Source organism: Trachypithecus francoisi, unplaced genomic scaffold, assembly GCF_009764315.1.
Source record: "Trachypithecus francoisi isolate TF-2019V2 unplaced genomic scaffold, Tfra_2.0 Contig01585, whole genome shotgun sequence".
NCBI classification, from domain to species: domain Eukaryota; kingdom Metazoa; phylum Chordata; class Mammalia; order Primates; family Cercopithecidae; genus Trachypithecus; species Trachypithecus francoisi.
This window is the reverse complement of record NW_022681444.1, coordinates 3,868,844-4,157,201: the sequence shown is the minus strand read 5'-3', so window position 1 is coordinate 4,157,201 and position 288,358 is coordinate 3,868,844. Positions and strand designations below refer to the sequence as shown.

Sequence of the window (288,358 nt, the reverse complement as noted above, 5' to 3'; positions counted from 1 at the left end):
TCTTACCTACTGCTTATTAATGCTGTGCACTGCCTGTCTCCATCCCCCACTTTACTGGAACAGGAGTTCCGCGAGGGCAGGGACATTGGTCTGTGTTGCTCACTGCTGTGTTGCTGGAACAGTGCTGGGTGCATGGCAAGGCATGGAAGTGCTCAGTGAACGCCTGCATGCAGCTGCACATGCAGCTTGGCATCCATTCTCTTGGGTGCGAGTTGTACTTGCTGCAGAAACAAAACTCATGGCTACATTGGATTCACTGGCGAAGATTTAAGTCTCAACCCATTCCATGCACTGAGCACACTTCCTGCATCATGATTGCCACAGTTACCCAAAGCCCAGAGTGGCCTTGGCTCTGGACCTTGCGCTGGTTGGTGCCCATTTCCCTAAGGACTCAGCCCTGGTCAGCTGCAAATTGGCTCGTGGGGAGAAAGAGGAGCTGCTTGGACCCTTGTTTTTCAACTCAGACCATAGGGCAGAGACCTCCCAGGGTTCCTGATGCCGCTGGTCTTACCCCCTAGTTGGGTCCTTCAGACTCCATTATTCCCAGTAGAGCTGTGGAGATGGCAGGGTTGGGGGGTGGGCATATGCCAATCTAATGAGGTCCAAATATGGGCCATGCCATCATCATTCTTAATATCAACCCATGGGATGCAGGCACCACCACTGACTTGACACTTGAGCCCCTGAGACCCGAACATCTTGTCAAGGCCTCTGCAGTAGGAGGTGGAGCTGGGGGTCCACCCGGCCGCCTCGGGCCAGCATCTGCAGTGCAGGTGGGGGTGGGGGGGCTTGGGCTGATGTCTGCAGGTCAAGGGCCACGGCAGGCTCTGAATGTCCCTGTGTCCCCAGAGCCACCTGCAGGCCATCTATGGTAAGGCATGCACAGGAGGCTGGGTGGGCTGGGAGTGACATCCAGACCCCCAGCTAGAGGGGGCCTCTAAATACTCCCTGGGACTCCATTGGGCATGAATTTCTCCAGGGCCACTCCCTTCGAGTTCTATTTGCTGCTGAAATGTGGGGGCTGGAGCGAGCCCCCACACCACAGCCTGCCTAACTAGGTGCGCCTGGACTTCCCCTCCCACTGCACAGGGATGCTGTGCACTGGGAGCCAGGAGCTGGCCAGTACTGCGGAACACAGATGGGGAGAGGTTGGGATCAGCCAAACAGTGGCTGGGGACCCAGGGGACGGTACTAGGCGTTCCCCTAAACAGCGGGCATGAGTTTCAACCAGACAGGGTCAGGGCACAGGGGATTGTGGCTGGGGACATGGCTGGACAGTGGCTGGTGACAGGATAGCACTACAGATACAGCGGGACACAGCAGGTCGGACTCTGGGGAGGCCTGACCTGGAGCTGTCCCTGGTCCCTCCCCAAGTCCCTCAGTCCTGCCCTTCCCCCGCCCTGGCTGCTGCTCCCTGCTCTGCGGCTGCCATGCCACTGTCTGATGCCTTTGAAATCTTATCTCTCATCTTGTTCTCTGTTTCCTCCCTGTCCAGGCCTCATCTGTCTCCAGCTTCCCACCCCCCCACCTGCTTCCCATCTGTGGCCCTTCCCTACTCTCCCCGCCCTGCTGGCCATCGCCTCCATCCTGCCCTGTTATCCGGCTCCAGTTCTTCCCTGCCCATCCAGGGTAAAAGTTCAGAGCCATGGGTTAGGACCCTGCCTGCTGCCTATTGCGTGCCCCACACCCTGTACGCTAGACCCGTTGGTGCCTTCTTCCCTCCACTGGAGACATAGGCTATCGTCCTAGGAGGGCCCTGTCCCAGCCCTCAGGCTTCCCAGGGTCCCCAGCCAACCCCTGCTGCTCCCTGAGGCTGGGTTCCCAGGTCTCCTCATCCAGGCAGCCTTCCTGACCCTCCCAGACCTTCCCAGCAAAGGCAATGCCACCTCCTCTGAGCTTGCCCAGCCAAGTGTGTCACTGGCTTTTGCCTGAGTCACAGCTGCCTGGATTCTGCCTCACTTTAGTCTGTGACCTCCCTGAGGGCAGGGACAATTCCACTTTCCTTGCCTCTGTACAGAGAGGGAAACAGGCTTGGGGGCAAGGTACACTGTCTGCCTCAAACACCCAGCCAACTCCTCACAAGTCTAGCTCCTTTGCACGCTGCAGGGCTTGGTTTCAGTGTCAGCCTTCAGCAGGGCTGTCCTGACCACTCGGCTAACGTGGCCGTCTCTCACCTCGGCCCCTACCGGTCCCCCACCTCTGCATCCTGCTTTCCTTGGGTGCTTCACGTCCTACTTTACAGAGAAAACAGATCGAAATGCCAAGAGGAGCTAAGAGTGGGTCAGCTGGGGTGTCCATGGTGCCTCAGGGCACCAAGAGCTCCCCAGCTCCCTGCCTCCCACCAAAGCCAGGAGTCCCAGGGGTCCCAGCTGCCCCCGGGGGCCTCCATTCCATGGAATCAGTCTCCCCATATAGCCCCAGACTGTGTGGTTTCAAGTTCCAACCTTACCATTTAGTAGCTAAGTGATCATGGTGAGCGCCTTCTCTGGGTCTCGGTGTCCACACCTGCATACTGAGGCTGGTAATGGTGCCTGTCTCAGGCTGCAGTGAGAACTAATGAGTTAATGTTCGTAAAGAACCTGGCACATCGTAAGTACTCAATAGCTCCTCTTGCTCCCAGACACTGAGGGCATAGCAGCAGCAAAAACAAAGTGACGATCATGAACTTGAATATGAAGATCACCTTCATAAGGTATTAATGAGAACGACTTACCAATCCTTTTCACTGCTATGAGCCTGGTCGCTCCCGAATGCTTTATAAACAGTATCTCTGGACTCCTTTCAACCCATTGGGAGGTATAGACTTTTTTTTTTTTTTTTTGAGATGGAGTCTCACTCTGTCGCCCAGGCTGGAGTGCAGTGGGACGATGTCTACTCACTGCAAGCTCCGCCACCTCCCGGGTTTACGCCATTCTCCTGCCTCAGCCTCCCTAGAAGCTGGGACTACAGGCGCCCGCCACCACGCCTGGCTAATTTTTTTGTATTTTCAGGAGAGACGGGGTTTCACCGTGTTCGCCAGGATGGTCTCGATCTCCTGACCTCGTGATCCGCCCGCCTCGGCCTCCCAAAGTGCTGGGATTACAGGCGTGAGCCACCGCGCCCTGCTGGGAGGTATAGACTCTTATTCCCATCTTCCAGATAAGCTGCCAAGATGCATAGGGCAGACAAGCCCAGGTCATACCACAAGTCTGCGGGCAGCAGGGTATAGAGGCCAACAGTGGGGCTCCAAGGCTGTAGGGTCCCTGGTCTGATCTAGCTCAGGTACTTCCCACTGGGTGACCTGGGGCAAGTCATATTCCTTCTCAGCCTTAGCTTACCTATCTGTGAAATGGGTATGAGAAGGCCTTTCCTAACCGAGCCACAGTGAGCATTCAGAGCATTCTACAGGCTTGCTTACTGAGCATTCAATGGACTGTGGCTGACAACAGAAGCTTCAGACTGGGCTTTGCCCCAACCTGTCTGGCCCCGAGTGTCCGTATTCCTACCCCATGGCCCAGCCTCCCAAGAATGCATGTGGTCCCTTCCTGCTCTGCCAGGGACCCTCAGGCCCCTAAAACTGTGAGCACACCCACCAGGGTTCTGGGGTCAAGGTCCACAGGCCACTTGGAAGCAAATGGGGCCTGAGCTCTTGGGCCCAGAGCCCACACTGAACTTATTTGAAGCATTTGCATCTGCAAAGTTGAAACCTAAGCAAAGAAGGGAAGGTCCCTGGCAGATTCTTCTGTTCATTCAGATTGTCTTTCTCTGCAGTGCATTGCTGGCTGATACCTCAATGACTAGATAATACAGGGCTGCCCGGGGTGGGGAGTGACCTCCTGGACGTGAGCCTGCCACTGCCCTGAACCTTCTGTGGCTCCCACTGTCCACAGGAACCAGCCAGGTGCCTTAGCTAGATGGCAGCTCTGGAGCCCACACACCTGGGCCCTTTCTCTGCTGTGGGACCCTGGGCAAGGAAAACTCTGAGCCTCAGTTCCTCAAATGAAAAATGGAGAAAATATTATCACTTTACGGGTTTGCCCGGAACTAAGGGATTTCCCAGGATATGGGATTTTCAGTGCTAAAACTTGGACAGTTCCAGGTAAATTGGGATGAGCTGGTCACTTTCAAGGTTGTGAGGGTGAGAAGGAGAAAATGCACGAAAAATGCTTAGCATGGTGCTGGGGACTCGGAGGTGATCAATCAATGGTAGTGACAACTGGGGCTGTGTGTGCACCACACTTTGCAGTTTACACAACCCTTTCCCGTCTGTTACTTCACAAGCCTCTGGCCATCCTGCCTGTTCTCCCCGCTTTAAAGATGAGAAAACAGAGACACAGGGGGAGTAGGCAGCATGTCTGGGTCACACAGGGGAGGAGACAGGACGCAGGAGCTCACCTCGCGTCCCGAGGGTGGTTTGGCCTGGGAGAGTCGTGCTCAACAGATGACGCTTCTCTGGTATGGGAGCCCACAGTCTGCTGGACGTGAGGGCAGCCCTTCTCTCTATACAAATACAATTTTTTAAACTGTTAGTACTAATAAACAAAGTTGCAGGGTACAAAATCAATGCACAAGAATCAGTAGCATTTCTATATACTAACCACAAACTATCTGAAAAGGAATCAAGAGTCAATTCCATTTACAATAGAGAGCAAAAAAAGAAACTGTTTAGGAATAAGTTTAGCCAAGGAGGTGAAAGACCTGTGCACTGAAAACTCTAAGACATTGATGAAAGAAATCAAAGGCTGTTGTTTTAATAAGCCTTTTAATACTACAGTTGGTTGTGAGATAATGCTTGCTTTGAAAACCAAATTTGCTCTGGCACAATTAATTAATTTATTCATTTGGGAAAATCTGAGCATTACTCGAATTTCCCATTTTCTTATGCATGATTTTGTCTGCAAGAAACACTAGGAATATTTCATCCAGCTGAACTAAGTTGTAGGAATATACACAACACATACTCCCCTTCAATTGCTACTATAGCTAACTCCATTCGCCATACATGTGAGCCACACCCATTCAGATCCCTTATTAGGTACATCATATTATGCTAAAAGATGAGCAGCAATGAATATGTACACCGGGTATTCGTTGTCACACCAACATTGGTCATTTCAGGTATTTTTTAATTTACTGTTAAGTGTTTAAAATATTTATTTTCTAGTCATTATGAGTCAAATCAATGTGTGTCACTGATGAAGTATTTGAGTGTCAAGCCCCTAATCTCATTTTTGCCTTGTGATTTTTTTTTTTTTTTTTGAGATAGAGTTTTGCTTTTGTCCAGGCTGGAGTGCAATGGCATGATCTCGGCTCACGGCAACCTCCACCTCCCAGATTCAAGCGATTCTCCTGCCTCAGCCTCCTGAGTGGCTGGGATTGTAGGCATGTGCCACCATGCCCGGCTAATTTTGTATTTTCAGTAGAGATGGGGTTTCTCCATGTTCGTCAGGCTGGTCTCGAACTCCCAACCTCAGGTGATCCGCCTGCCTCGGCCTCCCAAAGTGCTGGGATTGCAGGTGTGAGCCACTGCGTCCAGCCTTATGATGTGTGTTTGTTGCTAGTTTTTGTTGTTGTTGCTAGCGTGTATTTTAAAAAATTAATTGACTTAATTTTTTAGAGCAATTTTAGGTTTACAGAAAAATTGAATGGAAAACACAGAGTTCCCATATGCTTCGCTTCCCTTTTATTAATTGACATATTGCATTAGTGCTGTACATTTGTTACACTTGATAAGCCAATGTTGATACATTATTAACTAAAGTCCATAGTTTACATTAGAATTCACTCTGTGTTGCAATTCTATGGGTTTTGACAAGTATATAATGACATGCATCCATCACGATAGTATCATAAAGAATTGTTTCACTTCCCTAAAAGCCCCGGTGCTCCACCTATTAATCCTTTCCTACCCCCATCCCCAATCCTTGGCAACCATTGATCTTTTACCTATCTCCACAGTTTAATCATTTCTAGAATGACATATAGTTGAAATCCTACAGTATGTAGCCTTTTCATATTGGCTTCTCCCACTTAGCAATATGCATCGAAGATTTCTCCCTGTCTTTTCATGATTTGATAGCTCACTTTTTTTGATTGCAGAATAATATTCCATTGTCTGGATATACCATATTTTATTTATCTGATCACCTACTGAAGGACATCTTGGTTTCTTCCAACTTTTAGCAATTACGAATAAAGCTGCTATAAATACCCAAGTGCAGGTTTTTGTGTGAACAGGTTTTCAGCTCATTTGGGTAGACAACAAGGAGTGTGATTGCTGGATCACGTGGTAAGAGTATGCTTCATTTTATAAGAAACTGCCAAACTGTCTTCCAAAGTGACTATAATTTTGTATTCCCACCAGCAATGAATGAGAGTGTCTGATGCTCTGCATCCTCGCCAGCAGTTGTGTTGCCAGTGTTGTCTATTTTGGCCGTTCTGATAGATGTGTAGTGGTGTCTCATTTTAGTTGCAGTTTCCTAACGAGGTAGGTTTGGCCTCTTTTCATATGCTTGTTTGCCATCTCTATACCTTATTTGGTCAGATGTCTGTTCAGGTCTTTTGCCCATTTTTAAATTGGGCTGTTTGTTTTCTCATGTGTTGAGTTTTAAGAGATTTTTGTGTATTTTGTATGCCAGTACTTTTTCAGATATATGTTTTGCAAATATTTTCTCAAAGTCTGGCTTGTCTTTCCATTGCCTAAACAGTGTCTTTTGCTAAGCAGCTTTAAAATTTAATAAAATACAACTTATCATTAAAAAATACTCTTTTTTTGTATTTTTTTAGTAGAGATGGGGTTTCGTCTTGTTGGCTAGGCTGGTCTCGAACTCCTGACTTCAACTGATTCGACCTTGGCCTCCCAAAGTGCTGGGATTACAGGTGTGAGCCACCGTGCTCGGCCATATATTTTCAGTAGAGACAGGTTTCTTTCTTTTTTTTTTTTTTTTTTGCTCTTCGCTCATTCACCCATTTATTTGTTCATTCATCCATGCGTTGTCCTGTCCATAGGTCCATCTCACTCCAGGGTGAAGACTGGAGGGTGGATGGAGGTGACTGGGAGTGGAAAGGCAGGCTGCGATCCTGGAGGAGGGTAAGGCCCTCGGTCCTCATTGCTGCCAGGCTTCTGTCCCCAAGGACAGTGCCCCTAAGGACTCAGTGAGGTAACCCACAGAAGGGCTTAGCAGAGTTTCTGCCCTGGTAAGTGCATAGCAAGCGTCAGATAACAACACGAAGTGTATAATTCACGAGAACAATACACTTCACAAAACGTTTCCCACTCCAGGATCCCGTTAAATCCAAACAATAGTACTAATTCGGTAAGTGGTGGTGATTCTCCCTGTGTTCCAGATAAGGAAACTGAGGTCCCGGTCAGCAGAGGGAATTGCCCGCAGTTGTCACAGAGATCGTGGCGGTGGTGGCGGGGGGGTTGGGGGGCGGGCAGCCAGGCTGGTGGGACTGGCTGGATAGCAGAACTCTCCTGTCCCACCTGACCACCATCCAACCTGTTCTCTCCTGACCCTGCCCCAGAACAAACTTTATTCTACCGTCCACCAGTGCCATTCCCCACTGTCTGAATTTTTTCTTCTTTTCATTTTACTTGTTACTAGCAGAAATCACATGATTGGATTTCTTGCTTATTATCCATGTCTCCCACAGAAATATCAGCTCCAAGAGGACAGGAACTTTGTCTTTTGTGTTTACTGACAAATCCTCAATGCCCAGGCAGGTCGTCAGAAAACACTTGCAGAATTATTTGATCCTCTTCTAACCGGACAGATGAAGCCTGGTGCCAGCTGAGATGTAGTGCCCCATTCCAGCCAGCAGATGGCAGCAGAGAACAAGGCACCTGACGCGAGGAGCCCAGGTGAAGTGCACAAGTTTGACCTTCAGGGTTGGCAAGAGATGGGGAGCTTCCGGCCGTGTGTGTTGCGGGGGTGCGGAGTGGGGTGGTTATGCATCTTCTTCCACCTTCTCCCCCTAACCACTGGCCAGGTCTGAGGATCCCAATCTGATAGAAGGCAGCCTTTTCTAGTAAAATACAAAAACAGTTATCATTGATTAAGCACAAAATCAAGCCAAATACATTGTTTCATTCTCCCAACAGCCCCATTATTAGTGTCATTCTGCAGGCCGGAAACTCAGGTGCCATAACATGCCCCAGGTTACACAGCCAGTGGAGCACCAGGACTGGAAGGTGACCTGGGACTCATTCCCGTCACCACCACGAGATAGGACCTCCAAGCTTCTGTTGCTCTAAGGTGGACTTGGGGGGCTGCCCAGAAGGAGGTGAGCTCCTCATTGCTGAAGATGTGCAAACTGCCGGGTAGGTGCCTGCGGGAGAGGATGTACCGGCACCCAGATGCCCAAAGCCCCTCCTGGCCAGGCAGGACCCAGAACAAAATGAAGTGTGGGAACATCTGCTTCAAAATTACTAAGAATTTCAACACAATGACAGGAGAGTATTAAGCCAAGGGCAGAACCCTTCTGAGTTCCACAGTCTGTGTGACCACACAGGTCCCGGGCCCTCCAAGCCAGATCTTTTGGGACGGAGGAAGAAGTGTGAGGAACGGGTCTCAGGGTCATCTCAAGGTCAGTACCATGCTAGGGGCCTGAAGGGACGGGCCTTGTAAAGTCAGTGGGATGGAGAAGACAAGGAGTGGACTCGAGTCCCCTCCAGTCCGAGTCAGGGAGCCGGCGGAGACGTCAGCAGTCCAGCTCTGCAGGAGTTCAGGGAAACGTCCCCTGCGCACATTTCTTCTCATAAGACAGGGCCTGCATCCGCGCACCTTTTATCTTCCCCTGCTGCCTGTGATTTATCTCTACGTGAAGGGCTGGGGCGGCCTTGGAGGCAAAGGGCCCTTCTGATGGTCCATGAATCTTTGGTTTGCCGAACTTCTGGCCGCTCTCTGCGCGGCCGGGCGGGCCCACCACTTCCTCTCCGCCAAGTGAGGATTAGGGAGTCATAAAACAAGGGAGCCAAATCCCCGGCCGGCAGAGCGCACACATGGGCCTCAGATACCGGGGGAGAGATGGCGGCTGCCGGGGCTTGAGCCTCAGAGGAGGACTCTTTCTTTGGGGGGCCGCTATTTCCAGGTCCCTGCTCCATGAGGGGACTTCCCGGCCAAGCCTGGGGTCACAGCTGGTCAGGACCACTCCTAAGGGGACAGAAGATCCCAGCTGAAGCCAGAAGTGGTCCCGGCCCACGCCAGGGGGAGAGGGGCTCCAGGCTGAACGGAGTGTGCGGGCGGCCCTCAGAAGAGGGGAGCACCCGCCATGTGCTGGGCACCGAACGCATGTCATTCTCATTCCCCCCCCGGGGCTGCCATCCTGGGGCTCCTGGGGAGAAGCCCCTTGCCAAGGCCCAGAGCCAGGAAGTGGTGGGGCTGGGATCTGGACACAGGTGAATAGACAACAAAGCTTTACACCAAAGAAAAATATTAAAACCATTATATTGAAAAACAGGTTATTTATTTCCTAAATGTTATCTATTTTTAAAATCCTATTATAAAAGGCATCCGGTAAACGATTCAAAAGTGGTATAAAATAAGATCATAAGGCTTTGAAGGGTCTGTCTTCCTCTCTCCCTCCCCTGTTGTCCACAGGTCCCTGGCCCCAAGAAACACCACTGATACCAGAGACTTATAGATTTCCAGAGAGAGTCTACAGATTGAATACCTGCTATTTCTCTTTTTCTCTTCCATATAAATGATACCATTCTATGCACAATACCTGCACCTTACTTTTTTTTTTGAGACGGAGTCTCTCTCTTGTCGCCCAGGCTGGAGTGCAGTGGTGCCGTCTAGGCTCACTGCAGCCTCTGTCTCCCGGGTTCAAGTGATTCTCCTGCCTTAGCCTCCCAAGTAGTTGGGATTACAAGCGAAAGCCACCACACCCAGCTAATTTGTGTGTGTGTGTGTGTGTGTGTGTGTGTTTTAGTAGACACAGGGTTTCACCATGTTGGCCAGACTGGTATCGAACTACTGATCTCAAATGATCTGCCAGCCTCAGCCTTCCAAAGTGCTGGGACGACAGATGTGAGCCATCATGTCGGCCTGCACCTTTCTTCTAGTTTCTTCTTTCTTTTTCTTCCTTCTTCCTTCCTCTTCTTCCTTTTGAGACGGAGTCTCCCTCTTGTCACCCAGGCTGGAGTGCAATGGTGCGATCTCGGCTCACTGTAACCACCGCTTCCCGGTTCAAGTGATTCTCCTGCCTTAGCCTCCCAAGTAGTTGGGATTACAAGCGAAAGCCACCACACCCAGCTAATTTGTGTGTGTGTGTGTGTGTGTGTGTGTGTGTGTGTTTTAGTAGACACAGGGTTTCACCATGTTGGCCAGACTGGTATCGAACTACTGATCTCAAATGATCTGCCAGCCTCAGCCTTCCAAAGTGCTGGGACGACAGATGTGAGCCATCATGTCGGCCTGCACCTTTCTTCTAGTTTCTTCTTTCTTTTTCTTCCTTCTTCCTTCCTCTTCTTCCTTTTGAGACGGAGTCTCCCTCTTGTCACCCAGGCTGGAGTGCAATGGTGCGATCTCGGCTCACTGTAACCACCGCTTCCCGGGTTCAAGTGATTCTCCTGCCTCCACCTACAGAGCAGCTGGGATTACAGGTGCGTGCCAATGTGCCAGGCTAATTTTTTTTTTTTTTGTATTTTTAGTAGAATTGGGGTTTCACCATGCTGATCAACCTGGTCTTGAACTCCTGACCTTGTGATCTGCCCACCTCAGCCTCCCAAAGTGCTGGGATTACAGGCATGAGCCTCCGTGCCTGGCCAACTTCTTTATCTTAATATATCCTGGGAACTTTTCCGTGTCAGAACATAAAGGGCTGACTCATTCTTTTAAAATTTTTTATTTTTTTTTTATTTTTTATTTATTTATTTATTTTTGAGACAGAGTCTTGCTCTGTGTCCCAGGCTGGAGTGTAGTGGCCGGATCTCAGCTCACTACAAGCTCTGCCTTCCGGGTTTACGCCATTCTCCTGCCTCAGCCTCCCGAGTAGCTGGGACTACAGGCACCACCACCTCGCCCGGCTAGTTTTTTGTATTTTTTTTTAGTAGAGACGGGGTTTCACCGTGTTAGCCAGGAAGATCTTGATCTCCTGACCTCATGATCCGCCCATCTCGGCCTCCCACAGTGCTGGGATTATAGGCTTGAGCCACCCGCGCCCAGCCTATTTTTGTTTTTTTTTTTAGAGACAAGGTCTTGCTCTTTTGCCCAAGCTGGAGAGCAGTGGTGCCATCATAGCTCACTGCAGTCTTGACCTCCTGGGCTCAAGTGGTCCTCTCGCCTCAGCCTCCTGATGCCTCATTCTTTTCAATGTCTGTATTGTGTACCACCATAGAGATGGAGTGTGTCAGTTAGCTATTGCTGGGTAACAATTCTAAAACTTAGTGGTTTCAAACTAACCATGCATCTTATCTTATGAGTCTATGGGTTTGGCTGATCTTGGCTGGGCTCACACAAGCATGTGTGATCAGCTGACAGGGTGGCTGGGGACTGGCTACTTGTGGGCAGCCACAGCCGGGCACTGTGGCTCTCCTCCTCGTGTCCCCCACATCCTCCAGCAGGTTGCCCGGACACAGGCCTATGGTGAGATGGGCACAGCAAGCAATACTAGTGCTGCAGGGGCAACTGGAGTTGGCTGGCAGTACCCAAGCCTCTGTTTGTGTCACATCTGCAAACATCCTATTGGTCAAAGAAAGCCACATGGTAGGGGAAGATTCAGGGTGCGAGGGGACCACACGGTTACTGGTCAAGCGTGTGAAGGATTACATTCAGGCCATTAGAGTCACCTGTCTCCCATATAGAGTTTAACTCACCTAGACCCTCGCCACTGAGGATGGGGGCAACAAAGTGCCCAGGCTGCATACTCCCTCCCGCCTGGGGGAGTAGCAGGCCTGGCAGGGGTGAAGCCAGGCATAAGGGGCTGGCCCAGGGAAGGGCCTCTGCTATGTAGCCACTCCACCCCTACCTGGAGCAAGTTAGGGTTCAGGACCATGCACGGTGCTCCCTGCCACCTCCCAGCTTCCGAGAGTGGCTGTCATACCCCGGAGGGCAGATGGGGGCCAGAGCTAACGACAAGGCCTCACTGCCCATGCCAAGCCAAATGAACCCAGCTGGTTTTATAGCCCTATAGTATCCCAGGGCACCCCAGGGGAAAAGGTCTTCTTCCCTCATTGCCCACTCTAAGGGGCAGTGCCCTGAGCTGAGCCCTGGAGACCCAGACCAGTGGGAGAGACACAACCCAGGTATAGTCAAAAGTTTTGGGGGATTGAATGGCTAGGTGCGGTGGTTCACGCCCGTCATACCAGCACTTTGGGAAGCTGAGGTGGGTGGATCACTTGAGGTCAGGAGTTCGAGACCAGCCTGGTCAACATGGTGAAACTCCGTCTCTACTAAAAATACAAAAAAATTAGCCAGGTATGGTGGCACATGACTATAATCTCAGCTACACAGGAGGCTGAGGCAGGATCCCAGGAAGTGGCGGTTGTAGTGAGCTAAGATCGTGCCACTGCATTCCAGCCTGGGTGACAGGAGTGAAATTCTGTCTCAAAAAAAAAAAAAAAAAGTTTTGAGCACTTGAAAAAGAAGAGTGACTAACCCTACCATTCTAGGATGGGCATCTGAGAAGACTTCCTGTGAGGAGGGGGAGGGGACAAGTGCTCTGGGTTTTAAAGGATGAGTAAGAGTTCATCAGCAGACCCAGGAAGAGAGGGGAGGGCATCCTAGACAGTGGACATAGCCAGTGCTAGGAGTGGAGGTACAGGAAGGGTTCAAGGGGCAGCAAAGTGCAGGTGCCCTGAGGCTGGAATGAGCACCGAGGAGAGACATGGCCAGAAGTTCTAGAAAAATATCTCCAACCTCAGAGGTATATAGATGTGCAGGCAAAAGCAGTGCCTCTCCAGTCTCAGATGCAGTGACACTTCCCCCAGGAGCCTTCCCTGATCCCAGCTAGCTGGGTCAGTGCCCCTGTTGAAGGCCGTTGAGTGAACAGTGTTGCAATTATACGTGGGGTTCAATATCGCCCATGTGCTCTCCTGTTTAGTATCCATCTCTCCCATCAGCGTCAGGCTCCCGAGGGTCGGGACCACGTCAGTCCTGTCCACCACGGCTTCCCCAGCACCACATACAGGGCCTGGCACAAGTAGGGGCTTGCTCAGTCTATACTCAGTGAACGAATGAATGAATGAATGGGTGAACAGGGAAAGAACAGAAAGAAATGAGCCTCAATAGATAATAATATTGCATTATGGGTCATTTCCATGTTTTTTTTTTTTTTTTTTTTTTTTTTGAGATAGACTCTCGCTCTGTTGCCCAGGCTGGAGTGCAATGGCGTAATCTCAGCTCACTGCAACCTCCGCTTCCCGGATTCAAGCGATTCTCCTGCCTCAGCCTCCCTAGTAGCTGGGATTACAGGTGCCTGCCACCATGCCTGGCTAGTTTTTGTATTTTTAGTAGAGACAGGGTTTCACTATGTTGGCCAGGCTGATCTTGAACTCCTGAGCTCGAGCGCTCCTCCTGCCTCGGCCTCCCAAAGTGCTGGGATTACAGGTGTGAGCCACCGCGCCGGGGCTTCATGTTCTTTTTATAATCTGTCCATTAATGTGTTTACCCTGATTTTATTTTATAATTAAGTAAAAACCAAATCCACATTATTATTATTATTATTGAGACAGAGTTTTGCTCTTGTCGCCCAGGCTGGAGTGCAATGGCGTAATCTCTGCTCACCACAACCTCCGCCTCCTGGGTTCAAGCGATTCTCCTGCTTCAGCCTCCCGAGTTGCTGGGATTATATGCATGTGCCACCACACCTGGCTAATTTTGTAGTTTTAGTAGAGATAGGGTTTCTCCATATTGATCAGGCTGATCTCGAAATCCCGACTTCAGGTGATACGCCTGCCTCAACCCCTCAAAGTGCTGGGATTACAGGCTTGAGCCACCAAGCCCGGCCTTATTATTATTATTATTTTTGAGACAGGGTCTCGCTCTGTCATCCAGGCTGGGGATCACCGCTTACTGCAGCCTCAACCTCCCAGGCTCAAGAAATCCTCCCACCTCAGCCTCCTGAGTAGCTGGGACTACAAGTACACACCACCATGCCCAACTAATTTTTAAATTTGTTGTAGAGATGAAGTTTTGCCATGTTGCCCAGGCTGGTCTCGAACTCCTAGCCTCAAGCAATCCTCCCACCTCGGCCTCCAAAAGTGCTAGGATTACAGGTATGGCAATTGTGCTGGGCCCAAATCCACATTATTTTGACGAGAGAATGAGAAGTTGTACTGGTGCCCAGTGGAGAAGAGACAAGCAAAAGATTAGAAAAGGTGGTGGGGAGGCTGCTGGCATGGCCAGGTGTGGGGTGATGTAGGAGGAGGGATTACAGGGGACTATGAGGGCCAGAGCCTCAGTTTCCTTATCTGGAAAATGGGGCTAAGGGCCAATCATGTGCTTAAATTACAACGTTCATATAAAAATTGCAGTCATTTATGGATGCTCACTCTATGCCCTTCACTGCCTTATTTGTTAATAACTCCCCCACCCCCACCCACATTCCCAGGTGAAGACTATTATCTCCATTTCCTAGCTAAGGAAACTGAGCCTGTGGTCCCTTGAAATCCTAGTTCAGGCATATTCAAGCGGTGTTACCCGGGCAGTTGTTCCTGAGCCTCAGATAGTTTCCCTTTCTGTAAAATGAAGACAACAACAGTCCCTACTTGGCGGGGCTTTGTGGAGGTCGTCGGATTGTGCACGTGAGGCAGGGTGCGTTGGTGTACGTGAGCTGTGTCTCATCATCAAAGCAAGGAATGCCTGCTTTGAACCAGGAAAACCTGGGAGGAGGGACCAAAGAGCTGAGGTACTGTCCTGGGACTGCAGTGCCAACAAGCGACTGAGCCAGGATCCCACCCAGGTTGCTCTGTCCCCAGAGCTGGGTTCCTGGGGTGGAGGCTCCCTTGCTTAGTGGGAGCTCTGGGTGGCAGGTGTCTCCTGGTGCATAGTGGGGCTGGGCATGAGGGGCCCTGCCCAGAGCTCCTCGCTGGTGTTGCAGCAGGGGCAGGGGCAGGGGCAGGGGCAGGGGAAGGGTCAGGGATGCTGGCCCCGTTGAGGGTTTCAGGGCTCGTGTGTCCAGTGTGGCAAGCGGTTTCCCAGCAGCTGCCACGCTGCTAATGGACCTCCCTTCGTAGCAATCTGCCGTGATAACAGACAGGTTTAATTAAAAAGAACACGCGTCCTCCTCTGCAGGAAGGCTGCGGCCAGGATGTGGGGCCTGCGATGAAAACTTAGCTCCATAAAGCCCGCACACAGGCATGGGTGCCCAGAGCTGCCTAGTTTTTAAAAAGGAGCACACCCCACCCCCTGCCATATCCATATTATTTATCGAGTTAATTTTGTCCTCTGGCCACAGCGTGAACCAACTCCAAGGCCCTGAGCCCTGACCCTGACGTGTCTCCAACTCCCAGGCTGTGCCAGGCACAGTCTTGCCTCCGGTGGGGACAAGAGAGGCCGGGAATGCCTGCTTTGAACCAGGAAAACCTGGGAGAGGGGGACCTGTCCCTGACTTTGTGATGTTGGACAACTGACTCAGCCCTCTTAGAGCTTCTGTTTCTGCATCCAGGAATCAGGCAGAGGCTGATGCCGCCTCCAGAGGCTAAGTGAGGTCTGAACAAGGCAAGGGGAAAGGTGCCTGGCGCCTGGTGGGCACTTGGAACGTGTTGGCTGTTGTTATCGTTGGAGTGACGACCACTAGTAGTGGGACTGCTGGATGGAGCCCAGGGGGCCTTGGCGAGAGGGTGGCTGGAATGGTTGGGGAGGCCCAGGCTGGCCCTCAAACTAGTAGACATGGATACTTTAAGAGTGGAATTAAAGCTAGGCACGGTGGCTCATGTCTGTAATCCCAGTACTTTGGGAGGCCAAGGAGGGTGGATCACCTGAGGTCAGTAGTTCAAGACCATCCTGGCCAACATGGTGAAACCCTGTTTCTACTAAAAATACAAAAATTAGTCAGGCATGATGGCGGGCGCCTGTAATCCCAGCTACTCGGGAGGCTGAGGCAGGAGAATCGCTTGAACCCAGGAGGTGGAGGTTGCAGTGAGCCGAGATTGCACCACCACGTTCCAGCCTGGGTGACAAGATAGAGACTTTGTCTCAAAAAAAAAAAAAAAAAAAAAAAAAAAAGAGTGGAATTGAGAGTGGAGACTTTGGAATCAGAAAGACTTCCGTTTAAATCCTGGTTCTGCCACTTACTACCTGTGTGGACCTGGCTGAGTGAATTTGTCCCTCATAGGGATCTGTTTCCTCATCTGTAAGGTGGGGATGGTAGTAGAAGCTTCCCCGTAGGGTTGCAGCCTAAGGAATCCATGAGCCAGGGCACACCTGGCACCACATGAAAGCTCAAAGGGCGTGTGCTTGGGTGCTGTGGCTGGTAAGGCTGACTCTTAACGCTGAGTGAAGGGTTGTGACTTTCTGGCCTGGCCCAGGGCACAGTTTCCTGGAGTTCTGAGGCCAGCACCCAGCAAGGCAGAAGGGACCTCCTGCGTGTTGGCTCCCCGGGTACCCACCGCTGTCAGGCTGGGGATGGGGGCAGCCGCCTCGTGGCCAGATTGGTGGCCTGATAGCAGGGACTCTGAGACAAAGCTATCGGAGGCAGTGACAGGATCCTGAATGGGCCTCTCCGTGCAGGCACAGAATTGCATTCGCTTGGATTTAATTAAAAAGACTCAAATCTTTCTGATAATCCTCCCAGCAACGGCTAGAGCAGGGCCTGAAGCCAGCTCCCTGGCAACGGCGCATCCTGCCGATAAAGAACTCTTGTTGGCGGGGCAGGGAGCCCCCTTAGCTGGCCCAACATCCGCTGCTATCAGCCCTGCCCATCGCTCAGCAAGAGAGGGACGGGGAGGCCGGAGAAGCAGCTGCTGCCCCCACCCCACCCCACCCCACCCCACCCCACGCTCCCAACCCTTGCTGTGCGTGCTGGTGTGCCTCTTTGTTCATGGGTGTGCACTCTCTGCCCAGCACCCACACCTCCCCCAGAGCAGATGCCCACCTCCTGCTGGCCGCTGCCCCCATACCGTGCACCTACATGGAGACTGGGCTGCCAACTCTGGTGCCTGTGGAATGGGCAGGTCTCTGGCTCTGCTCAGAGTCTGAATCCGATGAAAAGGGTGGCAGAGGACATTCCCTCTGCTGTGTCCCTTGTTCATGGATTTTGACTTGTCCTAAGCCCCCGCCCTAAGTGTTCCTCCCACCCACTCCCATTTATATATGAGTCCCCAGCCCGGAGCTGCACAGACTGCGGGGATCCAGGGATGTCTGATGACTCACTGACTGAATGAATGGATGGAGACAAGCCAGCCTGACTCGGGACAGGCTGAACCACTCTCATGTCAGAGCAGTCCAGGAGTCTGGTCCTGGCCCTTTAACTTCGCCCTTCCCTTGATCCCCTGCCTGAAGGGTCTCAAAGCCTCCCACCCGCTCAGCCTCCTCCTTGCTGCATCTCACTCCCAGCAGGTGAGGGCTGAGCCCTGGATGTCCTGGTGACAGGAAGCCCAGAGGAAAGGGTGACATTGGCTGGGGAGGGGTGACTGAAGGGCCCTGGGGTCTGCGTGGCTTGCCCTGGACACTGCTTTGCAAACCCACAGACAGCATGGCTGTCTGTCCCTGGTTTTCCCATCTCTACCAGACACCCCCTACCTCCAGGCTCAGCCACCCATGTGGGAGGTGGGAGGGTGCCCTGCAGTGGGCATGGCCAGAGAACACTCCAGGGGGACATGGTTTGTCCCCTCGGACATGACCCTACATCAGCACAGGCGCCCCTGGGGTGGATTTGGCATCCGATTCCTCCTGAGACTCCAGTGCCCACCCCTGCTGAATGCGGGTGACGGGGAAGGGAAGATTGAGCAATAGGCAAAGGGATGCAGTGGTACAGAGGTGAGCCTGTGCCCTGGGTGAGGCAGCCCCATCCAAAGCCTGGTCTCTGCTGAAGTCTGGCTGAGCTGTGTGGCAGGCTGGTGACTCGCCCTGTCTGTGCCTTGGTTTCCCCGCCTGCACATTAGAGACATCTGGCCCAGGGAAGTGCTGGGTTCCATGCCAGCTCATCACCCCTGCCCTGCCCACCAGTCCACTGTGTGCCCACATCCTAGAAGTACCTCTACTCAACACGTCTGTTCTCCTGGCCTCTGGAGTGTCAATTACCTGAGCCCATCACAGCCTAATAGAAGGAAGCAGAAGTTTGGACTTCAGCTCCCCCAGACCAGACAGGGAGGCCTGGGCTGAGTCTTTTGCCTCCGCCTTCTTCTCCAGCACCCACCTCACCCTAGAATATGTTGCAATAGATTTCAAATTTAATTACTTAAAATATGTAACAATTCACATGGCTAGAAATTATTTCTAGACAGACCCAGATGGCCCCTACCTCTAGACAGGACCCAGGTGCACCTTGGAACTGGGAGGCTATGGAAGCTTTGGTAGGAGAAGAGAGAGGACAGAGCCCGGGTGGGACAGCAAGGGCCAGGGACAAGGGGAGGGTGGCCAGTGGCAGGCTGCAGGTGGGCCCTGTGATGAGGTGAAGGGGTGGACTTCTGTTTGGGGCCTTAAGAAGCCATGGAGATTCTCACCTGAAGAACCTGGCCACCTTGCTGAGGGGAGCAGGCTGGGTCTGGATGGGGAGGGATGAGGGCAGAGGAGGGGCCAGTGGGAGGACAGGAGGGCCCTGGTGAGGTCCCCTCTCTGCATGGCTCAGCTGCAGGGGGCATGGCACAGAGGCAGGCAGCAAGATTCTGCCATGGGGACCAGGAACAGGGAAACCAAGGTACCTGGGGCTTAGCAGCTGCCCCACCTGGGCCTAGAACATCCTCCTTTCCATTCCATTCTCTGTCTCCCACCAAACTCCGAGGATCCTTCTTCCATCATCTCCAGGGCTCAGTGCCAGAGGCTGCTCTGTTCCAGACCATTCCCACCCTCCTAGCCCAACAGGCTCCCAGGGAAGGCCTCCAGTGTGGGAGCCAAGAGAGTGGACCCCAAGTGGGCTTCAGAGACTGCAAACTACTCCTATAGCTACCAGGTATTATTGCGATAATTATAAAAGATGACCAAGGGAAGGCAGGAGGGGAGGGAGGAGGAAGGGATGGGTGGGAAGGGGCACTGCTATGCACTGAGCTCTCGCCCAGGGCCAGCACGGGTTGGGCGTTTCCATGGACATTCCTGCTTAACTCACACAGCAACCCAGAGACACAAACACCACCTGATATGGTTTGGCTGTGCCCCATGCAAATCTCAAATTCCAGAGTGTCATGGGAGGGACCCAGTGGGAGGTAATTGAATCATGGGAGCAGGTCTTTCCTGTGCTGTTCTTGTGATAGTGAATAAGTCTCACGAGACCTGATGGTTTTATAAGGGGGAGTTCCCTGCATACGCTCTCTCTTTCTTTGCCTGCTGCTATCCATATAAGACGTGACTTACTCCTCCTTGCCTTCCACCATGATTGTGAGGCCTCCCTAGCCTTGTGGAACTATAAGTCCATTAAACCTCTTTCTTTTGTAAATTGCCCAGTTTCAGATACATCTTTATCAGCAGCTTGAGAAGAGGCTAATACACCATCCCTATGCCCCCTTCACAGAGGAAGAAACTGAGGTGCAGGGAGGTTGGCGGTTTGCCTGAGGGCACACGGCTGAGGAGCCAGACTTCAGCAGAGGCCAGACCTTGGATGGGGCCACCTCACTCAGGGCACAGGCTCACCTTGGCACTACTGCATCCCTTTGCTCTCTCCCTCAATCTTCCCTTCACTCTCACCCCATGTTCAGCAGGGGCAGGAGCTGGAGTCTCAGGAGGAATCAGATGCCAAACTCATCCCAGGGGCACCTGTGCTGATGGAGGGTCACGTCCGAGGGGGACCAACCATGCCCCCCTGGAGTGTTCTCTGGCCGTGCCCACTGCAGGGCACCCTGCCACCTCCCACATGGGTGGCTGAGCCTGGGGGTAGGGGGTGTCTGGTAGAGATGGGAAAACCGGGGACAGACAGCCATGTTCTGGGGAGCTGTGGGTTTACAGAGGCACGTCCAGGATGAGCCATGCAGACCCCAGGGCCCTTCAATCACCCCTCCTCTGGGGAGGGCAATTGTCAAGGAAATGTCACTCTTTCATCTGGCCTTCCTGTCACCAGGACATCCAGGCCTCAGCCCTCACCTGCGGGGAGTGAGGCGTGGTGAGGAGGATGCTAAGAGGTTGAGAGGTTTTGAGACCCTTCGTGTAGGGGATCAGGGGAAGGGCAAGGGAGGAAAGCTCGAGTTTAAGGGCCAGGACCAAGCCAGGACCCCTCCTCCCCAGATTCCAAGATGAGGCTCCTGGCTGAGCTGAGGCTCTGGGCAGATTTGGAAGCCTCCAGCCATGCACTTCTTAGGGGAGCAGGGAGGACTGGCATTATTCTAATGGGTGTGTGATGATTTCTTATTAATGTGTAAAAATCCTTTGAAAGCTAGCAGTTGCAGGGTGTGAGGGTGTGGTCAGGGTAGCACCGATGACATCTGTAAGAAGGGGTGGTTCTAGAGTGTTCCCCTCCAGCATCCTGTCCCCAGAATGGACTTGGAGCACCAGCTGCAGCTTTAGGGCCACAGGAGATGGGCCGAGAGTAGAGCTGGGAGGACGATGGGAGTCCAGGCAGGGTGAGGAGTTGATCCGGAGACCCCAGGATTTGGGGTGCAGGACAGTGGCGGGTTATTTCCGGACCCCCTTGCTTATGGGGGTGTGAGTGTGTCTCTGAAGACACACCTGGGATAGGTGTCCACGGGTAGGAATGTGTTGGGAGGCAAACTGGGGAGGGTGTCCCAGACTGGGGAGCTGCCGTGCCAAGGTGTGAGGGGCCAGGCCTGTTCCCGGAAGAGTGAGATGCTTAGTCAGGGGGCATAGGGTTCAAGGGAGACAGGTGAAATACGACTTTGGATCTTTAGACCACAGTGCGCACGGCCACCTCCAGGGAGTCAACCAGCCTGGGCTAGGGCCTGGCAATGAGTGTTTTTCATAAGCTTTCGGGTGAGTCTGCTATTGTTCATAATGGACAAGAGAGCAGTAGGGAAGGACTTGAGAGGGGGTCTTCAGTGGGGATATGTTCTGGGAAGACAGTGGCTCCCAACCTCCACAATGTCACCAGACCCTCAACCTGGTAGCCTGTTAACCAGTTCATTAGTCATCCATTTCATAGAGAAATAATGTTTTGTTTTTTGTTTTTTGTTTTTAATAATGGAAACAGGAAAGTAAGACACATGATATATATTTATTAGGGAAACTTTAGGGAAAAAACAAGAAATAGAAGAACATAAAAACCATCCGTAATCGTCTCACCTAGGGACCAGCGCCATTTAAGATATGAATGTGTATACTCCAGAAATATGCACTTAAATGTATTCAACAATTATTTATTATGCCCCAACTTTGTGTGCAAGAGTGGAATGGGGCAATGGATAAGCCAGGTACAGTTGAGAAATATACACATACACATAGATATTCGTGTGTATATTTATTTCTATTTTATTTATTTATTTATTTTATTTATTTTTTTTGAGACGGAGTCTCGCTCTGTCGCCCAGGCTGGAGTGCAGTGGCGCGATCTCCACTCACTGCAAGCTCCGCCTCCCGGGTTCACACCATTCTCCTGCCTCAGCCTCCCGTGTAGCTGGGACTACAGACACCCGCCACCGCACCCAGCTAATTTTTGTGTTTTTAGTAGAGATGGGGTTTCACCGTGTTAGTCAGGATGGTCTCGATCTCCTGACCTTGTGATCCGCCCATCTCGGCCTCCCAAAGTGCTGGGATTACAGGCGTGAGCCACTGCGCACGGCCTATTTTCTTTATTTTTTTTTGAGACGGAGTCTCGCTCTGTCACTGGGCTGGAGTGTAGTGGCATGATCTCTGCTCACTACAACCTCCACCTCCCGGGTTCAAGTGATTCTCCTGCCTCAGATCCCGAGTAGCTGGGATTACAGGTGCCCGCCACCACGATTGGCTAATTTTTGTATTTTTAGTAGAGATGGGGTTTCACTATGTTGGCCAGGCTGATCTCAAACTCTTGACCTCAGGTGACCTGCCTGCTTGGGCCTCCCAAAGTGCTGGGATTGTAGGCATGAGCCACAGCCGCCGGCCTATTTCTTTCTTTCTTTTTTTTTTTAAAGATGGTATCATATTATTTGCACTATTTAGTTAACTGATTATTTTTGACAGGTCTCCAATGTGAAAATAAATGCACATATATAGCATAACTTTTTTGTTTTAATATTTTTAAATAAATAATAATACAAGCACCATATAAAACCTTAAAAAACACAAAAAGCTATATTCTCCACAATCTACTGTTAACGTTTTGGGCATGTTTTCAGAATTTTTATGAACATAAATGTTTTTATGTGTATTTCACAGCTTCAAACATACTATACATAGTGTTGGCATTTTCTTTTCTTGCCCAACTATAGTCTGGAGATCGCTCAGGTCAGCACCCAGAGATTCTTTTTAATACTGTTTAGAATGGGTGTGCAACAGTTTAACCATTTCCTTAAATGTTTAGCTTGTGTCCAATTCTTTACTTATTTATAAACAGTGCTTCATTGAATTCTTTTTTTTTTTTTTTTTTTTTTTGAGACGGAGTCTCGCTCTGTCGCCCAGGCTGGAGTGCAGTGGCCGTATCTCAGCTCACTGAAAGCTCCGCCTTCCGGGTTTACGCCATTCTCCTGCCTCAGCCTCCCGAGTAGCTGGGACTACAGGCGCCCGCCACCTTGCCCGGCTAGTTTTTTGTATTTTTTAGTAGAGACGGGGTTTCACCGCATTAGCCAGGATGGTCTCGATCTCCTGACCTCGTGATCCGCCCGTCTCGGCCTCCCAAAGTGCTGGGATTACAGGCTTGAGCCACTGCGCCTGGCTAATGAATTCTTTTGTGCATGTATCTTATTTATTTCTCCACAATACATTCCAAGAGGTGGAAATGCTGGGTCAGAGGGTCTGAGTATTTTAAGGGCTGTTCATGTATGATGCCTCTCCCAGGAGCATGCACCAATTTACTCCACTGCTGGCAGTGCACGAGAGTGCCTCTTTCCCCACAAACTCACCGGCACTGGGTGTTAGCATTGTTTTGAATCTTGATCAGTTTGATAAGCAAAACATACTATCTTTGTGTGTTAATTTGCCTTTCTTTGATTCTTTGTGAGGTTGGGCATCTTTTCGTACACATATGGAATTTTTTTTTTTTTTTTTTGAGACGGCGTCTTGCTCTGTCACACAGGCTGGAGTGCAGTGACGCGATCTCAGCTCGCTGCAACCTTTGGCTCCTAGGTTAAAGCCATTCTCCTGGCTCAGTCTCCCAAGTAGCTGGGACTACAGGCATGCACCACCACACCCGGCTAATTTTTGTATTTTTAGTGGAGATGGGGTTTCACCATGTTGGCCAGGCTGGTCTAGAACTCCTGACCTCAAGTGATCTGCCTGCCTCCACCTCCCAAAGTGCTGAGATTATAGGTATGAGTCACCGTGCCTGGCCACGTATGGATTATTTTTATTTCCTCTTTTGTGAACTGCCTCTGTCAAATTAGTACTAAATTTTAGATTGGTAAGAGATATCTATATGTAAATATAGTTACTTTTTTCTGCCATCTATCTAGCAAATACCTTTCCTCTCCTCAATTTAGAATTTATCTCTTCTAGTTTGCTCATTGCAATATTTTGATATACCAAATATGTAATAGTTGTATGTAAAAATAATAAAATATTATTTAATATTTATAATGTAATAATGTAAACATAGCAATTAAAATTTTTTTCTTGTTTTCGTTTTTGGAGTCATATTTAGAAATATCTTTCCCACACTCAATATTATATAACTACTCACCAATATTTTCTTCTGGCAATTAAACAAATGTCCCCCTAAACACTTGCATCTTTAATCTATCTGGAATTTATTTTCACATAAGGTAGGGATTTAACTTTATTTTTTCCCAATGTTTCCCCTGATGTTTCCACATTATTTATTAAGCATTCTATTATTTCCCTATTGAGTTGAAATCTATCCTTCACTATACTCAATTTCCATTGTCTTTTGGTCTATCTGTTTTTATTTTTTTAAATTTTGGCCGGGCGCGGTGGCTCAAGCCTGTAATCCCAGCACTTTGGGAGGCCGAGACGGGCGGATCACGAGGTCAGGAGATCGAGACCATCCTGGCTAACACGGTGAAACCCCGTCTCTACTAAAAAATACAAAAAAACTAGCCGGGCGAGGTGGCGGGCGCCTGTAGTCCCAGCTACTCGGGAGGCTGAGGCAGGAGAATGGCGTGAACCCGGGAGGCGGAGCTTGTAGTGAGCTGAGATCCGGCCACTGCACTCCAGCCTGGGCGACAGAGCGAGACTCCGTCTCAAAAAAAAAAAAAAAAAAAAAAAAAATTTTGAGATGGCGTCTCACTCTATCGCCCAGGCTAAATAAAGTCTAATGGTGCAATCTCAGCTCACTGCAACCTCCACTTCCCAGGTTCAAGCGATTCTCCTGCCTCAGTCTCCCAAGTAGCTGGGATCACAGGCACCCACCACTGCGCCTGGCTAATTTTTGTATATTTAATAGAGACAGGGTTTCCCCATGTTGGCCAGGCTGGTTTCGAACTCCTGACCTCAGGTAATCCTCCAGCCTTGGTCTCCCAAAGTGCTGGGATTACAGGTGTAAGCCACCGTGCCTGGACAGGTCTATCTTATTGACACATGTGTCTCTTTCTCTATCAGTATCTTCCTAACTTAATTTATATAGTTTTATAATAGGTTTTGTTATCTTACAGGCAAATTTATTAATCCCTCTTTTCAAAAAATTCTTGGTAATTCTAATACATTTGTATTTCCAGATGAACTTTAGAATTATTTAAGTTGAAAAATAAAATTCCACTGATATTTTGTTTGTACTGGTGTTAAATTTGTTCATTACTTTGGAGAGGATGGACATTTTTATACTAATCAATCTTCTCATACCAGAAAGATGCTCAGTTTTAGAAAAATTCTCCCCAGTGATTTAAAAGTTTTTCTAGGCTGGGCGCAGTGGTTCATGCCTGCACTTTGGGAGGCCAAGGCGGGTGGATCACTAGGTCAGGAGTTTGAGACCAGCCTGGCCAACATGGTGAAACTCCGTCCCTACTAAAAATACAAAAATTAGCTGGGCGTGGTGGCTCTTGTCTGTAATCCCAGCAACTCAGGAGGCTGAGACAGGAGAATCACTTGAACCCAGGAGGCAGAGGCTTCAGTGAGCTGAATCTTACCATTGCACTCCAGCCTGGGCAACAGGGTGAGACTCTGTCTCAAAAAAAAAAAAACAAAAAAAAAAGTTTTTTTTTGGTATATCCTCAGTAAAGTTTTTTAGTGTTATTCTTATAGGTCCTGCACATTTCTGGTTATGCATTTAGATCCTTTTTTTTTTTTTTTTTTGAGACAGGGTTTAGCTCTGTTGCCTAGGCTGGAGTGCAGTGGTGTGATCATGGCTCACTGCAGCCTCAACCTCCTGGGCTCAAGAGATCCTCCTACCTCAGCCTCCCAAGTAGCTGAGACCATAGGTGTGCACCACCTTGTATGGCTAATTTTTTAGAATTTTTCGTAGAGATAGGGTTTCTTTATGTTGCCCAGGCTGGTCTTGAACTCCTGGGCTCAAGCCATCTGCCCACCTCAGCCTCCCAAAGTGCTGGGATTACAGGCGCGAGCCACTGTGCCTAGCCCATTTAATACTTTTTAATGGCCTTTTAAAGTGGGATTTCCCCATTATATTTTCAAATTGCTTGTTATTAAAATATAGAAAACTTACTTATTTCTGCTTTTCAAACTACTAGCCATTTTGCCAAACCCCTTTTTAGTCTTAATAATTTCTGCATGATTATTTTGGATTTTACATGCAAATGACATCTTCATCTGAAAATAGTGATACTTATTTTTCCAATATTGTACTTCCTACTAGGTCACTGTCTGTTGTGATTATCTGAGCTGGTGGGTTACAGTCTATGGTCCTGAAACCAGCAAAACCTCCTGTGTGGCTGAGGATCACCCTCTACACCCAGGGGTGGCCATAACCAGAAGAGGACAGCAGTTTCCCTTTAGCCACAGTTTTGCTTTCTGTGGTTTCAGTTACCCATAGTCAACTGTGGTCCAAAAATATTAAATGGAAAATTCCAGAAATAAACCATTCCTAAGTTTTATTTATTTATTTATTTTGTTTGTTTGTTTTTTGAGATGGAGTCTCGCTCTGTCGCCCAGGCTGGAGTGCAGTGGCATGATCTTGGCTCACTGCAACCTCTGTCTCCCAGGTTCAAGCGATTCTCCCACCTCAGCCTCCTGAGTAGCTGAATTACAGGTGCGTGCCACCATGCCAGGCTAATTTTTGTATTTTTGGTTGAGACGGGGGTTTCGCCATGTTGGCCAGGCTGGTCTTGAACTCCTGGCCTCAGGTGATCTGTCTGCCTCGGCCTCCCAAAGTGCTGGGATTACAGATGTGAGCCACTGTGCTTGGCCAAATTCCTAAGTTTTAAATTGTGCAGTGTTCTCAGTTGCATAATGAAACCTCTGCTCTGTCCCACCTGGGATGGCAATTATTTCTTGGTCCAGCAGATCCACGGAGCCTCCGCTACCTGCCTTCACGACCTGCCCACTAGTCACTTAGTAGCTGTCTCAGTTATCAGATCAACGTAGTGGTTTCACGATGCTTGTGTTTAAGTCACCCTTATTTTACTTCATAATGGCCCTCAAGTGCAAGCGCACTGTGCTTGATTTGTAATTTAAACTTTATCCTAAGTATGTATGTACAGGAAAAAAAATAGTACAAGTAGGATTTGGAACTATCTGAGGTTTCAGGCATCCACTGGGGGGCTTGGACTTTATCCTCCAAGGATAAAGGGGGACTGCCGTATGTAAATATGTTTGTGTCATGAAGACAAAAGGAGGAGGACAGTGGGCCAGCATCCAGCATCCCCGGAGCAATGCTGTGTCACACAGGCATCCTCGTCAGCAGCCAGGTCTGGTTCATATACCTGCCACGATGTTCACTCTTTTTCTTTTCTTTTTTTTTGAGACAGTCTCCCTCTTGTTGCCCAGACTGGAGTGCAGTGGCACAATCTCAGCTCACTGCAGCCTTGACCTCCCAGATTCAAGTGATTCTTCTGCCGAGTACCTGGGATAACAGGTGTGCATCACTATGCCCAGCTAATTTTGTATTTTTAGTAGAGATGGGGTTTCACCATGTTAACCACACTGGTCTCAAACTCCTGATGTCAAGTGATCTGCCCGTCTCAGCCTCCCAAAGTGCTGGGGTTACAGGCATGGCCACCACACCCGACTGGTGTTCGCTCTTAAGTACAAAGTCTGCATAATATTTAGATTGAGAATACGCGAGATGGATAAAACAAACAGACTTTCCTCATCTGAACCTGTATTCCTAGAATGATGTATTAGACTTTTAATGTTTTTTTTTTCTTTTTCTTTTGAGATGGGGTCTCACTCTGTCATCCAGGCTAAAGTGCAGTGGCATGATCACAGCTCACTACATCCTTGACCTCCTGGGCTCAAGCGATCCTCCCACCTCAGCCTCCTGAGTAGCTGGGATTACAGGTGCACGCCACCACGCCTGGCTAATTTTTGTATTTTTTGTAGAGACAGGGTTTTGCCATGTAGGCCAGGCTGGTCCCAAACTCCTGGGCTCAAGTGATCCACTCACCTCAGCCTCTTAAAGTGCTGGGATTATAGGCATGAGCCACTGTGCCCAGCTAATATTTTTAATGTTTTGCTACTTTCTGTATGATAGCGTTTGATTTTGTGTTTCCTCATCACTCTTTATAGATGAGATTAGTCATTTGTGGGGTTTATAAAGCTGTCTTTGTTGGATTATGGATTAGATTTGTACTAAACTCACAAAATTATAAGTGAAAATTCTCATCTTGTGAAAAGTATAAATTAAGTGTACACTATTCTTTGAGAGAACTGATAGAATCATCTGGGCCTGGTGCTATTTTAGGCTTGTCTTTTAAAAACATCTGACTATGCCACGTGCTTTCAACAGTTTCTCAGTGATCACAGGGTAAATTGCAACTTCTCTCGAATGACATTAAAGGTACAGCATGATTTACTCTGTCTCAGCTCTTACTATTCTTCACCTCTCTTTTGCTACCCTGGCCACCCCTAGCTTCTGGAAGTTCCCCAACCCTAGAGTGGGAGAGTCACAAGAGCAGGGACCATGTTTGTTTTGTTTGGGTTGGAATCTCTGGCACCCTGTAGAAGCTTACCTTTGACAAGTATTTGTGGAAGGACATTCACTCTGATATCACTGTATCTTTTAGCTCATGTCAACACATGTTCACTGAGCATCTTTTGTTTCTTTCTTTCTTTTTTTTTTTTGTTTTTTTGTTTTTTTGAGATGGAGTCTCACTCTGTCGCCCAGGCTGGAGTGCAGTGCTGTGATCTCAGCTCACTGCAATTTCCACTTCCCAGATTCAAGCAATTCTCGTGTCTCAGCCTCCCGAGTAGCTGGGATTACAGGTGCATGCCACCATGCCTGGCTATTTTTTTTTCCTATTTTTAGCAGAGATAGGGTTTCACCAAGTTGGCCAGACTAGTCTTGAACTCCTGACTTCAAGTGATTCACCTGTCTTGGCCTCCCAAAGTGCTGGGATTATAGGCATGAGCCACCGCGCCTGGCCTCTCCGAGCATCTCTTCTGTGCCTGATCATATGCTGGTCCTGGGGACAAAGATTCCCAGCCTCTGTCCTCAAGTTGCTCTCTGGCTATTGGGGAAACAGGTGGGTAAACAGGCCTTTCAGTGCAGTGAGAGGGGCGTGCAAGGGCCTATGGGAGTACACAAGAGGCCACCTGATCCAACCTGGGAAGGAAAGATTAGAAGTGGCTTCCTGGAGGAAGTGAGCCTGGATTTAGTCTTACAAAATGAGGAGAAGTAGGGGGTCATTCTAGGACGAGGGATACCATGAGCCAAAGACCAGAAGGAAGAATCGTCATCTCTCATTGGAAGATAATTGTGTCCTAGCCTGTGTCCCGGGATCTGCCCAGGACTTCCAAATCAGCACAGCAGCCAGAGTGAAGCCTTTGAAATGTGTCTGTCACATCACTCCCCTGCTGAAAACCCACTAATGGCTTCTTAGCTCACTCCAGATAAATTCCAAAGTCCTAAGCATGAACAATCAGACCCTACACAATCCGGCCTCTGTGTTTCTCTGAATTTACCTGGTCACTCCATCCCAGCCACTGCTCTTCCTTAGAAAAACAGTCTCAGCTCGGGGCCTTTGCACTGGCTGTTCCTTCTGCCCAGAGATCCACACCTTCCCTTTCTTAAGGTCTCTGCTCAAAGGTCTCCAATGAATAAGGTTGTCCTTGACTTCCACGTAACACAGCAGCTCCCACGGTGACTGTCTTGGTCTTTATCCTGCTTATTTTTCTCCTTGCTATTAGGTTGGTGCAAAAGTAATTGAGCTTTTTGACATTATTTTTAATGGCAAAAAACACATTACTTATGTACCAACCTAATAACAATGCCACCTGATATTAGACACACACAACGCACACATACACATACACACACACACACACACACGCACGTGCTGCTTTTTAAATTAAAATTCGTTTTAACCTACTAAAATGAAAACTTCAAGAGAACAAGGATTTTGTCTTGTCCACCCTGTAGCCACAGTACCTGGAATAGCATCTGGAAGAATGCCGTCCCTCAATGTGAGCAGTTTGGCATGGCTGGGGCAGAGTGCACCCAAGGGATGGGCAGGCGATGGCACTGTGTACTCCTAGGCAGTAGCAGGAGGCCGGGCAGAGCCTCAGATGATGGCCGATGAGCCCGGACCTTCTGGAGGTGACCAGGACCCAGGGAAGGGTAACAGGGTCAGTTTCATGCTTGGGGATGGTGGCAATGCCCGTCTGGAGGAGGGTGGGCTGGAGGGAGGGAGTGAGATGGGCAACAGTGAGAGGGAACCACCCCAGTGCAGACAAGAAATGGTGAAGGAGGCACGACGGTTGCCTGTGCTGCTGGCCTGGCCGTGGGGGATGAAGATGCCATTCTCTGACCCAGGAGCCCTCACGGAAGAGATTCTGGTTTGGGTGTCTAGGAAGCTGGGCCATGGGGCTCTGGAGCTCAGGATAGAGGTCTGGACTAGTAGGAGTGGTTTAGGGGTGGGGACATGGGGAGCATGACGTCACTGGTATTGTTGTCATCATCACTCATATAATCTTCAGCAAAACAAACTTTTATTGAGTGCTTAGTGTATACCTGGCACTGCGCTCAGAGCTATGGGCGGAGTTCTTTCTTGGCATATCTCTATAACCTAGTAACATGCTGCTACACATCTCACAACCTGCTTTCTGGAGGGAAAAAGCCCTGATTTGTGGCGTTTGCCCATGTCTACGGTGTAAATACTCCTACTATGGCTGATTTCAAGCTATGAACGCGATGGAGCACGTGGAGTTAGGCACAGATGTGCCACAGCCACCATCACGTGGCATTTCCAACACAGATATAGTAGGCATGAGCTCAAGGGCATAGATGATGGGAAAATGAAGTAAACATATAGGAATGGATGAGTTTGGAGTGTTTATTACCTTTGATTTGAATATCATTTATTTAAGTTTACATAATTTAAATGTTTAACAAAGGCTGTGTTTAACAACCAGCTTGTAACATTAATTCTTGAAAATGTTACTAGCAGCTCTTGCAAACTGGCATGGACTGATGCCCGTACATCACTGCTACAATTTCAATACAGACGCAGTCGTCAGGAAGGGGAAGGGAGGTCACCCGGCTGGTAAGTGGTAGAGCCGGTGTCCTTGAGCAAGCAATGTTTTGTCCCTGAGCGTCAGTTTCCTCACCTGTGAAATGGGGACAATAAAACATCCCTTCCGGGTGCTGTGGAGGTTTAATAAACTGATGCTTATAAAGCAACTGACATAGAGTAAATGCTTCAAAAGTGGGGACCTGACAACTAGCGTATTATTGTTATTTTTATTTTTTTTCATTTTTGAGATGGAGTCTCGTTCTGTCACCCAGGCTGGAGTGTAGTGGTGCAATCTTGGCTCACTGCGACCTCTGCCTCCCGGGTTCAAGCGATTCTCCTGCCTCAGCCTCCTGAGTGGCTGGGATTACAGGCGCCTGCCACCACACCTGGCTAATTTTTGTATTTTTAGTAGAGATGGGGTTTCACTATGTTGGCTAGGCTGGTCTCGAACTCCTGAGCTCAAGTGATCTGCCCACCTCAACCTCCCAAAGTGCTGCGATTACAGTGTGAGCCACCCTGCCCGGCTGTGTTATTGTTATTTTAATACTAATAACAAACTCGGGTCCTGCCCTCAAGGTATTCATGGTCTAGTGGAAGGAGAGGCCAATGATAAGACATACACATATTCATAGGATTCCAATTCAGGCAGAAAAAGAAGGCTTCCTGGAGGAGGATGCATTCGAACTGGGCCTTGCAGGTGTGGGAGAGGGTGGGTCCACATGAGTCAGGGTGAGGCAGTACTGGCTGTTGGCCCACAACAAAGAGAGGAGGGAGGTGGGGATGCATCTGGAACCAGGACCAGGTGAGAGTGAGAGGAGGCTGGAGCCCACGAGAAGAATGCTGGATGGAGAGACGAGTCTGCATTTTCGACTGAGGGCAGCGGGGAGCCATGGTGGGCTGTTCAGCAGGGTATGACATGGTCGGATTGGTCTCTTGAAACATCATTGTGGCTGCAAAGGTGAGAAGGACCAGGAGGGGGCCACAGTGGTGGTGGCAGAGGCTGTCCTGGGGGCGTGGGGATGGCAGCCCACCCTTCACTGGCCTGAGTGGTGCTGGGGTATCCCTTGACCCCTCCCTCCTGCACCTACTGGAGAGGGCAAGCAGGACTCCTCCCCCACTGCTCCAGCCCTAGCCCCATAGCTAATCCTGGTGACACCGGGTCCTGAGGCTGGGGCGGGGCAGCCGGGCAGCTGGCCTCAATTAGCTGGGAGCCGGGTCTGGACAGTGTCATTAGGAGAAAACCAGAGCCTGCCCATAAACTCTAATGAATGCATTAATGGAAGGCTTGTGCGCCTCAAAGGGAAAAAAAAACCAAGTCTAAATAAAGTTATTAACACAGCCCACCTGTGTTCGGCTCTCGGCCTATATTGTTCAAATAGCCCATTAACTCCTGAAGCATCCAATCTTGAAAGTGAGCCCTGCCTCTCTGAAGCAGACGTTTAACTGCATTCATATAATTCAATTAGATTCCGCAGTCGTGGTCCAAAGACATTCTCCCGGCTTTCATCTCAGTAATGGCCTGCAGGCTGGAGTGGGACACAGGGGGTTAAAAAGTGGGGCTCGGAACCTGCCATTTGGCCTGACTCACTCCATCACCCTGAGGGCCCTCCAAATGAGTTTCCTGGGGCGGTGCCTTCATCACTGGAGCACACTCATGGATGGGTTTCCGGGCCTGGGATTCTCACTCGGAGCCCTCTCGTGCGCTCTGGATCCAGCATCCGGGCCCCCGCGCCCCTTCTCCCGCTCCATCCCCCCTTGTCCAATGAGGCAGCACACCGCGGACCCCGACTCCACACAGCCAGCCCCATTAATAAAGAGTTAAGAAAATTCATTAGGAAGTAGGTCTTTTATAGATTCCGTTAAAGCCTTCTTCCTACTTCTGTCACTGAGAAAGGATAAAAATCCTTTTATCACTCTACAACTTGTTAATGTCCCACCCCGGGAGCACTTCATCTGTAATAAACATCTTCACAAAATATGCATCCCCCGGGAGGAGCCGTTAATTTCCTCAAGGCCTCACACATGTAAGGGATTTTATTGCCTGCAGGTGCTTCATGATATTGTGTGAGCTTCTAATAAACGTCCAGTAAACCGCAGGTAGCGCCTCGGAGAGAGATGGACCCATGCACCTGTCCACAAAGGGCCTCCACGCACCGCGCCTTCACCTTCTGTGGCCCAGCCCTGGCACGGTCAGCTCCTGAGCCCAGCCTGCCCCTGGAGACACCCGCAGGTAAGGTCCGACTCTGAACTCCTTGACCCTTTTATGGAGCCTGGGGGACCCTGAAGGATCCTGGGGGAACCTGGGCCTCACTGCTGTTTGATGCCAGGAAAATCTCATCCTCAAACCTACACACCTTAGCAGGAATCGCAAACACGCCAAGACGTTCTCCTTTTTATTTCTTAGTTGTCTCTCCTTGTTCATTTTGGAGGTGTGACCCCTGTTACGATCTGCTGCGGAAATGTGATTATGAACACATTTAACTTCCTATTTTCTTAATAACTGAGATAGAGGGAAAAGGGAACTTACCTCTCTTACGTGAGTGTGTTTTGCGTATCTTAAGGGCAGTTTTTGGGATATTAAAAATAATTGCTAGGAAAATACGTTGTAGCTCAGTCACTAGAAAAAAGATGACTAAAGGAGTAATTAGAAGTTTGCATTTAATAAAAATCTCTCTGGGATTCTTTTCAATTTTTATCACCAAGTGAATCGTGGGGTGTGTGATAGGTGTCTGTGCAGATGTGCTTTGTGGCAGGGGGGAGTCGTGGGTGCCACCAAGGGCCCATTCCTAGCCCTGTGAGTTGCAGAGCAAGACTTGGGGTCTGGGGGTTCAGAGAGGCCTGTGGGGAGGAGGATGGGGGATGGCCAAGGTCAGTAGCAGGAGACCAACAAGATGGCCTCTCCAGTTCTTTCCAGAATGAGGTGCCTCTGAGAACCGGGTGTTGGGATGGGGTGATCCCTTCTAAATCAAAGACAGCTTATGCTATATTTGAACAAAAGACAACTGGCATTTCTTGGACACCTTCACAGTGGTGGGTCTCTGAGGGATGTGACCTGAGGCCAGGATAGTGGCTGGAGTTTCTGTGAGCTTGGTGTTCATTCAGGTCTGTGAATGCTGAGTGTGGATGGTTCAGCCCACCAGGCCTTATCTGTAGGTGCCCATGTCAGCTTGGCGCACACACCCCGCTCACAGGTTGGTACAAAGGAACCCAAGCTAGGGAGAGAAGGGAGAGGGCCACTGGATTCAGCCCTCCTGTGGCCCTGTGGTTGGCAGAGACCTCTCTCTGGGGCCTCGGAAGCTTCTGGAAAGAGGAGATCCCCAAATGGATTTTGGAAGTGTTGAGGAGGAAGAGCTAACTTGGCCGTGTTTACAGGCCCCTCTTTCCCTAGGTAGGAGCAGGCTGTGGCGGAATCCAACAGGCTCAGAATCCAGGACTCTAGGGTTGAGCAAAGCCGGACAGCTGAGCCCCTGGGCGTGCACATTCCTGGCCTGGGATGACTAATAATAAAACAGCGATAGCGTCACTGAAAATACGAGCGCCGCACAGCTCTCGCGGTGGGTCAGGGCCAGGCTCATTAGGACCTTATCTCTGGAATCTTCCTAACTACCCCTTTACAGGTGAAAAAGCTGAAGTTTGAGAAGTGAGGTCATTTATCCAAGGTCATCCAATGGGGGAAGAGAAGTTCAGGGTGACCTGGAACAGAGGCAGGGGGCTCTACTTGTGCCACCACATGGCATCCTCTTACCAAACCTTGGAGAAAGGGCATCAGTCCCCATTTTCCAGAAGACAAGCTCAGGCTCACCCTACAGTAGGAGGAACCTGGCACAGCTGTGACATCTGCCTCCTTCCCCAGACATGGCTGCCTGCATCCCCCACTTCTCTGGACTGGGAGGGGAGAGGGCCATTCGCCCTCTGCCCCTGCCCTGGCTGGCCCGCCTGGCCTGGCCCAACTGAAGCCACAGGAGGGCCAGGGAGCCTGGAGTGGCTTCAGAGGTATGAAGGACATGATGAAAGCCCCGGAGCACGGGACCCAGCCAAAAGGTTAGAGGAAGCAGGATTATTCTGCCCGGGGAGCGGAAGGCCCAGGGGGCAGGGGCCTTGGCTAACAGAGAGCACCAGATGCTGACCAGCTGTTCCCTGTCTCCCTGGAGGCCCAGCAGGACCAAAAAGATTTCTCCGACAGCAGGAGGGAGTTGAGGAGGATAGGAAAAAGAACTGGCTGAAGGAGGGGCTGGGGCTGAGACAGTAGGAGAATCATCCTCTAGGGAGCTGTAAGAAACAGGATGGCAGCCCCTAACTGGGTTTTGGCCAGGAGGGCGATACTAGCACCCGGGGCAGGAATGTGGTTTGTGTGCAGCGGGAATGGGGGCACTCCCTTAAGAAGTGGTATTCTCTTCTGAGAACACGATCTGAATTAATAGACCCCTGTGCCCGCCCAGCCCTGCCGTGTGGAGCAGGGGCTAGGCCACCCCAGTAGGGTGGGCAGTTCGAGGTCTCATAGGAGCCTCTGAGGCCATTTCCCTAAGCTCAATGCGGGAGGTGAGAGGTCTGGGAAACCCCACATCTCAGGGGCCTGGACGGAAGCTGGCTGGGGAGAGCCAGGCCCACAAGTCCCGACTTTGAATGGCCAAAGTTCCTAAAAATTTATCCTCTACCCCCGGTCATCAGAACACACAGTAGTAAACTGTAAAGCAAGCATCAAGGAAATATACAAAGTCCCGATTCTCCCTGCAGTGAACAGTTTGGTGCTTAACAAAAAAATCCAACTGAAATTTCTCGGTGTTTTTGTCTGTGTGCTTGTTGGGTGACCCAGCCAGGCACGTCCTCCCTTGGAGCCTCAGCTTCCTTATCATAAAGCAGGGACGGGGTCAGTAATGTGAGAGGCTTGCAGAGAGGAGTTGGTGAGACACGGAACAACTCGCTCAGGGCCCGGCAGCTTCCTTCCCTCCTGCAGGTCTCAGATCCTATCCAACCCCCAATTCACAGATGGGAAAACTGGGGTTCAGAGAGGGGATGGGACGAGTCTGTCACACAGCAAGCTGATGGCCAGGCAAGCATTGTTCCTGGCCCAGCACAAAGCACTCTTTTCTTCATGGACTCAATTTTGCTTTGAGGTGGGAAAACTGGGATGTCCCTGTGCAGGCTGCTGGACCCTGTTTGGAACCCAAGGCTAGGGTTGCCAGATGGCACACACCAGGGCAGGTGAATTTCATAAGAACCAGGAATAAGTTTTTAGTGTAAGTGTGTCCCATGCAACCTTTGGGACATACTTATGCTTTAAAAAAAATTATTCCTGGCTGGGCATGGTGGTTCACACCTGTGATCCCAGCATTTTGGGAGGCCGAGGCAGGGGGATTACCTGAGGTCAGGAGTTTGAGATCAGCCCGGTCAAAGTGGTGAAACCCTGTCTCTACTAAAAATACAAAAATTAGTCAGGAGTGGTAGTGGGTGCCTGTAATCCCAGCTATTTGGGAGCCTGGGGCAGGAGAATCGCTTGACCCCAGGAGGTTGCAGTGAGCCAAGATTGTGCCACTGCCCTCCAGCCTGGGCAACAAAGTGAGATTCCATCTCTCTCTCTCTCTCTCTCTCTCTCTCTCTCTCTCTCTCTATATATATATATATATATATTTATTCCTGGTTCATAAGAAATTCAAATTTAATAGGATGTCCTGTATTTTTATGTGCTAAATCTGGCAATCCTACCCAGGGTCCCAGTAGGGCTGCCCCATCTCCTCACAGGGAGAACCTTCCGGGCCCCTTCTCTGGCAGCAGAAACCCGGGTTACAGTCACTTGCTCTCAGCTTGTGCAGACACCAGAAAGCCGTCACCAGCCCTTTTCTGCTGCAAAGAGTAGAAAATGAGTTTCCTTGTGATTTTTTTTCTTTCAATATATATTTTTGGAGGGAACTTGGAATGGGGAGTGGAATCCCTTAGAATGGAAATTACTTATCGGGGAAATGCGGCGTTTCGCGTTTGCTGTTTGTAGAGAACGTAGCAGTGCGGCAGGCAGCTTCTGTAATCTATGGTTTATCTGGAAGGATACAGAAAATAGGAGGTATTATAAGGGAAACTTTTCCTTCTGGTATCTCTGGGGCCTCATCGCCTCAATTTAAAACTTGTAAGACACAGGTGAATTTTTCAGGGTTAAAATGAACAGAATAAGACAAAATATCAAAGAAATTTCCTGGAGTAGCCTTGGGAATATGGTTCCCTGGATCAATGGTATTTCATTTTTCAAATTGTTGAGAGCTTTTTCAAAAAATTATTTCCAAGAAAGTCATTGTGTTTGTATATAAAGAGATTCAGAAGGCTTTTCTTTTTCTTTCTTTCTTTCTTTCCATCTCTCTTTCTTAAGCTAAGACAAAGATGTTGAAGACAAATTGTTTGAACAAAGCAATCAGGAAAAAATATTTACAGAGTCAAGAAAGATCAACAGAACATGAAAAAAGGAAACATGAAAAGTAAATAAAATACACACTAGAAAAAGTCTTTATATGAGATTTTCTTTAAAATATTTTAACATTTGACCTTCTACCTCGGTGTGCTATTGTAATCCCATTTAGTTTCAAAATGCCATAACTATCAGTGTGCAGATGGATGGGCTTTTAAAAAAATGCCATAACTAGAACTTCAAATCTCGACCACTTTTTCTCACTTTTCCCAAATATTTGATAGCTTTTTTTTTTTTTTTTTTAAACATCTTCCTGGACCAGGAGAAACATTCTTCTGTGGGAATTCATGTATTCAATATATTGCTTTCCAGAATAGTCTTCAAAGGCATTCAGGCTTTGCCTTTAAAATGGTAACATTTTGCAAAGGCCAAATCTGAGGCCCAGTTGACACCAGAATCAGAGCGGGAGGAGTTTCCCAGCACCCACCAGGTCTGAACTGGTGAGGGGAGTCTCAATCACTGAGTACAGAGTGGGGCTGGAACCAAAGGGACGAAAAACCTAAACCTGCACCCCATTTCTATCTCGCATTCATCCTCTTCCCTCTCTGAACACGGACCCAAGATCGAAATCTCAGCCTGCAGCCTGGAGCCGGGAGGTGCAGCTTGATGTCAATTACTGCCCAATTCCAGAGGTGCCATCAAAGAGTTAACTAGGATGTCCCAGCGCGCAAATGTGGGATAATTGGGAAACAAATTCTACAAACATCTTGAAAGGGGCAAAAGACCTTTGATCTTTCTATAGAAAGGGAGACATTACAATGCCGTCTGCCTTCTGGGGCCTGCACACATCTCATACCAGGTTAGAGGATGGCATCTTTCTGAGAAATCAGCCGACACCTAATTCCATCGTACCTTAATTATCCTAACTGGTTTCGCATGGTCAAAGGCATTTTCTCCAAAGATTAGAGGAGAAAGAGGGACTGACAAAATAATTAAATATGCAATTTGCCAAGCGTGGGCAATATGGCTTTGAAATCACCTTTTCAGGAAGTTTTACCGCTTGTTCATTGACATGTATATTGCAGGCTTCAGACTTTTATTTAAGCTCTTTTGATTGCCTTAATGGATTAATACCCGAGTACCATCAGCGAGGGGCAGAGACCCAAGGCTGTTTCTAATTTCGAAAATATTGCGCCCGCTTCCTCTGGTGTTATGACAAAAACAAGTATGTAGAATTTGCCTTCTCACTTAAAGGAACAGGCCTATCCCCTCCAATAATTGCCTGATGTAAGAATCTGCATCTCACACATGGTGTTGTCCGTTCTAGGAACCTTTCATGGTGCCAGGGGCCAGTGTGCTGGCAGCATGGGCAGGCCCAGGCGGGCCTGCGTTGTGTGCATTTGGGGCGTGGATCGGTTTGGGGTGGCATCCCTGAAATGGGTCCGTGTCTCTGGACAGTAGAACGCCTCTCAACCTAAGGCCCTGGCAGCGTCCGGGGTGTGGAGGAATGTGTTACTGCCTTGCTTGTAACTCCTGCTGTGGGTAAGAAACATTCCATAGGGTTGGGGGTGGGGGGAGGCTGCTAGTCGGGATTTGGAGAAGAATCTCCGCTCAGATCCCGTTGCATCCAACAGAGGCATCCGGAAACCGGAGTTTGCTGTGGGGGAATAGTTTGCATTCTGTCCTCATGATGGGGAGAATTAGAGTTCAGAGGAAGGAATCCGTAGAAGTGATTGCACCATTCCCATCTTTTGGCTAAGCTGGGTGTCTGGTGGCAGGGGACAGTGTCTAGGGCCTCCTCTGAGGACATGAGGACAAAACCTCCTGGGGCAGATTTTGTCTGGTCTGGGACATCCAGACATCTAGGTACCCAGTGGGCAGAAGAGGGATCATCTCAAGCATGCAGAGTGGCTGGGTACTAGGAGGGGTTAAAGGGTAGATGGAAAGGAGAGAGAACAGAAAAAGACAGGGAGAGCCAAAAAGAAATACTGAGAGGAAGAAGAGACACCCACGGAGATACTGTCATACCCTCTCACCTGTGCACACACGCGCAGAGACAGCAAGATTGCCTTTGAAGGCAGAGGGACAAGGCCTAATTGTCCCAGGGATGTGCACAGCGGCCTGGCTTTTCATCATTCCCAGAACTCTCTAATGAGGCTGTGGCCTCTCCTGGTGGGAATTTTGCTCCCTGAAATCAGCTTTGATAAAGCGGACAGACCGTCTGGGACGAGTTACTGGGTTTTCCTCTTTTCCTTTGAACCCTGTGGTGGTTTTGCTCTTTCATGGCAAACAGAGCAGGGACAAACTTGCTGGCCTCTGTCCTCGGGCGATACAGACCAGCCCACCTCCTGCGGGCACCCAGGCGTGTGGGGCAGGGAGATGGCAGGCCCTGGTGGGGGTGTCACTGGCCCAGGCCTCTTTGTGGGGCTTGATATCCAGACCCACTTGCCCATCACGCAGGTTCTGCTGGTCCCCCAGTAGAAGCAACACCTTAAACGCATCTCAGCAAATCGCAGCAGCCAGGAGGTCCCTCGCATCATGAGGGCACACAGGCTAACAGCACTGATGACAAGAACGCTGGCTGCTCACGGAGCACTCACTCTGCATCAGGCTCTGAGCCAAGTATTTGACAAATGCTATTCATGGCAGTAGCACCCGTGTACCCCTTTTCCAGAAGAGCCAACAGAGGCTCCGAGAACTGGGCGGCTCACTGATCAGAGGCAAATGGGACCGAATTTGTCATCCCTGGGTCTGCTCTCAACCACTGGTCTTCCTGAAGGTGGGGGAGCCTTAGCTGGACCCCTGGACTCGGCAATTTTCTAGCTGCATCATCCCTCTCTCGTTTCTCTTACCCATGACTGGGCTTTCTGTGAGGTCACAGCCATAAAGTCAGCAAGGCCTCAGCTCTAAGGTCTCTGGACACTGATCCCTACCTCCTTCTCTATGCCCTGGAAGGATGCAGTGTCCAGAGGTGTCCCTGAGCCCCGGCTGTCCTGGGCAGCAGCTCTGGAAGGAATAGGGGGTGTGGAGTTATCCACTCTGGGGCAGGGGGAGAGGAAAGGGCCTGGCTACCACAGGAGGACCACCAGCCCGGTGGGACCTGTCTTTGATCTCCGATCATTAAAACAAACACTCTCTCAGGTGCTTCCTCCTTGTCCAGGAAGGCCCTCCTTCCTGGCCGGCAGACATTGAACGGCCAGGGAGAGACTACCTGGTCCCAGTCCCAGGGTCCTCACTTGGAAGACGTTGTAGGCTCCAGAACGCCCTGGCTCTGGCCTGCTCTCCATCTTCTGGCCCCAGTTGCCTTCCTCCTGCCCTGATCCCAGCCTCTGGCTCCTGAGGCTTTTCCGCCAGGCTCCTCAGCCTCCTCCCGGCTACGGCTCGCTCATCCCCAGCTGCAGCTGCCCAAGGCGGCGGGGGTGGCTGGGGTCCCGCTCACTGCAGGCCGTTCACCTCTTGTCTCTGAAGTTGGCAGGCCATGAGGAATGACCTGAAATTTGTTCTAACTTGTGAAAGAGAGAACATTGGCTGTAAGCTTTAATTTACTCTGAGTGCCCACTGTGTGCCAGGCCCTGGGTTGGTGCTGGGGAGACAACAGGAGTCAAAGAGGTATGGTCCTGCATTCATGGAAGGGTTTCTTGGTTTTTTTTATTTTTTATTTTTTATTTTTTTATTTTTATTTTTTAGAGAGTCTCACTCTGTCACCCAGGCTGGAGTGTAGTGTCGTGTTTTTGGCTCACTGCAACCTTTGCCTCCCGGGTTCAAGTGATTCTCCTGCCTCAGCCTCCTGAGTAGCTGGGACTACGGGCATGTGCCACCACACCTGGCTAATTTTTGCGTTTTTAGTAGAGACAGGGTTTCACCTGACCTCCAGTGATCCACCCACCTCGGCCTCCTAAAGTGCTGGGATTACTGGCATAAGCCACCTCACCCAGCCGCTTTCTGGTTCTGATGAGCGGTGGATTCGCTACCACACACTTCACAGCTGTTTGGAATATCGCAGAGCACAGCTAGGCCATGAGGAGAGAGGGCTGGGGACAGACCTTCTTGTTCAGTGTCTGGGGACAGCCCTCCTGTTTCTCTCTAGGTCCCTGGGGATGGCGTTTGGTGGGGAAGCCGCTCTGGGGTAGCTTCCTGCTCCTGTCCTAAAGCGCTCCCTCAGCAGCTCGGGGCTGAGCCACATGACACCTCTGCTGGGAAGTGGGAAGTTGCATATTCCTGCCTGTATACCCAGCAGAAAGTTCTTTCCACGTCCTACCGTTGACAAATCCTCTTGGACTTCCTGGTCACTTCATGATGACAGCATGCAGAGGGAGGGGGGTAATCAAAGGAGCGGCATGATGAGGGCGAGGGGTTTTTCCTCCCAAATTTGTATGATGAAAATATCCAAACATACAGAAGAGTTGAAGGAAGAACACAAGGAACATGCTCAGAGCCCCCCCTAAAGCCGACACACACAACCATGTCACATGCTTGCTTTATCTGTCTGTGTAGATACATCTCTAGAGCTATGTATTTTTTTTGCTGTAAGTTTGAAAGTAAGTTCCAGGCGTCATCCCTAAATACTTCCGTGTGCATGTCTAAGAATGAGAACATTCTCTTAACCGCAACACCATTATCATCTGAAGAAAATTAGCAGTGATTTGAGAGGGAGGGATTTTGAGAATTAGTCAAGGCGTAAGCGTTGGGACCTGTGTTAGATGAGGAGGTACTGTGTTGTATTACTGTTCGCAAAGCTTCCTTTGAGCTTAGTCCCCCTGTGGGGCAGCTGGAGGAAGACGGAATGACACTCCCATTCCAAAGTTTGAGATCTCCGGGGGAGCACAGCACCGCGCTAGTACACAGTAGGTGCTCGGGTTGTGCACAGGGAACACGTCCCAGGCCAGAGGCCACCCCTGGGTCCCCTTTCATGCTACTGGGCATAGAGGGTCCTGTTTTTCCAGCTCTGCCCCGTCCGGAGAAGAGTGGGGTGGGGCTTGGCACGCAGATTGGATCTGGGCTCGAATCTCTGTGAGACCTGGGCTGATTGGAGTTTCCCCCTGACCAAGTCCTCAGCTCCCCTCGGGGTCACGGAAGCTAAGCTTGGGTGGGGAGATGTGGGCCCTTCCCGGGTGCTCAGCAACGCTTTCCTTTACCCTGTGGAGGGGACCTGGAGACAGGGACAGCAGAGAGGTTCAAGTGCCAAAATCCCCCCACCTCAACCCAGGGCTGAGATGGGTCCCTGGATCTCCCAGCTATGATGTCCCCAAGAATCTGCAAAATCTCCCACAAGCCTTTCTGATGGGGGATGTGCATGGGGGCATGCCCAGGTGAGAGTTGCAGATGGAGGCTATGGGTGACTGCATTTATCTGTGGGTATAACTGAGGACCTCACAGGTCCAGGAGGGTGGTCCTCATAGGTGTGCCAGAGACTGGAGGGGACGAGGGTGCATTTTGGTGCATGTATTGATGTCTGAAGATGCAGATCTGGGGTCTTCTCATGTCAGAATGTGGGGCTGTGCTCTGTGTAATGTTAGAAATAGGGCTTGGGGAACAGAATATTAGTCAGCCTTAAAAAGGGGCAAAATTCCAACACACGGTACAACATGGTGAACCTGGAGGAGGTTATACTAAGTGAAATAAGTCAGTTACAAAAAGACAATGCAGAATGAATCCAGTTATGTGAGGTATCTAGAGAAGTCAAGTTTATAGAGGCAGAAAATGGAATGGGGATTGCCAAGGACTAGGGGACAGAGGAGTGGGGCATTCCTTTTTAGTGGGGACAGAGTTTCAGTTTTGCAAGATGAAATGAGTTCTAGAAATGAATGGGGTGATGCTTGTACAACAACGTGAAGGTACTTAATGCCACCAAACTGTACTTTTAAATATGGTGAAGTGAGTGAATGTTGCATGATCTGCATTTTGCCACAGTTAGAAAAAAAGCGGGGTTCTGGTGCCCGTGACTGACTGCCTTGGTAAGTTTCCTGTTTCTGAATGATGGTGACACCCACCCCTGTCCCTGTGTGACCCGATTGCTCACTACTGTTTACTAGGAAAGCCAGAATATTGTCACTAGGAGAGAATATTGTCAATCAGAGGAAATCTAACAGAGCCAGAGAGATGCTTTGGGGATCATACAAGTCTCAAACCCAAGACCCGTTTCTGGAAATGCTACCGTGTTTGAAGCAGATCTCACCAGCTAGGAATGGAAACAGAGGCATTCTGTCAAAGGAAAGAACTTGATGAGAAATTGTTTTATGAAAGCCAAATTTTGGCATGTTTTCACATTTTAGTTTGTCAGAACACAGAGTAATAAATGTTCAACACGTTGTTTGTGATTTTGCATGGTTGATTCCTTTATGATGACAATTTTATTTTTCGAGTATGTCCCAGAGTCACTGCAGGATTCCAGAAGAGAATGGGAGAGACGTTTTACAGTTTATCCCAGCAGGACCATTGGGAGGGCAGTTTTTATTTAAAAAAGAGAGAGAGAGAGAGGAAAGGGGGTGGCCCAGGCCCCTGTCCCCCTCCCACGGTTGGGTCAGGGGTTGGGGTGGCAGCCAGGGCTGTCATCATGTCCCTGGTTATGAAGCTCTGGCTGCTGGCTGCGGTGGGATCTGTTACGGCTGCAGGGCCTGGCTGGTGGGAGGAAACTTGGCTCTGCTCGCTACAGTCTTTGTTTCTGGGGTGATGCCTGGTGGCTGGTTTGTGGTTGCGAACATGGGGAGCTCGGACAAGGAGTGGGAGCGGCCACCTATTTGGTGTGGAAGGCTTGGGAGGCCTGCCACAAAAGCCGCCCCATGGGAGAGGGGAACTGGTTGCATGAGTTTCCTCTTCTAAATTCTTGTCTCCACCATCAGTGGATGGAGCAGGGGTTGGGTTCTAAACCCTGGTGGGCTGATGGTGGCGGGATCCAGGACAGCACCAGGAGCCTTCACACATCTGGCCCTGTCACCTCCAGGCTGGGCAGGGCACCTTGCCTCTGAAAATCTGTTTCCTCAGCTGTAAAATGGGTCTTTGTGCCCACCCCTCAGGCCATCTCCTGGGCACTCAGACTGGGCTGGGTGCTTCGGAGACAATGCTCCACCCAACTCTGTGTCCAATTCTGAATCCCATTTTCAGATGAGGAACTGCACCAGAGACAGGGAGCCACCTTAGCCAAAGTGCCCACAGCAGTGGGGGCAGAGAGACTGGGTTAGGGTCCTGACTCTGTCTGCTTAGGATCTGCATAGGAAAGCACCCAGGCTGGCTCAGGTGGGAGCTCTATCCTGATGAAGTGACCTGGCTCCTGGGCTGAGGAGGAAGAGCAGGCTTCCGGGGACACAGGGTGCCTAGCGCTGAGCAGAGCTCAAGGGTCCTGGTCCAGTGTGGACAACTGTGCTTGAGTCCCAGAGGGTCTCCATGGAGGGGACGAGGGGCCTCGGGCTCCTGGATCTGTGCTCTTGGCTGAAGTTCAGGCAGCTGGTGAAGGGGCTGTCTGCGCCCCACACTGTGGATGTGCCAAGTGGTGAACCCTGACATCTGTTTGCATGGGAGGGTCCTCTTTGGTGGGTTCTGAGCTGGATGCAGGGGGATTCAGGTTCAAGGAGCCCTCCCAGGGAGAAAGACATGGGCCTGCTGGTGTCCAGAGGAACTTCCATGCAGATTTGGAGAAGGCACAGAGAGGCTGTGGCACTGGTCTAGTGTCATACAGCATGTTGGCAGAGGGACCACCTGCCCAGCCCTCCCTGAGGCCTTTAGGGGGTCATCAGGGGTCTGAGGCTGGGACTGGGGGAAGCATCTTGCAGCCCAGTTAATACTCCCACCTCTTTGGCGTCCTGTGGCACACAGAGGGCCTTGGAGGAAGGACATGTGTCCCCAATGCCTCTCGGCCAAGGCCTTGTTCATCACATTACTGTTTTCACACCCAGGCCTGGGCCAGTGGGCTTGAACACCGATACTGGCCAGGGCAAGCTGACGGGGAGGCTGGTCAGGGGTTAGTTCAGGGTCCTTCCCCCAAGATTCAGCCCAGAAACACATCCAGCCAATCGTCCAGTGTCCCTCAGCCCCTGATCACCACCCCTGCTGTAGGAAATGCTTTTAAGAAAGTTGAGGTAGGGGAATCCAAGATCCCCGGCACTGGCTGGGGGTGAGGTGGCCCCGCCACTGGCTGCTCGCAGAGGGCGGACTCAGCTCCTGCCCCTCTGACCTGAAGCCGCGGAGGCCTCCAGCACGGCAGCCGGAGCTTCCATAAAAGAATAAGGATCACATTCCTCACTTTCTAAGTTGCACAAAAGCTGTATGCATAATTGATGTGCAATAAACGTGAGCGGCTGGAAATTAACTACATGGAAAAAAGAAGAATATATTAATTGTGAAAATTAATTTTGCCTCTATTCTTTTTCTTTCTTTCTCTCTCCCCCTTCCCCTGCCCTTTTACAACTTGTTATATTCTCAGAACCCTTCAGATCTGGCTGGGGATCATCTTCTGGACGACTCGCCTGCTGACCTCTTGCCAGGGAGCCGAGGACAAGATTAGTTTTAAGCCGCAGCCTAGTCAGTTGCTTTCAACAGAGGGTCCGAGAGCACCCACGAGCCAGGTCGGGTGTTACCGTGTTACACAGAGGAACGTTGTAATCATCCCCCAAGACCTTCCTCGGGGGACCTCTGTACCTGATTTTAAAGGCTTTGGTAGATGCAATTTCGAGAGCTGCCTTTGGAAACTCAGAGAGAAAGCTCACCGTGGTGCTTAAAATTCCTAAACATGAATTTGGTGGTTAAAAAGCCAAAGGCCTAAATACATTTACATATATTCAGACGAAGTATTTTAAGCAATAACCTCTAAGGCTCTCTTTCTTGTTTTTCTTCTACCTTTTTTTACTAGGACAAGACCTTTTCTAAGGAGCGAAATTTCCCAGTGGAAACATTTCTTGTCGTGTTCTCATTGTCACATCTCTTGATAAAACCTGAGGATTCAACTTCAAGAAACAACTCATCTACTTGAAATAATGGTTTAAAAAAGAATTATTTCTTGAGAATAAAACAGTCTATTAACAGATACTTTAAAATATGATTTATTGCACACACATAACAACAACAATAACCTAAAATATCACATCGCTGGAAATAAATCACTGCCGATCCCATCTTCTTTCCATGTCAGCTGTTTTCCTGTTTCTGCCGCCTTTCCCAGCCCTGGTCTGTATCAGCAGATAATTTTAAAAGAGGCAGAGGAGTCAAGAGATGGAACCCAGAGTTGTCGCGGCTGTTTGGGCAAGAATTGTGTTTTCAGAACATCCTAGTTTGTCTCGGGCAGTTTGTAACTAACCCTTCTTAAGACTTTGCAAACCGCAAGTAACACGGGGTGTCTCTGAGTCCCTCCATTACCAGATAAATTTACAGCCAGAAAAGAGACTATCATTATGGTCGTTTGTGCTCCCTGCCACCTCTGCCCAAGTACCTGGTCTTGTTTAAGATGAACTGCTGTCATCCGAGAGCTGCCCGGTCACCGGGGACCACGGGCGAGCCGTAAATAACCAGATCTGTGGCTATGGATCATCTCTGGCTAGCTGTCTGGCCCGGCCAGTTCCACTGCAGCCCAGCTGGCAAATGTGGCTGCCTTCGTGAACAGGTGGCCCACAGCGGGCTGTGGATGGGCAGTGGGCTGGGGCAGCAGGCAGGTTTCTGCAACAGCCTTTCAGGACCAACTTGGTTCCAGCCCGAACCCCCCACCCACCGCCTGGCCAGGTCCGGCCACAGACCTTTGCATTAAACAGCTTCTGACACTAAAAATCAAGGTCTGTCGGCTGTTGTCATAGGAATGCAATATCCTCTGGAGGTTCCCTTATTAAAAACCAAGTCTTGCCGCCGCTGCCGCCCAGGATAGATTTCTATTCCATTTGTATTGATCACCGGGAAATGTCTCATTCTCCGGTTGACAAATATGGCCAGCAGGGAGTTAGTTAGCGTTTGGTGGAAAACATTTGTTTCCACAGTGATCTGGGGGACCCTGAGCTTGAGCTGTGGTTATATTCCCAAGGTCGTGGTGAGTAATCTCTAGCTATGATATAGAATTACAAATGTGGGAAGTACAGTTTTGCAGAACAATAGGGCCTGCCAGGGGCTTCAGAAATCACCGAATGCAGCCGCTTCACTTCACACTCGGGGTTAAGGTAAGGAACTTGACTTACCCAGGGTCACAGAGGCAGTGGCACTTCTAGGAATATCCTACAGATAATACTCACTGGTGTGTGCAAATGATACTCATCATGGCACTGTTGATAAGGGCAGAAGATGCGAAACCACCTAACCAAACGCCCATCATAGGAGATTCAGTAAACAATTATGGTATATAGGCAGAATCATGTGAAATTGCCTTTTTTTTTTTTTTTTTTGCTGGTCAAAAATGGTTGAATATAGATAATCTCATAGGGGCCAATCTGCTCCTTCTATTGAATGGAATGACGTGTAGTCTTCAGAGGAACAAGATGGAGAAGTCTCCCAAGATATGTTACTAAATGGAAAAAAGCAAGCTGCAGACCAGCGGACCTGTTACGCTCCATATCCATTTTTATGAAAAGAGACATACCCACATTGGCTGGTATAAGCCTCCACTAGAGAAAGAGAGACAAATTGTCCACGGTGGCTGCCAGGGGAGGGAACAGGCAGCTGAGGTGGGGATGACGTGAGGCTGACTTTTCACTTTACAGCTTCTGTACTTTCCAAAGGTTAGACTAGGTGTGTGCATGGCAGACACGACATCAATTCCAATGTGAAACAAAGATCCGAATTTCAGTAGAGCCCTCTTTACTAGAGGTTAAATGCTCAGCCGACTCTGTGGTCTGAGAATTCTGGGCTTCAAGTCATTTCATCTCACAGAGCCTCAGTTTTCTCATCTGTCAAGTGGGGGTAATGATAGTGTTGACTTTTTGGAGTGGAAGTGATAGTTTCCATGAGACATGAATGAGAAAGGCTCGGCATCGTGGCACAAAGTACATGTTACCTGTTATTATAAACGACACATAAATCATAACATACACATGTGCACACATCAATCCTTATATTGACCCATTTGGCATTTTGATTTTCTTGGAAGAGTCTTAAAAATAGCTGTGTGTGTTCAGAGACAGGAGTCAAGATTCCCGAATGTTACATTTGCTGGGGGGACCGTGTTGCTGTTGCAATGACGGCTGCACACGCTGAATTTACAGGGTGGGTCTGATTATTTTTTTCTGAATCAGTAAATGGTCTTCCGCATCTCTATGTACACAGGCAGGTGAACTAATAGAATTAAGCTTATTGGTTTAATTCCTCTGGGCCCCCTTGGCGAGTGGAGAGCAGCTGGATGAATATTTTAATTAAGCTCCGACACCCAGAAGTCAAAGTCCCGGAGTGGTCCCATTGGGCAAGGTCTCTCGGTTTGAGGTTTAATCAAGTTCGGCTTCAGAGTTCAAATTTCTTCCTGGACAGAAATATGTCATTAGGCGTCCAAGATTTCCACTGGAAAAAAAAAAATACAACTTGACTATATTTTCTCTAGAGAATGACACCATGATTCGATTAGCCTTTTTTCCTTGACATTTTGCCCACTTTATTAACTTCTGCTTTGCTTTTAAGCAGGTAACTACTGTTTTACTTCCCCGAAGAAGCTCATAATATTATAATTCAAGTGTCAGGACAGATTAGGTTAAATGAACTGTGTAATTCCCAAAGGAAAACAAACTTCAAAACGGACGAGGTTTGCCTTGTCACATGTCATGGATTGCATTAGCGGGGAACGGCGATTCTATCACCTAATGTGCTAACGTTGGCTCAAGTGTTCCCCACTCTGCAAGGTGAGAAATTACTGAGCTAACAAAACATTTAGTTTTTCCCTCTTTGCATTCTTTCTTTATGAGATCCTGAATGTGACATTTTCACCAAAAAATCTCTGTGCTTATTTGTGAAAAATGTATATTAAAACCAAAACCCATCAAATGGAAAGAAATCACAGATGGTTTTATTCACAAGCAGTAGAATTAATGGCCTCTCTTCTCTTTATAAATATTAGAAGCAGATGAGTTCATTACGATTTCACCCTAATAAAGAAAACCTGCTTGATTTTGACAAGACATCGACTTATCTAATACATCTACTAAATAACAAAGCTACTTCCCGCCCGTAAAACACGGCTCGAAAACACCAGCTTTACCTGGACTGCTTCTAAATTAATGAAAAACACTCCAAAGACAGCAAAAGAAGTGGGGTGCGGGGGATGGAATTCAAGAGATTTTTGAAAATGTGACTGATTTGGAAAAGAGAGGGTTTTGAAATGTTTACTTTGTGGTGGTTTGAAATTTTTACATCTTTCAACAAAGCGGGCAGAGAAGTGAAACCATCTGAAAGGGCTTTTGAAAAGAGCGATTCAGCACAAGTTGGACGAAGCTGCGGTTCCTTTATCTCAGGGAATCTGTGGACATCGTGCAGGGGAGGCCCGGCCCCCGGTCCCACTCCTCCCCAGCGCGGCAGCCTCAGCCACCGCTTCAAAGCGCAGTTGGCCGAACATCCTGGGAGGGAATCGGACACCGCGCCCTGGGGCCGCACGGCCGGCTAGTTCCTATTCCTGAGCCCTGCAGCCTGATATGGTCATCTCCTTGGTCATGGGAGCCCGGGGTGTTTCTGTTTGTGCCGCTTTCAGCACTTGTTAAGAAAGAAGTGGTAGGCTCATGTGAAACTGCGAAAGATGGTTTTTCTCCCCAGAGCCACGGCAGTTGGGGCCTCAGCGTATCCATCATTGCGAAGATTGTTCTGAGAAATGGAATGAGTCAGCCCTGCCCAGAGTGGGAGGAAAATGAACCATGCATGGAGCCTCTGTCCCGGGCTCTTCTTGGCTGGGCTCCTGTGGAAGGGTGTGGGCTCCTTAGCCTGAAAGCTGCCCAGGGAACGCCTTTGGGGAGGGAAGCCACACGGATTAAGAAAAATGGCACATCATCGTGGCTTTGGTCCCTGATTCTACCACCGTTCAGGACTCTCAACCTGGATTCCATCCCACACTTTCCCACCCCAAGACCAATGGGGGTGTACACCGCAGAGATCAGACACCTGTACTCGAGGGTCATGGTTGGGGCGGGAGTGGTGGTCAAAGCTCAAACACTATTTCTAAGCAGCTACTTAAAAGTGAACCAAGCCCGGTACCTCCACATCGTCCCAGGAACCTGCATCTTTCTTGCTGTTCTGTGCTCTCTTCCTCCCAGTGAGGAGCTATGAATTCTCTGACAGGCCCAGGTGGAGTTCCGAACCCTGAGATCATCCGAGTCCTTCCTTCATGCCTCAGTTTCACATGTAGCCAACTTCTGGGGAGATTTTCGAGGAAGCAACAAGTTTGAGCCAAGACCCCATGATTGAAATTCTCTAATAAATCCCTCCCAGCTGAGCCCTAAGGGGCTGTAGCCGCTTCAGCAAGCAGGGACGGCAGGAAGGGGGGGAGGGGAGTGTTGCAAACTTCAAACAGGACCTGGAGTGGTGGGGGTGGCGGGGGATTGTGCCAGGAGAGGAGGCCACCACGCCAGGGCTCAGAGTTAATGAAAGAGCCTGCATGGTGGCACCTCTACGCATAGCTCTCTCCCTAGGCAAGCATCAGCAACTCGGGTTCTTTGCAGAGATGGCCTCTCATTTAGGAGCAAGTCTGGAAGAGTAGGAGACTCCAACCATATTTAGGATGAATGTTTGCAGCCCTTGGAAGGTCCCAGCCTGGCGGTACTCTGCCCTCCCACCAGGACTTCTGAGGGAGCTGAGGTTGTGTTCAAAAGCCTCATCAAACATCAAGCGTGGGTTGTCTTCAGGCACTAGGCTGTGTCCATCACCTGGGTGACAGGGGCCATCATCTCCCCCACTTTACAGATGAGGAAAGTGAGGCTCAGGGAGGCAAAGCTACTGGCTCAAGGGCATATTGTGGTGGTAGGGGGAATCCAGGTTGGAATTCATATCCTCTAGTTTACGCCACTGGCTGGAGATGGGGACCCAGGCAGAGACCAGCAGAGGACAGTTGGCCCTGAGTACACGGCCCTCACCTCAGCCCTGACCCCTCGCACTGTCCGTGACATTCAATCAGGTGCCGGTGATGTCTGGCCCAGCAGTTGGGGCAGGGCCTCCACAGCTTCCCGGCGACAAATGGTTCTCATTTGAAAGGGAGGTTATAAAAACACATGCCCAAAGACACTGTCAGGGAACTGAGGATTAATCTCATTTCAGTCAAAGACCATTTCAAATATTTTTCTGGGGGGGGGAATGGGGGCGGCATAGCCCTGGCTGGGAAGGAAGTCAGAGTCCCTGGCGTGCCCCTCAGGTCGGCGGGTTTGAAGGCGGCTGAGTTGCTGGCTGGTGGGGGCCAGGGTCACTCCATACCTAGCAAGGCAGAGTCTGACAGAGGAACGTGGCTTTGCTCCACGAGTCCCCAAGGCTGGCTTTGCGGGAGGCCTGCACTGGTGTGGACGCTCACACTGCATTCAATACTTTGGCTGTGTTTCAGGGCAGTTTAAGTTGCCAAAAGGAAGGGAAGGATTAGGCGCCTGGGACATTTTCATTTTCTGGATGGTGTCAAAAAGCATCGTGTTTTTGCCGTGTGACTCAACCAGAGCGGGCCCTGAAGGGCAGCCAGGGGAGGGCCACTGCCGCCAAGCCTCCTGCCCAGACACCCGTGGCTGCACAGCGAGTCCCCCACTCCAGCCAGGGACCAGAGGGAGCACCCACTCTAAGCCACCAGCTCCCAAACTGGGGGGCCTGGGTCCCTAAATGACAACCCGTGGGATTTGGGGAACAGGCTTGGGACTGCAGGTGGGACCTCTGCTGAGGGGGCATAACCCCAATAGCTCCATTTACTGAGAGCTCAGAGGGTGCCCAGCAGCGTGGGCCAAGCTCATCTTATTATACAATGGCTCTCTGACGGGAGGACTTTTCTTATCCCCATTTTATAGCGAGGGAAATTGAGGCTCAGGGAGAGGCGCAGGTGGCTTGCCTAAGGCCTGGAAGCTGGGCAATAGTGATACATCTTTAACTTTCTCAGCAACCTTTTAAAGGAGGGACTGTTGACCTCCCCATTTTCCGGATGCGAATGTTGAGGCTCCTGATGTCACTGCCCAAGCCCACCCTTTAAGGGCAGGTGGAGCTGGGGGGCTTGCTCGGGCCTCCCCAGCCGACCCGCATTCCCAAGCAAGGCGAGTGCGGCTGGGCCCGGCCTCGCAGTCCGTGGGAGACGCCCCGGGACCACGCGGTCCGGACGCCGCAGGGAGTTGGAGCCCGGTGGCGCGCTGCGGGGACTCGCGCGGGGGGCGAGCCTCCTTCCAAACACACGTCCGCGGCGCGGTGCCGAGGGATTGATTTGCCGCCAGTCCGCGGACCTCCGTCTGGTGTTTGCCGGGATCCGAGCATCCCCAGCGCGCGGCCAGGGCGTTCCCGCAGGGCCCAGCGAGGGCCGGGGAACCGAGCGCCCCTTCGCAGCCGGACCGCGTGAGAACCCGTGTCTGGGGGCGGGGCCCCGGGGCGGGGGCCCGGGGCGGGGTCACGGGGCGGGGTCACGGTGGGAGGGGCTTTGTGCGGGGCGGCCCTGGAGGTCCACCCTGCCCGGCAACCTAGAAAGGGAGGTGTCAGGACCCTCATGTTCCAGGGTAGAAAGCAGGCCAGAGACCTCCTGGGGCCCTCGCGCTGGGCAATGGGACTCCAAGGGGCTTTGCCTCGCTGCGAAGTGCCTCTTCCTGGGCCTGCGAGAGGTGGTCTCGGCCCCTGCCAGGACCCATCCTAGGGAGCGCCCCCCAGTCAGTGAGGTGGGGTGCTGGAGGCCTGGCCCCACATCATTCCTCTTCCCCAGCAGGAAGCTCTCTCGAGCGAACTGGCGCGGGTGCTCAGCCTGGAAGCAGATTCCAAGCGTGCTCCTGAATCTGCACAACGCCAGGGAACACGTGGGGGAAGGCAGCTCACACGACCTCAGACCCTCAGTCCCCCTTCCTGCCCGTGGAGGGGCCTGGTGGGGCTTCCCCATGGCCAAACGCCCTCTGCTGCACTCCCACAAGGCCATGTGCCTTGCTCCAGGCCAAGCATGTAACGGGTTTGCTTAATTCCTCCTCCAGAAAGCCCTGATGGCTGCTGGCTGCTGGCTGTTGGCTGCTGTTATCCCAGAGCCCCAGGGGCACATCAAGGGAAGTGACTAAGCTGGGCCCTAACTGGACCTGTCTGACCTCATGAGCCGTCCTCACCTTAACCCCACAGGACAGGACACTTCCTTCTAGGTGCGCATAATCCCGGCCGTGCTCGGGAGCGGCACTGAAGTTGGACATGCCTGGGCTGGAGGCCCTGAGGGCCCCTGTCTGACTGTGTGCTTCCGAGCACTCTCTGGAACCTCAGTTTCTTTATCTGCTAAATGGGGCATCCCTAACTGCAGGACTGTGGTGATGACACACATAAGGCTACCCCGGCTGTCCTCCATAAACGTTTGCCCATGCCCAGTGAACAATGAAATACCTCCCCCCTTGACATTTGCTGACCTTCCCTGGGCAATGTATCCCAGTTCCGCCGCCTCTAGAGCTCAGGGCGTACCTTGCCTCCTCCAGAAACCCTTCGTCACTCATCTTCCAGGGAACGTACTGGCAGGAAAAAAAGCCAAACATTTTTTAAAAAAGGGTTTGGGAGAATAGGCAAATGTTCTTAAACAAGACACAGAAAGCACGATCATAAAGGAAAAGATTGAAAATTGGGCTATGTTTTGTTTTTGAGATGGAGTTTCGTTCTTGTTGCCCAGGCTGGAGTGCAATCTAGGCTCACCTCAACCTCCAAATCCCGGATTCAAGCGAGTCTTCTGCCTCAGCCTCCTGAGTAGCTGAGATTACAGGCATGTGCTGCCACGCCCGGCTGATTTTGTATTTTTAGTAGAGATGGGGTTTCTCCGTGTTGGTCAGGCTGGTCTCGAACTCCCGACTTCAGGTGATCTGTCTGCCTTGGCCTCCCAAAGTGCTGGGATTACAGGCATGAGCCATCGTGCCCAGCCTTTGGTCAATGTTTATTAATAACTTCAGTTCATTGAAAGATACCATTAAGGGCTGGACATGGCGGCTCACACCTGTAGTCCCAGCACTTGGGGAGGCCAAGGAGTGTGGATTACTGGAGGTCAAGAGTTCGAGACCAGCCTGGTCAACATAGTGAAACCCCGTCTCCACTAAAAATACAAAAATTAGCCATGTGTGGTGGCACACATCTGTAATCTCAGCTACTCAGGAGGCTGAGGCAGGAGAATCGCTTGAACCCAGGAGGCAGAGGTTGCAGTGAGCTGAGATGGTGCCACTGCACTCTAGCCTGGGTGACAGAGTGAGACTCTGACTCTGTCTCAAAAAAACCAAACCAAACCACACCAACCTACCGTTAAGAGGTTGAAAAGGCAAGCCACAGCCTAGATATTTGCACGTTTATATGATAAAGGGCTCACTTTCAGGATACATAAAGAATATAAGGAGTAAGGCAAGGAAAAGACAGACACTCAATAGAAAAATGAGTGAAAGACTTACCAGATCTTCACAAAGGAAGGTTTACAGGTGACCAATAAACATAGGAACATATGCCCGACTTCATTAGTCAACAAGGGAATGCAAATTTCAACTGCAATGAAATACAGCTTTACATCTGCTAACACTGCTAATCATAAAGTTGGACTATATCAAATTTTGTTAAGGATGTGGAACAACTGGAACTGTCACTGCTGGGGTGAGTGTAAATAGCTACAACCACCTTAGAAGACTATTTGGAAATATTTACGAATTCTGCAAATATGCCTCTTTTGTGATCCAGCTAATTCCACTCGTAGGTATATTCCCACAGCAGTGTGTGCACACATCGGTACATGAGCCACCTTCCCCAACCCATGTATCATCATATTTCAGGATCAGTGCCACACTGCTGAATTTTTTTTTTTTTTTTGGAGACAGAGTTTCGCTCTTATTGCCCAGGCTGGAGTGCAATGGTGCGATCTTGGCTCAGCACAACCTCCACCTCCCGGGTTCAAGTGATTCTCCTGCCTCAGCCTCCCGAGTAGCTGGGATTACAGGCATGCACCACCACTCCTGGCTAATTTTGTATTTTCAGTAGAGATGGGGTTTCTCCATGTTGGTCAGGTTGGTCTCGAACTCCCGACCTAAGGTGATCTGCCCGCTTTGGCCTCCCAAAGTGCTAGGATTACAGGCGTGAGCCATCACGCCTGGCCTTTTTTTAGAACCATTTTAGATTTACAGAAAAACCTCGCGTCCATAAATTCCACATCCAGTTTCCCCAGTGGTGAACACATTACATTAGAATGGCACCACACTGTTTTCATCAGCTTTGCAGTGTCTGTATCCGGAAGAGTGAATCCCCATTCTACTATATATTTTTTTTTCAAAATTATTTAACTAGTGTGGACTTTTATTCTTCCACATGCATTTTAGAATAACTTTGTCAAGTCTCCCTGCAACTCTTGCTTGAATTATTTTGAGAAAAGAATTTGTGATTTTTATTATGATTCGTTTAAATTGTGATCTGAGCTGAATATAGCAATTTGAGAAAAACTGGCATCTTCACATTAATTCAATGAATAAATATTTAACAAGGGCCGATTTTGTGCCAAACACTCCCCTATTCATAGAGGTATACATGAAGAACAAAGGTTCCTGACTTAAGGCACTTAGAATGTTCTAGTGGAAAGGGGTCTTGGAATGTTAAGCTGCTCCATCCATAAACATAGGGTATCTTGCTGTTTCTTTAGATATACTTTGTCTCTTACAAGAGTTCAAAAATCTTCTTCATACAGGCCTTGGCCGTTTTTGTTAGGCTAATTCCTAAATACTTTATGTATATATGAAAGGTTCTCTTATCTTCTGTTTTATTTCCTAGTTGCTGTTGGACACATAGAGAAATGCTACTTATTTCTGGGAGTTGCTTTTATTTTATTTATTTTTTTGAGACAGAGTCTCACTCTTTTTGCCCAGGCTGGAGTGCAATGGCGCCATCTTGGCTCACTGTAACCTCCACCTCCTGGTTCAAGCAATTCTCCCACCTCAGCCTCCTGAGTAGCTGGGATTACAGGTGCCTGTCACCACACCCGGCTAATTTTTTGTAATTTTTAGTAGAGACAGGGTTTCACCATGTTGGCCAGGCTGGTCTCGAACTCCTGACCTCAAGTGATCCACCCGCTTTGGCCTCCCAAAGTGCTAGGAATATAGGTGTGAACCACTGCATCCAACCAAGGGAGTTGCTTTTATATCTGGCAACTTTGCCTAACTCTTCCATTTGTTCTCATAGTTTGTTGATTCTGTTAGGTTTCCTATGTAAATAATTGCATAGCTTGCTGAGAATGACAACTCTGTCTCTTCTTTTCAACGCTTATACTTAATTTATTTTTCATGTCTTATGGCATTGGCTTGGACCACCAATGTACATTGAGGAAATGATGGTAGTGGGCATACTTGACTTGTCTCTATCTTGAAGAGAATTCCTGGTAAGATAGTTACCGGATGCATTTTCTGCATCAATTGATTGTGGCATTTTTCTCCTTTAGTCCATTAATGAGATGAATTACACTAATGAACTTTCCACTGTGAGCCATTATTGCATTCCTGGGATAATCCCTACTCAGTCTTAATGAATGAATATTGAATATACTGCTGAATTCAGTTAGATAATATTTTGTTGAGGATTTTTATATCCATGTTCATAAAGCAATGCCAATCTCTAATTTTTGTGTGTGTTTGTGTATTGTCATTATCTGGTTTGGAATCCACTCATCTTTTAAAGTGTGCTGGGCTGCCTCTTACTCCTTTTCCTATTTTCTAGGATGAGTTGTGTCAGAAAAGGGATGTCATTTCTTGGGAGTCTGAGTAAACTCACCCATATGATGATTTGGTCCCAGGGATATTTTGAGGAAAGGGTTTTAAATTTTATTTACATTTTTTTTTTACTTCAATCTCTGTCCTTTTTTTTTATTATTATACTTTAAGTTCTAGGGTACATGTGCACAACGTGCAGGTTTGTTACATATGTATACATGTGCCATGTTGGTGTGCTGCACCCAATTTTATTTACATTGTTTAATAGTTGTTTAGGTTTTTCTCTTTCTTTCTTTCTCTTTCTCTTTCTTTCTTTCTTTCTTTCTTTCTTTCTTTCTTTCTTTCTTTCTTTCTTTTTCTTTCTTCTTTCTCTTTTTTCTTTCTTCCTTCCTTTCTTTTTCCTTCCCTTCCTTCCTTCCTTCCTTCCTTCCTTCCTTCCTTCCTTCCTTCCTTCCTTCCTTCCTTCTTTCCTCTTCTCTTCTCTTCTCTTCTCTTCTTTTCTCTTCTTTCTTTCTTTCTTTTTTGGACAGAGTTTTGCTCTTGTGGCCCAGGCTGGAGTGCAATGGTGCAATCTCACCTCACCACAACCTCTGCCTCCTGGGTTCAAGCAATTCTCCTGCCTCAGCCTCCCGAGTAGCTGGGATTACAGGCATGTGCCACCACGCCTAGCTAATTTTGTATTTTCAGTAGAGATGGGGTTTCTCCATGTTGGTCAAGCTGGTCTCAAACTCCCGACCTCAAGTGATCCACCTGCCTCAGCCTCCCAAAGTGCTGGGATTACAGGCATGAGCCACCATGTCTGGGTGTTTAGTTTTCTTATACCAATTTTGACATTTTATATTTTTCCAGATATTTGGTAATTAATACATGGTTACTAATAATATTCTTGTTAGTTAACTGTTATATCTGCAGTTATCTTTTGTTTTCATTCTTATTTCCCTCTTCTTTCTCCTTATCTGGTTTGTCTCTTTCAGTCTTTTCAAAGAGCCAAATTTTGACTTTGTTCATAATTTCCGTTTGCTTGACTTCATCGTTTCTTTGTATTGTCATTCTTTCCGCTTTCTTTGCGTTTACTTTTTGCTCTTTTCCTATCTTCTTCAGTAAAAAGCATGGCTTGTTTATGTTCAATCTTTCTTGCTTTTGGGTACATTTAAACTGTACATTTCATTGTCTCTACTGCTTCAATCGTGTCCCACAATTTTTTAATTTTAATTTTAATTTTTTAGAGATGGGGTTTCTGTCATCCAGGAGAGTGGAGTGCAGTGGTGCAATCATAGCTCACTGTAACCTAAAACTCCTGGGCTTAAGCAGTCCTCCTGCCTCAGCCTTCCAAGTAGCTGGGACTGTAGGAGCACACCACCATGCCTGGCTATTCAAAAAAAAATTTTTTTTTGTAGAGACAGGGTCTTACTATGTTGCTCAGGCTGGTCTCAAACTCCTGGCCTCAAGTGATCCTCCTGCCTTGGCCTCCCAGAGTACTGGGATTACAGGTGTGAACCACCATGCTTGGCCTCCCGCAAATTTTGATATGTAGTGATTTAATTATTATTTTCCTCTAAGATGTTAATAATTTCCCTTATGTCTTCCTCTTATTTAATTGTAGTGCATTTTCCAATCATGTGTCATTTTAAAAAGCTATCATTTTGCTTTATATTTCTTATTTTTTCATTGTATAATCATAGATGGTTTTAGATACGATGTTGGCTCTTTGGAATTTATTGAGGTTTCTTTAGTGGCTTAATACATAGTTGATTCTGAAAGGATATGGGATCTACGCTGGGTTGAAAGTTCTCTGCTTATTAATCAGGTTATTCAAACACTTTATATCTTTGCTCATATTTTGGCAGTTTGACTATAGTTTCTGAGAGAGGTGGGTTAAAATCTTCAAGTGCAGTTACTAGCTTATCTGTTTTTGTCTCTCTAGCTCTGTCAGTATTTCAAAACTGACAGGCTCTTATTCCAAACAACTTCTCCCTGCCCAATGTTGCCAGGGTCCTCCCACATCTCTTAGAGGAGGCCTTTTGTTTATATTTACCTCATGCTCTGGCTGATCTATGACTTCTGCTTCTGCTGGTGTGGGTTGCTCAGCTTCTGGTGTCTGTTCTCCCACCTGCCCCTGGGAATTCATAATTCCCTGGGACTCAGCTCCACTGACTGGTAACATGTAACTGGGGAAGTGGTGAAAGTTCAGAATTGAGTTTTGTTTTCTTTTTTTGAGATGGAGTCTGGCTGTGTTGCCCAGGCAAGAGTACAGCGGCACAATCTTGGTTCACTGTAAACTCTGCCTCCTGGGTTCAAGCGTTCTCCTGCCTCAGGCTTCCGAATAGCTGGAATTACAGGCGCCTGCCACTGTGCCTGGCTAATTTTTGTATTTTTAGTAGAGATGGAGTTTCACCATCTTGGCCAGGCTGGTCTCGAACTCCTGACCTGGTGATCCACCTGCCTCAGCTTCCCAAAGTGCTGGGATTACAGGCGTGAGCCACCGAGCCCGGCCAGAATTGAGTTCTTACTCTCAGCTGCACATTGAAATCACCTCGGAAGCTTGAACACTACTGAATCCTTGGTACCTCCTGTAGAGAGAGATTCTTGTTTGATTGGTCTGGGTGTGGGTCTGGGCACAGGAATTCTAACCCACTCTCAGAAGGTTCTAATGTGCAGCTGAAGTTGAGAACCCTGTGTCCGCTCCAGAGAAGGATGAGGAGGCTGGGGATGGATGTGTCTTGGGTGTTCCAACCTGTGCCAACCTCTGCCCATGTGCACTCCCCATCAGGAGTCCAGCCCTCAGGGCCTTCCCAGACTTCTGCTCCCACACCACCATTCCCAAGACCTGCGTCTCTGCAGCAACATGACCCAAGGTGTGCGGCGAGGGGAGGAGGGGGCTCAGGGCCAGGCAGCTGCCCGCCTGTGCTCCCTCTGCTGACACCCCTTCCCAACCTGCAAATAGATGAAAATGACCCACCTAGGGCAACGTGGGAGGGATGAATGGGCACAGCCAGAAAACTGACGTCTGTCATCTGTCATCTAGGCACCCGACCATCTTTCACTCTGCTCAAGACTTTATTGAGGCTTCCCAGCCAGGCACAGTGGCTCACACTTGTAATCCCAGCACTTTGGGAGACCAAGGCGGGTGGATCACCTGAGGTCAAGAGTTCGAGAACAGCCTGGCCAACATGGTAAATCTCTACTAAAAATAGAAAATTATCTGGATGAGGTGGCAGGCACCCGAAATCCCAGCTACTCAGGAGGCTGAGGCAGGAGAATTGCTCGAACCCAGGAGGCGGAGGTTGCTTGCAGTGAGCCAGATCGTGCCAATGCACTCCAGGCTAGGCGACTAGAGATAAACTCTGTCTCAAAAAAAAAAAAAAAAAAAGCCTTTATTGAGGCTTCTGATGCCCATGTTCATGAAGCAAGCCATGCTTCTATTTTTTTTTATGTGCATTATCCATATCTAGTTTGGAATCAACTTATCTCTGAAGTTCTCCAGTCCCTGAGACCTGAGCCCCTGGCCTTTTTAGTGTTGGGTCTTGTGACCCATCCACCTCCTCCCTTTCTCTGGCATCCCCCAGAGCTGGGTTCTAGAAAGAGACATAGCAGCCCGTGGCAGTTTACCTTCCTGTCCCACCATCACCACCATGGACTGATGCCAGCTTGCAGCCAGGCCCTGTGTTGGGTCCTGCAGCTTCAGAGATGAACCAGACAAGGCTCAGCTTTCACGTCCTCATCTGATCTCTCTGGGGCCAGCATCAGGGCGTGTCCAGGGAGGCCTGCCGCTGGTCATCACGGGCCCTGTATCGCTGGTGTCTGTCCTTCAGGGGTTCCTCAGCAATTGAGTCTAGTTCATCTGTCTACTTCATCCACTCTAAGGAATTCATCCAGAGAGCATTTGCTGATGTCCACCATTTTTCTAGGCCTGTGCTGGGTGCTCTGGGTACACAGTGGTGGGGGAGGGCATAATAAATGAGACATGGGGCTGGACGTGGTGGCTCACGCCTATAATCCCAGCACTTTGGGAGCCCAAGGCAGGTGGATCACCAGGTCAGGAGTTCGAGGCCAGCCTGGTCAAAATGGTGAAACCCCATCTCTACTAAAAATACAAAAGTTAGCCGGGTGTGGTGGCAGGCGCCTATAGTCCCAGCTACTCGGGAGGCTGAGGCAGGAGTATCACTTGAACCTGGGAGGCAGAGGTTGCAGTGAGCCAAGATTGCACCACTGCACTCCAGCCTGGGTGACAGAATGAGACTCCATGTAAAAAAAAAAAAAAAAAAAAAAGAAAAGAAAAGAAAAAAAGAGAAATGAGACAGAGACATGGACCCCTTCTTCCAGGAGCACATAATCTAATGAGGGGTACAGGTGGCTGCAATGCAGCGACATGTGGTCCCGTGTGCAAGGCACAGGCAGCTTGAATGGGAGAATACCTTTGCCTCCGAGACATCAGGATGGACATTACCGAGGAGGTGCAGGAACAGGGTCTTGAAGGATGAATAGGAGTTTTCCAGGTAGAAAAATGGGGGAAAAGCATTCCAGGCAGAGGGAATAGTATGTGCAAAGGCAGGGAAGCATATGAGAGGTAAGGGTATGGGGAACTGCAAATAATTCAGCAGGGGCATCAGTGGGAAGTGAGCCAGGCCCAGGAGGGAGGGGCGTGGACTTGTGGGGACTCAGCCTTCATTCCTAGGGTAATGAGGGCAGGTTAAGTGGAGGAGTCCTGCTGGGTGGATCTGGGCTGTGTGGGGGATAAATGACAGGGCAATGTGGGAGGCAGGTGTGGCTAGGGGGCTGATGCTGCGATCCAAATGAGAGGACTTGAGGCCAGAACCAACACCACAGCAGCAACAAGAGAATAGAGTGGCTTGGTTTGAAAACAGTCAGATGACAGAACTGTCCAGCTGCAAATGGAGTGATCCCAAAGGGCTCCAGGTAGGGCCATGGGTAACTCTATGGGGAGATGGTGGAGCTATCCCAAAGATAGGAGGGTTGGAGCGGGAGGGGCCGTTTAGGACTTGAGATAGGATGGTTCATTCAGCTCAGCATGTGCTGAGCTCAAGGTGAGTATGGGACCTCCACAATAGATGCCTCCAGGTGGCTGCTGGAACTATGTGGCTGGAGCTTGGAGTGACTGACCAGCGACAGAGCTAAGCACAGAGAAAGGCTGCAGGGAACTGCCAGCGGGGACACAGATGGGAAAAGCAAGCCCCGGAGCATTAGGGTTGAGATGGTGGTCAGGCTGGGAACCAGCAGCTGGAGGCGCAGGGAGAGACATAGGCTCAGGTGCATGAGGCCCGTGGGAAGCACACAGGAGGAACAGGGGCTGCTGGGCTGGCCCTCCGAGGCTGGGCCGCACCTGCCTTGGGCACCATGGGCCTCCTCCTGGGCTGGTCGCTACCGCCTTGGCTTAGGCCAGTGTAGTAGATTTCAGCTCCTTGCAGCCCTGGGGCCCTGGGCATTGCTCTGTCAGCCTTTCCAAGCAGTGCCTGAAGCCTTGTCCTCGATACCAAAGACCACCACTTGTACTTCCTTGGTGTCTCCAGACGCAGCATAGAGGAGGGACTCTGTACATTCTGTGCACAATAACACAGAATCAAGGGCCCCCAGAAAAGACCTGGCACGTGTGTGCTAAATGTCTCTGCTGCGTGCTAAATGCCCTGCCTGCATCCTCATTCCATCTTCCCAGGGCAAGCCATTGAGGGGGGGAAACTTTGGACAGATACAGGGTGCAGGTGACCCGTCGAAGGCCACATGGTCAGGAAGTGGCGAGGCCTGAGCTGGAACCCAGCATCGGCTGTTCTGTCTGCACCGCGGGTCCGCGGGTTTCCTATTTGAGCTTCTGGGCTGCTTTTCCTCTCCTACTGTGGCACAGAGACCTGAGACATCCCGGAGCGGGGGTCTGGGATGTGGAGGAGGCTGGGCTGGTGCCCCTGAGATGAGCGCTGAGCTAAGGTGGCCGTGCTCCAGCTCCTTCCTGCCCGACTCTGGTGTGAACGGGCTGCAGGCAGACCGGTGTCTGGCCCAGACGCACAGAGCATGCTAAGAGGAGGCAAAGAGCTTTGATGGTGGAACCTGAGCTGTTGGCTCCTCACAAGGAGTGTGGCGCCTGTCCCTGGGCACCCCCGCCTCCTTAGCTGGTGTCTGGAGTGGCCTCTCACACGCAGGTGAGCAGGCGGGACAGGATTGAAACCACCCAGACTCCGATGTGCTGTGCGCCCCCAGACAAGGGCCCTGGGCGAGTAGGAGGTGAAAGGCACCAAGCACTCCGGCCCTCCTGGTCGGGGCCACCTTGCAGGAGCCGCTCCTGCCTTCACGGCAACTGAGGCTTTCTCCTTCCAGGAGCACCCCGAAGGCTCCCACCAGAGAACAGAGGGACTTTCTGCATCCCCCAGAATCCCACTGACTGTAACCAGGTCGTCTCAACTAAACGAGGGACAAAGAAGCCCACCAGTCCTTTCTAGAAGGCTGACAGGCCAGGTGGTGACAAGAGCCCTGCTGGGGGAGACAAAGCTGGGGGATTGCCCTGAAGGACACTGACCTCTGCTGGCTTCACACACCACGACAGCAAACTGAGGAAAGAGGTTAAAACAAACGTTTATTTAACAAATTATATTAAGAATACAGACAACCACACAGTGGACTTCCCTTGCCAAGTACAAGAGTCACCTTGAATAAATATGCAGCGGGGACGTCATCCCTAAGGGCCTTGTCCAGGCCTGACACAGTCACACAGCAGCTCCACAGCCTTGGCTGGGAAAACAAAGCCGTCCCTGGTGACAACCCCCGGACATGTGCTCAGAGTGGCAGGAGGAGAGCGGGCCGCCCTGAGGGTGCCAGGCAGCCCAAGCAGGGGCTGTGGGCTCAGGGGTGAGTGCCTGGCATGGCTTCTGGGGACAAGGCAGGCCGCGAACCGAGTTCATGAGCTCAGCCGCTGCGTGGCTGCCAGGCCCGGGGGCTGCTTCCTCAAGGCCCTCCTTTGCCTTCATCCTCAGGCCCACCCAGTTCTCCGAGAAGCTGCAGGCTGGGATTCCCCACAGACACCTGTAGGCTCTGGAGGGCCCTCATCTTGGTGGAGGAGCGCAGGTAGGCCACTCCTGACTATGCTCAGCACCCACTGCACAGTGGCCTGGTGACCGGCAGGGCCCAGTGGCGGCTGGGAAGTCCGTGACAGGACGGAAACAGAAAGAGCATCCCCAGCACAGGCTTGCGATGGGATGGGTGGCCCGGGGGCTGGGGGCCGACCCCCGCCTCTGCCGCTTAGCAGCCGGTCAAGCCTCTTCAACTCTAACAAGGAGCAAAGAACATCTACTTCCAGGTCACTCTGTTTTTAGGGGGAATGAAAGGAGAAATGTGCTTAGAGAGCCTGGCCTAGAGCCTGGCCGGGAGCAGGTGCTTAGAACACGGGAGTCCCTCTTGTCCTCCCACCGACCTCCAATTCCTTTACACGACCCCACTGGGTTCTCATCTCTCCAAGTGGCAGAGGACGTGGCTGGCATTTGTTCTTGGACTTGGGGTGGGAAGAAAGGCCTTAATTATACATTTGCAAGGGAGCCTGCAGCAAAGCACCTGCTCCTTATCACCTTTGTGCCATTTCCAAGGCCTCTGGAAAGACTCTTCAACTTTCCAGAGAGAAAGGGGAGGTGGTGGGGATGGTGTGCTCTGGTTAGCCATTCTGGAGGGACAGAGGCTGCCGGCAGGGACAGCAGCAGTGGTGGGAAGTGCTGTGGGGGGGACCTGAGGGATGAGGCTAAGACCCTTCCCATTTCCAAGGGAAGCCTTGTCCTTCCCTCCCACAGTGGCCAGAGGGCTCGTGGAGAAAAGTACTCTCCCAAAAGACAGAAAAGCTCTCAATTCCTAGGTATGAGCCAGAGTTCCACGCCTCAGTTTTCCCGCACCAGCCCCACTCAGGTGGGCTTACACGCACACGTGCTCACACACACACACAGGCACACGCTTGCCCTCACCCACCTCTCAGAAGGCAATAAATGGTGGGTTAGGAGCAGCCTAAAACCTACCACAGACACCAACTTGTCCTTAACACTGTCACTGCTTACTTATCTGAAGCTGCCGTTTACTACAACGTTCACAGTCATTTACTCTTATGCTAAGTCCGTAATGCTATGGAGAAGATGGCTCCAGCTCGCCTGAGTCCACGCAGTTTGTCCTCTTCCTGGTGGCTTGGAGGCCCTGTCCATCCAGCAACTGCAGGAGGGCATGCGGGGGCACCTGGCTGGGACCCCAGCTCGAGAGGGGCCTACAGGGGTGTCAGTGGGGGCTGTGGGAGCCCCTTCCTCTCCTGCAGCTGCCCTCACTGCTTGTTCTGCGTCCTTGCAGACAGGGCTCCCACACCACTGCCTCTGAGCCTCCTAGGGTCCAGCAGAGCTGCCACAGGCCTTTTCCCAGTCACGGGAGTGGAGTGAAGGGCCCCGGGCATTATCTGTCAGAGGCAATCTCACAACGAGGGCACGAAAAGAGGTCGAAGGACAAAGTTCACAAACCCTAATGAAGTGGGCAGAAGTGGCCAGAGCTCTGCCCTCCTGCCGCCCCTGCCTGCCAGAAGTCACCCTTGTTGTTGGCCTTGGTCACACGGGCCACCATACATAGGTGCCGAGGAGCCACGGCAGACAGAGGTGCCCCCCGTGGCTGCCACGGGGCTCCTCAGGTCCCCAGAACCACACTGGCTTATGCGAACGGAGCATCGGCGGCCAGCCTGGCAGCCCCCTCCCCGCTCAGCATCAGTCCTATGACGAGGTCCTGCTGCTGTGCTACCCAGGAGGCCTGAGAAGGCCACCCCCCCCGGGGGCGTCCTCGGGTCTCAGGAAGGGAGAAGTGGCTGCTTCCCTAATCCACAGAAATCAAGAGGTATCCGAGTGAAGATCGGGGTGGCAGAGGAGGAAGATGGGTCCACACAGGGGCCTGGGGCCTGGAGACGGAGGGGCTGGTGCAGGGGCATGAGGTATTTCCGGCCCCGCCCGCCTCTTGGCCAGCTGCGCTGTCCAGCGCTACCTCCCTTTCCTCCTGTTCCTCTGGGCCTCAGCTAGCCCAGGGCCTGCAGCGGGAGAGGCTATCCCTGCTGAGGCAGTGGCTTCCGTGGACCCAGATACTGCAGCCGCCAACGGCGGCAGCAAGCCCCACATCCAAGAGCCAACTCTTGGGGACCCAAAGATATCAGGTCCTCATACTCTGAGGAATCAGGACACAGTCCAATGCCTGACACCACAGAGTGAGGCAGCCCTTCACGTGAGGGCCCGGGCCCTGAGAGATGGCAGCCACCACTGCTCAGGCAAAGAGATGGCAGCCACCACTGCTTAGGCAAACGTGCCTCGGGCTGAGCTTGGCGCCCAGCACTGTGAGGATGCCAGCACCAGTGGGTACTCAGGAGAAATGCCAGTTCTGGCCCAAATTTGGTGACCTGGGTCAGAGGGACCTTTCAGAATGACTTGTTCCTGTTAGCAGACACCGTCAAGACACGCCTGGCTCCGAGAGGGGCTAGGTGCCCGTGTGCCTGTATCCTCCCGGGGCCAGCATGTCTCAGAGGATGTCCCTGTGGTCCCTGGGTCAGGGCACGGGCTGAGGCACCTGGAGCTATCGTTGGCATGTGGTTGTTGCGCAGATGAGCCCTTGGGGGAGGTGCGCCATGGCCGAGCACAGCATCCTGGTGGTGGATCCAAGCAGGGCCGTCAACCGTCCTCCTCCCCAGAAAGCAACAACCCCTCCGCCGGGGGCAGGGGTGCTGCTCCCCGACTTCCAGGCGACTGGGGGAGAAGTCCATGGGACGTCCAAAGGGCAGGGTCCACTCCCGGGCCACTGGCTTCTTCCTTCCACATCTTCTCAGGGCTGCTGTGAGATCCTGCACAGAGGAACTTGGTCCTAGCAGCCCTAGACCAGGGAGGATCAGCGGCCCTGGAGAGTCCTAGGCAAAGCTACGGGCCCCCAGGGTCTTCCAGGAAGGGACTCAACGGCTTAGTGGGGTCTGCCCTGGTAGGTGACAGGAGGGAACAGAGGGAGCCGGTGGGCGTCACTGGGCGGCCGGGGCAACTGCCCGGGGCCCTCAGGGTGACTCCGTGGTGAGTGAGGTTTTTGGAGGACAACTGGTCATCACACAGACACGTTAGGAGCCGCTGGTCACTACAGCACACACAGATTAGTCATGGTTATGAACAACGTCCCCAGGGAGGCCGGGGTGTCAGGCCAGCTGAAGACAGGACACGCCCACTTAGCTGCCCAGTCTCCGGGCCAGCCCTGCTGGGGCAGTGTGGGAGGGAGGGCTGGTGGAGGCGGCAGGAGGAGGCGGGGGCAGCAGCCCCTGCCGTCAGTAGTCTGGGCGGTGGTCTCCCCGCAGGTGGCCACTGGCTCCTCAGGACTGCGGGATCTGCTGACACCTGGTGGGGCTGGGCGGGAGCCTGGCGGCTGCGCTCTGCTCTGTGCGGAAGCTGTACTCATACTGCAGGAGCGGGTGGGGACAGAGAGACACAGTCAGTCCATGGGACTCCAGGGAAACCCCTCCACAACCTCAGATCAAGAGCAGGCAGAGGCCTGGGCTGCCTCATGGGGCATCCTGACATAGGGCAGCTGGCCAGGCTGGTGCCAGCCAGAGCCTGCCCTCTGCTGGCCCTCTTGGGCCCCCGAGCTGTGCCCGGGAACTGTGCATGTGGCGTGTGTGTGTGGACACGCCTGTGGGGGTGACAGGCTCCTGTGGTGATGGCTGGTACCCTCCACAGTCCCTGCCTGCTCCCTGTGAGGCCAGGCCTGGCGCCAGCAGTGTGCAAAGCCATGGTGCCACCCACCTGCCAGGCCTGTGCTGACTGTCATGGCCTCCTGCCCAGCAGGACAGTTCTCATGCCCCTGCTGGTGAGGGCAGATTCTCAACCCCAAACCTCGCCAAGGCTGGTCTCAGCTGCCAGGCTCTGGGGACCTGTGATATGCTGGCTCCACTGGACCAATACCAGGTGGTGCCCAGGGACATGGGAAGGGCCTCCACTGTTGTCCCTGGCACCGTCCACACCCTCCCCATGCCTTCCTTACGGAGTCCTCAGAGGCACCCCTGCTGAGGACTCCTGACAGGCCACAGCGGGGCCAGGGTGGCTGCCTGGGGAGGGGACCTTGCTCCACGGCTCAGCCCTGCTGCTCCCCTGTCTTGAGGGGAGGAGTTAAGCCTCACACCAGAGGCCCCAACTTAACCAACCCTGGCTCACCAAAATGAGTTCCAAGTCTGATGGAAATTTAGAGAAGGGGTAAGTACCTCTGAGGGGCTGGGAGCACCTGTAGTTCACTTACATGCCAGGTGAGGTCTTGATGCCCAAACATAAAGCAGGACATATGGGCAAAGCGGGCACGTGGGCAGAGCAGGCACAGGGCACTCCAGCCACAGAAATGGGCTGGCAGCTGCCTGGCCAGACACAGGTGCAAGGTGCTGGGTCTGGGTGGGGTGTGGGGAACAGCCTGGAACCCTACGTCAAGGCAGCCTCGTGGTCACATGGATTTTAGGAAGCAGGAACTTAGATTAGATGAGTGGTTTTCAAGCATTTTAAATGTTAAAAACAGTTTTAGCAGTAGAATTGCTGTAAGAAGAGCTCCCCTGCAGACAGCAGTTGGAAGTGGAGCTGCCCTGTAGGTGAGCTGACTGTGAGCTGCAGCCCCTTGGGGGACACCTGTAGACAGCCAGTCCAGGAAGGGAGGCCGTCAGGAACACAGTAGGGGTCACACCGCCCCAGGAGGAGGCCAAGCACTGCAACCAGCCCCAGGGAGGGCCCTGGGGTGCCCACGCCCTGCCCACCAGCAGGCGGCCTTCCAGGCCTGCCCAGCCCTCCCTGCTGCCCAGAGCAAGCTGCCTGTAGCAAGGAGCCCTCCCGAGGGCCCTGATGAGTGAGGACGGCTGCAGGGCTGAGCCTTCAGGGGCAGAGTGGGGCCCAAATGCCATCCAACCATGAAGGGGCATGGGACGCCTTTTTCCCTTAAAGTGGAAAACTGGTGGGGAGGCTGTGGCAGCCAGCAAGTCGTAGCCCAGCACTGCATCCATGGCCACAGACTAGCGCCACGTCCACGGCCAAAGCCCAGCACTATGTCCACGGCTGCCCCTGCTCCACATTACCCAGGCCGACCCGGGACAGATGGACAGACCTGGGTCTCAGCTGGGGCTGAGGCTGGCCCTGCCCGGTGTGCAAGGTGGGCTGAGCAGACATGTGGCCCCCAAGCCACAGGGAGCCCTGTTCACAGCATCTGCTGCCTGGCAGGGTGCAGAGGGAAGGACCCGAGGCTGCAGGGCAACTCAGGCAGGCTCCTCTCCTCTCCTGCCCTCAGTGAACTCATCTCTCAGGTGGGGTGATGCGCCCACATCCAGGCCTGCCCAGAGGATGGAATGAGCAACGGCAGCTCAGGGCCCGCCACGCCCTGGCACTGAGCAAGCTATCACTGAATATCTGGCTGCTCCACAGAACCCACCATGCAGCCCCAGCCCTCTCACTTTCCTACTCGCCAACCACCAGGCATAGGCGGCGGTCACGAGACTCCAGCTCCGGGAGGCTGAGGAGCCGGGCGGCGCCAAAGGCTGGGAGGACACTGCCACCTGGTGGCCGGCTAGGCACATGCACGGCAGGGAAGAGCGGCAAATTTATTCCCTGGCTGGCTTCATCAAGCCCCCACGGACACCCGCCCAGCGCTGGGCTTCCAGGGTAGCAGAGACGGGGCGGGCATGCCCAGCACAGCCTAGCATGAAGGCCACCTTCGAGGGCACATGCACGGGGCGTGGGGACCACCGGAGAGGGCAAGGAGGGCTTCGCGGGGCAGGGGGCATTCACATCTTGAAAGCAGATTTGGGGCCTGATTGGGGAAGGGACTTGACAGTACCTAGGGCAGCAGGTGCCAAAGTGCAGAGGAGTCCCCAGGCCGACCCGGTACAGGGCCACACACGCCTGTGGGGACAGCGGGGCTGAGGGCCTACGGCGTGGATAGTTAGGCCATCAGCCCTGGCTCGGGAGAGAACAGGCAGCAGGCTTTTCAACCCTGAACGCACACCAATCCCCGGGGGTCCCGGTCAAACGCAGATTCTGACTGGATAGGTCTGGGGCCAGGCCTGAGAATCTGCATTTCAAATAGCTCCTAGGTAACCCCATGCTGCTGGTCTGGGGACCAGTTTAGACAATTCTACAACCCAATCGCTGGGACCTGGGAATGGGTGTGGATGTGGATGTGCAGAGAGGGAAGGGCCAGAGACCACATGCTGTGCAGAGAGGAGCTGGGGAAGGACTGGCGGGGGAGAGGCGGGGGTGGGCCATGGCTTGGAGGTGCTCCACTTTGTTTGCTCCAAGGCCATGCCAGGGACATGCCTGCAGAGGTGAGGCATCTCAGATGACAGAGGGAGAAAGCCCAGAGCCAGGTTCCTGCAGGGCAGTGGAGGGGCTGGGGGAGGCTTCCTGGGCTACGCGCTTCTGCTTCTTCAGTAGGCCTTGCTGTATCTGCTGGTCCGGGTTCCTGGGAGTGGCAGGGAGTGCTGAGGGCTGGCCGGCCAGAGACAGCAGGTGAAGGGCGGCTGCAGTACCAGCCCGAGTGTTCACAGCCAGAGGGCCTAGGCCCGGGCCTGGTGGGGGCTTTCTGGACGGTGAGCGGGGGAGCAGGACGCTTTCACGCCTGTGTGAGCAACTGGTTGACTGGGCAGAGGAGCTGTCCTGGGGACTCTGTGCCGCTGTCCCAGTCTCTGTGGCCAGGAGTGGGGACAGGGTCGCGGGGAGGGCATGGCTGGGCCCTCCGGGCTGCGGGAGGGCAGAGAAGGCGCCCCTTCCTGCCTGCACCGCGCCGGTCCCCGCGAGGGCGCACAGATTGCGCCCCCACCCTCTCTCCCTCGGGATTTTTTCCCTTTTTAGGTTATCTTGGCTGGAGAAAAGCGCCACTCACCCCCCTTCTTGTTTTCCCTAACTCCCAAATGAAATTTCAACATATGTCCCGCGACATAATCCCCTCTGGCTGCGGCCGCCTTCCCGCAGACGCGGTCCCTGCCCGCTCCTCCCGCCGTGTTTACCCAGGAGACGGGGCCGCTTCTGGAAGCCCTTTCACTCCCTTGGGCAAACAGCGAGTACCTTTGAAGGTGGATTTGGGCCCGGATCTGTTTACTCAAGACATTAGTCTCCTGCATAAGAAAAACCTGCACTCGCGAACAAACAGCAAATCCTTTTTGAATTAAAAAAATTTTCAATTAAAAAGCATTTGGTCCGCACAGCTCGGTCCAGCTGCGCAGCGCCGGGCCTGCGCCCTCTGGTGGGCACAGGCCGCCACTGCAGCAGCTGGGCAGCCCGGGCCTGGGGCCTCTCTCGGGAAAGAGATGTCACTGTCAGGGGTTCTGCCAGGGGTCCCGGAGGCTCTGCCAGTGGTCCTGGGGACCCTGCCACTGATGGCAGCAGGCGTCTCCGGCCACGGTGCGAGAGTCTCAGCTTTTAAAAGCCTTTTCTTATAGGCCAGTGTCCTGCGATAGGAGGTGCCAACTGTAGCTTCCAGCAGCACCTAGGAGGCAAAGTCACTTCAGCCCCAGCTTCGAGGCAAAGAGGGGGCAGCAGAACCTAGTGGTCTACTCACAACTAGGACGATTCGTGTGCAAGTGCCTTGAGAGTGAAAAGAGCCCTGGTTACGCATCAGAACCAAAGGCTTTAACCACAGTGATGCATGTGTCCCACCTGCGGCTGGCAGGAGTGGTCCTGGTTTAACTGGCACCAGGACACCAGCATTTTTTGAAAACACTCAGGTGATTTCAGTATTAACTGCACTAATCACCAGAGGGGAAGGCAAGTGCACTGTCCCTCCAGGCTCCTCCCTCCTTCCCACACCAGGTCTCATACTGAGCGCTCTAGAAGGCTCCAGACGAGAAAGGGCAGTAAGGAGCTGATCCCAGCACCCGAGCTTTGCAGAGGAGGAAAGTGAAGCCCAAGAAAGGATCTGACTTCCTGAGGTCCCAGATTGAGCTGGGCAGTGCTGGACCAGGCCTGGGCCCAGAGAGGCATGGGGGGGTGGGGGAGGGGTGCAGGTGCTGTGCTGGCTGGGAAACCTGCATTAGGGCAGACATTGGCACCCACCTCTCTTGGGATGCAACTCCAGCATGGAGGCCAGACCGACAGACATTAACTAGTGAGCTCATGGGTGAATCACGGTAGGGACTGGAATGGTGTCGTCCAGAGGGCAGGGGCTGGGCCAGGCCAGGTGAGGACAGGCGGGAGGGAACTAAAGGGGCCAAGACTGGGGCCAACGAGAAGAGTCTGGTGCAGGGGTGGACAGACACTGATGGGTGGGCTTGGGCAGGTGGATGGGCCTGGCCCTAGCACAGGCAGGGAGAAGTGGGGGAGATTCTGCACCGCAGCCCCACCTGTCTGCTTCTCCAACCCCCGGCTCAGCATTCCAGTCATCCCCTTCCATCTCAGGCGCTCCCACGGCCCCGGCCACGATACAGGCTCTTCCTGTTTCTAAAATCCTAAAGCTTCAGCTTTCTTACACAAGGGGCTCCATGTCCTCATCTGTTTCCTGAAGATGAGGAATGCAGCCCTGGCTTCTGAAACACTGCAGGAGGAGAGAGGCAGGGCCCAGCACACTGCCCACGTCATACGACAAGGCCTGAAGCGCTGTATTCCCGGGAGGGAACTTCAGGGCCCCATGGCCCCATCCTGCAGGCCTCTTCCGCAAGACGAGGGTGGGCTGCCCGCTGCTTTCTAAGGCATATTCCGGGGCCCCTCCCCAGGCAGTAGTTCAGTGGGTGTGGGCGCCGGTGTTTTGACAAGGACCCGGGTGATTCTGAGCAACTGTCTGGTTTAGAAATCCTGCACGTCTTCTTCCAGCAGCTGCGGGACTGGCTGAGGCCACAGAGGGGAAGGCACCGGCCTGGGACCGCCTGACACTCTGTGGTCTGAGCCTTCCCATTTTCTCCATGGGAGTCCTTGCTTCCTACTTGGGCCATGGTTCTAGAGACGTTGGAGAGGCTGCATACCCAGCGGGAAGCCCCAGGTCCAGAGAGCGCGAGAAAGTGCTTCACCCAGAGGAAGGTTGTTCACGAGCAGATGGGCCTTGGGGGTAGGAGGAAGCCAGGATGCCCACCTCATGCCCCGGAGATGAGGCGGATTCCTTGTTCAATGCTATCTTTGAGAGTGAGGCCCTGCAGCTGGGCCTGGAGCTCAGGGCTATGACCCCTGTGGTCAAGAGTAGACAGCCGGATAGTCTGGCAGGACAGAACCCCCTTGCCACTACTGGGGAGTGAGCTGAGGTCCCATGAAGCCACGCCACTTGACCAAGGCCTCTGGGTTGGGGAACAGCTGGGAGACACCTTCAATGACCACACTGTGGGGTGTGGACAGAGGGGTGGGTGAGGGCTCCTGCAGACCCTTTGGGAAGCTACTTCTCTTTTCCTAACAGCCTGCCCAGATTGTTCATGAGCTCTAACCTGAGAACTGCAACCCGGAAGCACGGAGCCAAAGATCCAGCTGGGGGGTGGGTCTCACCCTAAACCAGGGGGTGGAATAAGGGCCCCACCAGCTCCACGTGGTTCTAGAGCACCCCCGCCCCTGCTTCCAGCCAGTTCAGCCCCTGCTCCCTGGAGCCAAGAGCTCCAGGAGCAGAAGCCTGTGTGTCTAGGCACTGTTGTGTCCTCACGGCCCAGCACAGCACCCAGCCCAGGTCACTGAATAAATGCATGGCCATCTGCCAGTCCGGTCCCTTCCTCTCTACTAGTCCACATCCCAGTCATTCTGTCAATCCTTATTGGTACCCAGCCCCTCCTGTCTCCTCCAAGCCTGGGTCTCCCACAGGGCGATGACAATGCTGAGGGTCTGTCTCTGAGGGACACCCTGCCTTAGGCTCAGGGCCCAGAGAGCGCCCTCACCTTCAGGGCACCCTAGCTCACAAAGCACCTTCCACCCAGGATCTGGCCTGCGTCCAGGAGCAGGGTAAGTGACTCCTAGCTCCCCACCCTGATGCAGAGCCCTGAGCCCCACATCCTGGGGAGAAGTCTTTCCCCTGCGTGGCTCCCCCTCCTATCCCAGCCAGTTCTGTCAGGAACACTCTTCTTTGTCCTAAGGACCACTAAAGGGACACTTGCTCTGGTAAGCGTGTTCCTTCCCTGGGGAAAACGGACCACAACAACACTTTCGATACCCTCCTCATGCTCAGGGCAGCTGTGGAGCCTCAGTTGTAGCTCCAGAGCCCAGTAGAGATCATGGCCTAGAATGAATGCAGGAATGAGTGAACAGTGGGTGGGTAGCGGGTGAGTGGAAGGGTGGGTAGGCGAGTAGATGAATGGGTGGGTGAGTGGGTGGGTGGGTAGGTGGATGGATGGGTGGGTAAGTGGGTGGATGGATGGGTAGGTGGATGGATGGATGGGTGGGTAAGTGGGTGGGTGGATGGGTAGGTAGATGGATGGGTGGGTAAGTGGGTGGATGGATGGGTAGGTGGATGGATGGGTGGATGGGTAGGCGGATGGATGGGTGGATGGGTAGGCGGATGGATGGGTGGATGGGTAGGCGGATGGATGGGTGGATGGGTAGGTGGATGGATGGGTGGATGGGTAGGTGGATGGATGGATGGGTGGGTAAGTGGGTGGGTGGATGGACAAGTCAATGGTGAGTGAAGAGACACATCAGCCTCTGGGCATAGCTCAATGCAAAGGAGAGAAAGCAGCTAGTTTAGGGGCTCAGTTCTTGGGCAGGTAGAAGGTCATCCTGGTTTTTAGTCCTTGTGTCAGCAGCACTGTGCTGGCACAGCCCTGGGGCTTCTGGGCATGATTGAATGTCAGCCCATCCCATGGTACAGTAACTCATGCACACCAAGTACTAAGCCCAGGGCCCGTTCATGCAGCACGTCACGCCTGTGGATGATGAAACTGAGTCTAAGTCTAGTGATTTGGTCTGCTTCTCTCTGCAGGCAGTGTACGAGCTGCAGCTTCACATGGTGCTGGCCTGTGTGGTGTTTCACAATAGTCATAAACATTGGAAAGTGGAAAGACTTTGCATAGGATGCCAATATTTATCTAGATGTTATTGAAAAAAACATAGGGAGATATGACAATTCCAGACCCTCATTCTCACCCAGTAAACCCTCAGTCTCACAGGTGGGTGGTGGGTGGAGGTGGCCTCCTTTCTAGAGGCCTGTGCTCTCCAGTTTGCCACAGTCCCCAGCACTCCCTACAAACCGCCCAGCTGGGAAGACTGTCCACTGCCATCTCACCACCATGACTGTGTTTTGCGTGTGCATGTATAGGATGATGCGGGCACAGCAAGCAAAATGTTTCTCGTACCTGTGACTATTAAAAGTAGGAAAATGAAAGATAGATTGAGAAAACTATGTATTTCCAAAAAAAAAAAAAAAAAAAATGGGAGAAAGCACATTTTGTGGTGGAAATGAAGATGGCTGCCTGATGAACAAAGACAAAAACATGCCTTGCTCTTGCCTCGCTCTCCCCAACCCCTCGCTCCCTGTGGCACCTGCATGTCCAGCTGTGCTGCTCTGGGTGGGGGCTCTGGGCGGGGCTGTGCACTGTCAGATGCCCTGGCCACTGAATAAATGCCATTTCCCTTCTCCTCTTTTTTTTTCTTTTCTTCTCTCTCTCTTTCTTTTTTTCTTTTTTTTTGATACAGGATCTCACTCTGTTACTCACGCTGGAATGCAGTGGCTCGATCTCAGCTCACTGCAGCCTTGACCTCCTGGGCTCAAGTGATCCTCATACCTTGGCCTCCCCAGTAGCTGGGACCACAGGCGTGCACCATCACATCTGGCTAATTTGTGTATTTTTTGTAGAGACGGGGTTTTACCATGTTGTCCAGGCTAATCTCAAACTCAAACTCTCAAGATCGGTGGGCTCCAGTGATCCACCCATCTTGCTCTGGCAAAGGGCTGGGATTACAGGTGTGAGCCACCAGGCCCAGCCTAAATGCGATTTTGGTGTCTGCAAACAACCCTGGGGGGCTCCCTGGTCACTGAGTCAGCATTTTCGAATTCACCTGAATACTACCTAAAAAGTGAGTCGTCCTATTTCTCCTCTTCTAGATTGTTTGTAGAAGAGATTTAAAACCACACTGATCACCAGTACTGGTTACTGGGTGGAAAATGAGAGCCGTGAGGTGCTCTGGGAAGGTGCCCTCCCCACCCTTTGTCTTGATGCTTATTTTTACACACATGCTAAGTAGCCTTCCACTTGTTCATCTTAGTAGGCATTACTTTACCTAAAACTAGAGGTGCAAAAGTTCCCAGAAACCATAAGAAAAGGGTAGGAAAATCTTCCTCTGAAGGACTTGCAAAAGGTGAGATGTTCACCTTGACTTCAATTCTGCATGAGCGGGTATGACTCACAGCGGTAACCAGGGCAGGTGGTTCTGCCTGGCAAACATCACCTCTGCTTCACTTTATTTCTGCAGGCTTAGCCTGGTTCTCTTATTCATATGATGAATGCCTTGGGCCACCACGGGAACAAGCTGTGTGGTGGTGGCGGCTGCTAGGATGACACTGGCTGCCGACAAGACCCAAAAGGGCAGTGGGGGAGGGGGCTTCCAAGACTCTCAGAATTAGGAACTCTATTAATACAATCCACCGTATTAATATGCCTGGGGAGAAAAAAATATCATCTCAATGGATGATTAAAAGACAATTGTCAAAAGCCACCATCCATTTCTGATAAAAACATTTAGGAAAATAGAAATAGGGTAACGCTTTAACAAAAAAAAGAAAAAAGACAATGTCTATAAACAGCAAGTCAAAACGCAGCACTATGGTTTAATATTGAAACTACAAACTTCCATTTAAAAATATAGATGACATAAGGAGGCCTGGGGACCTGCAAGTCCCTGCCGAGGTGTTGGACAATGGCACACAGGAAGAGGAACAACCTTGCCAGGATGGAGGCCTTAGCATTCGCCGGCGATGTAACTGCTTGCCTGGGGAACCGATGAAACGCAGCTGGAAAGCCATCAGAAACAGTAAAAGAAGCCAGAGGGATATACAGAAATAATACACAAAAGTCAATGGTTTCTTGACTTATAAGTGACAGAAAATAGAATAAGAAAAAATACCTTGTTCACAAGAACCACAAAGACATAAAGCAGCTAGGAATGACCTAAAGAGAAAGGACCGAAACCTGGGCTAACAAGAGGCATCCCTTGTTTCTGGATGGAGAGACGCTTGATCTAAGATTCCAATTACCATTCTATTCAACTATGTGCTCAATGCAGTTCCAATAAAAATCTAGAGTGGGCTTTCTGCAACTTCCTTCCCCCGCAGGATTCTAAAGTTCAACTGGAAGAATAGTCCTGTGAATAAAATCAGTAAAATTCTGGGGGGAAAAAGAGAGAACCAACCCTACCCTATATTAAAACTTACTATAAAGCTGTAAGATTCAAAATAGTGTGGTAATAATGTAAAAATAGAATAATGGAGCAGAACGGAATCAAGAAAAACATCCACTGGTCCACTTATATATGATAAAAGTAGCATTTAAGAGTCAAAGAAAGATCGCCAATATTGACAAAACCAGCCAATGTTTTAGGGTAAAATAAAGCTGTCTGTAGTTCTTACCTTCTAATATATTTCAGATGGATTAAGTAGTTGAAAAGTATTTAATATTTTAATATGTAAAATAATAAGGGAAAATAGGGGTGAATGTTTTTATAATCTTCTACAACACAAAGCCCAAATAAACAAAGAGAAAATTGCCCATGAACACTTTGAAACTCTTGTATAGCAGAATACATACATCATTTACAAGGTGAAAAGACAGTGATTAAAGCATGTGTATTTGAACTTATAGAGAAAACTTTGCTGCCTTTAAAACATAAAGAGCTCTTAAAAATCAATGCAAAAGCTACAGAAGCTGATAGAAAACAACTGAGCAGACAGCAAGCAGAAGAGGCTCACGTGAGAACACGGTGGCTCATAAGCATCTCAAAAGTTGTTCAACTTGAAGAATGGTCAAAGATTTTTTCTGTTTGCTTGTTTTAAGAGACATGGTCTCTCTCTGTCACCCAGGCTGGAGTGCAGTGGCACAATGATAGCTCACTGCAGCCTCAACTTCCTGGGCTCAAGTGATCCTCCCACATGAGCCTGCTCCTGAGTAGCTGGGAATAAAGGCATGAGCCACTGTGCCTGGATAACTTTTTAATTTTTGTAGCGATGGGATCGTCCAGGTTGGTTTCAAACTCCTGGACCTCAGTGATCCTCCCACCTTGGCCTCCCAAAGTGTGAGGATTACATGCGTGAGCCACTGCACCTGGCCAAAATAAGCAAAGATTGTTAATTAAATGGAGGGGCACATGAAGGTCCCAGTGAGTCTTAGCTGGAATAAGGATGTGAGGAAAGGTTCCCTCAGGCACCACTGCGGGACTTCCAATAGCCCCATCCTGTTTGAAAGGCAAATGGTAACATGCATCCTCTTCCAGGGAAAGACCCAGGGGAGCCAGGGCACGTGTACAAGGAAATCTATTGCAGCGGCGTAATAGTGAATAATTGGAAACACCTCAAAAGTCAGTCAATAGTGGATTGGTTAGATAAATTATGGCATAATCATAAAAGGGAACAACATGTAGTCATTAAAAAGAGTAAGGCTGATCTGTAAAGGAACATGCGAAGACGTGTAAGACATACTATATAGTGCAGAGCCAGGTCGCGGCCAGTGGTACTGCACGAGCTTGCTGAACGTGTGCGCGCGTGTGTGCATGCGTGCGTGTGTGCGTGTGTGTGCGCGCGCGTGGGTGTGTGCGTGCGTGCATGTGCCCCAGGAGTGGACGGAGGGGGAGGTTCACCTTTTACATGTTCCTGTAATGTTTGCATTTTTATAAACATGGACAACCTTGGTACTCAGGAAAACACTAAATATTTAAAAAATCAATTTTGATCGGCAGGGGAGCTGCTTAGAATGATAAACTGCCCAAAAGAACCTCCACAATTTATGGGAAGAGAATTAATCTTGTCTGTGGCATAAAACTGGTTCCTACACTGTGGTCAGACGCTGGTAGAGTCTATGAAGCGGTGGTCCCAAGCTATATCCTGTATTGAAAAGAAGCCTCAGACTTCTCTCATGATTTCTGCAAGGCCATCTACTTAACTCATTCGTTACGTTTCTTTGTTTTTGGCTGGAATTAGCTCAGCTCAGTGGGACAGCCCTGTAGGAATTTGGGTGACAGTTTTGTGTCTTTTAGCAATATATTAAAAAAAGGAGCAGAACTGGTTGGCTTCTGTTTATTTACATAACTTTGAATATCTGAGGTAGGCAGATTTATTTCCCCAAACATTTCAGCTTCCTAACTGAAAAATAAATAAATAACAAGGATTCTGGGTGGTGTGAAATGTTGAATCTCATAGGCAGAGAAAAGGCATCTTATTTCCTGCTGCAGTTTAAGATTTTACCACTAGATGGTGCAAAGGGACCACACATTTTCCAGGCTGCACCAGTTCGCGCCACAAAATTCTTCAACATTTAATAAGCACCAGGAAAGCTTTCCAAAAGTAGAAAGAATGAACAATTGTGCGGGAAAAGGAACATTTTGCTTTTATAAAATTGGGACGCTGCCATTTCATTACTGATACAAAAATCTGCCTCACTTTATTCCTGTGGGACATAGGTCCCAAATCTACACTAACCTCGTATATTTGAAGAGACCCACAGAAGCCCACGCGATGCGGACATCTAAAAGTTGAATTCAAAAATCCTTTTTACCTCATGCTGCCAAATGCATTTTCGTTAATTCCACCTCAATGTCGTGACGTAAATACTAGTGGAATCGGCCCCAAGCTAAATAAGCAAGAAGCCCCATTTTTCAACGCACAAACACATAAAGATGTCAGCTCAAACTGTTTACTAATTAACACTTAAAAAGACACAAATTAGATATGCGTGGCTAAGAGCAATTATAATCAAGACGAATTTCTCTAGTCATTTGGGAACTGAAAAAAATGCCTAATTGCTGGAACCAATGTTTTAAAAACTGAAATCACGCCAGTTAGCAAATATGTTCATTTAAAGAACATTCCACGTGACTACACTCTTGAGGATTGACTACAAACATGAGAACAAGGAAAATATTTAGGTATAAAATTAAAATTGTAAGCTCCCTTAGATTTATAACTTCTTCATTAAATATGTCTGCAAACAGCAGCCCATAAAAACCTGCAGCAATTAAGTGGTTAAATGAACTGCCTCCCTTGTCAATTTTAAGGGGGTGATTAATATTAGAGTGTCCCTTTACTAATGAGACCCTCCCTCATCTTTCGGCTTTAAAGTCGAACGAAAATGGAGGCTGTTGCTCCACCAGGAGCGCAGCAGGCTAATGAGTGCTTCCTCTGCTGCAGTTTTGATGGTGGCACCCCCGGAAGGGAATGGGGATCACTGTGGTTTCTGCTGAGGTCGGCAGCTGGTAGAAATGGCTCCACATGGGGCTGGAAGTCGCTCCGGACTTCTCCACTGCCCGGTGCCCTGTCACTGCAGGAAAGGTTCACTCCTGTTCTCACAAGGCTTGCGGGTAGTTATGCACGCAGCCTGAAACCTACACCCAACGCTGCTGCCTCCTGGCCGGGATGGTGAGGTCTTCCAGGGATGCCAGGGCGGGACTGCAGGCGGGGAGGGAGGATACACAGGTAACCAAGACATGAGGATTATTTTAGAAGCTGCTGCCTGGACTGCAGAGCCAGGCAGCTCCCACCCTGGTTGCGATGGGGAATCCATCAGCTGGAGAAATGGGGCAACTGCTTACCAGGGAAATAAAGAGCAGCAGAGACAGAGAATATTTATACGCCCATCTCCTCACACCCAGAGAAGATGCTTCATCATGGGCACTGGCTGCGACATTACACTTCCCAGGCTCCGGGACACAGACAGCCTTTTGTCTGGAGAACAGTAAGGGCTTCACGGGGACAACAGCCCCACCGGGTCACCCACTGCCCTCCTGCAGAGCTAAACCGGAGGGGAGGGGACCAGGCATGGACAGGTGGGGCCAGGACCAGAAAACTGCCCACAGTGGCCACGAGGCTGGTACTGACTAGCCCCTGGTCACCTCCCTGGCTGAGAGAAGATGAGGTAAAAATTCACTTCCTCATGCCTGGGACTCATGTATGCAGGCCCTGGGAGGACGGCAAAGCCCCTGCTGTGGGTGCGAGGTGACAGAGGTGGCAGGAGCACAGGGCTGCTGGAAGACGGCCAGGCAGGAGGACACTGCTCTGTCATGGGGAGCCAGCAGGGTGACGGCGTTTGAGTTGGAATTTCTCTATGAATTATGGCTTCCTTCACTTTCAGCCACCGACGCCATCATGGAGCAAGTCCGAATCATGAAAGGTTTGTCTTTCAAAAAATCCTTTCCTTCAAAATCTGCTCGGTGGCACATATATTGATTCTAACTTTAAAACATGACCGTCCTTGGGCGTTTTTGGTGAAATTTCACCCAAGTGCATCAGGTACCACGACTCCTGGGGAGACCCTGCTGAAGAGCAGAGCAGCCACCTCTAACCACGCTCCACCAGCTGCCGGGTGCCCTGATCACTGCGCCATGCCGCACGCTGGGCTGAGATGAGCAGGCCTGTGCTCCACTTTGGGGGTGACGGGACCTGGGAACTTCTCCCAGAGCTAAACCTATACGGCAGATTTGTCCCCTACCCCAAGCATCCACACTGGGAGACTGTGTCCTGTCCACTGTCTACACAGCCCACGAGGGTCCCTGCAGACACCAGCATCTGAATGGGCTCTCCCCTTCCAGTTCTCCAGGGCAGCCTGGCTGTGCGGGCCCAGCAGCGCATGTTCCCTGGGGCCCCTCAGGATGCTGGGGGCTGAGGGACCCTGCCCACTCCTAACCAGGTGATACCCCATTTGTCAATCAGTGCTGGGCAGCTACTGGGCCAGACCATCTGTGTCCTTGTCGGGGTGGGGGCAACTCTGCTTGGCTGTCTCTGGGGAGCTCCCTTTGGCTGCCCATGTTCCTAACCTCCATGCTCAGAGTGCACAGGGTCACACGGTCTGTTGGAGGGTGACCGTCCCTGAAGCTGAATGGTGGCAACTGTGTTTGGGCTTCAATTCAGAAACATCCCCCAGGCAGGGCATGGTGAGGACAGTTAACACTGGCAGGAGGGACACTGGCCACAGTTCTGGGAGGACAAGACAGTGCTGCCTCAGGGCTCACACCTCTATTTCCCTTCAAGTTGGGACCACTGTGTAGTAGATAAAGACGGTCATGTATTCAGCCAGGTCATACTCAGCCCCACTGCTCAGCTCTGGGTTGCTGCTGTGGGAGGCTGGCCAGTCACTTAACTTCTTGGGTCCAGACTTCTGTAAATGGGTGGACCCCACTTCTTCCCACGGGGTTCAGAGGGATCGTGAAGGGCAGCACCTGCCCGGTACAGAGCAGCCTCTTCCTGGAGGCCGGGCTCGCCACCCTGTTTGGGAATCCTGGGTGAGCCTGGGGAGCTGTTCTGGATGAGTGGGAGCGTGGTCAAAGGTCTGTGCCCCTGAACCTGAAAGCAGTCTCCTACTTGTATTTACTCTATTTTTTTTTTTTAAATTTAATGGTATAATACACCAAGGTTTACAGTGAGCAAAGCAAATTTCTGAGCAGAGACTTCTCCACACCCAGGCTCCTCACCAAGGGCAGCCAGATGAAAGGCACAAAATCAAATTCATCCCCACCCAGGGGACACTCAGCCCACTCCAGGGCCAAACTTTCAGAGCCCAAGAGTGACAGCCAGTCGCTTGGTTCCGGGCACCACTTCTCCTTGAGCCCCCAACTCCCACCAGCAAGTCCGAGTTCAGTGGCTAAAAGAAGCAACTTCAGGTTTATTTATGGAGAAAAGCCTCTGCCATGGCTGCGGAAGGAGCCAGCTGGCCAGACTGTGTGGACATCAACATTACACGAATGGCTGTGCACGTGAATGGGTGGTATAAGGAACTTTTAACTCCTCAAGTTAAATGAAAAACTCTGTGGTGCTCTCGACTGCGGCGATACTTGTTATGGCTTTCTACCCTGTTTTAAGGTTCTAACCTCTCCCCACTCCCCACGTTTCTTTACATCGACTTTAATTTACTTTAATAGCAAATACAGACCTGTTTTGTTATTTTTTTTTGAGACGGAGTCTCACTCTGTCGCTCAGGTTGGAGTGCAATGGTGCAATCCCAGCTCACTGCAACCTCCGCATCCTGGGCTCAAGGGATTCCCCTGCTTCAGCCTCCTGAGTAGCTGGGACTACAGATGTGCTCTACCATGCACGCCCGGCTTTTTTTTTTTTTTTTTTTTTTGTATTTTTAGTAGAGACGAGGTTTTACCACGTTGGCCGGGCTGGTCTCAAACTCCTGACCTCAGATGATCTGCCGGCCTCAGCCTTCCAAAGTGCTGGGATTACAGGCGTGAGCCACCACACCTGGCCCAGACCTGTTTTTTTTTTAAACCCATTGCTAAAACCAAGAAATATAGCTGGCTTTGGTCCATAGGGATGGCACTTTCGGCCCCAGCAACAGAACAGTGGGACAGTGGAATGGGTGGGCCTGTGCCGACTCATGCCCTTCTCTGTGGACAAGGAGAATGGTAATGATGGTGACAGTGGTGGCTGTAATAATGGTGGCAGCCAGCAGCCACTGAGGCAGGCACTGGTCCAGGCCATTCACTGGACCTTTGCAGTCAAATCCACATAGACTCTGGACTAAGCACTATTACTATCCTGATTGTGCAGAAAAAGAAATGTTGGCTCAGAAAAGTCAGCGGAAGATCTGAAATTCTAGCCAGGCACTGACTCCGGGGTGTGTCCCCACCCTGGCTCTGCACCTCCTAGGGGTGGCCACACGGTGACTTGCAGTGCCTGACATTGAGACACTACATTGTAATGAATCACAGATTTCAGTCCTTAGAGTGGGGAAGAGAATAAGGTTTACAGGGTTCCCACCACACGCCCTGGGCCCCACACTGGGACCCTCACCCACTTCACCCCACCCCAGTACCTCAAAAGTCCAACCAGGGTCAGGAACTAGGCTGACTGGCCTCCTAGGCCCCATTTTTCCCACCAGCCTAGAGCACCCCCTTGGAAGGACACAGAGGATAAGGTCACTTTCCGTCACAGTGGAGGGGATTTGGAGCACGATGCACTGGGTCTCCATCTTGTCTTGGGCCAGTTACTCCAGCTCTGGGAGTCTCCATTTCTCCCCATGACACAGGGAGGAATGAGGCCTGGGGTAGGAACCAGTGATCATGTATGGAAAGCCTCAGGCCCTAGGCTGAGCACACAGCAGGTGCTTAAACAGTGCCACTGTTAGGCCCACAGGCAGGCCGGTGCAGAACGGGAGGGGAGATGGCCCGACGCTGGGGCCCTTGCTGCTGGTACGTCCCACCTATACCCATTTGGCATCACCAACCACCGCACGAGACAGGCTCTGCCGTGATCCCAGGGTAAACAGCGGGGATGGGACTTGCCCCCGTCCATGGTGGAGTGGGGCTGGTCTGGAGGTATGTCAGTGTAATCTCTGCCCTGGTGACCACCTGTGGCAGCCGCAGCCCCTCTGAGGCCTTACCCACATCCCCTGGGCAGGGTCCTGTGCAAATGGGGCATCCATAAGTAGGTAGACCTCACGGCCACCCACAGCTCCCTTGCTTTGAGAGGGGCAGGCGTGAAATTTTATGCATGCCTATGTTTCTAATGTCCTAGCCAGCCTTTTTTTCCCTGAGTTATCAAAAAAAGAAAAATCTATATATGACAATCAGGTTGGTTTTTATGATTTACCGGAAATCAAAGACAAAGGGGGACTTTTTTGTCTTGTTTTTGCTATGACAGGTTTAGAAATTTGTTGTACTACATTGATTCAATTTTGCTTGATTTCAGCCATCTTTCAATAATGCAACCGGCTTCTGCTAGCTGGGTACACGAGAGAAAACCCCAAGGAATGGAGAATATTGAAATGGTTCTACCATTTCCATCTTTGAGATGAATGTTCCTCTCGGAGGAGAGCTGGCTGTGGCGTGTGACTGCTTAACAACCCGCTCTACAGAAGAGAAGCCACACACCCTGTGCTGTCTTAAGGAAACAGGAGGGCCCTGGTGGTCTGACTCAACCCCCTTTCCTCAGAGTTATCATCTGCACACCAGTCCTGGGTTTCTTTCTTATTAGGAAAATGTGCAAACTGTTGGAAACCAGGCTGCCAGATGCATTCCAGCTTATGAAGCACAGTGGAAGGTTCCCTGACCTGCCCCTAAATCGTGGAGAGGCTCGGTCATTTCCCCAAACTCCTCCTGGTGGCAAATAAAACAAAACAAATGGAGGAAGAAAAGTCAACCTGGTGCCTGTCTTCCAACCTCCACCTTCCCAAAGCTGAAACTTCCTTTAAAAAAGGAGAACTAAGGTTCCGTCTGGCATGTAAAACCTGACTTAGAGAAGACAAGATGGGGGTCACATTTGACTGGAAGTAGGAGATACATTAGAATCGAGTTACTTTATCTAAGGAACACATTTGGGTGAAACGAAAGTGTTTTTCTCAGAAGAAAGGGACACCTCCACCTGTCCCTCTCCTGGAGTGGGTCCCTAGGGGAACACGAGAGATGCCGGTGTGCGGGCGATGGCCCAGGCCTGCCCTCCCCTCCCCTGACGGCTTGCTTACCTCTTTTTCGATTTCTGCTAGAGATTTGATGGTGATTCCCAGGAGATCAAAGGGCTGCATCTGAAAATACAGATGAAGTCACCCTTTTAAATGGCTGGAAAATGCTCTTCCCACACTTACTTTTATGCATGACAATGGTAACGTCTCAAGCCATGGTGTGATCTAGCGTTTCTCCACCCACTTTCCACAGGAAGAGAGTCAGTGGGATTCTCGGTCATGGGTGGGGGTGGCAGAAGTGACAATACAGCCTGCTGCAGGAATGTGGCCCTCAAGGCGCCAGCCCCTGTGCTGCGGGATCTCTGCCTAGTTGTGGTCTGTGGCACTCACAGGGGTCCAGGTCTCCTGGAGGACTGATCATGGCTGCCCTGCTTCACCTCTCTTCTCCCCCTGCCAGCGGAACACGAAGGCAAGATTTGCTCTTTCTCGCTGCAGCTGTAAACTGGAGGTGCCCAAGCTCTCTCCGGAGGCCGCCCAGCCACTGTGTCTGGGTAAGGCAGGAGGTTTAAGGAACTCCAGGGAGGAAGAGTTCCTCAGGGGAAATCCAGGGCAGGAGCTGGGGGGATTCCAGGTCTTTGGAAATGCCAGGTAAATGAAACAACTGTCCATCAATTATGATTTGAGAAATCAATGTAGTAAAAAATGATAATGTTGCATTTTAATGAGAGTTTTTATAATTTCATGAAGACTGGAGACTTAAAAAAATGCTGGCTTTTCAACAGACAGCATGAAAAATCAAATACACATGGCAGTGAGTGAGCTGGAGGCCCACAGAAGCCTGGACTCAGAGGCTTGGAGGGCGGAGGGCCTCCAGTCCATGTGGTTCCTGGTCTGAGTCCCTGCTGGGCGCATAAGTGTTCTGTGTTCCCCAGAGCGGTCCCTGGCCCAGCCTCCTGGGGCCCAGGGTAAACCTGACGGCCTTCGACAGAACCCCAGGGCTCTCATGGTCCTGAAGGGCGATAGCCCAGGGGTGGGAGTGGAGCTGGAGCCTCTGCGAAGCCAGCAGGGGTTTCCTGCGAGGCCGGCTCTGGAGTCCCAGGACCCAGACTCAAAACCGGTCTCAGCGTCTCCTGGCGATGCAGCTGTGGGTTAAATCCCTTCCTCATTCCCTCGTCCATTCAAAGCGACAGCCCCCTGGCGGGGCTGCGGGGCACTGCATTGAGACGAGCAGTGAGCGCAGGGCACCGGGCCTGGCTGTGTGGCCTTGGAGCCCTGGCCGAGGCGGCAGCAGCACATTCGCGAGGGCGATCTTGGGACGGGGCCACCGAGCCACACATTTCGCTGGCGGCTGCTCTGCCGGTAGCCACGGAGCAGTGTGGTGCTCTGTGCTGCCAGCCCGAGGGGCGCGAGAGCGGGGCCGCCTGCCCATGCTGCCCGGGACCCAGCAGAGGTGCAGCTGCTGTGTCATTAGGCTCTAACCACCCCACTAAATTCTCCCAACTGGAGCTGGTGAGCAGGACAGAGCAGCCTCTCCCAGGGAACGGCGGGAGAGGCGCCAGCGTCGCCATGGCAACGCGGCCCTGTGGAGTCGGCTGAAGTTACTAGAGCTCCGCATGTCACGTCACGAGCATTTTTCAAGATTAAGCTGCTTACCAGACGGGTTCAGAGGAAGCCTATTCTATTTCACGAAAATGGAAACTACAGAGCAGGTCAAATCGCAAGCCGGGTGGTTTTAAGCTGGATCCAAGAAAAACACTGAAGGATTCTTTAGCTGTGCCCAAGCTGGGGACTTCATGTTTATTAGCTACTCAAGGCCAACTTCTGCAGAAAGGATCAAAACCAGAAACAGGTTTGTTGAGCCAGCGTGGGCCAAGCCTGTGCAGCTGGGAGGGGGCCACTGCCAGCTTGGGGGCTGGCGTCATCGAAAGGCTGACCCTAGCAGTGAGAGGCAGAGACCCCCCTGCCATGCAGGGTGGCCGCCCCTCACGGTCTGAAGTTGGCCTTTGGTTCCGGCCAGCTCACTCGGTCCCTTTGATAAAGATGGCGTGGGCCTGGCCTGCGTGAGTGCTGATGTGGATGGTGAGGTCCATGGTGGCCTGGCGTGGGCAGGAGACCACAGCTAGAGGCATGACATTTGCGTGGCGGCCCCCATGTCAGAGCGCAGAATGCAGCAATGACAATGGGAAAATGAGGCAGCCTCCTTTCTACAGGAAACTGTCATCCTTAAATAACAAAGAACAAAACTTACTAAGTTGGACTTGGGAGACAAAGAACATTCACAACCAGGGAAGCTCAGGTCAGGTTAATCACGTGCCGCATGGCAAAGGCTCGGTGCACCTGAGCTTGTCTGACAGACTCTTGCTACTTTCCCATCCCCCAGCTGTTGTTTCCTTCATTTCTCAAACATCTACTACATGGGGCACTGGCTGATAGGGCCAGAGATGCACACGACCCACCCCCAACCTCAGGAGTTCCTGTCACCGGGTTGTGGGGTTCAGCTTCCAGCGAGAGAGAGGACATGCAGGCAGACAAGATTCTGGTGGGGGAAGGAGCATGAGTGCCACCAGAATAGCCCTGCGTGTCGTGTAAATCAGGATGGAAGGACCTCAGGCTGGGGGTGGCAGAGGGGAAGGGTGATCATGCATAAAACTTACACTTTCTGGAACACAAGAAAACTTCTCTGAAATCATAAAAGGCACACCATCCATTGCTGCAAAAGAAGAAGAAAAAAGATGGCATTAAAGGTACTGAAGATGGCTTTTAGTTGTCCAGCAACCCAAGATGTCGAAACAGAGAATCTGAATCCGTCACTGGATGGAGCCAGGTGACACCTAGCACAGGGGTGCAGGAGCTATGAAAAAGGATAGGTCCCACCCTTGTTGCCAGGACACACAACCTGCTGAGAGAGGCAGGCGCCTTGTCATCCCCTGAGCACCAGGCAGTTGTGCAGACAAGAGCTCTAGGAGCAGAAAGGGGCTGGTCTAGAACCCCCACTCTCCACCCCTGGAGTCTGGTCTCTGATCTATAATGGGAGAGTCACCAGGGGCTGATAGCCGGATGAAGGTGACACAGCTGGTGGGGACAGGCTGCACTGAGACGAAGGCAGTAGGCACGTGCATTAGACATGCTCTAAGGTGCTGTTGGGCTCAGGGGAAAAGTCTAAGCAGGAGGAAAGAGGAGCTCAGGAGTCAGATTGGCTGGGTTCAAATCTCAGCTGGTGACTGCAGATGAGCAACTGAAGTTAAAAGATGAAAAACTGAAGTTACATTTAAAAAGACGGCACTGCCTACATGACGAGGTGCCTGTGCATCAGAACTGGAGTGGGTGGGGCGCCTGGCCAGCGCTGGCACAGTGCGGGTGCTTGGCAGGTGGGGGCGAAAGTGGCTGTCGCTGACTCTCAGTCGCTCAGACCCAGGGCGTCAAGCGCTGACTTGAGGCTCACCAGTGTGCTCAATTTTAACAGGACATGAGAGAAAGGGCATGGAACGGGGATGCAACAAACGGAAAAACCAGGGGCCCAGGGCTGTGGTTCCTTTTCTGTGGCTGCCCCTCCCTCCACCCTGTCCCAGGGGATCACTGTCTAAAGCACACGGACAAAAGTGACCCAGGGTGTGCCTCCATAAGTGAGCGCTTCTCTACAAATTATAGCCTCAGAGAGGAGGACTCTGGTGCCACACCAGGACTGGAAATCCTGCCACGCTGAGGAACAGGTCACACCGGATGAGATGTGACGCCAGCATTCGCAGAGCCAACACGGCAGCATGTGGCTGCTGGGACAGTGGTAGGGGCCTCTCCAGTGTCAGCTTCTCCCTTAGGTCTGGGAAGAGTCGGGAACATGCAGCCGTAGTCGTGCGGGGCCTGGTCATGAGTGCAGGGATGCGGAGCCCCAAAGTCAGGGGTGGCCGCACCCTGAGGTGGTGGCTTTGCGGTAAATTGTGGTTTCAGGGAGAAACGCAGTGAGCAGAATGGAAGCCAGGTAGAGTGTGGGGGCAGCATCGGGCAGTGCACTCCCGGGAGCGACAATCTTTGCTTCCCCCAATGTCTCCTGGAATGATGACTTCTCTGGAACCTTCAGTGGTCATATTTTTTTTCCTCAGTCCTAACAAAGAAGAGTAGTAGAAGCAGAAAGCAACAAAGCAAAAGGAAAGGACATAAGAGAAGGAGAAGAAACTCGGGACAGATCCTCCCAATCAGCAAGAAAAGCTGAATGGCTCATGCTATGTTCATACAGAAATAAAACGTCATAGAACTCTGTCCATGCTTTATTTTAGGGAAGGAAAGAAATGAAACCTTCTTGGGTCAGCATGAACAAAAAGACACAGCACAGGTGGCGCAGCCGCTGCATTCCCCGCACCCTCCTTTCTTAGAAGGGGTGCTGTCTAGTGTGGCCGCTGGACTCAGACACTCCTGGTCAGAGGCCTTTTCAGGTGGTGCTGGCAACCTGCTGTGAGCTGCTGGAAGAGACGGGACAAAGGGCCCGAACAGGCAACACTTCCCCAGAAAGTGGGGTCAGGGGAAGGCCCCAAACAATCTCATTCAGTATGTCCCGCATTCGGGCCTCAATCTCGTTCAGTACATCCCGTATGCAGACCTGTGTGTGAACTCTGAGCACCTATGCGTGTGTGCTGCTTCACAGATGAAAAAGTTCGACAGTGAATAAAGGAGCCTCGGAGAGCCACAAAGCCTTCTAGAGAGGGGCAGAGTCCCACCGGATATCCAGCAAGAAGTGTGCCAGCTCCTGCCACCGTGGGCCCGACCTGATTTCCAGGCCCTTCCCAGTGCTGCTGAGATGGGCTGGGCACTCGTAACACTTTTGATCATTTTAGAGATTGGGAAGCAGAGGCTCTGAGAAGTCGGTGCTTGCTGGGGTCACAAAGGTAGGCAGCAGTGGCCCCAAAACTCTAGATAGTACAGGCTACTTGACCTCCTCAGTAAAGTCCCGAAGCCCACTGTTTTCACCCGTCACAGTCCACACTTCCCACTCTCTGCACACACCCACCTCTTCTACGGCTTCTCTTGCCTGCTAGACAGACAGCAGGGTCCGCAGCAGAGTCCTCCCTGCATGCCCAAGTACTGTGCACAGGCTCTGGAAATAGTGAGTGCTCACAGGCACAGGACCAAATGCTGGAGGAGTTTCTCAGCAAGCTCAGCCTCTGCACACACCAGCAAGCTGGAGACCACGCCTTCCTTGCTCCCCTGTAGAACCCACTCTCCATTCATTCCCCAGGCTTTCTGCCTCTGATGTTTTAAAGACCTTATTAGTATTTGGGGATGAAGAACTGCCTCTCACTGGTGACAGTTGTTTCTATCTACATGTCACTGTAGGTCTAGGGAACCTGTGTGTTAAAACACTGTAGGTAAGGTGCTGTGTGAAGACCTTATTACACCAGGACCTGAGGGGGATGGGAAGTACTAGGGATGGCAGAGAGGAAGGGGGGCTCCTCCCATGGGAGGCCTCCCTAGTCAGAGGCTGTCAGTACTGTCTGTGCCTCCAATGGACAGAGAAGGGCAGGATTTCCAAGATGGGGTTCTCGACTGGCATTGAAGGCCCTGGCCCCTTGCATCTGACCCTCTTCCCGGCTTGCCCATCCTTTCCTCCCTCTATGCTTGCACCCCAGCTGTCCTTCCCAGTTTTCTGAGTGCCTCTCCTGCAGCATGCCTTCCCCAAGGCCCTCCCTGGGGTCTGGCCAGGCCTGTGTCTCCTCTCCTCTTCTGGCAGGTGCCTGTGCGAGTCACCTCTGCATTCCAGGTCCCCAGTCCAGGGGCAGGGCCTGGGGGCTCAGGGGTTGTGCTGGATAGGGAGGGCTGCTGCTCCCATGCACAGGGGTCTGGGGAACTGGGTAGGGGGCTCCAGCGTGGGGCAAGTGCCTAATCTCTCTCAGGACCTGGGGACCCTGCTCGCTGCCACCCCCGCCTGCTGCTGTTGGAGATGAAAGCCATGGATGGAAAAAGCCTGAGAATTACTTCCAGGGACTGGGAAGATCTAAGCAGGGAGGGAAATGTTTTAAAAAATTCATATAAAATTAACCATTTTAAAGTGAACAATTCAGTGGCGTTTAGAACATCACAACGGTGTGCGATCCCCACCTCCATCTTGTTCCAAAACATTTCCATCGCTCCAAAGTCAACCCCCTCACCCGCGAGGCAGTTTCTCCCTGCTCCCACAAGGAGCGTGTGTTTCTTTCTCCTTCCAATTGATGGTCATGTCTTTGAAAGAGAAGGATCTAGAAACACAGGTGGTCCTGTAAGCCTGGCTTTCTGAACACAGTAGCCAGGCCTCCTGCCACGCTGCACTCTTGCCTCGCTAGTCAGCCAGGAGATAAGGAAGAAAGGGTTTGCCCAGACTGGCTGCTCTGAGTTGAGGGCTTTAAATACAAATCAAGGAGAAAAAAGTAAAGTGTGGATATGGTTTGGCTGTGTCCCCACCCAAATATCATCCTGAATTACAACTCCTATAATCCCCACGAGTTGTGGGAGGGACCCAGTGGGAGGTAATTGAATCATGGGGGTGGGTTTTCGCCATGCTATTCTCATGAGAGTGAATAAGTCTCGTGAGATCTGATGGTTTTATAAAGGGGAGTTTCCTCTGCACATGCTATCTTGCCTGCTGCCATGTAAGTCATCCCTTTGCTCCTCCTTTGCCTTCTGCCATGATTGTGAGCTCTCCCCAACCATGTGGATCTGTGAGTCCATTAAACCTCTCTTTCTTTACAAATTATGCAGTCTTAGGTATATCTTCATAGCAGTATGAAAATGGACTATTTACTTGTAAACCTTAGATATCAACAATAGCATTTTTTTGTATATATATTGACATAGTTTAGATATATGTCCCTGACAAGTCTCATGTTAAAATGTAATCCCCAGTGTTGGAGATGAGCCCCGGCAGGAGGTGTTTGGGTCATGGAGGCAGATCCCTCATGGCTTGGTGCTGTTCTCACGGTAGTGACTGATTCTCACGAGATCTGGTTAAGTGCGTGGCACCTCCCCTGGCCCTCTCTCTCACTCCTGCTCTGGCCATGTGATATGCCTGTTCCCCCTTCACCTTCCACCATGATTGGAAGCTTCCTGGGGCTTCCCAAGAAGCAGATGCTAGTACCATGATTCTTGCACAGCCTGCAGAACTGTGGGCCAAGAGCCAATTCAGTCTCTGCTCTTTATCAATGCCCCAGTCTCAGGTATTCCTTCATAGCAACATAAGAACAGCCTAACACACAAATATATATATCACATATATTATGTAAAAATATACCTTTACATAGATTATAGATTTATATTTTGTATATAGAATACGTAAGATATAAATTATATATTTCCATTATAAGTGTATACATATGTATATGCATACACTCACCCATATATGATTAGGACAAGGCCCTCCCTTAGCCACTGAGAGACTGCAGGGAGTGGGCAGGGTGCTCACCCCCCTTCCCAGTGGGCCCTGAAGTCCCTCAGAGGCACTTCCTGTTTGTCTGCAGGCCCTCCCCACACCTGCCTCCAGCCCCAGACCTTCTGGGGCACCCTGGGGAGTTGGTGGGGCCCAGGGCCAACCTGCTCCACATGAAGGTGTCGAGGTGTCTGGGTGAGGGCACCTTCTGGCCCTGAGGCAGGCTCAGCGGTAACACCTTAGTGAGGAGGCAAAGATGAGATGTGAGATCATCGCGGGATGCCCCGCAGCAGCCACTGGGAGGGAAGGAAGACACATTCCTGAAATGTCTGAGGAGCAACAGGCAGCAGCAAGGCGGGCCCTCAGGACTTTCACAGCCTCACTCTACCCCTCGGCCCACACGCTCCTGACTGGACCATTGGCAGAGGAGATGAGGAGACCTGCTTTGACCTAATCCTGACTGCAAGGAGGAGCTGTCTGGTAAAGCGACAGAGCCGGGAGCCTCAGGACAGACTACCACCGTCTGAGAGTTTGCGATAGAAGGAGGGGCACAGTCAGATGCTCCCTATGTTCTTCTAGAAAACAGACTTTTATTTTTTGTAGCGATAGGGGGGTCTCACTATGCTGTCCAGGCTGGTCTCGAACTTCTGGCCTCAAGTGACCTTCCCAGCCTGACTTCCCAAACTGTTGGGATTACAGGTGTGAGCCACCACACATGGCCTAGAAAACAGATTTTAACAAACTCAGAGGAAAGAAAGAGGAAGTGATAGGATCCAGTGGGCTGAAGCTCACAGTGGCAGCTGAATTGAGAGGAGTGGGGCTCTCACAGTGCCCTTCTCACCAGCACAGGAAGGCTCCAAAGAGAAGCAAGTGCCACCAGGACCAGCGAGCCTCTGCTAAGCAGACAATCTGCCCACCAAATCCCACTTATTTTAGAAAATCTAGTATATCAAAGATTAAGGCAGGCTGAAATAATATGGATTTCAGCAAAGCATCTGACAAAATTTCTCATGTTATCTATGTATACAAGATGGATAAATATAGCTGGCTACTGTGGAGGTTAGCAGAATCCATAACTGGTTGAATCACACATTCAAGAAGCTGATTAAGAGACCAATGCTAACCTTGAACGACCCCTGGGAAAGGTGCCCAGGGCATGATCAATGACTCAAATGAAGACACAAAGGATATGCTTATCTAATGCATGCCTGATGGGAAGCCGAGGTGGGCAGTCTATAAACCAGATAACAGAGTGACAACCAAGAGAGTCAAAAAAAGTTGTGATCATGGGCCAAATGTAATGGAAGGATTTCACTAGGGACCCACGAAGAGTCCCGTAGCGTAGGTCCAGAAACCCAGCTCTGTTGGATGGAATGGAAGAGGTGTGGAGTAATAGCAGGAGGCAGGAAAGAAGGCGACTGTAGGTGAGTAAGTCAGTGATGTGATCTGACTATTTAAATGGAGCATCATAAGGTTACAGTGCCGCAGTCCTGGTGCCTGGATGAGGAGTCACTTGCCCTGGTCTACTTGGAGCTTGAGTGGGGTGCTCAGAGCCAGGACCACCTTCCCAGAGGGTCATCCCAGGGACCTTTAAGGAGGCCAGGGTGGTAAGGGAACCTGAAGCCAGACCACACGAGGGAAAGGAGAAGCAGCCATTAGGTTCAATGGCCCAGGAAGGCACAATCCTGTCCATTTCTGTTCATCCTAGCACCTTGCCCAGCACCCCCAGAGCCCAGTATGGTGTCTAGCACATGAGAACTGCAGCAAAAGTGGGGACTGAGATAAGAGAAGACTTGAGGTGAACATAATCAAATGTCTGCACATGTTTTCATGGTGGTCACAGCATACAGGGCTAGACGCAGACAGCGACTTGCTGGGAAGCTAGGGAGGGAATTTGTATGTTGGGCAGAAAGCTGATCTGTGGGACTGCTAAATCCCCTCTTAATTCCATAACATCCACGTCTCCTCTCATCTGGGCAGCCTTTTCGTATTTTAAAATATCTAGAGGTTTGCAAAACATAATTCTTAAAATCAACAGCATGCATTCTTCATGCGTTCCAAAAGAATGTTCATGAATCATCTCTGTCCTGGCTTCTCCTGGGGAGCCACGTTTACTTCCTTCCTTTCTTTTTCCCTAGCTGAAACCAGCATTTTGTCTTTGTTATTCTTTTACAGCAGAGAGACTGTGATGTTCTAGCATTTAGTCTATTTCTCAGTCCCATGCAGGGTGACATGCTGTTTGAGGAACTGGAGACAGAGCTGTGAATGAGACACACATTTTCACCCCTGAGCTGTCCCTTCCACGCAGCCTAAGGACTTGGACGAGGCTTCTCCTGCCGACACTACCTGACCAGTCTGCAGTCACAACCCAGATGCAGGGACAGCACCTGCCCTTTCCTTGGCAGAGCCAAAGACGACACCCAGGTACACAGCGGCCCTCTCTCCAGGCCTTAGAGCTCTCAGTGTGCCATGACAAAGCCCCCTACCCCCAACAAACCTGGGAGGTAGAGAAATTCTCCCCAAGCCCAGTTCTACAAAATAGAAAAGGAAAGCAAATTCATGCTTACTGCCCACACACAAGGTGGTGAACATGCATCAAATAACTCAAGCCTCAACATTACCACTTAATGTGGTTTGAAATCTATGTCCCCACCCAAATCTCATGTTCAGTTGTAATCCCCAGTATTGGAGGTGGGGCCTGGCAGGAGATGACTGAATTATGCGGGGAGAGGATTTCTTGTGGATGGTTTAGCAGCATCCCCCCTTGGTGCTGTCCTCATGATAGTGAGTGAGTCCTTGTGAGATCTGGTTGTTTAAAGATGTGTGGCACCTTCCCCTCTGGCTCTCTTGCTCCTGTTCTGGCCATGTAATGAGCCTGTTCTGGATTTGCCTCCAACATGATTGAAAGCTTCCTGAGGGCTCCCCAGAAGCAGATGTTGCCATGCTTCCTGAAGTACAGCCTGCAGAACCATGAGTCAATTAAACCTCTTTTCTTACAAATTACCAAGTCTCAGGTATTTCTTTATAGTAATGCAAGAATGAACTAATACACCACTTGCAAGGCTTAGAGGAGTTATGAGGCTTGGCTGGAGCCAGGATTCAAACCCAGAGTGTAACCTGCACTGGGTCTATGGGGAGCTGTGGCAGGGAAGGAGGGGCTTGGAGCTTGGCAGACCTGAGTTTTTGCTGCAGCTCAGGAGGTGCAGATGTGCAGCTGTGCACAGGCCACCCCACCTCTCTGAGCCTCACTTGCCCTGTCTGTAAGGTGGGCATAATACTACAGCTGTCTCCACGGGTGAGGGTGAAGAAAAATGAAATAAGACAACAGAGATAAAGTACCCACCATGTAGGGAGGGCTGGTCAGCCAACCGTGGCTTCTGCTCTTACCAAAAGTCATGTGCTGGGGCAGGTTTCCTTTCAGTACCCGACCAGTGTTTTCTTCTTCTTGTTTTTAAATTTTTTTTTTAATTTTTGGTGGCAGTTTTAACAAAATGCTGATCCACAGCATCGAGCTACCACCAGCAGATGAAAGCAAGGATGTGCCGCTGGCTCTGTGGCACAATTAGCATTCTCCTAAACAAACGAGCTTCAACAGAGCTGTAATTAAGCAGGCCTGTAATTAAGTATATGCCCTTTATCATAACGATCATGCTTAAAAATGGCATGATGCATGGAACTCTGTTATTAATGCTGTAATCCCAAACTGAAGTGCGAGTACATAGAAATCAGCGTGTCAGGCCTGTCACCAGAGTGTTTGTAAAATACATTAAAGAAAAAACCCAGAAAACAATGAGCTCATTCAACTGTTCTTTTTACAATCAGGCACTACAAGTCAAGGGGATTGTGAATGCTTACAGATTCTGCAAGGTTTAAACAAATAAAGCTCTAATCTGCTACTGTATTAATCCCACCCCCTATCTTAAAGAAGGAAAAAGGGGGTGCTGGGTTTTTTTTTTGCCAGCTGACCTGAACGCCTGTCTTGGCTATTCTTGGGGAAGCAGTCAGTCCAATCTGCATGCTGCATTTGTTTGGACATAAAATTGGATTCCTGCTTGCACAGACAGCTCTGCCATGAATCTGTAGGAACTTTGCCTGGCAACGAGATGGGATTACAGCTCCTGCATCCTCCCTTCGTATGGGAACTATAATTTTACCCGCCAAGGCAGTCCTCCAGAGCCATCCCTTGTTTCTCCCCTCCAGACACACACACCTCAGACTTCTGCAGGCTCAACACAAACCCACCACTGACCAACTCCCAAGGGCTCCGGACTAAGGACCACCCATCGCCCCGGAATACCTAGTGGCTCAGAGTGCCAACTCTTATCTCTCCCCAGTGTGTCAGTACACAGAAGGGATGAGGAAATACTCCAGTCAGCACGTGGATTAATTTCAATACACTTGATAAAGAGAGTCATAAAGTCATGTGGTAAAAATGTAAAAAAAAAAAAAAAAAAAAAAGACTCCATTACCAGCATCTCAATTGTTATCTGCTTAAAGTTGTCAAGCGGTGTTAAGTGAACTTGGGTAATAGTACCTCAAAGTACTTGCAGAGATGCTGGTGAACAATGAGGCTTATTGGCAGGTAGTCATTTTTGGAATAAAATTAAATGCAACTGGAGTGGTGGGAGGCCTTTAATTCTGTGTGCCTGCTCGGGGCTTGAAGCTGTAAATAGTCAGCAACCCCAAGCCTTTCTTCTCCCCTTTCCTGTGGCGTTTCAAAAGTCCTTCACAATTTGTGATGGGAAAAATGCCAGCAACTCAAGATCTCAAGGCCATTTCTCAAAACTCATTTGCAAACCAAAACACGGAGCCTGTTTTGCTTTCTTGGTGATTTCACTTTGGGGATATTCCTTGGAAGATATTTGCAGATGCCTCCAGAGCTGTCTGCTCAGTGACATTCCAATTGAGTTTACACAGGACCAACAACTTCCTTCTAGATCCCCAAAGTAATTTGTTTTGCCATGTTATTCATAAGCCAAAAGGAGTGATTTATCAGCCACTGCCGGAGCCTCCCGCGTCCCCTGCGTGAGAGGCAGCATGGGAGGATGGAGTACAGGCGCCAGAGTCGGACCCGTGTGAGCGTTCAGCCGGGCCCAGCGCTTGTTAGCTGTGTGGCTTTGGGCAAGTCACTTAACCTTCGAATCAGATTTTCATCCCTCAAACGAGGATCATCGTGCCCACTCTGCAGCACCGCTGAGGGACCAGGCAGCAATGGGAAAGAACAGCCTGACCACAGCAGCCACTCAGAAAATGGGGGCAAGGCTGCGGTTTTATGTCAAAAGCAGCTGACTGTTTCTGCAGGAAATGAGTTCAGACCAGGCCCCACCTCTAACTTGGGACAAGTGTTTAATGTCTCTGAGCCTCTGTTTCCTCAGCTGTAGAAGAGAGAAAATAATAATACCTGGACTGCAATGATATTCAAACAAGATAAAAACATTAAGCCCTAGGTACAAACTAACTGCTCAGTAACTGTTCGCCGTTCGTATTAGTGTTAGTGTTGTTACTGCTGTACAGAGGAAAATACCCTTTCACGGTTGACCTTTTTCTACCTGCTTTCACACAAGAACATAAGTGCAGCCTTATTAAATTACACAACCCATAGGCTGTGAGACCCAATCCAAAGATGTTTGGTGGGATGGAAGCAATGTTTGCCAAAGAGTGACTCACTGGGTCCCCCAGACCGGGGTACCCTCACACCACAAACGAATGTTCTCTGAGGTTCTATTTGGCATGAGCAATCTGAATATTACACACACACACACACACACACACACACACGGCACCGACTCCTCCTAGGCTCCCTGTCTCTACACAGAAGACTCTAATTGATGGGCCTGCTTCATCCCTCTGCATTCCCAGTGTCCTGGGGAGGAATCTAGGGCCACCAGCCCACCCACCTCCTCCTTTAGGGCAGTCCCTCCCTCCAGGGCCCAGGGTGCAGTGCTGGGCTGCAGAACCTCATGCAGGTCCAGGTCAGTTCTCTGAAAGCTATGGGAGCACAGAGGGAGGGCAGCTGCCCCACAGACCACACCCGCGAGAAACTCCATACACAACAAGAACATTCTCACTGAACCTCAGAAGCTTGGATCTTGTTTTCAAGTCGAGTTTGACTTGTAACACCAGAGATAGCAGACACCAGGGAGAGCCACGGTCTGGGGTACCCAATGAGTTACTCCTCAGCAAACATTGCTTTTGTCCCTCCAAATGTCTTTGGGTTGGGACTCACAGCCCCTGGGTTATGTAATTTAATATGGCTGCACTCCTGTTTTTACACGAAAGCTGGCAGAAACGAGTCTACCGCGAAAGGGTATTTTCCTCTGTACAGCAGTAATAACACTAATACTGACTAATACTAATACTAGTAGCTAACAGTTACTGAGCAGTTAGTTTGCACCTAGGGCCTTATGTTTTTATCTAATTTAAACATCATAGCAATCCAGGTATTATTTTCTTTCTTCCACAGTTTAGAAAAGAGAGGCTCAGAGACATTCAAGAAACTTTTTTTAACGTTATAAATATTTAATGGCTTGGGGTAGGGATCAACTGCATTTTGCTAAAGGTAAAGATAAAACACAACTCAGTGATACCTCTCCACGTGAGTACAAAGGTGCCCTGGTGGTTGAGAGGCCACTGGGTCAGTGCACACACCTGCTGCCCACAGTGACAAACACAGAAACTCCTCAGTGAGTTCGAGACCAAAGGAGCTTTGTAGATGCAGAACAAAAAGCAGAACCAAGGTCCAATGCAGATATGTTACCTCTAGTAGTGACCATATCCTCTGGAAGAAGGCAAGCTCTAAAACAGGCAGTGTGATCTGCAGCCAAGGGGGGTAACTGAAAGCAAGGGCCTGACAGGCATGGCCTGTGACTGCTGAGCACGCTGGTCCTGGGGCTGAGCATCACATACACCCTCCAGTTGTGCAGCAGGGAACTTCAGGCTTGGAAGATGCGCTTTCTTGGCCAGGGCTCTTTTTACCTTCTCAAAACCAACCCATACATATTTTTAAGTCGTACTCTTTCATACTTCAGCACAGGAATATATTTTCAAAGGAAACCATTCCAATCGGATAGCTAAGTCAAAGCACCCCTTGCATCCAGAGCCGCTGATCCCTGGGCCCTTCTCAGAGCAAGCCTTGGTAGTGGTCTGTATACAGCGCCTGGGGTCCCGCCGGCCTGTTTCCTATGCGTTCACCTGCGTGTTTGCATGTATAGAAAAAAGACAGAATTTTATTTTTTATTTTTTAGTCATGGGCTCTTGCTCTATCATCTAGGCCAGTGTGCAGTGGTGCTATCATAGCTCCCCGTAGCCCTGAACTCCTAGGCTCAAGGGGTCTTCCTGCCTCAGCCTCCCAAGTAGCTGGGATGAGCCACTACAGCTGGCCAGAATTCTGTTTTGTATGTATTTGTGTTTTTAATAAAAATAGCATCACAGCATAAGTAACTGTTTTGCAATTTACTTTTTTTCACTTGACCGTCAGAGAGGTTTCCACGTCAATTCCTAGAGCTCCGTCTCAGCCTTTTTCCCTGCTGCATAGAAGGAGGGTCTAGAGACAACCAAGAGCCAGCCTGCCAGGAGCTCTGATGGCCATTCTCAGTGGCCTGAAGAGCATCATGAGGTCCCTGGGGAGCCACTAAAGGGTCTTTGAGTTGGAGAGAGAGATGGCGAGATTCAGGTTTTAACAACGTCTCCCTGGCTGTGGAGAGGAGAATGAAATGCAGGGAGTGAGGCTGGAGCAGGAACACCAGGGAGGAAGTTCTGATGCTGAATCAGGCGAGGGACGCTGGTGGCCTGGATGAGGGCAGTGGCAGTAAGAATGGAGGGGCTGGGGAAGACCAAAGGACATTTAGATGGAAGAATTAAGAGACCTGGTCACTGGCTGCAGAGGGGCAAGGCGGAATCAAGGGTGACTCCAGGATCCTGGCCTAAAGAGCTGGGATAACGAAATGCCAGGTACTGACAGGGGCATGGGGGCCAATGGAAAAGCAGAACAGATGAACTCGTGGGCCCCGCTGAGCATGTGTCAGGTTTGAGGGGCTTGGGAGACAGCCAAGGGGAGGTAACTGGTCAACACTTGTTAGAACATCATGACCGAGAATACGAGATGGGTGGGTGAGGGCTGCAGGGTGCAGATCTAGAAATGAGGCCTGGTGGGTGGGGATGGGAGGGTGAGTTTGGAAGTAACCAACATGGTGATAATTGAGGCCATGAGAGAAGATGAAATATTCTGGAACATGGTGAGAGAGGGAGGCCTGGGACAGAGCTGAGGAATGTTAATGTTCCAAGCTAGCAAAAACAATGGGAAGATCAGAATGTACTCTGTGATATTGGATCAAAATCAGAGGTATCATTATAAAGCCAGTTTTAATATGTGGTTGCAGATAGATACATAAGCGCACATCTATGTGTGTGTGTACACTTATAGGTATATGTGTACATATATTTCTACACACACATGTGCGTACATTTCTTCTCTCTGCTGAGGCAATGGCAGTTCGGAGGCGATGGGCACTCCTCATATCCAGACTCTGCTTTCTAGCATCTCCTCTAAAAGAGACAGGAGTTCTTTGGAGAAGTGGCTGATTCAGTGCTGGGCAGGAAGGGAAAAGGCCAGGAACATCTTGTTGTGCCAGAAAGTAAAGAGGTTCTCAAAGAATCACAGGAACACAGCAGAAAGGCACGAGAGCCAGCCCGAAGGGGTTCCCGTTGGCTAAATATGAATCCATTTGAGCATCAAACTAAAAAATGACAACAATGCGTAAGAATACCATAGTCCATACCAATATAAAGAAAGAAATCGGCTGAGGATAAGGGAAAAACCTCTTCCTTATATACTGGAGAAATGGCAGAGTTATGAAAGTCAATGGATGCAAAAAGTGACAGGTGAAAAGCTGATGAGGAACAAGTTATTCACATAGGCCTACAGTATTCCCCACAAATTACCTACTAATTACAAAGGTAAAAGCAGTAACTTTACAGTGAAGAAACCTGCCACACAGCACCTTCGCCAGGTGATCGAAGCTAACTTCACCGGTACTGGGTCACACCAGCACCGTAGGCCTCCCAAAAGGATGCACTGAGAGTGAGACTCTATCGATGGCTTCAGGAGGATTCCTGCCAAAATGCATAACAAATCTCATTATGAGAAAACGTCAAACAAGGGATATTACACAAGGTATGGGATGCTGAAGTAAAGGATAGGATCCACAACACCCGGGGGAGTTCTCACATTACAGCCCCAGAAAAGGTGATGTTCAGTTTAAATTACTTCAATCAAATCTGATTTCCGGCCAGGCACGGTGGCTTACACCTGTAATTCCAGCACTTTGGGAGGCCAAAGTGGGCAGATCACCTGAGTTCAGGAGTTCGAGACCAGCCTGGGCAACATGGTGAAACGCTGTCTCTACTAAAAAAAAAAAAAAATCCAAAAATTAGTCGGGCATGGTGGCACACGCCTGTGGTCCCAGCTACTCAGGAGGCTGAAGCAGGAGGATCGCTTGAACCCAGGAGGTGGAGGCTGCAGTGAACTGAGATTGCACTACTGCACTCTAGCCTGGGCGATAGAATCAGACCCTGTCTCAAAAAAAAAAAAAAAAATCTGATTTCCCACAAAAGTGAGTGGCATACACAAGGTTATTATAGGTCTATCCCAGGGCTGATATCCAATTTGTAACAGAAATGATCACAAACACCAGAGTTACTTAATTATGAAGCATGCATCTCTAGGGCACCATAGAAAGTGCTCTAAAGTATATGTAAATAAATTCAACAATACGATACTTTTTTCCTCCTTAACAACTCCTGGCACCTGTCAGGAGCAGAAGGCTTCTTTGATGCGGCCTGCAGTGGTAGGTGGCAAAAATGGCAGCAAATCCCACTATTCGCATATGTGTGCCCCTAGCAATATGATTTGTCAGTTCTCCCATCAAGAGGTGTAATCTATTTCTTCACCCCTTGAATCTGGGCTTGGCCATGTGACTTGCTTTGGTGAACGGGACATCAGCAGTTATGACACCAGCAGAGATGTAAACATGCTTGTGAACCTGGGTTAGACTTCCCTTGCTTTAGAGTGCTGGGTCGGCCAAATGCACAGGCTCAGAGAAGCCTCCTGGAGCATGAGAGATCATGTGGAGCAAACACGAGCATCTCCAGCTAAGGCATCCCTGGAGCAGCCAACCTGCCAATTACAGACAAGGGAGTGAGGCCATCTCAGGCCATCCCAGACCATCTGGCTCCAGCCAGGCCATCCCAGGCCATCCAGCCCCAGCCAGGCTGACCTAGACCAGCATAATCACCCACTGACCCACAGAGCCATGAGAAATTATAAATGTTGGTTGGTTTAAGCCCTAAGTTTTAGGGTGGTTTGTTATGTAACACAAACTAACTGATGGAGGGCTAAATCTTTGAGAGGAAATTCAGATAGATTTCTCCAGAAACTACTCTCTTTGTATCTTTATACTGGCTGCCTTAGAATCAAGTCAATTAACAGAAAGGGCTTTGGAGTCAGACAGCCCTAGGTTCAAATGCCCGGCCCACTAGGCACTAGCTCTGCACCCATGAAATACATGTACTGAGCCTCTGGAAATGGGGCTGATTATTCTAGGAGAGATGCAAGGATTCAGAAAGATAACACATACAAAATAAATGTTCAGCATGTGTTAGCTATTATTATCATTACCACCCCAATGATCTGCAGAGGCTGAGAAAGACTTTCTTGACCCACTGCTGGAAGGACCTATTTTCAAAGTGCTCCCCCTACCCCCTGCCCCACCAATCTGGAGGCCACTTGTGCATTTAGAGAGTAAGCTCCATGATAGCTGCACCTCCAGCTCCTAGAACAGCATCTAGCATATAATGGCATCCAAAGAAACCTACTGAATAAGTAACGGTGGGAAGAGAACTGGCCTTGGCATCAGGGGGCCCACCTTTCGGGCAATCAAGTCTGTGTCCCCATCTGAGAGTAAAAGGGTTGGGCTAGATCAGTGACTCATCCTGGTGCTCATCTGGTGAGTTTGAAAAGATTATCACTGCCTGCCACCCCCAACCCCAGGGGTTCTGATTCAGCTGGTCTGAGGGGTGGGCTCTGGGGATCAGCATTTTTTCAAAGCTCTCCAGTGATTCTAATGTGCAACTAGGTTTGAGAAGCCCTGGCCTAGAAGATGTTTAAGATCCAGCTTTGATAGTCTTCATTCTCACAAATGCTGAGTCACCCCAAGTATTAAATATGTATTGGTGATTTGAGAACCTGGCTTTAAACCTGAGGATGCAATATGTAAAACTCACTAAGTTGGTCCATCCTACATGACAGCTGATTTCTGTAGCCCTCACCCAGATTTTACTCCTAAAGTCTTCTCAAAAATGTTCTGCAAAGGTAAAAGTAGGTCCTGGGCCTTCCCTTCCTCCTCTGAAAGAAAAGGGCAAGAAGAGAGAGGGTGTCTTGGATGCTTTGGGTGTCTGAAGCCAATACCGGCACAAGAGAGCATCTGTCTAAGGGAAGCAGAGCATGTCAGGAGTTACAGGTGTTCTCATTTAAAACTCACAATGGCCCTGGCACTGGCATTCCCACACCCCCCAGAAGGGGTCTGAAGCCCAGAAGGGAAGGAACTAGTCAGGGCCACAAAGCTGGTCAATGGCAGAGCTGGGTGGACTCGGTGATCTCCTAAATCCACTGCCTTCCGCCACGTGAAGGAAGAGAGGGTAACACCTTTCCATGTGACCTGAAGAAGTCATATAGAGATGGAAGTGGAGAAAATAAAATCAAGAAGGGTGTGAAAGTGAAGGCAAGCTCCATGGAGTTAAGGGACATTAGGGAGTGTCCTCCGGGCCCTCTCCCAGCAGATGCCATTCACGGCCAAGACAAATATTCCCACATCAATATCACCGGAGTTCTCTTTCAAGTGCAGACCTCGTGTGCCATTCCGTTACTTAAAAACTTCAACGGTTTCCTAAAGCTTATAGGGTCATGTCAAATGCTACGGTCCAGGCCCTTCCAGGCTGATCTCAACCTAGCTTTGTTCTCTAGCTGCTTTTTCCTTCCTGCCACTCTGCTCCCTACACTTAGGATTTAGCTATCCTGGCCTGCTAACCACTTCCTACTGAGTCAAGCCTTCCATCTGTGATAGGCCTTTCTCCTTGCTGTGGGCTCAGCCTGGAGAGCCCTTTCCTATTTACCTGCTTGTGAACTCCTCAAAGGGCAGAAACATGACCCCCTGGGCTGCCTCCTGAGCTACCACCCATCAGAGTGGATGACTGTGCTCGATCATCTGCCCGGATGTCTTCCCCTGATTATGAGCTCCGTGAGGGAACCATGGTCCCTGTAGGCCCAGGGCCTGTAGGTGGGGGAACTCTCAGTAGCCAAGACCTGGATGATGTGATGGACAAATGAGTGAATAAAGCCGTGTGCCCAGAAGAAAGCTGCTTCACAATGGGGATTCTTTAGGACTCTATGAAACAGGGACATCCCAACTCCTTACTTGGATTCCGTGATTTAATCACTCATATATCTGCCCAAGTACTGGAGCGACGAAGATAGCAGGCTTGAGCATTGTGCAAACTGGAAAGCTATAACCTTGTTATAAATCTTGCTTAAGATTTCGAAGACTCCCTACAGGTTAAGAAAATGGTATGAAGTATGACATTTGGTACCACAGCACAGGGATCTTCTGATCTTCACCAGTGGGACCAAGTCCCCCAGGACCCGAGCACCCTCAGGAGAACCCAGAGAATTGGGGGATGGAAGCTCTGGAGCTCAGGCTGGGGGGTGACCCCTCGGGGGACAGCCACCTGGGAGAGGCTATTCAGAGGGCCCCAGGCTTCTTCCTCCCTAGAGCCACCAGGTGTTTCCTAAAGATTAGTCCCCATGGTGGCCAGGGATAGACCAAATAAAGAGGGACCTGCCATAGAGCATTGGCAGCAATCTAAACCCCACTTCTATTTTGTGTGAGTTGGTACCACTTGAGTGCATTCGAACCAGGTCATCTCTTCATAATAAAACTTAATTTACGGAGAAAAAAAGGCATTTCTATGCCTTGTATTCTTCTCATTTTATAGCAAGCAGAAATACTGGACTTCTCAGTCCAAAACCGAATACCTGGCTTTCCTACCCCTCACATAGCTACTCGTATCATCTAGCTGAGCTGGATGTGGCTGACGGTCCTCATGGTGCATGTGAGAGGATGGGAGCCCTTAGAACCCAAGCCTCTCGGGGACGGGGGCAGGAGGACACACACTGACCTACACAGAGATGTGTTTCCAACCAGCAGGACTGTCAAGAACCATTTCCCTTGGAAAGGGCTTCTCTTGAGAGCAGCACACACCACACCCACCGGCCCAGGACTCAACTCGAGTGGACCAGCCCGCAGGACAGCCGGGACATGAGACGGAAGGTGCAGTGTGAGATGGAGCTGATGCCGAACTGACACGCACTTTGATCTGGAAATAGCAGGGATGTGCTGTGCTGCCTTCTATCTGGTCGCTATGTCTATGAGGCAGAATGCCATCAATTATCCAGATTTCAGATTTAATATTAATCTTTAAAGGGCATGTCATGAAAATGTATCCTCTAAATATTGGTTGTGAGTTCACTCCGTAAGCCTATCAGGGGAAATGGGGGTGAGGCGGCCACCCATTTCTGCCTGTACCTGTCAGGGGCATCTCCTGCCACCTGACAGTAATTCCACCTGAGCTCAGCAGTCCCACAAACGAACAATTCCACCAGCCACTCTAACCACGGTCTCAGCTCAACCTTAAGATTTAATAACAGGGCCTGCTGGTATTATTCTAATTTCTGCAGCTGATGAACTTTCAGAGGCAACGCGAGTTGAAATAATGAACGCAGAGATGACAAAGAATTCTCATCCAAGGTTCTCTGAACTATCCAGTATAATAAGCACTTGTTCCTTTCTACAAAGGGCATATAAAAGAGAAATCTAAATAATAATTGCTGTAATTATCTTGAAAAATATGCAGAGATTAATGGTGATTATGAAAATCTGTATAATTGTTCTCTGAAATCATCTCTGATCAAGTGGTGTCTTGGAATGGCCGCTGCCAGGGAACTTCTAACACCGAACCTCATGTGGGCACGGCAATGTGACACTTCGGCTTTCTCCCTGTAAAATATTACCCTGTGTTTACGAAATTGGTTTTCATCACTTCCAATACCCTGGCCTGCATTTTAACTCTTCGTACCGGTGCCCCGCGGAGGCTCCAGGACGCCCCTAATGGGATGCGTATGTCATTGTGGTTCAAGGCTCCAAGTTCAACTTGTTATTTATTCAAATAATTAATTACTCTTGTATCTATCGAGCAGTTTGTCATGACACATTAATGACTTGATAGACTTCTATGAACTGGTGAACACAGAACAGCAGAGCGTTTTTATCGTCATTTAATTTTAAAACGATCCTGTGTGAAATTATCTAGTCGTGAGTGATGGGAGCATAAAGCACAGACTCAGCGAAGCCTCTTTTGGATCATTGCTTTATTAATGGTAACGTCAGGGAAATGAAAAATGCTAACATTGTCATATTCCGCTGCTGGGTGGAGATGAATGGCTGGCGGGTGGGCGAGGGCCCCATGCTCTCACCCCACGGGCACCGACCCCCTCCCAGCGCTGGCCGGCCAGTTGGGGCTCAGGGCCTTGGACACCCACCCATACGCCCACCCCAGAACCCACCTCCACGCCCAGGCTCCCACCTCCACGCCGGGGTTCCCTTTCTGGGTTTACAGCTCTCCACGTCTATTACTTTGTGTGTGTGGTCTTTTTTTTAAACTTGGATTTTCCACTAGTGATATAAAGCACCCTCACGAAAACATTTCGCTTTATTGCTTTGAACATTAAATGTTATTAATCCAATAGAAAAACGTTAAAGATATTGCTGTCACCTTTAAATGTGAAATGATATTAGGAGCTAAAAAACGCTGGGTTAGTAGAAAAGACGTTCCCTTAGTTTCTTTCAAGCCTTGAGATAGGCGGGCTGGGTTGATGATAAAATAATTTTCCTACATGGCTCACAGCACAACATCTGCTTAAAAGAGACTTTCTGTTTAGCTCTTCTTGTTTTTTTTTTTTATATATATGAAAATTGTTTCTCGATTGTTTTAATTACAAACTTGGGAATCTATGCAAGCTACTCTCCAGCAGCGTGATTCAAAGACAACAGACAGCAATCCCCGTAGAAGCCACCAGGGCCAGCCTTCGGGGGTTGTGGGGGTGCCGCGACGGCCATGCACAGGCCCAGCTGGGGACAATGGAACTGGATCAGGGCACCACTCCTGGCCTCCATGGAAAAGGAAGAATAGGTGGACTTCTCTTCCTTACGAGGTTCCAGTTTCTGTTTTCCTGATCCCGGTGAATAGCTCTGCCACCCACCTGGATGTCTGGTCCCAGGGTCTGGGAGGAACACAGACCTGCCCCCAGACCTCATAACAGTCACCAGTTCTGTAAATCCCAAAGAGAATGCTGGTGGTGACTCACGTTTTTCAAATGCTTGCTCTGTGCCAGGTTGTAGTCTTGAGACTTTCTGTGTATTGACTGATTTAATCCTCAAGGCAACTTCATGAGGCATGTGTGTATATTATTATTATTATTATTATTATTCCTATTTTACAGAGGCCACTCAGGCAAAGAGCAGTTAAGGAACTTCCCCAAGAGCATCTGGCCAGCAGAGGTGGAGCCAGGGTTGAACTCAGGGAGCCTTCTCATTCCATCTGGAGATCACTCTGGAACTTGCCCTCCTCCCCACCTCCACTGCCCGCCACCACCCCAGCATCATCTCCCCAACGTGCTGAGGCCTAAATCCATCCTTTGGCCCTCCCTTCTCCAGACCCCAGTCAGGGAGAGGGGATGCCCATCCCTCTGGCCTGCCATTAGCTGCTTGGCTACTCCTGGCTCCACTTCTCTACACAGGGGATAGAGAAAGAAATGGACTCCAAGCAGATGCTTCTGCAATAGATAGGAAGTGCAGCAGAAGCAGAGCATCCGGGGGCAGCTCCTGGCATGACCGAGAGCACAGCTGGATGTGAGCTGAAGCAGAGATGTTAGAATTCGGAGGATAAACAAATCAAAGAATGTGGGAAGACCTGAGCCAGAAGTTTACTTTGGTGACTTATGTTATGGAATGCTTTCCTTCTTCAGATGGAGACACTGAGGCCCGAGTGCCTGTGACCTTCCCAGGGATGTGTCCAGCAAGGCGGCAACAAAGTCGCCTCATCGTGCAGTGAGTGTGGTGACAGAGCCTGTCCACCCTGTCAGGGAGGTCTGAGCAGAGCTTCAGCCAGCAAGAGCAGCTGGGCGGAGTGTTGCAGGCCCAGCGGCCATGGTGCACACAGCCAACTGATTTGGGGATCCCTAGGGGACCCCTCAAGAAGACAGGCAGACATCCTCTAGAGCCACTAAGACTGAGTTATAGGACACTGCAGAGGCCACGGCTGGGGAAAAGTGGCTTCAAATGGGAGCCCCAAATTCAAAGTCCAAAGCACATGCCCCAAATTGCAGGGGCAGCTGCTTCCCAACGAGGGTGGCTCCAATCATGAAGCCCGCCTGTGAAAACCATCACTGAGCCCCGGAGCCCTTTCTCTCCCTCGAGACGGGTGGGCTGGAGCTGGCAATTCTGGCTCTGAGACAAGTGGCTTCTGTGGGAGAGTGGGAGGTCCAGGCGAGCAGGGCAGGCAAGGATGGTTGCAGGTGAGCGCGGCCTCTGTGAGCGCTATAAAAACTGCATCCTCCAAGCTGCCCCACATCCAGAAGAGGCATCCTTCCGCTCCAAAACTCTCAAACCCGCAGGCATGCCACAGTCACCTGGGCTGCGTGCTAAAATACACATCCTTAGCCCCAAGCCTCCGGAGTCTTTGGCTCTGGGACCGCAGGCACAATGGCACTATGAGAAATGCTGCTGTGGACGGGGTGCCTGCGTGCCGCTGGGGTGAGGGTCTTGTGGTCTCACGGGCACAGTTCTGTGAAGCTTTTCTGCACCAGCAGGGCTCTCCATTACCTGGAAGGACTAATGGTGCTGGGGGCAGGCAGTGATGCAGCACTGGTCATCAGACAGTGATGCAGCTGTGTCTTGGAGATGGCCTTGGACTTTGTGCCGAGCAACATGCTAGACTGTCCCTGTGGGTCACAGTCCCCTGAGGAAAACACAATTGGCCCGTTTTATGGCTAGGAGAGGCAAGGGAGCCACATGTCAGTCAAAGGGAGGCCTGCACTTGGACCACGCAGTAGGCCAGGCTCGTGACACCCCAACCGAGTTTATGACAAGGCATCAAGAAACACTGGTGCCAAAGCACAGCCAGGTACCCTACCTGCCAACTGATTACTTTTGCCTTAGTATGTAACCCAACCTGGGGGTTCTCTTAGGTCCAGACCTGCTGTGATCTGAGCCCTTCAAACTTGCAGGATGAAAGGAACCCTGAGAGATCCTTGGTCATCCATCTTTATATCCTCAGTGAGTTTTCTCAGCACTTAGGGTTTCTAAGGTATTGACTTTCAGTAGTAGAAAGATAATAAATTCAGATGCCTTGAGAATGCCTTTTCTGGATTCCAGACAGAGGGTGTTTTTTCGGTCTCTCTCTCTCTCTACCTAACTCAAATTGAGCTCTTCCTATTTTGAAGCTAAGGAACACAGTATTTCTAACTTGTGCTGGATTCTTGATTCCCTTCCCTGAACCTTTCTGTGCTTCCCTGAGTAATGACTTCCAGCCATTTGGAAATCTGCCCTGAATTGTTTCAAGGGACTCTGGTCACAGTAAAGTATAGAAGGACCCATTTCAATGGAACCTAACAGCCTAGAATGACACCAATATGCCAGGGCTGCTGTCGCCACGGGGGGACAAACTGCAGGCTGGAATGAGGGGGAACCACCATGAAACGCAAGGCCCAACAGGAGACCCGGAGCCTGTTCTTAAAAATACTTTCCGTAAAGCCGCAGGGGAAGAAGAATATCATGTGAATCCAAAAGACCAACCCTCAGGGAAAAGAGAAACCCAGCAGGCAGGCAAAGTGAAGAGCCAGTGTCGAGTGAGGATGCTGGCTCCGGCCAGGGGTCAGAAAGCCCCCCAAAAGGAGCAGCCCAGAGGCCCCCAAATGGCTTAGAAATAATAGGTTTCTCAGACACACACAAACGTGTGTGTGGTGTCTGATAGGGTTCCTAGGGGCTTCACACCCATTATCTCATTTGTCCTGGTCTCTACCCTGGGCCTGGTGAGGCTGAGCCTGGGCACAGAGAGGTTTACCTGCTTGCTCAGTGTGACCTGGTAGGCGAGTAACACAATGGGGTGTTTGTCTGAATAGGAGTCTCCTGACTGTTACATAATCATTTATTGGGTCAGTGGAAAAAACCATTTGAGCAGAGACCTGGCAGGGACCGCACAATCAAAGGTCAAGGTTGCCCCATGCTGAGGGAGAGTGCACGGCTACTGACTGCGCGGTCCGGGAGCTCAAGGAGATGGTGAGAATGGCTATGCGCTTTCTGCTCGGTCTTTGTCGTGAAAAAGTCCCCAAATCGTCTTTTGCCAGACATACTTTGAAAGCGCAAGCTTTTTGCTCGCTTTTATTGTCTGGTTTTGGTGGAGAGGGGCTCTCAGCTTGACTCCAGCAAGGTTATTGGACAAGTACCAAGCCGTGATTTCATTTGTGCCTAAGGTTCAGAAAACACAAGGTGGGCTTTCAATGCTCTGCCTGTAAAATCCCAAACACACATCACCTGTTCTCCCTCAGTAGAACGACAGGCGACACTTCCTTATTTCCATTCAGTCTCAACCTAAGTGTTGTCTGAGGTGTGACAAAATGCAGAGAAAACGGAAGTACTGGCAGCTGTGTCCTCGCCCCTGAAATCTGACTCTCTGGGACCTGAGACTCCAACATCCAATGGGTACACTAGAAGCCCAATCTCTACCAGTACACAATATACAGGTATCCCCGAATCTAAAATACAAAAATTTTAAAAAAATAATACAACATTCATGGTGGCTAGGATTGGTGGAAGTCCTGAAGGTCATGACATAAACATGTGTCACTGAACTTGGCACACACTGGGGTTCCTGGGGCAGCACGCCTGAGTGGGGAGGTGGGCCAGTGAGCGAGCCGGTCAGATGCAGCTCCCAGATTTCAGCCTGGCTGAGGGGTGCCCCACTTTTCTCCTGCAAAAGTGGTACCTCCCTTGAAGTAACACTTCATCTCTTTATTTTAAAAATCTGATCCCACCCAAGAGCCAACTGCTAATGTTGGTGATGGAGGGAAGAAGGGATCCCAAGGGTGTAAGAAAGGGGAGGGACTCAGCTGGGGTGCGGATGAGGGAAGGAACTGACATCGATTAAAAAGGGGAGGGTGGGCCGAGGGCACAGTTCAGCTCTACTCTGGAAGGAATGAGCCTGCCACACACGCGATGTGGAAATGAGAGAGGGTTTGCGAGCCTGGTGCAAGGGCTTCTGACTGTGGAGGAAACTCTGGTGAGAGCTGAAGAGCTGGTTAAACTCGTGGGGTGAGGGCATGAGCAGACAGCATAGGATTCTTGATGGTGCTTCAGGATGAAGCTGGGGGCCATATGTAGGCTCCCAAGAGGAAAGGAGGTTCCGGAATTGTAAGACGCTTACTTTTTCTTTTCTTTTATAAACTGAAGTTAAAGAGGAGTGCTATCAGCAGTCTGCTGCTGGTGAAGCAATTACTAGCTCAGGTGAAGAAACCTGAGGGGAGCACGGCTCTTGCACAGAACACCCTGCAATGCAGATGGACGTGGCCTCTAGGAAGGTGATGCCTCAGACCCCACATCCCAGGAGGAAAAGGAAGCTGCATGTTCAAAGTGGCCAAAGAGTAACTGATCCTTTCCTCTCTCACTCTCAGGCAGTCTTTATGATTCAGCCAGGATTCTACCATATTCCGAGTATCTGAGCTGGAAGCAGAAGGGGGCAGGATGAAAACCCCAGTCAAGTATCCTGTCAGCTTGTTAAAAAAAAACCCTGGGTCTTGGCTCAATTCTTTTTTACAAAAAGAAAACTCACAGTTAAAATCATTATTAGCAATGACGTAATATATAAATGTATTTTAGTGAGAAAATTTGTTTAAATAACTTTATGAATGACGTCAGTTTTTATTTATAGAACCATTAGCTCTAAGAAGTTCACCTGAATGTTTCATGTCTACATTACTACATTCTGTGGGAGAAATCGTGTGCTAAAGAGCTATTTTTAAATTTGGAGACTTGGGAATATCTTGGGGGTAAGTATTCAACAAAAACATTTAAGGTCTAATTACTGTATTGGGAAGAGATGTTCAAGATGACCTATGAGGCCTGGTGTGGTGGCTCATGCCTGCAATCCCAGCACTTTGGGAGGCCGAGGTGGGTGGATCACCTGAGGTCAGGAGTTTGAGACCAGCCAGGTCCAACATGGTGAAACCCCATCTCTACTAAAAATACAAAATTAGCTGGGCGTGGAGGCAGGCACCTGTGATCCCAGTTACTTGGGAGGCTGTGGCAGGAAAACTGCTTGAACCTGGGAGGTGGCGGTTGCAGTGAGCTGGTATCACACCACTGCACTCCAGCCTGGGCGACAGAGCAAGACTCCATTAAAAAAAAAAGGAAAGAAAGAAAGAAAGGAAGGAAGGAGGGAGGGAGGGAGGGAGGGAGGGAGGGAGGAAGGAAGGAAGGAAGGAAGGAAGGAAGGAAGGAAATAAATGGCCTATTCAAGTTTATTGTCTCAGAACCACCACAACCACCACAACAGCAAAACTGTAACATGGAGCATCACAGGCTCAAAGACTCAATTCAGTCAGGTTTGGTGGTGCCCGCCCACAATTCCAGCACTTTGGGAGGCTGAGGCAGATGGATCACTTGAGCCCAGGAGTTCAAGACCAGCCTGGGCAACATGGCAAGACCCCATCTCTACAAAATACCAAAAAAATCAGCTGGGTGTGGTAGCACGCGCCTATGGTCCCAGTTTCTCAGGAGGCTTAAGTGGGAGGATCACCTGAGCCTGGGAGGTCGAGGCTGCAGTGAGTGATGATCTTGCCACTGCACTCCAACTTGGGCGACAGAGAAAGACCCTGTTTCAAAATAAATAAAATAAGGGCCGGGCACGGTGGCTCACACCTGTAATCCCAGCACTTTGGGAGGCTGAGGTGGGCGGATCACGAGGTCAAGAGATCGAGACCATCCTGGCCAACATGGTGAAACCCCATCTCTACTAAAAATACAAAAATTAGCTGGGCGTGGTGGCGGGCGCCTGTTGTCCCATCTACTTGGGAGGCTGAGGCAGGAGAATAACTTGAACCTGGGAGGCGGAGGTTGCAGTGAGCTGAGATTACGCCACTGCACTCCAGCCTGGTGACAGAGCGAGACTCCATCTAAAATAAAATAAAATAAAATAAAATAAATTCACCTCTAACCAGCTCACACAGATTTGCGGGTCTTATTAGGGAGGGAGCTGAAGCCTCGACGCCTTTAAGGGGCCTAGAAATAAGGTTTTGGTCCAGGTAGCCCTGCCAGGACGTGGTTCAAGATCCTTCCTGGAATCGCCATCATGGCGTATGCTCGCTCATCCCCGGAGTGGCTGCCCTGCACACCCACAGGCTCACTAGAGGGAAGGGAAGAAAGGGCTGCCCAGTATTCCTATCAGTGGAGTCTGGTGGAGAGAGGCATGTGCATCTCTGGGGTGCATGTGACCGTGTGTCAAAGCATTTAAAGAACATTGATTAAGGAAGCATTTTTTTTATCAGCCTGGCTGATAAAAAAAAAATAACTCTATTACGGTCATTGACCCCTGCCAGAAGGCTATCACTGTATTACGGGGCATGCGCATTACGTAGTGCTTAACTAAAGTAAAATGAAAAAGATGAGGAAAACATTCACCTCCACCTCACTTATTTAATTGGGTCTTTATGGGGCTAAAGCCACGCAGGGGTTAAAAAATGCAAGGCCCATACCCCTGGCCACTGCAAACGTATCCTGACTCTTAAATAGGGCATTCCTTTGGCTAAGACCGGGGGCCACCTTTCTACTACCCAGCCCCAGGCCACTTGGGTGTTCCCGCTTACTGAGACCGAGGCTCGATGGGATTAGCTGCAGAGTGGTAAACAGTGCCTAAACAGGAAAGATTTCTTCCAATTAACAAAAAAATCAATTCTGCCCCACCAGGCTGTAGCTGAACAAAAATAAATTAGGGGGATGAAGGAAAGAGGCTAGAACAACACACTATTGGTGGTTGTGAGCTGGTGTAGCATTTAGGAGAACAAAGTGGAGGCACGGTGGGACCTTGGTGGGTCAGGGCAGTGAGGGGCAGGGTGAACACATTTTAACAGCCAAACTTCTCCTTTCACACATGTGTAAAACCTTTGGAATTTCATCAGAAAAAACTTTATTTCAAAACTAATCTTTGAAGTTTGAAAATAAAAGAAGAAAGGCTATTTCTCAGTAGAGAAAGCAGGTTTTAAAATACTGAGGGGACCAAAGGGAGGTGCTAGCGGGCGGTGGTGGTGCTGACTCTGAGGTCCATACCTCTCCTGTCTCCCGGTGTTCTCTGCTTTACTGCGTCTGTTTCTCACTTAGACTTTCCCCGATGGGACACCAGACTTCCACCTTGTCTCTCTCATTGTCTTTTGTCCTATCGGGGCCTGGTGAGCCCTTGTCCCAGCCCTGAAAGGTAAGCTGGATGGTATCCTTGATAATCCAGAGAGGAGGGGAGGCCACCTGTGTATATGTCATGTGTGCACACATGTGAGCATGCACATGTGTCATGTGTGCACATATGCATGATATGCATGTGAGGCTGTGTGTCATGTGCAAGACCATGCACACGGTATGTATACACACATGTGAGAGTGTACACACGTGTCACGTAATGCATGCGAGATCGTGTGCATGTATGAGTTATGCACATGTCAGATGGGGCATAGTGAGAAGAAAGAAACCGCAGGAGCCTCATGGGCAAGCAGAGGCCAAGCCTGTGTGATGAACACCTCTTCCATGAAGCAGCCGGTGATACACAGGCCACTGTTGTTGGCAGCAGATTTCTCTACAGTCCACACAGGCAGAAAGAAGTCACTAGGACCTCCAACCTCAGGCATGAAAATAAAACTCCAAACTTAAGAAGGGAGAAGGGGCAAACAGCAACACTCCCAAGTTCTGGGAGTCCCTTTCTAACCAGCCAGGCCAAGGCCGGCTCCCAGCCCTCAGCTACTTCCCTGTTTGCGGCTGGACCTTTCACCCCTCCCCTGCTTGCTCACCCAGTTGACAAGTTCATGTGTCCTTGACAATGCACTGGAGTGGGCGGGGATGCTCACGGGGAAGTGGCACCTCTGTGGGGTTTTCTGGCAAAAATAGATGCTCACTAAAAACCTGCTGAACTTGAAGAAATAGGGATTTTATCTTCCTCACGTATTTCACAGCTGACAAAGCACTTTCAGCCAGTCTTCTCTTAATTAGTCTTTACCACAATCCCGGGAGGCAAGCATTTTCGGCCCCTCTTGACAGAAGACTGACTTGAAGCTCAAAGAAGGTGAGCGACTTGTCTCGGGGGCAGAGCTAGGACTTGAGTCCAGAGCTTTTAAAAATTAAACCCCATTGTCCTACAGCCACTATCCCCCACCCTGTATTAGCAGGTCACTTATTTCCGAGAAAGAACTAGACTGCAATTTGCAGAAATGGCTGGAAAATAAAGGACCACGAAGTGCCTAAGCATTTCATTTTTTTTTTCTTTCTGGCATCAGTTAGCAATTACCCTTGAACTTCCCTTCCTTCCCCACTTCCTAAGACATCCCAATTACTTCAGCCAAAAAACTCACCCAAACTCCCAAATCACCCCACCCCCAACACACACACACACACACACACACACACACATCAGCAAGATCAAAGGCATGGGGGAAATGGGCTCTGACAACTCCTTCTTTCCTCTGCCGGGCTCACACACTTTTCTCACTTATTAACTGAGAACAGAGAGGCTGAACAGCTGCCTTGTTATTTCCAGCAACATTTGGGATAGAACCAATTTCCAGTCTGGCCAAACGACCTGAAGCCCTGCCGAATGTGTTGCACCGACTGCCCCCAAATCACCAAATGGACGGCGCTCTAACAGGGAACACATTTTCCTGGTTCCCAGGCAACCCTGTGGGCCCGCGGAGTCTGCGCACGCCTGGAGCTGAGTCCCCAGTGCTGGCCTGAGCTGAGGAGGAAAAGCCTCCCAGGCTCCAAGGCAGGGCCGCGTCTTTACCTTTTGTGTCGCAGATTCAAGCAGAATGACCAGCAAGTAGTTGGGGCTGGGGCCTGGCTGAACGGCCTCCACTTAAACACCAGGAGTTAGGCCAGGTCTATTGTTTAAAACACTCATTCTCCCTGGGAGCCTGCACGTGAGCACATGCTACAGCTGAAGGCATGGAGTCACATTCTTCCTTTTTTCATCTGCTAGGGAAAAAGTAGGTGCATCTGCTGGTGCATGACACAAGGATCCCCTGCCTCCCACACGCACAGGGGCTGCTGGGAATGGGGTTGATGGTACGGTTCAACTTGCACATAACTGGTGAGCGGGGCTAAGGAATGAGACAGTGGGACTTTCATAACCACCAAGCCCGCGGCATTCCAGGTGTCCTCAATCAGGCAACCTGCATGAAATTTACACAGAGACTGGGCAAACAGCTTGGGATCAGTCACACGGCTAAACTAATCGGCTCTTCATATTCCACCTGGCTTTTCATTGCTTACCTGTGACCAGAGGCTGTGGGTTCAGGGGCATCTTTAAAGCTAAATCAGAAAGATAAATAACCCCCCTCCAGATGACATGAGTCCTAGGCACCCGCCGAGGGCCTTTGTGCCTCCTCTCTTTCTGCCTCTGGAAGGTAGTGGGAGGGTCATGTCCCACCACGGAGCTCCCACAGTGCCTCGTCCCTCTGTCCAGCTTTTCGGCTCCCCTGTCCTAGTGGGTTTGAACTCCTACTACTTTGGGAGCTGGAGATAGGGAGATGCAGCCTTGACCATTCCACTGGGCTTGAATCCGGTTCTCACAGAGCCTTGCTGTCTCTGGTCTCCAGGGTCCCTGCTCAGAGCCTGGATGGGCTGCAGCTCTTGGGATCATTTGCTTGAGACCCTCTACTAAGTACCCCTGACCCCTGACCACCTGGAGGTGCAGCAAAGGGCCTAGGCCTTTGAGAGGGTCCCCTCTGCACTGCTTCCCAGCCATTCTTTACAGTGGTGAGCACCTACTGTGGGCTGGGCCAGTTTGCAAACTTTATCTCATTTCATCTTCACTGCAATTCTCTGATGGGGCTTTTTTCATGCCTCCATTTTTGTTTCTACAGCTAAAGATACTGAAGCCCAGATGGTGAAGGGCCTGACTCCCTACGACAGTGGTAGTGTGAAAAGCAAGGCTGGGCACACTCAGCTTGCCAAGCCTCTTCCTCCTCCTCTGACCCCTGCTCTTCTGGTGATGCAGAGATGCCACCTAGGGTGGAGTACGTGACCCTGCTGTCCAGCACAGCCCCAGCCCCAGCCACTCACCGCAGGGCCCAGTCACCATGGGAGAAAGGCCAAACAGTGCCCCTTCCCTGCCTCAATGTGTCCCCTTTGGGGCCGGGCGGCACAGCTGGTCTGCACCTGCAGGGCTGCAGGACATCCCTGGGATACAGGGTGTCATTCCTCCTGCTTGATCTGCCTCCCAGAACTCAGCCCTGAGCAAGGAGCAAGTGCCCTTTCAGCCTCCACTGAACCAGCCTGAGCTGGAATCCCAGCTCTCATTAGCTGTGTGACTGGGCGAGTTGACTGAGCTCTCTGTGCCTTGGTTTCTGCATCTGTACACCGGGATAAATTATGTCGACACCTCTTTGGGTTGCTACGAGACTTGAAGAGAGTTTGAGTGAAGCACTCTATAAATGCTAGGTAAGTGTTCTTAATTTCCCAAACATGAGAAAACGACCAACGTCTGTTCTGGCACCCCTCCATCTCTATGCCCTCCCCACCAGCCCTATCAAATGTAGTTTCCTGTAAATAATCCTCACATGGGGAGGGAGCAGGGCTGGGGAGGGAGTGCATCCCTGGTCCACAAGGCTGCCATGACATGACAAATAAGCTGCAGGCTGACAATGTCTCCAAGACATATTGGAGTTTACTTTGTCATTTGGGCTTGCCATCTGTGCCACCCCAATGGGGGCTGGCTTCCCAGGCTGCTCTGGGAGCAGGCGGTAAGAGTCCACTAGTCCCCGGACAGATCTGCAAGCTCAGCCGGCCATCCATTAGGCTGCCTAATGAGAGGAAGTGGAGCTTGCCCATCGCCCGCCTGGGAGCCAGACCTTCCTTCCCAGGGAGGGCCAGGGGCTCTGCTCTGCACAGTGCAGGGAGCGGCAGGACTCATCACCTGATGGGCCCTCCCAGGCTTTGGGCACAAGGGAGACCAGACTGTGACATGAACTTGACTGCAGAGCTCTCACAGTTAACTCTGATGCTAGATGCGAGGAGGCCAAGGGCACCTCTCATGGAGTGCTCAGCCTAGGAAATGAGACAGCAACTTAAAACTAAGAGTGGAGGAATGAGAAAGCCTACTACAGAATTCTGTAGGAGGCACAATGAAGGTACCCATGGGCCACTGCCTTGATTTGCTGTGTGGCGTTGGGAAAGTCACTTAACTTCTCTGAATCTCGGTTTCTTATTTGTAAAATGGGAAGCAGAGTGGTTTCAAGGATTTAATGAGTTTATATATGAAGGTGACTTAGCTCAATAAACATTGACTATTATTCCTGACACCAAACAGACACAAAAGTCACTTGCTTTTCCATGGTAAGGCCAGTCACGAGAGGACAAAAGCTAGTCTCTCGCTGCAGGTAATGATGTCACAGTCACCCCAGCCTAAGCACACCTGCCCATGGGACTCAGAACATACTGGGCCCAGGCTAGCTCTGTCCAGGTTCAGAAATATTCCCATGCCTCTGGGCAGAAAGGAAGTGGCTAAATATGCTGAAGTTAAAGGCTGTCCTTACTCTTAACCATGAAGAATGACTCTCTGCCTTCCTCTGGAAATGAGCCTTAGCAAGGAGGTGCTGTGGGGGGTCACTCTCATCCGAAACCACATTAATGACAGGAAACCAGGGAGGCCAGGCCTGTCTGTCAGATAGCAAACCTGCGAGGAAAAGGGCCTGCGGGTCTCTCCGGCCGTCGCCATCTGCCAGGACGGTTCTGTGGACTGCAATATGTGCCTGTGGCCACCGAGCCTTCTCAACAGAGGGACCAGAATTCTGCAGGTTGTATTTGTATGGTGGCAGGTCGCATCCAGTTGGTGTGTGGGGGCCCCATGTGCTCTGAGCTCCCACTCACTGCCCAGAGCTCTCTAGGACTGTGTGTTACTGACCAGTCCTGGCCCCGGGGCTGGGCACATGGGAGTTTCCTTGGTAACTGCCCAGTGAACGAATGCCCTTTGAGAGACAGGTGCAAGCAGCTGGGCAGCTGACAGGAGCATTGGCAAGTTACGGGATCATGTCCAGCCAGGGAGGCAGCCACTCTCTAAAACCCCTGGCCCTTACTTCTATGCCACGCTTCCTAGCACTCTGCTGTGGGCCCCTGGCATATCACCAGGGAAGATGGGAAGGTTTCAAACAAGCACTTCCAATGATCAAAGTTCTGGGATGAGGCTTGATATGGTTTGGCAGTTTGTCCCCTCCAAATTTCACATTGACATGTGATTCCCAATGTTGGAGGCAGGGAGCCTGGTGGGAGGTGACTGGATCAGGGGGCAGATCCCTCATAAATGGTTCAGCACCATTCCCTTGGTAATAAGTGAGTTCTTGCCCCATTAATTCACCGAGATCTGGTTGTTTGAAAGGGCCTGCGACCTCCCCTTTCTCTTTCTCTTGCTCCTGCTCTTGCCATGTGATACACTAGCTTCCTCTTTCCCTTCCGCCATGATTGGAAGCTTCCTGAGGCCCTCACCAGGAGCAGATGCTGGAGCTTCCTGTATAGTCTGCAGAACTGTGAGCTGATTAAACCTCTTTTCTTTATAAATTAGTCTCAGGTATTTCTTTATAGCATAGAAAATGGCCAAACACAAGGCTCTTGAAGTAATTTTTAAAAAGTGAATTAACTGGTGTTTCATGGTGAACCATAAGAATAGAAGAGTCTAGAAGGACAGTCAGCTCCTTTAATAACAAGCTGATTATTTGGCAAAGAAAGGCTCTGAGCATGGCTGGACTTGCAGCATATGTGTGGTCTCTCAAGGGGCATTCATTCACTGGGCAGGGAAACACTGAAAGCAGGGCTGGTGCCCGCAGCAGGGGATGAGCTGGTGGAAGGCACTTGAGAGGCATGTGCTCAGGGTGCACAGGGGGCTGTGGTGCTCACAGGACCCAGCAGAGGAGGACAGGAGCTGCCAGGGAGGGCTCTGGGAAGAGCTGGAGACACAGACAGGTCGGAGGCTGGCAGGGGTGTGGTGAGGAACAGGAGGGCTCTCTGTGGTGGAAGAGACGACCACAGCAAAGGTGGAAAACTCCCAGAGGAGAAGCCTCACCTGGCCAGAGCAGAGGGAGGAGGAGGGGCAGCGCTCAGAGCCAGGGCCATAAGGGACAGGAGCACCATGGAACTTAGGGCCAAAAAATGCCAGATGCGACAAAAGGGGAATTCTATTTTGATGAAGAGTAAAATACACAATAGACCTTTAACTGTCATAAACCTTCACGGCCTCAGTTACACTGCACAGAAACATACAAAATAAAACCAATGATCAAAATGATACTGGCATGAGAAGAACTGTGCAAAACAAAAGCTACCATTCTTTGGTCAAATTGAATGAATGAATGTATGTATCTATATGGGGGTGTATATATCTATATGGGGGTATACATACCCATCCATCCTACTTGACCAAAAAACTTTAGTGGTGGGGGTGTGTGTATCTCAAACACTGTGACAGAAAGAAGATGTGTTTTCAAGTATCAATGAAGCATTTAGTAAAACTGATATATATATTAGACTGCAAGGACTAAAGACACTGGAAAAAACAAAATATTATGGAGGTCATATTCTCTGATAATTATGTAATTAAAGTAGAAATTAAGGTTTCAAAAATTACTTAGAAATGTCTTTTCTAACACTTGAGTCAAAGGGATAATCAAAACTGAAATTATGTATTTATAAATAAATATTACATATGAAAGCTACAGAATGCCACCAAAGCAATATATAAGAATATTTATATAAACTTAAATACTTTTATTAAAAATCAAAAAATGACAGAAAACAAATGAGGGAACCATTCAAGGGAAGCTATAAAAAAACTAAAATAAATAGAAAGAAAGGTTAAAAAAAAAAAAAAAAAAAAAAAGGGTGGCTGGGGGTGGTGGCTCATGCCTGTAATCCCAGCCCTTGGGAGGCCGAGGCAGGTGGGTCACCTGAGGTCAGGAGTTGGAGACCAGCCTGGCCAACATGGTGAAACCCCATCTCTACTAAAAATAGAAAAATTAGCCAGGCGTGGTGGCAGGCGCCTGTAGTCCTAGCTACTCAGGAGCCTGAGGCAGGAGAATCACTTGAACCTGGGAGGCGGCGGTTGCAGTGAGCCAAGATGGCAGCATTGCACTCCAGCCTGGGCAACAGAGTGAGATATGGTCTCAAAGAAAAAAAAAACAAACAAAGAACTAATACAGATAAAAATTTATTAAATAGTATAAAGCAAAAGTCTAATGGCTTTATAAATTTAAAAAGCAGTTATTTGAAAAGATAAATAAAGCAAATAAATCTCTAGCAAAGTTAATCAAGAAAAAGAGAGAGAAAAATAACATTAGGATATATATGACTACAGGTATATTAATTTTAAGATAAATATAAACTCTTAGGTAAAATTTTGTAACAATAAACTTTAAAATTTAGATGAAATTTAGGTGAAATGCCTATATTTTCTTTCAAAAAATACAAATGATAAAACTGACTCAAGAAAAAGTAGAAAGCTTGAAAAAAATCACTAATTGTGAAATAAACTGAAATAGTTGTCCATATCCTTGAAATGCCCCTAGCTTCCAGGTCCACTTAGCTCAGACAGAATATATATATTTTTGGTGTTCTTTTTTCCCCAAAATGAACAGCCATTTTAATATTTTAGAAATATTTTTATATTTGAAAAAAACTTAGATCACACAAAAATAACATTTTGATAAGCAAAAAGCCTAATCTTACTTATATAAATGCCCAAATCCTAACTTAAATAGCAGCGGCTCAAATCTAGTACTATATTTAAAGAAGAATGCACCGTAATAAAAATTGATTTCAGAAATGTAATAATAACTTTCTAAATGCTAAATCATCAAAACAAAATAATCTGTATCTGTCAATAAGTGAGAAAAAATATTACACTACATTAAAATATTCCAATTGTTTATATGAAATTCAAATTAGTGCCTGAATTTATTTAAAAAAAAAAAAAAACTCTTTGGAAAATAGGAATAGAGAGTGCGTCCTTTACCACAATCAAGCCCTCTCTTCCAAATTCCCAAAAAATCTGTCTCAGACTTAACTGTGGGGCCCTAGAAGCATCCCCATTAAAGTCAGGAACCAGGTAAGAATGAAAACTACTGCCACTGCTTTCAATGTTTTAGCCAAAAATACAAAGCAGGAAAAACCAATGGGGTATAAATGTTATCAAAGAGACAAAATGATCTGTATTTGCAGATGATGTTATCTTCCAAGAAAATCCAAGTAAATAAACTAGAAGCTATTGGAAATAACAAGCATACAGAGAGGTGGCCAGCTACCAAAAGAAGATTAAAAAAAAAAACAGGGCCAGGTGGAGTGGCGGAAGCCTGTAATCCCAGCACTTTGAGAGGCTAAGGTGGGAGGATTGTTTGAGGCCAGGAGTTCGAGACCACCCTGGCCAACATAGTGATAATACCCATCTCTAAAAAAGAAAAAAAAAAAAAAGACCCAACAATATTAAATTAAATATTTAATCACCAATGAAAATAAGATGTGCAATGCAGGCTGGGTGCAGTGGCCTGTAATCCCAGCATATTGGGAGGCCGAGGGGGAGGATCACTTGAGGCCAGGAGTTCAAGACCAGCCTGGCCAACATGGTGAAAACCTGTCTCTACCAAAAATACAAAAATTAGCCAGGTGTGGTGGTGGGCACCTGTAGTCCCAGCTACTTGGGAGGCTGAGGCAGGAGAATTGCTTGAACCCAGGAGGCGGAGGTTGCAGTGAGCCGAGATCATACTCCAGCCTGGGCGACAGAGTGAGACCCTGTCTCAAAAACAAACAAAACCAAAACCAAAACTAACATAATGGGCAATGCAACACAATTTAAAACCTAGGAATTATATGAACAGAAAGCAAAGAAAGCTATAATACGTTACTGAATAATATACAAAGACATTTGAATAAATAGTTATATCTCTGGAACGAAAGATGGGGCATTTTTCTAAATGACCATTCTCCCCAAATTAATGTATAACTTCAATGTTTTTTTCAATCAAAATCCTGAAAGTATTTTCCTTGGAACTTAAAGTGATTCTAAATTTCTATGGGTAAAAAAGTTATTATTACCTGGAACATTCTGAAAAATAACTACAAAGAATAATAAGATAAGAAATTAAAATACATACATTTATAATAATTAAAAGTATGACCTTCCCATTAGAATACGCATTCATCTCAATGGAACACAACACAAGCCACAAAATACATCACAGTAAGAGGTTATTATAAGATTGTTTTCCAAATGAGTTGGTTAAAAAGAGATTATTTAACAAGTGATGCTGGGACGATAATAATTTGGAAAAACATAGACTCTTATCTTGTCACACATCAAAACAAATCACAGCAGAACTAGCTACTCGGGAGGCTGAGGCAGGAGAATGGCGTAAACCCGGGAGGCGGAGCTTGCAGTGAGCAGAGATCCGGCCACTGCACTCCAGTCTGGGCGACAGAGCGAAACTCCGTCTCAAAAAAATAAATAAATAAATAAATAAATAAATAAATAAATAAAGGTACTAGAATATACCAGAAAAATGAAAAGGCTTTTCTCAAATGTGATGGCAAAGACACAAAACATAAAGGAAACATGAAATGAAAGTACAAAGCAGAAACTGGAAACAAGCAGTAGTTATGTGAGAGCAAAAGAAGGCCTTGTTGCGTGAGAAGCTCCTGCAACTCCATGAACAAAAGTAAGACTGCAATGGAAGAGACGCTGCGGACAGAACAGGCAAAGATCTCAAGGAACCCAAGTGGCTCAACACAGGTACCCTTAGCAGTAATCAAAGAAATGTAAATTAACAAGAAAATACCCTCTCACCTTCCAAACTGACAAAATTTTTTTTAGAAAAATTGCCAGTTAGCAAGTCTTGTGTGGAAAACCAAACAAGACAAACCTCTTTCATATATGCAGAAGTGTAAACAAATTCAACCATTACGGGGGACAATCTGTCATCATATGTCAAAATATTTAAAAACGTGTTTATCTATATATTTATCTAAAGGAATGTTCACCGAAGTAGAACTTTTAGAAATGAAGATAATGTAAAAACCCAGCCACTGAGGAACGGCTAGGTAAAATACATTGTATCCATAAGAGGGAGGATGATACAACCATTAATCCCAGCCTGAGGACCACCTGACCTAATGACAAGGGACAAGGTGCATGACCAGGTCTCAAAGCAGAACAGACACTCGGAGTGTTAGAAAGGAACAAATTCCTGATACATGCAACAACATGGAAGACTCTCAAAAATGTTATGCTGAGAGACACACAAAGCTACATATTGTATGATTCCATGTATATGACAGCACTGGGCAGGCAAGTGACTGCCAGGGACTGGTGAGGGGGAGGGAATCGCCGGAAATGGAGGCGAGTGAACTTGCGGGACTCATGGCTATATTCTGTTTCTGGAGGTGGCTGTCATATAATTTGACATTTGTCAAAAGTCACTGAAATGTGCACATAAAAAGCTTGGATTTTATTACATGTAAATATATCTCGATAAATCTGACTGAAAAAGAACCCAGAATAGACAATTAGGTAGACATATACTTTTACATGTAAATATATGGCATAGAAAAAGTGTTAAAAGGATATACACTGAAATGGGGTTGTAAGTGATATTTTCTTTCCAATGTTTTCATACATTTTGTAACTTTTCTACAATGAATGTGTAACTTTTATCATTCAGGTAAGAAAAGGTTTGTGTCTGTTTTTTTAGTTATTAAAAGAGGAAGAAATATCAGTGAACTGTTTGGTCTAGGAACAACTTTTTACTAGGTTCTTATAGGAAATGATGGGCGGGTCATGCTCAGTTGGAACCTCAGTCCCTCCTGCCCTGAGGCAAAACCTCTCAAGACACCTCTTCCAGCCCCTGCAGGGTGCCTGGCCCTCAATGAGTGTTCAAAGGATTGGTGGAAGGGTAGAGGGACAGGAGGTCCACCCTGTCCAACAGCTTCATTTTGCAGCTAGGCATACTGAGTTCCAGAGAAGGGAATCATGGTCCCATGTTTGGAAATGGTCAAAATGGGGCTTAAACCCCGGACAGTAGTGCCACTTCCACTGTGCTGGAATACCCATCAAAATCCCTGAGCTCTCCTAAACACCCCAGGAGGACACAAGCTCTTGATGGGTTGAAGATAAAAGTCTGCACAGGGAAAAGCTACAGGCACTATCGGCCAGGGTTTTCTAGACTCTAGGAAGGTGTCTGATGTCTCAGATTCACTGATTTTTTTTCCAGTATAATTACTGACTTTATATTTTGACAGCAAACACTCACTTTTAAAACTCAAAATAGCTTCCTCCAGTGGGTAGTGTCACCATTCCCGAGTATGTGTTCCCACTTCCCTGTAACAGTATGACCATCTGCCCACTGCCGTGTGAAAGGCATGCTGGGGGAAGAGGATAAGTTTCTGCCCTACTCATGTTGGCCAGCTGTAGGCCTTGCCACTATGGCCAGAAGCTTTAAGAGCCACTGGGTGTTTCTTCCAGGTCTCACTCTTCCCTCTACTATAAAAACAGCAAGTTACAGATGGGAGCTGCTCTTGCAGCCTGGGTCCCAGAGTGCAAAGACACGTGGAGCAGGGTTCCAGCCAATCCATGGTCACCAAATTGGAACTTGAGTGACATGGTGATACATGTCACTCAAGTTCCAAGTTCCATGTCACAAAACGGTGATACTGTAAGCCATTGTGATCTGGAGGGGTGTTTGTTACTGGCATGATAACTGAGGAAAGACTGATCAATACACTGACTTTAGTCCCATTCTGAACAATGATATCCACTGACAAGCTATTATGAATGACATTTTTTAACAGGCCATCCATGTCTACTCTAAAATCTACCCCACCATGAGTACATGGCTTTGGGAAGCATGCGTCAGTCTGAGGGAGGAAGTAGATAGAACCCCAGAAGATACAAAGAACCAGTTCTGATGGGAGGAGCCTCTAGGGCCCTGTGGATAAAATTCAGAAAGGTCTGATTTTCCCCTGAAGAACTGTAAGCTGCATCATCAATTTCATTATTCACTATGCTCATGTGTGTTACTGCTTTAAAAGTACACATCAATTGTAAGACAGATACAAAATTCAGAATTGGGAAAGTACATAGGGACAGTACATCTCAGATTCAAGGGATACAGGGAAGCTTGAAAAAATCAAAGTCAAGGAGATGATTATGGGCTAGCTATTTCTCTAAGCAGTTAGCTTCATTATTAAACCCAGCAGCTACTAATTCTTAAAGCAAAACCCACCCTGACCACCTAAATATAAAAGGTCCTTGCTGACTCTACTATATAATTTAGATATTCTGCATAACAGGTACCATTCAACTATCTAGAACTTTCAGTCAGCTACATCATGCTCTAATCATTAATGGTCCACTTGTTTGGCTCAGGTATATCACATTTGCATATGCAAATCACACCTAAATATTCTGCACTATTAATGTTATCACTAATTACATAATAATAGTTACCAATTTCCACATGGATCAAACTTACAGTTTTGTAGCTATTAGAGAAATTGTGCTTTGTAATTAAGATAATCCTCATTTCCAGATGCTAATTAACTATATAATAATTAGTCCCATTCACTAATGCAATTTACGGATTTTCATCTTTATTGATAAAGGAGTGTCTTCTTATCGGTTAAGAAATAATAGCCCCAGAAATCTTGCAGAGAAATACCTTTCCTCCTCTAAAGGTTAAAAGGTAAATCCATTTTTATCAGTCTCATTTGCGAATGCAAATTAGGTCTGATTAATCAAATCAAAGATAAATGTGCTAGTCTTATTTTAGGACAGAATGTATCGCTTACTGAGTTCATCTCTTTTCCCCTTATAAAGTACACAGATAAACAGGGTTCACCAAACAGAAGTCTTCCTAGTGAGAGTAAATTCATCGACGGTCAGATGAAAGCTCTGAGATACGTGCCTCTCTCTATTACGCTCTCTTTTGTTTTGCCTTCAAGCCTCACAGAGGAATCTGGAAATAGCTGTGTCTTAATGGTTCAGCCACAATGGGAATGAGTGAGAGGGTTTTGTGAGTAAATACAGAGGAAAAAGGGATAGCCACATTTGCTTGGATTATTAAGTTTTCTGTGCTCCAAACAGAATACAAACTGGCACCTCCCATCGTGACTAATGAGGGCTGCATCGGGAGAACAGAAGGGCTGACAGCCAGCGAGGCCTAGTTGGCAGGCCCCAGCCCAGGCCTTGCCGCATTCATCATCCGCTAAACCAATCCACCAATTCCGTACCACCATTTGTCATTAATTATGCTAATCAGCACACCATTACTCTCTGATGACACTGTAGCTGTTATTAGCTAGTTATGGCTTTTCAAAAGCACAACTTATTGTGCATGCACGGGCTGTGCCTGCATTAGCCTACAGGGAAGAAATGTCCAATTATGAAAAGAAGAAATTTGCTATTATCTTTTTATAACAAACCAATTTAGTAATTAGAAAAGTCTCTGAACTCACGGGTTCTTTTTTTTCCTCCCTTAAAATAATTGAAACAAAAAAAGTGTACTTTTCAATATTTCTCTGAAAGAGGGAAATACCAAAACAGAGATTTTTTTGCTACACATTTAAAAGTGGGGCCTGGGGAACAACTGTGTGTGTGTGTGTGTGTGTGTGTGTGTGTGTGAGGGGCTCACGGAGGTTCCTGTTGGGCTTTTTTTTTTTCTGATTTTGAATTAGCAGGACTACTTTATTACGTATATTTCAGCTACGACAAATGCCTGAAAGATGAAAGCACACCCATGTGACCTTTTACAGTTCACTCATGGCAGAGGGAGGCTGTTCCACATAACGATGCCAGACTGTGCACACCTTACCTAGCAGATGCTTCCACGGGAAGGTCAGCAACAGCCTCCTTTAACCCCTCACAGGCCCCAGTGCCACCGCCAAGGCTGTCAATGCCTCTCAAATGACCTTGGAGAGGTACTCCGGCCTAGTTAGCACATGTCCTGTGCACAATTTGGGGGAGGAAAAAGGACTGTACTCAGGCTGGCCGAAGAATGGATGCTCTGGAGTCAGCAGCCAGACCCCATTACAGGAGGCCCTTTTCTGAAACACAAGGCTCCATCCAGCAAGGGGCTTGGGCTGACCCTGGAGTGTCTGCAGGACTAACCCTCAGGCATCTGTCCAAACCAGGCATTAATTCCAAGTTGTTGTGTTCAGGCTGGGAGTCTTTACCACTAGTTTTAGAAGCTTAGTCTGTATTAAGAGCTCATTAATATCATCAGAGTAAATGGGCCTATTAAAACATCTTTAAGCAATATCTGAACATAAATCTCCCTAAACTATATTAATGACTGTACTTAAGATACATTATATGCAAGTCTTAATGAGACATTAGATAGCATTTTGAAGATTAAAATTAGAGAATCCATATAAAGTCTGTCCACTTAATGTAGCCTTAAGCTATACTGATGAAAGCATTACTACCAAATTATTACTGCATTAGAACAAATATTTTTAATCATCTCTGATTTATGCATTCTCTTTTTCATATAATTTTCATTTTCACAAAAATATATTTTGAGTTTACAGAAGAGGGTATGTGAAAGGTTTCAAGTTTCTGAAGTTCTGGAGGTAAAGTGAATACAAAATTGAGTTGGTACTGTACATGTGAGCGTGCTCTAGGCTCTGAGTCACATTTCTTCATGTTCGGTTTAATTAGTCATTCTAGTACTATTAGGAGCCAAATATATTACCTTACTGTGAAATGTCCTTCAAGACCAGAGTAGATACAAAATAGAGTTAACCAAAAATATTCTAAGGCTGGGCGCGGTGGCTCAAGCCTGTAATCCCAGCACTTTGGGAGGCCGAGACGGGTGGATCACGAGGTCAGGAGATCGAGACCATCCTGGCTAACCTGGTGAAACCCCGTCTCTACTAAAAACTACAAAAAACTAGCCGGGCGAGGTGGCGGCGCCTGTAGTCCCAGCTACCCGGGAGGCTGAGGCAGGAGAATGGCGTGAACCCGGGAGGCGGAGCTTGCAGTGAGCTGAGATCCGGCCACAGCACTCCAGCCTGGGTGATAGAGCGGGACTCCGTCTCAAACAAAAACAAAAACAAAAACAAAAACAAAAATATTCTGAAGACCAGAATACAGTACAATGTACACGGTACTGTGTGGCACTGGCAGTGCTAACACCTGGGTTTCTAACAGAATCTGTGTTTCAGGTCCCTGTGGAGACCCCAGACTCCCAGAGAGCAACTCTTATCCTGTGCCCAGTGCCCCCACCCTCAGCGGACCCTGCGAGCTCCCTGCCCAGCGCTCTCAGACCTCCCAGGTCTGCTACTTTCTGTGGCTTGTCTTTGTTTCCCCAGAGCCTGCTCAGAGGCATCAATGCAGGCCTGCTTCCACTCCAGGGGCCCCTATATGAAGAGCAATCAGTGTTGCTGGTAGAAGTATATTAAAAAAAAAAAAAAAAAAAGTCTGATTCCCCCAGGGCCAAGGGAATCGAACCCTTTAAACAGACCCAAATCCTCCTCAAATCTGTTCAAACAAGGATGCATTCTCAAGCCTGTGGAATGGCTGATGAGGGGGACCAGAACTATCGGGAGCAAGCAGATGGACCTTGTAGCAATCGAGTGAGTATCATACATGGGATTCGACTCTGCTTAAAATAGAAAGATATGTCCCAAGTCTACATAAGTCCTGATAAGACTTAATACATGATGGGCTCTTTCGTAAACAGGTGAACCTTCAGACTATATACATAGGAATATTTTTGTATAGATTTATTGCTATATTTAAAATACCGCATATCCAAATAGGATTTCTGATGCAACAGAGAGCTCTCTCCCCCGACCCCTACCCCACTGTGCTCTGGGAAGAGGTCCTCCCAAAGGAAGGAAACTGCATCCACTCCTGCATCAAGGCGACAGCCCCTCAGTCCCATTTTGGAGTGAGTCGGCTGAGTACTTCATATCCCACTAGTAGCTGAGCCATAGAGAGAGTGTTATCTGAGAACCTGGACGAGGATCAGCCTACACAAATGTCACCTAGGGGCACACACCACCTGGACTTGGATCCCACACCAACACAAGGGCCTTGGTGATAAACAGACCCTTTGGAAAATGTTAGAGATGAATTATCATTGACACCTTTTAGACTTTTTTTGGATACTTTACACTAAAGTGTAACCACCTTTTATAAATGCTATTCAATTATGAAAGACTTTTGGGATTATGTAAATCAAGACAAGTCAACCAGTGACACCTCTCTTAATAGAATGAGATTATCTGGGTTTTTCCTTCTTCAAAGGAGAAAGTAGCACAACTTAAACACGCTGGTCATTAAAAGAAGGCTCCTCCCTTAGCATGTAAAATCTGTAGCTACAAGCCTATTTCCATTTGCTTTTCCCAGATATTCTCTCCCCAAAAGGAACTACTTCATAATACAATTTTGCATTTTTAACTGTATGAATTAGGCATTCTTCATAAATAACAGCTATGTTCTATACACAGAAGTTCCTTTTTATTAGGGACACAGTAATGAACAATGAGCAATGTGTTCTATTATTCTTTGTCAAATCACAAAATGCTACATTAGAATAACTGTGCTGGTCAATGTAATATAGTAGATTAAATTCAACTTCTGTGGAAAAACCACTGTAAAACAGCATGATAAGAAGGCTATAAAAAATTTAATTTTACTCCAAACTCCATCACAAAAAAAATGGTGTGAAAAGTAATTTTGCATAATCAGTACACGCCATCTGGAACAATTAACTGATTTCTATAGAACTATGAGGATCAGTCATATCTGCTTATTAAAGATCAGAAATTATACAAGTAATAAATCCTTGAAAAAACTGAGCGTACTCCCGCCTGTCAACGCTATTTTAACTTCAAATACTGAAGAACGCCTGATAAGGCTGAAAAGAAGAGATTAATATATGCAAATTACATCCAGCATTTAAAATCCCCACAACTGTCTCCGGTTTTCTGTCCCTTATTGCTGCCTTTATGTTTTATTCATACACCAACTCACCTGTCACTTCATAAGCTATAATATTATGGGGGTATTATTAAACAGCATAAAGCCGTGCTTTAATTGGAAAGCTTCATTGCATTTTCCAATTATTTGGAGTAAATTAAAAGCAGATGCACATAGTTTAATAAGGAGTCTAATATCAGTTCCGGGAAATCAAAATTCATTGTCATTACTATGCCGTGATAGTTTTGCAAACTGTACTCAATTTCAGAGGTTTTCAAAAGAAAATCTGTCTATGCAATCTGTTAATTGTCATTCGGTTAATAACTGTTTAAATATCCGAACTACATAGCAGCTTCCTATTAAAAAAAATTAAACTATGGAGTTTATGCAAGCAAACAAATACAGCATGCCACTCCTGGGCTGGGCTGGACTTTTCAGACTTGCTTGTTCACCCTAAAACAATGGGAAGGCTCGAGAAACCCACCCACACGGCAGCTCAGCCCCAGAGCTGGAGGACAAAGAACAGCAATTTTGTACTTCTATAAGCACCAGAGGTTACGGTACCATAAGACAGCTCTTGGTGGAAGGGCAGAAGCCATGTTATAAATTGTATTTTCAGAGGTCTGCTCTGCTCAGCAGAAAAAATTAGCTTCCAAAGTTTTAATTGGTCCATCTAAAATAAATCCATTTAATGAGTAAATTAACTGATGCAGGACACAAACATGGAAAAAATTAAAGAAAGCAAATGTTGTGAGCAGTTTGTTTTTAAAAAATTGACCCCTGAAGGGCTATTCCCTTACTAGTTCATGACCCATGAGTGGAGTGCCCCTTAGGCTCTGCAGGGGCCAGCTACTGTGCCCACAAGTGGATTGGACTGCCAGACAAAGGACTATATGCTGAGCCACTATGGATTTAAAGAACCAGACCTTAAAGGTTCCTCTTCATAAGGAATCTTGCCCACAGATGTAGTTACAGTTCCACAGCTACGAGTTGCATATCCATACACATACGTGTAGCTGAAGCATTTACAAATGAAGAGGCATTTACAAATGAAGAGGCATAGGTATACTCAAACTAGTACACGTAACCTTTTCACTTTTATACTAAGTGGCAGACTTTTTCAAATCCTATGTGTGTAAATTATAATAGGACAAGCAGTAATTGACTTTGAAACTCCACCCACTGCGAGGGCTACAATTAATCTGTTTTTAGCATAAGAACTGCTGCTCTGCAAAGTTCATAACTTGTAGGTTCTTTTTCCCAATCCAATTAAAACCTAAGAGTGTACCTAAAAGGTGGCTGCACAAAATTTACTCTTCAGTTCCCATTTTTCCCATTTCAAAGGGCGTATCTGCTAACATCCCAATCGCCAAAGGGCAAGCCCCTCCAGACCAGAAAGGACACCAAACGCCTGAACACAAGACAGCCTCCTGGCAAAATAACCAGAAACTATGCTCAAAGATGAAGATAAAAGCCATTCTTGTGCAGTGATCCAAAAAACAGCATCTTTTTTCCCCAAAATTACCTGTTTTAATAAAGTAGACGTACTGTGCCAACTGAACCATTTAATTATCTGCAAAAATGATGAATCAAAACAATAGTTTGCAAAAATAAATGACTAACCTCTGATTAAAATGTCTGTCCTCATTAAATCCAAAGAAAAGGCATGATATCTTTCTAGAAAATGTAGCCTGAAGAAAGCAGCAGTCCCCCAGCATCGACAGCCATACCCTTTACGGTGGCAGTGACCTGCCATGAGACGGGACATCTGAGGATGTTGTCTAATCTACTCTCTCCAGCCCTGAGAAAAGACGGTGTGCCCCTGTGGCCTTCGAGCCTCTGGGGGCCGCCGGCCTGGCAGCAAGTGAGCTTGGGGACAGGGGACTTCCAGATGATGTGCTCGGTGGGTGGTGTGATTGTGGAGCAAGGAAAGAAACTTTTTTTTTTTTTTTTTGGCTAAAATAAGAGGTTCTGGGAGGGGAGTGGTTGGAAAGGAAGGAGCCAAGGCCAAAGAGAAAGAAAAAGAAAGGGAAAGAAGGAAAATAATTTAAAGCGTTGAGTGCCGACATTATCCCTCTCAAACCAGAGCTGACTTGATGAAAAGGAACACGGAAAATTGAGGCTGATTTAAATGTTGAGAAGTTCTCTCTTTAAAATCATTTTACCCAGTAGCAAGATAACATCTCCAGCAAATACATATTTCTGAACCAGAAGGGAGGGTTTGCCTTCTATTACGCCAAAAGTTTCCCTGAGCCATGCCAGGTCCCACCATGCATGAGCTCTCTTTGTCAGCTGCACCCTCTCCATCCCCAGCTGGACTTTTAGGTGGGGTCACACTGCAGGGTGAATGATACCAGTGCTTTCTGGTATAACAGGCAGCAATTCCCTGGAATAACAGTATGGCAGTTACAGCAGCTCCTGTTTCTGGAGTGCCCACTTGGTACTAGCCACTAGGTATTTCATGTACATTATCTCTAATCCTCAAATTCAGAAGAGAAAATATAATTCAAAATTTCAAAAAAAAAGAAAACAGACTGAAATGTTATATGAACTGTCTAAAGTAATGTAGCTGGAAAGGGTGGAAACAAAAGGGTGAACTGGTTCTAAGACCCAGGTCCTCTCAGAATTAATGAAACATCGAGTATCATGCAACGTCTCCTGTACGCCAGGCCCTGGGCTGGGCATCAGGCACACACCAGTGAAGGAGACATCCTCATCCCACCCTCCAGGACAAACCCTGAACTCCACATGATGCCCAGAGGTGGATCTCCTTTCTTAGAACTTGGAAACCAAGCAAATGGCCAGAGTTTTACAAGAAGTATAAATAGCCAAGGGGTTTCCTGGCCAAAGAAGTTACGTCTTGGGCCTACAAAAGGCACAACCACCTTTGGCAAAATAGGGGTGAGTGAGGGCCGTGTAATTCATGAGCCAAGGACCTTCTCACAGGAGTGAAACTGGCGTTTTGCTACACAGGGCATATTTCAGGTAAACATGCAGTCAATGAAACATAAAGACGGGTGCGTTTATTGCCTCTAGGTAGCAAGCGATTAAGGACTTCTAAGTGTGTCACCAGAAGCAATGCTTAGGGCCACCGAGGCAAGCTTTACTCTCTCATTCAAAATTATGGATGTTGCCTCGCCAGTGGATCATGAGATCGTTCATGCTATAAAACAAGTCAGGCGTAAGGAACTGCTCTCTAACAAAGGATCTCAACCTTGGAGGAGAGTGCTGCATCATTCATTGTCTTAGAGACAATTGTAAGACAAATCTGGGGAATCAGGAGCCTCATTCTCTGGGATAGGTGATAAATATATTCCATCCAAACTCCAGGCTGCAGGACTGAAGATTTTTTTTTTTTTAAACAAATGCATTTAGGACCATCACTGGCCATTAATAAAGAGGGAAAAAGCAATTCAGTATTCGGGGCACAAACACCAACTGTGTGACAGGGGATGGATTCAGGTACTCCATCCAAACAAGACAGGTGGCTTCGTTGTTCTCAAAAAGATCAGAATTTCTTTTGTCCTAATGTCAACAGTTACATGCATTCGTTCTGACACAAAAGGGGGACCCTCATACTGTGTAAGAGTTGAAAGATAAATCTCATCACCAAAGCTTGTGCAACTGTCCAACTGCTCCCCAACCGCCTATGTCCGTCCTTAGCAGGCCATCGAGAGCTTAAATACCCCATACCCCAACCCGGAATCCAGTGCCCTGCCACTATTGTCCTAACTCAGAGATGCTTGAGCAAGGGAGCTCGGCAACGCTGGAAGCTGGGGGACACAGAGGGCTGGAAGCAGGCAGGAGTGGAAGCTGGGGCTGGGAATGACTGGCTCACAGGTGAGGGTTATTCTGGAGCACTCACAGGAAATGCTTACAGGCTGTACTGGCTCAGTAACCTTGGGCTTGGGTTTAGGAGAGGATGGCTCTTAGAAGGCCCAGTCTAGAGAACGAAGCTTGCAAGCAGGAAAGGCAGGGCAGCACACAGGTGACTATGAGTTCAAACTAGAGCTCTGCCCATGGGCAGGGTGCGGAGACTCACGGAACAGGAGAGCTAGAGTAGGGGAGAAGAAAACTCGGGGTTCAGGCCCAATAAGTGAAACGATGGGCTTGGGCTGCCCACCATCACTATAGGCTAAGAGAAGACCACCACAAAGAGACATCCCAGTGCCCAGGGTTCCCCAGACACAGGTTCACAGCAGCAAGGCCAGTGCAGCCTCCACTACGAAGGCAGAGTTCTTTGAAGCACCTGGTATATCCCCTTTCCTGGCTGGGAAAGGATCTGAGAAGGGGTTGGGAGGGCAGGGCTGTGGATACCGACAATCACAGCAACACATCAATAGCACTTTCTGTGTCCCAGGCATGGTTCTAAGCCTCACCATAAGTCACCGTCACCCCCATTTTACAGGTAAGGAGACAAAGGCAGAGAAGGGTTCAGTTCCTTGCCCAAGGTCACTTAAGTAAGGAGGCCCTGGGCTCCCCACCTTCACCGTTTTGCCCAACAAGAGTGATGGGAGCCACACTCCCTATTCCTTTTGTCCTTTGGATCTGGCATTGCCATCAGCCAAGTGTCAAAGGCCTCACTCTGATGAGGTCCCAGAGATGATCATCCAGGGGCCCACGTCAGAGTGTAAACAGTGCTGAGGCCCAGTACACTAAGTGAGTCCTAGCACGATTCACTCCAGGTCTGTGTGCCATTTCCAACCTTCGGTTTGATGAGGGGAGGGAAATGGTCACACGCAACCTGCACTAAAGAAGCGTCCTCGGTACCGTGGTTTGGAGCTCAGTGTCTGCAGTCAAAGAGACCTGGGTCTGAATCTCAGCCCTGCCACGTACCATGGTTGTAACTTTGAGCTGATCACAAGCTCTCAAGACCTCAGTTTCCCCATCTGTAAAATGTTTTCTTGGTAAGGATTTGCTGGGATTAAATAACATAATGCATGGCAAGTGCATATGATACACCTTACACAGGGTAAGTAAGAGGAACCTGGGTATTATTCAGTAAATTCACTTAATTAATTCAATCCATTTTAATAAAGCAAAAACTACTTTAGCTCCCTAAATGTGTTTCAAGGAAAGAAGCTGCCTTCATCATTCTCCCTCTCAGCTGAGAATTTATTATTTTGAGAGAGACAGAGGTAGAGAAAGAAACGAAAGGCTAATTTGGCATATGCTGCCTCTAGGCAGGAGTGTCTGGTCACCACACTACTTCATTCACTCCAGAGTAAATCTCTGAAGCCGTGCTAAGAGCAGGTGAAGGGCTGGGCTCAAGGGGGTTCCCTTGGTCTTCAGCATTTCTCTGGCCAGGTCTAGAATTATGCTGTCTCTGAGGAAGGGAATTATCAGGGGGACATGGGGGCATATTTCTGCTGAAAAACTAGACAAAGAAGATAAACATACAGGGAGAAAGGTGTCAGAAAGTTGGTTTTTCTGTGTTCGTGTGTTTAAGAACGTTACAGTCAAGGCAGCGTTTGGACAGAATGCCTGTGAAGTCCAGGGCCAGTAAATGCACATTTGCTGGCCACTGTGAGGCCTGGGGCATCTCGAGGTGCGGAACATACAAAGCTCCTTCCCACATAGCTTTAAGTCCCGGGAGGTGGGCATTACCACCTCCACCTTAGACACCAGACAATGCCTGGTGCACAGGAAGCGTCCTATAAGAATGAGCCGACTATTGCTATGTTCAAATGATCGATGTTGTTACTGCAATTGCTGATATGGAGAGACGTGGAATTTAGATCCAGAAAGGCTGGGTGCTCTGCTGGCCTCACTCGGCCAGTAGGTGGGAGAGACAGGCCTGCATCCAGCTGTTTGGGCTCCCGCCCTGCTTCATCCAGCTGCCCTCAGCTGCCTCGACCACAGATTTAAGCCTTTTCCAAGTTAAGAACGGGATGTGGCCCATTAAACCAGTGCCGCCTAAGCTCTGCCATGCTTAAAAACCAAAAAGAGAAGGAAAGCACAGTGGGAAGGTGGCTGCCTATTTAAGAGCACTGAAGTATCTGTCACCTAGTAATATTTTTATTTTTCATGATGACTTAACTGGAAAAAGTCTTAACTTCTTCCTACCCATGGGGCACAGGAAAAGCAGAAATGAAAGCCTAGAGCAGAAATCAGCCCCCCAGGCACTTTTCCTCCAAAAAACCAAAGGTACCTTGGAAGATTTTATAGAAGTCGCAGCCTCACGCTGCCTAGCACTTCTCTCCTTCCTGCCCCCAAGCCATCATTCTGTCACCTTCTTGAGAAAGGGATCGTGGGCTGCTTGCCACGGAAAACAGCCCACTTCTAAGTGGTGATGCGTGACAGAATGTCTCGGCTTCCAGGGGTACTGAGCTGAGCCATGCCAGAGAGCCTTTTATTGCAAGTTTCTCTGGACTGAGGAAGAAATTTCCTCTGAGCACTCTGAGAAGTAATCTTATATATCAAAATTATATAAGGGAGCACACGGCTAAGAAGATGAAGTCCTTGCTGGACCCAAGCCAGCGTGTCCCATGTGATAATTCTCAACAAATCTTTGGGCTCTTTCTCAGATCACATCCCCATGGGGAGGTGAATATGGAGAGAAGTGACATTCCTACACTGCTTCCTGGTTTATAAAATGTTCTTACATACCCTAGATCTTCACAACAATCCGGGAAGGAAACGGGCATTACTGCATTGTTTTAAAGGTATGAAAACTAGCATTGCCCAAAGTAGCATTGTGAGGGTCCTTGTACAGCTCTAGGGGATGCTATTCACATATACTGTGCCGTGTACAACCTTGGCAACTGCTCACAGCAGCACTGTATGATGGCCAGTACGTGTCAGAGTCAAGATTCTGACCCTGTGCTTCCAACCCAAATGCCCTGTCAGTTCAGGAGCACAGGACAGGGCAGCTCTCGGTGACTGATGAGTGAATGGAGTGAACAATCTTGCTCTTGTCTTTGCCTTTGTTTACTACAACCTCCTCAATTAAAAAAAAAAAAAAGAGAGGGGCGCCTCCATCCTCTCTAAATATGGTCTCTGCCCTCTCAAGGTGCTCACAGGTGAAAACTCTCCAACACAGAGTAGTGTGGGGTAAACCAGGAGACAGCGTCAGCAGCGGGAGGGGAATCAGAAAAGCCTGGTGGAGAGGCAGCTTGGGAACCGCCTTCAGAGCCAGAGCCAGGGACAGAGAGAAGAGAAGGTGGTGAAATCTGAGCCGCTGGAGTGGCAGGGCAAGCATAGCGCAAGACAAAGGCAAGGAGGACGCAGGGAGCGACCCAGGCTGGTGGGACACGAGTGGGGCTGGTTGTTGACAGCCCCAACACCAGGCAGGTGAGGTCTGAGGTCTGAATGAACGCAGTCAGGCTGTGGCGGCGCACAAAGGTGTGATCTGAGGAGCAAGGGGCCTAATTTGGAGAGATGAGTTGGCTACCTGAACAACCGGGCTGAGGCTATAGAAAAGCCTGGTCAAGGAAGACAGTCAAGTAAGGGCTGGGCACCAAAGCCTGATGCCTGCCAGGCTGCAGCCCAGAAGGCCCAGGCCCCGCCCCATAAGTGAGAATGCAAGTGTGTGAAGAGAGGACCATGCTTAACACTCAGCTCCAGAGGACCTGCTGGGGAGCTGATCCTGACCATGGACTTCATCTGGAATCAGATGACCCAGAGCCCAGCTCAGCATTCTCAGGGTCTGTCTCTCTGTGAAGTCCTAGAGGAGGCACTCGCACTACAGAAAACCTCCAGGAGGCAGGAGTTCCCCAAGTGCCCTGTGTGTCTGCCTGCACACACTGTTCATTAACTTCAGTGACACAGCCACCATGGTGGATGTAGAAAAGCACATCCAATTAGCCAGGCCTACATGAATATTTGCACTCTTAAATCTTTTGCATTTCGAAAGGGTTAAAGCTTATTATTAGCATATAATTTACAGTCCTTTCTCCCAGGAAAGGAATAATGCACAGTAAATGCCACATTCATTTTAATAATACATGTTACAGTCTGTGCCCAACATCTGCACAAAGGTAAAGGAGACAGATTTTTTTGACATGTCCCACTCTGCCATCTAAACACAGGCTTTTTGTTTCTTAAGTGACGGAAGGTTTAATCAAGAAAGCAGGCAATTCATCAATCGAAACAAGGCAGCGTGCGTGCGCCTGACAGCACACACATGGTTGTGTACAGAGCAAACCTGGCCACCTGTCAGCCGCACCTTTTACATAAGGATATACAAACACACCATGTGATCAATTCCCCATCCGTTCCCATTCGTTTCTTCTTTTTCTTATTCTATTTTTCTTTATACTTGATTTTGTTGTCAGGGCAAGAGGAGATGGATAGATAAGCGTTCTTATAGGGGATGAGAAAAATGGTTCTTATAGGTGATGATAAAAACGTATCTGCCTTCAAAATGACTTCTTTCCTTCTTGGTTCAAGCACAATTATTATAAATACCTTTTCACTTCATTCAGGAATTTTCCCATATGCTATTATCAGTGGCTGTGCCAAACTGATGTTCCTATCTCAGATCCCGTCCCACCTTCCCATACGCTCACCCACCACCGATTGAGCCAGTTGTCGGGGATTATGAAAATCCTCCGTGGAGCGAAGAACCTCAGGGAAGCCGGGGTTGGAAATGCAATGCCACCCCGAGCCACGAGAACATATCCACTGAAGACAAAGGCCACAGGGACACCTGTGAAAGCAGAGGCTAACACTACTCAGGGGCTTGCACCAGAAGACAGCGGCCCTTTCCCTCCTTGCTGGTTATCAGGAGCACACTCACTCAGCCCACACCCTCCCCTGAGCACAGGGAAAAGGAGAACCGCAGGCACACCCAGAATGTGGATGCAAACTCTGCAGCATCAAACCATGAACGTTACAACATGCCTAACAGTTGTGTCAGCACACCTGACACAGGAGGGAACAGTGCTTCTCAAGTACCCTATTGTTTCAGTCTTTTACCCTTCATTTTCCCAACCCTGCAGTGCTTTCTGATCATTAAAGTATTACATTTATTTTCAATTTTCCGGGTTTTTTTTTTCCCTAATTGAGAGACAGAAATCATGTAATCACTGCAAATGAAAGGAAAATATGTTTGGAATTGTTTGGTATGCTGTAGATGAGTTTTTAAATGATCACATTGTAAGATACACATTTTTTTCATCATAAGATAAAAAGCTGGTGGCAGAAATTTTATCCAATTGGATGAAATATATAAATCATGAATTTCATAATACTGATAATTAAATGTCCATCTTCCAATTTAAATGAGGACTAGATTAAAACTGCATGGAGAAGGCTGATATTCAGAAATCATTAATTATTTTTAATTGCTTTGTGCTTTCCTACTCCAATGTCAGAGCTACATGGCTCACCCACGGTTCTGAGTTACAGATAAAATCCTCCTTCTCTCTGTACAAGGGGCCATGATCCAAACTGACGAGATGATGGACACTGACTTGACCACAACAACATCTTTCCTGGTGTCAAACATCCTGAAAGGGGGGCTGGTATTTTAAAAAGCGAACAGCTATGGAGGACAATAAGCTGGCTTTTTCAGTAATCAAAAAGAAAACTGAAAAAAAAAAAAAGCTGAAGGCAGAGTGGCCAATACACCCCAGTCTGCCCGGACAGATCCAGGTTAAGGCTTCCGTCCTGGGACAACTGTGTGCCCCCTTCACTTTTATAGTCAGCCTAATGCCGATGGATAAATGAAGATGTCAGTGAGCCAATCTGTCTAGGTCCTAAAGAGGAAAGCAATCCCAGCTCCACAGCTCACTGCACTGTGTGGCTTTGCGGAGTTTCTGCATTGTGGCTCACCCTGCATTCATGGGGTGTTTGAGATTTTTTGGTTTTATTATATGCCAGTTTTAATAGGTATTTGCTTAATTTTATTATGTCATTTTCTTCAAAAGAGAAAAATAAGCTTTCTTTGGTTAAAAACTGTGCACTTGGAGATAGAAATCAGATTATAACAACAAATACAACAAGAGAATAGTATGGTATGGTTTCCCATCCTATGGTGCCCTGTATGTTAAGCAAAACCTGCCATAAGACAAAAAACCTTCCCAGGTTAGAAAAGCCGCATTGCACTCTCCTTGGCGGCGCCTATCCTTACAGGAAGCCTCCGGTGCAGCTGTGTGCAGTAGGTTTGGGCAGGGGGTTGGGGAAGATCTGTCTTTCCTGACATTCCCCAAGGTCTCCAGCCCCATAAGGTGCCTGACGCCCACCACAAGAACATTTCTTTTTTTTTTTTTTTGAGGTGGAGTCTCGCTCTGTGGCCCGGGCTGGAGTGCAGTGGCCGGATCTCAGCTCACTGCAAGCTCCGCCTCCCGGATTTAGGCCATTGTCCTGCCTCAGCCTCCCCAGTAGCTGGGACTACAGGCGCCCACCACGTCGCCCGGCTAGTTTTTTTGTATTTTTAGTAGAGACGAGGTTTCACCGTGTTAGCCAGGATGGTCTCGATCTCCTGACCTCGTGATCCGTCCGTCTCGGCCTCCCAAAGTGCTGGGATTACAGGCTTGAGCCACCGCGCCCGGCCAAGAACATTTCTTAAGAAACATCTCACTCAACTTTCAGACATTTTAGGTTCATTTCAAACAAGTAGATGTCTCCCCAATACATGGAGAGAGATATAGATACGCTATTCTTATCAAACTTACAGTTATAATTATTGAAAAGCAATTGCTATGTTGTTTACAGCATTTTATGGAGCCCTCCTTCCCTGCCTCCGGGTTATAAATATTTACATTTCTCTCATTCATGTCCAGTGTCCTCTGAGATGTCTACTAGCTTTAATATGTATCCGTAGGACTAACACTCATATGGCAATAATGTGGGCAAGTGCAGAACTAAAGAAATAAAGAAATAAAGAAAACAAAAGCACTCATTTTGGTGGCAGAGGTTTTTTTGCTCATTTTATTCAGCTTTCCAAGGAATGCATACGTGGGAGTCAGCGCTGACCCACGGGGCCTGTTTATGAGGAAGGACAGCTCTTCCGGCTCAAGAGAATAGTTCAATTCTTCCCAAGCAACTAGCCTGTTTCTCTCTTATCCCTAAGGGACAGCCCTCTGCCTCAGAACCTAATCTAGATATCCCCTGCAAACAGCCGCACCTACTTTCTATCCTATTTCCATTCACTTGTGTTTCCTCACTTCCGTTTTCATTTGGCCATCTGTATTTTTGGAGCTACCTTAAATCCTTCTAGAATAGATGAAAGAGAAATGAATGAATGGGCAGACATCTAAACATATAAAAAATTCAAAGAAAAAAAGGTAGGGTGGTACCATTTGGGACTAAAATAGAAGACTTTTCAGGAAAGATAAGATGTTCTTAAGAAAACTAACAGCCACTAAGAGTCCTGACCAGGAAACCCCAGGGGTGGGATTGGAGTAGAACTTAGAGAAATCAACATGACTCGGAAGAGGGCTCTCCAAAGACGTAAGATCTTAAAAGCCTGCTCAAAAAACCAAAAGCACAAAGCTACAGGGGTCACACCAGTAAGACCAGCACCAGGAAAGCTACAGTCAGCAAGGTAAGAAACATCAAAAAAGATTGTTTTTAAATATTTTGTTTAGAGCAAGAAAGAGGATGCATAGCACCCATGGCTTAGGAGTGATGACCCTAACCGGGGGTTGGCAAATGTTTTCTGTAAAGGGCCAGAGAGTAAATATTTAGGATGTGTGGGCCATCCGGTGTTGGCTGCACACACCTAACTCTGCCATTGGAATGTGAAGCAGCTAAGGACCATTTGTAAAGGACTGGGCATGGCTGTGTTGCAATAAAACTTTATTTACAAACATTAAAGTTTTTCATATAATTTTCACATGTCCCTAAATATTACTCTTTTTATTTTTGTCCAACTATTTAAAAATATTAAAACCATCCTTGGCTTGCAGGTCATACAAAACAGGCTGTGGATGGGATTGGGCCATGGGCTTTAGTTTGCCGACCCTAACCCAGATGGATAACAGAGTGAGCCAAGCCAAGCGACCATCATTTTATCTTTTTAGGGAAAACCATCTTCAAACCCTACAGAGTGACACAGTGATGGGGAACGTGAAGAGCAAGGAAGGCAGGGAGGTGGCTCGAGCAGCCCGCTGCTTGCCTGCCCAGTCCGCATCCAGAGGGCCAGCAGGATGTAAAGGATGGTGCTGGAATTACAGACAGTGATCTCTGAGGAACTCAAGTGAACAGGTGATTTCAGGGGACTGGATAACACGGAAAAAAAATCATATTTCCTAAAAGGGACAATAAGAAAATTATTGATCTGTGGTCTGGAAATGATCTGCAGTAAACTTTGAAAGCATATTATGAGTCAGAGGCGGCTCGTGAGTGCTCAGGAGAAAATGGTGATCCTGCAGGCCAGCAGGGTTTACCAAGAACATGACACGCTCACATCAGGTCTATATTTTTTCTTACTGTAAAAGCAACACATGCTATTATGGAAAATGAGTAACTGCAAAGAGGCCAAAAAAAGGAAAGTCCCAAGAAAACCACTATAAACACTTAGGCGTGGACCTTTCCAGACCTTTAGATGTAGTTTTTGTTAATTTTAAAAAATTAATTAATTTTTTTAAGAGACAAGATCCATGTTCCCCAGGCAGGAGTGCACAGCTATTTCCAAAGGCCATCATAATAGCGCATTACAGCCTCGAACTCCTGGCCTCAAGGGATCTTCCCTCCTAAGTCTCCCGAATAGCTGGGACTACAGGCATGTACCACTACTCCCAGCTTAGATGTAATTTTTAAAATGAGATCACACTGCACATTCTGACTTGTTACCTGTTTTTCTTTCCACTTAACAATATTCATATATATCTTTTAATCTAAGTCATCACTTCTGGATGGCTGAAAAGTTAAGGCTACTGTATGGTTGTTTTGTAATTTAAGCATTCGTCTTTGTTTGGGGCATTTAAGATCTATCCACCTCTCACCCGTCTTGAAGTATTATTTTTGAGAAGTGGCGGTGCTTATCCTTGTGGACAAATCTTTTTGCATATCTGTATTTTCTAGGAGATACTGCTAGGACAAGTGTGAGGATGGATGCTGGCTTCGTGGCCGTTTGGCTTAGGGTACAAGAGAGCAGAGCGCAGGCCACAAGCATCTCAGGATTTCAGCACTGAGTTAGAAAGAGCTCCTTGCCCCACTTCTGTGGGCAAGACAGAGATACAACTGGACTGTGTAGAACACCTGGCAGATTTTGGCCAGCAGAATGCGCAGTATCTCAAATTGCTGGGTGGATGTGAAAGAACAGGAAGACAGAACCCATCTTAACGAGGAAGGATCTCATAGGGATGGGTGGGCTGGTAGGAGGTGGTGGTCCCAGACACCGCAGGCATTCAAGCAGCAAATCAGGATGACTACCTGGCCCAGGGGTCTGGGAGGGTACTCCTGTGCAAGGCAGACAGGGGGCTAAGTGCTTTCCTTCATCTCTTCCTTCCTTCCATGACCACATCATGAGCACTGCTGTGTGCCAGGGATGGGACTACATATCGTTTCCACTGGTGTCTCTTGCAACTATGCGCCATGTCTCACCCTTAGCAGGCATGGTGGGAGCAACTGTCTTAGTGAAAGATACAGGAAAAGGGATCTACTAGCAGGTATACCACTGAGCAAACATTTAAAAGTTAATATACTTTAACAACCATACATACACATTAAGAGTGGGCTGTTTTTCAAATTTCTAATTACACTGTTTTGAAATCTACTTATCTTAGTAAGGGACGGAACACCAAGGGAGCAGTAATCGAATGTCTTCAGGAGGGATACAGAGCACGCCAGGAGTCTGCACCAAAGGCTCAGCTCCTGAAGTCTGCAGTGACCCTGTGCCAGGGCCAGTTCAGAGGCAGAACGATTTGATGATTCATTTCATTATCAGCAGAACTCCAGCTATCAAGGCATCAGTACTGGGCAAGGGCTAGGGTCTGGGGCACACTTTGCCTTAACTGTTTTTGGAAGAAACCATTGGAAACCCTAACTTCACAATACCAAACTGAGATAGGCCACTCAGTGCCAAATACTGTTCATATGGGGGTGAGGGGGGTGGTCTCTGCTCCCTCCTAGCCAGAACGACTCGCAGGCAGGCTGCCAGTGGGTGGGCGGGCAGGCTTCCCAGTTGCACCATAGTTGCCCAGTGCTGAGCTTGCAGGCCTTATGGAGCCAGCAGGTCCTGCAGGGTATTTCTGGCAGCAACACAACAAAGCGGTCCTAGACCCTGGCAGAGCAATTTGGTGCTTGCAGCCACTGAGGAGGCCTGAAACTGCCTGCTGCCGGGGGCTGTAGCCTCAACTACCTCTGTTTGGAAGATAAAATCCAATTGACTGCCACTTACATAAATGTAACAGGAAGTTTCTGAATGGCTTCCCCTGTGTCTTGAGGCTGTTACCTTGGTATTGCTAAACTAACAGCTGAAATGAACCCAGACAACACCTCATCAAAGCTGCGGGGCGAGGAAGCAGCGGTCCAGAGGCAGACAGCAGTGTTCCCGCCAAACCATAGGAGATTTCACTCTGTGGCTCTTTCCTGCAGAAACGCCAACAGCTGGGAAAGCCATCAGAGAACACAGGTAAAGTGGGTGTAGCTGAACGCTGTGGCTGGAAAAAGATTTGTGAGCTGCAGAAAAAAGTCATCCGTTTTGATGGAGCTTCCCTTGTGTGCATTCTGAATGGGGGCGCCCTGCTGGATTCCACAGGCCTGTTCTGCACCTCTATGCCACTAAGCATCTGGGGAAATATTCAGCTTTTCTACAAAATAGGTCATCTTTCCACACTTGTTATGCTCCTTGTCGACTCTGCTGAAATAGCCACAGCACAAAAGAAATTCTCCCTGGAGATGCTGTTCTTAGACAAACACGTTCGCTCTCCCCTTGGAGAGCCTGGTTCCTGGAGTGGAGCCAGGGATGGGGGCTTAAGAACATCCCTGTTCCTCCCCTTCCCAGCAGGAATGTCACCCAGAAATGGAACAACTGGCTTTTGCTTATACTTCCAAACCTATTAGGGAGTGATCATAACGAGAAAAACTAATACTGACAAGAATTATGCCATTGTTCTATTTCATCTATTTAGTAACCTGTAGTTGCAATTTTTAGAAAAAAGATTACCTTTTAAATAACCGATTCATTATGGTACATGAATGAATGCCATGTTCCTGTGTTCAAAATGTCACTCACCATTAAGGGTGTGTGCTGGTAAGTGGCACCGATTTGCCACTTTCCCCTTACATACAAACACCCCTGACTGGCGGCCCAGGATAATCGGAGGCGAGTTTGTGGGTTTCCTTGGCTCTTAGCAAGTCACCTGTGCTGCCAAGCACCTAATGAATCTCAATTCTGTAATAAGGCTTGTAAGTTCTCCCCTCCCTGGGTGAAGGTGAAAAGGAAAACTAGGACTGATGAAGTTCCCGCCAAGGTAACACTATCAATTTCAAGGCCAAGTTCAGAAATCACAGACTCATGCTCCAGGGGTGTGAGGGGAGACTGCCAGTGTACCCGCTGGCCACAAACCTGGCTGTGAGAAATGAGAGGTGAGGACAGACTTGGATATGGGAGGGTGAGCCGACCAGGGCTCAGCTCGGCGCTGCTCTCGAGGCCCCGTGGGAAGCCTGCTGGGGTCTGGCAGGTGAACAATGTGGCGAGTATTCTCTGGAAATCTCCCTTCAAGTCTGTGAAATCCACACATTGTTTTTCATCATTAGTTTCAAAACATGCTGAGTATTTGGCGCTTCTCTAAGTTCCGTGGCGACACAAAGGAAAGGGAAGGCCTGGTCCCTGCAGGGAACAGGCCTCTTGCAGGGAAGAAAAGAGAGGTAAGGCAGACAGATCCCATGAGAAGGCAGAGAACGTGTGGAAGGAGGTGGTGCCCGGGACGCAGACTCCGTAGCTGGCCTGCACAGTGGCTCCACGTACCTGATAGGGCATACAAATTGGAGTGCAGCGGTGGGCCGACGTACCTGATATGGCATACAAATTGGAGTGCTGGTACTCGTAGTCCGTCCGGGTACTGTTCCTGCCTCGGAAGGTGGCGGGAAGTGTTAGAGAGATGTGCCTGAGGAACAGAAGGAGGAGAGAAAGGAGGTTACAGGAGCATTCCTTAAGACTCAGGAAGCACTGACGCCATCAACAGCTGAAATGCAGCACAGAGCAGCGGGCAGAGACGGTGCCTCTGGCCAGCGCCTCCTCAATCAAGCGAGTGACTCCTCCACCGGGCTCAAGTCCTCTCAAGGAATTTGGAAGTTTCTAGACATCACAGCCACCTTTTTTTTTCCATACTAGAAAGGACATCCAAGAGGAAGAGAGTATGTCCCAAGCCTTACAGCAGGCCCAAGACACTCTATGGGGTGGCGGTTTGATCCAGATCTCTGCCCACTGGGCAAAATGCACCAGCGGGACTGTAACACCCAGGCGCTGAACACCAGCCTTGGTTTATTCCAGGAGCCATGCAAATGCTTCCATTCCTACCCCGCAGGGCTACCGAGGATCACTGCACATGAAGCCCTTTGTAAATAAAGGTGTTGGGAATTATTACTGCCATATGAGTTCAGGAGACTAATGACCTCTGCAAATCAGAATGGCACATCGCTCGCAACTGCTATGTCTGTGTGTTCCCCCTTAGGCAGCGCACACAGTAGGTGCTCAGGAAAGCACCTTCCAGACAGACACAGCACGGTCTTTGATGGCTCAGGCGTGAGCCATTAAAGTTTACAAAGAACACACAGACTAAGTGAGCATTTAGTCAAAAGTAAACAATCCATTTGGCATGGTCACCAGCTGCCTGTAGTGAATGCTGAAAAGAAAAATTAAACGAATAGGAAAATATTTAAAACCCAACAGGTGTCTGGGGGAATAAACAACAACAAAACCTCTTGGTGGGATGACTGGAGGCTGTGTTGCAATAGCTCAGAGCCTAACCTGTGGCCACACCCGACACTTCCGAAAAGGAAGAGACTGGTGGAGGGAACGCTTATCACATAAAGTAAGCTGTCAATCACTGGGTGCCTTTTTCACACACCACACGTGTGACCTTCTACAATGACTGCTGTGCATAAACACTCCTGGGAGGGCCGGGCGCGGAGGCTCACGCCTGTAATCCCAGCACTCTGGGAGGCCGAGGTGGGTAGATCACCTGAGGTTGGGGGGGTTTGACACCAGCCTGGCCAACATGGTGAAACCTTGTCTCTACTAATCCCAGCTACTCTGGAAGCTGAGGCAGGAGAATCACTTGAACCTGTGAGGCAGAGTTTGCAGTGAGCTGAGATCATGCCATTGCACTCAAGCCTGGGCAACAGAGCAAAACTCTGTCTCAAAAAAAAAAAGACTCCTGGGAGGAAAGGCTCTCCAGGGAGGGGATCTTCCCACAGGTCCAGGATTGAGCTGGAAGCAGAAGGACCCTTCCAGGGGCAAGGTGAGCTCCAAGGGCTGTGAAGGCATTGGGTCTGCCAGCCGCAGAGTGAGAGCTCATGGCGGACACTCAGCCACGGCCCAGCCAGGCTGAACCAAGCACCAACTGTATGCTCAGGGCTTCGGGGAACCAGCAGACACATGCACAGTAAACGTGTCCACTGGGTGCACTGGCTTGCATGGAGGGAACCTGAATATTCTTTGTTACTGTTGCTAACTAAGGGTACAGAGGTGAGCTCCCTCAGCTCAGGCTGCAGGGAATAAAGGTGCAGAAACAAATCACGGTGCAACGTGACATGTGCTCAGGGAACAAGAAAAACTGAGTGCTGGTAAACATGAAAAGAAGGAACAATATATTCTGTTAAAGGGAATGGGGCTTCAGGACCCCTCAGGGTGTTACGGGAGTGAAAGGCACCCACCAGGGAGTCAGATTGAGCTAGCACTTCCCCATAGGGTTAGAGCACACGTCGGAAGCGGAGCTAGAAATGCAGGCAGGGCCAGATGGAAAGGGCGCCAAACACCATTGCAAGAGGCTTGGGTTCAAACTCCTAGGATGGAGGTTCCTAAACTCCCGTCATGGCATTAATGAAGGTGTCAGTCACCTGGGAACTTGCTGCGACACAGATTCACAGGCCCTGACCCTGGGGAGTCCGATCCCATGGGCCTGGCTGTGTGCAGCCCAGAAATATACTTTTAACAAGCTCCAGCGATGAATCTGAAGGCTGGCCAGGCCTGGGAACCCTGCGAGGGCGAGGAGCAGCTGTAGAAGGGTTTTCAGCAGTTGATCAATGTCTCTGACCACAGCACTTAGTCAATGAAGCTGAGCAAACAGAAGAGTGAATTATCGACTGTGGTTGTGGTTGAGCAGAACTGAAATGATGACAGGTGACCCTGCTGAGAGCATCACCATGTGCCAGCCCTGGGAATGCAGGTGTCACACATCCTCCTATGGCTCCTCACAATGCCCCTCGAGGCAGGTATGAGAGCAGCTACACATTATGCGCGGCCCAGGGCGTGTTGAAAACATGGGGCCCTTATTCAAATGCTATCAAGAATTTCAAGACGGCAACAGCAGAGCATTAAACCCATGGTGGGGCCCTTCTGAGCACAGGGCCTTATGTGTGTGACCAAAAGGATCTAGGGTTAGGTGCTGTAACTGCACTCACTGTACCAGTGAGGGAATTTCCAGGAGCCAGGAAAGTATTTTGCTTCATTTTGCCAGACTAAGATTTCTAAGCCTCCAAAGCCCTAAAAAGATGCACGCAACCTAACAAGGATGCAGAGCGATCTGTGCCTTCTAGTAAATACTCCAGGGGCTAGAAGCATTCAGGGAGGCTCACAGAGGAGGCAGGAGCATTAGCAGAACTTTGGGAGCCAGGTGGACATGGACGATGGCAAACAGGCCAGCCAGGAGGCAGAGGAGAAAATGGGGCCAGCTGAGCTGTTGGGTGGTCAAATATGCATCAACACAGATCTGTGGGGGACTCAGTGGTGGCAGGACAGGCAGGGGGACACGAAAATATCCATAAAGTTACCTGAACACTTGCTTACAAGTGTGATAATTTCCTATGGAAAGTGGGAAGACTCAAGTGCTATGAAGGGGAGGGTAGGAGGAGGCTCCCTGGAAGGCTTCCCGGAGGAAGGGACATTGAGGTGGGAACTGAAGATAGGCAGAAATCAGAGAGATGCGGCAGGGAGGAGGTGTGTGCACTTGAGGCTCTGTGGGGAGTCTGACTTCCTCCAGACTTAGGAGGAAGCCAGGGTTGCCAGGCCTAGAAGGTCAGGAAGAAGGTGGGGCCAGGCCACGTGGAGCCCAGCATCGGTTCTGTCTTTCTCTGGAAGGATTTTTAAGCAGAAATGTGCCAAGATCCAACTTACAATGTCAAAACCCTGCCCGTCTGTGGGAGAGGGAGGAAGTAAAACTAAGATGCCGGTGTGGATGGGAAGGGTAGCAGCAAATGATCACGAGCCCACAATTATTCACCACCTACTTTGTGCAGAGACTTCATTCGTGTCAACATGACTTGCCACAGACCCGCTAAATGGACAGTTTGGGGGAAATTTAGGACTTAAAAGATATATATGAGCAATAACAACAACAAAAAAGTATATGAACAACAGAGATATCAAGAGGCCCAGCTCTCAAGCTGCCCCATGCAATACTGATGTCCGGGACCAAACTTGATTGTCCCTCCAAGGTCTCAGATTTTGCATGGCTCACCCTGCAACTCACCCCCTGCCCCAAGTTCTCTTCCTTTGCTGGAAATGATTCTTTCTGCCCACCACCCCCGCCCCAACTCTCACTTCACCTCCAACCTTTGCGAGGTTGCTGTTTGCAAGGTTCCTGGCTTAGCTGTCTTCTCACTCCACACACTTCCACATCCCCAGCACACCAGCCCCGCTTCCAGATTCTGCCTCTTGCCACTACTTACTTCCCCTCTCCTCCAGGAAGAGTGGAAGCCTTGTTAATCTCTGAATGGGCCTTGTTTTTCTCATGCCTAGGACTGATTCTTTATCCATGCCACTCCCTCTTCCTAGGAATCTCCATTCTTCCTTACCTACTCTCCAAACCCCTATTCATACTTCAAGATCCCACCCAACCATCCCCTCTTTGGTAAAACCTTTCCTGGGCTTGCCCCAGACTGACTTGGACGCCTGAGTGTCTTCTCTCACCCCACTCCAGGTATCAATACACTTTGGTCATCTGATAAAAAATTGTCCCCAATGTGATTGTGACCTCCTCAGGAGCAGGGCCAAATATTATCAATTTTGTACTTCATTTTCTGCGACAATTTTTTGTCACAAGGTAGACAATTGTTGACCATTTGTTGACCAAATCAAGTGTTGTCGTTGGCCCACGAAAACCCGTGGGTTTTTTTTTGACATGAACTGCTGTTAGTCTCTATCATTTCATTTCTCCCAGTGTGTATTTTCCCAATTAGACTCCAGGGGTCTCTGTTTTATACCCTGAATTTCACCTCTCCATTATGGAGGAAACCCGGTATGGGTAAGAAGAAATCAGCAGCAGCAGCAACCAGGAATTTACAAGAGGGAAAAAAAAGAAAGTTTCTGTTCATATACGATAGACAATGTGTGCCTGATGTAGCAAATGTGAAATTAAAAGAGGATTCGAGTCACAGGCTGACTGTATTTTTTGCAGAATAACTGCTCAGTAGGGATCTGCTGAATTGAAATCAGGTGACTGAATACTCCAGCTAAAGTAGCTGATGCAAGAGTGGGTAAGGGACGGCAGTCAGAGAGCAGCAGGTGGGAAGGCCCCCTGGGCAGAAAAAGCTTTAGGGAGAAGGCTCCTTCCTACACAGCAAATAGCTTCCCCTGCATTTCTGTTTCCACTGTTCCTGGACACAGGAAGCAGGGGACATGGGGACAGGACAGAAAGGCACATCAAGGCTTCCCATTAATGAGAAAGAACAGTTTGGGCCCCAGGGACAGGTTACCTGTGGTTAAACAGGACGAGTCAACTGCTGAAGGAGAAGTGGCCAAGGGGTGCTTTGGTGTCAGATTAGCCTGAAAATGAGAGACAAGAAGGAAGGCTCTGCCATCAGCTGGGTCTCAGGCAAGATGAGATTCCAGTTCCCCAGTGTGGGGTGGAGCCCCACCTGCCAGGACCTGGGCTGGGGGTCCTGGATATATCACCCGGCCTCATCCCCTCAGCAACCTTTTTAGATAGGAGTAATTATTCTCATTTAACAGAATAGGAAAGTGAGGCCCTGGGAGGTAAAGTTGATGAAGGGAAAACCAGGAATGAATGAAGAGGTCAGTCCATGTGTCCTCCAGAGTTGGTTATTGCTATGTTAGAGTTACCCCAATTCAGCTTCACTATTGGGTATATAAAATGAGACGACTAAATCCGGGCCACAGGGTCCCTCCTGAAGGCCCTTTTGAAATCAGTGATGCCAGGGACATGACACCTCTGCCGCTCACTAGCTCAGTGATCCCGACAGGTTACAGGGAAATATACAGAGCTGGACGACCAATGGTGCGAATGCACACCCAGGGAGGCAAACCAGTTGTAGCGGTTAAGGGCAGTGCCCCGAGTCTGCTGGATGTGGGTCCAAATCCCAGGGCTAGCACCAGGGAGCCACATGGCCTTTGGCAAGGGTGTGTTCCCTCCCAGGGCACAGAGGGCCACCATGCAGGCAGGGTTGACAGCACGGAACCAGGCACGTGTGAGCACATACAAGCACGCAAGCTTCAATCCTATTCCGACTCTCCCCATTCTTGCCACACTGGCATTGTTTTAGAGTCCAGCTCATGAGGGCCTCCATGTAGCACCACAACAGAACCCATGGCGCCTTTCCTCTGCATCAGGATGAAATCCAAACCCGCCCACGGTTAAGAGGTGCTGCCAGCTCCAGCCCAGCCCTCCTCTCTGATCGCATCTTGTCCATCCTCCCTGCATCCACGTCCGCTAACCTCAGTAGCTGCTTTTGTCCCTCCAGCCCCTGCTCTTGTTTCTGCCTCAGGGCCTTTGCACTTGCCACTGCCCCCAGATCTCAGCGGCTGGCTTCCCTCCCCAGTCAGGCCACCCTTCTGAGGAGGCACCCCCACACCCACCCTTACAACACCTGCCTCCTCCCTGCGGTGCCCTTCCACTCCACCGGGCTGTCTGACTTGTTTTCATATCACCAGAACATGATCTCCATCACGTCTTTTCTTCCCACCACATCCCCAGGGGCGAGAAAATGCCCCGTACACAATGAGTGCTTAACAAATATTAGGGAAAATCCTCTAAGATTATCTACTTGTTGATCTGATTCTGACTTATAATAGGGATAGCTTTGGGAAACTTCCAGGAAGCCTTGTCACTTTTCTCCTTCTCATCCTCACGACTGGGTTGGTTAATGGCTTGGAAAATGCAACTATTTCTGATTCATGATATTTTTATATAAACAATAAATTCATCACGGCACTGCTTATAAAGCCAAAAGCTGGAATCAGATGAACCATCAAACAATGGAGGACAGGTTAAAAAAATTGTGGTACCACTGTTTCATGAAATATTTGGCTGTCTTTTAAAACATTTTCGAAGACTCTTTATTGGTCTGTGCCTGTGCCTATGACCATAGCATCCAGTGTCTGTGGACCAGCATCCATAGACAGAAAATCCTTATTTTAAACTTGCAATTGTGGTCAGTTAACCCAACACTCTTTGACTTCTTTCCCATACAAAGGCCTCTGGTTAATGAGAATGGACAGGTTGAACTGTCTAAGGAGACTGAAAGAAGGCCCCGATCACGACCCTGTACCTGGAGGAGGGAGGAAGGAAGAGACCAGGAGCTGCACGAGGCCACGGGCATCAGACGCTCACCTCTTCTGCAGCTTCCAGCCAGGGAGTTATAAGAATGAGCAGGTGCTCAACAGCATCAAACAAAACCAAGAGGTCGGCCGGGAGTGGGGGCTCACGCCTGTAATCCCAGGGCTTTGGGAGGCTGAGGCGAGTGGGTCGCTTGAACCCAGGAGTTCGAGACCAGCCTGGGCATCATGGCAAAACCCCGACTCTACCAAAAAACAAAAAACAAACAAAAAAACCCCCAAAATTAGTCAGTTTCATTATCCGGTCTCAAAATAAATAAATAGTTAAAAATAATAATTTAAAAAAAACCCAAGAGGTCCACGAGAATGATGGTGGCTGGTGCACCCATGGACAGCAGTTTCAGTGGAGTCATTTTAGTGGCCCCGAAGTTGACCACTCTATAGGCAGATTCGTGAGTTTAGATTTTAGGAGAGTTCATAAAGCTCCCCAACAGACTAAGGAGAAGGAGACTCAAAGTCTTGAGAAACTGTCTCTACTTAGGATAGTGCCTGGAGGTGAAGGCCTTCTGGCACCTTCCCTAGTAGGTCTTAGACCTCTGGAGCAAGGGCTGTTCATCAGAGGACAACCATTTCTGCCACTTGACTCAAATGATGGATTATTATTCCAAAATCTGTTTGGTCACTGGAGAATTATAACTAGAACAGTCCCTAAATCCTCGGGGAGCGTTACCAAGCTTTCCCCCCTTCCCCCTGTCCACAGAACTGCCCGGAGGAGACAGGGCTCACCCTGCTGCTTCTGGTGGCCATCACGTCTCTCTGCAGGAGGGACTGGCTGTTCTGTAACAAACAGGTCAGCAAGCACATGCTGCCAACGATGACGGCTCCAGCTAAATAGATGCTGAGGGGAATTTCATTTTTTTCTCCCAAGTCAGTCTTAGGCACCTTATTCAATTAACATGGCCACTAAGCTGCAGACAGCTCCATATAAAAGCCCTTCAGTTATAGAATACATTTTATTATGTGACAATAGTTGCCAGCACGATTTATTTCCTTTGATGGGATTCTGCTTTTTCCTTGTTAATTTAAATCTGTATTTTCTAGTGCTGATTCCAGGTCTGTGTGAATTTTTAAAATGTTACCATTAATCTTGTGGACCCAGTGGCCACATATAATGAAGACGGCTCTGCCCAGGCAGCTGCAGTGCCTGCTGTCCTCCCAGACTGTCAAAGGGCAGCGTCGAGGGAGTGGTGACTAGCAAGGCAGAGGCGCACTCATAGTCAGAGGCAGCTGCCACTTTTATCTCCCACCGCTTATACACACACACACACACACACACACACACACAAAACCAATGGGGTTCACAGTATTCCAGAAAATGCAATGAAAAGAGGATTCATCCTGGCAAATACTGACGGTGACGTCAGACTTTTCCTCTGCCATACTAAATGCTGGAAGATGATGCAGCCAGAGTTTTGAAGGTGAAAATAGTTGTGATTCAGCAATTCTGTACTACTTCAAGTTGTCTTTTGTGCAGGAAGACAACAACAGAAGATTATTCATGTCACCTTCTCCAGGAGAAACACAATAATACATTCCAGATGATTCCAATTTAATACTTAAGAATGGGGAAGTAATGGGACAAAAGGACCAGCATTTATTCTTCCCTTTTTGAAATTTGAGGAAAGAACCTGAAATGTGGGAAATGATCTACTTAAGAAAATTTAACAACAGCATCAGTTGACTTGTTTACAGCAGGTACCTGTCATATGCATCTTATGATCCCCAACCCAATCCTACAGTGAGGTGCTGAGAGCACCCCCACTCCACAGGTGTCTCAGAGGGGCTCCCTAGCTTGCCTGTCTGCTGGATACAGCCTGGACTTGAACACAGAGGGTGCAGGAGCTTGGATCTGAATGCCGATGGGGCAAATTACACAATTCATGCTCTTAATTATGACGGTCTCCTCAAAAACTGGAAATAACGTTACAATGTCTGACTCAGAATATTATGCAGACATAAAACCATGTTTACAGGCTTTGTGGGGAGGGCTGGAGTGAGAAGTTCGGGATCCAGGTATGGAATGTGATCTCAGCTGTGGAAGGAAAGGACAGGAACCAGGGCCTTGGGGCAGCATTTGTCATGGCAAAGGACTGGGAGCAGCCCAGTGACCATCAACAAGAGGAGGCTAATAAAATGTGGAATTTTCATATAATACTAAAGTATTACATGAAACGAATAGATGAAGAGAGCCAGAGGTTTTTCTGTAAAAGTGGCCAACTCCCAAAGACATGGCTGTTAAGTAAAACAAAACCAAAAAAACAAGCCAAGCAAAAAAAAGTTGCAGAGTGATGTATTATAAACAACCCCATAAGACAATTTTTTTTCCATGGGCACACACAGCTAAGCTACAGCACAGCACAGGGCCCGGAGGGAGTAACTCAGAGGTGACCGACGGGCAGAAGAGGCTCATGGTATTGATGACAGAAGCCTCTAAGGTGGGAGTGTGGATTTGCCCCCACTGCTTTTCCATATTTTTTAAGTGTTAATTATTTTCGATGAGAAATTATTTCTTTTAATCGGAAAAAAAGATGGCAAAAACTAGGAGAATGCTTCCCAATGTGGCTGGGAGAGTAGAAGAGACACGTATGAAAGCATCCAGCGTGGTGGTGCTTGGTGCTGAAGGGACATCTTGTTTTCTATATAATGTGTCTGCTGGTGGACAAAGACCAGAGGTCATGTACAAAGGAAGGGAATGGATTGTGGGGGCAGCAGCAGAAGCACGAAAAGCAACAAAAGTCAAGTTAAGATAGGAAGGGGAAGAACACAGCAAATGGCTAAATGAAATTCCGTTTTATTCCTGCAAACACCACTGGGAAGAAGTCATCTGTGACGCACAGCTTCTGTGCCAGGTGTAAGGACATGCTTAATGAATGCCATTTAATGAAGAAAAAGGCTCTTATAAAACACCTGGCACAAACAGGGTGCGGGAGTCACAGGGAAGGGGACCTTTGCTGCACCTGCTGGCATTTTAATAAGCACCTTCTAGAGTGCCCGCTCTCCAAGGCTGGTCAACGGTGTCAGAAAGAGGTCCCTGACCATTGCCCATACTTGCTGACAGTTTGGGGAACCTTATTTCTTAAAGACCATATGCTCAGGTATCGGATCGTCCTGGAAGGTAATTAAAATGAATCATTTTCAGCTGGAAGGGCCCGACTAACACTCGAATTCTCCTCAATGACTTCACAGCCAGGATTCCTGCTCCAAGTGCCCTGTGTTTCCCAAGTGAGGCTCTGAATTACGATTGAGATCTGTGAAGACCCAGAGATGTGAGGAGATATTGTAATTCTTTCTTGCAACTTGGTCCACTAAAACAGAAAGTCAGTTATTTTAATCACGCTAGGCTCTAAAATATTTTCAGTGGTGGTGATTTCTCTTTTCATATTGATGTTGGAGCCAACCTCAGAGAGAAACCACCACGCCCCAAGTTTACTATCATTTCTCACAGTCTGATGAGTCGCTCTTTGGTTTTGTTTTGTAATTGACACCAGCCAAGACAAGTAAGGTTTTGTAAAACTTAAAACAGACCTATTTCCTCTACAGTTATATTCACTATCTTATAAACCTTCTATGCCTAGACCTAAAACTCAATTCCAAATATTACCCAAAGAACACAACCCCTTACCAGGGAGGCTGGACCGGTATCCACAAGCACACAAGGCTGCTATAATTAGGATGTGGCGACTGACTCAGCGCACTTTTTTTATTGTGCTCCTACTGTGTGCTAGGCACTGCCTGGCACCGAGACAGTTTAAGAAATCAAATGAAACTTGTATCTTCCCCTTTAGGAATTTATCTGTAAGTCAACTGAAATACAAACATAAATCTCCTATATCACAAAGTAAAAAGCTCTGAATATCAAAACATAGGCCGTAAAGGACAATACGGTTATAGGCTTGAATTTTAAAACAGTGGCATGAAAAAGAAATAACCAAAACAACAAACATCTGTTGAAAGTCTACTACAGGCCAGGCACCCCGTTAGGCCCTGGGAGGTATCCAGGGATATGGGAGCCATGGTCCCACCTGTGAAAAGGAAAGACTGTGGTCGGAGAGAAAAGGCCTGAGCAATGAAACAGTAATTCCAGAGTCTAGACAGTGGCCCAAGAGATGTCACAAAGCCAAGGATGGGCAACGGAGGCTCGGAGGTAGGAAATGGGATTTGACTTGCATGGCTGGGAGTGGCTTTCCAGGGAGGCCGGCGTGAAGGCTTTGCTCCTGGAATTTTCACTCCTGTAATTATTTAGGACTATGGCAGTTACCACTCACAAGGCACTTGCACTGTTCCTCATGCTTCATACGCATCTCTAATCTAAACAACCCAGCAAGGGAAGTAGTACCCTAGACATGGGGGGAAAGCAGTTCAGAGAGGTTAAGTAACTCACCCAAAGTCACACAGCTGAAGAAAATGGCTGGGCTAGGATGTGCATTAATGCTCTTTCCACCATGCTATGTTGTTGCTTTACCGAGATGACACGGGGCCTGAAGTAAGTGCAAACACAGACCTGTTCATTTTTCATTCAGGAAGCCCATTTAGCCATGATCAATATAACTCCAACCTACCAGCCTGGCTGTAGAATGGGTCTTCCTCATGGGCAACATATACACGCACGCATACACACACACATACACACACACACACACACAACCAAATCACTCGGCATTGGACAAGGGAAAAAAAGCTGCCACTGAAGACGAAGGAAATCACAATTCCAAACTCCCCAAGTTCCTAAATGCATAAAGTACGTGCAGCTTGATGGCATATGGCAAATCAATTACTAGTTTAAATCTTAAAACGAAAACATGGCAAGTGTGGTGTAGAAATAATCAAGCACAACGGTTAGGTTTAGATTACAGTGGGCCACTAGAGTTTTGAATACAATTAATCATCATTCCAGGCAATGGGAAGCCATATTGACACTTATTCCTAATTTGAATATTTAATTAGGGTGAAGTTCTTCATCAAATTATCGCAGAACTGGGAGAAAGCCTGGAAGACTTACACAATTACTATCTTAACCCCTTCCCAGCTGCTCACCTGTGAGCATAGCCGTTCTAGTCCCAGCTCCGCAGGGGAGGATGCCTGCGCCCAGTCTCTGACGCTGTGAGGCGCTGGAGGGGGTGCTGGTACCTGGAGTTGCAACCGTAGCAGGCAGGAGCCACGTGGTGGCAAAGGAAAGGTCTAAGGGGATGCCCTGCTCATGCTAGGCTAAGTTCTGCAATGAACCCTGGACACAGACAGAAAGCCAGCATGCACGGGTGCTCACTGGGCACCAGGGTGGTGCTTTCTGTGTCCTGCCATTTAACTCTCGTGACAAATGCTGCAAAGGAGGCATTTTTATCCCCATTTCACGGAGGAAGAAATAGGCTCAGAGAGTGATAAAACTCACTCAAAGTAGCACTGCCTGTGAGTGGTGTAAAGAAGGCCCAGGGGACTCACACACACACACACACACACACACACACACACAGAGTTACTCACCAAAAGTGATGACAAAGAGAACACGCAAGGCCCACAAAAATGTTTTCAAGGCTGTATTTCCGATCATCTGCACTGTGTGGCTAAATCAGAGGAAAACCAAAACCCAGGCCTCCTCAACCAGCATTCTAAAATTTAACTCTTGGGTTCAAAATGCATCACTGAGCACCCCCAATGGAAGTCATGATGCCTCTGTGGCCAGGAGCTCAGCAGAATGATGGAGGTGGGGGCAGCAAAGCTCAAGGAACAGTCCCACAAGGCTGACTTGAGGCAAGGTGACAAGGTGACCATCCAAACCCTGCAGAGTGGGACTCGAGAAGGTGGGCGCTGCAGGACAGGTGTCCTTGGGGAGGGGAAAGTCCACAACAGGACAAGAAAATGTGAACTCTCTTTCTTCTTTCAAGATGGCCAAGGCTCAATGACAGCATTTAGAACTATATGTCAGCTTGGATATTTCCTTAATGTACACCTTTGCTATCTGAAAAGACTTTTACTAACATTTCATAGATACCATGTGATTCTGCGTGACCAAAACCAACATATTTTCCCACACAGTCTCCCTGAAGGACCCAGGACAGGGCCAAGGGCCGAGTGCACACATGGGACTGGACCGCGGTAGGTCCAGAGACCTTTCTGCTTGCAGCCTCCACCTAGAAGCTGAGAAAGTGGGACATCCTGATAGTTTCAGGTTAGCCGTTTCTCCTTAAAAGCCTGTGATGGGTTCACTTACCCTCTTGTGGAAAAGGCTCCATTTGCAGTGGCCACTTTCAGTAGGAAGTGGATCGCCAGGCATAAGGAGGGAGCCGCCCCAGCCCCCTGCCTGGGCCCACTGCAGGCACAGACCCCAGATCCGGATCCATCAGGCCTGCCCTGGCTCATTCGTGGGGGGAATGAATGGCGTCGGGAACTTTGAAACTTTCCTTTGTATATTATATTAATCCATATAAGAAAATCTCTTTTAATGAGGAGTGATGTAGTTACAAACTCTCCAGAGCCATAATTAGAGCAAACTAATTGAAGTTGTGTTTTGACACACTTTCCAAATTCACGGGTGCCGGATGACATATTCACAACACTGCTGCTGCACGACCATGGTGACGGCAAAATCATTAGGCTAATAACGCTTATTTGCATTCTTATCATGCCAGCAGCTCGCCTTTAAATACTGTTTCCACTACTGCTCCTTTACTGTAAGTTTCCACCGAAAGATATTAACAGTAATTATTAGTACTTTAGTGGAATTCTAATGTTAAAGAATAACAATGCGCATTAACATACATTGAATGGCAATTCTTTTTCTTAACCACCCCTTGGAAGGTTTGGGGGTTCTTCCTTGGCCCTCATCCCAGAGCTCAAGGGTAACCAGATGTGATTTCAGCTTCATTTACAACTCAGGGTCCACACCCAGTGGGATCTGAAGTCGGGGTTTCTGAATTATTCTGCTCCAAAAGTTTGACAAGAAAAATCTTTCTTTCTTTTTTTGAAGTACAATAAAATGAAATAGTTAAGGAGAAATTTTTTCCAAGCAGTTAAAAAAAAAAAATCTCAATTTACAACACGGTCTTTGGTAATAACACTAATGAATTCCAGGAGGACATGCCGTAGCCATTCCCTGTTGCCCCCCTCGCGGTGATTAAAGGCAGACGGGGAAGAACTGGGTTGTGAGGGCGTCAGTGGGGGTGGGGTAGTCTTGATCTGTCAATGTGGGGCACTGCTTGCCACCAACGAGGCCAATTTTGGGGATGCTTAACTCAGACACACACAGAGAGGAAGACTCGACAGTTCTAAATAATGGTTATTAATGACGCCCTCCTCTAAAGTGACAAATTACTTCTGAAATTTAGAATTGAAGAAGTATGAAGAGTAAACGTGTCCTACTGAACGTGACGGGAAATGCCGGCCAGAACACAGAGCTCCCACTCATTGTGCACTGGGAGAAGGGTAGGGTCCCTCCTGTTTTGGGCTTTTGGCTGTCATAAGAGACATGACCACAGCTACCTCTTCCTGACGTGTCTCCCAGCAGTTACTGTTGGTGGCTATGGGCACATCCTGGCTGTAAAAACACTTTTTGGGTGAGAGGCATAAAACATTAGGTGTGTTGCACCAATAATCGAGACCCAGTCCCAACTTGGGGTTGGGCTAGATATTTGCTCCTAGGCTTCTGTAAATATCTTGGGGTCAAGCAAAACCACCACTACATCGCTGACCACTGATAACCCAAGAGAAAATGTCTTAACTAAAAATATACACTTGTGTTGAATTTCAAACTATTCAAGTGTACACTTCAGGATGAATGCTTAATCTCAGCCTAGGAAGATTTAAATGAGTGAAGAAAATGCTTCCGCAGAAAAATGTCAAAGACTATACTTTAAAGCATGGGAGTTTTCAGTTTCTTAAGTTACAATCCTTGTACCAATCTGCTATTTTTCAAATCACTGATTACTTAATAAAAAAAAAAAAAAAGACGAAGAAAGGAAACTAACTTTCATAGCCGCAGCAACGCTCCAAATCATGGTATTTATTCACTACATTTAAGTTTTATTACACTTGAACCTTGCAATGCCAAAACACCTACCTCCCATATAAAAGAAATGAAGAAAAAAGGCAAGTCTGGGACCAGGGGCACCACACTTCCATTCCAGATGATCTAGTCTAATCTTATGAACTGAAATATTTAAAGAGTCTCTAAACCTCGCTGACCTTACTTTTAAAAACAAGGAACATATGGGCACTGCTAGCTTTTCATCTTCTTCCAGCCTACTAAAATATCTGCTTTTTGAAAATTCAAGAGTCAGGGGACTGCCAAAGTCAGATTCATAAAGGGCTGTGTGCGTGAGAGCACAGGACAAGCTGCAGTCTGGACTGAATGCAGCACATCCTCTATCAAAGAGCCAAAGGCAACATTTGTCTCCTCCCTGCCCAATCCATCTTAAAAGCTGTGGAAAACAATTTGTTTAGCAAAATACAGCCAGGACTGAGGAGGAGGTGGAATGTGGGCTACAGGCCGGATGGTGATTTTTGGTCCCATGCAAGGTTGAGCTCACAGCAGAGGGTCAGTGTTCAATCAGGAAGCCCTGAGGCTCCTTGAAGGCAGGCAGGGCGTTACGGCGAGACCTCTCCTCTGCTCACAACCTCTCTAAATCCTAACTGCCCTCGGATGAGTCATGATCTCTTCAAGCTTCAGTCTTCTCAACACTCCAGCCTGGGTGACAGAGCAAGATTTCGTCTCAAAAAAAAAAAAAAAAAAAAACCCACAAAACCAAAACAAAATAAAATGAGGACACAATTATTCACCTCATAACATGGTTATAAAGATTAAAACTATGTATCTATCCATCAGTGTGTGTGTGCATATATATATATGTGTATATATAATGTTTACACAATGTCTGACACAAGATGCCCAGAAAATTATAGCTGAAATAATAATGATGATAATAATAATTGCATTTATTCTAATAATAATAATTATTAATATTATTATTCAACTGGAAACAAAACATCTGCTGCTCATGAAGGATATTCAGATTGAATTCTACCCTACCCACTGGCAAAAACCGAACCCAAATAAACTCAAAAGGCCTTTTAAAAGTAACTGCAAGCAAAGGATTTTATTAAATATCCCAATTAATAATTGAAACTCTGCATCGAAATAGAACAGCATAGTTAGGGCGGGGGGTAGGGGGTGGTAGCAAAATCCTGGGAAATATCACTAGTTTAATGCCCATTTTTACTTTATTTGGCAGCTAGATTTACACTGAGAGACTCAAGTGAAACATTCCACAGAGCTACCTGCAAATAGACTGTCAGCTTCCACTCTGATAAAAGGTAAAATATCCTCCTCTAAATGGTCTGGTTCACAAAACCGACCCTAAAGTGAACTGATAAATCTGTTCTGACACACAGAAAACTATTTTCATAATCCTGAAAAAAGCCTTTCTCCAAACCCTGGCGCTGAAACCAACTGCACAAAGAGCCCTCGCGCACTCGTGAGCCGGACTCAGAAGGGAATAATTTCCCATTTCTAACCCTGCTTCTCAGGACAATAACAACAAAAAAGCACACATAACTACCATGAGCACTGAGAAAAATAAGACACTCAGAAAGTCACCAAAATTACAAAGATAACACGTTTACAAGCAGCAAACACCTTCTCAAAAATCTGATGTGAGAGCGCGAACCCCAAGGCCAGCTCCAAGGTGGGAGCTGAATTGACGAATCGTCAATTCTTCATTAAATAGAAGCTCTGACTTCCTAAGAAGCTGTATTAAAAATTAATATCAAAAAGTGTATTGCTCAGCCTAAACTCATCATTCATATCTAACAATACCGAACTGCATTCTAATGAAATTTCCCCTTCAAAATTACTCTGACACCAAAACTAAGTTTGATACTGGTCCAAGAGCGGCCACCGCTCTGTTCACGAGCATTTTGAAGATATTCAAATAACCTCATTCTGTAAGTCTCTTTCATGCCGCTCTCACGATCACCAGAATAAACCACACTGCTCGTAACCCTGCTTAAATGCCTGCTTCAAAGCGAGGGAAGGATGGTGGTGCTGGGACCTCCCGGGGCGGCCTCCACATGTTCCCTCAGTCGGCGACCACAGTGCAAGTGTGCTGGACACCGGCCAAAGTTCACACGTCTCCCTAAGACTGCTTAGGCGGTTTCCGACCAGAGGGGCCTCTGCAGGACGAGTTCCCCACCCACACGCCCGGTGAAGTCCTCATTCACCAGCTGCTGGTCAGAAGCCTGGAGAAGCTGCACAGGAAGGTGGTGGGGCCACCTGGATGGGCAAACCCCCTACCCACCAGCCCCTCCAGGCACATGCTTGGTTCCCTGATGAAAGGCTTCACGGCCGGGGGCCTCGTGACAATCTGTACACTAACAGTAGCTTGCCTGCTTGGGTGAAGAGCCTAGCCCTGACACTTACTAACTGTATGACCTTGGGCAAGGCATTTAACCTCCTCGCTCTCAGTTTCCTCAACTTAAACCTGGGCTGATAATAGTAACCGACTCACAGAGCTATTATTAGAATTAAACGAGTTGGCTGGGTGCGGTGGCTCACGCCTACAATCCTAGCACTTTGGGAGGTCGAGGCAGGCAGATCACTTGAGGTCAGGAGTTCGGGACCAGCCTGGCCAATATGGTGAAACCCTGTCTCTACTAAAAATATAAAAAATTAGCTAGGCGTGGTGGCGCACGTTTGTAATCCCAGCTACTTGGGAGGATGAGGTGGGAAAAATGCTAGAACCCAGGAGGCAGAGGTTGCAGTGAGCCGATATAGCACCACTGCACTCCAGCCTGGGCGACAGTGAGACTCCATCTCAAAAATAAAAAATAAATAAAAATAAAGAATTAAAGGAGTTATTTGTAACGCCTTTGAACAGTACCTCATACCTAATAAATGCATGATAAGTCTCTGCTGGCTGGATGGATGGAGGGATGGAAGGACGGATGGAAGGAGCGATGCATAAAATATGATGTCCAGTCCTATGCATTAAACTAACTCACCTTATGCATCCAATAAATACTTTCTGGGTGCCTAACACACGCCAGCCACCTGGAATTCAGAGTTCTTTACCATCTGGGGGCCACACATTTTCCACTGAACACTTACTGTGAGCATGCAATGAGATGACATGGTTGAAAGTACTTGCTCAGTTTTGAGGAATGGTGATGCAATGTGATCATCATTGCTATTTCTGTGTGACTAGCCTCTTTTGAGGCTTTAAAGGAGAAAAAGGAAAACATGAGGATCTCTGTCATCAGCAAGCAGCAAATCTAGTCAGTAAGATCAAACAGAAATACATGCAGCGATGATAGGGAACTGTGAGATGCCAAGCCGTACGACGCAGGCAACTTGAGGAGAAGAAGGGAAACGACGTGGGCTCGGCTTTCTAGAAGTGATGTGGGCTACTACAGACCTGGGGCGGGGCTGGCCAGGGCCAATCCTAAGCATTCTGGAGTCCAGTGTAACTCTTCCAGGAGGGAAGGGGCTGGTACAAACTGAGGTGCATGGTGAGGGCCAGAGCAGAGATGCTTTTGGAATGAGAATGGTGTGCCCCAGAGACAAGAGGAGACTCGCCTAATTAATGTGAGAGAATAGGGCAGGTGGGGGGCGGTCAGATAACAGGAAGCCTTCCCCAGTGTAGTTATCAGGCCACCACGGACTTTAAAGTTATAGGCAAAGAATGTAAATGCGGGCTACTTACAGAAATACTACCTGAGCCCCAGAAGCCCACCCCTGATCTATCTTGGATTTAGTGTCCAGGTTTGACCCCTCCAGAGGGCTCGTCTCTGAGACAGGGCTGGCTGCCAGTCCTTTTGGCTGGAAGGTGCCACTTGCGCAGCGGGATCATTCACACCCCAGTGCTGATGTCTGGGCTCCCTGTGTAAAGAACCCTGCGCTACAGTCTTCATCTTAAAAGACAACGAAAATGTGTGTTCTGTCTTTAGAGTTAAACAAACAAAAAGCGTGTGTGGCTTTAGTGTGAAGGAGGAGGAAATCCAATTTTTCCAAGTGAAGCCAGAACCATAGTTATGCCTGGACATGACCTGCAGAAGTGTCTGAAGGCCCCCATGCCAGAAAAGCAGGGGCCAAGCCCTTGCCTTCTTCTTCCTTTTTTTTTTTTTAAGATAGGGTCTTGTGCTGTCGGCCAAGCTGGAGTGCAATGGAGGGATCATGATCACAGCTCACTGCAGCCTTGACCTCCAGGCTCAAGTGATCCTCTCACTCAGCCTCCTGAGTAGCTAGGACCGCAGGCATGCACCACCACACCCAGCTAATTTTTGTATTTGATTTTTTTGTAGAGATGGGGTTTTGCCATGTTGTGCAGACTTGTTTTGAGCTCCTGAGCTCAAGTGATCCTCCCGTCTCAGCCTCCCAAAGTGCTAGGATTACAGGCATGAGCCACCACACCCAGTGTGCCAAGCCCTCTTTTGATGGGACCAGGACAGAGGCTCCATTGCTCAGCTCACCTGCCCCCAAACCATTTCTTGCAACTATGGAAGTGGAGCTCAAAATCCATGTCACAATTTATTACTAGGGGGAAAAAAAGAGTCATTGGAATCACCCGGGATACACAGAACCCCTCTCATAAATGATGCACCTTACATGAAACCACAGATTTCAATTCCAATCCTCTGCACTGAGCCTTCCCCTACTGAACCCTAGGGAGAAACTTCTCACAGGCAGATGCCTCCAGCGCCAAGCCTTTTGCCACTCCGAACAGGCCGTAAACACCTCAACAGGAAAAGGAAAACTCAGTCTCCCTAATCTGTGCGATTCTGGGCCTCACATTCAAGTCCTGCAACAACAGGACAGGTGACACATGTCATCTGGGGTACAAGGACCATCTTACAACTGAAAACGGATAGAAGGCAGCTGAAGGATTTGAGGCTGTCAGTGTGGACAACAGGGCTCCAGCCGGTCACCTAAGGCACCACCCCCACTGCTGACTTACTCTGCGAGTTAATCAGAAAGTAGTGGAGTTGATCCCCATGTCCAGAGGGAAGGCGGGGTTGGAGAGGCCAGGACGGAGTGTGGCACGCTCATGGGCTTCTGACAATGATGTGATAGGGGACAAGCCTGGGCGGCACGGCCTGAATTCTAGATCACCACAGCATGATTTTTCCTCTCCTGTAGGAAGGGCCATTAACCTTTCCGATGACAGCCCTGGGATCGGAGTGATGGAACGATTTTTGAGGTCAGCAAGGATCTATGTTCTCAAAACCTGACATCGACATGCAAAAGTTGTGACTGAATTCTGGTGTCCCTGAGAGGAAGACTAAATGCATGTGACAGATATTCTGCAATCAAAATGCCCCATTTCCCAGAGTATCTGTCACAGATTGATAACATCCATGCAAAAAGTTAAGTACAATTATGTCTGTCACTAAGAAACATACTTCCGAACCTGTGACTGACAACTTGCTGGGAGCTGACAAATTACAGGAAGATGACTGCAACAGCGAGCACCACGTCACCTCCTACGGGCAACCCAGGCGTGGCTGACACTCCGAGAGGCTCCCAGGAACTGCACCTTGCAGGGGAGGCTGCCGGTCAGAACTCAATGGCTGGGAAATGCTCTGTGGCTTCGGGGGGGAAAATAGCCCTTTCTCCCAAGAGAGACAGTGTCACGGAAAGGTCACAGGATGTGCCCGTGGCCTGGCATCTGTGGGGAGGAGAGTTTGGGCAGTAGCTTCTCCCTCAGGACCATGGTGAGGACAGCCCAGGTGAGTGGGAAGGGCGGGGTGGGGCTACTGGAACCACATGTTGCAGATTTTCTGGGAGAGCCCCCGCAGGATGGATGTTCACATAAACACAAGATGTCCTGAAAACTCCAGCCACCTGGAGGCCAGACTGTGTTTCTGACAGACTCTGAAAGGGACAGAATACCACTTGTCATCGTCTCACACCTGCCTACCCTGGACCAAGACATGCTGTCCGCATCGCCAAGGGCCCCGGATGTGCTGGGAGGCCCCTCTGAGCTTCCCTCTCAGGGAGGCTGCACAGCAGCAACTCTCCACTATCCATGCCTCCTCCTCTGACCTCAGCACTGGTGAGTGGAGGAAGGCAATGGCTGCAAGTCAGATACAGAAGCAGCATCAACGGTGGCTTGGGGACCTCTGAAACCAAGGCCCGCTGCTCTGTGCCCTCCCTGCTCACTGGAGGGCATCTGTGGCCCTAACACGGAGGTCTGCTGAACCTGAATTTCTATAGGTGGGGAGAGGGAATATGACACGTTTCTTAAATAAGGCTTAAGAAACGCTGATTGCTCTAATTCTCCTGCAGTCTGAAGGATCCAAATGTCATCTGACCACCCCCAGCATCTGGGAGCGCATCACACCTCAGGTCAGCTTCTTGATGCCACAGAATTTTCACCTTGGGGAAGGTGTCTTTATTGATTTTCTTTTTAAGTGTTAAGTCTAAATCTACCTCCTTGTAACCTCAGTCCACCTGACCTAATTCTGTCTTCTGGAGCCCCCAGCCATTTCTCCACCCCCCATCCACACCTGGAAACACTTCTACTTTCTCTGCTGCTATTGACCCTTAAGATGTCTGCAGCAGGTTGGCCTGTCTCCACTCAGGTCCAAACTGGATTTCTCAAACTCGACACTGGATTCGGGTAACCTCTGCCTGGTGGTGTGGGGCAGTGCACACGCTCCAGGAGCAGGACTCCACTCAGGGCCTCCCGCTGTGCACACCAGGCTGCACTGCACACACCCATGCTCTGACTGCCGCCATCGCACACACGGCTGCTAAGCAAGGCCTCAGCTTGGTTCCTGTGTGATGGAATTTTTTGAACCTTGGAGGCCCTCTCGGCCCGCGCCCATCACCTCCCATGGTTCCAGCAGGTTGTTCTGGCTGCAGAGGAGATGCAGAGTATTGATTCTGTCATTCAGCACGTCAGCTCACCCTAATGACTCTGTATCATCTGCAAATTTGATAAGCGTGCCTCTGATGTCTTTATCAAGCCATGGTTTGCGGCTTGCTGAGCTACAGGGCAGCAGCTCACCAGGGGCCTCCTCCTGGGTTGACATAGAGCCATTCACTTATCACACTGGGGGCTTCGGCTGCTCCAGCGGTTGTGAGCCCACCTGCCTCCTGGGGCTTTTCCCAACCTCTGTCCTGGCAGCAGCAGCGGAACCTTTTCTTCCCAGCAGAAACAGGTGATGCCCTGCATGTGAGAGACGGTGGAGGGGCTGCTCTGATAGAGGCCAGGAAGGTGTTTCCTCTCTTGGCTCCCCTGCCCCAGAGAGCTGCACAGAGCCAAAATCAGAAACCCCATCATCTGATCGCACGCCCGAGGCTGACTCACAAAGCTAGGCCCAGCCCCAAAGAGGGCCACAGAGATGGCACCGTGCCTCCGCCCCGAGGCCAGCCCTCTCCTGTTGATCGACATGCATGACATGGGCAAAGAGGGGATGGAGTGCCTGCGGCCAGGGAAAGGAAGAGGCTCTGGGTCCCAGAAGAAGCGGCTGCCCCTTCTTCATCAGGAGACAGTCAAGAGGTGTGTGGCGATGTCTGCGTGTGAGACGAAGCGTCACTGTGAGGGAGAGGAGCTCTGCCAAGCTACCTTCTACTGCCTTAGCCACCAACTCACTGGAACAGCCCAGGGGACCTGACCGCTCCAAAAGGACAACTCCAAAGCTGGTGACACCACAGCATTTTCTGCAATAACAGAGCTTCTGCGGGAAGCTCCTGCTTCTAGAGGCAGTTCCTGCTTATGGACAGAGAAGGCAGTGCTGCTAGAACCACGGGTCCTCAGGTGATGGCCTACAGATCATGCAAAGATCCACCTTTTGTCTGAAATAAAGCCGGGAGTGAACGGCATTCCAAAAAATGGCAGGGAATTCTTTGAAATCTGAGTGATGACACAAGAAACGGAGGCGGAGCACATGGTTTGGCTTTGGAGAAGAACACAGACTCAAGAAAGCAGCAAGATCTGTGACCCACCCCTTCCTAGGTCCTCCCGGCCAGCCTGGGCCAGCGCTCTGCGGGGAAAGGGCCTGCCACCAGCTCTGGCTCAGAACCGCATTCCCTGCCACCGCCACGGCTGGGCAGTAGAGGGCGCTGCGTCACCGCGCTCCCAGCGGCTCGATCCACGCCACACAAAGACCGCACTGGACGTGGGTTCTCAGGTTTATGGTTGAGGCTACTTGAGAAAACAGTAGCAAGACACAGACTTGCTATTACACGATATGATATCACCTATGTAAAAAGTACACAAGAAAAAGATGAGGGAAATATAACAAAAGGTTATAAGCATTTGCTCGTGGGAAATGGAGTTCCTGTTTTTTCATGCTTTCTACGTTCTGCCAATTTTCTACAAGCCTGGATTACTCTCACCATCGGAAAAGATCCACGCAGTGCTCAGGGAACAGGGAGTCGTCCGGAGGGGTTGCAAGGGACACATTTATTGTGAAACTGAATGCTTGCCTGGATTCAGGTGGGCGCTGGGGAGCTCCTCGGAGGTTCACCACGTGCCCACACCACCCCACTGACTCAAGATGTCCCGGAAGCGCTCACAGAAGAAGACCCAGCACAGGTCCAGTCCAGGAGCCTCAGGGAGGGCTTCCTGGGAGAGGAGTCCTCTGCGCTGAGACCTGCCAAACACACCTCATGTGCAGGGAGCACCCAGAGCAAAAAGGTGCAGAAGCCAGGGGCAGGAAGGGAGGAGGAGGCTGCCAGCACAACTTAATGTCTGGGACTCGAGCTGGGAGAGGGAAGACAAGAAATCCCGGAGCTGGTGTGAGGCCCTGCAGGCCCTAGCACCTGGAGCACAAGCCCCAGCCACTGCTGCTCACCAGAAGGGAGGCGATCAGGTTCCTCCTCTGGAGAGTGTAGATACCTGAAGCCTCAACGAATAAAACAGCATACTCATCCTTGCTAGTCTTCAATGGAAAAATTTGAATGAATAATCAACATTTCATTTAAAAAAAATCAAAGATACTGGATAGGAAAACAATACAAAAAAAAAAATCCCACAAAAACCAAAAAACCCTCATGGACGAGGCTCACAAGGTGTGCATCCTACCTGTAAATTACTGCACAGGACAACTTGGGACAGACAAGTGGTTTTTACTTGGAAGCATTAAAGTACATTCAATTATCCTACTGCATACTGGCTGACTTAACTCAGCCAAATTAGAATACATTTTATATTGACTATTTTGACATTTGTTTTATTTGGCAAGTAAAACAAAACTGATCCAATTTCCTTGCAGCCATTGTAAACCATAAACTGTACGGCAGAGGTGATAAAGTACATAAGCCTTATAAACACTTGGTTCTGATGCGCTGCCCTGCAATCCTGCCAGGCTGCTGGTGGCTCAGTGTTCTCAGCCGTCTTGCTTCAGGTGCAAGTGGCCTTGCTCTCACAGTGACCGGCAGGCTTCCGAGAGTACTCTCTCTGCTTTATCTGAGAAAACTGGAGCTCTTTCTTTATCCACAGAAAGTCAAAACCTGACTGAGGTGGTGCCCATTTCTGGGCCCTTCTAAACCACATGATGTCAGCAGGGAGCAGCTGTAACGACTTCAGGGGCAACTGCTCCTAGGGGGGCTTTCCAGCCTCTGCAAGGAGCCCAAACTTGAGCGGACCCGAGTACAGGCAGGCGATGGGCCTCAGCACAGGTGATGGAGGACCCCAACACACAGGTGATGGCCTTAGCTGACCCCCCAGCACAGGTGACACACCTCAGATAGCCTTGAGCACAGCTGACAGTGACTCTCGGCAGTGCCCTCCAGGGTGGAGCTGACAGTGCTCTCGCTCAGAAACGGAGGAACAAGTGCTGATGCGCGGTGCTAGCCTCACACTCCTGAACCTAACAGAGACTCAAATGTTCACCCTGCAACTCTGGGAGACTCATTAGCGATTTCTAACTTTTTATGCCAAATGAAACTGAAAACTCCTTCTAAAGTTCCAGGCAATTCCAGGGGTAGTTAAGTTTAAATACTATTCTTGGTTTATGAAACTGTCACAAGAAAGACCAGATTGTCTTTATAGGGGGATGTCCCAGAGGACAGAGTCCTCAGGGCTTTGGGGGCTCATTACAGCGCATTCTTCCGAGTGAGGCGGAGGCTTGGCACAGAGGAACAGAGTACAGAGAGCTGGTGGCATGTCCCGGAGGGCAGGCTGTATTGTGGAGGGCCCAGGAAGACCCACCGGTGACTCTTCTGTCTGGTTCCTGACAGATTTTATTCATCTCTATTCACCCATGTGGAAGCTTTGAGATCCATTCTCATTTATGTTACGTCAATCCCTAAGTGTTGCTGCCTCACTATTCTTGTTTTATTTACTTTTGCAGTCCCTTTCTCAAGCTTAATCCATCAGTGCTGTTTGTTCCTTGCCCTCAGTTTACTCCTAGTGATGCACAGGATTTTTATTTGACAGGATTATTTTTGCAGAAAGTGTAGAGACTGTTACTACCTCTATTATGACTGAAATCAGTTGCAGAGCAAACAGTTGCCTCACCCAAGTTTCTTTGTGGAGACAATTATTAAAACTAGCATTTCCTGAAAAACTCCTCACTATTCTCTCATACCCAAACTACCCATTTCTTAGTTTGTAGATCATTAGAAAAAGAAATTATATGAAAATGAAGAATATAAGAACTCACCTACCCTCCTGGGTTGCAAATGAGTTGCTGGCCAAGATAGAGAAGGAATTTGACCTTAAGGCCAGTGATCCCAACTCCATGGCTACACAGCACATGTCTGTGTGTAGCTAGCAGCTCTTTTGAATAGCAAAGCCAATTTTAAGTTGCATAATGTGCAGTTTTAGGAGCCTGCAGAACACGTACAAAATAGACCACAGAATGGCCTTTGCATTCACGTAATGCAAAGATTTCCAAGTGGATTTTAAAAATCTCCTCTAAAGATATATTGCTTGTAAAATTGTTCAGCTGTCCTTTGCACTATTTCAGCAGACACTTGGTGGTGTTCTAAAATGTTGTGCAGGGACCCAAGACCACAGGACAACACAAGACACCCCAACAAGGCCTCACCTGGGAAGGTTGGGGGCTGGGGTGGAAGCAGCTGATGACTGGGAAGGCGTTGTGGGTTGAGATGAGTCATGATTTCTTGGTACTCTGCCCATTCGATACCAGATCCCCATGCTGTTCAATTCCCTTTAGGAAAAAAGAGAAATCTTCATGGCTCTGGTTAGCACAAAGCATTTACCTGAGTGACAAAGGAAACCAACTAACTTAAAAGAGTCATGGCCTCAAACACCAGGGAATCAATTCTTGCCCCCCACATGAAATGGGTTTCACCACCTCCTTTGTGCTCTGGGCATCACAGTTCACATGAGGGTGACCTGTTCCATCTAGGCAGGCCTTCAGGACAAGGCCGCCTGTGTCACCCTCCCTGAGCTTGCCTTCCTACTCCAACTGGTACTTCCCTTGCTTCTCCAAACTTCTTTCTGTTTTACCATTTCCTTGTAGAGTATGACATCATGATCCACATCAAGTCCTTTGTGCAGTCAGGAGAGACAGATAGGGAGATGCTGGTTTTTAACCATGAGATGAATTAGCCCCCTACTCTATAACACACCCCAATCTCAGGATACAGCCTCTTCCAGCTGTGTGTCACCTGCCATCGGCCTCATTCTCAGGGTCAGTTTGGGAATCATCTTCACACTGCAAAACTTGCCCCCCAAACCACATAACTAGAAGTGGACACCAAGGGGCCTCCCAGAGACCGCACAAGCTCTCCTGTGACTTCCCTCACACAGATACTACAGGCTTGACCCCTACTACACCACACACTCGCGAGTGCTGAGGAGACAGCCAAGCTCCTAGGAATAGTGACGGGATCATTTTCACCATATTCAGTTTCCAACTTCCCAGTTGCCCCACAGAACTGCATCTTTGGGACCTGATGTAGAGGAATATAATCTCTTCAAAAAATTAAAAAGACTTATTCTGTGGGAACCCCTAATAAGCTTCTCAGGACACCACAGGAACCATGTAAAACCACAGTCCTGTCTTCTTAGATGAGTGATTCCAGTGAGCTGCACTGATTTCTCCACATCCGGGCCACGGCCTCTAGCTGCCAGGCTTTGGAGGTGCTGTTTGGAATGTGAACTTTCTATCTTCCCCAACTGACAATCCCAAACCCTTGCAAAGTAACACGTAAAACTGTGCCCGCTTTTAAGAATAAGTGACTTAGAGTTCTGAATACTGAATTCTCTTTCCTTGCTTAAAAATAACACTGGAATTGTCTTCCTCTGGAAGAGAACTGTTGCCCCAAGATGAAATAAAACTATAGTCATATTTCCAAAGTGATATAAAGGAAAAAAGGCTTTGGTTTTATCAAGGTACATACTGGTAAATATCTATTCCTTAAAATTGGTTAAACTGGTTAAAAATGGAATCTTTTTACAACAGGATAGTTTATAATTAAAGATACACATAGCAACTGAAATTAGATTTAAAAGTTCATTACTAAATTGCTGGTTTCTGCCATTTGTATGTAAATGGGTGCTTCTGAGGTGCCTGAAGTATGTTTATTCTATTTCCTACTCCTGTAGTCCTGTTTACATAATTAGTGTAAACCATGTTGCAAAACAGGATTTTTGAGTGTGTAGGAAGGGAATGATCACAGAGTCCTTCTTAACCACATGATCCTGACACAGAGCATTCCGATGCCAGAGCTGAAGACAGCCAGAGGTGAAACTCTGCATTTCTGTGGTACCTGCTCCCCGCATGCTTCAAGCAAATGCCACAAGGGCTCATCTGCTGCTTTCACCGGGTCTAGGCTATCAGGAAAGGCCCTGGCTGATAAAAAGGCAGCTCTGGGCTCAAATGAACACGAGTAAAGCAGAGTACACGCCTGAGCCAGGAGGCTGGCCTCAGAAGCTGAGGAGGAGTGTCTCTGGGAGCCCTCAGGGAGACACATGGCACCTCCCAGGCCTGGCCAGGGAAGAGGCACGTGGCTGAGGGGGCTGTAAACCATCTGCCACACCAAGTACCTGGTACACTTGGATTTCAGTTGACCGAGGACAGTGAACATCTATTTCCTTTAAGACAGCTGGCATCCCCTCACACCCTTTCTGACTTTTGACTTCCCCTCCGTATTTTAGGGGCAGCACCAGTCATGGTTAGTCCTTGAGCTCCCATGGAGCTAATCCTACTTCCTGCTCAGGCCTGGTCAATGGAAGAATTTTCCCGAAAACAGTGACCAGCCCAGGGTGCACATGACCCTACCTAGATCAATCAAGACCAATGAGACTAAATTCTAGAACTTCTTTTGAACTAGCAGGAACACAGACTTGCTCTTGGCCTCTGGACTTGAACCTGGATGAAAAGCAGGTGGAGCTACTGCAGTACCAGGCCTCCTTGAGGGGGAAACATGTCAGAACAGGGCCCAGCACCACAGCCAGAGGGAGACAGGGAAACCAGAACCCAGTGCCGGCTTTCAAGCTTCCGCTTCCAGGCGTGCCGGTCCTGCCTCCCCAACTCTTCTGTGATGCCAGCCAACAAATTCTTTCTTTTGCTCAAGCCAAAGTGGGTTGGGTTTCCTGTCACTTACAATCAACAGAGCCCTAAGTGAAACCCTGGGATTTCACTGTACTAAGTATTTATGGAGCCGCAACAGAGCCAGGCTCATGCTCAGGGCTGAGGCTACTGAAGAAATAAGACAAAAACGGGCCCAGGCCTCAGTAGTTCTCTGCTTACTGGGGAATTATCATGCAGCTGTGTAATATTTATGTTTCTTCCTGACTTGGAGCCCTCCACTGGCTTTCCAGTGTGCTTGGAATAAACTCCAGGCCATGTCCTAGGAGGTCCTGCCAACCCTCGCCCTTGTCCCAGTACTCTCCCTGGCTCTTCCAGCTGCATGGGGCTGCGTTCTGCTCCCAGAACATGCCATGCTCATTCCCACTTCTCTCCTTCTGCTTGCTCTGCCTCGAAGGCCCTGCCTTCACATCTGTGCATGGCTGGTTTTCTGACATTCAGGTCTCTGCTCAAGTGTCACCTTCCTGACCCCCTCACGGAAGAGGCCCCCACTCCACCATTGTGTTTCACTTTCTTCACTGTCTGGAATTAGCTCATTTATTTTCTTGTTTATTGCTCGTCTGTCCCTTTTCGAACATCAGCTCTGTGACAGCAGGGCCTTTGCCTCACTCATGACCACATCCAGTGACCTTGGCCCCATGGTACAAAATGGGTCCCTGTGACCTTTCCTATAGGGTGAATAACGAGTGTGGAGAGCTGAGGCTGGTGGCATCACAGGGTGTCGGGGAAGGACCCAGAGGAGCTTCAAGGCCGAATGCGCAGAAGGGCGGGGGAGGAAAGGCCCTAAGGTAGAGTCAGCAGTGCGAGCCCAGGCGCAGAGAGGCCGCAGCTGAGCAGGAAGGGCAGCGAGGAGCACTGGGCTGACAGAGGCCCACGGCTGAGAGCCTGGGGACCACATGGAAATCTCTGGGACCTCACTGCCTGGAGCGGCCTGAGTGCTCTCATGGAAGAGTAGCAGCTGAGAGTCCTATCATTAAGACTCACCCGATAAACGTGTACTGAGGTGGGGCCTGCTTGGTCCGGCCCATGATCCGAATGTCACAAATTGCAGCTTCCGTTGAATCCCGTGGAATAAATTTAATGCACAGCCTCTTCTTCCTAAAAGCCACTTCCTCTGAAGGAAAGGACAACAGAAAAGGTATGAGTTTTCCAGAGATCCCACCATCTCTATTCTGAAAACCACATCCCTTGTCACACCCTGTGCCTGGCAGCAGAAGTGGCAGGTCACCTAAGCTGCTAGACAGAAGGGCTGGGCTCTGCTGCCTGCCTTCCCCTGGGCTGCAGTCACCCTGCTCTGCATGCAGGACTCAACCTAGACATCCCCTGCTGAGAAGGGGACCGCACACCCTGCAGTAAATCCGGGTGGCTTCTAAGAGCCGCAACCACAATCTGCTCACTGCTCAGCCATCAGAAACGTGCACGCTGATGCCCTGAGCATTAACACATTTCACCACATGGCCTTCTTTTCTTTTCTGCTTTTTATCATAGAAATCTTCAAACATACCCCAAAGCAGAGAGAACAGCGGAATGAATCCATGTGTTCCCGTCACCCAGTGTCAATGCTGTGCACAACGGACAAGCTGGTTTCCTCTCCTCCCACCCCTGCAGCTTTGCTGGATATTTAAAATGAATCCCTGATGACACCACGTCATGTCGCCATCAATACCTCAGTAGGCATCCAGGTCACTGTTCTTTAAAGACCACTATGCCATCACCATTCCTAACAAAACGAACAGAATTCCTGAGTATCATCCAACAGAGAGCCTACATTCACGTTTTCTCCAGTCTGTCTGCATCCGGATCCCCAGGATGCTAAGGCACTGCCTCTGGGTGTCAGGCCTCCCAGACCATTTGACTCTGGAACAACCACTCCTGCTCCCTTTTCTTCAGGGCACTGACAGGTTGGAGAAATCGGGTCATTCCCCTGTGCCTCCTGTAGACTGACAGAGCTAAAGCCTTGATTAGACTCAGGTTAGGTTTTTTAGATGCACACGCTGTCCAGGGGCACGTGTAAGTCTAGGCTGTCATATGGTGAGTCCTGGAGTCTGGTTGGGCCATTCTTGCTGAGCTCTGCTGGTGTCGGCCTGGGCCCTCGGTCATACAGTTCCCCCACTGCCATCCTCTGAGTACTTTCTCACCCTCTGATGACTGTTGCTAAGATCCATGCTTTATTAAAGGTTCACAATGGTAACTTTTGAACTCTGTCATTCCTTCTGCTTCTTTTCTTTTATTTTTTTTTTTGAGATGGAGTCTTACTCTGTCACCCAGGCTGGAGAGCAGTGGCATGATCTTGGCTCACTGCAACCTCCACCTCCCGGGTTCAAGTGATTCTCCTGCCTCGGTCTCCTGAGTAGCTGGGATTACAGATGCGTGCCACCATGCCTGGCTCATTTTTGTATTTTTAGTAGAGATGGGGTTTCACCATGTTGGTCAGGCTGGTCTCAAACTCCTGACCTCATGATCCACCCACCTCGGCCTCCCAAAGTGCTGGGATTACAGGCGTGAGTCACCGCACCCAGCCTCCTTCTGCATTTTTTAGCTAGAATTCTTCTATATATAAAAAATAACTTTCCTTCATCAACTATTTGGTCTCCCTGAAATAAATTTTGTATAGGAAAAAAAGGATAAGCACATAATTCTTTTCTCTTACTTATCAAGCCTTAGAGTAAGGAGTTGGTGCTTGAGCAACCTCCAGTGCTGACCAACGGGAGGTGTGTGTGTGTTTGTGCTTTTAAGCCTGAGTTTCAACCAACTGCAGCCATTTAATACACGAGTCAGACAGATCTGGGTTGAAATCCCAACACCAACATTTTCTGGCACTGTGACCTTAGGCAAGTTACTTAATTTCTCTGAGTCTTGGTAAATTGTAAAAGGGAGTTAATGAAACCCACCCCACAGGGATGTGGGTTGGATGCACTGTGCCAACACATATGATCCACCTAGCCCAGTGCCTGGCACACAGTAAGTGCTCAGTAAAGAACAGTTGTGTGGGATCTTACTGTCATTATTATTATTATTATTATTTTTTTTTTGAGGCGGAGTCTCGCTCTGTCGCCCGGACTAGAGTGCAGTGGCCAGATCTCAGCTCACTGCAAGCTCCGCCTCCCGGGTTTACGCCATTCTTCCGCCTCAGCCTCCTGAGTAGCTGGGACTACAGGCGCCCGCCACCTCGCCCGGCTCGTTTTTTTGTATTTTTAGTAGAGATGGGGTTTCACCGTGTTAGCCAGGATGGTCTCGATCTCCTGACCTCGTGATCCGCCCATCTCGGCCTCCCAAAGTGCTGGGATTACAGGCTTGAGCCACCGTGCCCGGCCCTTACTGTCATTATTGACAAGTAAGCCTCTAGCGTGTAATTTATGCCTGTGCTTGGTATTGGGTTTCAAGACCTTGCAATTCTGTGGCAGGAAGTAAGACATTCAACAGCACATTCAAATCGAGGAACAGAATGAGGGGAAGTACAGCCCTGCCTGGGGGTTCTTATAGGGGCCAGGAGTGGGGAGGGGGACAAGAAAATCAGTGGAATTGTTTTTGTTATTATATTTTTAGGGGGGTAGGGTCGCTTTTTTTTGTGCGTTCCTCAGGCACAGAAACTGAGGGCTAGAGCAGATCTACCAGCGGAGAGAAACAACGTTCTGAATCCAGACCCTAAACATTGCTAAACATCTAGGAAATGAACCTAGAACTGGAAATGAAGAGGCCCCTGCTGCCCACCCTCCTGTGTGACAAGACCCAACCTCAGAGTCCACACTTGGGACAGCAACCTGGGGAATGGGGGGCGCTGTTCACAGCAACTCTGCACCTTCAAAGATTATCAGCTGCTCAGATTGGCCTTAGAAGGCGTGAAGAAGATGAGACCTTTACACAAAGAAAACTAATGCCGGGTGTTTCACTTGCTGTTGCCACACTGCTCTTGGCTCCATTCCTCCGTCTGCAGCAAACTCGGGGTAAGAGATGGAGCCACTAATTACACATGCTTAAGCAGGCCTAATTTTAAGTAAACATATTATACATAGTCAATAGAAATGTGTTCAGTCATGCTAATGAACACAGAGAAAGTACACAGTACTTTACTAAAACAAACAGTCTTCCAGTTTTTCAGTGCTATATGGATTACAGCAAACTATATTTTATTTTATTTTATTTTTTGAGACGGAGTCTTGCTCTGCCACCCAGGCTGGAGTGCAGTGGCCGGATCTCAGCTCACTGCGAGCTCCGCCTCCCGGGTTTATGCCATTCTCCTGCCTCAGCCTCCCGAGTAGCTGGGACTACAGGCGCCCGCCTCGTCGCCCGGCTAGTTTTTTGTATTTTTAAGTAGAGACAGGGTTTCACCGTATTAGCCAGGATGGTCTCGATCTCCTGACCTCGTGATCCGCCCGTCTCCGCCTCCCAAAGTGCTGGGATTACAGGCTTGAGCCACCGCGCCCGGCCACAAACTATATTTTAAATGGATTACAGGAGTCTCCTGTTTTTGGCTGACTTTATAAAATCAGGGCCTTGAATGCTCTCAAATGATACAGAGCTGACCATAAGGCTTATATGGTCAGCTTGGGCTCCTCTGTCCCCCAGGTAAAGCCTCCAGGAAATGTTGCTAGAACCAGAAATGAAGAGGCTCCCTGCTGCCCACCCTCCTGTGTGACAAGGCACCTGGCACTGGGCCCAGGACCGATCTCAGAGTCCACACTTGGGGCAGCAACCTGTGCACTCCCAGTCACAGCGAAGAAACTTCCCAACCAAGACCCCTGGGCCCCACAGCAGCTGGTCCCCAAGTCCAGACAGGACAGACTCAGTGAACTGGTCCAACTAACCGAGAGGAAAATGCAGAATGGAAAACCCATTGCGGCTCCACAGCACATCAATATAGAGACATCTGAAGTCAACTCACTGTCAAAAAATGAACACCAATGCAAATTTTAAAACTGTGAAAAACACAGGGGAAAAGGAGGAAAGTGATCTAAGTCTTTGAGAAGACTGTAGATCCTAAGCAGAGGAGATAACACAAATGGCCAACAAGCACATAAAAAGATGCTCAACGTCATTTGTCATCAGACAAGGGCAAACAGAAAGCACAAGGAGATTCCATTTCATACCCACTAAGATGCCTAGAATCAAAAAGACAGACAATAACAAAGTGCTGGTGAAGATGAGGAGGAATTGGAATCTACGGACACTGCTGGTGGGAATAAAAAATGGTGCAGCTCCTTTGAAATACCATTTGGTAGTTCCTCAAAAATACCAAGTTACCATGTGACCCAGCAATTCCATGACTAGGTAGATACCCAACAGAAACGAAAACATAAGCCCACACAAAAACTTGTACACGAATGTTCATAGCAGCCTCATTCCTAACAGCCAAAAAGTACGAACAACCCAGATATCCATCAGTTGAACGGATAACCAAAATGTGGTATATCCATATGTTATATTATTTGGCGATAAGAAGGAATGAAGTAATGATCTATCCTACAACATGGGCCAACCTTGAAAACATTATGCTAAGAGAGAGAAGCTGGTCACAAAAGACCACACACTGTATGATTCCATTCATATGAAATGTCCAGAATAGGCAAATCTCTATAGAAAGTAGATCAGTGGTTGCCTAGGGCTGCTGGGGAGTGGGGAGGTGAGGGTTGGAGAGAAATAAGGGAGTGATTGCTGAGGGGTACAGGGGTGATATCCTGACAATGGGTTTTGGGGGTGATATAATGTGCAATAATGGTTGCACAACTCTGCCTTTATTAAAGGTCACTGAACTGTGCCTGTTCAATGGGTGAAGTGCATGGTATGTGAGTTATATCTTAATTTTTTAAAACCCTATACATTAATATAAAAATATCTGTAAAATGTGCTTATACACATGCTCTTCCAGTGTGGTGCTGTGGTTAAAAGTGTAGCTGGAGTAAGACGTATGTGAGCATTCTAGTTATTCCTCCAGTTCCAGACGCGTGACCTTGGCCAAGTTCTTTAATCCCTAAGGAGTGAGTGTGCTTCATTTTTCTCATATCTGAAATGGGTATAATAATGCCCGTCTCATAAGAGGGGTCTTCTGAAGATTAAATGAAATCAGGGAGGTAAAGCATTTCTCACAGGGGTGAGCATACAGTAAATGCATACTAAGTATCAGCTCTTATGATTATCAGGTAATACATAAAATCATAAATGACAAAAAGCAATGTAATGTCTAAACGTGAAGAGACCACCACGAAAACAAAAATATGCTATACAACGGGGTCTGCTGGTTTCATGAAAATAATAGTTAGGTGGGATCTGCGTAGAGACAGAAACTCTGGTTCATATCATATGAAGCGCCAGCAAGAAAACAGCAAAAAATAGTGGGACCAACGTGGGCTAATTATGAGAGAATAAAGTATGAGACAGAAAATGAGACAGAATTTAATAAACAAACCCTGAGTCATAATGAAAGGATTCTCTGTATTTGTTTTGTATTCACTACTTCACTGTTGTAGATATCATCAAGTTGGCTGACCAGTGATTAAAAATGAAACAAGGTAAGTTAAATTACACCAAAACAAGGAAGCCGAATCACCAGAGGTTTTCCAGCACCATTTAATAACTCATGTGCGGGTCAAGAAGCTCCAAGGGCTCCAGCACCCTGAAGACACTGCCGATTCCTCAGTGACTCACTTCTGCTTGGACCTGCTCAGTGGTCAGAATATTCAGTCCAATTCGAACCTATGAATTTTAATTTGCAGTCTTTTTGATTCTCACTTTTCTTGTTTGCTCTATGGGCCCCAAATGGGCACATTATTGGCTTTGTGTTCTCTGGGCGTCTTTTGATTGTTTTCTTTCTGCTTCCTTCTGCGTCTTGTGCCAAGCTTGGCTTCAGCAACACCAGAGCAAGGACTAAAGACAAACTATATCGAGTTTCACCATTCCGTTCCCCAGTGAGTCCATTCAGCAGGGAGCACCATTCTAAAAGAAAGGGACGTTCTGCTCATTTACATGCCACTACCCAGAATACTCTGCAAACTCCTTGGAGAACCCAGCCAGACACACATCAAAAGCAGCAGGGTTTGTTCATGGGCATGCAGTAAGACCTCCGAAAATGTTTCTGAAGAAAAATGCACATAAAAAAACACCTAGAAATATATCTGGAGGAAGAAAACCCTCATTGTGATGAGTGCTACTAAAGGATGACTCACGTGTGTCCACTGTCTCCTGAATTGGGATGAAGCCCACAGGCAGTGTGTCCTTGATGTCAATGAGCTTCATATCTACTAACACGTTCCCCAGATGACTCTTGGGAAGAAAGAAAAGAGATACAGACTATTAATCTGAACACGCCTGTGGTGGGTTTGCCATTTTGGCTTCAAGATGCATATTTAACACAATGACTCGTGCAGCTTTATGACAGCAGGTTAATTAGAGTAGGTGACACTTAATGTTCCCCAGTGGTTACACAGGGACTCGTGTGGCCCCCGGGAAGGAGTTTTATCTGCAGAACCTCAAAGCCACTCACTCAGACACAGCCTTGGTGAGGCAGGAGCAACCCAGGAGATGCTTTAGACATAACCCAGCAGAGGGCAGCTGTGCACACACGTCCCGGGACCAGGCTGCCACTCAGCCCTGAGCATCAGATCTCAAGGCCAGGAGGTTTTAGGAAGAGCAAATTCCTGAGGCACTCGTAGGACAGAACTGCATCTAAACCTAATAGGGAACCAATCACACTCCTAAGTGATCACCAGTCTGCATACTGACACACATTTCAGTTGCTAGATACATTTTACAAAATCCCAAGAATCATAAACTAACACAGAGTGAAAGTCCTGCTGCCTCAATATTACACGTCTTCTAAAATGACATGCACAAGGGCCTCCTAAAGTTTCTATTTAGTGGTAGTATATGGGGTCCACAGTGCGCAGTTTCTGTAACTGGTGTACAAATATCTTTCGAAGACAGTACACATTCAGTAATTGCGAGAGAGAATTCTTTGCAAACACGCCGGCACTTGCAGCGTGCATTTCAAGCTGGAAATGAGCTCTAACGATATCTACCCTACAACTTAAATATGTGGGGGCACTTTGGAGATTTCATTAAAATCTTCAGAGTAATTTGCAGCTTGGTTCCCCCTCTCTAGTCAGAGCCAGTTAAGGAAAGAATGATGGGCTCAAATCCCAAATCTGTCCTGTTAGGATACTAGCAATGCACTCCACGTGCCCATTTTGCAGAAGTGCCTCATCCCCAAGGCCCAGTGTGAGCATGCTCTCCATTTACTTGTTCAGCATCCTTGGACAAGCATCTAGTTGGTCAACCATCACTCTGCCCTGGACAGCAACTTCTGAGGCTGTTGTTCCATCTTGCTTAGAGAAGAAGGGCTGCTACCTCCATCTCTGCACATGGGAGCCAAGATCCCACCTCCACCTGCAGTGTGCCATGTCTCTGAAAGCCAAGCAGGGAGTTCTTATCATCTAAACGGTGTGTGTTCCCTCTTGGCACTCTCTTTTCCCCTCCCTATCAATTTGTGGGGTTATTTTCTTAATATCTGTCTTGCTTCTAGAGTTTAAGAACCATGAAGACCAAAACTATCTCTGTTCCTACTATAAATACAAGCCTAGCATGGATTCTGCCACACAACAGGTGCTCAGTAATTACTTGCTGAATAAATTAATTTCGGGTGCACATTTTTCAACTGGGCCACTCAGAGTCAGAAATCAAACTGGAGTCCGGGTGCTGTTGCTTATGCCTGTAATCCCAACACTTTGGTAGGCCAAAGTGGGCGGGTAGGAGTTTGAGACAAGCCTGGGAAACATGGCGAAACCCCATCTCTACAAATTAAAAAAATTGACTGGGTGTGGTGGCACTCATGCATGTTGTCCCAGCTACTCAGGAAACTGAAGTAGGAGGATTGTTGGAGCCTGGGAGGTTGAGGCTGCAGTGAGCCAAGATCATGTCACTGTACTTCAGCCTGGGCAAGAGTGAGACACTGTCTCAAAATAAATAAATAAATAAATAAATAAATAAAACTGACCAGGCATGGTAGCTCATGCCTGTAATCCCAGCACTTTGGGAGGCCCAGGCAGGTGGATCATTTGAAGTCAGAAGTTTGATACCAGCCTGAGCAACATGGTGAAACCCTGTCTCTACTTTAAAAAATACAAAAATTAGCTGGGTGTGGTGGTAGGTGCCTAGAGTCCCAGTTACTTGGGAGGCTGAGGTAGAATTACTTGAACCCAGGAGGTGGAGGCTGCAGTGAACTGAGATTGTGCCATTGCACTCCAGTCTGGGCGATAGGGAGACTTCGTTTCATATGTGTGTGTGTGCGTATACATATATACACACACACACACACACACACATATATCAAGTTGGGTTTGCTGAGATGTCATATCTAAACTATATGATTAAAAATATCAAAAATATTGATATACACTAATAAATATTATGAACCAAAAGTACACAAATGAAACAAATTATTAGAATTTAACTAGGAAGGTCAAAGTAGCAAGTGTAACCTACGACTAGTGTTTTTATGGCACAGTCATCAGGAAACCGTTTCTTCCTCTCAGAACTATCACATTTGCCAACAATTTGATATTCTGATATTCCAGGTAGCTGGGCCTCAGGAAGGCAATGTACAGTGCAGGCTAGGGAGTGGTAAGTGGGACCCTCAGAACACGGAATAAATCTCTGACCGTGTAGGAAGGGTTTGAACTGTTAACCTAACTTGCAAACATCAGCTGCTTTCAGAATCGCCTGGTCTAATCTATCATAATTTTTTTTCATGGCAGTTGCTTTTCCATGTCATCACTGCTTTCTGCATTGAGAAATTAACAACTAGGCATGTTTTCCTGCCCTGCAGATGGATGGGCATTCATCAATATCCTTCTCAAATGTCTTCTACTTGACAAGTTGGGTTTTACAGAAGTCAACTGCAAACCACTTAGTGACCTCACCCTCCACACACCCTACAAATGTCCCTGATCATAAAACCTGAACATCAGTGGTGTGGCCATTAAAAACAAAGCATCAAAAAACCCTTGCATGCATACAAAATGGGAGGCTGCACTGTCAGAGCTCCCTACAGCCCAAGTGTGGTCCCTCCTTACACGGGGCTGCCACTGTACTGGGTTTAATACAGTGGGTCTGCGACACCATTAATTTTGCCTGTTCCTCTCCCCTCCCCCATCTGTGCTCTCTTTCATTTCCTCCTCATAAATATGAAGAACGTATTCCCAATCCTTGTTGAGCAAATGATTCATGCCAAAAGCCCAATATGCACTGACTCAGGGTATTTATATTGTCTCTGGTAGCCAGTATTTGCTAGTATACTGTAATTATTTTTGACAACCTTGCATTTAAGGTAGCCACAGATAACCAACTTAATATTCAAATGTTCATAAATCCTTCTGTTTAATATCCTCCCTACCTAATATATGTACATTATTATTACAGGTAATGCAGAAAGTACAGGGCATGAAAAGTGCAATTAATCTCGATCCTTCCCCAGGAAGCAATGTCACTCTAAAGCCAGGTTTCTGTATTAATAGCATTATTGGGGGAAAGGAATTTAGGTTCCAAAGGAGTCTCCCAAAACTCCTACATTGGGAGTCTCAAGTCACCTAATTAAGAATCTGTCCAGTCTTGAGATCCCACATCCCTCCTTTACAGCTGTAAAAAATGATGCTCTGCAAAGTCTTGGTTTGGACTATAGGACCAGCATAGACTGGCTGTAACAGATTAAAATATTCTGATTCCTCCTCCACTCCTGAGCTGGCAAGTGGGCCCCTGCCAACTGCTGGAACTCGATCGTTTGGATCCCACTATTGGATCCATTCATTCTTTTTCCAAAAACAGTATGCACCACACACCTATCTCCTTCACTGCTTCAAAAGCGAGATAGAGGCTTTTCACACTGCCCTTGTCCTCTTCTTACATCCCTTCATCACACCCAAGAAAAATCTTTTTAATGTTCAACACATGTTGACGAAATCAACGGGTTTTCTTTAATACACTTACCCATGACACTCAATGCTAACAAGCCCCAGTGACTTCTCTTTGTCACATTCAGACCTGTCACTGTCCCCACTCCAAGGGATGCAGGGACTCTGCTAGCCTAGGTACCAACACCCCATAGTGTTTTTGATTTCATGCAATGAAAACACAAACAAAAAATGATCACAGAGATCATGGCTGTCCTCAGGCCAGTTTTAACTGAAGCCTCTTCGGCCTCTACTCATTTTTAAGTGAAGCCTCTACTCAGCCTTCAGCCCACTCCTGGGTGCCTCAGGCTGCTCAGCGAGCTGGGGGACCTGCAGGGACTCATTATAAGCTCACAGTGCCCTTGTCCACTCTTCAGCCCTGCCACCTTCCTGGTATTTAAAATACACTCAAAAGCCTGAATTGAAAAGGCTTCCAGACTTTTGTGTCAAGATTTTCCCTGACTCCATTATAAACTCTGTACTTTACGATGAGCATATATTGCTCTTGTAATTAGGGGAAAAAAATAAAGCAACGACTTTTCTCCCAGTCCTGTTCAGAATAATTCTCCTACCAAAGAATTAACCACAAACAACAGGAATAGGTGGCAGAAAAGAGTACAAGCCAGAGAGCCACATGATGGTCGACATTCAGAAAACACCAAGGGGACACACAAGGACCCTGTGATGGGACCCTGGGCCTGCGGGGCCAGGTGGCAGAGACGAGGACTAAGGCTTTCCCCCTTTCATGCTGTTGAATGAGTATGTTTGTTGTCTGGGTTCAGTTTTTTTCTTTTTAACTGCAAATAAATATTACTTTTATAATATAATTTATATAAATAAATCAATAAAAATATTCCCCAAAATAAAATTTACATGACAAAGAGACAATAACATATGGCCAAAAATAAAATGTTAGCCCTGAAAATGAAAATCCCAACTCCTCCCTATTTGGGGCTGGGGAAGAGAAGTAACCTTGAACAAGCATGTCACCTCTTGGATCTCGGTTTCTTCAATGGAAAGGAACTTCCACTTGTAGAGATTATCTGGGGACAGAATGAGGTGCCCAGGGCAGGCCTTGTACAGAGTAGATACTCACCAAAACTATTTCCTTTTTTTTCTAAGCCATCTATTAAAATACCTTATTAGATGTTTAAAAAAAAAAAAAAAAAAAAAAACCTTAGTAGGTATCTTTAAAGTTTCCTAATTTACAGGTGCGAGTACTTTAAAAAAAAAAAAAAAAAAACCATAGTAAGAGAAATCTGCATGAGTGGATACTTACCTACAAAAATAATGAAATGCAATATGTCACACAGAGACTCAGAGAGGAAACGTCACTGTGGAAGCAAAGGCATGATGTCTGTGGATGGGGTGGAGTCACAGGGACCCTCCCTGAGCCAGGCTGCCTTTGCTGGCCAGCATTAAATCCCGCTCCACTGGAGAATTCTCACTGCCGCACTATCCTGTGATTTGTTGCTTGGAGGAAAGGTAGGCAAAGAAAGCTGGGAGAGAAATTTCCTGGTTTCCTTTTGAGAACACAATTTAATGGAATTCACGGTACACTTGGGTACGTGGTTAATAATACTGTTAATAAATGAAACACAGTGCTGGCTGCTGATTCTACCCAGTTCACTAAAACCACAGATAAATTAATACGGCAATGAAAATAAACCACAACAACAACAAAATGAGGAAATTCCAAACAGGAATGTAAATTACTTGTGCTCACTCAGCAAATGGAAACTACAACTGGACTTACATTTTCTTTGGAAAATGATCTTGTGAAACATAGGTATCTGGTAACCTTGGATTTAAATAAGCCGTCTTTCCAGAGGTCAGCATCCACACCATCTGCTGTCTGTGCAACCTACACCGGAGAGACAGAGAAAAGGATCGCAGGTAAGGCAAGAAGGAACCGAAGGTGTGTGTGGGCCACTTCTTCTGTGCCTGTTCCAATTAACACCAGCCTGGGATCTCCCGGCATCTCATTAGTTCATTTCACTAGGCACTGGGATGAGATTTTCCAAAAAGGGAAAAGGGAGAGTGTGAAAAATACAGCTTCTAAAAATACTGTCCCTGGGGAAGCCATTGATGAAAGACACCCTGACAGAAATGGCTCTAATGAGAAAAGAGCAACTTTTGTCATAATGGACCAAGAAGGGACTGGCTAAGTCAGCACATTAAGTGGCTATTACCACTTACTCAGGGGCGCAGTGGGGGAATGGTGCAGGGTGAAGAAAGGAGTCCAGTGGGTGTGATGAACCACCTGGGGGGGCGCTGTCTGTGGAGAGGGTGACACAGCCTCCTGCTCTAGGGCCCTGGGGCCAGCTGGGTGCTTCAGTCAATGGGATTCTCCTCCGGACTGGGCGGGAGGGAGGCCAGAGACATTTCACTCCACCCTGCGTCCTCTCGGTACAAGCCTGAGAGTGGTGTTCAAGGTCAGAAACTGGATCAGGATATAGAAAAACAAAACAAGACTCACTGGGTTCCCTGTTTCTAGTCTCCATAAGAAGTCATTTTCTCATCTGCAGCTGTAGAAATTCTCTACTAGGAAGTGTCTGAGAATGACGCCAGCCAGACTTGATCTGAGTATCGAAGCCCCTGTGACCTAGACTGGGGCTGGGTGGGGGATATTCACATGAAAGACCAGGCTTTGTGGGACAGAGTGCAAAGGAGATGGAGAGGAGGAGGAGAAGGCTAGAAGAAGGTGGTGCTTTCTTCCTGTTTCTTTCCAGACTGCTCTGTGAATCGCTGGGCAGGGCTTGGTCTGCTTTCTGACTCAGCCTCCCTGTGAGAGTATGAATCAACCTTGCACACCTTCCTTTAAGCACCGCAAAGAGGGGCATCCAGGAAGACTGAGGAGCCACAACCAGTTTGGGATAAACCCTGCAGGAGGTCTCTGAGCAGTTCACTTTCTGACTCCTTCTGGGTTGTCCTTTTGAGCTTTAGACTTTGGGATCCAGTCCTTGACCTGACAAGCTCCTGCCCATCCTGACAAACCGCTGGAAGTGCCTCCATTCTTCACACAAAACTGCCCCGATTCAGCCCCATCCTGCACACCGACTGCAGGCTCTACGTGAGCCCCACAGCACATGGATGGCCTCTGCCTGTCACACACTCAAGGCAGAGGCGGGAGCCAGGACCCCAGCCCAGTGGGCTCAGGCTCCTCAGGACATTCCTGGAGCCCACCACAGCCACGCTCTCTGAGGCTGCCTCAGAAAAATCAAAAGGCCAGGAGGCAAAAGAAAAAAAAAATCCTTATTTTTCAAACCAAACAATTGTAAATTAGCAAATATAACAACAGGAAAAGAAAGGCCCTTATGATAAAGATGCAAATATATTTGACCTGAAAGCTGAAGGAGGAATGGTATGGGAATAATTTTAGGAACTATTTGCTCCAAGTATGTCACCCCCACAGATAGAAACAGGATGGAATGGGGGTCAGGCCTTGTGAGCATTTTTTCCCATAATGGTCACACATACAGTTTCTCGGGAAGCATGAGATTTAAGGCAGTGGTCCCAGCTCCTACATACCAAGGACCCCCTATGCTCATTTTCTCCCATGGATTCCATGTTTTGAAAGATTTTTGTCTCCCAACGCACTTTTTACTGTATTTCCTCAATTCTAGGAAGCAGTCATTTGGGGAACACCCCTTCACACCAAAAAGGCATAGTACCATATCCAAACACATGCATCTGTTTTAAGATGCATCCCAATTTCAGAACCACTAAAATGTAAAAATAAAAGATACTCTAAACAAAGGGGATAAGGGAACCTACATGATCTCTCTATAATAAATGCATACTTTCTGAAAAACCTTCAAAAACAGAAACTGTCTGCAGGACACTCCAAGGCTGTGGAACCACAAGCTGCCTTGGAAGAGAGGGAGCTGTGTCTTTAACCTTCCAAGAGACAAGGGAGTCTAGAAGGGCTTGTTTGGATATCTGGAAATGCTAGGGAGGGGTGGTGTGCATTCTAACCTAAGGCTAGAAAGGTCTCCAGGACTTGCCAGTGATGGTTCTCTCCACCCACCACACTGCTAGAGTTGTCCTTTTTCACAGTGAGAAATGAAAATGTAATGGGGGAAGCTGGCAGTGTGGGCCCCTCTGTTTGAGCCCGTGCTTCACTGTTTGGGCAGTTAGAGCCCCCCAGTTCTTGTCTGAGAAGCATTAAAAAAGGATGACCAAAGGCCCAGCTTTGACCTGGGCCAAAACTCATTTGTGATGAGGTGGAAGTGTGTAAAGGTATAATGAGGGGCCCAGGGAGGTAAGGTGGGAAGAATGAGAGAGAGAGGGAGAGAGAGAACCTCCCCTAACCTCCAAGGAAGGCGGTGCTGGGCAGAGAAGGGCTCTGGAACAGTCCCGGAGGTCTGGATGGTTCAGGGACCCACAGGACCAGGTACTGGATGAGGAGTGAGATGTGAGTTCCTGGCTCCTTGAGAGCACTGGGAAGGCGGCCCTGGTGGAACAAGGAGGGTATTTCTGGCCTGTCTTTCCTACAGCAACAAGATGTACCCAGAGGCTTCTCCCCAACCCAGTCACATAAAGGTGCCTAATAACCTAAATTCTTCCCATCCCAAGTCAGGAGAGCTAATGATCTGCAAGACAAACAATCTATCTATGCGGCTGAAGTCACAGTGCCAAGAGGAGCCCTCACACCTGACTCAAGGCAGGGTCTACCTGACAGTGCCCACGCCCTCCTGGTGGCGCTGCAGAAGCTTACAAACTCAGCAGTCAGCCTCAGGTCCCAGCATCAGGAAGCTGCGGGGAGGTGGGGTGTGGGGTAGAGGACCAAATGCTTTGCGTGCAGTATGAGCAGCATGGAATTCAGAGGCGGACCTGAACTTGAGACCCAATAGCTTAAACCAGTCCTGTCCTCCTCTGCAAAGTGGACATGCTGCCTTTCCCTGCGGGCATCACTGCCAGGGACACAGGAGACCACGAACATGCAAAGTGCCCGCCTTAGTGCATGAGCACTCCAAAGACAGCGCTAATGTTTCTAAACCAAAAAAGAGGCCATCTGCTCTGGCGAAACAAGCCTTGAAAGTGATGTCAGGCCACATCAGGATTCAAAACGTCCTCAGTTGTCCTGGGGCTCAGCGCCAATCTCTGGGACCAAATCTGGTCTTTCCAAACACAAATGATATACTTGTACGAGGAACATCTGCCCTCCCCCTGCTATCCCACCCTGGACTATAAGCTTCACAAGGACAATGGCAGTGCCTGTTCTGCTTGCCATTTTACCCCCTGTGCCAAGCACAATGCCTGACACGGATGGGTTCCATCAAACCTTGTTGAGAGAATAAATGAACGAGTCAACTCTGCAATCAGGGCAGTGTGAAAGCCACATACCCTACCAGCTACCCAAGTAAGGTCATGGGAAGTTTTTCAAATGAAATTTCCAGGATTTAATCCATTGAGCTGAGTGACTCCCCTTCAAAACCACCACTCTGAGGCACACAGCCATTTCAGCACAGAGGCCGCCTACTCTTTTGGTTATCTTGTGTGTTTGCTGCCTTGTTCCCAAGACAATTCAATGTCTGCTGACTGCAGAACCTTCAGAGTCTGTTACAGGGCCTCATATACACATGTGCACACGTGCACGCACACACATGCTCTTGCACACTCACACTCACACATTCTCACAACCTCTCTCCTAGCATTTCTTCCCCGGGAGTAGGAGCCGTCTCTGAGGGGGAGCAGGAGGGCCCCAGGGCTAGGCAGTGGCGGACTGTACACATGGTTTATCTCTCTTCCTGCCAGGATTCTTCTAAACCAACAATCAAATGGAGAGTGCAGAAGCCTCCGCAATGAAGAGGGAAACGGGAGAGGCAGCACAAAGGCCTGGTGCTGCGGAAGGCGGAAGGCAAGGGATTTAGCCAGTGGAGGGGTTGTGACCTAAGGGGCCCATGGGAGCTGATACTGAGCAGAGGCCGAGGATCCAGAATCACCAGACACCACTGGGGTAGGGGCAGGGGAGCAAGTACAAGTTTAGGGCTGAACTGGGTGGACTGAAACATGTTCATAAACAAAGGGGTTAGACTCCCAGGTGCCCACCCCCGTTTCAGGTGTATTTTCTGCAGAAAGGAACCCAGCACGGGCTCAGGACTCTACAACACCGGCAGGTGGGGAAGGAGGTTGGAGGTCGGGAGGAGGTGGGGGAGGAGGTGCAATTCAGAGTGGAAACGACGGTAACTGAGTAACCATGCGCGCACACTGAATGGCAACTGCAGGCCCCTCCCTGCCACCCGCGCTTACCCTCCTTCTTGCTTCCAACCGCCTCCCCTGAACACTGGACACTGAGAGCTTTGTCTCTGGAGAGCGCCAGGGTGGACCAGGCCATGATCCCTGAGCCAGCTCCCTGCTCGTCGCCCCACTGTGTAGCACACCAGCCACAGGCCCCCCACCCACAGGGCTCCAGCCCATGAGCTGGTGCCTCCATCTTAAATCCCAACCCACAACAAAGAGTCACCAGGCACTGGGGACAGGCTCAGACATGACAGAAGGGCCCAAAATAGAAAAAAGGGAGCTTGAAGGAAGCACAGAGAATAGGGGGAAACAGTGCCGGCTCAGGACAGAGAACGCAGTTTGTAATTAAATCCTCAGAGGGACGAGGGAATAGACTGCAAATACCAAACAAGGACAGACAGTATTACGAAAACCTTTTTAAAAAGGAACAATTTGAGGACAATATAAAGAGATTAGAAATTGTAAACACTGGAAGAGAAAGTTGAGAAAATCTTCCAGAAGGTAAAGTACAAAGATGAAGAGATCAATTATAGGAACGAGAACTGAAGGGTCAAGACAACATCCAGCTAACAAAAAGTTTCAGAAAGAACTTTTAAAATAAAAAACAGAGGGGAGGGGGAGCCTCTGTGTTAAAGAGGTCCTGAGTGTCTCCACAAAGTGGATGAAAAAGGCCCACTCCAAAACGAAAGAACAGAGAATCCCACCACACTGGGGATAAAGGAAGCACCTTAAATACTTGCAGAGAAAGACAACGGGTCACATACAAAGGAACGGGAATCATTTTGCATCAGGCTTCCCAACGACAACACTGGAAACTAAAAGACAAGATAGCAATGTCTTCAAAATTCTGAGGAACTCTGGAATTCCACACCTAAGCCCACTATCGATTAAGTGTGAGGGTAGAATAAAGACCTTTGCTGATGTGCAAGGACTTAAAAAGTTTATCTCCCAGGGGCCCTTTCTAAGGAAGCTACCGGAGGATGCATCAGCAGAACCCAGGATTAAATCAATAAAGAGGAAACCATAAACTCCAGGAAACAGAATCCACACAGCACAGCAGCCAGGCGACAGCAGCACGCCCAGGCCCAGGCTGGGAAAGGAAGAGGCGTCAGGGCAGCAGCCTCTGGGGAGGAGGGATGTGGAGGGAAGAGCATTTAGAACTGCACTTTCCCGTTTGAAAGAAATAGGGATGGGCATGTGACAACCGCCTTAGAGCATTTAGAACAATGAAAACAATGCACCTAAGGCTATTTGATCAAAAAAAAAAAGAATCAGTTTAAAACTTAAAAAGACATTTTTAAGAATGTACTGTGAAAATCAATAGGCACCTGGACAACTCCTCAAATGAATGAAACAAGTTTGATTAATTCCAAGAAAAAATAAAAGGTTGTATGAGAAAGAACACACTCCTAATATGTTACTTGATTCAGTGGTACCCAATGTCTGCATTGTAATCTATGTGAACACTGAGCATTAATCCACCAAAAATTGTGATAATGCCTAATGGGAGGAGATTATAAGAGAAGAAAATAATCAAGAAATAAGGAATATAATAAAATTATTTAGAAATATGAAGATAAAGTACTAGAGGGAAAAAAATCTTAAAAGGTGGAAAGTAAATGCCTCTGGGAAATAAAAAAGTGAAGGTGGGGAGACAGGGCAGGGGCTGCTATATTTTCTTATGAGCACTCTGATTTTTTAAACTGTGCATGCAGGCAGCACTTGGTTAAAGTAAAAGCAAAAAAGAAATATCTCACGGAAGATAGTGTGATAATTTGTTATTTCTTTTAGGCAAGCTGCTGCTATTGCTGCCATCAGGGACGTGACTAGCAATGCAACATAATCTCACTCCTAGTTAGCTTGTTAGTGTGTTCCCAAGTGGGTGACAATGTCCAAAGCTGCAAGTCCAGCTGATTCCAACCTTCCCCACTGCTAGAGTTCATCAGAACTCAACATGCAGATGCCTGGAGGCGGAGCTGCAGCACCCAGGGAGTCCCTGGGATGGTGGCTGCCAGTGCCGCAGAACCCACACAGGGCTCTACAAACCCTTTTCTCACACAGCCCAGGTCTCTGATTGCTTCCAGTAGCTTGAGTTCAGAGGTCACATTCTGGACCACTGTGCAGCAGTCACAGAGGATGATGTGCGTTCAGGAAGCCCTCAACAGCCCACTGGACAGTGGGACTGGCTACCTGCGGCTGGCCTGTAAGACATGCTCACTGTAAAACGACCTCTGACGTTAAATGTGAGCAGTCTCCCTGGTTTAAGGGATTCCCTTAATCCCTGAAAGATCTGGGGGCCAGGGGCCTGGGGAACAGCTACTGTGAAGACCCTAGGGTAGAAATAAAGTTGTTGTATTAAAGGAACAGAAAATGGGGCTCTGTAACTGGAGCCTGGTAAGACAGGGTAAGTGTTATTGATATGTTTATTGAGGCTCAGTTTATAAAGGCAAGAGTGGGTGATGATAAATTTCTAATGATTAGAGGACATCCTCACAATAGAAGACTCAACAGCCATTTGAAACAACTGTACACATACACATACTAACACGGAAAGTTCAGGAGAAAGAGTAAGTTACAACATGGTTTATAAAGTACAATCCTATATTTTGTTTTCAAAACAATTATCTGTATAGAAAAGGATCTAGGCAAATATAAAGCAAAGCATTAACCACTGTTTGGCTCTGCACAGTTGAGATTATGAGTATTTTTAATGTTCTTTTTTTCCCCCTGCATTTCTGCTTTTTTGGTAATGAGCATATATAGCTTTTATAAGAAAAATAATTGTAAATACTTCATTTGATGGGGTGAAAAATAAAAATCCGCTGGATTTAAACTTGAGAAGCACTTTGTAAATCAGCTGTCCAACTAAGCCACCTAAAGAGGAGCTATGCAGTCAATCATTTCAACCGTTAGAGGTTTTCCACCGTTGGAATTGAGTGCTCCTTGCCAAAGAGAAACTCTCAAAAGACAAGCTAACCACCAATTTCATCAATCTGTTTACACCCCGCTGTTTCAAAAGAGCCCACCCACAACTCAAAGGTGTACTCAGCAGACAGAGAGCAATGAAAGCGGCCAGGAAATCCTGCAGACATTCCAAAGGAAATATCTGGCTGCCACGATGAACGAGAATGAAGTTCAAAGGCCTCTGGGTATGTTAGATCATCCACGGTGGAAACACACGCACTTGGCCCAGGCCAGACAGTGGCCAACTGTGAGCCACTTAAACTCAATAAGAGCAGGGTGGGCATAGCAGAGGCAAGGAGCCAATCCAACCATCCGTGGACTCCCTAACAGGTGGTGTGCCCAAGATGCTTTCTACAAATATCAAGTGAAAGGAAGAGGCATTTAACTAATGCAGTGAAGAGTGCAGGAACTCTCAATTGTTTTTCGGTTCTGATTTTATTTGCAACATTTTCTTATACTTTCAGCTGAAATGTCTCATTTTTTTAGCAAAAGAAATGAAAAGCATAAACCTGTTCCCTGAGACCAATGCATCTCCCTCAGTCTCCAGGTGGTCCTCTCCACTCACGGGGCACAGGGACACAGCGGACCACCCAGTCCTGTTGGCCTTGCACCCCTCTGGGCCTCCTGATACTGTACCCCCTCTCCACTCTAGTTCTCCTTCCTCAGACAGGTCTTTCCTAACTGTGCCCCACCATTTCCGGTCTCCCTGCCTTTGCTCGTGTTGCTACCTCTCCCATCTGTCTTGTTGAAATGTTCTCATTATTTAGGGCCTGGCTGAAAGAACCTGCCACTCTACAACCTCCCTGATGATCCCAGCAGGCAAGAACTTGGATTTCTGGAGTTGGGTAGATTCGAGTTCAAGTCCCAGCTCTGCCACTTACATACTAGGCTTTTCCAAAGTCACTCTTTTACTCTCTGAGCCTCACCTAAAGATGACAATAGAAATAATATCTACCTCATAGGATTATTTGTAAGCATTAAATGAGAGAAAGCACAAAAAGCAGTTAACCACAATGAGATACCACTCTAGAACCACTACGGTAGCTACAATTAGAAGGACAGGCAATCCAAATGTTGGCAAGGACATGGACGAGCTCTCTGCACTGCTGGTGGGATTGTAACAGGGTGCAGCCACTTTGGAAAACAGTCTGGAAGTTCTTCAAAATGTTAGACATGGAGTTAGCATATGACCCAGCAATTCTAATCCTAGGTATATACCCAAGAGAAATGAAAACAAGCGTCTACATAGAAACTTGCACTCAAACGTTCCCATGACAGCATGTTGTTTTCTTAATTACCAAAACGAGGAAATAATCCAAACGTTCATCAACTGATAAAAATGTGGCATAGCCATACAATGAAATAGTATTCTGTCATAAAAGGAATGATGTACTGATACATAATGCAACTTAGATGAACCCTGAAAACAGTTTGCTAAGTAAAATAAGATAGACACAAAAGACGACATATTACATTATTTTGTTTATATGAAAAGTCTAGAAATGGAAAATCCTTAGAGACAGAAAGTGGACTGGTGCTGCCAGGGGCTGGGGGCAGGAAGAGTTGATGGAGAGAATGGCTAATGAGTGGAGGGTTCTTTAGGGGGTGACGACAATGTTCAAAATTAGGCAGCAGTGACAATTGTGCAACTCTGTGGCTATACTAAAAACCAATGGACTGTATTCTCTTAAAAAGTGAATTTTGTAGTGTATGAATTATATCTCAATAAAGCTATTAATATTTCTAGAAGTACTTAGCATAAGGCCTGGCACATGGCAGACACTCAAAAAATGTTAACTACTTACTATTATCTCTGGTCCTTAAAGTAAAGATCTTACCTTATTCATGGAACATTTTTCTGAGTTCCTAGCCCCATGCCTTGTTTATAGTACACAATTAGATATTTGCTAAATGACTGATTGAACCATTGAACCATGAAAAGAATTACGGTATGAAAAATACACAAAGACTGAAGCCTGGTGCATCTAAGACTACACAAGATAGCCCTTTCCTCATTCTACCTGTGGCACAGGTGCCTTGGCCACACCAGGCATAGAAGGGATGGCTTTCTGAGGCTGGGCAGGGAGGCAGAAAGCAGATCTCGATTCCCAGCAAAAGCCCCTGAAGAGGCGAAGGGATTAGGAGCCCTGGCTCTGCACCTCCTGATGGAGCCAGGCAGGGAAGACAGTGCCGTGGGAGGCATACGCGACAGGAAATGGGAGATACACGCAGGCAGGGCACCTGGCTGCATCGGAGCAGGTATGTCTTCCTTGTTCCAGGTCATCAGGAGGGAGGCTCTGGGCCAGAAGAGCTCCCATTTCTGTCACACCCAGACGGCCAAGCTATGACACAGCCCTGGACCTCCACAGGCCTGCAGAGAGCAGCATCTGCAGCCGAGAGGTTGCCTCATGGCTGGTCCTCACCCAGGGGAAGGCCGGCTCCTCTCAGCCACAGGACACCTGGTCTACCATGGCACTGCCAGTGACACATCAGTGGCTGAAGTAGGGACTAGTCAATTAATAGTACCCAGACACCTGATTGTCACTACACAGGAAAAACTAAGTTGAGCCCTACCTCAATTTGTCAAAAACAAATTCTTGATGGATTAAAGATGAAATGTGAAAAGCAAAACTTTCAAACTTTTAGGAAAAAAAATGTGGAGTATATTTATGTTTTAATAGAGAGAATTATTAAAGAAATAGATGGACATGTACAAAACCATCTATAAAAGAATAGGCTGATGAATCTTGCTACCCTAAAAATGAAAACTTGGATGCTACAAAGGACACAAGACGCAAAGTAAAAAGAGAAGCCTTAGACTGGGAGCAGTGCACAGTGACAACGGATTAACATCCAAAATAAGGAAATAAAAAACCCCTCTAGGCTGGGCGCAGGGGCTCATGTCTGTCATCCCAGTACTTTGGGAGGTCAGGGCGGGTGGATCACTTGAGGTCAGGAGTTCGAGACCAGCCTTGCCAATATGCTGAAACCCAGTCTCTATTAAAAATAGAAAAATTAGCTGGGCGTGGTGGTGGGTGCCTGTAATCCCAGCTACTCGGGAGGCTGAGGCAGGAGAATCACTTGAACCGGGAGGCAGAGGTTGCAATGAGCCGAGATGGCGCCACTGCACTCCAGCCTAGGGGACAGAGTGAGACTCTGGAAAAAAAAAAAAAAAAAAAAAAAAAGCCACTACCAAGCAATAAGAAAAAGACATTACCCACAAGCAAAATGGCAGTGCGTGGCCATTCACGGCAAATCACTGACCAAACCGCAAATGTCTAACAAAATGAGTGCAGTATAAACCTGAACATCCTGCACGCCAATTCAGAGGGCACATGACTATATCCAGAAAGGAGAAAATGACTGGCAATTCTATTCCTAACTTGTTCCCTAGAGAAATCCTTAGCATAGAGACAAAAGGATATTATTTACAACATTGTTTACAGTATTGCATTATTGAAAATGACCCAAATCCTTGCCAACATAAGAATGAATAACTAAGTTATAGTATATTCATGGAATATAATTCTATACCCCTTGAAAATACATGAACTAGAGCTGTATCAGCAGGGAAAAATATCTCAAGAACACTGCTAAGAAAAAAAATCACGTTGGCTGGGCACGGTAGCTTATGCCTGTAATCCCAGCACTTTAGGAGGCCCAAGCAGGCGGATCACCTGAGGTCAGGAGTTTGAGACCAGCCTGACCAACATGAAGAAACCCCATCTCTACTAAAAATACAACATTAGCCAGGTGTGGTGGCATGTGCCTATAATCCCAGCTACTCGGGAGGCTGAGGCAGGAGAATCGCTTGAACCTGGAAGGCAGAGGTTGCAGTGACCTGAGATTGCACCACTGCACTCAAGCCTGGGCAACAAGAGCGAAAATCTGTCAAAAACAAACGAAAACAACAACAACAAAAAACTCCATGTTGAAAAATACATATAAGTGTGACATATATCCCACATAGGATATTACCTATATAAAGTGTGAAAACATGGAAAGATATCTAGGAATGAAAAACATCAAACTCAGAGCAGTAGAGACTGTGGAAAGGAAGGAGGCGTGGGCCTGAGGGGGTGCATGGGCATCAGTAATGTTTTCTTTTATTAAAGAAGAAATCTGACAGAAATTTGGTGAAACATCAAGACTTGGAAGAGCTGCATGGTGGATACATGGGCATTTTGCTACATTGTTCTCTATACTTTTCTATATATTTGGAATATTTTGTCATGTAACTTTTTAATTTTAAAAATCAGATAATAGACCTTAAGAAGAAATTTTTTTTTCCCCAAATCTCACAAATGTGCATAAGGAATGGAGTTGCTACAGGCAATACAAGTCACCCAGTGAAATTTAAATTTCAGACAAACAACAAATACTTTTTTTAATTAAAAAATTTTTCAAAATGTTCATCCTGTATTTTTATTTGTTAAATCCAACACTCTTAACAAGGAGGCATGCACTAAAAGCTTTGTTCAGTGAAAAACTGAAGGTAAAAGAACTACTGGCTGAGCAGCAGAAGGCTCCTGTGGCCCTCACCCAACCACGGAGCATCACACACCCGTTAACAAGAGTGTGGAGGGTCTACACACACAAGTCTAGAAAGATCTATATGACACGTGTACATCTTTCATAAAAATAAAGCATGAGCTGATGGCATGATCTAATTTATATTAAAAACACAAATTACAACGATATATTTCCGTAAGTCATTTACATATAAATGCAGAGAAAAAAGTCAGGAAGAAAAATGAGCAAACTGGTGTGGTTGAAAGGTACTTAAGCTTTGGCTGTTACTATTTAATTTTTTTTTAGATAAAAGATATTCTTCTGTTCCTTATTTAATTAAAAACAAATACTTTTTTTGGTGAAAAGAAAAACATAAGTCTAGAAAGATACTTGCAAACTGTCAACGAGATGTATTGGCATTAGAGGAAAAAAGAAAGGTAATATTTTCACTCTTTGGTTGATAGAATTCTATATGATTTAGATTTTCTGAGATGAGTTTTGATAATTTTTTAAATGTCATGCAACATTTTAAAACAAAATTTTTAAAGACAAGGTTTTCCAACCCTCGCTCTACCACAGTATCCAGGGAGTTCAAGATCATCTCATTATGGAGGGTGCATCTGCTGGTCAGGGAAGGAAGAAAAAGCAAAGCAGGGCAGGCTCCAAAGCCTCTTCCTGGCTGGAATCTGGGATAACAATGTTTGCTCCAAATCACCCAATACAGCCTCCCAGGCCAGCAGCATACAGAGGTTAAAACATGGGCCTTGATACTAGACAGATGTGATTCAAATCCTGGGTTCACCAACCAGTAGTGGCTGTGTGGCCTTGGCTAACCTCTCTGAGCCTTGGCTTTTGTCTCTATAAATGGAAACAACAGGTCCTAGCTCATACAGTTGTAGTTACAGCACCAAAGAAAGTGCTTTGGGCCGGGCGCGGTGGCTCAAGCCTGTAATCCCAGCACTTTGGGAGGCCAAGATGGGCGGATCACGAGGTCAGGAGATCGAGACCATCCTGCCTAACACGGTGAAACCCCGTCTCTACTAAAAATACAAAAAACTAGCCGGGCGAGGTGGCGGGCGCCTGTAGTCCCAGCTACTCGGGAGGCTGAGGCAAGAGAATGGCGGGAACCTGGGAGGTGGAGCTTGCAGTGAGCTGAGATCGCGCCACTGCACTCTAGCCTGGGCGACAGAGTGAGACTCCGTCTCAAAAAAAAAAAAAAAGAAAGTGCTTTGGTCAGTACACAGTAATCACTTAATCAATGCTAAGTATTGGTGTTGCATCGGAAACCACTGCTTCCCTTCCACACCTAGATATGCAGGCGGGCCTGGCATCAAATAGAGCCCTCCCCAGCATGGGCCATCATCACTAGGCTGCAATTCATCTCTTCAGGCCACAAGTCTTTCCTTCTCTTTCAGCAGACATTCACTAGGCATTTATGATATGTAAGGCACTCCCTCCTCTCCCTTCGAGGATGGCTCCCAGGTGAGCTGAATCAGGAGTGAGGACGCAGGGAAGAGAGCCACGCAGAGGCAGAAGACCTGGGTTTGACCTCCACTCAGCCACACCCTTGAGCTCTTGGAGGCTTTGCTTTCTTACTTGTAAAACAAGATTGCAATAGTAACTTGCAATAGTAACTTGGCAGGGTTATTGTGTGAAATAAATACTGTGTGTGGAAGCAACTAGTGCAGGGGCAGACACAGTATGGATATTTGGTGTCACCAGAAGTGTCAGACAGAATCACCTCAGTGCTGTAAGGGAGCACCAAGTGCTGAGAGCTCTCAGAAGCAAGCATAAGGCAGAAGAAGGAGAAGAAAGGGTAGGCTGCTGAGAGGATAAACAGAACCAAAGGCGTCTTCAGATGGGATGTATCATCAAGTGCTAGCAGGCAGAAACGAAGCAGGGGCAGAGGGGCAGGCACATCCCTAGAACACAGGACAGAAAAGGCCAGGGTGTGGGTCCTCCCTGGCATGTGTGGGAAGCGTGGGGTTGGCTGGACCACTGGCCACAGGTGAGAGAGAGATAGCAGACCATACGACCACAGAGATCTGGTGGGAGGAGCTGGAACCTGGGAGGCTGCAGGGCAGGTGCTGTCTTAGGACCTGGCCCATCCTAGGGAGCAAGAGGGGAAGCATGGCTGGAGAGCCCTGGGCAGGGGGGAGAAATTCTCAGAGTGGCACTTACAGGAGAAACCTGGAGCCGAGATGGGAGGCACCAGAGACTACATAGAAGAAACTACCCGTGTCAAGAAATGTGAGGACCTCATCCAGGTGGTAGCAGAGACAGAAGAGGAGGATGAAAAGATAAAGAAGTGCCTGATGGGGTGCTGGCAGGCAGGGCTGGCAGAGAACCCTTGGGAGGATTCTGGCTTCTGTCTCGTGGGAACATTTTGAAGAAGGGTAGTTGTGGGTTGGGTCTTCTATTGGGAGTGGTAAGGAAACAGAAGAGGAGTTCGGTTTGGGAATATTCAGGTTGAGGTATCAGCCAGTCAAGATTTGTGGGCTTGTCCAGCAGGCTGGTGGAAATGGAGGCCCGGTGCTATGGAGAGCACAGGCTGGCTGCGTGCCGTCGGAAGCTCAGCACCTGGCAGGGCTGGACGCCAAGTGAGAGAAGAGTGCTCAGTGCAGGAGGCTGGCTGGGTGGGGGCTGGGCAGGGCGCACGGTGAGGGAGAGGCTACTACAAGAAAGGGGGTCAGAGAGGAACAAAGCTGAATGCAGCTGAAATCAAATGGAAGCAATGCAGTATTTTAGGAAAGAAGGACTACAGAAGAATATCCGATGATCTAAGAAAATACTGCAAAAATACACTAAGAAAATATGATGCAATAATAAGCAGGTTATAAAATTTATATAAATAGAATCCCATTATTGCTAAAACACACACACACACACACAAACTAAAAGAGAGTTAAAGTGTGGACAATAGTTTTCCTGAGTTGTAGGATTACAGGTTGCTTTTATGTTCTTCCTTGTGCTTTTTAACATCTTCTACATAGTCTAGAGTGAATATGTACTAGTTCTGCATTCAGAAAACGAATATATTAAGGAAGGAGGAAATTGGTCAACAATAACCAAATTTGAGATGAGGTCGAGAAGAATAAGGATTAGGAAAGAGCCACTGAGTTAGACAATTTAGGAATTGAGGGGTGAGTGGGGATAATGAAGAGGAGATGGCAAGCAGGGACGATTTTGGGGAGTAGGGCATCCAAAGATGGTAGCTGGAGCAGCTAGTGAGATGAAGGGAGGGTGGCGGAGGCAGCATCTGCTAAGAACAGAAGGGACAGGGGCATGTCTTCGTGGAAAGGAAGACATAGAGAAGGGGGAGAGATTGACAGCACAATGGGGGGAGGGAATTCCAAGCAAAAGCCAGGCAGGAAGATGTGGAAATGAGAACTCACCTACTGGGATTAACCTTGGGAAGGAAGAGGTCACTGGAGGGTGCTCCAATCTCTGTTACCCCTGTTTTCATTTTAATTCTTCAGTCTGGGTCTGTAAATTCCACGTAGGTAAGTGCTACATCCGACCATTTACCACTCAGTTTGCAGTACCCAGTACAGGCCAGTGGTGGGGGCTTTGCTAATAAATAAAAGCTTCCCTCTTCCTCTGCTCCATCTCTAAAGTTTGATGAAATCTCCCTTTGGACCCAGGAAAGTGGGTTTATAAAATGAGCATGCCAGCTGATTTAGAGAAACAATAGAAAGGCATATTAATAAGCAACTGCACAGTCTGGAGGCTGGGTGCAGTGGTTCATGCCTATAATCCCAGCATTTTGGGAGGTCAAGGCAGGCGGATCATCTGAGGTCAGGAGTTTGAGACCAGCCTGGCCAACATGGTGAAATCCCGTCTCTACAAAAATGCAAAAAACACAAAACTTATCTGGGCATGATGGCGGATGCCTATAATCCCAGCTACTCGGGAGGCTGAGATAGGAGAATCACTTGAACCTGGGAGACAGAGGTTGCAGTGAGCTGAGATTTTGCCATTGCACTCCAGCCTGGGCAACAGAGTGAGACTCTGTCTCTTAAAAAAAAAAAAAAAAAAAAAAAAACACTTTGGGAGGCTGAGGTGGGTGGATCATGAGGTCAGGAGATCGAGACCATCCTGGCTAACACAGTGAAACCCCATCTCTAATTAAAAAAAAAAAAAAAAGGCCAGGCGCGGTGGCTCAAGCCTGTAATCCCAGCACTTTGGGAGGCCGAGACGGGCGGATCACGAGGTCAGGAGATCGAGACCATCCTGGCTAACACGGTGAAACCCCGTCTCTACTAAAAATACAAAAAAAAAATTAGCGGGCGAGGTGGCGGGTGCCTGTGGTCCCAGCTACTCGGGAGGCTGAGGCAGGAGAATGGCGGGAACCCGGGAGGCGGAGCTTGCAGTGAGCTGAGATCCGGCCACTGCACTCCAGCCTGGGCGGCAGAGCGAGACTCCGTCTCAAAAAAAATAAAAATAAAATAAAAATAAAAATAAAAAATAAAAAAAATTAGCCAGGCGTGGTGGTGGGCACCTGTAGTCCCAGCTACTTGGTAAGCTGAGGCAGGAGAACAGCATGAACCCGGGAGGCGGAGCTTGCAGTGAGCGGAGACTGTGCCACTGTACTCCAGCCTGGGCAACAGAGCAAGACTCCGTCTCAAAACAAAACAAAACAAACAAACAAACAAAAGAACAAGAAGGGAGGAGTTTTTCTATCAAGCCAAATCAATTAACCTCAAGGTGGGTCCAAACCTAAGACACAATTCCTGAATGCAATTCAAGAAGGCTATGAAAGCAACGGGTCTAAGGTAAAGTGGCAACATCTTTGATAAAATACACTGTGTTTGCCTTAGCTAGGGCCCTAGCAGGATGTGATTAGTAGTGAAAACTAGTGATCCAGCCAAAACTTCAGCAGCCCCGTGCATACTCCCACCCATGGTGCTGGCTCCACCTCTGCCCTAGAGCGGGGAGTGCAGCCTCCTCTGGCGCCAGCCAACTCAGACTGCAAGGCCTGGCTCTGGGCTTCTTGCTGGTTTTAACAAAGGGGCCCTGAAAGAGACCCATCAAGACAAGGAGGGCAGGAAGAGTTAAAGTGATGGGATTTAAGAGAAGACAAGTTGAACTCGTGCCGTTCATGAGTCATGCCCAATGACAGGAGGCAAGAAAGGAAAGGAGATAAACTGGTCCTCATGCCTAAGTCACTCTTCTTATTTACTCTATTACTCAGCTCTCAAACCACATTGCCAGCTGTAATTGCATTTCAATTCATGTTTAACACAAACATAACTTAGCTGGATGTTGGCATCCAATATCCCAGACACAGAAAGGCAAAACAGAAAGGAGCCAGCTAATTCAATTCAATAAATGTCCTGTGCATGCTGGTGGAAAATGTGTGCACCAGGCCCTGTGCTGGGTACTGGGGGTACAGCTATGCGAAAGGCACAGCTCCGTGGCCTCCTCCTCATGGGGCTCAGTACACAGGGAAGTCATTACAGAGTGGTAACTGTAATTAAACTGTACCTAAAAAGTGGTAAGCACGGCAATGGAGGAAAAAGGTGCTATCGAAACACACAGAACGAGAACATAATTCCATGGGGAGAGGAACAGCGGGCACGCACGAAAGCACAGAGGCAAGGATGGGCACAGCACCTCTGAGGAACTGTGTACAGTTCAGCGGGGCCAGAATGAGAACACAAAAAGTAGGGAAGGAGCAAATCTAAACAAGTCTCAGATGCCAGTGAAGTCCATCCACTGGATAGACACTTACTGAGTGCTAGGTGCTCAGCACTTGGTGGTAAGTAAAACAACGAATTTGCCTTTATGTCTAAAACCAGAGAGCCAGAGGACAATTCTAAGCAGGTGAGTAACTTTGTTTTTTGGAAAGTTTCCATTGGCAACAGTTCAGGGAAAACCGGAGAAGATTAGAATGGAGTTAGGGAGATGCACTAGAAGACAATCCAATAGGCCTTAAGAAAGGAGCGTGGAGAACAGAGTGAATGTGTATTTGCTTAGCCCACAGGTCAATCACTTCTTACATTCTTCCCCAATCACCTGCCACTGCCCACACACACGGTAGAATTTGTAATCACATAATTTCCCATCATATACACCTCATAAGTTTGTCATCCTAAACCATAATCTAAAGGGTCATGGAACAGCCAGGAAACAAGGGACGGAATTAGAAACAAGAATTCAATGAGGTTGTTGAATGTAAGAGAAATATATTTTTAAAACATTAATTTTTTTTTTGTTTTCTTTTTTTTTTGAGACCGAGTCTTACTCTGTCACCCAGGCTAGAGTTCAATGGTGTAATCTCGGCTCACTGCAACCTCCATCTCCTGGGTTAAAGCAACTCTCCTGCCTCAGCCTCCTGAGTAGCTGGGATTATAGGCACCTGCCACTACACTCGGCTAATTTTTTGTATTTTTACTAGAGACAGCGTTTCACCATGTTGACCAGGCTGGTTTTGAACTCCTGACCTCAGGGGATATGCCCACCTTGGCCTCCCAAAGTGCTAGGATTACAAGTGTGAGCCACCACGCCTGGCCAAAAATTAATTTTCTTTTATGTAAAACATGTAAACCATACCAATAACCATTTTAAAAACTAAAATGAGGTGGGGGAACCAGTACAAGTTACATTAGCAAGGTCAATTGTCAAGGTTAAATTAGCTCTGTAAAACAAATGATGAAGTTTCCAATCTTTTTTCAAAGCTTTAGGATAGTTTGTATCATGTAAAAATTAACTGTTCCTTGATAATTTGAAAAAATGTTACTTTAAAGCAGTTTGGGCCTAGTGCTTTTGTTGCAAATAATTCTCTAACAATATTTCCAATTTCTTCCTTGGATACAGGCTTTTTAGGATTTCTTCTTAGATAACAGTAGAAATTATCTAACTCATCAGGATTTTCAATTTTAGTCAAACATGGCTATACATAAGAGCTGCACATCATCTTCTTTTGTAATTTTGAAATTTCCTATATTCTTACTTTCCTTTTCCCAACTAAATTTTCCTCATCTTTATATTATTGCATTTTACTATTAGATTTGCCAGTTTATCTATTATGCTTTTTACAAAGATTCAATTCTTAATTAACATCTCTCCCTCCTTTTCTCTTACTTTTAATTTCTGATTTTATCTTTGTTATTTCCTTCCATGTGTTATTCTAGCTGTTTAAGCTGTGGGACAATATCAAGTGGTTCAATATACAGGTTACTGGAGTCTCAGAAAGGGAGAAGTGAACGAGAAATACTTTAATAATAAACAGAATGTTACAAATTTGACGAAAACTATAAACCCACAAATTCAAGAAGATCAATGACCCTTGAGCAGAATAAACATTAAGAAAACTACACCAAGGTATATCATAATCAAAATGCTTAAAACCAGTAATAAAAAGAAAATCTTCAAGACAGCCTAAGACCTCCTATGTACAGAGAAACAAAGGTAAGAATGACAGCAGACTTCTCATAAGAAGCAATGCAAGCCATAAGATAATGAAGCAACACCTTTTTTTTTGTCATAGATTCACTCTCTTGCTCAGGCTGGAGTGCAGCGATGCAATGACAGCTCACTGCAGCCTTGACTTCCTAGGCTCAGGTGATTCTCCCACCTCAACCTCCTGAGCCGCTGGGATTACAGGTGTGCACCATCACGCTCTTCTAATATTTTGTATTTGTAGCAACAATTTTAAAGTACTGAAAGAAAATGCCAACTTAGATTTCTATACCCAAGGCAAACATCCTTCAAAAACAAAGACAAAATAAAGACTTTGTTCATACAAACAAAAGCTGAGAGAATACATCACCAACAAACCAACACTATGAGAAATGTTCAAAAAAGTTCCTCAGGCTGAAGGAAAATTATATCAGATGAAAATGCAGATCTACACAAAGCAATGAAAAGCACTAGAAATAGTACCATAGGGATAACTATAAAATACTATGTTATTATTTTTAAGTCTAAGATAATAAAATTTTAAAGCAAAAATGATAACAATGTATTGTGGAGTTTATGACATATACAGAAAAAAATGTATGCCAACAATAGCACAAGGGCCAGAAGAGGAGCAATAAACATCCTGTTCTTACACTACACATGAAGCTGTGTATTACTTAAAAATAGACTGTGATAAGTTAAAGATACATGGTATAAACTCAAAAGCAACTACTGAGAAACAACAACAACAACAAGAAATAGAACTGGTAAGCCAACAGAGGAAATAAAAAGAGATAAAAATAATTAACAAAAAATATGTTGGAAAAATAGGAAAAGGGGGAAAAACAACAGATGGGAAAAAATAAACAAAGAGCAAGATTAGTACATTTAAACCCAACCACATCAATAATCATGGAAAACGTAAACGGCCTAAACACCCCAATTAAAAGGAAGAAATTGTCAGCCTAGATAATATGATGTCGACAAGAAACCCACTTCAAATATAAAGACATAGATAGGTTCAAAGCAAAAGGATGGAAAAGAATATTTCATGCCAACACAAATCAAAAGAAAGCTGTAGTGGCTATACTAACATATGACAAAGCCAATTTCAGAGAAAGGAATATTAACAGAGATAAAGAGGGTCACTTAATAATAACGAAGGGGTCAATTAATCACGAGGACATATCATTCCTTAATGTTTATGCAACTAATGACTGAACACCAAAATACAGGAAACAAAAACTTACAGCACTGAGAAAAATTAGACTAATCCACAATTAGAGTCAGAGATGTTAATACCCTTCTCTTAATAATTGATAGAACAAATTGAGAGAAAATCAGTAATAATACAGAAAACTTGAACAATACTATCAACCAACTTGACCTAATTGACATTTGTAGGACACTCAACTGCAACAAAAGAAGAATATACATTCTTTTCAAGTGTATGTGGAACGAAATTCACTAAGATGGATCACAGTCTAGGCTGAAGTCAATGATCACAGCTTGCAGGCCAAATCCAGCCTGCAGCCTGTTTGCATACAGACTATAAATTACAGATAGTTTTATATTTTTTCAAGAGTTGAAAACATAATAATATACAATGGAGATCATATAGCTCACAAAGCTTAAAATATATATTATCTGGCCCTTTACAGAAAAGTTTGCTGACTCATGTTGTGAGCCATAAAACTATGTCTCTGGCCACATGGAATGTATTCTTAGTAACAGAAACATATCCAGAAGTCCCCAAATACATGGAAACAAAAAACCATACATCTTAATAATTTATGGGTCAAAAAAGAGATCAGAAGAGAAATTAGATAGCATTGTGAATGGAATAAAATTATATACGACACAACGAAATTTGAGGGATGCAGCTAATTCAGAGTTTAGAGGGAAATTCATAGCATTAAATGCTTATGTTAGAAAAGAATAAAGGTCTCAAATCAATGACCAAAACTTCCACCTTAAAAAACTAGAACATTTAACCCAAAGTAAGCAGAAGACAATTTTAAAAAGTAAAAACAATAAAGTTAAAACAAAAACAAGAGAAAAAGTCAATAAAACCAAGAGCTGGTTCTTTGAGAAGATTGATTAAATTGATCAAACTAAGACTAGAATCAAAAATAAAATGGAAAGAACTAAAAAGAGAACTACTTTTTGATCCAGGATGGCAGCTTCAGCAAGTAAAAAAGAGAGATGACACCAATTACCATTATTGGGAATAAAAAAGAGTATGTTCTCCAGATAGAAGCATTAAAAGGATAACAGGGAAATATTTTGAACAGCTTTATGCCCAGGAATTGGAAAAATTAAATTAAATGAAAAATTCCTTAGCAGACACAGACTACCAAGGCTCATTTAAGAATAGATAACCTGAATGACACTGTATCTGTTTTAAAAATCGAACTGTTATTTAAAAACCTTCCCACATGCAGGCCCAGAGAGCCTCACTGGTAAAATCTACAAATATTTATAGAGTAAATAATACCAAATAGACATTAAATATTTCAGAAAACAGGCAAGAAAGGAACACTTCTCAACTCATTATATGAGACCACTATTACCCTAATACTAAAAGCAGATATTATAAGAAAACCACAGACCAATCCATATTCCTTACGAACATACACACAAAATTTCTTAACAAAATTTGAGAAAATTGAATCTAACAATATATTAAAAGGATAATTTATTATGTCCATGGGGGATTTAATCCAGAAATGGAAGTTTGGTTTAACACTCAAAAATTAATCAGTATATTTCATTATATTAAATGATTAAAAGAGAAAACCCAGGCTGGGCACAGTGGCTCACATCTGTAATCCTAGCACTCTGGAAGGCTGAGACTGGATACCAGCTTGGGCAACAGAGTAAGACCCTGTCTCCATAAAAATAAATAAATAAAATTAAATTAAAAAGAGAAAACCCATATGATAATTTCAATAAAAGCAGATAAAGCATGTGATAAAATTTGATATCAATGTATGATTTAAAAACACTCTGGAAGGGTACTTTCTGTTAAATAGTATCTATTTTAAAATCCACAGTGAATGCCATATGTAAATGGTGAAACACTGAACACTTTCCCCCTAAGATTTGGAAAAAGGCAAGAATGCTTGATTTTCCTACTTCTACTCAATAGTGTACTGGATGCTCTAGCCAGTGCAGGGGGCAACAAAAAGAAGTAAGGGGCATACAGACTGGAAAGGAAGAAGTCAAATTGTTTTTATTCACACACAACATCATTATCTACATAGAAAGTTGTAAGAAATATTCAAAAAGGTATAAGAATTAATAAGTGAGTTTAACAAGGTTGCAGAATACCAAGACAATCTACAAAAATCATTTGTATTTCTATAAACAAGAATGGAGTTAAAGTAAAGATAAATACCATTTACAATAGCATCAAAAATATGAAATGCCTAAAAGATTGGATAAAAGATCTGCACATTTTACACTAAAAACTAAAAGACTGCTGAGATAAATTAAAGAGGACTTACATAAATGAAGAGATGTACCACATTCATGGATCTGAAGACTTAATATTGTTAAGATGTCAACTATCTGCAAATTGACCCATACATTTAATACAACTCCAATCAAAATCCCAGCAGGCTTTTTTTTTTTTTTTTTTTTTTTGTAGAAACTGACATGCTTATTCTTAAATAAATTTGTATTAAAATTTGAAGGACCTAGAACAACCAAAATAACTTTGAAAAAGAATAAAGTTAAAAGACTACTTGGTGTTAAGAATTATTATAAAGCTACAGTAATCAAAGAATATGGATTTGGCATACAGGCAGACTTATAGATCAATGGAATAAAACAGAGTCTAGCAATGTGCCTATATATCTATGATCAGTTGATTTTTGACATAAGTGCCAAAATAATTCAATGAAGAACAGATATTTTTAAAAAAAGGGTACTAGAACAAATGGACAGCTATATATAAAAATGATATTTGATCCATATATCATACCACATATAACCATTAACTTGAAATACATCATTGATCTAAATATAATAACTAAAACCATAAAACTTTCAGAAGGGATTAGAAGGAAAAGTCTTGACCTTAGGGCTAGCAAAGATTTAGTAAATGTAATGCAAAAAGCACTAGCTATAAAAGAAAAAATAATAATAAACTAGACTTCATCAAATTTTAAAACTTTTGCTTTTCAAAAATACTGTTAAGAAAATGAAAATGAAAAGGCAAGCTACAGACTGGGAGAAAATAGTTCATACATACCCAACAAAGGAATTGTACTTAAAATATATAAAGAACCCTTTCAACGGAATAAGACAACCCAATGAAAAGCAGGTAAAAATTTTTAACAGATGCTTCACCAAAGAAGTCATACTAATGGCAAAAAAAGCTCAAAATCATTACTTGTTAGAGAAATGCAAACTAAAATCATAAACAAATACACACCCACTACAATGGCTAAAATTGAAGGAATGACTATTTAAAGTGTTGACAAGGATGTGGAAGAACTGAGACTCTAATGCTCAGCTGCTGGGATACAAAATGATACAACCACTTGGAAAATAATTTGGCAGTTTCTTTAAAAGTTAAACATACATCTACTGTGTAATCCAACCCTTCGACTCCTAGGTATTTTTCCATAGGAAATGAATGCATATGTCCACACACAGACTTGCATATGCATGTTCACAGCAGCTTTACTTTAATAGCCCAAACTGGAAACAAGCCAAATGACCCTCAACAGGTAAACTGTCATCCAGGTGTACAACAGAGCACTACTCATTAAACAAACAAACAAGGACTGTGGACATATTCAACGATATTAATGAATCTCAAGATAATTATTCTGAGAGAAAACAGCCAGACAAAGTAAAGAACTTACATAAAATTCTAGAAAATGCAACCTACACTACAGTGACAGAAAATAAGTAGACCAACGGTTCCCCAGAAATGGGGTTGGGGGAATGAGGGCTTGTATTAGGCCATTCTTGCATTGCTAGTCTCAGGGAATACCTGAAACCAGTAATTTATAAAGACAAGAGGTTTAACTGGCTCATGGTTCTGCAGGCTATACAGGCATGGCACAGGCATCTGCCTGGCTTCTGGGGGGCCTTAGGGAGCTTTTACTTATGGAGGAAGGTGAAGCGGGAGCAGGCATGTGACATGGCCAGAGCAGGAGCAAGAGTGAGAGAATGAATGCAGGTGCCACACACTTTTAAATGACCAGGTCTGTTGAGAACTCTCTCTTGAAAGGACAGCACCCCAGGGGAATGCTAAACCATTCATGAGAAATCCGCCCTAGTGATCCAATCACCTCCCACCAGGCCCCACTTCTACCATGGGGGGATTACATTTCAACATGAGATTCGGGGTGACAAATACCCAAGCTAAATCAGGGATACATTGTAAAAGGGTAGGAGGAACATTTTAGGGGTGATGGGCATGTTCATTATCTTAACTGTAATGATGGTTTCCCAGGCGTTTATATACATAGGCCAAAACTCATCAAATCATACACTCTAAATATATGCAGTCTATTGGATGTCAATTATAAAGCTATAAAAAAAGAATCCATGCGCAACAGAAACCAAACACGTACATACAATAACAGAAATGACAAAACATCTATGGGATACTTTAAAAGTTCACTAAAAAGGACTAAAACAAGACCTAAGTATTCAAATCATGTTCCCAGATAGGAAAACTCAGTATTGCAAATACGCTGATTCCCTTCAAATCAACTTATTAACTCATTGCAATTGCACTGAGGATCAAAACATAGTATTTTGTGCAATTTGACAAGTTGAATCTAAAGTTATTTTAGAAAAAATAATATGTGGTAGTAACCAAAACATTTCTGAAAAAGAGTAGGAGGAAGGAAATAGTTCCAGCAGACATTAAAACATACTACAAAAACCTTGAAAACATGATCCGAAGTGAAAGAAGCCAAACAAAAAAGGTCACATATTATATGATTCCATTTATATGGAATATCCAGAACAGGCAAACCCATAGAGACAGAACACAGATTGGTGATTGCCAGAGGATGGCAGGGAAGGGAGAATGAGGAACAACTTTTAATGGGTACAGGATTTCCTTTTGGGGCGATAAAAATGTTTTGGAACCAGATAGAGGTGGTGGTTGTTCCACATTATGAATGTACTAAATGCCACTAAATTGTTCACTTTAAAATGGTTAATTTTACGTTACGGGCAACTTTACCTCAGTTTTTAGAAAATTAACAATTTGCTAACTTCAAAACTATGCTATAAACCTGCGATCACTGAAACAGTGAGCTATTGTGGAAGAATAGGTTAAATTGATTAATTAAAGAGAATACGGCCTAAAAACAGTCTGGAAAATCCCTCTCTTTGGGGCCCAAGCAAACACCACCCTACAACAAAATTTCTTCCTGCGGTCATCAGGCTGCTTCCTAGATCATTTGAAGCCTGCAGGCCTTAAGTTATAAGCAGGATGTTACAATGTCCTCATAACGCAGTACTTTAAATTTAAGCAGAAAAGTAGCGTTGAATGTTAAGGGCCTGATTTACTGTTAGTGGTATGATTTGACCTAACCTGAGTATTGTCAATGCCCCGGCCCTGGCCTGCTGCAGTGTAGCTGCTGTTATATCTACTACAACCTCTATGCACATGGGCCTCACATCCCAGCCTGAAGGCAAAGCCCACCCAGCATTTCTGCAGACCCCTAGGATCGGGCTTCCAGGATCAGCCCCTCACCTGCTAGCTGGGGTCTGGCTTGGGGTCATCAGGGGTCAGAAGAAGGTGGTAATAAAGTCTATTTTTGTTTCCCCCATGTCTTGTATTCCCTGCATAAAGGCCCTATATTAAACAAAAAGAAGCTGCTGTGGCTTTCATCTATGGGAGAGGAAACGAGCGTTCTCATCAGTGTAAAGCAGAAATCTAGGTATATGCAAAGACCTAGCGTATGACAGCTGCAGCTCATCAAAACTACAGGGAGAGGACAGTGATGGGAAAATGGCTACACAATTGGAAAAAAATAAGTTAGACTCCACTTTACACTCCACTCCAAAATAAAACTCTGATGTTTAAAAAGCCAAATCAATAAAATAGATGGTATATTAGCTGAAAATAGATGATATTTCTATTATCCTGGGGTAGGCAGGCTTTTTTGTTTCTAATTTTTTTAAGTTTTTATGTAAAAATAATTTCAGATTTCAAGATTAGCTACAAAAATAATTCAAAGAATGCCTATATACCCTGTCCCCAGATTCCCTAAAACGTTAACATTACTGTATTTGCTTCCCCTCTTTCTCTGTGTTTATATATGTATACACTGCATTTCTATGCATGTGTGTATATATGTGTTTTCATATCCATATGGTCATTTACATGCTGTGTCCTTCTCGGTGTAGCATATCAGCAGGCACATGACATCTACTTGTCTCATTACTGGTAATGTTAACTTGGATCACTCGCTTACAGTGGTATCTGCTTGGTTTCCCCACTTTTATTCCTTTGTAATTAATAAGTATTTTGTGGAAGATACTCTGAGACTCTGTAAATATACTGTTTCTCATAAAAATATCACCTCCTAGTTTTAGCATCTAGACAGGTCTTTTAAAGAATTAAGACCAAACAAATAACAACAATCATAAAGAAAGAAAGAAAAAGATTGACAGATATGATGACATAAAAACAAAACAAAACTTTGATAAGAGGCACAAACGTATCAACAAAATGTGATACTATGAACAAAGTTGAAAGATTGACAGTCTGAGAGAAAAATATCTGTAACATCTACAACAGGCAAAGAATCCATACACAGAATATATGAGGGAAGCCTAGAAACCAGGAAGAGAAAGCCGGCCACATGAGCCAACTACAAAAACTGGAAACTGATAGTCAAATGCAAATGGCCAAGAAACATGAAAAGATGCTCAGCCTTATTGCTAATCACAGAACTGCACATTCACAAAATGAGCTCCCAGTTTTGAAAAGTAATGAAAAGACTGACAATAAAGGGTAATGGTATGGACAAGGGTAAATAGTTATTTGGGTATACTGTTTACTGGGAGTATATATAAATTGGTAAACCATTTTTGAAAAGCTACCTGGTATACTAACTACTAAAATTTAAAATGTACACCTCCTTTGATCCACCAGCACACACCCAGAGATGTATGAATAGGAATACTCATCATCAGTATTGCTTTTCACAGACCAAAAAGAAAAATCTAAATTTTTATCAGCAGCACAGTGGTTACTAAGTTACTCTACAGTAGGGAAACATACCAGGAGAAGAATAGAGGCTGAGTGGCACGTCATGACATGGAAATACTTCTTACATATAATGTTAAGGGAAAAAGAAAAGGCACATTACGTACTGCATAACAATACATAATAATAACACTAAGTAACAGCCACAACACTAACGCTACTGCCAGTCACTGTTAAATACATCACAAACATTAGCTAATTTAATCCTCAACACAATTCTGTGAGGAAAATCCTGGTATTAATCCTCACTTTTGCGACAAGACAACTGAGGCACTAAGAGGTAAAGTAACTTAACCAAGGTCACCACCAAACTATAGGGCCTCTCTCTATAAATAGGTATTTGCAGGTTTGTGGGAAAAGGATTGGAGGGATACAGACCAAACTGTTAACGACAATTACCTCTGGGAAAGGGAAGGTGACAGGGCTTTATTGCTTGAATCTTTTACAATGAGAGTATATTTATACAGTATAATACTTGTGCTATTCAAACAAAACAATACTTTACAAAGACATGAACGAATGAATGACAGAAGCAAGTTGACAGATCCCCTGGATGTCTGCCTACTTCAAGAACCAGAACAGATCTTTCCTTCCAGTCTTGTCTCCCCTTCTTGGAGACATCTCATGGACTCTTTCTTTTCTTCAGTGGTCTCTACCTTTCAATACAGCTCACCAGCCACAATTCTCATCCCCAGCCATGTCTCCTCTTCCTAATTTGTATCATCCCTCATGCAAACAGCCTTTTAATACTATAAATCTGGACCATAAAAATTGAGAAAGAAGGCCCTGAAGCATTTTGAGTCTTACAGACTTTAAGGAGTAACTAGCAAGTATTTTACAAGCACACAATAGCATACTTCCTGCCTATATATATAATATTAAGGTTGAAACCTAAATGTTTTGGAAAGATTTATGAAAGGCTTAGAAATAAACAGGTTCTTTGGCTAACTCTGGACTAACATAAAATTAAAGCAAGCCAGTACTTCCACTTCCAGGAATATGGAGTAAGTAAACTTTTCCCTAATCTTCCCAGTAAGTACAACTAAAAAAAACTGGAAATTATACCAAACAACACAAGAAGACTCTGAAAGGTGAAAGAATATGTCTGACCAGCTAGGGATCTCATGACCCAGGGAACAACATGGTGGTGAGTTCCGTGGTTTTCTTTCTGCCTCATATATCCCAGACTTGAAGCTAAAGAAATCAGCAACCCAGAAACAGCAATAAACACAAACCAAAAAACAAAAACAACAAAAGCCTGCTTCCTCTAGTCAGGGGGCAGCCTAGCAAGAGAGAAAACATTTAGACAATAATTGCTCTACTCCAGCCAAGTGCCACATAAAATACTGTGGTCCCACACCCACCCATGCCAACAAGGCCAGAGTAAGGATCCCAGACTTCCACATCTAAACATCTAAAAAATAATTAATACTAATTCTACATAGTCTTTTCCAGAAAACAGAAGAGGAGGGAACACTTTCCAGTTCATTTTATGAATCTGGTATTACCAAGCCAGACAAAGACAGTATACAAAAAGAAAACTACAGATCAATATCCCTCATAAACACAAACACAACATTTTTTTCTTTCTTTTTCAGACATCTGTAACAGCCAGAAAAAAATTCTTAACAATCTATTATCAAAGAGAATTCAGCAATAAATAAAAACAATTATATACCATCACCAAGTGAAATTTATTCCCGGGATGAAAGGCTGGTTTAATATTCAAAAACCAACCAATTTAATCCACCATGTTAACAAGCTAAAGGAAAAAAAAAATCACACGATCATATCAATTGATGCAGGAAAGGCATCTGACAAAATTCAACACCTATTCATGATAAAAACCCTCAGAAAAACAGGAATGGAAAGGAACTCCCTTAACTTGATAAAGAGCACCTACCAAAAACCCTTCAGCTAATATTATACTTAAGAGTGAAAGACTGGGGCCAGGCACAGTGGCTCAAGCCTGTAATCTCAGCACTTTGGGAGGCTGAGGCAGGTGGATCACAAGGTCAGGACTTTCAGAACAGCCTGACCAACATGGTGAAACACCATCTCTACTAAAAATACAAAAATTAGCTGGGCATGGTGGCACATGCCTGTAATCCCAGCTACTTTGGGGGCTGAGGCAGAACTGCTTGAACCCAGAAAGTGAAGTTTGCAGTGAGCTGAGATCACACCACTGCACTCCAGTTTAGGCAGCAGAGCAAGACTCAGTCTCAAAAAAAAAAAAAAAAAAAGTGAAAGACTGAATGTTTTCCACCTATGATCAGCAACAAGGCAAGAAGGTCTACTCTCTCATAGGTAACACAGTGCTAGATGTTCCACCCTTTGCAATAAGGCAAGAAAAAAAATAAAAAGCATACAGGTGTGAAGGAAAAAAAGGATGAGATTGTTGTGCAGGTGGAAAATCACAAGGAATTTTTAAAAAAACAAAACCAAAAACCTAGAACTAATAATGAGTGCAGCAAGGTCATGGGATGTAAGATAAACCTATAAAAATTAACTGAATTTCTATATAACAGCAATGAACATGTGAACATCAAAATTAAAGTACAATTCCATTTATAATTGCTCAAAATCTAAAAATAAGTATTTAGGCTTAAATCTACTAAAACATTATAGAGCTTGTTTGCTGAAAACTACAAAATGCTGGTGAAAGAAATGAAAGAAGAACTAATAAATGAAGAGACATACTATGTTCATGAATTGGAATACTCAACATAGTGGGGATGTGAATTCTCTTCAAATTGATATGCAGATTTAACATTAATTCCCATTAAAACTCCAATAAGTTTTTTGTAGATATAGGCAACATTATTTTAAGATTTATATGGACAAATAACTGGAATAGCTAAAATCATTTTGGAAAAGGAGAATAAAGTAGAAGGAATCATTCTACCTGCTAGGGTTTCAATGTACCCTCAAAAAATCCTGCTGATACTTAATCCCCATTGTAGCAGTATTGAAAAGGGGGGCCTTTAAGAGGTGATTGGATCATGAGGGCTCATTCATCAGATTAATGGATTGATTGGTTATCATGGGAGTGGAACTGGTGGCTTTATAAAAAGAGGATGGGATCTGAGCTAGCATGTTAGTACCCTCAGCCTTCTCGCCATGAGATGACCTGCACTGTCTTGGGACTCTGCTGAATCTTCACCAAGCAAGAAGGCCCTCACCAGATGTGCCTCTTGAACTTGGACTTCCCAGCCTCCAGAACTGTAAGACACAAATTTCATTTATTTATAAATTATCCAGTTTCACATATTCTGTTATAAACAAAAGAAAATGGACTAATACAGTATCCAATTTCAAGACTTACCATACGGCTGCAGTAATCACTATTGGGTGGTATTGGCAGAGGGATGGACACATAGAATGAAAGTAGAAAACCACACAATAAGCTCAGCTGATTTTTGAGAAAGGTTCAAAAGCAATTCAAAAGGAAAGATTGCCTTTTCAACAAATAATGCTAGAGCAATTACTCTTTCAAAGAGGGGAGAAGGAACTTTGAACTCAGTTCACGTCTTATACAAAAATTAAGGAAAAAAATGTATCACAGACTTAAGTGTTAATGTAAAACTATAAAAGTTGTAGGAGAAAACAGGAGATATCTTCAGGATCTAGAGCTAGGCAGAGAGTTCTTAGACTTGACACCAAAACACGATTCACAGACAGAAAAAGCAATAAATTGGACTTCACCAAAATTAAAAACATTTGCTCTGTGAAAGGCCCTGTTAAGATGAAAAGGCAAGTAAAGACTAGGAGAAAATATTTAGAAACCACATATCCAACAAAGGACTCATAGCTAGAATACACAAAGAACTCTTAAAACTCAACAGCAAAAAACCAAACAATCCAATTAGAAGATGAGTAAAAGGCATGAAGAAATATTCATTGAAGACATACAGATGGCAAATAAGCACATGAAAAGATGTTCAACATCATTCATTAATCACTAGGGAAATTCAATGTGAAACCAAATGAATTATCACTACAGACCCATCAGAATGACTAAAACAAAAAAAATATTGACAATAACAAATGCTGGAAAAGATGGAGAGAAACTGGATCCTCATATATTCATTACAGCTACCCAAAAAAGTAGTTTAACATTTTCTTTAAAAACTAAACGTGCAACTACCACATGACCTAGCAAAGGCATTCCTGGATATTTATCCCAGAGGAATAAAAATACAGCCACACAAAAACTTTCATGTGAGTATAGCAACTTTATTCATAATAGTGCCAGAATGAAAACAATCAAGATGTCCTTAAATGGGTAAATGATCAAACAAATTGTGGGATATCCATACCATGGAATACTATTTATCAGTAAAAAGAAATAAGCCATTAACCCACACATAGACTCTCTGCATGAATCTCAGGAGAATTATGCTGAGTTTTTTTTTTTAAGCCAATTCCAAAAGGTGACATGCTATATAATTCCATTTATATAAGATTCTTGAAATGCCAGAATTATAGAAATGGAGAACAGATTAGTGGCTATCAAGGGTGAAGAAGAAGGTGGTAGTAGAAGGGAAGTGAGTATAGCTATAAAAGGCCAACATGGAAGATCCTTATGGTGATAGAAATTGTATTATGGCAGGTTTTTTCTATATTTTATGATGCTTTGATATCCTGAGGCCTTGCAGAAGCAGGGAGGGACTGCCCCTCCCAGGTGAACAACTTGCTCGTGTGCACGCCTTGGATATGCAGAGCAACCAATGCTGAGTTCTTATCTCCATCTGCCTGCTTTCATGGGCTCCCTACCTGCGCTTCCCCACCTGCGCTTCCCAACCTGCGCTTCCCCACCTGCACTTCCCCACCCGCGCTTCCCCACCTGCACTTCCCCACCCGCGCTTCCCCACCTGCACTTCCCCACCCGCGCTTCCCCACCTGCACTTCCCCACCTGCACTTCCCCACCCGCGCTTCCCCACCTGCACTTCCCCACCTGCACTTCCCCACCTGCACTTTCCCAGGTGGCCCTACAGGGTGTGGCCTGTCTGCTCCTCTTGGGAACTGTGAGTAATAATCTTTCCAGTGGCAATCCTCTCCTAATTTATTGGCCACATCATATCTGAATAAAAACAAAAACCTGGGTACATTTTAAAACAAATGTTCTGTATCTTGACTGTATTAATGTTAGTATCGTAGTTGTGGCATTGTACTAGTCTGCAAGATGTTACCACTCGGGGTAAACAGGATCTCTCTGTAGTACTTCTTACACCCGCATATGAGTCTACCATTCTCTCAAAATAAAAAGTTTAACTGAAAAAAAAAAAATGAAAGAAAAATTAAAGCAAGCGCCTCATCTTTTTTCATCAATCCAATTAATTGGCATTTCATTGTTAGAAGGCTTTTTAAATAGGGAATTAGGAAGTTTTAGCGAACAAAAGGAAGTACCAGAACACTGACTGTTCCCTACCACTTTCCAAATGAATCAACTACGGAACAAGTCATTAGTGGGAACTTTGGGTCAAAAAAAAAATTCACGGTTGGCAGGGAAGGGAAGCCTAGAAGAAGAAAAGACCAGCTCCTCTGCAACCAGGTGCTTTAGGCCACTATTTCTAATGGGATCACCTAATGACAGCTGATGTTTGCTTCCTGCACACCTCCTGGATGCCAGCACTGTGCTAGGTGTGCCACGTGCATCCTCTCAGACCGCAGCTCTGCTCCCTTGGGGCCAGGGTGTGGCAGGACAAAGGGGAATGTGGAGCGAAGGACCTTAAAAGAGGTTTGCTAATCCAGGCCACAGGGAACAAAGGCCCAGGGCTAGTTACAAAACCACTTTCTGCATTTTCAGTAAATCTCAGCTTAATGTATTTTCTAACAAAACAAAAAGGAGGAACACCTGGTGCCTTTTATCAAAACAAGCTCTGGTTCTGAAAATAAACCAATCTGTGTGGCAGGACTCAAAGTCTGTGGTTATTTCTGCAGTCAGTAGCCCCATGATAGCAAAGCTCTGTGCTCAGGAAGCCAGGACAGCCGGAACAAGCTGCCGCCCTTGTTTCCTCATTCGCTTCATGGAGGCAGAGTTCCAGGAGGGGCAACTGCCTGAGGCTTTGGGCTGCCGCTGTCCTCCAGCCCATGGGGAAAGAGGGCAATTTTCCTGCCCCCCGAAAAGCCCCCCACCACAGGTTCGGCTTTCTGAAAATCCATGTGACAGCTGTGCTCAGATGGGATATGCCAATGTCCCACATTTTCACTTGATATCTGCCATATGTTTTTAACAAGATATAGTTGCCATCTTCACATGCTTTTCATAATGTGATTTTTAAAAATTCCTTGAGCACTATATAAAAATGCAAGCTTGTTTGAACTTGTATCACCACTGAGATTCTTTTTCCTTCTCTTACTTTAGTAAGTAAAAGAATAGGACCTCGTTTGGAGGTTTGGGATTTTAAACTTATCCCTCCCTATGTTCCCTATACCCAGCCCACTGGCCCAGAGAGAAGCTGACCTCTCCTAGGATCCCCATAGTCCCTCATATTTGCGTTCAAGCATTTGAAACTCCAATTATTCAGAAAATTCCTATTACATTTTGGGCATATATAAATTATAAAGGTCCAGTTGTTTTTTAAAAAAGGTTCTTTTGTCTAATTAGTTTCAGAAATAGTGTTGAGAGAAAGAGACATAGGGGGAGGGAGGAGCAGCAAAAACGGGGAAGTGGAGACTTTCAGGGCAGCTGGCCCATGTGCTGCCCGCACAGGCCGAGCCCAAAGCTGGCTTCCCAGCGCGCAGGGGCAGGACGGGGCAAAGGCTAAAGAAACATGACCCGGTGCCCCTCTCTGACTGGGCTCTGGATCCCAACTCCTCTGCCCCCTCATGGGCCCTGCTTCATCAGCCAGTCCTCTCTCCTATGTCTACACCCCTCCCTTTCTGTTGGTTCCTTCCCATCAGCAACTAGACACACTGAACACTTTCCTACCTTTAACAAAGGGAGAAAAGGCTCCTGGGGTCATGGCATCCTCTAGCTCCCGCTATGCCCTGGCCTCTCCTCTTCAAACGTCATCTGCACTCTCAACCTCTAGTTGGCACCTCCCACTTACCTTGCAGGTCCACTCTATCCTTGCTTCTGAGCTTGCCACCAAGTTCACAACCATCTCCTTGCATTAAACCCAATGGACACCCTTCAGGCTCCTTTCACTTTGGCAACTTTGAAAATTACTCACCACACCTTCTTACAGAAATACACTTTTCCTCTTAGTTTTCTTTAATTTTCCACCTACCTCTCTGGATGCTCAGACTTAGTCCCCTTTTGAGTGCCTCCTCCTCTGCCCATCCTTAACCAGTGACCCTCCACGGTAGTGGAGTCTGAAATGGCACAACCTCTCTTCTAGTCCCACAACCCTCCCTAGACAAGCCCAGTTATGCCCACGGTCCTTGCTATATGAGGATGGTGCCCAGATCCCTCTCCAGACCTTCGGTCCTAGGGCTCCGCTAGAGTCATACAAGCAGCTCAAACTCAAGGTGTTCAAAACTGACCCAAGAGTCTCCCTCCTGCCTCCACCCGACCTGGCTGTCTCCATTCCTGTCCCAGCAGAGAACACCAGCATCTACCCATGGCCAGCAAGACACCCTGTGGCACTCTCATCCTTCCCTTTCCTCCCCACTCCCCCGACTCCCAACATTCAACCCATTCTTGCCATCAAAGAATATACGTATTTGGGTTCCCATGTCCCAAGTTCCCACAGTCCCAGGATCCATGTACCGCTTCACGTGTCCACTGTCAATAGCCTGGCACAGGCTCTAGCTCTCACTCTGCACAAATTCACAGCCTCCACACACGCCCACCTGCCTCACTGCTTATCCTCCCCCGAACTGTTTTCCGTACCAACCAAGTGATCTTTGGAAAACACGAATCTGGCTAAGAGCCTCTTTTTTCTTAAAATCTCCCAATCACTCCCACCACCCTCAGAATAATAGCAAACTCCTTAGCGGCTATGATCCGGTCTCACCCACTTGCCCATCCTCGTCTCTCACCTCTCACTTGATGGAGCCCGGCCTTCTCAGAATACTGGATTTCCAGTGCCTTGGACAATAGCTAAGTGGCCAATAAACATTTGTGAAACCAATGAGCAAATAAATGAATGAGCAACGGTCAGAAAAAGTTTCACTAAGGGGCTATGTAATCTGGGTTTTAAGGATGAGAAAAATTTTACTTAAAAGTTGGGGGGCTGGGTATAGGCATTTCAGAAATATGAAGAAGGTTTAAAGGTACAATGGTACAAAGTTCCTGCTTATTCTGGATGTGAGAAAGTGAGCCGTTCAATAGGGCTGGAGAAAGGATGAGTAGAAGGAAGTGAAACTGTAAGATACAATGAAATCATGAAAGCCATATCAAAGAATTTGGATTTTTATCCTATATGTGGTTATCAGAGAGACCTCCTGGGGAGTGGCTCCTTGCCTGCCACTGAAACCTACGCTTATTATCATCAGGCCTTTGCTCTTCTAGAGATGCCCGAGGGTGGAAAGCACCTTCAGGCAGGAACTCTGATGCAGGGCCCTCCAGGGGACTGAGGCCCACTAAAGCTTGGGAATCCCTTACCTGGACTTTCAGAAAGAGTCATGGAGCCTGAGGTTGATCTGTCACTTCAGGGTTACTTTGCCAGGAAAGACTCCCATGGGTTGGGTGGGATTTCTTAAGAAGAGAATGGAGGAGGTCTTAAATTGTGAGGAAAAAGAATAAAATATCTCCTAGTCTCTCTGAGACCAGGACACAGTTTAGCCTGGCAGCTCGCAACGCTTTTCTGAGGTAGGCAAGATGAAGTCAGCCAACAGCAAGATAGAGGGCTGACTAGGAAGAGGTCTGAGCATGGATCTGGACCCCCACCACAGCTGTCAAGATCCTCTGAGTTTTAATATCTCATTCCCATTATCCCCCAAAGTCCCAGAAAGTTCTCATTAAAAGTAAGTTTGGTCTCAGCTGTTCTATGGGAAGCCATGTGCTACGCTTTCAATGTGCCCCCAGTGTTCACGTGCTAGAGACTTTATCCCCCATACAACAGTGTTGAAAGATGGGACCTGTAAGAAGTGATTAGGTCCTGAGGGTTCTGTCCTCATGAGTAGATTAACAGTCTTATCCCGGGAGTGGGTTCCTGATTAAAGGATGTGTGTGGTCCCCTCCTGCTCACTCTCCCTTTCTTGCCCCTCTGCCTTCCACCATGGGATGATGCAGCAATGAGGCACTTGCCAGATGCAGGCCCTTCACCTTAGATTTCCCAGCCTCCAGACTTGTAAGAAATAAATCCTACTCTTTATAAACTACTCAGTCTTAGGGATTGTGTTATAGCAGCATAAATGGACTAAGACACCATGGAGGGTCACAGAGGAGGGGGAGATGCAGGGAGAGCGGCATCCAACCCCTGCACAGGCCAAAAAGGCCAGAGCAGCAGCTGCCAGGTGGGCAGGGAGCTGAACCCAGCCATGGGACAACCTCGCAGATGTCACCAACTAAAAAGGAGCCATGTGGTGGCAGGTGAGAAAGCTGGCGCTGAAGAACGGTGAGCATCTTCGAGGTGGTCTCCTGGGAAAGGCTCCAACACCTAGCAGGCTTCCAGGTATGGAAGGAAGGGAATGATCCGTGATTTTTAGAAGTAGGGTGCAAGGGGTTCATGCTGTCAGAATTATCTGGAAAGCTAGATCTGAAAGATAAATCATCTATAAGGACTTCCCTTCAAAGCACTTACCCCCAGTTTCATCTTTTATTTATTTGCAACCATCATTGCCTGTCTTCCTCTCCAGACTGTGTGCTTCATGAAGGCAGAGCTGTGTGTGTTTTGCTCATCGCTGTTTCCCCAGCTCCTAGCTGGCACATAGTAGGTACTCAAAAAATGGGGTGGATAGATAAACAATTTAAAATTAAAATGTTCTGGAGTGTTTGATTCGTCTCACTTTCTCTATGTTGCCAACTTTTTTTTTTTTTTTTTTTAACCAAGAAAAGTATATTTTCAAGGAAAGGAAGACATGTCCTTTACAGAGAAAGAGTCATCTCATAAATATAGTGTTGCAGCTTCAGTCTCTGAGTTGTAGGCATTTATTTATTCATTTATTTATTTATTCAGAGACAGAGTTTCACTCTGTTGCCCAGGCTGGAGCGCAGTGGCACAATCTTGGTTCACTGCAACCTCCGCCTTCTGGGTTCAATCGAGTGTCCTGCCTCAGTCTCATGAGTAGCTGGGATTACAGGCACGTACCACCACGCCCAGCTAATTTTTTTGTATTTTTAGTAGAGATGGAGTTTCACCATGTTCGCTAGGCTGGTCTTGAACTCCTGACCTCAAGTGATCTGCCCACCTTGGCCTCCCAAATTGCAGGGATTACAGGCATGAGCCACCACGCCTGGCCATAAGCATTTATTTAGAAAGGCAAAGGAATGTGGGTGAAAGGTAAAATGTATATCGCTGGAAACACACCCAACAATGATTCTCAGTAATGTCTAGCTTGATGCCCCGCAGACACTGCAACATCCCAGAGTGGCTTATCAATCAAAGGTTACATTCTGCATACAGGCATTGTAGCAGGAAGTGCTTCTTACAGCATTACAATTCTTTGAAAACTGACCATCCACACAGGATAAAACCGCATGCACTATCTTTGGCAAACACTAGTCATCTATGACATAGAGTCACTACTCCGGGCACGTGGCATCACGAAGACGCACGAGACTCACCTCAACTCTGACTGCAAGGGGAGAGAAGCACCAGTCACTCCCAGATAGTGTGGGTGCAGAACAGAAAAGGGAGGCTCTTTCAGAGAGGACTGCAGACATTGGAACAATAAATTGAGAAGTTTAGCATATAATCCCCAGCCCCCTAGCCTAAGAAGGCTCCCCTGACCCAGAGAGAAGGGAAGTTATTGAATTAAATTTTTATAAATGAACATTTGGCACCTTTTACCTCGAGCAGCGATGGGACCTAAACTCATTTTAAAGCAGTTGTGCTACTCAGGGTCACGAGTCCATCTGGTGCCTAACTCGCAGGGCTACATGGTAGCAGTACTTAACGGGCTCTGTGTGCAGGGAGAAATTAATCCTACAGCAGCTACAACAGACAGAGAGGTCTTGGCCCAATCCGCAGCAGGGCTTCCTCATCTGCTGGAGTTCTGTCTAAGCATCTCTGCAGCCTAGCCACCACAGAGCGCCTTGCACTTTGGTTTGGATGTTGACTTAATATGAAACTCCAGATAAAAGGAATGAGAAGTCTCTCTTCTCACCATGCCCTCCCCGCCTTCCTTGAACTTGGGGCCAGACCTCTGGGGAACGAGACGCTTGTCTGCACACAGTCCAGAGGCCAGCACCAAAAGGGGACTCCCACCTCTCTCCCTGTTAGGGCTTTCAGAGGGAGCCCGAGCAGTCTCTACCTCGGCCGTGCAGAGCTGGGTAATTACCGGGCGGATGAGCTCAAGCCCCTTGCCCTGCTCACCTCCCACTAAAATGCACGGCACAGCACAATCATGAAATGTGCTTATTAATTTTACTCATTTGACACTGCGCTCTTCTGCCCTGAGCTAGATGTTAGGAGAAAATGATAGGGATAGATTCTGCTACTGTCAGACTAACCAAGACTTCCAGAAAACCAAACTATCAAAGGCCATCTGCCACCCACTAGCCAAGCAAGCAGGATGACCCTAAAGGTACAAACAGAATGCTAAAGATACAGATCAACAAAAGAGGGCATGGGCAGATGGGGAGACCCCTGCCCTGGGCTCAAGCTCCCTGCGAGCCCTCCTAGGAGAGTGACCCCTGAGCCTGTCCTCTCCCACAGCGGGAACTCCCAGTCCCTGCCTTGATTCATGACTTGCTGCTTCATCCCTAATTCATCAAAAGACACTTTGGCTTCTCAAATCAGGAACATTTTTATTAGCTTCCCCCAGAGTTTCGTGGCACAAAGCCATACCTAATGATTCTATTTTATGGAAAGTTATACATTCAAATTGTGCTTTGAAGTCAAGCAGCAGGTAAGATTCAAATGTTTGTCAGAAAAGATTCCTGGCCGGGCGCGGTGGCTCAAGCCTGTAATCCCAGCACTTTGGGAGGCCGAGACGGGCAGATCACGAGGTCAGGAGATCGAGACCATCCTGGCTAACACGGTGAAACCCCGTCTCTACTAAAAAAATACAAAAAAATTAGCCGGGCGAGGTGGCGGGCGCCTGTAGTCCCAGCTGCTCGGGAGGCTGAGACAGGAGAATGGCGTAAACCCGGGAGACGGAGCTTGCAGTGAGCTGAGATCCGGCCACAGCACTCCAGCCTGGGAGGCAGAGCGAGACTCCGTCTCAAAAAAAAAAAAAAAGATTCCTTCACTTTTTCACTTTTAAAATGTTTATGAGCTTTCAAACAGTTGGAAAGGGATGTGTAGCATTTGGACAGGCTCCTCCTTCCTTACCCGGACACAGCACTGGCTGACCCAGTACAGATCTGCCTTGACCACTGCAGTTCTCAAAGGGGGCTGATTCTGCCCAGCCAGCCCCTGCTCCTGGAGACATCTGGCTATGTCTGGAGACATTCTGGGTTGTCACCACTGGGGGAGGAGGGACAGGTGCTACTGGTATTCACTAAGGAGAGGCCAGGAATGCTGCTTAACATCCTATGAAGCACAGGATAGCACAAAGAATTATCTGATTGTCTTGCCTGAAATGTCAACAGTGCCGAAGTTGGGAAACGCTGCCTTGGGGCATCTTCTACTGGGCCAGGCATCGCATCCTCCTCACTGCAGGACATCAGACACTATTCTAATTGCTGTGGGAGGTTTTCAGTGTTGGCTAATGAGACTCATGTTCTTTCACTCTTATGTACTCTTGGTACACATTTTCAGTTAATAAACACAAAATGTCACAAAGTGAGGAAAGTAAACCTAAGACCACCTTAGAATCTCAGAACACATGAAAATATCCATTGTTAATTAAACCTTCATAATGTTCCTCTGTACTTTGTAATCAGAATTTTACAGGTGAAGCAGAATTTACCTACCATAACAACAAAATAACCAGTTCCAATCATCAGGACTACTGAACACCTGCACAGATGTCTGCTGAAAAACAAGGAAAGTTCTCCACTAAATTGTGGTGGTGTGCTCAGCCACAGCGCTGGACTTGGAGGGAGTCTGGTCCTGATGATTCACCGTATCCAAAGACCGGGACTCTGTTACTTCATTTCTCAGAGCTTGGGTTCTCCTAATCAGCAAAGAGGCGATACAGCTACTTGCCCTCCCAGCCTTCCAAAAGCCCATGAGAGCTAAATGAGTTCACAGGTAGGAAATGTTTTAAACTGTAAAGAGCCACACAGATGTAGGACAATGCCTTTACAATATTTACACATGCATGACAATACATGACAACCACCAGGAGTCGTTCATAGACTCTGGATCCTTTTCATGAAATGTCACAACCAGAAGTTGAAAATCAATGAATCTAACTCCTTAATCTTACAGAAGGTGAAAATGACCATCATAGAGGTGGTCAAGGCCAGGAAATGGCCCAGATGGGCTCAGGTCTTCTAATGCCCAAACCAGGATGCTCTCCAGACCCTCCCTTGATTAAGTTCCTAGAGGGAAGAAGCACATCTTACACGCAAGGGTCAGAGGGTCTTGGACACAGGAGATAAATACTTGTAGAATCAATGAGCAAAATGTACAAACTAGTATCTTGACTTACTACGTCATAGCCTGTCGGGGCTCGGTTCCGAGAAGCCACCACCCCGACTCCTGTGATGGGATCCATTGATGTTTCTGGCAAGGCTTCTGAGAGGTCTTTGACTTCAGGCATGGTGGACTGGTCCTGGTTCAGCAAAGGAAAAAGAAAGCACAAAATTCAAACATAGCATTTACGTGAATAATATAAAGTCTCAAACAGACAGAACCAGAATCTTGGGGCAAATACCCTGAGGTTCACATACCTGAACTAGTTGAATGAGTCCTGACCCTATGTGACTCTCTCCCTAGGTCAAGAATTCAAATCACCACTGGTCCCCACTCTTCTCAAGTTAGCTTTGAACACTGAGCTAACATGAGAGCTTGTCTCTACTCTCAGGAGGTAAGTTTGACTCAAACTCAAGAGCACATCATTCTTAACTCCGCCATCCAGCTGCTTGATTTCTGAACACATACCAGCACCTGCTCTGAAGACACGTCAGACATGGCTAAGCCTAACAACACCTTTCCTCTCTCTCCCTTGCAATCTCTCCTATGGAGGCCTAGACTTCCAAACCCCCAGCCAAGGTTAGGCCTTCAGCAGGCACAGCTTTGCAAAGAAGCAAAGAATGTTGTAAACACAGAAATAAGAGTTCTGGGCTTGGGTGAAGGAATGGTGTTGGACTCCCGGCTCCATGACTGACTAGCTGGTGACTTTGAGTAAGCAATTTAACCTCATGGACCCTTCATTTTCTCAGCTATAAAACGAGGTCATGATACTGACCCTTGCAGAGGTGCTGTGAGGACCAAGAGAGTCAAAGAGAGTAGATGTAAACGAAAGGTCTGGAGAGGTCCCTGGTACACAGTAGGCGCTCAAAAAAGCACATAAGACTGGTGGGGTGTGGGACATACAAGTCCAGGTAACTGGTCAGAAATGTGATAGGCGTGACTCCCTAGGGGACTGGCAGATCCCTTTGTTGTGTTTTACCCTTGGGTCATGTGGGCACTTACTCAAAGCCAAATAGTAACAATGATCATAAGTCTTGCTGGGCACTTTGAGAGAAAGGGAGGGAAAATGGAATTATTATTTGCTGCTGACTGCCTCTTGATGTGAACAGAGGAGACAGGTAGAATATAGAGAGCACTGGGTCTGGGCAGCTGGAGTGGCAGTGCACCAGAAAGCAAATAAGAGAGACAACACCATATGTAAATGAACCTAAGTACTTTTAAAATGACAAGCAGTGAAAAAGAGCAAGTCAAATTCCACCTCCTTCTGCAGCAATTAAACTCCACTGGCTGTAGGTCTGCCAGATCTCTCAAGGCTGGTTACTGCTTCTAACACAAACCAAACACCCTACCTCACTAAGCAGGCAGGAGGAATATTCTTGCTTCTAGCCTAGAATTAGAAAAGGCAGAGGCCATTAAAAATGACTGCAGCCTCCTAAATAGGAACAATCAAAATGCCATATGCAAGTCTCCATGAAGTCAGTGGAACCCACAAAAAGCTCCGGAAACAGACTTGTCAGTGCAATGGAGCTGAGTCCTCCATCAAGGCTAGGAAGTGCCTGGCACAGCTGCAGTTCTCTTCTGTTTACAACAAAAGCTTAACAAAGTTATGCTTTACCTAATTCTTCTGAAAATAAGCTTCTAAACAGCCAGGGCAGGGGGTATCACACTGCATCACTGTATCATTTTCTATTTTCAAGTTTCATATACCAGGCAGGTTTATCTGCATAAAACACAGGGCTTAGTGCTTCCTGCACACAGTAGGCATTAAGTAAATATTTATTGAGTGAATACACATGCATGTCCCCAATAAAGGTTTAGAATTAAATATCTGCACCTGCAGATCCAGAGCAGGCACTGATCAAAAGGGCTCAGTACTTGAAAAATCCCGTAGTATTGGTAACATGAAAATAACATTGCTGCAGTTTGCAAAATATTGGTACCTGCTGTTGGTTACCAAGAATGCTTTGCAATTAACAACTCATTAACAGAATGTACGAATTCTGCCAGTGCTAAAATATCACGCTGTGAATTTAATAAAGAACATGTGAGGTAAGTTTTTTTTTTTTTTTTTTTTAAAGATAGTATGGACTCTACTATCAGAGAGAGAGAAAAGAAAGGGACAAAGAAAAAGGAGAACAGAGAGGGAAGTGGGGGTAAGCATGAATAAGCAATATCCTATTTGCTGGTGGATTCATTGCCACAACCCCTGGTCACATCGTACCTCCCCGGTACGATGATGACAATGGCCCTCTGCTTGGAGCCCGCTCTCAACAGCAGGAGGGAGGGTCACCAGGCCCTGGAAGAAGCCATGCTGCTCCCACAATGCCCTGCGGCGGCCCAGGAGAAGGTTCAAAGATGGCTGCGGACGGCCCCCGGCTGAGGCAGACAAAGGACCTGGCTGGGCCTGGCTTGCCAAAGGGCCCCGCAGAGCTGCTCCTCGCAGAGCTGCTAGCAGAGCATCTTCAACGCCCGCCGTTCTCTCTCCTTCCCCCCAGCTGCTGTGCCCCGGACGAAGGCGGCCTTTGTGAAATATGGACAAATGGCTCCGGGCTGCGCGCGCTGCGGCCGACTCATGGAGGAAGCGCCATCACCAACCAAGGCAGCTTTTAATGAGAAACGCCCAAGATATCCATGGCAGGGGCCATCACTCAAAGCCGCTTGCCCTGAATTACATATTTTCTGACTGCAAATTACTCTTAAAGGCGTCTCTACCGGCACTTCAATTGACCTTCCTAACAAAAGGCCATTTATTAACTAGTGCTCCACGTTTCCCAGGCCGCGGAGCCTCAAGCCAGGAAGGATGGCCCCGCGGCTGAGGACTCGAGGAGGCCATTCATGCGGGCCCTCTCACATCAAATCCTGAGGCCTACTTGCAACAACCCCAGGTTGTATCAACAGCTCCTCATCCAGCATCCATCTGTATCTCACAGTCCAAACTGCCCACAAAACACACTAACAGGTCTGTAGCATTTGGACAGTGCTTTGCAGCTCTCAAGAAGCTTTCTCAGGCTCCTTCCCAGTTGAAGCTCACATCAAACCTGGTAGGTGGCTGGGTCACCTCCCAGGAGTGGGACGGCTGGTCTTCCTCCCTGGGTCTGGTCTGTTTATCATTGTACTAGGCAGAAAGGCATCCAATTGAGAAAGCAGTTTCAACACTAATTATATTTTAAAATGCCAAAGCTTTTCTTTCTCTAGCCACAGCTCAATAAGTCAAGCAAGGGGGAAAAAGTACAGAAGGATAAAAGTAGCATGGGATTAATTTTCCTCGCACCTCAGTTTCAAGATTCAACATTCCCCTCATAAATAATTTACAACAATAAAAATGAGCTAAGGCCATGTTTGTGTAGGATGGAGGTAAATTTAGGCCTAATGAGGGAGATCCGAGCACCGCACAGGAGGGAATAGGTTGATCTATGGCACGGTTCGAGCAGGATTGACAGCTCACAGGGGCTCCATATCCAACTGGAAGTTGCAGGGCCAATCGGGAGGAGGGGGAAGCAAGATGGGGAAACTTGTGCCATAACTTGTGCCATCTCAGCTGTGGCTGCAAGGAAGGTCTCTATAGGGAACCTCCAAAGTTGACCCAGTGTTTTGGATGACAAGACAAATGTTGAGATTTTGCAGAACTATAGGATTGGGCCAATCTAAGTCTATTCTCAATACATGCTGGGTAAGGAATAAAGGTGGTGGGATGCCAGAAACTCAAACTGGACCTTGAGCAGGTCCTCTTACTTTCACCTCGAAGGTCATCAGGTCCCAGACGGTTCCATTCTGACCTCTCCCCTGAGCGGGCATACAGCCTCTGCAAGATCATTTCTTGCAAGGCTGGGGACTGCAGAGCCTCGGTTCAGGCAGTGTTGTCTGCTCCTGAGAGGCTTCCTCTGCAAGGCAGGAGAGTAGCGTGTGTGTGTGTGTGTGTGTGTGTGTGCACATACACATTCACGTATGCACATATGCCCACATGTATATGGAATGGGAAAGCTGGGGAGGGTTAAGGTGAAGTGTTTTCTAAGCCAAGAGGATTTTTTCCACCATGCCATACTCAGAGAGCACCATACAAACCACACAACAAAGCCAAGAGCAAGCTTGCTTCCAGCTTCCGCCTGCAGTGCTGCAGATAGCGCTTGGGGAGGCCCCATCTCCCGTCACTGCAGCACCTAGCACAAGACTGTCATCCCAGGTTCACGGAGAAATGAACTTTAACTATAAAGACCCTTCATACAGACGGCACACTGCTCCCTTGTAGCTGATCAAAGAATTACTACAACAGTGTGCTTAATCCCTGAAAGTCAGCAGTGCTGGGCTTAACTGATGCTGAACATTGTTTCGGAATCAAAGGCGTGCCTCCCGGCCCCAGTCTGGGAGAAAACTGAGCTACTGTATCACAGTTGAAAACTCAGGGGAACTTTGATATCATCTCTGTTTAATTTCTACGGCCCTCCTGAGCCTGGGGTTTATCTCGTTTTATCAACTCCTGTACTGAAATCAAAACGCAACTAACAAAGCTCAGACCTCTCTCCACCGAGGCCCTTCCAGCGGCGGGATGTGGGCTGAGGAGTTTAAAGTGCTTTCAGGGAGCAACAACTGCAGGGGGCAGGGGGCGCTGCCTTCAAAGGAGGTGCTGTGGGCAGTGGGCCCACGTTCCAGCCTCCTGCCATCTCGGCCTCCTGCCGTGGTGAGGCCGGCTCAGAAGTGGCGCCAGCGAGCACTGCTGGTCAGGGCTGAAAGCATGACTGGCATACAACTTTTGAGGAGAGTAATTTCGAAGTATTAAAGGGGGGCAGGCTAAATTGGGCTACTGTAATTGAAATGACAAAAACCGTGGCTTAATTGCATCCCTACAGAAGGGCAAACTTGTGATCAGCTTGCTTGAAATCCAAAGTCAAGGGCACCAAAGACAAAAACTGCCTGCTCACATCTACCAGCTTCCAGGGCTGAGGAAGGGAAAAGAATAAACATTTCATTCGCCGTGGGAAACGCCACAAGAGCAGGTGGCTACTGGAAATGGGTTGTCCCCCAGTAAAAGCTGCTGCTCTGGCCTTCATAGAGAGGGTCTTTGCCTGTCTCCCAGCAGCAGCAATGGTCTGTAAGAATCCATGCCCACCTCTGGTGCCCCAGGATTACTGACACCTTTCTGCTGGCAAATTGCAAGCAAGGGTCAGAAGGACAGGCAAGCGACTGCCTGTCCCCAAGGAGGGAACCTGTGGCCAGGCCTCACCAATGAACACCACACACACAAACCCAACCACCTCCTTACAGAAAGGTGCAGAGACCTACCTCCTCAGAAGGCTGAGAGCTGGGGCCAGTGTCCATGCCGTGCCCAGTTAAATGGGCAGCTGGCTTTGGGGTCACCTGTGGGGGACAGTGCACAGACTTGAGAGGCTGTCACTGTGGAGCTTCAGGATGGCATCCTGACACCTTCTGAACTTTAGACAGATTACCTGCTGACCAGTCAGCGTCAAATCACTCTGACAAATGCTGCTGGACATAGTCAGGTGGCAACAAGTCACTGGCTGCTAGAAGGACTGCTAAGTTGTTGGGCAACTAAGGTAAATATTTTTCTAAGCTCTCCTAGATCGCAAATAATTTTCCAGCTAGGGAACTAACAATTGTGAGCATTTCCTCTTCCCTGCAACAGAAGAATCCAGTGTATGCACATGTCTATTCAATCTGCCCTATGCTTAGATTTCTATTAACCATTTGATTACCAAACATGGATTTTGCATAAACCACATGAGGCAGGACTAGGGTTCAGATTGCTGCAACCCTTATGCAATGGTAGGTTCCAGGATTCACTTTCCAAAAATAAATCCAGGATCAAGTTCTATAGCACTGTCCTGGCCAAAGCCCCGCCCCTTACAGGCCTGACTCTGCGCAAACCAGGGAACATCACTCGAGGGTAGGGCATTCTCTAGTACACTGTGGGTACCACCTGCTTGCCCATGATTACTGCAAATGAGGGTAGTCCGTGTCCACTCCCATCAGGTCTTGCTGGATAGTATCATATTGTCCCCTGTAGAGAAGGAAAAAAAAGGACCCTAACAGAAGGCAGATGCCTACAAATGAAACCATCCCCAGGGCCGCAAAAGCAATGGTTCCTGAGTGTTTGGTGATAGGAGTCACAGCTTGCCCTGAGGGGCGCAGTGCTCACAGAGTAAAAACACTTAACATCATCTCAGTGCCAGGCAAATGGGGGCCCCTGCCAGAATCATCAGAATACCTGTCTTCAGGCCAGCCAGGCCACCACACCCCTCTCGGACTTTCACATGGGTCTTGAGAATTTTTTTTTTCATACATTTGGTCATCTAATCATTCTACCCATATGCTAATGACTTCCAAAATACCTCCAAGCCAGGCTTTTCTCCTTAGACTCAGAGGTGTCTGTGTGGTGTCTTTGCCCACATGGCTCAGGAATACTTCAAATTCGGCTGACCTTGCCATCTTCCCCCTGAAGCATCCTCCCACATTCCCGGTCCCTACGGGGGCCTGGCGTGTGAACAGTGAGTCCACAAATGAGTACGGAGCCACTTTGGCTAAGCACTGGGCTACAATAATGAGATGGAAAGTCCACATTCTGGAGTGGGAGTTATCCAACTTTAGCATGTGCAAAAATCACCAGGAGAGGTTGTGAAAACAGACATTCCTGAACCCCACCCCCTGAGATACAGATTCAGTAGGCCTGAGCTGGTCTAAGAACATGCATTTCTAACAAGCTCCCAGCTGACACTAAAACAGCTGGTCTACAGTCCAAAATTTAAGTACAAGAGAGCAGGTACTCATCAGGTATTTGATGAATGAATGAATGAATGGATAGATGAAATGAACCTAACGGTAATCTTCCATGGAGAAAAGAATGAATGAATGGATGAAATGAATCTAAAGGTAATCTTCCATGGAGAAAAGCCTCAGAATCAGCCCTCCAGTCTCCCCCTCCTTCTTCTTGACAGTTCAGCGAAGAGCACCAGGTTCCTCCTCTGCAGACACCTACCCCACCATTTAAAACCAGGGTCATGCATGGGCACGGTGGCTCACGCCTGTAATCCCAGCACTTTGAGAGGCCTAGGCAGGCAGATCACGAGGTCAGGAGTTTGAGAACAGCCTGGCCAACGTGGTGAAACCTCGTCTCTACTAAAAATACAAAAATTAGCTGGTTGTGGTTGTGAGTGCCTGTAATCCCAGCTACTCGAGAGGGTGAGGCACAAGCATCACTTGAACCCAGGAGGAGGAGGTTGCAGTGAGCCGAGATGGTGCCACTGCACTCCAGCCTGGGTAACAGAGCCAGACCCCATCTCAAAAAAATAAATAAATAAGTAAATAAATAAAATCAAGGTCACAGCCAGATGCAGTGGCTCACACCTGTATTCCCAGCACCTTGGGAGTCCAAGGTGGATGGATCACAAGGTCAGGAGTTCGAGACCAGCCTGACCAATATGGTGAAATCCTGTCTTTACTAAAAATACAAAACTTAGCCAGGCATGGTGGTGTGTACCTGTAGTCCCAGCTACTTGGGAGGCTGAGGCAGAAAAATCGCTTGAACCTGGGAGGCAGAGGTTGCAGTGAGCCAAGATCGAGCCACTGCACTCCAGCCTAGGTGACAGAGTGAGAGTCTGTCTCAAAAAAAAAAAAACAAACAGGGTCACATCTTCCATTCCCCTCAAACCTCCTCCAATTGCCCAGCCAGACAGGTGCCACCACTCAGAATCCTGACATCATCCAAGCATGTAGTCTTAGCACACGTATGTACATACATGCACTCATGCACACGTACACAAACACACAGCCTTGCCTCTCAGAAGGCTAGAACACGCTTTCCCTAGCAGACCATAAGTTACTCAAAGGTGTGTTATGTCCACCACAATGCCCACCTCACAGTGGGTGCTCAATAAATGGATTATGAATGAATGAGGAAGGATAAACAAACAAAATTCCTATCCTCTCAAAATTGCCAAGTTTCACTGGATTAAGGAGGGCACAGAAAGAGGCGAGGGCACATAAAGGGGTGGGGGAATAGCAGAACTGTCAGACCCCTTCCAATGAAAGCCTGGGGTCTGGGGTCACTAATGCCTCCATGCAGGACACACACCATGACCCTAGACGTTAGCCACTTGCAGAGGAGGGGGGAAGGGACTGCAGCACTTCCAGGGGATTCCAGATTTAGATCTAACTCAGTGCAGCCAGGCTGGATGTGGGCCTGTCAGGGGCCAATGGGTATCTAGGCTGGCTGCAGGAAGAATGCCCTGGCGGGCTTGTAGAAGCACAGCTTTCCCATTCCCTATCCTCGGTTCTCATTTAATTGGTTCAGGCTGGGACTGAGACTGGAGAGCGCACAGCCAAGGAGAAGCTCCACAGTGCTGGGTGATAGAGCAATGAATAAGACACGGAGCTCACGGGCTGTGGGAAATATCCCAAGAGAAAGGGACTGCAAAGGAGGGGACTCTTCCTTTTGCCTGGTCAGGCAGGGAGAGGTGAGCAAAGAACTGGCCTCCCTGAAAGATGGGGGTGTGTGGAGTGGTGAAAGTCTTGCAAGCAGAAGACACAGCCTCAACAAAGGCACCGTGGTGTGAACACACAGGGACTGCTCGGGGAACTGCGAGGAGCAGATGGGCTCTGAAACAAGCTTATAAAATGCTTAAGAAAACAAATAAACAAAACACAATCAAACTGAACTAAAAAACCTGTCTGCACTTCTCTGCTGTTTCTAAGATCTAAGCAATGATGTTGAGCTACAGGAAGGGGCACCCCAGTGGTCTAACGGAAGAGATTCCCAGGCCTTCCGTTCATGCTTCCCCGCCTGCAACTGAACATTTCTCCAACCAAAGCCCCTTCCTTCACACCTCCATGGGGCCTCCTTATGCTGTTAGCTTCAAGGGTGGAATGGCAGGCAGAGCAGAGGAATGGAAGGGGTGCATTTTTGGAGTCCAAGGGACCTGAGCTTGAATCCCAGCTCTGAGACTTACTGCATAACCTTAGGCAAGTTAAACTAAACTGGGCCTGAGTTTCCATCCCTACAAAACCGGAATATCAAATAATATTGTTTCTACAGGGTTATAATGTGTAGAAAGCATCAAGAATTTGCAGCAAAAGGCAATCAACAGAGTGAAAAGGCAACCTATGGAATGGGAGGAAATATTTGCAAATCTTATATCTGATGAGGAGTTAATATGTTTATCTATAAAGAACTCCTACAACTCAACAACAAAAACAAATTCCTTAATTTAAAAATGGGCAAATGCCTTGAATAACAAGTCTTTCCAAAGACAATACACGAATAGCCAACCACCACCCAAAAAGATGTTCAGTATCACTTGCCACTAGGGAAATGCAAATCCAAACCACATCTCACCTCATTACGATGGCTACACCCAAAAACAAACAAACATGCAAACAAAATAACTGTTCACAAGCATGTGAAGAGACTGGAAACTTTGGCACTCTGCTGGTGGGAATGTAAAATGGTACAGCCACTATTTTATGGAAAACAGTGTGGTGGTTCCTCAGAAAATTATAAATAGAATTACCATATGATTCAGCAATTCCACTTCTGGGTATCTGCACAAAAGAATTTAAATCAGGGTCTCAGAGAGTTGTAGACCCATGTTCAGATCAACATTATTCACAATGGCCAAAAGACAGAAGCAACTCAAGCATCCATCTATGGATGAATAAACAAAACATGGTACACATATTCAATGGAGTATTATTCAGCCTTAAAAAGGAAGGAAATTCTGAAATATGCTACAACATCATGAACCTTGAGGACAGTATGCTAAACTAAATAAGCCAGTCACAAAAAGACAAATACCGTATGATCCACTTCTATGAATACCTAGGTTAGTCAAACTCGCAGAAACACAAAGCAGAATGGTGGTTGCCAGGGGTGAGGAAAGGGGGAAATGGAAAGTTGTTTTATGAGCACAGAGTTTCAGTTTTGCCAGATGAAAAGTTCTGCAGCTTAGTTGCACCACAGTGTGAATGTGCGTAATGCCACCAATCTGTGCACTTAAAAATGAGCAAGATGGTCAATTTTATGTTATGTGTATTGAACACTTTTTAAGAAAGCATCAAGAACTGTAGGTCTCTAATTTTGGTAAGCAGAAGTATAACCCAAGGTGTCTGCTAAGCATGCAGATTCCAGGTCCCGTTCCCCAGAGATTCTGATTCAATGAAGTCTGAGTATGAGGTCCTAGAATCTGCATTTTCATCAACACCACAGGCATATTTAGCACATTATGAACTCATTTATTTCTCTCTTCTAAAATATCAGGGGATATTCTTTTAAGTAATCTGCTCTGCTGATTAGAATCTGTTTTGTGTGTGTGTGTGTGTGTGTGTATGTGTGTGTATGTGTAAAGAAAGAACAAACTCATGTTGACTCCTGCCACAGGTCCAACAAGATAGCGCTCCAGTCCTAAGGGAAGTAGGAGCTACAAAGCTACTATGTGCAACCCCTGGGCTCCAGGCCCACAGGGCTCTCACATTTCTGCCTGGACAAGCTCCGCATCTCGCCTGACGCGTGTCAAGTAAACCAAATGCATGCCCACAGGATGTCCCCAACAAGGGAGGTAATATCAGGCACACTCTGCAGTGGCTTTGCCTCCCAGGCAGCTGGAGACAGGAGACTTGACTCTGGCAAACTCACTGCAACTAGTGCAGACAGCACAGGGAAGCCACGATTCCCAAGGGCAGCCCAGCAAGTAGAAGGCCAAGGAGAGCCGGGGTTGAGGGGTGGGTGGTTGGGGAAATGCTGGCCAGGGTGGGCCTCGTTGAGAGACAGAGCAGCCTGGGGAGAAGGAGCTCATTCAAGAAACCCAGGCCTCCCCTCCACAACCCAACCTGCAAAGGAGGCTCTGCAACACAGTGTGCTCATCCTAACCACATCCAGCCATGTAGTCATTTGTTATCTTCATCATCATTATAGCACCTTCAACTTTTCCCAGGCTTGACTCCAGCACCATCGTTATTTTGCAGTGTGGAAAGGGTGTCTCCTTTTGAGTATGGAGCACTTCCAGCAAACTCAGACAGAGGGGCCTATCCCCCCAGGAGCAGATCCTCCATGAAATGGATAGAGACTACACTTCTCCCTTACCCCTTCCAAGGCCCTGAGAGGGCATCCAGCAGTGTGCTCACATGGTGGCGTGGTTCTGTAACATGTACAAACACAGGATATTCTTGTGTTCTTTTTCTTAAAGCTCTCCCCCCAACAAACTGTATAAACATCGGACCTGAAAAAAAAACACCATGATCTGCTGCTGGATGCTGAATCGCACTTAAATTTCATGAGGAGCCCCACCTTGTACAGTACCCAGTGCAGTCACATACATTAGCTCCTTCAGCCTTCTTGACTGATTAGCTTTATGGGGTAGGCTTTATTCTTAAGACACTTTTACATTACGGAAATGGGAATTCAGAAAGTTTCTGTGACTCACTTAGGGTCACTTGGGGTCCAGGAGGTAGCCGGAGAGTCAAACTCGAGCTCCTAAATCCAAGTCCAGTGTTCTTTCTACTATACCATCACTTCCTGGGTGTCCTGTTAAAGACTAAATAATAGGCCAGGTGTGGTGGCTCATGCCTGTAATACCAGGAATTTGGGAGGTCAAGGCGGGAGGATTACTTAAGCTCTGGTGTTCAAGACCAGCTTGGGCAACATAGCAAGACCCCATCTCTACTAAAAATAATAACAATTTAAAAAATAGCTGAGCATGGTGGCAGGTACCTACACTACTTGGGAGGCTGAGGTGGGAGAATCTCTTGAGCCCAGGAGTTCAAGGCTGCAGTGAGCCATGATGGCACCACTGTACTCCAGCTTGGGTGACAGTGAGACCCTGTCTCAAAAACAAACAAACAAACAAAAACTAAAAAAAAAAAAAAAAAAAAAAAAAAAAAAGACAGCAAGAAACTCTAAAAATAAATAAGCTACTCCTCTCATTCATCCGTTAACAAACCTCTCATAATAACCCTTACCGTTTACTGACTTCTTGTCATGTAGCAGGCACTGAGCTAGACCTTTCTTGCAATATTTCATTTATATCACACCATAATCCCATGAGATGAATACTATCATTAGTTTCACTATGCAGATGAAGAAACTGAAACTCAGAACTAAGTTCAATAATTTGTCCAAGGGCACAAAGTAAGTAGGAAAGCCAAGACTTAAGCTGAGGTCTAATTCTAAACTCCCTGCACATAACTAGGGCACAATATTCCAGTTGGAAGTGGTAAAAGACCCCTAGCAGGATGGAGACAGGGCAAGGAAAATGCCTTGAGCCTGAATGAGGAGTGTGACCTAAAGCCTAGGAGGGAATGAAAAATGTGGATTACAGATGATAAGTTTAGGTTCAAATGAACCAGTAATCGCCACATCAACTGCTTCCCAATGGGCTTGGAGCCCGGGTCCCAAGCAGAAGCAGCTCTCAGAGGCCCTATTTAAAGATTCTGAGCCTGGTACAGTATCTCCAAGTACCCCACATGATTTCCAACGAGCAAGAAAGGTGTCACCATCTACTGTAACTAAACATCCTGGCACACTGAGTTTTTCAGCTAGTCAAGGCTTCACAGAGCTTATCTTTTAACTTTCTAAGCTTTCTGGTGCTGCTGCTAAGATTTCCTAGCCCTGTTAAAATGAGATGAGATCCAGCCAGCTGTCGAGAAATGTACAATGAGATTATACTGAGAAGGAACCACGAGAGACAAAGGCCCCTAAGAGGAGCTGGTCTGCTGTCTGCTTTTGTGGCAGCAATTGGAGTGGGCTCTGGTTCTTGGGTGGGGGCAGGGAGCAGGGAAGGGGTGACCGCCATTTGCCTTTTGCCCTGCTGTGGTCTTCCTCAGTGCCTTGCGCAAGAGGCTGTTGAGGGGCAGGGAACAGAAGAGTCTCATCTTTCCTGGTGAGAAGGGCTGCTGATTTAGAATAGTTGTGTGTTGGTAACAAAGAGGACAAAAGATGCTCTAGGGTCTACCCCGTTCCCTGGTGCCTGCCTCTGAGGATGTGATGTCCCCTGGTGCCATGCCTCAGCTCTTGTCCCAGCCCCTGCTCCTCGCATCTCGCTGGTGCTGGAGTCACTGTAGAGTGCTCGACGTGCCCACCATGTTCCTGGATGGGTGCTGTGGGTCTCGGGTACCCAGGCTGGGCATGTCACCTTGCAGACAGGTGCCAGAGGGTTTAGATGTCCTCTCTGCTGTGCCCAGATCACAGAGGCAGTCAAGCCCCAGGGGCAGGTGCACGTTGGTCTGCACCCACGTGACCACAGAGAGCAGGACCCCTGACCAGGCCAAACGACTGACTGTCCCCAGTCTGTGCCCAGGTGGGCCACCTCCCTCTCACGCGGGCAAGGTTGGCTCTCCGCACCCCTCACCTGCCCGGGCCTTGGGGGCGCTGCCGGCACTCGGGTCCCCCAGCTTCTCCCGCCTCTCGCCGCCAGGCCGAGCCTGGGCACCGGCAGCAGCGGCGCGCTCGGGGCTCGGCAAAGGCCGCCCGGGCCTGTCCCCGCCGCAGGTCGGGCACGGAGCCCGCAGGCCTCGGCGCGGCCCGGCTCCTCCCGTCCGCCAGCCCCTCGGCCCGGGTCCCGCGCCCCGCGCCCGCCCGCCCTCCTGGCTGCAGGGCCGGCTCGGCCGAGCCTCCGCGGCGCCCGGGCCTCACTTAACTGTTCCCCGCTGGGGCGGCGGCGGCGGCGGTGGCTGCGGCGGCGGCGGGTCCCGGCTCCGTCTCACGCAGAAGCAGCTTCTCATCGCCCGGGCGGCGCGGGAGGGGCCGGGCCCGGGGCCCAGGCGGCAGGAGCCGGCGCCGCAGCTCGAGCGCGAGTCTCACCGGGAGCGGCGGCGGCGGCGGCGGCGGAGGGGCGGGGCGCGGCCTGGCGGCGGCGGCGACAACAGCAGTGGCGGCGGTGGCGGCTCCCTCCGCGGGCCGCGGCGGCTGGCCGGGCTCCGGGCCTCCCGGCGCTGGCGCTGGCTCCGGATCGAGGGAGGCGCCCGGCGCCCGAGGCTGGCTCGGGCAGGAGGAGGGAGAGGGAGCCCTGGCGTCCCGAGCCCGCGCCGCCGCCCCGGCCGGCACCCCGCCTCCCCAGCCTCCCCCTCGGCCCAGCCCGTCAGCTCCAGGCAGCGCCCCGGTGCGCCCACCCGGGCCTCCCCGAGCCCGCCGGCGACCCCAGTACAGCCTCAGGTTCCCGGCAGCCCCCGGCCTCTGGAGCCTGGGGCATCGATGGTCTCCGCCCCCAGGCTGGTCTTTTCCAGGGACCCTCAGCCCGCTTAGCTCTCGTAGGCCTCGCCGTACCCAAGACCAGTCTTCCGCTCGGCTGCAGATCCCTGGAAGCCCCCAGGCCCTCAGGCTAGAAGTTGGCCCCTTCTAGGGACTCTCCGCCCACCCAGCCATTCTAGGCTTCACTGAACCCTAGAATCCTTCAGCTCATCTTCCCCCACCCACCAGCTCACCTAAGATGAGCTCAGCCAGTCGTCTCAAACTAACCCCAAGTTCCTAGCAATTCTCAGGCCTCTCCTTATGCTGGTTAGATAATTTATCCCCCGAAGCCTAGAGTCGGGTTTCTGGGGCCAGCCTCAGGCACGCATGTAGAAGAGGTTTTTAGCTGGAGTCCTACTCTGCAGTACTTGGGGAAAGGCATAAGCCAAGGATAAAATGGAGCTGGATGGTTGGGGGAGGGTCCAGAGCTTGACCCTCCGCTAGAGCGGCTGGTAGGAAAGGCGGATTCTGCGCCTTAACCAACCATGCCCCCACACGGCCCAGCCAAGCACCCCAGGCAGAGGCCAGCGTGTGCAAGATTTGAAAGGTTTCTTGCCAGGAGGCTGGAGCATTCATTAGCAACTGAGGACCACGCAGGAGTGATCAGCATCGATTTGCTAACGCATTGAGTCTCATTTTCACACATTCTAGGCTTTTCCATAATAGCTGTTTGATCCTAAAGAAAAGGGCTCCAAGCAGAATGGGCTGTCAGGGGGAAACATCCTGTAGGGAAGCCATGCACTTGTGCATTCCCAGTGTCTTCACTACTCAGAAATGCCACGGGTTCAGATGGCTTTACAGCAAGCCCTATCATTCCATCAGGGCACAGATCACCCCTATGTTACTTAAACTGTTACGCAGGAAAAATAAATAAATAAAAGAAACAAAAAAAATTATTTCATTTCCCAAGTTTAGCATAACCCTGATACCAAAATCCAACAGACAATACCAAAAAGAACTGCCGATTACTAACCTAGAACACGAGTCCCCAGAGAATTTAATATTTGGTTTTTGAAAATGGGCTTCTGCAGTCAACTTGAGAAAGTGCTGCATGCCGTTTATAGTGTACCTTTTGGAGAATCACGATAAGTGTTCCTATATTAAGGAAGGCCTCTGTGAAGTCCAGGAGTAAAGAAACCTGTTTGGTTTGTTTAACCTGGCATTTCCCAAACTCATCTGAGCCAGGACCACCTTCTAAAGCTCACTGACAAATATTCAATATGTGAACCTCCACTATAGACCAACTCATTTAAGTATATAGTAGTTGTAAAACTCTTAAATAAAATTTTAGCCATTTGAATCCAGTTTACTATTAAAACAACTCAAAACCCACCATGATCAAGCAAGATTTATTCCAGAGGCACAAGAAAAATTCAACATTAGGGAAGTTGCAAATTCATTGCATTGTTAAAGGAAAACAAATTACAGGATATTATCAATGGGATAGATGCTTTAAAAGTATTTTATAAACTTCAAAACTAAGGCCCATAAATTTCTAAAAACTCTTAGTAAACTATTATAGGAAAAAAGTTTAAACTTTTAACATGACAAAGTTTATCAGAAGCCATGAACAAACATATTTAATGGTGAAACACTAAAGGTATTATCATTTAAGTCGGGGTCAAAAGGATGCCTGATATAATGGCTAATTCTAGAATAAAACCAATGCAATAAGATAAGAAAAATAAATAAGAAATATACATATTAGAAGGGAAGATATAAAATTGTCATTATTTGCTTATGATTTAAGTGTTTCCCAAAAAAGAAAAATAAAAAAGAATCAACTAAAAATCACAGAGACTTTGGTAAGGTGATCGGTTATAAGATAAACACCAAAATCAATGGTTTTCCTAAATGTCAAGGGAGAAGGCTTCTCCTCCTCCCTCTTCTCCTTCTCTTTCTCTTTCTTCTTCTTCTTCTTCTTTCTCCTTACCCTGTCTTATGGTGCTGAAGGGAGAAGCCTTCTTTTCCATATAGAGGGACTTCCATTAGAATAAGACTCCTGGCCTCTCTCCACTCTAAGGGAAGATGAGTGAATTTGGAAAAAGTAGACAAGAATAGATGCTTCTGAGTTCTCTTTTTGGATTTGGCTGACTGCAGAGAGCAAATATTTCCATGTGCTCTCACTATGGGGTAAGTGAACCTGTTTCAGAGACAGAGTGATACTATTGTCCTGCACCACCCGTCACTATAGAAATAAATCTACTTAAATCAGGGAGAAATATAGCAAGCCCACTTAGCTACAGATCCAAAGCTACTTTTTCCAGTCAGCTTCATCAAAAATTAAGGTAGTATTTTTGTCTTATATCTCTTTCCTGTGTCTATGCCCCAGTTTGTTCCAAACTTAGAATAGGGAGGGAGGTATTACTTATAGAGACCTCCAAATACAACACTAAATATCAGTTATTTCCGTTTAGGAAGTGTGATGGAAAAAAAAGCATATTCACATTAGCAATGAATACTGTAAAGTATATACTAAGCATAAGCTTAACAAGAAATGTCAAGATCCATGGAAAGAAAACTATAAAACCTGACTGAAGGAGATAAAAGAAGATCTTAATAATTGGAAAAATATAACAAATCCCTGGGCAGGAAGTCTCAACAATGCAAAGATGCCATATCTCCCCAACTCACTTTATAAATTTAGTAAAATTCAGATCAAGGAACCAATATGATATGAGGGGTGAGGTGAGATGGAACAGGAAGAAATTATTTTAAAATTTACCTTGATTGGCCCGAGTTTGTTGGCTCATGCCTATAATCCCAGTACTTTAGGAGGCCAAGGTGGGAGGATTGTTTGGGGCTAGGAGTTTGAGAATAGACTGGGCAACATAGTGAGACCCTGTCTCTAAAAAAATTTTTTTTTAATGAGCCAGGTATGGTGGTGTGTGCCTGTGGTCCCAGCTACTTGGGAGGCTGTGGTGGGAGGATTACTGGAACCCAGGAATTTGAGGCTGCAGTAGGCTATAATCATGCCACTGCACTCCAGCTTAGGCAACGGAGCAAGACCTTATCTCAAAAACAAACAAACGAACAAACAAAAAAGAAGAAACTTATCTTGATAAATAAGTATGAGGAAATACCCATGAAATTTTTGAAATGGAAGAATAATGATAAAATGCTGCTCTAACAAATATGAAAATGTAATGTAAACTTCAGAAGAAACTATGGGCCACTAGTGTAAGAATATACACTTTTATCATATATTAAGTTCTGTTTACAATGCTTTGTTTTTATCCATTGATCTATTTGTGTGTGTGTGTGTGTGTGTGTGTGTGTGTATTTTACTTTAAGTTCTGTGATACATGTGCAGAACATGAAGGCTTGCTATACAGGTATACATGTGCCATGGTGGTTCACAGCATGCTAGACTTTAAGCCCCACTTGCGTTAGTCATTTATCCTAATGCTCTCCCTCCCCTTACCTCCCACACCCCAACAGGCCCCAGTGTGTGATGTTCCTCTCCCTGTGTCCATGTGTTTTCATTGTTCAACTCCCACTTATGATTGAGAACATGTGGTGCTTGGTTTTCTGTTCCTGTGTTAGTTTGCTGAGAATGTGTATATTTTAAAATAACTATTCCTATAAAAACAAGTATATCCATTGTATATTATATATCTATTGTATGTAATAGGAATAACCATTTTAATCTATTGAGCTATTTGTATATACATATAGAAATAAGATATACAAATTTGTATATTTCCATACACCCTACTCCAAACCATATTATATGGCCTAGACCACTCTAGTAATTTCCTTACTGGTCTCCTGGCTTTGCCCTACCCAAACAATGGAAAATAGCAACTAGAGCAATCATTAACAAATAATAATAGGTCAGGTGTGGCGGCTTATGCCTATAATCCCAGCATTTGGAGAATGCTGAAGCAGGAAGATCACTTGAGGCCAGGAGTTCAAGATCAGTAAGCATAGTAAGACTCCATCTCCACAAAAAATAATAAATTAGCCAGGCATGGTGGCGTGCACCTATAGTCCCAGTTACTTGGGAAGCTGAGGCAGGAGGATCACTTAAGTCCAGTAATTTGAGGCTATGGTGAGCTATGATTGTACCACTGCATTCCAGCCTGGATGACAGAGAGACCCTGTCTCTAAAAAAATGAATAAATACTTTCTTGAAATAAAAAAAAATAAAGGCTGGGTGCAGTAGCTCACATCTGTAATCCTTGCATTTTGGGAGGCCCAGATAGGAGGATCACTTGAGCCTAGGAGTTGAGACCAGCCTGAGCAACATGATGAAACTCCACCTCTATGAAAAATAACAAAAATTAGCCTTGCATGGTGCAGCACACCTGTAGTTCCAGCTACTCAGGAGGCTGAGGTAGGAGGATTGCTTGGGCCTGGGAGGTTAATGCTACAGTGATCCGTGATCATGCCACTGTACTCCAGCCTAGGCAATAGAGTGACACCCTATCTCAATAAATAAATAATAAAAATGCAGCAGGCGCTCCCTTGCTTAAAGCCCTCCAGTGACTTTCCATAAAATAAAATGATATTTAAATGCTCCAGCACAGCCTTCAAGGACCCATGCTATATGAACTCAGCTTCCCCTCCATCCTCTTCTCAGCCATTCGAACCACACTGGCTTCCTTGTAGATCCCTAAACATCAAAGCTCTTTCTTCCCCAGGTGACCCTGCCTACAGCACTCTTTTCAGTCTTGTAGGGTCTGGACTCTTCTCATCCTTGAGCTCTCAGTTCAAATGTCACCCTCTTAAAGGCCTTCACGGGTCATCTATCTAAGTAGGTCCCTGTTATTTCCATACCCCACTAGTTCATTTCCTGCTTATCACTCATCACAATTTTTAACTCTACACTATTTGTACACTAACCTATTCAACTGTCAGTCTTCCCAGCATACAAAAAGCTCCACCCAGACAGGAGACATATCTATTCTGTTCACTAAACATAAATGTGCTACACATACTAGCCCCTCAATAAACATTTTCTAGATAGATGTGTCAACATTTAATATGTGCGTACCCTTTGTCCATGTCTAATAATTTATCCACAATAAACAATCAGACAAGTGCAACAGATGTATGTTCAAGGATAATTATTTCAGCATTGCTTATGATGAGAAAATACTGGACATAGCCTAAATGTCTAGCAATAGATTGAGTCATTAAAAAAAGCTGTACTGACATAGAAATATATCATGATATTTTGTTAAGTAAAAAAGCGGTTCTAGAACAGAATGCATTTATTATATGAGTCCATCAATTTTATATGTATTTGTGATTATTTATATGTATTCACATATGCATAAAATACTTGAAAAAATATATACCCAATGTTAACTGTTTAACAGTGGCTTTGTCTTGGGAATGATTTACACAGAGACTATCATTTTTTATTTTAGCATATTTGCATCACTGAGGAATATGGATAAAAATAACAGAAAACCCAACCAACAGTAGCTTGAAGAGTAGACATTTATTTTACTGGCCAGTAATCGTCTTTAGTCTTCTTGTTATGAAAGAATGAAGCCATTAAGAATACGTGTCCATCCACACTTCTTTGACATCTTCAGCTTGATGTCTTTTCTGCTCATGCTTGTTGCCTCATGGGTGCAGGATTGCTCCCCTAGCTTCAGATGTCATGGCCTGGCAGCAAAAACTTTCTCAGAAACTCCCCACCAGGCCTGCTTAGATACCATTGGCTAGAAATGGGTCACATTGCACCTCCTCACTGCAAGGGAGGATGAGAAATTGGCTTTGTCAATGGCAGTCACTTCCTGAAACTGGCCATCTTTCCAGGCCAATAAAAAAAAAAAAAATCACTGTTTCATTAGCAAGGAAGAAAGCAATTAAGTTTTTTAAAAAATTAATAATGAACTATATGACCTTTATGATCAGGGGAAAAAATGTCAGTGCATTTCATCCATGATGAGATCCCAGAAAGTGTTCAATGCCACAAACAGTACTTGTTCTGAAAGAGATGGGTTAAATGTGGAGAGCCGTGTGAAGCAGGTCTTCACGCTTACCAGACCTCACCTGCACAGGTCCAGGGCCAACTCGGGCAGCTTCCTGCAGCTCAGATCCCCACCACTCACTTCTTTCCTCTTTGGCCCTCTTTATGAGGGCTCTCTCAATTATAATAATAAATACATCATTACTCCTAGGGCTGTTTTCTGGTATTGATCTGTGGGAACTAGAATGGATTGATTCTGCCTTAAAAGAGTGAGAGTAAAATCTCATCAGTTATGAGTCTTGCTGGCTAAACAGAACTTTTCCCTGATCTGCACAGTTTTTGACCTGATCTGTGCTCTCAAATGGGATGCAGATGCTGGTAGGAGCAGAAAGCAGGCAGGTGGGATTAGCATGTTTGTGGGACAGGTGTGTAAATGTGGCAGGCTCTCTTTCACAAGACTTTGGGTGGATGTGAGAAATAAATGGAGGATACCCACAAACAGTGTTGTTGAAATGAAGAGGCCGTAAACACACACAGACCTGCTTTTATGACACTGAGGCCCCACAGAATAACGGATCCAACTTGTGATTGTTTCAACACCTTCCCTAATAGAGAGGGCCTTTGTGCCGCAGAGAGCTGGTACAAAAGCGACTTCCCTTTCTTTAGATTGTAAGCTTCACAGGGGCAGGCACCTGAGGAGCCTTGTCTCTTTTATTTACCACCGTAGGACTTAGCAGGCACTCGACAAATAATTCTTGAATGAATGTCAGTCCTTATCCGCAACTGTTAGAAATCATGATCTTTGCCATTCACAGGGTATTTCTTCTGTGTCAAGCACTGGGCTAGGTCCTTCTGCCTAAACTATTTCACTCAATAACCAACATCAATCCTGTAAAGCAGGGAGTATGATTGCCATATTATAACTACAAAAACTAGGGCTCAGAGAGACAAAGTGGCTTTCTTAAGTTACATCATGGAAAATAGGAGTTGGAGGTGTTAGACTCTAAAGTCGATGCTTGGCACTTCACTCTACAAAACTCTTTTTTTGTTTGTTTGTTTTTTTGTGTTTTTTTTTGTTTGTTTGTTTGTTTGTTTGTTGTTGTTGTTGTTGTTGTTTGAGACAGGATCTCACTCTGCTGCCCATACTGAAGTGCAGCGGTGCAATCCTAGCTCACTGCAGCCTTGAACTCCTGACTAATTTTTTTATTTATTTATTTTTTTTATAAAGGCAGAGATCTTGCCATGTTACCCAGGCTAGTCTTGAGCTCCTGGCCTCGAGCGATCCTATTCTGTCAGCCTCCCAAAGCACTGGGATTGCAGGCGTGAGCCACTGCACCTGTCCTACAAAACTCTGGAGCAGGATTTCCAGAGTCCTGAAGCACATTGTGTTGGATAGAGCCCTGATTCTCGGGACAATGGCTGTTTCTTCACTCTCTCACTGGGAGTCCAGGCCAAGCTTCTGAATTTAGAGAGACAAACAGAGTCAGTTTGCCCTCAAGATGTTCACAGGCTTTAGGGAGACTCAGATGTTGTTCAGTCATCATTTCGTTTTCCATAAAAGAAACGCTCTCAAACCCAGTTAGGCATAAAACAGAATTCATGGAACAAACTGGCATTCTCTCATGGAAGCAGTCTGGTATGGCAAGCACATTTGCAGGCCTCTTCCAGGGTTATGCTTCCTCCTGTTTCCCCTTCTCCCTGTGTCTGCCTTTGTGTTTTGCCCTTTCTAATACACCACTTTTCTCTTCTTCTCCTCTCTGTCCACAGTCTAACAATTGCTGCCATGATGGTGTTCTCAGCCCACAGCCTATGTCACATCAGTCCCAGTGGCCTGCAGACTCTGACAAGGCATCACTAAGCTCCAATTCCAGACTTATGGAGAGATGATCTGACAGACCCAGTAAAGGTCAGAACTACCCGAGACCCAATAAACTGAGACAGACAGCAGGGTCCCATCACATCTATGTGCCCACTTTCCTGCACCAGGCAAACCTCAGGAAGGTTAGGGCCGCAGGTGTAGTCAGGAATAACTGAAACCAGAAGCCCAGAGCTTCCTTTATCTCAGCTTCATTCTCTGATCACAGACCTTCTCCTTCCACACGGCAGAATCAGACTGCTGATAGTTTTATATCCTCTTATTGCTTCTACCATTGAATAAGAATTGGCTGTCTAAGATTCACTTTAAAAATCCTGGGAAAAGATTCCAATGGGCCTAGCTATGACCAGGTGACCACTCTGGCCCGATCAAGGCCATTTAGAGGGACAGGATCATTAAAGAACACAGCTGCTCCTGCAGAAAGAACAGGTTGCCAGGAAAATAGGTGGTCCTGGGAAAATCAACCCATGTATTGGCCCAAAGCTGTGTTATGATTCTGTTTGCTTATCTTCTCTACTAGCCCCTAACCCCACCTCAGTTGGTTCTGGAACTCAGGGAGCATGGCTGTGCCATCTCTAGCTCGCCCCATCCCAAGCTCATCCCATCCCACAATTAGCGTCCAAACCCTCTGGTTTTATCTTCCAAGCCTTCCTCACATTCACACCCATTCCGGGAAGCTTTCTGTTTTTTTTTTAAAAGTCAAAAGCATATGTTCTTTCAGACTATTTCTCTGCCAAGTCTTTTTTTGTTTGTTTGTTTTGTTTTTGTTTTTGGTCTTAACTATTTTTTGTTAATAGATTTTATTTTTTTAGAGCAGTTTGAGGTTTGCAGCAATGTTGAGCAGAAAGTACAAAGGGTTGCCACCCTCGCCACCCTACTGCCCCCTTGTGCCTCCCCCACTATCAACATCCCCCACCAGAGTGGTACATTTGTTACAACGGATGAACCTACATTAAAACAGCATCGTCATCCAAACTCCATAGTTTACATTAGGGCTCGCTCTTATGGTATACATTCTATGGGTCTGAACAAATGTGTAATGACAAATGTCCACCACTGGAGTATCACACAGAATACTTTCACTGCCCTAAAATCCTGTATTCTGCCTGTTCATTCCTCTCTCCCTCCTGACCCTTGGCAGCCACTGACCTTTTTACTGTCTTCACCATTTTGCCTTTCCCAGAATATCATCTAGTTGGAATCATACTGTTACAGTGGGTAGCTGGTCAGGCATGAGCAGGGCAGGAGAGGGCTCCCCCCACTCGCCCACATACATACAGCAGGAATGTCAGCGACCATCAGGTGATGGTCAGGTGGTTGTTGACTGTCTCTCTAAAATGATATTTGGTAACATCTGTTGCTAGGGAAAGGTAGTCTTCTAATAGTCAGAGAACACCCGAAACTGGTGATCAGTACCTTCCCAATAAGATCTCAGGAGTTGGGCGAGTGGGCTCAAGCATAAGCATTGAGAGGCAAAATGGCAGAGTTTAACTGGTATATGATCTTCCTCTAGGAATGCTAGACTGGTATGGGAGGAATGCCTCAAGTGAGCATAAGTACGACTCCAGTAAACACAGGGCGAAAGCTCCCCTCCCTCATCCACGCTAGCAGGCCACTGTGCATGAGGACAGCCCACCCCAAGGGAAGAATCAGGGGATAAGGGAAGCAAGACCCTGAAAGTACGCACACGTATAAAACCCCAAGTCAAAAGGTCAAACCGCACACTTGATCTCTGAAGTCGCCTGCTTGGCCCTCTTCCACGTGTACTTTGCTTCCTTTCATTCCTGTTCTAAGGCTTTCTAATAAACTTTCACTCCTGCTCTAAAACTTGCCTCCGTCTCTCCTTCTGCCTTCTGCCCCTCAGTCGAGTTCTTTCTTCTGAGGAGGCGAGAATTGAGGTTGCTGCAGACCTATACAGATATGGATTCAGTGCCGGCAACAATACGTATGTAGCCTTTTCACATGGCCTTCTTTCACTTAGCGATATGCATTTAAGTTTCCTCCATGTCTTTTCATGGCTTGATAGCTCATTTCTTTTTAGGGCTGAACAATAATCTATTGATTGGATGTGTCACAGTTTATTCATTCACTGACTGAAGGGCTTCTTGATTGTTTCCAAGTTTTGACAACTATGAACAAAGCTGCTATAAACAGCAGGTGGAGATTTTTGTGTGGACATGTTTTCAGCTCCTTTGAGTAAATACCAAGGAGCCTGATTGCTAGATTGTATGCCAAGAGTAGGTCTGGTTTTGCAAGAAACTGCTAAACCATCTTCCAAGGTAGCTGTACCATTTTGCATTCCCACTAGCAATGAATGAGAATTCCTGTTGTTCTACATCCTCATCAGCATTTGCTATTGTTGGTGTTCCAAATTTTGGTCATTCCAATAGCTGCAGAGTGGTATCTCACTGTTGTTTCAATCTGCATTTCTCTACTGACATATGATGCGAAGCATATTTCCATATGCTTATGCTATCATCTTCTTTGGTGAGGTGTCTGTTCAGGTCTTTGGCCCATTTCTAAATCAGTTTTTTTCTTATTGTTGAATTTTAAGAGCTCTTTACATATTTTGAATAATAGTCCTTTATCAGTTATATCTTTTGCAAATATTTTCTCCCAGTCTGTGGCTTGTCTTCTTATTCTCTTGATGCCATAGATTTTTAGTAGTGAAATGTAAAAACTCAAAGCTACAAAATTAACCTTTTGTTTTGCTGTTTATTTTTTGTTTTTGTTTCATATCACTTCTTGCTTGAGATATGAAGCCTAACCTTTTTTTATTTTTTTGCAATGGAGTTTCACTCTTGTTGCCCAGGCTGGAGTGCAAGGCTACAATCTCGGCTCAGTACAACCTCTGTCTTCCAGGTTCAAGTGATTCTCTTGCCTCAGCCTCCTGAGTAGCTGGGATTACAGGCACGCACCACCACGCCCGGCTAATTTTTTGTATTTTTAATGGATACAGGGTTCCACCATGTTGGTGAGGCTGGTCCTGATCTCCTGACCTCAGGTGATCCACCTGCCTTGGCCTCCCAAAGTGCTGGGATTACAGGTGTGAGCCACCACACTCAACTGAAGCCTAACTTTTAAAGAGGGATGAGAACCAGGTTAAGGTGCTAGAAGGAACTGCCAAGGAGAAAACACTCTTTCAAAATACTTATCCACAACACAGGTATTATAGCATAGTGCGAGGTCATTTCCCAAAGGTGTCGATACATACAGTCAAAGTGCTTTGGGAAAAGTAAGAATAGGAATATTCACTTTTCCAGGAACAAGCTACAGAGAAAAATAAGGTATGAGCCAGTCCTTGAGAAACGAGGGGCGGTCAATAGGCAGACAAGCCAGGAAAGCTGTTCACATGTGCAGGGCACAGAAGGGTGAGAGGTTTGCTGGGGCCAGTATGAAGGGTGCGCAGCTGGGAGGGGAAGGCATGAGGCTTGAGTGGAGGACCACGCCCAGTTGGAAGGATCTAGTGTCCCAGGCTGAGGGCCAGTGGGAGCCACATCTCACATAACCTCATCCAAAAATTCTTTTACAACCACTTATGCTAGTGATTCTCAAATTGATGCCTTTAGCCTGGTCCTCTTCCCTGAACCCCGAACATGTATATCCAGCAGCCTACATGACATGTCCATTTGAATAGTTCATGGGCATCCCACATCTAGACCTCAGCTCTGGTCATCTCTTTCAAACCTTCTCCTCCCTTGGTCTTCCCCATCCCACCCATCAGGAGCTCCATGTTTCCAGTTGCTCAGCCAATAACCTGGGTGCCATCTTTGCCTCCTCTTTTTCTCTTGTGCCTCACCTCCAAGCTGTCAGCCTCAAGGCTTAGGACAGTAAAAGAGGTGCCTCTACTGAGCACCAAACTTATTTTTAGCTGTGTGGAAGAAGAGCAGGCATGTTCCTTGTGATGGATACATACACATTGGCCAAGCAGAAGTGGTGGGGCAGGGGCCCAGGAAGGAGACGCTTCAGGCAGGAAGGTCATGTGCAAAGGGCACAAAAATATAAGAAAGAGGTCTTGTGTGGGGATGGCAAGGAGGCCAGTCTGATTGCAGGCATGGGGACTCAAGGGGACCTGGTGAAGGAAGGCTCCAGAAGTGAATGAAGTCTGGCCAGCTCCTGCAGGTCCTGACAGATTCTTAGGTCTCCTAGCTTACCCTTCGAGGTCCTCCATAGCCTCTTACTAAGCACCCAGGCCTGTGCCTAATCTTCCTGTCTTCACCCAAGCTTCTGCCCATTGCCCATGTAGCCACCCTTGACTCTCAGAATCACAGTTCCTAGACCACTGTGTTTGGTTTTGGCTTTTGGCTCCTGTTGCACTCCCAGCCCTATAGCCTCCAAGCACGAGTTCACAGACCAGCGCTTGTCAATGAGATGGAAATGCAAGTAGGGAAATGAGAAATAGGGACAATGTGGCATGATGGAAACAGAATTGCATTTCTGTCTGTGTGTTGCCACAATGCATGAAAATGGCCGGACATGTTGAATATAAGTGGATGTTTGGAACACTCTGGCTTAAAACTGAAGCTACACAGTACACACAGAATTCACTTTGGGGGCATGAAGGGGAAAGACACCACAAATAGGTAAGCAGTTATTAACATAAGAGGCCTATATGGCTACCAATTGAGAGGGACACGAGGTGAATATTAAGATGCCCCAGTAAAAGAAGCCAAAATGATTTTATTTCATTTATTTTTTACTTTAGAGACAGGGTCTTGCTATGTTGCCCAGGCTGGAGTGCAGTGGCTATTCACAGACACAATAATCACACATTGCATCCTGGAACTCCTGACCTCAAGTGATCTTCCTGTCTCAGCCTCCTGAGTAGCTGGAACTATAGGTACATGCCACTGTGCTTGGCCGACAAACTGATTTTAAGTGTAACTCCCAAATTGAAAGTTTTTAGGGTGATTCTTTGAATGAAAGGTGGTAATTTATCATCAAGCAGCTTCTCACACAGGCAACTCCATGTGTTTCTACAGTGGGTCATGGCACAGATTCACTTATTTAATGATGATAAAAGATTCTCAGGGGCAATTCCAGAAGGCCAACTAATGTATAGTACCTGTGAATATCTGGTGAGTGTGTGGTACATGTGCACATGTGTGTGATATGTGTAAATTTGTCAAATATCTTTTCAGTGAAAAGAGTATTATTTTCTTTCCTTTTCTGTTTTCTTTTTTTTTTTTAAATGGATGGGATCTTGCTATGTTGCCCAGGTTGGTCTTGAACTCCTGGGCTCAAGTGATCCTCCACCTCCACCTCCCAAAGTGCTGGCATTACAGGCATGGGCCATTGTGCCCGGCTGGAATGTTTTTGATTGTGTTATTATTTCCTTCCAACTGATAAATATTAAGATGGACTTTATTTTATGAAATTGTGGTGACAGCATAGGTACTTATGAGACAGACTAACTCTTTGTTGGCTTCTCTGTAGGCAACTCTTTGTTGGTTTCCAAATTGTTTTTGGAATTTTCCAGTCCATGAAATCCCAAGGGCTGAGAATCAGGGCCTCCCTGATTAAACATCTGGCTTTGAACACTTTACTACATCTTTGACCTGAATGTCCCTTTAGAACACAACTTCCAGCATTTGCTTTTTTGTTCCAGGAGGTAAAATTTACCTGGCACATAAGACCACAAATGACAAACCCAACAGGGAAGGAGTTAGGATGTCATTTCAGAGCCTGATGTGGCTGAAACTCCCACTACTGATGATTTAAATTTCTTACACAGAAACCAGAATGCCAATTAAAATATAATCAGAGTACATTGCCATCTGTGGTAGATGTTCCGGGGCCCTGGAGCATATTGGTGTGCTCCTTCATGTTTCTCAGCCTCCCTTGCAGTTAGGTTGGCCATGTGACTGGTTCTGGTCAATGGAGATGTGAGCAGAAGTGCTGTGTATTAATCCCAGGCTACAGTAGTTAAGTACCTCGTGGGATTCCCCATTCTCTTTTCCCTTTCTACCTGCCCTCAGGTAGATAACCTCAGAGTAACCTTGAAGCTACAAGGTGATGGAGCCACAAGATGGAGGCAGCCTGGGCTCCTGGGTTACCATTCAGAAGAAACCTTCCAGAAACCTGGTAGACTGTGGTGTAGCAGAGAAATAAATGTCTATTGAAGCATACCATGGAGATTCTAGGGTTTATTTGTTACTGTAGCATGGCCTATCCTATTCTGACTGATATACCACTCACTAAAAATGCCCACTGGTGCCTTCCCATTGCATTTAGAAGAAAACGTAGAATCTTTTCTGTGGTCTACAAAGCACTCCATGTTGTGGCCCCTGCCTACCTCTCAGGCACCCCCTCCTGTCCACGGCTCCCACATCTACCCTGTTCCAGCCACATTGGCCCTTGAAGGAGGCTCAAACACACCAAGCTCACTCCCCCAATGGCATCTGCATTCTGCCTGGAGTGGTCTGTTTCCAGATCATATTTCCTCTTAACATTCACCTCAACCTAAATGCCATCTCCTCAGAGCAACCTTCCCTGGTCACCTAAAAGTTGAAAAGCCCCGTTTGTCATTCTATACCACCAAGTTTTACTTTAATCTCGACGCCTCACTACCTGGTGTTTTTGTGTGTTTATTTCCCGTCTTTCCAATGTTTCTGTCTTCTTTGCCATTGAATCCCCAGTGCTTAGTAAAGAGCCCAGGGCACACAAGAGCTAATAAATGTTTGTTGAGTGAGTGGATGTGATGTGATTTGGATCTCTGTCTCCAACAAATCTCATATCAAATTGTAACCCTCAGCATTGGAGTGGGGGTCTGATGGGAGGTGATTGGATCATGGGGGTGGATTTCTCTTGAATGGTTTAGTGTCATCCCCTTGTGGTACTGTCCTCATGATAGTGAGTTCTCATGAGATCTGGTCATTTAAAAGTGTGTAGCACCTCTCCCCTCTCTCTCTCTTCCTGCTCTAGCCATGTGACATGCCTGCTTCCCTTTCGCCTTCTGCCATAATTGTAAATTTCCTGAGGCCTTCCCAGAAGCCGAGCAGATACCAACATCGTGCTTTCTGTACAGCCTGTGGAACTGTGAGTCAATTAAACCTCTTCTCTATATAAATTACCCAGTCTCAGGTTTTTCTTTTTCTTTCTTTCTTTTTTTCTTTGAGATGGAGTCTCACTATGTCACCCAGGCTGGAGTGCAATGGCGCGATCTCAGCTCACCGCAACCCCCGCCTCCCGGGTTCAAGCAATTCTCCTGCTTCAGCCTTCTAAGTAGCTGAGATTACAGGCACCAGCCATCATGTCCGGCTAATTTTTATAGAGATGGGGTTTCACCATGTTGGCCAGGCTGGTCGCTGGTCTTGAACTCCTGACCTCAGGTGATCCGCCCGCCTCGGCCTCCCAAAGTGCTGGGATTACAGGCATGAGCCACCGTACCTGGCCTTCAGGTTTTTCTTTATAACAATGAAATAATGGCCTAATACAGGATGGATGAACAAATGATGCAGCTCCGTGTTTCCTTGCATCTGCTGAGGAGTTAACTGTGCCCTGTAAGCATTAGGACACTGCGCCTGTTATCTATTTTTGTGGGACCAGCCTTCTTAAAACAGTGGCTTACAATAAGCAATTGTTTTTCTTACAATAAGAATTGTTTTCTTTGCTTACAAAGCTGGGAGTTGGCTGGGTTCTACTAGGCAGTTCTCAACTGGGGTTTCTCATGAAGTTGTATTCAGACAGCGATTGCGGCCCAGGTCATTCTGAAGACCTATTCACTCCTATGTCTGGCTCCTAGTCTGGGAAAACTCAAACATCTGGGATTATACCACTGTCCAGCTGTGTGACTTTAGGCAAGCTACTCAATCTCTTTAAGCCCCAGACCTTTATATGTAAAATAGAAGCAGGAATGACAATAGCTCCTATCACTTATTGGGCATCAATCCTGTTCCAGACACCATGTATGTTAAACTCTTGGCACCCCTGTCTACACAAGCCTTATAACAACCTATTTGGGGGCCAGGTGCAGGCTTACGCCTATAATCCCAGCACTTTGGGAGGCCAAGGTGGGCGGATAACTTGAGATCAGGAGCTCGAGACCAGCCTGGTCAATGTGGTAAAACTCCATCTCTACTGAAAATACAAAAAAAAAAAAATTAGCCAGGGACAGTGTCAGGTGCCGGTGGTCCCAGCTACTCAGAAGGCTGAGGTAGGAGAATCGCTTGAGTCCGGGAGGCTGAGGTTGCAGTGAGCCAAGTGAACCCAGATCACACCACTACACTCCATCCAGCCTGGGTGACAGAGCAAGACTCTGCCTAAGAAAACCCACAAAACCTATTATGTAGATATTCTTATTGTAGGACCTACTCATTTTATACACGAAGAAACTGGGGTTCAGAGAAGTTATGTATCTTGCTCAAAGTCACATAGCTAATTGTGTCAGGGACTTCTAACTAATGCAGTGCACTGAGCCAATGTCTCAGTCCATTCAGGCTGCTGTAACAAGATCCCTCAGACAGGGTAATTTACAACAAAAGACATTTATTTCTTACAGTTCCAGAGACCAGGAAGTCCTAGATCAAGGTGCCGGCAGATTCAGTTTCCGGTGAGGGCTCTCTGCTCCATAGGTGGCTCTTTGCTGTGTGTTCACATGGTAGAAGGGAACGGCAGCTCTCTGGTGCCTCGTTTATAAGGGCACTAACCCCAGTCACAGGATGGAGCCCTCGTGACCTAATTACCTCCCGAAGGCCCCACCTTCTAATATCATTGCCTTGGTGATCAGGTTTCGACATATGAATTTGAGGAGGACACATTCAGGCCATAACTGCCAGTATGGGAAATTCCCCCTCTTGCTCTATGTACATTATAATTCTCGACAAAATATAAACAAAACATATAAATGCATGATTGAGTTCATAGCCAAGGGAAAGGAAGCCCCAGGGACCAGAAAAGGAGGAAATTCAGAGTTGGGACAGTGAGTAGAATGTAAAGTTGAGGGGCTTGCTGGGGTGAGGGAGGGTGTTGGGAGCCTTGGGCCCTGTGAATGCAATGGGCTGGAACAGAGCTATGTGCATAGAGCCAGGAGTCACAGAGGAAGAGGGACAGAACAACTCTGCCCGGGGCTCCCACTGTCTTCCCAATGAGCAGCCAGTGGCCTGAGACCATTAGTGGAGCGAGGCATCCAAGTGGCACAGCTAAGTCAGGCCTGGAGCAGGGATTTGACCTCGCTGCTCCATAACTGGCCTGCATGCTGATAATCAGGCATTGTCAATGTATTTAAACATTCAACTAAAATAACATCTCTAGACACCTCTCTAGCTCTATCCTTTCTAGTTAGTATCCACTCTAAAAATCTGTTAGAACTGACAAAAGATCAGAAGAAAAAGGAAACTTTGGAAATTAAGCAGAACATTTGTAAATCAACAACGGGTCAAAGCCAAAAGTGCAGGGGCCATTGGAATGCTTGGGTTGGAAAATGCCCCTTGTCATGGGGCCCAAAGCCTTGATATCATGGAAATTAGAGAGTACCATGCTTACAAATAAACAAGCACAGCAGCTCTCCCTATCAAAACTTGTGGGGAAAAATTTTGCCTGCTGGTCTGCAAAGGAGGCAAAAAGTCTTGCCAATCTCTTGGGCCAGGAATGGGAAAAACAAATGGGAGTCCAGGGCAACAGCATGCCCCAGTGTAAAGCCTGGAGCCACTGGCATTTACCCTGCGAAATTAGTAAGCAATCTCACCTGGGACCGGAGGAAAATCTCGGATCCCCATGGAGGCAAGCTTCAAACAGCTCTATAGACACAACCCAGGGCTCACGGGGAACCCAGGGAAGACAGACCCTGCTTAGTGTGAGTTAATAGACAAAAATTACAGTCTGGGCATGGTGGCTCACGCCTGTAATCCCAGCACTTTGGGAGGTCGAGGCGGGTGGATCACCTGAGGTCGGGAGTTCAAGACCAGACTGGCCAATGTGGTGAAACCCTGTCTCTACTAAAAAATACAAAAATCAGCTGGGCGTAGTGGCGGGGGCCTGAAATCCCAGTTACTGGGGAGGCTGAGGTAGGAGAATTGCTTGAACCCAGGAGGCAGAGGTTGTGGTGAGCTGAGATCATGCCATTGCATTCCAGCCTGGGCGACCAGAGCGAAACTCCATCTCAAAAAAAAAAATACAGAGCACACAAAGAAACAAGCCACCAAGAGAAAGACCCAGTGGGTACAACCAAGGGGATAATTTGCACCCCAAGACTTGGAGATGAAAGAACAACCTGAAAGAGCTGAGCATTTAAGCCCATTGGATGAAATAAAAGGAGGGATGCAAACAACGGGAGAAGAGGAGAGGAAGGAAAAATTGCAGGCTAGCATTTGGCAGAGCTGGGACTCAAAGTCAAGTTCACAGCTGAGCCAAACCAATGCCGGGACTGTGTCTATGGGTGCGGAGGAGAGTAGAGGAACGGGAGAACCTGTGTCCCGACCAACCCCTCCCTGTTTGCTTCCCCAGGAAAGGTCTGTTCCCTGGCTCAGGAGCCATCAGTATCCCTGTCACTTATTTGCCATCAGTTTTCCAAGAAGAATTGATCAAAATGATCAGCCTCATTTATCACATGGCTGATGGGTGTGGTGGGGGAAAAGTGTTAGCTATCATCCTTGAGGGTTTTTTTTTTTCTTTTTTTTTGAGATGGAGTCTCACTCTGTTGCCGAAGCTGGAGTGCAGTGGCACCATCTCAGCTCACCGCAACCTTTGTCTCCCGGGTTCAAGCGATTCTCATGCCTCAGCCTCCCGAGTAGCTGCGATTACAGCCACCAGACCTGGCTAATTTTTGTATTTTTAGTAGAGACGGGCTTTTGCCATGTTGGCCAGGCTGGTTTCAAACTCCTAACCTCAGGTGATCCCTCTCCCTTGGCCTCCTGAAGTGCTGGGATTATAGACATGAGCCACTGCACCTGGTCAGATTTTTTTAAAATTTAATTTTGAGTTGGGATCTCACTGTGTCGCCCAGGCTGGGGTGCAGTGATATGATCATAGCTTGCTGCAGCCTCAACCTCTGGGCTCAAGCAATCCTCCCACCTCAGCCTGCTGAATAGCTGGGACTACAGGCATGCTCCACCACACCCGGCTAATTTTCTTTTCTTCTTTTTTTTTTTTTTGAGATGGAGTCTTGATCTGCCACCCAGGCTGGAGTGCAGTGGCCGGCTCTCAGCTCACTGCAAGCTCCGCCTCCCGAGTTCACGCCATTCTCCTGTCTCAGCCTCCCGAGTAGCTGGGACTACAGGCGCCCGCCTCTTCGCCCGGCTAGTTTTTTGTATTTTTTAGTAGAGACGGGGTTTCACCGTATTAGCCAGGATGGTCTCAATCTCCTGACCTCGTGATCCGCCCGTATCGACCTCCCAAAGTGCTGGGATTACAGGCTTGAGCCACCGCGCCCGGCCACACCCGGCTAATTTTCTTATTTTTGTAGAGACAAGGTCTCACTGTATTATCCAGGCTGGCTTCACAGGCATGAGCCACCATGCTTGGTTGTCCTTGGGGGTTTTAACCAGGACCTGGACATAGATTCCACTTCATAGGACAAAGAATATTTTATCATTCAGTTCAATTTTTTCATTCCTTACCTAAGCACCTCTGAATCTTGGGAGCAATTAGACCTCACTGAAATCCTAGGTGCAACAGCCTGACCAAGTCATCGTGTTTCTTTGGGTCTTCGTTTCCCCATTTTTTTTTTTTGAGACAGGGTCTCTCTCTGTCTCCCAGGCTGGAGTGCAGTGGTGCAATCATAGTTCACTGCAGCCTCAACATCCTGGGCTCAAGCAATCCTCCTGCCTCAGCCTCCCAAGTAGTTGCGACTATAGGTATGCACCACCAAGCCCAGCTAGTTTTTGTGTTTTTGTAGAAATGGAGTTTTGCCATGTTGCCCAGGCTGTCTTGAATGCCTGGGTTCAGATGACCCTCTCACCTGGGCCTCCCAAAGTGCTGGGATTACAGGTGTGAGCTACTGTGCCTAGCCTCCTTAGCTCTTTTTTTTTTTTTTTTGAGATGGAATCTCGCTCTGTCACCCAGGCTGGAGGCCGGATCTCAGCTCACTGCAAGCTCCGCCTCCCGGGTTCACGCCATTCTCCTGCCTCAGCCTCCCGGGTAGCTGGGACTACAGGCGCCGCCACCTCGCCCGGCTAGTTTTTTGTAGCTTTTAGTAGAGACGGGGTTTCACCGTGTTAGCCAGGATGGTCTCGATCTCCTGACCTCGTTATCCGCCCGTCTCGGCCTCCCAAAGTGCTGGGATTACAGGCTTGAGCCACCGCGCCCGGCCCGCCTCCTTAGCTCCTAAATGGGAATCATAATTGCCCTGTGCCCCTTGCAGGCTTGTAGGGAGGAACAGAGAAGCTTCCTGTAAAGCCCCCAGCACAGTCTGGGTGGGGTCTTGGCAGTGAGGGCCATACCCACCCAGCAGCCCCAGGCCTCGGGGTGCACAGATTTGTTTCAGCTGCAGGGAAAATGAGTGGAGAGAGAGAAAGAGGTCAGTGTTGGAGGGGTCAGCTGTGTGCTTCCCTGGTCCTGAGACAAAGAAGCCTCTTCATGAAGTCCCCCTCCCAGACCCTTCTGCTTCCTGCGCTGCCCGCCCCGGCCCCCACCAGCAGATTCCCTCAGTCCCACTGTTTTGCTTCTGTATCTGGTTTTGTGACAGTTTTAAAGATGTCAACATGCCACAGAGCTCACACTGGAGCCAGCCCAGCCTCAGCTGCTGTCCTCACCGTCATCGTCAACAGATGTTTAACCCGCTGTTCCTCTGCTTTTGTAAACACTCTGTCTCCTTTCAAATCTCAAATTAATATGATCCTTCCCCTCTCCTTTCAAATCCTGCCTTACAGCCACATGCCCAGGGACAGTTAGATTTCAGACCATAGACAGATACATGATAGGACCCATGTTCACAGGGGCCCAGACAGGGACAGATCCTATTCTCAGAGGTCCCAGTCTCCCCAACCTATGACATCTGGATTGCAGGCCAACTTACAGACACAGTCAAGTCCACGCAGAACCCTTTCGAGATCTCATAAGCAAAGGCAGCCGAGACCCAGGAGCCCCAGCCCCATAAATTCATAAGGACAGAGTCCTCTATGGTCAGACGCTCAGACAGACAGACACACAGACTCTGACACAGAAACACAGATGTGCAATCACACAGTCACAGGCACCCGGGAACGGCCACACATTCACAGACATTGCTGTGGGCCAAATTGTGTCTCTCTCAAAATTCATGTCTTGAAGTCCTAACCCCTACCCCCTACCTCAGAACGTGCTGTGTTTGGAGGGAGTGCCTTTAAAGAGGTAAAGAAGGTTGAAATGAGGTCACTGGGGTGAGGTCCCTAATCCAACAGGACTGCTGTCCCTAGGAGAAGAGGAGATGTGGACACAGACACATGCAGAGGGAAGAACGTGAAGACACAGGGAGAAGACAGCCATCTCCACGCCGAGTGACACCTCAGGAAAAACCAACCCTGCTGGCAACTTGACTTGGACTTCCAGCCTCTGGAACTCTGAGGAAATACATTCCTGTTGTGTAAGCCACAGTCTGTGGTCCTTTGTCATGGCAGCCCTGGCAAATGAATTCAGACATGGAGGCCAAGAGACCCTCAATGTCCCCCAGTGCCACCCCAGACCCACTACCGCCTCCACAGCCTTGCACAGAGCCCTGGAGGCAGCATGGACTCCTGTAGACATGAAGTCCGGGGCTGCATTTGCCACAGCCCCTTCCTCAGCCTGAGTTTGGCCCAATTTCCTGGTGGCACCAAGATACAAGAGGAGATGGCACCTGGGGGCTTCCTCCACTGGGCAGTGGAATTGCGGAAAATGCTGTGATAACAGCTCACACAGCTGAGTTCCGTTTGGAAATCTCAAGGGCTGTTGCAAACACTTCGCAGGTATTCACTCATGCAGCCTTCTCAACAACCTTGGAGGTAGGTGCTGTTACCGAAATCCCCATTCGAGAGATGGCAAAATAGAGGCCAGAGAGGTCAAGTAACTTACCTGAGATCACTCAGCCAGCAAAAGCTGAGCTGGGACTTGAATCGAGGCAACCTGGCTCAAACCTAGCTCTAAACCATGGGACAATTTGCTACCAGGATCAGAGATAGAGCCAGATTACAGAAGAGTTCAAATCCCAGGTCAAGAAGAAAGCAAGTCAAAATGCTTTCCCAGGCTGGGTGTGGTGGCTTATGCATGAAATCCCAGCACTTCGGGAGGCTGAGGTGGGCTTATCACTTGAAGTCTTGAAGTTAGCAGTTCGAGACCAGACTGGCCAACATAGTGATACCCCATCTCTACTACAAATACAAAAATTAGCTGGGCATGGTGGTGGGCACCTGCAATCCCAGCTACTTGGGAGGCTGAGGGAGGAGAATCGCTTGAACCTGGGAGGCAGAGGTTGCAGTGAGCTGAGATTTTGCCACTGCACTCCAGCCTGGGTAACAGAGCGAGATTCCATTAAAAAAAAAAAAAAAGCCTTTAGGTTGGCAACATCATTTGCAGGGCCCAGTTCCAAAATGAAAATGAGTCCCCTGTTCAAAAAGCAGGAGAAAAGTGCCACAAAAAAAATTAAAATAAAAAGTTTTCTTCTTTCCTTAGTGGCCTCTCTCTTGACTTATAATGGTTTCAGTTTGCTATGTAATGTCACTATAAGTAAAAATAAAAAACACATAATTTCAAATTATTAGTACAAATTTTGCTCTGTATTTTACGAAGTCAGTTTTAAATGCAAACATTAGAGCATCTAACTCATGTGCAGAGTCACCTATGTTATATGCGTATTTCCTTTTTTTTTTTTTTTGAGACCGAGTTTCACTCTTGTTGCCCAGGCTGGAGTGCAATGACGTGATCTCGGCTCACTGCACCCTCTGCCTCCCAGGTTCAAGCGATTCTCCTGCCTCAGCCTCCCAAGTAGCTGAGATTACAGGTGCCCGCCACCAATACATGTGTTTCATAGCTCACATCGACATATGACTTTTGTCCTCACAAGAACGCAGAAATACTGCACAACACTCACTCCCTGCTTTTATTCCACTTCTAGGTATACGCACACTCTCCTAACACTGTCTGCCTCCAGCTTATAGATGAGTATGGAAGGGCTGAAAGGAAAGGAACAATGGTTGCGCTATCTGTACCTTTGCTCCCATTGTGGTTTTTGGCTAAGTGGTTGGCTAATGTAGGGAAGTATCATGGATAGGAAAGGATATGCTAGGGTTGCTTGGTGGTTCACGTTTCTCAAAACACCTTCTTTCTGTTTGAAGTTCTGGTTGCAGAGGGAGTATGACCTCTTGGGGCTTTCAGCACCCCACTTAGCCGCAGAAGTAACACGCTTGCCTTCTGATTGCTTTGGAAGTCATGGACTCACAGTCATCATGGGTCCACTGGAATTCTGTGCTCATGGGCATGGAAACCATTGGGAACGGGGAACAGGGGTGTGCATTTTGCATGCTGTCTACTCTGTTCACGGCATGCTCCATTGCCCCTAATATCTTTACTTACAGAACACAGTTCAAAGATAAAATTGCTAAGAATTTCAAAACAGCCACAGCAGAGCATTAAACCAAGCTCAGGGCCCACTGGAGCTTGGGTGTGACTTCACAGGTACCTACTCATGAATCCGGCCCTGCCTGCCCTGGCCACATTCCTGCCCTCAAGATAGCCTTAGCGTGCAGCTTCCCCACCCCTGGGCTGCTTCTGGTTCCAAGGCCCAGCCGCTCCCTCTCAGAAAGATGGGGGCTCACCTGGGGCTCCATCCTCCACCAAGCGCTTCTCCCACCTGTCCTAGCTCCTCTGCCCTGTGCCAGAGACTGGGCAGTGTCTGGAAGTCCATCCCCTCGGCTGACCTAATTTCAGGATGCTGGGAGCTACAAGGACACATCTTGAGGAGAGCTGGGTGTGTCTGCATCTTCTTCCTATGCCCCAGACTTGCCTAAATGATCCTGTCTCATAAGTAACATAGCAGGACCCCGTTATCACCTCCAAACCCAGTTCACCCGCCTCACTGCTGCCCCATCACCAATTCCTGAGGCATGGATTTCGTCACTTCAGTGCCCTACCCAGAACCTTTTCCAAGTTTCCTGTTGCTTCTGAGTGGAATTTGCATTCCCCAGCCCTGTGTAGCAAGGTGAACTTTCCTCCTGGAGAAAATAGTCTTCGGAGCATACAAATAGGGTGGGCATTTCATTTGGATCTGGGGGTTGGGGAGGCATTTCCTTTTTCCTCCATGACCAAGACAGTGAGATGGGGACAGAGGGTGGGTCTAGGCTCAGAGGATGGTTAGAGTTGGAAACTCCTCCTAAACTGACAGCATGAGGGTGCCTTGGGGAAAATGGCTTGGTGCAGGGAGGTCGGGGGAGATGCTATTGGGAGTCCTAAACCGATTTGGCATGCCCTTGCTGGCGCAGTAGGACCAGATATCCACACCAAGGTTTGTAGTGGGAGAAAGGAAGGCATTTACTTGCAGGGTGCCAAGCAAGGAGAATTGGGCGGTTTATGTTTAAGACCTGAATTTTTAGATGGCTTATGGGTAATGGGTCCCTGTTCCATTTTATTGTGAGAAGACAGGCTGGCATATGTTCTAAAACAACTGTGTAAATAGAAGCTGGAGCCACCAGGGCTGAGTGTAGCAGAGACTGCTATATGATCACCAAGCCATTTTCCTCTTCCTAGCACCCAGTTAGACTACATTTCCCAGCCTCTTTTGCAGTTAGGTGAAACCATTTCATTCAGTTCTGGCCAATAGAATGTGAGGTATGGTTACTTCTAGGCCTGAAAGGCAAAGCGCCTTGAGGTGACAGAACCATAACATGGAAGGGGCCTGGGCCCCTGAGTGACTGTGTGGAACAGAGCCTCCACCCAACCCTGCATTAACTTGTGAAGTGAGTGAGAGAAAAACTTGTGTTAAAGCACTGAAATGTTGGTGTTGTTATTTACAGCAGTTAGCTTGTCCTGACTAACACACTGTTTCTCCCTCCACTGCACCCTGAAAAATGACTGTCCCCCACCTGTGGTGGGATGTGTGTGCTCCTAGCTCTGCACTATCTTTCTGTCAGTGGGAGGGGGTTCACCAAGCTGCTAGACAGCTTGTTTTTCTCTTTATGAATAATTAATTTTCAATTATACAAGCAGTTCATAAATACTTTCTCCTTTTTGTCTTCTGTAAAAAATACAAAAATATTGATAAAGCTCAAGTCCCCTTTAATTCTTTCCTGTCACTCACTCAACCATAACCACCACCACTGCCACTGTCACCACCACCACCACCACCACCACATAAAGTCCTTTCCTGAAGTCTCAGAGATTGCTACTCTTATTTCCTTTTGAATCGTTGTTTCAAATATTTTTTATGCATCCATATCCATACAACATTAAAAAAATATTTTGGGTGTTTCTGTTTTTCTTGTTCTCTTTGTCTCTACATAAAATTTACTACTCTAAGTATTTTTTGCTTCTTGCTTTATTTACCCAACAATATCTCTCCAGGTGATGTCATAGATTTACCCCATTCTTTTAAATGGTTGCATAATATTTCATAGTATGGCCATGCTATGGTTTATTCAGCAAATCCCCTGTTGATAGACATTTGGGCTCTGTCCAATTTTTTATTCTTATGGAAAGTACTTCAGTAAAAACCCTCACAGAGGTCTCCTTGTGTACATGTGCAAACATTCTCTCCAGGGGAGATATGGGCAAGTGGATTTCTTGTTCTTCAAAGTGGTGATACGAATTTGCATCATGATCAGCATGATCCAAGAGTCCCCAATTCCACACACTCTCACTAACATTTCATATCAAGCTTTAACTTTTTTTCTTTTTTTTTTTGCCAATCTGATGAGTGAAATATGGTTCATGGTCACTTAATGTTCTATTTCCTTGATTACTAGTGAAACTGAACATTCTTCAAGTTTATTGGCCATTTGAATTTCCTTTTCTATAAATCGACTGTTTTTTATCATTTGCTGAGTGTTCTATTGGGCCATTTGTCTTTTTCTTATTGATTTGCTAGAATTCTTTATATATTCTGGATGCTAATCCCTTATCTGTTATATAAATTGCAAATATTTTCTCCCAGGCTATAGCTTGTTTTTAGCTTGTTTATGGTGTCTGCGGTCATTTAGGAGTTTTACATTTTAGCGTAGCGAGGTCTATCAATTGTTTCTTTTATGCTTCTTGCTTTGGGTGGGTCTGTTTTCAGCTGTGACACCGAAAGGCAGAGAAGCCAGCACCCAGGAACACAGGCCCTCCCTCTGGTGGACAGATTGGATTTTCTGCTCCTCTCTGTGAGATAGCCGTAACCTCAACTGACTCCTGCTGGGGATCTCAGATTTAACCTGGTGTGAGAGGCTAAGAAAGACGCTCTTTCTTCTGACAGGAAAATTAACATTGGAATTGTAAAGGTGATTTTATTTGTACCCGCTACAAAGTAAGTTCAGCCAAACATACGGCTTCTATTGCAAGTCCTTGATAATCTGGTCTCTGTTTCTCACTTATTTTTATGTTTTAGAGAGGAGGCCTGTCTCTGTCATCCAGGCTGGAGTGCAATGGTGTGATCATAGCTCACTGTGGCCTTGAACTCCTGGGATCAAGTGATCTTCCCACCTCAGCCTCCCCAGTAGCTGGGACTATAGGTGCTTGCCACCTCTCCCAACTAATTTTTATATACATAGTTTTTGTAGAGACAGAGTATTGATTTGTTGCCCAGGCTGGTCTTGAACTTCTGGTCTCAAGCAGTCAGCATACTTCAGCCTCCCAAAGTGCTGGGATTACAAGCATGAGCCACCATACCCAGCCTCAGTTTCTCACTTTTATTGTTAACTACTCCCCTCCATGTAGGCTTCACTCTAGTTCCATTGAATTATTTACCAAACCAAACTCATACTTTATGTATGTCTCCAGGAATTTTAATATGATTTTCTGGCTTTCAAGAGATAGGAAAAAAGTCATCATGGCACCTATTTTGAGCTAGGCCCTGTGCTAAGTGATTGGGTCAGTCAGGATAAGCCAAGCTATGTTGCAGTAACAAACAATCTGAAAATCCCAGGGTCTTACAGTGTCTGTTTCTCACTTACGCTACTGTCCAGGGCAAGTTGGCTAGGGTTTGGCAATTCACTTTTTTTCTTCCAGAATACAGGCTGCTGGAGCATTCTCAGTTTGGACCATTGCTGGTTGTGTTTGTTGTTTTAGCAGGAAAGAAAATGTGGCCAAGTACAAACTGACTCTAGTACAAACTGACTTTCTGCTTAGAGTGACATATCACTTCTACTCACATTTTGTTGGTCAAAGTGAGTTACATGGCAAAGACTGACTTCAAGGGGCTGGGGCATTAGTGGCCAAAAAAAATCTGGATTGGCCCTGTTCTTCTGGTCACCAAATGTTCAATTCCCTCTACCTCCTACATGTAGAACATGCTCACCTCCAGGCAAGCAATCGAAAGTTCCATCCAGCCACTAGTTCAGGCTGAAGTCCAAAGTCCATGATCTTGTATGATCTTGTGATCAAGTTGAAACTCATCAAGGAGAAGAAATAACTGACTCATTTTGGTTCAGAGATCTATGAACCAAAAAGACTGGCTACCTCCCACCCACACCATATGCAATGGTGAAATGGAACAGGACAATCTCAGTTAAACACTCCTATTCGAAGGGATCAGAATGGGAGTCACATGGCAGTCAGAGCACTGGAAAATTCTGAAATCAGGCTGGACACACATTTCAAAGGGTTCCTTCATTGGGCACGGGGAATGTTCCTTGATCAGGTCCTGATTCTGTCTCCGGGGAGAAATGCCCTAGTCCTGTGTTCTCCAGGGCTCTTGGATCCTGAGGGATCCTTCCTCTTCTAATGTTGAACTCTATGGGACCACTTTTGTGAACCAAAATGGTTGAATATTGGCAATTTTCTTCCTTCCTTCCTTCCTTCCTTCCTTCCTTCCTTCCTTCCCCCTTCCTTCCTTCCTTCCTTCCTTCCTTCCTTCCTTCCTTCCTTCCTTCCTTCCTTCCTTCTTTCCTTTCTTTCCTTTCTTTCTTTCTTTCAACGGAGTCTCGCTCTGTCACCCAGAGCGAGTGGCCCTGGAGTCCAGTGGCACTGGAGTGCAGTGGCCCCATCTCAGCTCATGCAAGCTCTGCCTCTGGGGTTCACGCCATTCTCCTGCATCAGCCTCCCAAGTAATTGGGACTACAGGCGCCCGCCACCACACCCGGCTAATTTTTTGTATTTTGTTCAGTGGAGACGGGGTTTTGCCATGTTAACCAGGATGGTGTTGATCTCCCGACCTCGTGATCTGCCCGCCTCAGCCTCCCAAAGTGCTGAGATTACAGGTGTGAGCCACCACGCCTGGCCAAATATTGGCAATTTTCATAGTCTCCATCTATTCTTTCTCCATGTTGGAGAATATATTCAGTTTGAGGGTTAGGCATATTTCTCAGCCTGTTTTATTTCCTTCCTTCCTTCCTTCCTTCCCTCCCACCCTCCCACCGTCCCTCTCTCCTTTCTTTCTTCTTTTCCTCTTTCTTCCTTTCCTTTCCTTTCCTCTCCTCTCCTCTCCTCTCTTCCCTCCCCCCCCCCCCTCCCCCCTCCCCTCCTCTCCCCTCCCCTCCCCTCCTCTCTCCTCTCCTTTCCTTTCCTTTCTTCTTTCCTTCTCGTTCTTTCGTTCTTTTTCTTTCTTTCTGATGGAGTCTCACTCTGTCGCCCAGGCTGAAGTGCAGTGGCACAATCTTGGCTCATTGCAACCTCCACCTCCTGCCTCAGCCTCCTGAGTAACTGGGACTACAGGCGCACGCCACCACGCCCAGCTATTTTTTTATTTTTAGTAGAGACAGAGTTTCATCATGTTGGCCAGGCTGGTCTCAAACTCCTGGTCTCAGGTGATGTGCCCACCTTGGCATCCCAAAGTGCTGGGATTACAGGCATGAGCCACCACGCCCAGCCTCTCAGCCTGTTTTCTATCCACAAAAGATTAGAGGACCTGGGGTAGTGCCAAGTCGTAAGCAGTCACAGTATCTTTGAAACCAGGCTAGTTGGTCTTGGCGAGGATACCAGTAATATAGTCCACCACATTATTTCATTGAATCCACACAACTTTTTGAGATAATGCTTTTATTATCCCTATGTTACAAACAAGGAAATTGAATCTCAGAAAGGTTAAGTATTCTGTCCAAGGTCACACAGCTAGTACCCTTGTGAGCGAGAAGTCGAATTTAATTGCACTACTATGCTGCCTCCTCCAACAGAAAAAAATAAGACTTCCATCATAAGGCTTGAGATGGGCTGGACTGGCGCTCTCTGATCCCTGCACTTACTTAATTTCTATTTTGTTGTGCCATGATATTTTCATCATGGAACTTACAGTTTCTGCTCTTCCTGCCAATTCTTCTCATATCTCTTCAATCAATCACCCATGAGAGGAAATCTCACTGGCCTTAGGTCATAGGTCACTGACCAGCCGCCTACGATTGACTCTTATCAGGTCAGACACTCTCTCCTGGTCAAATAGCTCAGGGTGAATTTCTGAGATACAAGGCATGGCTTCCGAGGCAGCAGAAAATGATTTTTATTTCTCATCAATACCTTCATGCATGTTGTTCCCATTGCCTGGCATTACCAAGCTCCAGCTGTATTTACTAGTGATATAGTTTAAGGAACTCATATTACATGTGCTGTACTAAGTACATTTGACCTTCACAATAACCATGTGATGTAGGCACCATCATCAGTACCATTTTAGAGATGGGAAGCTGAGGCTCACCGAGACTAAGGGACTCACTCACTGTCTCACATTTTAAGCTTCACGGTTGGGGCTTCTGAATGAAAGCTCTTTACTTATACTATGAGGTCTGATGGCGCCTCTTCCTGGAAGCCTGTCTGGATTCCCCCTTGTAGAGTGCCTTCTCTTTGCGGAATCCTTCTCCTGCTCTTAGGGACCGAGCACATTTCACTGTATTCTGTCTGAGGGTTGTGTGGAATTCATCTCTGCATATTCATTCATTCAGGCATGCCATCATTCATTGCATATTCACTGAGTGCCAGGCCCTGCACAAAGCAGTAGGGATACATTCAGATAGAGTCCCTGTTTTCACAGAGTTTATTGTCCAGTGGGGAAGACAGACATTAAACAGATAATGACACCAATAATTATTTAATTACAATTGTTATAAATGTTATGAAGAAGTCCATGGGGGCTATGAGCATTTCTAACAGGAGACCTGACTCTGAAGGGTGATGACTGTGCCTTTGAGAAAGCACCATTTAGGCCGGGTTCTGGAAGGGTAGATAGGAATTGGCCAAGAAAAGGCTGAGGGACTGGGAGAAAGGAAGGGAGAGCTTTCAAGGCAGTGGAAACAGCTGGAGCAAGGCTCTGAGGCAAAGAGAACTTGGTGAGCTGAGCCTGGTGCAGTGGGCCGGCAGGGCAGGGGCAGGCGGGGGCCAGCACGTGCTGGCATTGCTGTTTGGATGCATCTCTCTGCTCCCAACCCTCCCAGAGTTTCCCGGTGGTGGTTGCAGGGGCTGCAGCAAAGGGTTGCGGCGGGTATTCTGTCTCTGCCGAGCCAGCAACTGCGAGCATTGCTATTCTCTGGCCAGACCCCGTGCTCCTGGGTCAGGAGGAGGGAGGCAGCCGAGGACGTGCGCAGCACACTTTTTATATATGTGGGGCCATAATATTTAAGTGTCTTGGCTATAAGCCTGCGACTGGGTCCCCCGACAGCCAAGCCTTGCTCCGCACGCTCTAACAGCTGTCTGTAAAACCCGTTTATGGAGCCTCCATAAATTTCCCAGCTGCTGCAAACACAGGGCTGGGGACAAAGAGTAGAGGGAGGGAGGTGTGGAAAAGCAGCAGCTTCAGCGTCTCCGCTGGCTGGTCCTCTGGGCCCCAGCTCGCCCCCCGCCCACCTGGGGCTGCCTTACCCTAAATTCTTTTATTGAAGCTGATCTTAACGTCGACCCCATGGGGCTCGGCTGGGCGATCCAGCTCACCACAGATGCAGGCACTTTCAAGATTGCAGCAAAAGGTACAGTAAATCAGAATTAAGTGTCATGATAGTGATTTGAACTGACACTGTTTTCACCTTGTCCATTTACTGGGAAATATATAACAGGAATAGATTGAGCCTGTCATATTGTACCTGAAAAATACAGCTGTTAGGGTAGGAAAGGCAGCTGGCACCAAGGCAGGGTCCCAGCGGACAATGGGGTGTGTGGCTGAGCAGAGGGGGGGCGGGGGGCTCCTCGTCAGCACCCTGTTGGGATGAAACTGTCCTGGGAACAGAGAACCAGACTATGCTTTTCCAAAGGCCCCCAGGGTGGCATGTCCCCACTGCTACAGGGACCCAACAGCCAGCTCTGTTGCCCTCAGGGTCCAATCTGCCCAGGCTACAGAGCATTACGAAAGAACTTTCTGCTGAAGTATAGCAAAGATACCGAAAAGTGCACAAATAATAAATATATTGCTTGATGAATCTTACCAACTGAATACACCTGTGTTTGCAACATCCAACTCCAGAAACCACATCACTTGCCCCCAGAAGTCCCCCTCCCGCTGTGTCCTGTTCCAGTCTCAATGCTCCCTCCTCGCACAAGGGGGACCACTATTCTGATGTCTCAAGCTGTGGACTGATACTGTATCTGGCATTTTAATGAGGTCATTTTGAAATTCCCACCTGTTTTATAAAGTAGATTTTGAAATTCCCATTTTTGCCCCCCCACAAAGAAAACAGGAACCTCTCAGCTTTGAAATAATCATTATTATTATTTTTTGAGACAGGATCTTACTCTGTCACCCAGGCTATAGTGCAGTGGCACGATCTTGGCTCACTGCATCCTCTACCTCCTGGGTTCAAGCGATTCTCCTGCCTCAACCTCGTCCGGCTAATTTTTGTATTTTCATTAGAGACAGAGTTTCACCATGTTGACCAGGCTGGTCTCGAACTTCTGACCTCACGTGCCTGCCTCGGCCTCCCAAAGTGCTGGGATTATAGGTGCGAGCCACTGCGCCCTGTCAGCTTTGAAATAGTTTATAAGGAATATGAACAAGAGATACCTTCATCTCTCTTCCCAGAGCCTTGCCGAATCCTGAACCCATTCCAGAGGCAGTGTGGGTGGGAAGGATGGGGAGGGATCTGGGGTGGGATGTGGGATGGCAGGGGTGGGGCAGGAGTCAGAAATGGGGTAACCAGATGGGGAAGAGAGAGGCTTAGAACTGGGGTGGACTGAGGAAGGGGTGAAAAGACAGGGAGGGGCTGAAGCCCAGAGAGGGAAGAAATTTCAGGATGGAGTGAGGCTCAGGAATGGGGTCAGGGACAGGGTAAGGGTCAAGGATGAATTGAGGGTCAGGTTCAAGGCAGCTTCAGAAACAGGGTGGAGCCTTGCACAGGTGGGGCTCAGGGAGGGAGAAGGTCAGAGGCCGTGACGTGTCCATCCTTTATAATATAGGAAACTGCACACGATGAAGTCCTAGAGCCAAACAACAGGTAAAATGCAGGAGAGAGACAAACTCTTCTGCAGCCAGGACTGAGGCTCTTCCCACCCCCTCCTTCCAGCTCCTGGCAGCCCCAGGCGTGGGTGGCTCTGCCTACCCTGTCTTTCTCAGTGGGAGCCCCAGGCCCACCCTGACTGACTGGAGAGTGGCCGCTTGGCCACAGCACTGTCAGCAGGTGACCTTCAATGTTACTCTTAGCACCCTGGGCTCTGGCTGGGGGTCCGCTTAGATCTGGCTTGTACCCTTGTCCCTCTTCCTGTAGGGCCTGGAGCTTGAGCTTGGAACCCACCCTGCTTGTCTGGGGCTTGAACTCCCTTCATCACGCATGCCAGATCACCCCTGAGTCATACCTGCTCCCTGAGCCTCTGGCTTGGGGCCTCCCACGGGTGGATCACCTGCTGTGTACCTGACTCCAAGCATCTCCTGTTGTCGGGGTCGGGGGCACCCTCAGCGGGGAGATCCCTTTTGGGTGTGGACATCCGTCCTGTCTGTCTCTACCTGGAGGCCCAGCCCAAGCTGCCCCACAGCCAGGGTCCACACAGCTCTGGCTGCCTCCTTCAAGCAGGAGACCCCAGGTTTCCTTCTGGTTGATTCTGTCCCATCCACACTCCAACTCCACTTCTGCTATCAGCCTATGGGCACCTGCTGGGCAGGATGGCTGCTCTCTTTTTCCTGGCTTTGGCCTTCAGTGCTTTGACTGTCAGCCCTGGATTCTTTCCACCTTTGGCCACCTCAAGGAGGACTTGTTCTCAGGACCCACACTCGGGGTTGCACTGGCTTCTTCCTAGGAAGCACTGTGCTAAGGGCAAGATAAGGTGCTTCCCTCCTTGGCGAGACTCTCCTTGAGCACCCAGGCCTCACCCACATTCTCACTGCAGCACCACAGTCCCCTTGTGGGAGGTCAGCTCCCCACAGGACTGCAAGCTCCGTGAGGGCAGGGACCATGTCTGCCTCGTGTAGTCCCAGCACTTGGCTCAACGCCAGGCACAAAGATGCCATTTTACAAGTAGCAGTTATTCAACTGTCTGCATGATGAACAGCTAAAAGCACAACTTGGAAGCTAGGGAAATCTAAGGTTGAATCTTGACACCTCCACTCAGAGTATCATTTAACTGCTCTAGCCCTCACTTTTCTCGCCTGTAAAAGGGGATCATACCTCCTTTTACACGGGGCTCTGTGAGGAGCAGGTGCAACAATGCATATTGATGTTTGGCACCATGCCTAGCACATGGTGAGCACTCAAGAAATGATACTGGGTACTGTTTTTATTTTCTCTTACCACTAGACCAACCACTGGTGTTTCTGTTCCTAGAACCGCTTGGTTCCACACCCTCTATTTCCACTCCACAGAACTTTGGAGGTTCTAGGTTACCTTCAGCAGGCATCTGCTCCTAGCTGGCTACATGCTTACACCTTCCTTGGGCTCACCGCAAAATGTTGGCAGACCCTGCCCCTTCCCTCTGATCCCCAAGAGCCTCAGCTATGGGAGGCAGGGCTGGAGAAGGCCTATCCCTCCCTTACGGAGCCCTTTCTTCCAATCTGCTGGGCACTGACCTTGCCTCCCTGTCTCTGGCAGGCGTCCAGGGTCAGCTCCAGGGGAGCAGTGTGACAGGGGAGCTGGGGTCTGATGGCTGGCCATGGGGAGCTGTGGTTCTGCTGATAAAGGGCCTTTATCGACCTCCCGCTGCAGACGTGGGCTGCATCATTCACGGGCCCCGGGACGGGAGCCCATTCATCTGGGGCACGGAACGCGAAGGGGCTGGGATTTCTCATTTGAGGGCGACACGGAGTTCACATGAGGAAATATTAGTCTGATGAGTTCCCTGCAAGTGGCGGGACTGTCAGGCATTAATCACAGCTGAGGGGGAGGCAGCGCTGGGCCCTCAGACCAATCCCCGAGGGTCTCATCCTTTCTGGGAACTTCAGAACCTTGCTCCGCCTGAAGTCAAGGATTGAAATTACCCTTGGAGGAGCCCAGGCTGCTCTCTGTCACTCTGAAACCTTTCTGCCCCCGGGGCCGGAGCCCTTTGTGAGAATGTGGACTGGTGGCTTCATCCTGAGTCTCAGTTTCCTTGTCTATGAAACGGCCTGGGAAGTACCTCCCTCAGTGGGTGATTGTGAGGCATACAGCAGGTGCTCCATAAATGCTGGTTCCAGCTCCTGCCCCTTCCCTTTCCTCCTCCTCTACTGAACAGTACACCCCTGGAGGGCAGCAACTGGTTTATTTCTTATCTCCATGAGGGTTATATGATGGTAGATACAAGAATGCATGCATTCATGAATGAATGAATGAATGGAACCCAGCTTCTTGGTTTAACACCAGGTGCAAGCAGCATTCTTTTGGCAAAACATGGGGTACTGGTGCATAGTCCCTGACACAATGTAAGATGTCTCCTCCCCTTTTCCTGTCCCAGTCCACCTCTGTACTTCTGTATTGGAATAATGGCCACATGCTGCAGGAGACGGCCAGAGACATCGTGTCAAATCAGATCGCATCACTCTTTACCCGTTTGTGGCTCCCAGTGTTCTCAGGTTCAAGCCCCAAATCATTGTCTTGGGCCTGCACAGTTTGGGCATCACCAGTTCTTCAGCTCCCCCACCCGCTTCCAGCCAGCCCGGGTTTCTCTCAAGCCTTGAACGCACCGTGTCCCCTCCCACCACCACCCTCCATCATGCTGGTCCCTCTTCACAGCTATGTCACTGAGTTCCTGAACAAACTGCATTCTCTTCAGCTTCTAGGCTTTTGGACGTATGGTAGGGACCCCTCTGGAAGCTGTCCCTCCACTTCCTGCTCCCAGCAGGGGACATCACCGAAAGGTTCCCTGTGACCAGGGGCTGGGGAGGATTGCCACGGAGGGTTCCTCAGGGTCTCCCACAAGGGTGCTGGGGCAACGGGCACATCCAGCTCCCAGAAGACTTCGGGAGCTCAGACCGTCATCCTGGGCACACCAGGCAGGGGGCCTGGAGCAGCTTGGGCGATGCCAGCTGCTGGGCTCCGGGGTTGGCTTGCTGCCTGGTATCTGGCCTTGAGTGTGCCTTGGGAGTTCCAGGCACTGGCAGAGCCCAACGGGGTGGGGGCAGGTGTCATCTCAGCCCCTCCCCTGGTGGCCGTAGCCTCTCTAGCTCCAGCCCCTGCTGGATCCAGCTGGCTCCTGGCAGAGCATAGACCAGTTTGCCTTGCCTTGCTGAGAACCACTGCCTGCTGCCTGCCCCGACCCCATAGGGTCGTCAGCCGACCGGCCAGGTGATTAGCCACTTGGGGGCACTGGGGAGCTTTTTCCTGCTGACCTCGTCTCATTAGCACCTGGCCATGAGAGGCCACTGTCTCTGTCATTTGGCACTGCCCTGTGGGCAGGGTGACCGCAGACACAGACGTGGCTGGAGGAGAGGGCGCTGAGCCAGGCGTGTTTTACGGCCCTGCCCAGGCAGCTAATGGCCTCGGTGACATTGCTGCTCCTAACGGTAGCCTCAGAGCAGTCATAATTCTAGGGGCGCCTAGCAGCCCCCACCCCCTCTCAGAGTGCTGCCAGGAGGTTTGAGGTCCTCCGGGCCAAGGGTTGCAGAGTGGCCCAGTGGTGCCCATCCAAGCCAGGCTTAGCAAGGGCATCAGTCCCAGGCCAGGCAAGGGTGAGCGTGTGTGCGTAGGTGTCCGTTCATGACTGTACTCCTGACTCTTCATACTTGTGTGGCTGTGTGAGCATGTTTTTGTGTCTGGGTGTACGTGATTGTGCATGTCAATGTTTGTAGGTGTGTGGATTAGTAGATGTATAGGTAAAGATTAATGTGTGTTAGTACATGAGTCCATCCGGATGTCTTGTATGAATGTGTGTTTATGTGTTTATATGAGCTACATAATTGTGTGCTGTTCACAGATATGTCTGTGATTATTTCTCTGCTTGTACTTTACTGAGCAGTTGTGCGTCTTCCTGTGTGACAGTGTGTGTTTGTGTAAGCACATTCATTTATATGTGTCTGTATCAGTGACTATCTACATCTTCATTCAAGGTGTATTAATTGTGTACCTACTATGTGCTGGGCTTTGTTCTTGGTGCTAAGAGAGCATCATTGACTAGACAGAGCCTCTGCTTTGGGAGCATGTTACATTCTAGCAGGGGAGACAAACAAAACAAGAGCTGAGAAGAAAATTAATTTGGCTTGAGAGAGAGAGTTCGACTGGGTCGGAATGGGGAAGCTATTTAAGTAAAAGTAGTCAGGGAGGGCTTCTCGATGGAGGTGACATTGAGCAGATGTGTGAATAACGAGAAAAAGAGAGCCACATGAAAATCTGGGAGCAGAGGGTTCAGACATATGGAACAGCCTATGCAAAGGCCCTGAGGCTGGGGTACAATGAGTGTGCTGAGGATGGTAGACCAGTGGGACCAGATCGTGGAAAGACTTAGAGACCTCAGCAGGGAATTTGGATTTTGTTTTAGGAGTCAAGAAAGCCTTAGGAGGGCCGGGCGTGGTGGTTCACGCCTGTAATCCCAGCACTTTGGGACGCTGAGGCAGGCGGATCACCAGAGGTCGGGAGTTTGAGACCAGCCTCGCCAACATGGTCAAACCCCATCTCTACTAAAACTACAAAAATTAGCCAGGTATGGTGGTGCGCACCTGTAATCCCAGCTACTTGGGAGGCTGGAGCAGGAGAATCACTTGAACGCAGGAGGTGGAGGTTGCAGTGAGCCGAGATCCACTGCAGCACCACTGCACTCCAGCCTGGGCAACAGAGTGAGACTCTATCAAAAAAAAAAAAGGAAAGCATTAGTCATGGGAATGGCAAGTCTTAAGATAATCTCTTGGGCAGCTCTGTGAGAATAGACTGGAGGGTGGGGAAGAAGGATTAGGAGGGAAAATGGGGAGGATCAACACAGCAGAAGTGGGGAGCTGGCCAGTGACCAGACACGGACCCAGCTTTCCCACAACTTTTATTTTGAAAAAGTTCAACTCCTCCAAAAAATGGAAAGAAAAGAATAGTTACTATCCCCTAGCTTCACTAACCTATTAACATCTTGCAGCGTTTGTTTTCTTCCCCTACCCGGCCTCATTTGGGAGTTATTTGCAGACATCAGAACATTTCACTTCAAAATACATCAGAGTATCTTCTAAGAGTGAGGACACTCTCTTACATAACCACAGTACCGTGGTCAGCCCAAGAAGTTCAACACTGATCCAATAATATCTGCTATCACTTTAATTGTCTTCCAAAGGCCCCATCTCCAAATACTATCATATTGGGAATTAGAATTTCAACATATGAATTTGTGGAGGACACAATTAAGTCCCAGCACCATCCATGGTGTATGGGGAAGTATTCAAGTCACAGGGAGGATGGGGTCCCCTTGTCTGGCAGAGCTGGGGATGCTTGTACCAGTGCTGCACCATTCCAGCTGCTGAGATGGCGCCTTTTTAAGGGACACTTGGTGCTGGTAGGAGACAGTTCCTTAAGAAGAATGCATGAGGACAGAGGTCCCAGGCCCAGGACCTCCTGTGACAGTGCCCCGGGCCCCTGTGTCAGGAATACAGAGGTAGGAGGAGACGCAGTGGAGGAGGGGCAGGTTAGACTCTGTAATTCGGGTTCTGAAACTCCCGGAAGACTACACTTTCATCTTTTCTTCTTCTTCTGACTCTTTCTTTTCTTTTTTTAAAAATTGCCTTATTGAGACATGATTGACATATAAAAAGCTGTACATATTTAATCTATACAACTTGATGCATTTAGGGATAAGTGTGTATGTGTGAAACCATCATCATCAAGGCCATAAACATATTCACCACCTCCTAAAGTTTCCTCCCATCCCCTTCATTATTCTTTCTGACCTCTTTATCAAAAAAGATAATAGGATTTAAATATATATGGATATATATATGGTGTATGTATGTATGTAGTACACATATATATGTATTATATATATGTAATCTATATAATCTGTACATGCCCTCATCAAAATGTTAACAATGATTAGCTCTGGAGAATGGAAATGGGGTTGGTCTTTTCGTTTTCACTTTTGACTTTATATACTTCTGGAGTTTAAAAAATCTTTCTTCATGGTAAAAATACCTTTAACTTTTCTATTTATGTAATTAATACATACTTAAAGCATTTTTTAAAAAATAGTGTTTAAAGGCCAGGTGCAGTGGCTCATACCTGTAATCTCAGCACTTTGGGAGGAGGCCAAGGTGAGAGGGTCATTTGAGGCCAGGAGTTTGAGAACAGCTTGGGCAACATAGCAAGACCCCATCTCTAAAAAATTTTTTTTAAATTAGCCAGGCATGGCGACATTTGCCTGTATTCCTGGCTGTTTGGGAGGCTGAGGCAGGATCCTTTGAACCCAGGAGTTTGAGGTTGCAGTGAGCTATGTTCATGCCACTGCATTCCAGCCTAGGTGATAAGTTATAGGGACTCTGGATTTTATTATGTTCTTCTGAGTGTTGACTTTTTATTTTAGCAGGCAGTTAACTTGGCTGAACCCAAACTTCAAACTCTCCCCATTTTTGGGAGGCCAAGGTGGGAGGATCACTTGAGGCCAGGAGTTGGAGACCAACCTGGGTCCCTTCCTTCCTTCCTTCCTTCCTTCCTTCCTTCCTTCCTTCCTCCTCCCTCCCTCCCTCCCTCCCTCCCTCCCTCCTTCCTTCCTTCCTCGGAGTCTTCCTCTGTCGCCCAGGCTGGAGTGCAGTGGCCGGATCTCAGCTCACTGCTAACTCCACCTCCCAGATTTACACCATTCTCCTGCCTCAGCCTCCCGAGCAGCTGGGACTACAGGCGCCTGCCACCTTGCCCGGCTAATATTTTGTATTTTTGGTAGAGACGGGGTTTCACCGTGTTAGCCAGGATGGTCTCGATCTCCTGATCTCATGATCCGCCCGTCTCGGCCTCCCAAAATGCTGGGATTACAGGCTTGAGCCACCACGCCCAGTCCCTCCCTCCCTCCTTTCTTTCTTTCTTTCCTTCCTTCCTTCCTTCCTTCCTTCCTTCCTTCCTTCCTTCCTTCCTTCCTTCCTTCCTTCCTTCTTCTCTCTCTCTCTTTTTTTTTGATGGAGTCTTGCTCTGTCGCCCAGGCAGCAGTGCAGTGGCACGATCTCAGCTCACTGCAACCTCCAGCTCCTGGGTTCAAGCGATTCTCCTTGCCTCAGCCTCTTAAGTAGCTGGGATTACAGGCACCTGCCACCACACCCGGCTAATTTTTGTATTTTTAGTAGAGACAGAGTTTCGCCATGTTGGCCAGGCTGGTCTTGAACTCCTGACCTCAGGTCATCCACCCTCCTTGGCCTCCCAAAGTGCTGGGATTGTAATCCCAAAGGGCTGGGATTACAGGCATGAACCACCGTGCCTGGTCCTCAAACACCTTTCTGTTTCCCTGCTTTCATACACACGTTTGTCCACAAATATATCACATATATTACTGTTTTCATGGACACTTTTAAAACACTTTTGTCTGACCCTCTTTTCCATCTCTCTAGTCTTTCCCTGATAGTCCCCAAACCAAAGTTAATAACTTGGCATGTATCCCATATCTTCCATGTGCCTGTGCATTGTATACATATAGGGCTTGCTGATCTTTATTTGACCAAATAGATCACATTACATACATTTCTTGAATTTTTCAACTAACAATGCATTGTGGAAACCCATCCAAGTGAATCTATTCTTTTTTTTTTTTGAGACAAAGTTTCGCTCTTGTTGCCCAAGCTGGAGTGCAATGGCGCGATCTCAGCTCTCACTGCAGCCTCCACCTCCCGGGTTCAAGCAGTTCTCCTGCCTCAGCCTCCTGAGTAGCTGGGATTACAGGCGCATGCCACCACGTCTGGCTAATTTTTTCTATTTTTAGTAGAAACGGGGTTCCACCATGTTAGCCAGGCTGGTCTTGAACTCCTGACCTCAGGCGATCTGTCCACCTTGGTATCCCAAAGTGTTGGGATTACAGGCATGAGCCACCATACCCGGCTGAATCTATTTTTTTTAATGGTTGCATCTTGTTCCATGGCATGACCGTGTAATGACTTAAACCCTTTTCTATCGACAGATTGCTTCTAGCTCTTTGGCCACTACAAATATTGTGACATTAACACCTTTATATATTCCTACATCTGAGTGCTTTTGTTTATTTCTGGGATAAATTTCTTATGAGTGGGATTGTTGGGTTGAAGCCTATATATACTTAGATCTTTAAAATAGATTTGTTCCATATTGCTTTCCAAAAAGGCAATATCAGTTCTCATTTGAACCAGCAATGTATGAAAATATACTTTTCCTATCACTCTCATCAGTAGTAGGTGTTAACATTCTTTTGAATTTTTGCCAGTATGATGGGTGAGAAGTGCTACCTCGTTGTTACTTTAATTTGCATTTCCCTGAGTACTAGGAGGTTCAGCCATATGTTTATTGGCCATTTGGGTTTACTCTTCTCTGCGCCTATTCATATCCTGGGAATATTTTTCTATTGGATGCTTTGTCTTTTGCTTAACAATTTGTAAGAGCTAAAAATTAACTCTTTCTCTGTCATAGGTGTTACGAATATATTTTCCCCAAATTCAGTACTTGTCTTTTAGCTTTTTTTATGGGAACATTTAGCCATCTAAAAATGTTTAAAATTTATTTATTTTTTATTTTTTTTGAGACAGAGTCTCACTCTGGTGCCCAGGCTGCAGTGCAGTGGGGCAATGTTGGCTCCCTGCAACCTCTGCCTCTGGGTTCAAGCAATTCTCCTGCCTCCGTCTCCCAAGTAGTTGGGATTACAGGCACCCACTACACCTGGCCTAATTTTTGTATTTTTAGTAGAGACGGGATTCCAATATGTTGGCCAGGCTGGTCTTGAACTACTAACCTCAAGTGATCCACCTGCCTCAGTCTCCCAAAGTGCTGGAATTACAGGCATGAGCCACTGCGCCCGGCCTAAAAAGGTTTAAATTGTATGTAGTCGGAGAGTTGTACTTCCAATAATGACAGAGTACCTTGTAAAAGACAATCTCTCCCACAGACAGCAATTATAAATTCTGGACAAAAGGCTATGTGGGGGCACTAAAAGTGACCCAAACCAGGCAGAAATTATAACATCTGACATTTGTAAGCAGGGAATGACAGTGTTTCTTATTTTTACATTTTACATGACTGGCTCCCCTCTGAGGCTGGAGGCTTGGCTACCATCAAGTTCAGGCCTCCCTGGGTCACTGCCCTGCAGGCGCCACATAGCACCACATAAGCTCAAGCCTGTAATCCCAGCACTTTGGGAGGCCGAGACGGGTGGATCACGAGGTCAGGAGATCGAGACCATCCTGGCTAACACGGTGAAACCCCGTCTCTACTAAAAAAAAAACAAAAAGCTAGCCGGGCGAGGTGGCAGGCGTCTGTAGTCCCAGCTACTTGGGAGGCTGAGGCAGGAGAATGGCGTAAACCCGGAAGGCGGAGCGTGCAGTGAGCTGAGATCCGGCCACTGCACTCCAGCCCGGGCGACAGAGCGAGACTCCGTCTCAAAAAAAAAAAAGTTGGATAGAAATCTGCATTCTTACTTGTTAAGGAATCACAGGGCAGAATCTGGGACTTCACAGAAATTGAAAAGTAAAGGGAGAAATTCCAGGAAGGAGAACTCCACGGGGGATATGTTCCGAATTCTCCTTAAAAACTGCACCCAAACTTCAGGCTGTTTTCTGAACTGTGAATTCATTTGGGAGGCTCCTCGAATCCTAACTGTGGCTAAAATAACTGAACAGAGATTTCAGCTGCTGTCTACCAGAGGGGAGAGTTTGAACTTTGAGTTCAGCCAAGTTAACTGCCTGCTAACATAAAAAGTCGATACTCAGAAGAACATAATAAAATCCAGAGTCTCTACAACTTACCATTGACAGTGTCCAGGATACAGTCCAAAATTACTAGACATATGAAGAAATGGGAAAATGTGAGCCATATTAATAGAAAAGGCAATCAATGGAGAGTAACCTTAATGTGACCTAGAGGTTAGAATTAAGAGACAAGAATTTAAAAGTAGCTATTATAACTACGCTCAAGGAAATGAAGAAAAATATACTAGCAATGAATGATTAAATAGAAAACCAGTTGGAAATAGACTGTAAAAATAAGCAAATGGGAATTCTAGAACCAAAAAATAAAATATCTGAAATAAAAATTTCCTGGATGAGATTAAATTCTATGTAGTCAAAAATGATTATTTCTTTATAGATTCTAGGTTTCTTGTCATAGGTAAAAGTAACCCCCTACACACTGCCTTATACATGTATTCACCTAAAATTTTTTCTAAGGTTTTATGTTTTGTTTTTACATTTAAGTCTTATTAACCCATTGGAGTTTAAATTTTTATATGGTTTGAAGGAGCCAACATCATTTTCTTACAAACAAATAGCTGCTTTTTGCTAGCATTGTTTATTAATATTTTTTTCTTAAGGAGGTATTTATTATGTATTAAATTTTCATACTAGGACATATTTCTGGGTTCTTTATTCTGTTTCAGAGTTTTCTGTGAATCCACTAATTCTATGCCAATACCATATTGTTGGATTCTAGTGGCTTTATAGTATATTTTAATATCTATAAGGCAAGGCAAGATATTTCCCTTTATATTTTTTTGACCATTCTTAGACATTTATTCTTTTTACAGGAACTTTATTGTAATTTCATCCAATTAAAAATGGTTCTATAATCAGATGGTATTATAATGTAACTCATTATAATGAGTTATAATGATACTATTATGTAATTCATTACATTTATACATTACTGTTGGGAGAATTGACATTTTATATTAAGCTTTTCCATCCAAAAATATGGCATATATTTTCCAATTTTTCATATTACAAAGTTTTTCAATAAAATTTCATAATTCAATAAAAATGAGGTGAACTAGAGACTTTATTTTTATGTATTTTTTATTTGAATAATAATAGAAAACTTTTCTTTAAAACTTTTAAGTTCAGGGGTACAAGTGTAGGTTTATTACACAGGTAAACTTGTGTCATAGGGTTTTGTTGTACAGATTATTTCATCACCCAGTTATTAAGCCTAGTATCCATTAGTTATTTTTCCTGATCGTCTCCCTCTTCCCATCCTCTATCATCTGAAAAGCCCCATTTTGTTTCATTTCCTCTATGTGTCCATGTGTTCTCATCATTTAGCTCCCACTTATGAGTGAGAAGATGTGGTATTTGGTTTTCTGTTCCTGTGTTAGTTTGCTAAGGATAATGGCCTCTGGCTCCATCATGCAAAGGACATTATCTCATTCTTTTTTATGGCTGCCTAGTATTCCATGATGTATATGTACTACATTTTCTTTATCCAGTCTATTGGTAGGCATTTATGTTGATTCCATGTCTTTGCTATTGTGAATAGTGCTCATACACTGTTGGTGGGAGTGTAACTTAGTTCAGCCATTGTGGAAGACAGTGTGGCAATTCCTCAAAGACCTAAAGACAGAAATACCATTTGACTCAGCAATCCCATTATTGGGTATATACCCAAAGAAGTATAAATCATTCTATTAAAAAAACACATGCATGTATATGTTCACTGCAGCACTGTTTGCAATAGCAAAGACATGGAACACATATTTTAAAAAATAAAGTAATTTTCCTGTCAATAAAAG

General features: G+C 47.5%; 1 protein-coding gene and 1 pseudogene across 2 annotated transcripts; both read right to left on the bottom strand.

Moving 5' to 3' along the window:
• Positions 1-67,036: 67,036 nt before the first annotated feature.
• MVB12B (multivesicular body subunit 12B) lies at positions 67,037-244,540 on the bottom strand. 2 transcript variants are annotated; one of them, XM_033191261.1, is made up of 10 exons: positions 243,947-244,540; positions 230,325-230,447; positions 189,044-189,151; positions 183,511-183,607; positions 177,335-177,464; positions 173,840-173,962; positions 148,069-148,163; positions 88,052-88,107; positions 85,461-85,520; positions 67,037-67,337 (listed from the first exon to the last, which is right to left on the bottom strand). In XM_033191261.1, exons 1-10 carry the CDS (start codon positions 244,028-244,030, stop codon positions 67,251-67,253), a joined length of 963 nt encoding a protein of 320 aa, XP_033047152.1. In that variant the 5' UTR covers positions 244,031-244,540; the 3' UTR covers positions 67,037-67,250. The 2 variants fall into 2 exon arrangements, with proteins under 2 accessions (XP_033047152.1, XP_033047163.1); XM_033191272.1 differs by lacking the exon at positions 243,947-244,540 and adding an exon at positions 235,586-235,859.
• Positions 143,001-143,079, bottom strand: LOC117074001 (annotated as a pseudogene).
• Positions 244,541-288,358: the final 43,818 nt, after the last annotated feature.

Bases quoted from the DNA above. Each gene is read 5' to 3' on its own strand.
- MVB12B (XM_033191261.1), bottom strand. From the start codon at position 244,030: ATGAGAAGCTGCTTCTGCGTGAGACGGAGCCGGGACCCGCCGCCGCCG. The intron at 230,448-243,946 runs GTTAAGTGAGGC...TTGCTGAACCAG, and splicing joins CGCCGCCCCAGCGGGGAACA to GACCAGTCCACCATGCCTGA. The intron at 148,164-173,839 runs GTGAGGCCTTGT...TCTGTTCCTCAG, and splicing joins CCAGCCCCCAACCTTCCCAG to GCACATCTCTCTAACACTTC.